Here is a 230,476-nt window from a genome sequence, read left to right on the forward strand (position 1 = left end):
GATGATGGTAATGTAATTTGTTAAATCTTTTTATACTCTAATTTTATTCTAATCTAATTTCTGGGTTTCCTGAAAATGCTACAGCTTGCTCGGGCGTAGCAAGCAACAGCCTGTCGAAGACAAGCTAATTAGTGGTGCTTGTAACTCAAAGCTGGTAATTTGTGGTTTTGATGCGAACTGACCTTACCGGGTCAGCCTTACCAGGACATACTCCTGTGACACGGCCCAGAAGCCAGGCATTTCGATGAAAGTTATCGTCCATGATTAGGATAATATCATTGATTTCATGTAACATTTTCATCAACCTGTTCGAGTAGTGGCGAGATGGTGCAGTGGTATAGTCCGCGGCCACAACACCAATGGGCACGGGCTCGGGTCCCACCGAGGTCGAATTCAGAATTCCTATACTAAGAGTTGGGGTTAAATAGCCTACGCATTGTAGAATGTATAATTGCAACAGCTAGCCGGATACTAAGAAAACGCTCGCGCCTACCCGTTTCTCTTGCTTATGTTGTCATTCACAGTGCAGTGCAATGTGCATCAGTGCAATGTGCAATGTGCATATTTATTAGGTAATTTACGTGTGTGTGCGGCGGGGGGCGGGATGGGGGTCACTGCCTCACCAGACATGAACCTCACCGCACGTCACTGCTACGATACCGCCATCAAGGTTCCGTGGCTTCAACAGTGAAAATTAGTATTGAAATTGTAATTCTCGTTGATAAATTAAGTTTCAATGGTGAGAAGCGTATAATTTCAGTACTCAAAAAAATCGTCTTTTACCACTCGACTCGAATCATTAGAATTAATACTCGCTTCAGTTTCGAGTACTCGAATCATTGTGCCCAGCCCTACTCGTAATATGAGTAGATCAGATAGTTAGCCTAGATTTAGGAATAAAGTTGATCAAAGAACATTATTTGTACTGTGCTGCGTTCTATAAGTTTAGGCCATCACTCGTGAAATCGCATTCCATTGATTTATATATAAATTGAAAGTCTGAAGGAGAAGTTTGCAGCCCTTCTTCGGTCGCGGCCTATTATAGGGTTTGAAATGTTCTGTGCCCCACCTCGTAGAAACTATAAGCTCTGCTCAAAACAGGGCAGTCCATCCCCAAACAATTCCTAGCTTGATTTCGGCGAATGGGATATGAGTAGAAGTGGAGAAAGGAGTTCTATTATGCAGGGCCGTAACAGCACTTCTGGGGGGCTTCGCCCCCCAGAGCCCCCTTGTCTGCCCGCTCTTTGGGGCTACTTGTCATCAACATTGGGTGTCCGTTTAGTGTGCCTCCCATTCTCGCCTAGACGCGCGAAGCGCGAAAAATTTCAAGAATTCATGATTCAATCGGTCAGTATCATCGAGGATTGCATACATATTGCTATAAATTTTTATCATCTATCTGCTGGCGTATTCAGATTTACCGGTAGAGCTGAGTGAGATGTATTTAAAAAGGTAGGACCCCTCAATAATGATTAAACATCTTCGGGCGTATACCCGTTGGCAGGAACGAAACAGCACTTCGTCAGGTCCCAAAAAAACTTGGGTCTTGGGCTCCAATAGGGTGATAAACTGCCCCCAGTAACCGACCGACCCCCCTCCCATTCATCTTGCTGATCGCTTTTGCCACGAAAGCAGCCGTACTGTTCAGTGAGCCAGCGCGAAGCGCTAAAATTTTCGATAATTAATGATAAAATCGGTCAATAAGATCGGGAATTGCATATATATTGCTATCAATTTCTTGTCCTCTCTGCTCCCTTTATCAGATTTACCGGTAGAGCTGAGTGAGGTGTCTTGGAAACTGTAGGGCCCGCAAATAATAATTAAACATCTTCGGCGGGCGGACCCGTTGGTATGACTTCGTTACATGATGTTATTTCGTGACCTCTTGTCTGCTATTTCAAAAAATATAGAATCGGGCAAACGTACTAAACTAAAAGACGCACACGGTTTAAAATTGGTTTTTCTTCACTGGCGTATAATTTTCCCCGCGGGATGGAATTCGTCTTCTGAGGTTCAGATTGCCAAGACAGGAACATTCGGCGCCAGTAATTTAGGCGCCTTGGCTATGGACAATTAAAGCAATACGTAATTTGTATATATAACGAAGTTTTCAGTCAGCGTAAGGGCAGTCCTTTTCGGCCAAGGTTTTTACGCTGCCGATCGTTCTGGCACACTTCTTGGAGTCGCATGTAATAGGCTATGTCCTAAATCGTTATATGTCTTGGTGTGTCGTGTCGCGGTATTGGCCAACGCCGATATGTCCATTTCTAAAAATCTTTCGTGTTCTTGTCTTGGGGGAAGAGTACCGAAAAATCATGATATTTGGCACCTTGAAATCGCGCATAGCGCGAAAAATTTTTTAAAAGTTTCATAAATTTTCAAAAAATACTCTATAATTTATGCTAATTCACGAAATAATTTTGGGCCCCCTTCGAGCTCGCCCCCTCCCCCCAATTGGGGGTTTTGGGGTGCGGCAGTTACGGTCCTGTCTGTGCATTACAGACGTTGCTAACTCGAACATTCAATTCATTGATACAAACTATTCTTGCGACTGAAACATTTGTGTACAATGTACAATTGTACGTGTACAATGACATGTACTTATACAGTGATTTCGAATTAATGATTTCAAGACTGGAAATTTTTAAATCGACTTGACATATTAATGCGCTGCGCTAAATTTGCGATCCGTGACGGGGGTGACGTGTATTTTCACCAGCAGTCCATAATTGATAAAATATTGCTATTTATGTTACTATAATATGACCACAGTACCGTATACCTATACATCAAACACAGTTTAGTCTGAATTTACTGGATACCCTCTTGAACGGCACATGACATATGACGATGTCGGAATACTTGATTACTGCAGCTGTAACTCTAGCAGTCTAGCTATTATATAATCGAAATTGTTCTAGTTGCTGTTAGTCGCGAGTTGTCATCATAATTGTAGCCAGTGGGAAAAGACGCCAGAGTCAACTGTTGTTAACCGATTTGTAAATATTACTTTGAAGTTGGCGTGAACGTTCATAGATAAATTACATCTAACCGTATCTCAGGGGTAGGCTCCGATAATTGGAGGCATACAAAGTGAGATGGTCTCAATCGAGTTAGAAAGCTAGGCCTGCTCGACGAGCCTAGATTGATGCAGCTAAAATATAACGTACTAACATTTGAACTAGGTGACGCCCAGACGTACATTTTGCAGGACTGCAATTCTGGTTGGACAAACTGCTGCAGTTGTCAGATGCAACTTCGCGAAATAAATAGAATAATTTTCCGTGGCAAAATGACTGGAGTCAATCAGGTAGGGCCTACCCATTTCGTGGTGTCGCCTAGCATTTCGTGCAACGATTGAACAAATCTAATTGATTCCCCGCCGAAGCAATTATTATACCACGCGTGGTAATGTGAAGGTCTCTGTCATCGTGAGCTCCGTTGTTTAGTTTAGTTGAATTTAACGCGCAGACCGCCCTACACGCGGATAGGTTTACCGCGAAGTTAGCGCTCTGTATATTTCAGTATATCGTCGACTCGCATTTAAGTCACGGTTACTGTTAATAAGCTCCCGTCTTATTCGCGTTTATTGGGGTCAGGGATCGTTGCGTAGGGATATCGTATTGAGCAAGTGTTCTCCGACGATACATTGAGGGCGGAGATAATATAGTTAGCTGATCCGGAAGAATGCTAATCATGTCATTAAAAACTGCTGATCGGAACGCATTTTAGGTGGAGATAATAAAGTTAGCTGATCCGAAAGAATGCTAATCATGTGATTAAATACTGCTAATCGCGACTCATAAAGCTGGAAAAGGTTACGCGCGATTCTTAGTGGAGACGTACCGAGTTTTCAATCAAGTGGCGTTATCTGTTGCAGCATAATGCGAAAATGCGTTATAGGCTGTCAGTTGTCAATTTGTTGAATGAAACAGCAGTCTGCTGATAACGATACTTCTACTGCAATAGCTAGAATTATCATCGTCGCGAAATGAAAGTCGTGTCAGATTCGTACGGTACAGCTAAGTAACGTATTATAGAATATCGCTCTACAATGGCGGGAGCATAATTCGATGATTGTTTAGTGAAGCCATTAGCTAGGAGACAGTCGGCATGGTCGTTATCGGAAATATTGGTGCGTAATAGGAATGGTACGCAGTGTAAGCAGTTTTTATAGATAACTATAGTTTGTTCCGGTTTGTTGAATCCTGAGATTCACACTAAATTCATGCGCTGCGATCAAACGGATTCTTTAATCCTGGGTTGATAAATCCTGACGATCGCGATAATCGACGTCATTGCCAATCCAACTTTATTATCTCCGCGCTGAGTTTTATTAGGCAGGTTATCTATAGCAAGACACAGCCGACAGAAGGGTCGTCGAGGACGTTCACGTTCATACATTTAGGCGGTCCGTTTTATAAATGCTGGAACTGTCGTCGCATGCGATGCGTGGTTCCGTTAGTGTGGATCATTTTCATGCTTAAACTAACTTCATACTGCCAATTCCAACGTTAGTATATTCGCATTTCTAGTATGTCTGCGGGATTTGTCATTCTGTTTAGATGAAATGCATATATGTTCTACGTCAGAGGTGTCGAACTCAACTTGGATCGTACCTTTGTTTTTCCCTGGAATGCTTTCTGATCAAGCCTATATACATTGGAGTGTACGATGATTGGCCGAGTCAATGCAGTTAGAAACCGCTCAAGTAGCTGCTCTGACGAGGATATAAGTTGACGTATTTCCATGCTCCCTTTGTTTTAGTCGTAATGCGGGGTCTGCCCCACGAATGCGTTCTGCGCTCAGTGGAATTTAGTTCATTATTATTAAATAGCAACTCGAGTTGTAACTTGCATACAACCAGGCCTACGATATTGTAGCCCCTGGTACAACGGTTTCGCATTGGCGTTTTCGCCTCTGTAAAAAACTGCCTGTTGGTCTGTTTTCCCAGAAATCTTTGATTTGGGTGTGCATTTTTTTGACTTCTCTGAATTTGATGTCAATGTCACCAACTTGTTCCCAGCTGTGATTAGAACGCAAACGCGGCACTGCCGTCAGATGGTTCTAATAATGTGGCCTAGAGACGTATTCGACATTTTGTGCATTGAGGAATTATTTACATTGAAAGTATTTTTCAATAAAGTCTGAACTTCTGTTTGAAACATGTTGGATAATATAAGCATTTATTTCATTTAGTCGCATGTTTGGCAGCCCTGCTGTGCGACATTGTCACTTCAAAGTATTGCATACTAAACCCAACCGATTTCATTCAAGATTTAGTATTTTTGATGAGCGGTCGGGAGATTCTTATTGGCATGCAGGTTGGCTCGAATCACCAATGCGATATTTGTGGAAAAGATGTCTCTCGAAAGGTTTACCTCAAGAGGCATTTATATACGCATTTGAGCCATGAGCGTCATGAGTGCGATATTTGTGGTAAAGAATTCTTGCACGAAACGTCCCTCAAACGTCATATGAATGTGCATATGGGCCTCAAGAACGAATGCGATATTTGCGGGAAAAATTTCACTGACAAGAGTCGCCTTGGACGCCATAGGCGTATCCATACTCACCTGGGCCAGTTTGCATGCAAAATTTGTGGGAAAACATTTACTGACAAGAGTAATCTCAAACGCCATATGGATATCCATACTCACATGAGCCAGTTTGCATGCAAAATTTGTGGGAAAACATCTACTGGCAAGAGTAATCTCAAGCGCCATATGGATATCCATACTCACCCGGACCAGTTTGCGTGCAAAATTTGTGGGAAAACATTTACTGGCAAGAGTAATCTCAAGCGCCATATGGATATCCATACTCTCCCGGACCAGTTTCATATCGGCGTTAAGGATAATCAATGTGATATTTGTGGAAAAGAGTTCACTCGCGAGGTCGCTCTTGAGACTCATTTGAAAATGCATTTAGGCATCAAGAATAGTCAATGCGATATTTGTGGGATAGAATTCAGTAACAAGGATAACCTAGATCGTCATATAAAAATTCATATCGGCATCAAGTATAATCAATGTGATATTTGTGGGATAGAATTCAGTAACAAGGGTATCCTAAATCTTCATATAAAATTCATATCGGCATCAAGGATAATCAATGTGATATTTGTGGGAAAGAATTCACTCGCACGGGCGTCCTTGAGAATCATATGAAAATGCATTTCGGTATCAAGAATAATCAATGTGATATTTGTGGGAAAGAATTCAGTAGCAATGGTGAACTCGAGACTCATTTGAAAATGCATTTCGGCATCAAGAATAATCTATGTAATATCTGTGGGAAAGAGTTTGCTCGCAAGTCTGACCACAGGCGCCATATGCATGCCCGTTTCGGCCTAAAATATATTGGGTGTGATATATGAGGGAAAGCATTTCGTTAAATAAATTGCCTAAAGAATCACGACGTCCTTTCCTATTCGAAAGTACTCCCTCGAACGTCACGTGGACATTGACTTTCGAAAAAACTTAGAATTACCGCAGACTAACGCGAAGACTGAAATTGATATTCATATTTGTGTTGAACACTGTTAGTACTGTTCATTAAAATTTGTGTTTAAAGACTATTTGTACAGTTAATGTCCAGTTTCCGTGTAAGAGATCTCGCCGAACTTTGGCGAGATTGTCGCGTGGATGGCGACTCGATTTGCAGTACATTTCGAGGAGATTAGGATGTCAATATTCATTTCTTGTGTTTAACATCTGATTCGCCATGTAAGTTACTTCGACTTCGTACTGTCGGGCGTATGTATGACTATATAACCTGGAAAATAACAAGATTCATTGAGCACTGAGCAGTTTATCGATCACGATATCGTGCCGGTTTGACGCGATGATTCGTTATCTATTTCAACGCAAAGTTTCGTTTCTGTGAGAAACGCGTCAATTAACGAAGATAATGTACGTACAATCTACTTCATCGTCCATACCTTTACCCCCACTGATTGCTCTTTCAAGCGACATGTAAACTGTTCATGCCAACATGCGTCTAATGCGGGTTAGGTTATTCATTAGTGTTGTAAATTGGGGTGTCGGTAAGGTGTTAGTTACGCTGGAAATGGCGATGGTTATGACGTCAAGGTGACAGTTTTGCGGCATAAGCAGGAGACGTCACTATCTGAGAGAATGGCCGTGTGTATCTATTTTATCGCGACATTGCGACAGATCGATGAAGTTTTGTCTTGGCGTAGGACAGAAAAATTGCCCATATGTCCAAGGATGCGATGATGTAGAATGCTGAAACAAGCCTCTCCGACACCTTCGACTAACTTGACCTGGTAGAACTTGGGTCTGTAGTTGTACAAGATGGTGTACAATTTTACATGTTTCTGGTGTCCTCAAAATCAGTATGACGTATTTCATGCTAACGTAGGAATACAAAGAATCAAGGTAACGGTCGATCTTGTGTACTGAACAGACGGACAGGCAGACAGACAGATTCAGTGTTGTGCTAAGTGCCGATAATAATATTTGCCTTTAGTCAGCAAAAACCAACCGTATATGTAAAATCCGCATTAGTTCTTATAGCTTATTGTTCATGACACAGACATCGCGTGAGAACATCGAGGACATACCATCGTCGCAACGTTAAGCCCACCTTGATGCCGTAGAAAAGCAGTACCGTAATTGCAGAAGCCTCGTAAAATCAATCTTCGATATTTCAACTCGACTCATTGTTGATCGAAATAAAGGCTTGTTAAATTCAATCTTTAAACACACTTAGTAAATGATCATATTGATTGTAATAATATCAAGGTGAATCTGTCGAGCCAGAAACAAAGAAATTCGCTTGTCGAAATGCCGACTCGTCAATAAATTCTGTGTCGTTGGAGGCTTGACCAGGGACCTAAAAATAGGGATTTAGGTTGATTTGGATTTCATATGAAGCTTCTCTCACCCACAAATGCACGAGTGCTTCAGTCAAATTTCTATAAAATCATGAGACTCGCCGCGACATTTTGATTTCTTGCAGTCTTCCCGGAATACAATTTCAGACTCGTGCTCCCTCTGCCAAAAAGTGTTGAGCATCCAATTGCAACAAAATCATAGGTGCACTGCTCATTCTTAAATATTCAACACATGCGCACCAAATTTATTCAGGCACCAGATATAATCGTATCTGTTGGCTGCAGACTACACCTGGTGGGTATACTCAATTCAAAACAAACATGTAAAACAAGGCCTCTGTTTAAAACAAGTATTTTTTTCAAGCCATAACGTCGCGAATATTCAATTGTGAAGTCGTATAGTGGATTGACATTGACAATTGAAAATCTAGGACCAAAATAGCTCCTTTGACGAAATATTTACGTCAGGGGTCACCAACCTTTTTTGCAACCAAGAGCTACTGATTGAAGCGACGGACTACCATTTACTCCCGCCGTTTACCCATACCAGACTGAATTTCGCCGCTTTGATATTCAGAGCTCTGGGCAGTAATCACATTGCGTTAAGACCCCGAAGAGAGTCTTTTATATTAAAACATCTCATTTCGACTATAGCTAGCCACTAAGATATTTCAAGAATCATGAATTACTTCGCACCATGTTTGTATAAATTATACAACAACAGTCAACTCAAATTTTAAAATAAATCACTTTAGACTGGACATCATGTTATCTCTTTCTATATTAGTCTGTGGGGAGTCTGGCATTTCAACTATAGTCCGCTATTCTCCGGTATGTAACTTGACACTGCAACTCTGAGTGAGTGTTCCAGATGTGCATTAGTGAGGCGTGTTCTGTGTTTGTTTTTGATGAAGCTCGTGTCCGTAAGGCTGATTCACAACGGTAAGTTGAATCAAACACGCGTGCAACCTTCATAGCTGCTGTGCATACACCACTGTACTTTTCCGTGTCAACAGCGCACCAAAAGTTTGCTGCAGCCTGGTGGGCTTTGAGGTGGGGGTCATTTTGCAGTGTTACAATTTCAATCTCAATCTCAAACTGTTCAGCATTCAAACATGACAGATTTCATTATACTGGACAGCAGCAACCATTACGAAAAGTTAGAAACATGGTACTAAACTGCGTGGAGTGTAAGAGAAGCAAGCCGTGCCAACAGATGCAATACGTATAATGGGCATACAGATATGAAAAATCTGCTAGTACTTCACGGCTATCTGCTACCGAAGAGTAATGTTGTTCACTACTTTGGCATTGTCCTGGACATTGTAAATGGAACCCCCACCATTTCAAGAAGACCCTGGATGGCATTCCGTCATATCACTTGTTCAGGCAGTCCGCCGTATCCTACGTCTTCGATATCTTGTGATTCTATTACATGTTGGTGTATTACTATAATTGTAATTGAGGATATTTGATATCGTCATTTTAAGTGTTTAATGTTTATATATATGTATTGTCATTTGTAAGTTACATGACAGGGTGCTGATCTTAACAAGAATAGACAAATCAATCAATCTATATATTCAAAAGCTCACTGGAAATAATCTGACGAATATTGGTAAATGCTGCTGTTCAATCTACTTTTGAAACAGGCTCGCGGGCTACTCATCTGGTTCTCGTGGGCTACCTGTGGCCCGTGGACCCCGCGTTGGTGACCCGTGAATCACGTTCTATCTGTTGAACCGACTATTTTGAGGATTCCAACCATCCCACATCGTATATGCCGGGTATATCGAGTGGTTATTGTCCGTAGGCTCATACAACGTATTTTTTGGGAAGTATTTACATAATTATGGCATGATTTTACATCTTGAAAAAACAATTTCTTTTAAAGAGCTTTTGTTCAAAACACTGCTTTAAAACATGTTTTAAACAAAGTGCTTTAAATAACCATTTGTCTTAAATGCAACCCTAATGAGAATGAACTTAATTTGATAAGATATGAACTGAACTTGATTCAATGTCCAAGTTAGTAGCACCCTTCTCAATCTGAGCCAGATTCGGACTCGTGTGCTCCTCGCGAAATAAATTTGTTTGTGGTAGAGCGATTTCAATATATTTCCACTACCGATACAATCGACAATACGGATGGGGGGTCAAGAAATAACAGCATGCCACAAAATGACTAATAACAATTGGTCGACCCGAAGATGCATTATCATTTATAACGTGGGCTGAGAAAGGATATTTGATAGTGATATGTGATTTGCTACTATTAATTACGGAATTCATTCGTGAATCTGAAAATTTTTCGACAATATGCAATCCCAGCGACTATTCATAACATTGCCACTCGCGATTTCGGTGCGTACAGTTGAATGAAAAGTAGAATAGTCCAGAGTTCACCGGGAATGGATATGGACAGATTAACATAAGTATTTTGCGTCTAGTTCAGTGGTTCTCAACCTTTTTCACCTCGCGGACCGGTAAAATTTCAAAAGATATTTGATGGACCAGTGAACCTTAAAAAATTGAAATCAATCCCAAATGTAATGTATCCAGTCGTTTTTCTGCAAGTATGGTTCTAGAGCAGGGTTGGCCAACCTTTTTGCTATTCACGGCCGCATTTCGAATACCTATACGACCTACGGCCGCAGTCCAGGACATAGTCGCAAGGAACTAACTGGACACCACACCCATGTTGAGCTATGCATGTTCAAGTCCATGTCCATTGTCCATTTCTGGTGAACTCCGGACTAATCTATCTTTTCATATCGTCTTACTATTAGTCATCGAAATCGCTACATAGTGGTAATGTTATGAATAACAAATGGCAGCGGTTATGGTCGCGCCATGCACGAAACTTTTTTCAGATTTACGAATGAATTTCGTCATTAATATTTATAGTTCCACATATTACTATGAAATATTAATCCTTTCTCAACCAAAGTGATCAGATTCGTCGGTAGAGTTGATGGAGGGGTAGTGTTTTCGAAAATTTAGAGCAAATGGATGCATCTTCGGGTGGACCAATTGTTAGTATGGTCACTTTGGGAAGTGTTGTTATTTCTTGACTTCCCATCAGGATTGTCGGTATAGTGGAGAGACAGTGGAATCTCCTAAATGTACCAGAAGAAGATTTCTTTCGTGAGGAGCGCACGATTCCAGAGTGTCATTTCTATATGGGGTGCATCATGTTCCTCCGCTGTTCCAATCTGTACTGTGGGGCTCAGATTGCACGGGCGCTACGACTACATTAAAATCGAAAAATGAAGTCGCATTGAATCGCGCATAGCGCGGAGAAAATTTCATGATTAAATAAAATATCTCAAAAGTTCGGGAGACAATTCGTAAATTCAATTTTCATGTCTACGGCCGCCGATACATGCTAATTTAATTACGTGTCCACGGCCGCGCAAATTTTCTTCTACGGTAACAGGTTGGCCACCCCTGTACTAGAGAGTGAAATTGTGAGGGTTTTGTTCCTAATTAAATGTATTTATGATGGTATTCATTTGATTTTACGGTAGTGTCTGCTGAGTGCTGAGTAGAGGTAAACTTGACTTGCCCAGATTAACATGGCTAATTTCGAGCCGACGACCGTGCATTAACCGACCGGGCAAAGTGGAATAATATTCTATCTTGCTCATTTCCCACTACTACCAGACGTAGCCTACTACCCGTACAAAAACGCCTGATTACAGCGATACCTATGGCCACCCACAAAATTAAGGAATCCAGAACGAATGATCGTACGAATTGCGCGGTTTAGCGAGTCAGCTCACGGGCCTAATGTTACCTCGCGAATATCTGTATCGGTTTAAAATTTCACGTTTTATTTATTTTACCAATGGACAAGCCTTCAACATCTTGCATCTTGAAATGAAGGTATAAAATCTAAATATACCTCGCGGACCGGCAGAAAAGTCGTCACGGACCGGCACCGGTCCGCGGACCGGCGGTTGAGAACCACTGGTCTAGTTAGTTCATTACGGCTATGCCCTGGAATGCGGCCTTAGGCTACATAAGCAATCGAAATACGGCCGTGATTAGCGAAAAGGTTGCTTACCTCTGTATTAGATGATGTGCTGCTACGTGATGCGTTTCGCATCCCTAATTCGTAAAACAAGTCAATGAGTGCTCGTGATGAAACGATGAACGGCCGGGCATGTCAAAAAATAAAAGGTGACCAAAACAGGCTTTGTAGGACCCTATATACATTTTAATGACTTGATAAATAACGTGTCTGTGGGTTAAAAAGAGTTTATCATGTGTACCATTGTTTTGAATTATGACGACGAATAAAAATTAGTAAATTTGTTTTGTGTTAACTAGGGCTGAGCGAAATCGAGTAGGCCTGCCTTAGTGATTCGATTCTGAATAGAGGAGGGGTGTCAAACATGCCACATATTTTGTAATCGGGAAAGGAGGACCCTTTTTCAAAAAATTTAAACTTAGAATACCGGAGGAATATCTTGAAAAAATGGTAAATTTTTCCCACTTCGTGGTCAAAAAAGGTCAACTTTCTCTCTCGGCTTTCAAAATACAGTTTTTCTTTCACATTATCAGTTGGTTGACTAAAAAAAGGTCGACTTTCCGGCTCAGCTCCCGAAATGCCCGCCCCAGCGTTACTTCAGGGCTGATCTACTATATCTCCTTAGATTTTGCCCTATATTTAACCAAAATTCTCGAAAAAGAGGGCAAAACATATAAAAAAAAAAAGGATACTTTCAAAAAAGTCAAAAAAGAGGATAAATCCTCTTGAAAGAGGACGTATGGTCAGCACCGTAACTGTCGCACCCCAAACCCCCCCAATTGGGGTGTGGGCGAGCTCGAAGGGGGCCCAAAATTATTTCGTGAATTAGCATAAATCGTAAGAGTATTTTTTGAAAATTTATGCAATTTTTTCAAAATTTTTCAAGTAGCCATTCAAGTAGCCATTTATCTTTATTATTGGATATTGGGCCAGCCCTTACCGCGCCACGACCCACCAAGACATACAATCAAGTTTTAGGCCATACAACATGCGACTGCAAAAAGTGTGCCAGAACGATCGGCAGCGAGAAAACCTTGGCCGAAATGCCCTTATGCTGACCGAAGACTTCGTTATATATACAAAATACATATAGGTTTAATTGTCCATAGACGCCTAAATGACTGGCGCCGAATGCTCCTGTCTTTGCAATCTGAACCTCACAAGACCAATACCATCCCGCTGGGAAAAATTTATGCCAGTGAAGAAATACCAATTTGAAATCGTGTGCGTCTCTTAGTTTAGAAGCCTACGTTTGGGCGATTCTATATTTTTTGATATAGCAGACTTGAAGTCACGAAATAACATCATGTAACGAAGTCATATCAACGCGTCCGCCCGCCCGAAGATGTTTAATTATTATTTACGGGCCCTCCCGTTTTCAAGACACTTCACTCATCTCTACCGGTAAATCTAATTACGTGAGTAGAGAGGACAATAAATTGATAGCATAATATACATGCAATCGCCGATCTGATTGACCGATTTTATCAGAAATTATCGAAAATATTCGCGCTTCGTGCTGGCTCACAATACAGTACAAATGATTTCGTGACAAACGCGAACAACGTGGTGGAGGGGTCGTTTCATCACCCTATGGGAGCCTAAGACCCACGTTTTTTGGGGCCTGACGAGGTGCTGTTTCGTTCCTGCCAACAGGTACACGCCCGAAGATGTTTAATTATTATTGAGTGGTCCTACCTTTTCAAACACACCTCACTCAGCTCTACCAGCAAATTTGATTACGTGAGCAGAGAGAAGACAAAAATTGATAACAATATATATGCAATTCCCGATCATACTGACCGATTCAGTCATGAATTCTTGAAATTTCCCGCGCTTAGCGCGCTTAGGCGACAAAAGCTGATTCGCTAAACAAACTCCCAACGAATATGATAAATAGCGGTAAACAGGGTATCGCCGGAGGGAGGTCTGGGGGGCGAAGCCCCCCAGAAGTTCGGTCTATAACCCTATGGGGGGCCCAAGACCAAAGTTTTTTGGGGGGGCTGACGAAGGGCTGTTACGGCCCTGCGTATGGTAACCCTACTATAATATGACCACAGTACCATCAACACACACTTAAGTGTGAATTTACTGGATACCCTCTTGAACGGAACATGACATATGACGCTATCTGAATACTTGATTACTGCAGCGGTAACTCCAGTCATTATATAATTGAAATTGTTCTAGTTGCTGTTAGTCGCGAGCAGGGCTGTGGAGTCGGAGTCGGAGTCGGTGGAGTCTGAGTCGGAGCTTGGCTAATTTTCGCTTGATGGAGTCGGAGTCGGAGTCGTGAAAACTGTAGAGGCCGGAGTCGGAGTCGTGAAAACTGTAGTGGCCGTAGTCGGAGTCGTTGAAAAAATACTGACTGGAGTCGGAGTCGGAGTTTGTTAAAATGACCCTGACTTCGACTCCGACTCCGACTCCAACTTCTTTATCCAGTAAACAATTTCTTTTCAAAGATACCTTTTAAATTACTAATAATACCTGTAATAGGATTTTTAAGTACTATCAATCACTGTTAGTAACGATACAGATCATGGGGGCCAGACCGTGCCCCGCAGGCCAAATGTGGCCAGCGAGGTTTTGTGTGGCCTGCGAGGTAATTCTCGAAATTAGATATAACATCAGGTAAAATTGCACGGCCAACCAAAATTTGATTAGCCTGACCGCGAAATTTGATGATGACTAAAACATCAGTTTCGACCCATTGGCGTAACCAGGGGCCAGCCACCTTCAGCGCAGATCTTCGTATATGACCATAAAGTAGAATATTCCATAGCAGATTTATTTGACTTGAAATTTTTCTTAAACCTTCGCATGATTTATTATCAGGTTTTTTGCATTTAGTATTGGAAACCCTAGAAATTACAAATACGCGCAATTTGCAGAATTGAGTCCAACTATATTCATTAGGAGAACGTGTCGTCCAACACGGGACTTCGCTTGTAGGTTCGAAGCGAGATCGTCGGCGATGAAACATTTGCGCAAAATGACAGAGCCATGCTCACCGAAACCGTCGATATTGCTATATCTAAAACGCTAAATAATCCTGTCCTAGCCAAATGAGCCCATGGCTATACAGAGGCGACCCCCAATATGTGCAAGTAATATATTTATCGATCGAATTCATTCAGTACCTTTGAAATAATTTCGTGGTTCGCGCGACCAGGGCATGACCGCATACTGTACAGTTGCACACTGAGTTTTCAATACATAATTGTTATCAATTTTAGAACATAGTCATATAAGTCTTGTTTTCAATGTTACCGAATTCGGTTCGTTCCTATCGGGCGACTAAAAACAGGTTATCAACATTCAAGTTTCCCGCGCACTGGTCCGTAAATCTCATGCGACCTTTTGGCCGAAAAGGTTGGCCACTCCTGAAATAGTTAGAATTGAACATTATTTGCAAAATACAATTCAGTTGTATAGAGGAAGATAGAAGCAATATGCATCTTCGCGATGCAGTCACAAATTGATGCAATTTTTGGAATTATACCATGATATTGGGACAGCGCAAATATATCGTCTGGTTGTAAAATTGATGTAAATATAACCAAACGCTCCTTCCCACTTGACAAAATTAAAAATATTTGTGGTGTAGCTTAGCTGCTTGGGTCGGACAAATGATTAAGAAAGACTGCAAGTCCTAGTCCTTGACTAAGTACATGACTGAGTACTTGACTAAGAGAATGTAGACTAGACATATGCTATTTGACTACTTCTTAAATTTCGTTAATGACCAATGTCAATTAGTATTGTGAGAGTGTGTGTGCTTTTACTCATTGCAGTCTGTAATGAGAAAATTAGTAAGATGCATCTCTGTATTAGTTGCTGACTGATGCACAAGAGCAACACTTCGATTGTTTTATCTACATTTTAATTATACAGGATGGGATATATGTCGTGTTCGAATGATTCATACATATTAGGTTATTAGAGAGTCCATGTTATGAAAACTGATAAAATATGAAAAAATGAAGGTAATTTAGAAAGGCAATCTTTCATCCATAGTGAATAATTAGTGCTGTGCCACAATGAAACAATTTTGCATGCCATCGTTTGTTTGTATTTGTTTAATGGTTATATGATAGCCATTTAACCGTAACTGTGGCATATAATTTTCGAAGTAAATTAGTAATACTGTTGGATTCGGGGTTGGAGTCGGAGTCGGAGTCGGCGTCGGTATTTTAAAGACTCGGGAGTCGGAGCCGAAGTCGGAGTCGGTACGTTTAAAGACTCAGGAGTTGGAGTCGGTCCATTGAAAATGTGTGGAGTCGTAGTCGGAATTGAAGTCGGTGCTAAAATTTACCGACTCCAAAGCCCCGGTCGTGAGTTGTCATCATAAGCGTAGGCAGTGGGAAAAGGCGAATCCGTAGTCCCTTCCCCTTCCCATTTTAGACTGTACGTATACTGCACATTGTGACGCCATACATGTCACTAAGTCTCATTAACAGAGTAAACTGAAAAGCTTGATGTTGGTCTCAATCGAGTTAGCAGGCTTGGCCTACTCGAGGAGCCTAGATTGATCCAGCCAAAATATAACGTACTATCGTTTGAACTAAGCGGCGACCTGACTATACGTTTTGCGGCACAGCAATTATGGTTGGGCAAACTGTTGCAGTTGTCAGATGCGACTTCGCGAAATAAATATAATTATTTTGCGTGGCAAAATGACTGGATTCAATCACGAAGGGCCTAACCATTCTGTGGTGTCTTCTAGCATTTCGTGCAACAATTGAACAACACTAATTGATTCCCCGCCGAGGCAATTATTATATCACGCGTTGTAATGCGATGGTCTCTCGCATCGTGAGCATCGCGATTTAGTTGAGGTTAACGCGCCTACTACATACGCAGATATGTTTACCGCGTTAACACGCCTACTACATATCCAGATATGTTTACCGCGAATGTAGCACTCTGTATAGTTCAGTATATCATCGACTCGCGTAAGTCAAGGTTACTGTTAATAAGCTCCCGTCTTATTCGAGTTACGTGGGGTCGGGAATCGGACCTCATGGACATCGTGTTGAGCAAGTGTTCTCAGACAAGACATTGAGTTCTGTTAGGGAGGTTATCTATAGTTAGATACAGCCGACAGAAGGGTAGTCTTTCCCTGGAATGCTTTCTTATTAAGCCTATATCCATCGTAAAACACGATGATTGGCCGTTTTTGCAGTTAGAAACCGCTAAGGTAGTTGCCCTAACGAGGATGTAAGTTGATATATTTCCATGCTCCCTTTGTTTTAGTCGTAATGCGGGGTCGACCCCGCGTATGTGTTCTGAGGAATGCTAGATGTTTAACTGTAAATGCGCTGGACTTTGGTTCATTATTATTAAATAACAATTCGAGTTATGACTTGCATACAACAGTTTCGCATTGGCATTTAGCGTTATAGGCTGTCAGTTGTCAATTTGTTGAATGAAACAGCAGCCTGCTGATAACGATACTTCCACCGCAATAGCTAGAATTATCATCGTCGCAAAATGAAAGTCGCGTCCAATCCGTACGGTACAGCTGAGTAACGTATTATAGAATATTGATATCGCTGTACAATGGCGGGTGCATAATTTGATGATTGTTTAGTGAAGCCATTACAGTCGGCATGGTCATTATCGGAAATATTGGTGCGTAATAGGAATGGTACGCAGTGTAAGCAGTTTTTATAGATACGGTAATTATAGTTTGTTGCGGTTGTTAAATCCTGAGATTAACACTAACTTTATGCGCTGCGATCAAACGGATTCCTTAATCCCGAGTTGATAAATCCTGACTAACGTGATAATCGACGTTATTGCTAATCCTGATCTGAGTTTTATTGGGTAGGTTATCTATAGCTAGACACAGCGGGCAGAAGGGTAGTCGAGGACGTTCACGTTCATACATTTAGGCGGTCCGTTTTATAAATGCCGGAACCGCCGTCGCATGCGATGCGTGGTTCCGTTAGTGTGGATCATTACTTCACTGCGTATTTTCATGCTTAAACTAACTTCATACTGCCAATAGCATATCCGCAGTTCTAGCATGTCTGCGGGATTTGTCATTCTGTTGAGATAAAATGCCTATATCTTCTACGCCAGAGGTGTCGAACTCGATCTTGGATCGTACCTTTGTTTTTTCCTGAAATGCTTTATTATCAAGCCTATGTATGCTTCGTGAGGAATACTAGATGTTTAACTTAAAATGCACTCAGTGGAATTTGGTTCATTATTATTAAATAGCAATTGGAGTTGTAACTTGCATACAACTCGGCCTACGACATCGTAGGCCCTAGTACAACGGTTTCGCATTGGCGTTTTCGCCTCTGTAAATAACTGCCTCTGGTCTGTTTTCCCAGAAAACTTTGATTTGAGTGTGCACTTTTTTGACTTCTCTGAATTTGATGTCAATGTCACCAACTTGTTCCCGGCGGTGATTAGAACGCAAGCGCGACACTGTCGTTGGTTGGTTATAATATTGTCGCCTAGAAACGTATTCGACATTTTCTGTATTGAGGGATTATTATTTTCGTGAAAGTATTTCTCAATGAAGTCTAACTTCTGTTTGAAATATGCTGAATAATATTAGCATTTATTTCGTTGACTTAGATGTTTGGCACCCCTGATACGCGCCATTGTCACTTACAAGCATTGCATACTAAACCCAACCGATTTCCTTCAAGATTTAGTATTTTTGATGAGCGATCGGGAGATTCTTATAGGCATGCAGGCTGGCTCAAATCACCAATGCGATATTTGTGGGAAAGACTTTTCTCGAAAGTTTTGCCTCAAGAGGCATTTGGATACGCATTTGAGCCTGGAGCGTCATGAATGCGATATTTGTGGTAAAGAATTCTTGCACGAAGTTTCCTTCAAACGTCATATGAATGTGCATATGGGCCTCGAGAACGATTGCGATATTTGCGGGAAAAATTTCACTTACAAGAGTCTCCTCGAACGCCATGGGTATATCCATACTCGCCCGAACCAGTTTGCATGCAAAATTTGTGGGAAAAAATTTGCTGACAAGAGTAATCTCAAACGCCATATCGATATCCATACTCACCAGAACCAGTTTGCATGCAAAATTTGTGGGAAAAAATTTACTGGCAAGAGTGATCTCAAACGCCATATGGATATCCATACTCGCCCGAACCAGTTTGCATGCAAAATCTGTTGGAAAAAATTTACTTACAAGAGCAATCTCAAACGCCATATCGATATCCATACTCACCAGAACCAGTTTGCATGCAAAATTTGTTGGAAAAAATTTGCTGACAAGAGTAATCTCAAACGCCATATCGATATCCATACTCACCAGAACCAGTTTGTATGCAAAATTTGTGGGAAAAAATTTACTGGCAAGAGTGATCTCAAACGCCATATGGATATCCATACTCGCCCGAACCAGTTTGCATGCAAAATCTGTTGGAAAAAATTTACTTACAAGAGCAATCTCAAACGCCATATCGATATCCATACTCACCAGAACCAGTTTGCATGCAAAATTTGTGGGAAAAAATTTTCTGACAAGAGTTATGTCAAAAGGCATATGGCTATCCATACTTATTCAAACCAGTTTGCAGCATGCAGAATTTGTGGGAAAGAATTCACTCGCAAGGGTGTCCTTGTAACTCACATGAAAATTCATCTCGGCATCAAGAATATTCAATGCGATATCTGTGGGAAAGAGCTGACTCACCAGGACCATCTCAAGACTCATTTGAAAATGCATTTCGGCATCAAGAATTATCAATGCGATATTTGTGGAAAAGAATTCACTCTAAAGGGTAACCTAAATCGTCATATAAAAAATCATATCGGCATCAAGGATAATCAATGTGATGTTTGTGGAAAAGAGGTCACTCGCCAGGTCGATCTCGAGACTCATTTGAAAATGCATTTCGGCATCAAGGATAATCAATGTGATATTTGTGGAAAAGAATTCACTTACAAGGGTGACCTAACTTGTCATATAAAAAGGCATTTCGGTATCAAGGATAATCAATGTGATATTTGTGGAAAAGAATTCACTTGCAAGGGTGACCTATCTTCTCATATGAAAATGCATTTCGGTTTCAAGGATAATCTATGTGATATCTGTGGGAAAAAGTTCGCTCGCAAATCTGACCATAAGCGCCACATCCATACCCATTAAGGTCTAAAATATGTTGAGTGTGATATATGACAGAAGGCATTTCGTCAAATAAATTACCTAAACAATCACGACGTCATTTCCTGTTCGAAAGTACTCCCTCGAACGTCACGTGGACATTGCCTGTCAAAAAAATTAGAATTACGGTTCCGCAGACTAACGCGAAGGCTGAAATTGATACTCATATTCGTGTGGAGCACTGTTCATTTAAATGTGTGTTTAAAGACTATTCGTACAGTTAATGTCTAGTTTCTGTGCAAGAGATCTCGCCGAACTTCGAGGGGATTATCGTATGGATGGCCACACGATGTGCAGTAGATTTCAATGAGATTGGGATGTCAATATTCATTTCTTGTATTTAACATCTGGTTCGCAATGTACTGTATGTTACTTAGACCCAAATTTTTGTCTTCGTACTGTCGGGCGTGATACTATATAACCTGGAAAATAACGAGATTCATTCAGCAATGTATCGATCACCATATCGAGCCGGTTTGGCGCGATGATTAGTTATTTATTTCAACGTAAAGTCATCCTTGTGAACCCATGTACTATAGCTATTGTATGGGCGACAAATCAGACAGTATCATCTTTCTTCCCAGTTTCGTTTGTGTGAGTAACGCGCCAATGAACGAAGATCATGTACATTATGGTCCACTTCGTCGTCCATACCTTTACCTCCACTGATTTTCCACCTTTCAAACGAGATGTAAGCTGTTCCGTGTTCAGAACTTCATACCAACAGGCGTCTGATTCGGGTTAGGTTAATCACTAGTGTTGTAAACTGGGGTGTTACGCTGGAAACAGCGGTGGCTATGAGGTCAAGGTGACACACCTTCGACTAATTTGGCTTGATAGAACGTAGGACGTAGGTCTATACTATTCCTTTACAATATGATGTACATTGTACATATTTCTAACATCGTCAAAATCAGTATGTTGTATTTCATGCCAACGTAGGAATACAATGAATCAAGGTAGCGTTCGAACTCGTGTACTGAACAGAAGGAGGGCAGACAGGGACAGATTTATTCAGTGTTGAGTGCCGACAAAATTATTTGCTTTTAGTCATAAACCAACCTTATATGTAAATCCGCATTAGTTCGTATAGCTTATTGTTCCCGACAAAGACATCGCAAGGATATACCATCGTCGCAACGTTAAGCGCACATTAATGCCGTAGAAAAGCAGTACCGTAATTGCAGAAGCCTCGTAAAATCAGTGTTCGACATTTCAACCCGACTCATTTTTGTTCGAAATATAGGATTGTTAAATTCGATCTTTAAGCACACGTAGTGAATGATCATAATGATTATAATAACAACAACAAGGTGAGTCCGTTGAGCCAGAAACAAAGCAATTCGATTGCCGACTCGTCGATAAATTCTGTGTCGTTGTAGGCTTGAGCAGGGACCAAAAAATAATGATTTAAATTGATTTGGATTTCATATGAAGCTTCTCTCACCCACAAATGCACGAGTACTACAGTGATCACTGATCAGTCACATTTCGATAAATCATGAGACTCACCGCGACATTTCGATTTCTTGCAGTCTTCCCGGAATACAATTCCAGGACTCGTGCTCCCTTTTGCAGAAAAATGTTAAGCATACAATTCCAACAAAATCATAGGTGCAGTGCTTATTCTTGAATATTCAACACATGCGCACCAAATTTAATCATGCACCAGATATAATCGTATCTATTGGCTGCGGACTACACCTGGTGGGCATACTCTACTCCAGGGGTCCTTGCATAACGGGCCGCATCTTAACAGCAAAAACGGCTGCGGGCCGCAGAACATTATTACCGTATATTCGTGGATTACTATTATATTTAGGCTAATATAGCCTATTTACCAGTCTTATATGTGCATTTAGTACATTCTACAGCATTTATGGACAGCGTTCGTAAGCTTTCAGTTGCTGTTTCTAGTGAGATTATGTGATCTTCCGACGGAACAAGAAAATCCCTTCATGAAGCGTGCATTGCATTCGTTGCCAAGTCGGTATGTGCAGTGTGCACGTTCAAACCCTTGCATCAGAGAACTGAACTCTCTGTTTCAATGCGTGAGCGAGCAAGTATAAAATTAAGGTAACTTTTTCGTTACAGAGGCCATTGTCACTTTGAGCTCTCAGTGATATGAGAAGACGTCTCATGATCGGGGTAATTTCTAAGCAAGCCAATCAACCCTTCTCCTTTCCTTCCATGGCTGATGCCCTGCACCAATAGTTACAGAAGTCAGCTTTGTCAAGTTGATGTTGTTTGCTAGTCCCCTCTCCCCACGTTTGCCCGGCCTGCATTATGTCTACAAATATATCCACTCTGATAGAATACTTCAATACATTTAGCGTTGCAATGTCCGTGGATTTTGTCCAATGCTATAGGTTAAAGTAGTCGACGCGGCAACGTGTTTCAAAACATGCGGCAAAAGATCAACTGACATTGCTGTTACTCTTCTTGTCACGGTTGAATCAGACAACTGCAGCTTCGAAATTTCTTAGGTGAAGTTGTCCTTGCAGCTAAATTCTGGAAACTGCGGAGATTCGCACAGTATAGTAACGTTTTGTTGAAAACACACCTTTTCAAGCAGATTTCATGGGTTTAGCGATATACCAAGCAATTTTGAACCATGCGCCTTTAACGTCGTCGGCAATCTCAACAATGCCTCAAAATATGGATTGCTAGGCCTGAGACCTATCTAGCAACGCTTTTTTCTAAGATCAGATGATAAGTATAACTACAGATGGAACTGTCCGAAGACCTATTCAAAACAATAAGAATCTATACTCGACCATATATCAAGAAACCAGAACACATTGAAGAATGAGAATAAATCAAATGAAACAGAGACGGTGCGATAAGAGAGCTTAAGTAGCTAAATTAATATGTAACAATACTGTGCCGGTAGTAATTGCGATCATATTGAAAGATCTCGCGGGCCGCAGAAAAAGCGTCTGCGGGCTGCGGGTTGAGAACCCCAGCTCTACTCACTCAGTGATGGACGCGTAGGAGTAGGGTGGAAAGCCTGCATGTACTTTGCACTCGCCATCTGCTTCAAAAACTGATGACTCGTACAGAAATCCGGTTATAACTGAAAAATCGAAGCTCATTGGGACGACACCGTACGCGAATCGACGACAAACTTATCACGAATCGCGATCTGATTTGAGATTTCGGTTGAAGGCTTAGTAAAGCCTTTTCAAACTGAAAATGATTTCAGTTTCAAAATATTGTTGTTGCCAAAATAAGCTATTCTCCTGTGCCCAACATCACTATGCCTCACTAGCTGTTAGCTGATGGAAAGAGCGTGCAATCGGTCTAGTCCAGTGGTTCCCAATCTTTTTGTCTTCATCCCCCACTTCAGATTTATTCCGACCCTTCATTCCCCACAAGGACCGTAACAGCACTTCGTCAGCCCCATCAAAAAAGTTGATTTTGGGCCCCCACAGGGTGATAAACCTAACTTCCTGATAACTAGGGCGATTTTTTTTGAAATGTCAAAAAAAGTCAAAATTAGGTCAAAATTGTAGCGTTAGGTCAAAAAATGTCAAAATTGTTTAAAAAGTTTAAACCTGCAACCTGCATTTCGTTTGTATCGTAGATTTTGCACTGTCGGTGAACTTATTATTTGACATTTTGCAGCTTGTAGCCTACTTTATAGGCCTACCGTTGTAGACGGCCCATTGTCTGCTCATTGTGAATCATAAACATTCAAATGAAACAAATAGGCTAACGTGGTGTTTGGTCAATGTACCTCAATATCCTAACTGAAGCAAGATTGCGTGGGCATTGCATGGTTCTTATATCAAGAAGCGCATGATGAAAAATTGTGATGTAGATAGCATTTTCAAAATGAAGCAACACGGTGTGTCACCAGCAGTGTATGCACAACTTCAGTGTTGTCAGCCAAAAATGCAACAACTGCTGCTGTTGAACGTTCTTTCTCCATTCTTGGCAAGCTACTTAGTAAGGACAGACACTTTCTACCCGAGAATGTAGGAAAGTATCTTTCGTTGTACTACAACAAATTTTAATTATTTCTACCATAATTCGTGATGTAACTACTGGAATTCTTCATAGGGCCAGATTTCGTAGAAACACTAGTTTTTTCATGTAAAAATTTGTCAGTTTTCAAGCCAAAAAAGTGTTTTCAGGCCAAAATACTTCGTAAGGACAGACTGTTCGAACCAGAAATGAAGATAAGTAATACAATTTTCACATTATGTGCGAAAACACCTAATTTGCATACGTGAGGTCAAAATTTGGTCAAAATTCAGATTTTTTTAGTCAAAAAAAAGTCAAAATCTTCCGTTTTTTAGGTCAAAAAAAAATCGCCCTACTGATAACCTAAACCTAAACACTTCAGCCCTGCTGAGCGGGCTGAGCCTGTACGCTTCTTTTCCGCTACTCATCAGCTACATTAGTGCGTCGCCTTATTTGGTCTAAACGCGTGAAGCGCGAAAAATTTATATTGTTCGTGTTTGAATAGGTAAATATGATCGGGAATTACATACATTTTGTTATCAATTTTTATCCCCTCACTGCTCACGCAATAAGATTTACCGGTAGAGCTGAGTGACTTGTGTTGGAAAAGGTAGGACCCCTAAATAAGAATTAAACATTTTCAGGCGGACTCGTTGGTATATTGACTTCAATATATTATGCTATTTCGTGACCTCCTACATCTGCTATGTCAAAAGATATGGAAATCTCCCAAACTAAAAGGCCCACACATTTTCAAATTGGTATTGCTTTACTGGCAAATAATTTTTCCATGCGGGATGGCATTTGCCCTGTGGGGTTCAGATCGCCATGACAGGAACATTCGGCGCCACCCATTTAGCCGCCTATGGACAATTAAACATATGTATGTTGTACATATATCGAAGTTTTCGGGCACCACAAGGCCATTACTTCTCGGCCAAGGTCTTCTCGCTGCCGATCGCTCTGGTACACTTCTCGGAGTTGCATGTTACATGGCCTTGGTGCGTCGTGGCGCAGTAATGGCCGACGCCGAAGTATCCATTTCTATAAAAGCTACGTATTTTCGTGGCAGAAGGGTACGCAATAATCAAGATATTCGGCAATATTAAATCGCGCCTCCAGCACGAAAAAGTTTTGAAAAAATGAAAAATGGCATAAATTTCCAGAAAAATACCCTATAAATTATGTTAATTCGGAAATTATTTTGGGCCCCTTCGAGCTCCCCCCCCCCCCCCAATTGGAGGGTTTGGGGTGCGGCAGTTACGGTCCTGTTCCCCACTTCCCAACACTTTATTCATCACAGAGCAGCTATTTGCTGGTTGACTATACACAAGACACCAAACCACACCAGTACGCAAGACAATCGCCTATAACTGCAACATAAGACGTATTGTGAACCGATACAAGCAACGGTCAAAATTTCGCGAAAGCGTTATTTCACGTCAAACTAGTCGTGCCGGATGCGTTTGTGACGCCATGATTCGCCAGTCAGAGTTAAAAATGAGGTTTTGTGAACAACACGAATATAATTCTCGATACATACATTCCAGAGCAGTTAACTGGTAACGGTAATTGCGCATGTGTCTCCGTGAATATGTAGACTGTCCCGTATATAGTTTTGAACAAATACGTCTATTCCCCACCAGAAACCATTGAATTCCCCACCGTTTGGGAACCACTGAACTGGAATTATCTATCGTTATCCAACGCCATTCTCGTGCTTACAATGTACATCACATGAAAGATAATTTGGTATTTTCGACCAGACCTATTTCTTTGCACTTTGTGAGATTGGTGTGGGTCTCCTGCCCTTACTCTTTGGCAATATGGTGCAGTGGGCAACTAATGTATAATATAGTGGCGAGATAGCGCAGTAGTATATATCGCGGCTGCAACACCAATGGGTTGCGGGTTCGAGTCCGACCGAGGTAGACTTCAGAATTCCTATACCAAGTGTTGGCGGTTTATCTAGGCTCGTCATCGCCACCTCGTCCGCGTCAGCGGTGTCTTACAAACAGTCTAGAAGTGGGCCGTGCTATAAGTCGCCAGTTACGGAATAACAATGAAGAATAAATGACCATAGTAGTCGACAGACATCACGAATACCATAAAAACAAAAAGTAACTATGCTACCCGTAATCTCGTCTGGTAAACGATTATTTATGACCAAACACTTAATTTATACCTAGCATTGTACAACTTTTGGAATATTTCAGTCTTGATGTTGCATTTTCAGATTTGCCGAAAGTAATTTGTACTGTGGGCGGCACTCACGCCGACCGCCCGAACATAATAGAAGCGTACGACATTGAATCGAGGGAGTGGTTCGATTTCGGTAGACGTGCGCGGCCAACAATGTTAGTTCGGTTTTCTTTCATATTTATTCGTGTCATGTTGCTTATTTTGTGACTTGAGTCCTAGTCCAAGTAATTGTGTTCATTGTTCAGTTTTGAGTTCAACCCGGTTTAATTATAGATAACTAACCTACGGACAGATACGCAACACCCGTCGTCACGCTTGCTTGCCCGGAGGAAATTACTGCTCAGCAATCTGAACGCAACATAATTGCTAATCCCATAGCTGACGACCCGCGCGCTTAAATTCTATAAAGTTGATCTTATTTGAAAGCTACTGCCGCACTGATTCCGAAAATATACATTAAATTCCAATCAGGGCAATGGAACTCCCTTGAAATACACCGCAAACTCTGAAAATCGTCATTGTTCTAAACAATCGCAGCGACGCAGCACGATGACCATAACAATGGCCCTTGCATGGTTGCGATTGTTCAGAACGATGTCGATTTTCAGACTTTGAGGCTTATTTCAAAGGGGTTCTATTGCCCTGATTGGATTTTAATGTATATTTTCGGAATCAGTGCGACAGTAGCTTTCAAATAAGATCAACTTTATTGAATTCAAGCTAGTGGGTCGTCAGCTATGGGATAAGCAATTATGTCGAGTTCAGATTGCTGAGCAGTGATTACCTCCGGGCAAGCAAGCGTGACGACGGGTGTTGCGTATCTATCCGTAGGTTAGTTTATCTATAGTTTAATCGACTTGTTTTCAATAGGGATGGTGTGAACCTCTGAAAGGCTCAGGTTCGTTTGAACGTGAACCTTTTTGAAAGGTTCTGTGTGAACGCGAACGTGAACCTCATGACGTCACATGACGTCATATTGTTAATTACAACCCTTCATTTCAGTGAAGTGACAGCCTGTATTAATGTACACGACACGTAGCGACGACTCGGGCCACATAGGGCCGCAATGCTGAAGTACATATTGACGATTTAAACGTTGCCAAATGTACCAACTGGTGAAATCAAATGATATAATAATCCCATAAAATCAATATCTTCAGTCGCTTTGCCAACAATTCCGATGGGACTTGTAAGGGAATGTAAGTAAGCTTACGCAGTGACGCAGCGGTGACGCAGCGGTGAGGTTCATGGCTGGTGAGGCACGGACCCCCCACACATACTCACACACACACACACACACACACACATACAAACACGCACTCACGTATAAAGTACCTGATAAAGAGACCCAAAATGTGAATAACAACAGTAGCGGGTATAGAGAGCACTTTCTTTGCACAGTGATAGCCGGTGCAATTTCACATTCTACAATACATGTAGGACTGGTCGCTATTGTGCTAAATGGGCAAGTTTAGACGGATAATAATTACTATCTCTTCGAGTACCGGTATAAATTATTCGAGGCACATGAAAATAGCATCCTCATTTACACATATTTTTTCATAAAAAAACACTAGATTTGCGAAATTTCGAAAGAAAATGCACTAGGACACTTGGCGAAGTCAAAATACGCTAGATCTGGCCCCATCCGATCTTGCACCTCACCCTATTTGATTGTTTGGGGTGCGTCTCTTATTAATAGGGCGATTTTTTTACCTAAAAAAGGGAAATTTTGACATGAAAAATTTTGACAATTTTCAGCCTTAAAACACTTAATTTTGACCTCGTGTATGTAGATTAGGTGTTTCCCCACATAATCTTAGAATTGTACAACTTATCTTCATATCTGGTTGGAACTGACTGTCCTTAAGAAGTAGTTTGGCCTGAAAAAATCTATTTGACTTGAAAACAGACAGATTTTTACATGAAAAAACTTTATTTTAACGAAATCTGGACCTATGAAGAAATACAGTAGTTTTAACATAACATAACATAACATAACATGGTTGGGTTATATTTTTATCTGAACAAGTCACACACAATGTACAATGCGATAAGATACAATGCGATTTCATGAACAGATAGGAGGATGTAGAACGACACGCATCAGTAGCGATCCTTTACTCTAACATCCACCTCGGCCTAGAGTGCCCGATGTTACAGTTCTTTTTCGATGTTGATCTCTTTGAAGCCGCGGCCCTTTCTACTAGTTCTTTTCCATTCATTGTGAGTGCTTTCTTTCCTCGGGTCTTTTTCTGCGGTATTGGGAAAGAGGAAGTGATTGGAGTTAGTCTTTTGTATGGAGTTGGATGGAGTTGGTCTTGGAGTATCTTTGTGTGGAGTTGTTACTGTGTTAAGTCTTGGATTGGATTGGAAGTATTGATGTGTTTATTGTGTCTGCCTTCGTTGAATATCCGTCGAATCTGCAATGTGTCTCTGGATCCAGTCGAACCTGAAGTAACTATAGCCGCATTCAGTTAGATAGCGAGGACTACGACCGAACGGCTATCGCGCATTATGGGAGAAATAATTGAAACTTGTTGTTGTTGTTTTTGTAGTACAAGGGTGGCCAACCTTTTTGCCAATCACGGGCGAATTTCGACTACTTGTGTAGTCTATACGGCCGCTTTCCAGTCCAGGGCCTAGTCGTAATGAACTAGATGGACGCCAAATATCCATATTTGAGTGTATGTCCATTTCTGGTGAACTCCGTACTAATCTATTTATTCATAGGCTCGCTATACTCACCAAAATTGCGAGTGATTACTGGTCATGTCATGGGACTGCTGATTGTCGCACCAAGCGCGGAAAATTTTTCTGATTTAATAATGAATTTCGTCATCAATTTAAGTAGTTTTACATATTACTATCTAACATTTATCCTTTCTCAGACCATGTTTATGATCAGATTCACCGGTAGAGTTGTGAGGGGCATTGGTTCTCAACCGGGGATCCGCGAAGCATTTTCAGGGAAACCTCTAAATTTGAAAAATGAATAATAACCTAATTTGTATTTTTTTCAATTAGCGAAAGCATGAGACAGTTTCGCTTCATAATTGCTAAAACCTCAGGACTCACTTCATTAGAATAGTTGTCAAATATACAATATCCTTCTGTGAAACCTCATTTGAAATGAAAAATTGCCAATGGCCTACAGAAATTCCTGGTGTTTTTCTAATCCCTCCCAATGAGGGGATTAAAACACGTCACGAAATCCATTTTCTCTTGTGATTACATAATCACTATTCCAGAATAACTTCAAGATGAGATGCTAGATGTAAATGACTAGGCTGGACGTTATATAAGTTCATTAAATATTCTGTTTTTCAATTTTGGTGTCATATATGTTGCGATCATACCCAAATGTGTCGCCGGAAGCGTAACGCGTTAATATTACATTCGCCAGCACCTATTTTTGTGGAAGTATTTTCGGCACTCGTTCAAATGAAATAGAAGGCGGGTATTTTCAAGACAATAAATACAGATGCAAAATTCGCTTCGAAATAATAGAACCCAATTTCTATATATAATATGATTATTTTCGCGAAAATTCATTTTGTGGCTGTTCTCACAAGCCTATACGTATACAGTTGATATTTGTGTAAGATAGATGACGGTTGCACGATAATTGGGCTAATTTTGGACAGATACTTGAGGGGGTTCGCGGAGGTCCGTGAAGGTCCAAAAGGGGTCCGCAAAGACAAAAAGGCTGAGAGCCACTGATGTAGGGGGGTTTTTTCGAAAATTTTGGGCAAGTTATATATGATGATGCATCTTCGGGTTGGCCAATTGATATTAGTCACTTTGTTGCATGCTGTTATTTCTTGACCTCCCATAAGGATTGTCAGTATAGTGAGGAGTACACGATTCCGAGTTGTTATTTCAATATGGGGAGTATTATTGTACTCTGCTGTTCCAATCTGTAATGTGGGGCTCTAATTGCATGGGGCACTACTATATTACAATCGAGAAAGGAAGTCACATTGAATCGCGCGCAGCGCGAAGACAATTTCAAGATTAATTAAACTCTCTCATGAAATCGGGAGTCAATTTGTAAATTCAAATTGCATGTCGACGGCCGCCAACACATACTGATTGTATTACGTGTTCACGGCCGCACAAATTCCCTTCTACGGCCGCAGGTTGCCCACCCCTGTTGTAGTACATCAACGAAAGCTACTTTCCTACATTCTCGAGTAGAAAGTGTCTGTCCTTACTCAGTTCAACAGCAGAAGTTGTTGACTGACAAAATTGAAGTTGTGCGTACACTGCTGGTGACGCAGCGTGTTGTTTCATTCTGACAATGTTGTCAGAATCACAATTTTTTTATCGTGCTCTTCTTGATATAAGAACCAATGCCCACGCAGTCTTGCTTCAGTTAGGACATTTCGGTACGTTCAACATAACACCATGTCAACCTATTTGTCTCATTTGGCTGTTTATGATTCACAATGAGCCGTAGAATGTCGAATGATAAGTTCACCGACAGTGCAAATATTTACGATACAAACGAAATGTAGGTGGCAAAAAAAATTTGACTTTGTATACCATCGATTACATTCATGAATTAATCACCCCATGTCTGGTTGAGAATAATCACTGCTGTATTTGCAGAAACTTGGATATTAAATTGGATATTGAAGAAACGCTACATAAATCAAGTTCACTTCGTATCTAATCAGAGTTGATTGTCATAAGCGTGAGAATGGCAAATGTATGTACTGTACAGCAAGTTTGACCCGTTTCGCACTGTACTGTTCTACTGTAGCATTTTCCGAAAATCCAGAACTGATTAGAGTTGAAATTGGAGCATAGAAAATTAGATTACCTGCATTTGATTCTAGTTATTAATAGACAACTGGAATTATGTAGTTTTCCACGTCTGCACTTTGCAAAACATCGCATCGTGTCAATTACATTCATTGTAGTACTGGAATCGACAGAGGTCGCTGGCCAAAAGGAATGGAGCTTTTTCAGCGACATGAAGCACGCCCGCAGTCTACCCTCAGTGGCGGCAGCCTGCGGGAAAATGTACGCGCTTGGCGGATTTCGAAAATGGAATATGGAGCGTCTGGTTCAATTCACAGTTCCGTATCCATAGAGGAACTAGGGCTGCAGCCATCAATGGCTTTTTGTACGTAATGACGGGTGTGTGTATAATGTACATTGTACAACTATGGATCTTCAACGTAGCGAGCGAGAGGCTCAGGCAAAGCGAGGCAGAACCGATCATAGGAACTAATTACTACATTGTAGCAGTCGACGGACTTCTCTACGCGATGAGCTCTACCTTAAAAACGACCAGCATTGTATTATGATTTCGCGTTACAGCCCTAAAGCTGATGCCTGGTCTGTGTGGTCGGAAAATGTAACTTCAAAGCGGCCTTCTGCCTCGAGTCTCGCTCCGATGGACCGCGTGTCGAAGCAGGTGTGCATGGAGAAGCAATCTTTACTTGTCTCTTTGACGTAACGCAGTAGTAATACACTGTCATTTGTAGGCTTGATACAAAGCAGGAAAGTTGCATTATTATTATTAATATTAAAATTGATATTGCGAAAGTGTGTGTTAACTAAGGCTGAGCGAATTCGAGTACCTTTGTGATTCGATTCTGAATAGAGAATTTGGCGTAGAGCAAGGGGTGTCAAAAACATACCGCCCGCGTGTCACATCCGGCAGATGTCTGTACACCAGGCTTAGCCCGTTTCGCACTATACAGTTCTCCTGAGTATTTTCAGGAGAACCAGAAGTTGGATTCGCTCTCATTAGACAACTCGAATTATCTAATCGCTCAATTCTGAGTATAGAAGCTGCTGCTATGTGTTCACGTGAACGCCAGTGAGAATTGTTCCAAGCAAAACGAGAATGGATGCTCGCACGCGCCAGCGATACACGTATGATATTTGTTAAATCACTTGTTATCACAAGCATAATCGTCCTGTTTTCCGTAAAGATACAAAACTTTATGTACTTTAATCCAGACACTAGATCTGTTTATTACCAATTTCGTCATTTCAAAACAACACAAGATTGCGATACAATGAAAAGATAGGAAGGTCTCGAAACGACTTGGTCTAGTCCAGTGGTTCTCAACCGGGGGTCCGCGGACCCCTAGGGGATCGCGAAACCTCTAAATTTGCAAAATAATATATTTTGTATTTTTTTTAATTAGGGAAATCACGGGCAGTTTCGCTTCATAACTGCTAAAACCTCGGGACTCACATCAACAGCACGGCGGTCTGAGCTGAAACATCGCACTATGCAAACTCATTTTTATTGCCAAATTCCCAATAGCGTACTGATTAGGGCTGGGCAAAATCGAGTACATAAGTAATTCGATTCTGACTCACGTATTTTGCTTCGAGTCGAGTATTCGAGTATACCTCATTATCACGTCACAACAGAATGTACTGTCAAAGTTCAAATATGTACATTGTACATTTTATGTCACCACATAGAATATAATGCCTTTTTTCCGCCGCCGCCGCCTTGCTATAAGTCGGCAGTTACGGATAGAAATGAAGAATATCGGTCTGGTGTAAATTACAGTAGTCGACAAACACCACGAATACCACAAAACAAAAATATAAACTGACCTTGCCGGGTCAGCTTTACCAGGTCATACTCCTGTGACAGGGCCCAGAAGACACGCATTTCGGGGAAGGTCATCGTCCATGACCAGGATAATATCATTGATTTTAGGTATCATTTTCCATCAACCTATTTGAGCCGTTTTTAGAGCCTTTACAAAGGGTTCAAGATCACAAGGAACAGCAAATACTGTTGTGATTGGACGGTTGTTCACAATTTACTCACACTCACTCATCGGGCTTGCTTACTAGGCAAGTCATCTGAGAACACTCGACTATTGCAAATTGCCCGTAAAGTCATTGCTTCTAGGCCTTACAGCTCAACTGGAGATGATCCCCAAGTGGCTCAAAGTCTAAAGGAGTTTGCAGCGTTCCTTCGGCCATGGCTTATTTTCGAGTTTGAAATGTTATGTGACCCACCTCGTAGAAAATAAGCTCTGCTCAAAACAGAGCAGTCCATCCCCAAACAATTCCTAGCGTGATTTCGGTGAATGGGATATGGGGGGAAATGGAGAAAGGGGTTTTCTTATTGAATCTGTGCATTACAGACGTTGCTAACCCGGGACATTCAATTCATTGATACAAACAATTCTTGCGACTCCTACATTTGTGAACAATGTACAATAACATGTACTTATACAGTGATTTCGAATTAATGATTTCAAGACTAGAAATTTTTAAATCGACTCGACATATTAATGCACTACGCTAAATTTGCGATCCGTGGCGGTGGTGACGTGTATTTTCACCGGCAGTCCATAATTGATGAAATATTGCTATTTTATGTTACTATAATATGACCACAGTGCCGTATACCTATACATCAAACACACTTTAGTCTGAATTTACTGGATACCCTATTGAACGGCACATGACATATGACGCTGTCGGAATACTTGATTACTGCAGCTGTAACTCTAGCTATTCTATAATCGAAATTGTTTTATAGTTGCTGTTAGTCGCGAGTTGTCATCATAAGTGTAGCCAGTGGGAAAAAACGCCAGAGTCAACTGTTGTTAACCGATTTGTAAACGTTACTTTGAAGTTGACGTGAACGTTTTTAGATAAGTTACATCTGACCGTATCTCAGGGGTAGGCTCCGATAATTGGAGGCATACAAAGTGAGGTAGTGGTCTCAATCGTGTTAGCAAGCTAGGCCTACTCGACGAGCCTCTAGTCTAGATTGATGCAGCCAAAATATAACGTACTATCATTTAAACTAGGCGACGCCCATACGTACATTTTGTAGGACAGCAATTCTGGTTGGACAAACTGCTGCAGTTGTCAGATACAACTTACCGAAATAAATATAATTATCTTCCGTGGCAAAATGCCTGGATTCAATCACGTATGGCCTACCCATTCAGTGGTGTCTCCTAGCACTTCGTGCAACAATGGAACAACTCTAATTGATTCCCCGCCGAAGCAATTATTATATCACGCGTTGTAATGTGAGGTCTCGCTCATCCTGAGCTCCGTGGTTTAGTTGAGTTTAACGCGCCTACCGCCGTACAAGTGGACAGGTTACCGCGAAGTTAGCGCTCTGTATATTTCAGTAGATCGTCGACTTGCATTAAAGTCACGGTTACTGTTAGTAAGCTCCCGTCTTATTCGCGCTCAACGGGGATCAGGGATCGTTGCGTAGGGATATCGTATTGGGCAAGTGTCCTCTGACAAGACATTGAGGGCGGAGATAATAAAGTTAGCTGATCCGGAAGAATGCTAATCATGTGATTAAAAACTGCTAATCTGGGCGCATTTTAGGTGGAGATAACGAAGTTAATAGCTGATCAGAAAGAATGCTAATCGTGTGATTAAATACTGCTAATCGCGACTCATAATGCTGGAAGAGGTTACGCGCGATTCTTAGTGGAGATGTACCGAGTTTTAAATCAAGTGGCGTTATCTGTTGCATCATAATGCGAAAACGCGTTATAGGCGGTCAGTTGTCAATTTGTTGAATGAAACAGCAGCCTGCTGATAACGATACTTCCACCGCAATAGCTAGAATTATCGTCGCCAAATGAAAGTCGTGTCAAATTCGTACGGTACAGCTAAGCAACGTATTATAGAATATTGTTATCGCTCTACAGTGACGGGTGCATAATTTGATGATTGCTTAGTGAAACCATTACCAAGGAGGCAGTCGGCATGGTCATTATCGGAAATATTGGTGCGTAATAGGAATGGTACGCAGTGTAAACAGATTCTATAGATAACTATAGTTTGTTCCGGTTTGTTAACTCCTGAGATTATCACTAACTTTAGGCGCTGCGATCAAACGGATTCCTTAATCCTGGGTTGATAAATCCTGACGAACGCGATAATCGACGTTATTGCTAATCCTGATCTGAGTTTTATTACGTAGGTTATCTATAGCTAGACACAGCGGGCAGAAGGGTCGTCGAGGACGTTCACGTTCATACATTTAGGCGGTCCGTTTTATAAATGCTGGAACCGTCGTCGCATGCGATGCGTGGTTTCATTAGTGTGGATCATTACTAGGGCTGGGCAAAATCGAGTACCTGAGTGATTCGATTCTGAATCACGTAATATGCTTCGAGTCGAGTCGAGTAATCGAGTATCACTCATTATGACGTCATAACAGAATGTAATACGCCAAAGTTCAAATATGTACCGTTTATGCCACCACAACGAATATAATGCCTGTTATCCTTCTCGTAAATGATACTTTGGTATTTTTCTACCATACCGATTTCATTCCACTCGGTGACAATGTTGTGGGATAATCATGAGTTCGAAAATGTGCTACGTCCAGTAACCTGACGTCCAGTAAACAGATTCTATAGATAACTATAGTTTGTTCCGGTTTGTTAACTCCTGAGATTATCACTAACTTTAAGCGCTGCGATCAAACGGATTCCTTAATCCTGGGTTGATAAATCCTGACGAACGCGATAATCGACGTTATTGCTAATCCTGATCTGAGTTTTATTAGGTAGGTTATCTATAGCTAGACACAGCGGGCAGAAGGGTCGTCGAGGACGTTCACGTTCATACATTTAGGCGGTCCGTTTTATAAATGCCGGAACCGTCGTCGCATGCGATGCGTGGTTCCATTAGTGTGGATCATTACTTAACTGCGCATTTTCATGCTTAAAATAACTTCATACTGCCAATAGCATATCCGCAGTTCTAGCATGTCTGCGGGAGGTGTCGAAGTCAACTTGGATCGTACCTTTGTTTTTTTCTGAAATGCTTTCTTATCAAGCCTATATACATTGTAGCATACGATGATTGGCCGAGTCAATACAGTTAGAAACCGCTAAAGTAGTTGCTCTAACGAGGATATAAGTTGAAATATTTCCATGCTCCCTTCGTCTTAGTCGGAATGCGGGGTCGGCCCCATGTATGCTTCATGAGGAGTACTAAATGTTTAATTTAAATGTGGAATTTGGTTCATTATTATTAAATAGCAATTCGAGTTGTAACTTGCATACAACCGGGTCTACGATATTGTGGGCCCTGGTACAACGGTTTAGCATTGGCGTTTTCGCCTCTGTAAAGAACTGCCTCTTGGTCTGTTTTCCCAGAAAACTTTGATTTGAGTGTGCATTTTTTGACTTTTATGAATTTGATGTCAATGTCACCAACTTGTTTCCAGGGGTGATTAGAACGCAATCGCGACACTGCCGTGAGATGGTTCTAATAACGTGGCCTAGAAACGTATTTGACATTTTGTGCATTGAGGAATTATTTACATTGAAAGTATTCCTTAATGAAGTCTAAACTTCTGTTTGAAACATGCTGGATAATATAAGCATTTATTTCATTTATTCGGATGTTTGGCAGCCCTGCTGTGCAACATTGTCACTTCAAAGCATTGCATACTAAACCCAACCGATTTCTTTCAAGATTTAGTATTTTTGATGAACGATCAGGAGAATCTTATTGGCATGCACGCTTGCACGAATCACCAATGCGATATTTGTGGAAAAGATTTCTCTCGAAAGGTTTACCTCAAGAGGCATTTGGATACGCATTTGGGCCACGAGCGTCATGAGTGCGACATTTGTGGGAAAGAATACTTGCACAAAATATCCCTCAAACGTCATATGAATGTGCATATGGGCCTCCAGAACGAATGCGATATTTGCGGGAAGAATTTCACTGACAAGAGGCTCCTCGCAGGCCATAGGCATATCCATACTCACCCGAACCAGTTTGCATGCAAAATTTGTGGGAAAAAATTCACTGGCAAGAGCAATCTTAAACGCCATCTGGATATCCATACTTTTCCGAACCAGTTTGCATGCGAAATTTGTGGGAAAAAATTCACTGGCAAGAGTAATCTTAAACGCCATCTGGATATCCATACTTATCCGAACCAGTTTGCATGCAGAATTTGTGGGAAAGAATTCACTCGCAAGGGCTTCCTTAACACACACATGAAAATTCATCTCGGCATCAAGAATATTCAATGTCATATCTGTGGAAAAGAGCTGACTCACCAGTACAATCTCAAGACTCATTTGAAAATGCATTTCGGCATCAAGGATTATCAATGCGATATTTGTGGAAAAGAATTCACTCTTAAGGGTAACCTAAATCGTCATATAAAAAATCATATTGGCATCAAGGATATTCAATGTGAAGTTTGTGGGAAAGAGGTCACTCGCCAGGTCGAGCTCGAGACTCATTTGAAAATGCATTTCGGCATCAAGGATAATCAATGTGATATTTGTGGAAAAGAATTCACTTACAAGGGTGACCTAACTTGTCATATAAAAAGGCATTTCGGTATCAAGGATAATCAATGTGATATTTGTGGAAAAGAATTCACTTGCAAGGGTGACCTATCTTCTCATATAAAAATGCATTTCGGTTTCAAGGATAATCTATGTGATATCTGTGGGAAAAAGTTCGCTCGCAAGTCTGACCATAAGCGCCACATCCATACCCATTAAGGTCTAAAATATGTTGAGTGTGATATATGACAGAAGGCATTTCGTCAAATAAATTACCTAAACAATCACGACGTCATTTCCTGTTCGAAAGTACTCCCTCGAACGTCACGTGGACATTGCCTGTCAAAAAAATTAGAATTACGGTTCCGCAGACTAACGCGAAGGCTGAAACTGATACTCATATTCGTGTGGAGCACTGTTCATTCAAATTTGTGTTTAAAGACTATTCGTACAGTTAATGTCTAGTTTCTGTGCAAGAGATCTCGCCGAACTTCGATTATCGTATGGATGGCCACACGATGTGCAGTAGATTTCAATGAGATTGGGATGTCAATATTCATTTCTTGTATTTAACATCTGATTCGCAATGTACTGTATATTACCTAGACCCAAATTTTTGTCTTCGTACTGTCGGGCGTGATACTATATAACCTGGAAAATAACGAGATTCATTCAGCAATGTATCGGTCACCATATCGAGCCGGTTTAGCGCGATGATTAGTTATCTATTTCAACGTAAAGTCATCCTTGTGAACACATGTACTATAGCTATTGTATGGGCGACAAATCAGACAGTATCATCTTTCTTCCCAGTTTCGTTTGTGTGAGTAAGGCGCCAATGAACGATGATAATGTACATATGGTCTACTTCGTCGTCCATACCTTTACCTCCACTGATTTTCCACCTTTCAAACGAGATGTAAGCTGTTCAGTGTTCAGAACTTCATACCAACAGGCGTCTGATTCGGGTTAGGTTAATCACTAGTGTTGTAAACTGGGGTGTTACGCTGGAAACAGCGGTGGCTATGAGGTCAAGGTGACACACCTTCGACTAATTTGGCTTGATAGAACGTAGATCTATACTATACCTTTACAATATGATGTACATATTTCTAACATCGTCAAAATCAGTATGTTGTATTTCATGCCAACGTAGGAATACAATAAATCAAGGTAGCGTTCGAACTCGTGTACTGAACAGAAGGAGGGCAGTCAGGGACAGATTTATTCAGTGTTGAGTGCCGACAAAATTATTTGCCTTTAGTCAGTAAAAACCAACCTTATTTGTAAATCCGCATTAGTTCGTATAGCTCATTGTTCCCGACAAAGACATCGCGAGGATATACCATCGTCGCAACGTTAAACGCACCTTAATGCCGTAGAAAAGCAGTACCGTAATTGCAGAAGCTTCGTAAAATCAGTGTTCGACATTTCAACCCGACTCATTTTTGTTCGAAATATAGGATTGTTGAATTCGATCTTTAAGCACACGTAGTGAATGATCATGATGATTATAATAACAACAACAAGGTGAGTCCGTTGAGCCAGAAACAAAGCAATTCGATTGCCGACTCGTCGATAAATTCTGTGTCGTTGTAGGCTTGAGCAGGGACCAAAAAATAATGATTCAAATTGATTTGGATTTCATATGAAGCTTCTCTCACCCACGAATGCACGAGTACTACAGTGATCACTGATCAGCAGGCCTGTTTATTTTTGGATATTTGATTTTATTTTTGGAGATTCTCCAAAAATAAGATTTGAAAACATCCAAAAATAAGCTTTTTTTGGATGATGTTTTTTCAAGTTTTTTAGTGAAATGCGCGAGTCAGAGCAGTGTAAATACTGTTGAAACAACCAGGAAACTCACAAACACACACAAAAACAGCATGTGTGTCCGGAAGAGTTCTCCGAAACGCTGAAAGTACTTCCACTCACTGGAAGGATCAGAGGCGACACGACTAGGGTTAAAGAGGCGGCAGGGTATGAAATCTTGCGAGTGTGGTGCGGGCGGGACCTTGTAACGCAGGCCGAATATCGCCACCTGTACAACAACAACTTCGTCCACACGATGATGGGCCTGAATGGCTACCTCCAACGGCAACAGGACTTGATCCAGGAAAAGAAAAGTATGTGCCCCAAGTTTGTAGACACATGTTGGTTGTCAATTAAGAAGATTACCACTTGATTGACTATAGACAGTTAGACACCGTACCAAACTCCTCGGGGTTATAAACGATAAAAGTCCGGCCTGTGCACGTCCGCTGCAGTAGCGGATCCTACTAATCGTCCTCGAGCGCATGGCCACAGAGGTGAGCACCACCGTCACAAAGATTCAGGGACTTGGCCATCTGATCGTGGAGCATCATGATGAGCTCCATCGCCTGGTCGAACGCCTTCGAGCTCGGTGCCCAGCTGAGGACTGGGACAATGACATCCGCGGCAAGGAAGGTCCTCTGGTCAGAGGGTGCTGGGCTATCAAGTTCACTGAGTCACGCAATTTCGTGGAGGATCAGAGTGTGCACTGTGCAGTCCTCGACCTTATCGAGAATATCGGCGAAAAAGAGAAGCAGTCCACGTTCAAGGCAGCCAGGAGCCTTATAGCAGGGCTCATCGACGGCATAGAGAAAATTGAAGTTGCCGACAATGAAAGGGCTGATTTCTCGAAAATCAATTGTGAGAAAGGTCTCTTCCTGGCGTCACCCACTGATATTTATTTGGAATGCATTCTCCAGGCCAAAGACTTTGTGACGAAAGTATTAAAAAGTTAGATCAAGATCACTGATGATGTCGATGTGTTGAAGAATATGAATACATGATAATAACATATATTCGTTGAAGTTTTTTATGTAGTATTAGGGCTAAAAACACCTTCATTTCTTATTTTTGGAGATTCTCCAAAAATAAAATTTGAAAACATCCAAAACTAAGCTATTTTTGTTATTTTTGGAGAAATCCAAAAATAAACAGGCCTGCTGATCAGTCACATTTCGATAAATCATGAGACTCACCGCGACATTTCGATTTCTTGCAGTCTTCGCGGAATACAATTCCAGGACTCGTGCTCCCTTTTACAAAAAATGTTGAGCATAGAATTCCAACAAAATCATAGGTGCAGTGCTTATTCTTGAATATTGAACGCATGAGTACCAAATTTATTCATGCACGAGATATAATTGGATCTGTTGGCTGCAGACTACACTTGGTGGGCATACCCTACTCACTCTGTGTCTGTGATGGACGCGTAGGAGTAGGGTGTAAAGCCTGCATGTACCTTGCAGGCACACGCCATCTGCTTCAAAAACTGATGACTAGGGCAAGTTTTTGTTGCACTTGTCGCGAGAAAGTTGCATTTATAATTCTTGTTTAATTATTAGGGTATGAGATACTCGAAAGGTTCCGTTGTATAACCTAACTCCTGCAGAGCTGTCAAATTTGTTCGCACGGTTTGGCGAAACCGCCAAAAATTACATTTTTTACCGGCACATAGCGAGAAAATTACGCAATGCGGTAATAATTCTCCCCAAAAAGCCAACCAGCATAGCTACAACACCCTCCTTCTAAAACAAGTCAAATACCTCACCCCAAATCCCGTAGGTCTACAAACTTGACCCACGGCGTTGCAGAGAAACTTACACTTTGCGACTTTACCAAAATCTATAGCCTGAATAAGGTGTGCTAGCGAAAATATAATTTTCGGCGGTCCCGCCTTGGCGTTCGTAAAATGGGAAACTACCTCAAATTTAAACGACAGCATCAATAAAGCGATCTATTTACATATTGTTCGAACACACCCGTTCTTGGCGGCAGGGCATGGTATGGTATGGAAGTATGGTATGGTATGGATCGATATTTTGGTATGGAATATGGAACAATGCAAGTATGGTATGGAATGGAAGATTTTAATCTATGGTATGGAACGACATTTCCATACTTCCATACTTTGGTGTTTTATACATTTTATCGTGATCTGTGCAAGCTTCATGAAGCGTACGTTGTTCGTTGTTCACGTAATACGATCGATTTTGTTATGTGTGAACGTGAACTATTGAACGCTGTGTAGGAACAAATACACGCTTGTGCAACAGTTTTAGGAGCACTTGGAATGACATGATTTTGTGATGTAATAATGACAACAGTAATGTTGATTCTAATGAGACTAGACACGACGTCTCCGAGCATAGTCTATCTATAGATAACGAACCTACCTTGTTATCTATAGTCTATCATGTGACGCAATAATTGGTAATGTAGGCTACTCCAACTACCTCATTCCTTGAGTGACGACAGCTTACAAGCAATCATGATGCAACGAACTAAATGCCAGTGTTGGGATGACTCGAGTCAGACTCGAGTCAACTTTTTCGCATGACTTGACTTGACTCGAGTCACTTTGCAAAAATGACTTGACTTGACTTGACTCGGCGCTTCAAAAATGTGGATTGACTCGTGACTCGGAGCAAAATTTACGAGTCAATTTCAAGTCATCAAGTAAACGGTGTCGACTAAATCAATGTATACTGTGCAATGTGTGCATGTTCATTTTATTCACGATACGCCATTGTAACTTGTGAGAGCAACCAGTCATTCACTGATTGTACGTTTCGCTGATCCTGCATTGTTACATCACACATACACTGACCGCATACGAAATGATCACAGCTTGCCTTGTCGTTATAGCAAATTAATTTAATAGCAACGTATCGCTGTTTATTGGACGGCTCTGTCCTTACATTGAACGGCGCTCACCTTTACCAACCATCTTGTATGATTAAATCTAACAAATGTATTTTATGTATTTATGTCATCAACGATGTGTATAGATGGCTGATGTATTGTACGATATCAATTTCTTTCATCTTCTCGAGGCCTCGTATTCGATCCTCTATTTTTGCTGATAATAACAGAATGTATAGCATGTCGCTCAGAGTTGTCAAACTCAACTGACGTCGCGGGTCGAATTCAAATATACAGATCACTCGCGGGCCGCACCAGTCAGATGATTCCTAAATATTACTAACCCTAAACTCAGTATATGCACTTTTTCGCATTCTCGGAACGGGTGTCAATGTCAGCGATTTTCTCCTGACGATAACTACAATCACAACTCCGCTGTCGGGTTGTTATAATGTGGCCTATGAACATATTCGAAATTTGCTCTCTTGAAGGAATATTTATTAGTGGTATTTGTTACTGCAAATTCGAGAAATGTGTTGGATAAAATCACACAATTTTCACCATATACTCAGAATTTCTTCGCGGGCCCAATGAAATCATTTGGCGGGTCGTACGTTTGACACCCCTGATGTATAGCTATACAGTTACTCACGTATTTTATTAGCAGTTCCACGTGTGCGTGAGCGATACAACGCATTTTTGCATGTATATTTAACTTTATATTCGTTATTGGATTCAAGATAAATGACCAATTGATCTCTTTAACATAGCCAGTAAAATATAATGAATTTGAATGATCACTCATAATCCGAAAATTCAATTTGACTCGAATTTTGACTTGACTCGTGTCTTAACTTGACTTGACTTGACTTGACTCGAGTCACCTCCAAAAAACGAGTGACTTGACTTGACTCGAGTCACCTTTGAAAATCGATTGACTTGACTTGACTCGAGTCAAAATGTGCAATGACTCGAGATGACTCGTGACTCGAAGGTAGTGACTTGATCCCAACACTGCTAAATGCTCAATGTGATTGATAATTAGGCCTACATTTCTTCCGAAACATTGTCCGCACATCTATACTATTTACATACCGAGATATCTTATTGGTCATATTTCAAACGATCTCGCATTAGGATTATAGATCAGGGAGTGGGGTAGATGTAAGTTTGGAATTCTCGCCACGCTAACCCCAACCAAATACTGTACTAACAATCACGCAGATCGCCTGCAGCTGGGATATTTTATGGGTGGGCCTATACTATAAATTATTTTGCGAGTATTTAGCCTACTTCAAACTTGCATGTGCTCATGCCAATGTACCGGAAATGAGATGATATCCTTATGGAACAGGGACTGGCAACTTCTCCAGTCGGCGGACCGGAAATAGGAGAATTAGGTAGTTGGCCGGAATACTGAATGGATAAATTATTTGCCCATGTATACAAGGAATAAATCGTATTTAATGAATGTATTTTATCGACAGCAATGTCACTTCAAAGCCATTTCTCGCCGATAATGACTATACATTATACAAGGTTGATTTGAGAATAGCATTGTCATACAGGCACCGCCGTGTCTGCTTCTTTCTGATCAAATAACTCACGGTGCAATCCTTAATTAAGATTTCAAAGCGTCTGATAAGCCCGGTACCCAAAATTTACCAAAAATCAATTCATTGGGGTTCAGCACATCGCAAATGCCGATAATGCAAGTCTTCTCGCTTCGACGAACTGTCGTTACCGGGTCAGCTTTACCAGGACATACTCCTGTCACACGGCCCAGGAGCCACGCATTTCGATGAAGGTTATCGTCCATGATTAGGATGATATCCTTGATTTCAGGTAACATTTTCCATCAACCTATTCGAGCCGTTTTTGGAGCCTTGACAAAGGGTTCAAGATCACAAGGAACATAGATACTGTTGTGATTGGACGTTTGTCCACCACCAACTCCCACTCACTTGTCATGGCTGCTAGGCAATCATCTGAGAACGCTGGACCATTGCAAATTCCCCGTAAAGTCGCTGTTTGTGAGCCTTACAACTCAACTAGAGATGCTCCTCTCGCGGCTTGATAGTCACTTGCTCATGCTCAGTTGATTTGCTGCTCGTAATATGAGTTGATCAGATATAGTTAGGCTTGATTTAGGAAAAAGTTGATCAAAGAACATTATTTGTACTGTGTTGCGTTCTATAAATCTATACCACCATTCGTGAGATTGCATTCCATTGATTTATATATAAATTGAAAGTCTGAAGGAGAAGTTTGCAGCGCTTCTTCGGTCGTTGCCTATTTTAGGGTTTGAAATGTTCTGTGGCCCACCTCGTAGAGACTATAAGCTCTGCTGAAAACAGGGCAGGGCAGTCGATCCCCAAACAATTTCTGGCGTGATTTCAGCGAATGGGATATGTGGAGAAGTGGAGAAAGGAGTTTTATTATGCAATATGCGCATTGGTCAATGCGCAATTGCGCAGCGCATATGTCTTGTACCTAGAGATAGAGACGTTGCTAACCCGGTACATTCAATTTACTGATATAAACAATTCATGCGACTCTTACATATGTGTAGTACAGTGATTTCGAATTAATGATTTCAAGGCTGGGAATTTTTAGATCGACTCTACTGATTAATGCGTAGCGCTAAATACGCGATCCGTTGCGGTAGTGCCGTGTTTACCACCGGGAGTTCATAATTGATCAAATCTTGCTATGGCTATTTTTATGTTACTATGATATGACCACAGTATCGTTTATAGCAGGGGTGGGCAATTATTTTCCTCCGCGGGCCAAATGAGAAAAATAAATTCGTTGTCGGGTCGAGTGAAAAAATTTAGCTATATTCTCCAGCGTATTTTAATTTTATTTTCAAATTACATTGTTAATAAAAGTTGCTCAGTGAATGTGTTGATATTAGGTAATGAGAAAGTGGCGGTTAATTAAAAAAATATCAATTACCTGTCATGATTCGAAACAAAGTTAAACATGATACATTTTAGCTCTCTTCAAACCCCTATCCACGTTCTTCTATTAAGACTCTAAAACAGTGGTTCTCACACTTTTTTAGGCACGCCTTCCCTATGATAGTGAATAATTTCGCGCCCACTTGTCTTGATATCACAAAATATTAAAAAAGTGCAACAACAATGCTAGCAATCCCAACGGATAGTTTGATGGCAAGGAAGATTATGGCTGTTGATGAGAGAATTGTGAAATATCAAAGTCGGAAAATACACAGAGCAACAGCTATAAGTTTGTGGTATATCGCGCCGAGTGCGAAAATCTTTTTTCAATAAACTTCGGCTTCGCGCCATCCTTCTGATGCTCTCACGTCGCCCAGTTCGAGAACCACTGCACTGAAATGTATATGCAATAGTTATATAGTACAAAGCTTATTTTCTTGGTCACTGCATTCCGAGCAGTGTGCAGTTTTAATAGCCTTTATGTTGAGCTAAGCTTGCAGTTTTTCTGAACTTCGCCCTTCCTTGACCTCGGCAAAAACTGAAAGAATCGGTTTACCCCTGACTCCAGTATGCGAAAATTTAGTGCTCCAAATTCTAAACCTAAACCTTCTTTGAATTTCAGTTATTTATTTATGGGTGATAGATAATATAGATATGATGAGTCTTATAGTAATCGCGAGTACTGATTGTATTGTTTTACGAATTTTAATTTGGGATTTGGAAACATATCACGACACAAATTGAAACACATACCGTATAATGCGCAATGTTGCAATGTCAACAAGGAAGCTTTGAACTAAACTATGTATGGAAATAGTGATTTCTTGTGATTTCAATTGCTACTCATACCTTGCCTGCCACATTGCCTTTATGTTGAACCCGGATTACACATGCCAGATAGGTATAGGCAGCGTAATCGTGGCAGATTAATGAGCAGACTTCAAAGTCAACTAATTTCCTGTTCATTTGATACAGCCTATGGTTTTAGTCATTCAAAAAGCAAGTTTTATGTTTTGAATTCCAAGCAACCTTTCGCGGGCCGCACAGAATAGCTTCGCGGGCCGCACTTTGCCCAGGTCTGGTTTATAGATTAGGCTTACCATATTTTGGAAATCTAAAAAGGGACACTTTTTCAGAAATATCAGACTTGCAAAACCGGAGAAGAATTCTCAAAAACCGGTGAATTTTTCCGACTTTGCGATCGGTTGACTAGAAAAAAAAAAAAAAAAAGGTCATCTTTTCCGCTCAGATCTCAAAATACCGTTTTACCCTCAACGTTGCCAGGTGGATGACTAAAAAAAAGGTCATCTTTTCGCTCAGAGCTAAAATAACCGTTTTTCACTCCGAAATACCCGCCGGAGCTTCACTTCTGTCTTAATTTGCGGTATATCACTCGCAATTTGCTCTGAATCTGACCTATCATTTCAAAAAAGAGGACAAAATCTCAAAAAAGAGGAAAAAAGGGCGTCCTCCGATGGTACGTATGGTAAGCCTATTATAGATACTGTATATATATATAATATACATACATTATACACACTTTAGTCTGAATTTACTGGACTTGGACACCCTCTTGAACGGAACATGACATTTGACCCTGCCGAAATAATTGATTACTGCAGCAGTAACTCTAGTTATTATATATTCGATTTTTTTCTAGTTACTGTTAGTCGAGTTGCCAGTAGGAAAAGACGCCTCCGTTGAGTTCGTTCCTTTCTCATTTTGGACCTGTACATTGTGACGCCATACATGTCAACTTCTCATTACCAAAGTCAACTAAAAAGCTTGATGAAGCCTACGCAAATTTCGACAACCGATTTGTAAACAGTGCCTTGAAGGCGACGTGAACTTTGTTAAAGAGATTGTGATCCTATTCTGCAGGGGTAGGCTACAATAAGTGGAGACATACAAAGTGAGGTAGTGGTCTAAATCGAGTTAGCAAGCTAGGCATACTCGACGAACCTATATTGATGCAGCCAAAATATAACGTACTATCGTTTGAACTAGGCGGCGACCTGACGTATATGTTTTGCACGACAGCAATTATGGTTGGCAAACTGTTGCAGTTGTCAGATGCGACTTAGCGAAATAAATAGAATTATTTTCCGTGGCAAAATGACTGGATTCAATCACGAAGGGCCTAACCATTCCGTGGTGTCTCCTAGTATTTCGTGCAACAATAGACACTTACGTGACCTTTGACACGAACCAATCAGGTTGCAGCAGGATGTAAACAAAGAACAAGCCCGGGCAAGCTTACTATGAGTTCTTATGGAAAAAGGTTGAAAAATGAAGGTTTTAAGCAAGATTACGTTGAATTGGGGATGACTGGCCCTAATGAATAGTAATAGCGTATAGCTAGTATGTAGTTGCAGCTTTTAATCTAGGATGAACATGAATGGTGGCAAGTACGCACCAGCGTGCTGTGTCCAAATACACGGGTTTTTGACAACTTTTCGGATTAAGCGACGATTGTTGTATACTATACTATAGGATTGTGGTAATGCATATTTTGACGATTTCATAGGCTCCAGGTCTCGAGCAAAATTTTCAAGCATATCTCATGTTCAGAAATATATATACTATGAAATATAGCTGCTTCCACACATCACAAGTTTTGTGTATTTATTATGAAACTTGAAAGCTATGGAGATTCTATCGAATTTATGGATTTGAGTGGAACAGCATCTTCTTCTAACACCGCGGAGAAAGCTTCGAAGTATTTCATGGAGCACTACGCACACGATTTAGGGATAAAGATTGAGGAGACAATCCACTCTTTTTGGAAGCAATATTCTAGTGAACAGCCAATGTTATCGCAACTTGCGGAAAAGTGAGATAACACACTCAATGGAAATACACGTTCTCGGAAAATCCATTATTGATTCGTCTTGCACTTGTAAGACAGGGTAAGTAAGGAAAAAGACATTTTTTCAGAGACTCCTGCAATCGATATTTTAACCATGATTTATTTTCATATTAGGTTCTGATATATGCTCTCATGCATATGCATTGATTAAGACAATCCAGCACCTGAAGCTAAAAGGACTACATTGTGATTTGCATCAGCATCAGTGAGCTCCATTGTGATTGACAAGCAATCTCTCCACCGTACTCGCAACCGATCAACTCCTGCCTCAAGGTAGATTTTGGTGTATCTGGTGTCTTCAGTTTTATAACATTCCACCAAACACAAATAATCCTACAACATTTTCTTCTGGAGAATTGTTCATTCAACAAATTGGGCATATAAATAAGCTTCAATGCACACCACTGGAATATCTAGACATGCACTGTTGGTACAGACTGACCTTGGCACCGCGCAAATACGATCCGTAGCATGCTATTAGGCATTGCGATATTCACAATAGAACTGAATTTGCACAATTGCCGAATATGTTGCGTCATTCATTTTTAATTTTCAATCTTGAATTAGAGTATGCAATTAGTCCGTATTTGGTTAGTTGTGATACACAATGCTGCATAGTATGACACCGAACAAAATTTTATACTCCTTGATTCTTCCGATCAGCTGTTCAATATGAATACGTTCTCTCGCCATCTTTCTTGTTGTGGAACAGTCTTGCTCAGGCATTTGACGTTGTGTAAATCATGTGCAGGAATATTTAAATCTAGATTCAATTTCTTGATTTCAGACTCAATGGTGAATCCCTTTTCTGCCATGATAGCATTGCCTGGCTCACCATAGCTGAACTCCATCATTTTCTTGCATTTCTTGTCGAATCCACATATTTAACTAATATTTCGATCTGAAATGCTCCCTGTGAACAGTTCCTGCATAAAAGTAAGTGTACCACAATCCATCAATCCTTTCAAAGTTGTATGTGATTTATTGACAGTCAATAATCATTCTAGATTTGAGAAATCATGAATGAATGCAAATGGTGCATTTTTACGAACCACATATCTACATGGCCAAATCGCGATTTAATGAAGCAGTTACATGTGGCTGAACCAATTGTTTAATAGTATGCTTACAGCAATACCATAAATTTGACGTCAGTAGGATAAGTCGGACAATTCAGAAAGAATTGAATGTAGTCTAGCATAAAATTTCAGCTTCTCCGCATCTTTTGACATTATGATGCTCCTCTGAGAACTGAACTTCACTGGCAATAATTGTCCGTCAATTTGTAATTTTCCTGGACGAGTTTCCTGTTTTGTGCTTCTATACTTCTTCCAGAAATTTGATTTTCTTGCGTTTTATCCATCGACTTCCTCTTTCTGCAGCTTCATAAAAGAAATCCATCAAGCCTGCACAAAATATATAATATGTTTATTTTACAGAGCAATACTGCTGTGCAGGCTGCTATCAAGGCGTACTCGTCCGACTCATGCAACGTATCACCGATACCAATTTCAACCATCCATCTCATTATTGAATATATATTGCTCTCAACAATTTCAATACATTACACACCATCAAGCAACAAGACTGGAGTGGAATAAAACTAGACACACACCAAGTCGATTGTGGCATCAAGTGTGACTGCATTTCAGATTGGACTCATTTTGAAACACAGAATTGTTTCATCTAGATTATGTCACGATTCAATTTTTGGTACAATAATAGATATGTCATTTTATTAATAAAATGAGAATTCAGATGACTACAAGGAAGTCCACATGCCTTTATCCAGATTTTACATTCTTCCATGCATGTTATTGGCTCTGGGAAAGGTAAAAGCGCACACTAGGAACGGTCTGGGTAGCCATCTCCATATTACACAGGCTATTAGCACAGTGTTTATCCGGCATTTATCCTGATTCAACACACGAGCTAGATTTCAGCTGGGAACGGATCATGTTGCCTAACATATATCATATTAATATGATCATTGAATATGCATACAGGTGTCCAGTGTAACAGTAATTTGCTAGATAATGATACAGACTTTTGACTGTACTATACACGAATGTCGATTCCATAAATAGAACGCATATAACGCCAAGCCCACATAATGGATACCACACATATCCTGACTCAAGATTCCTCTAATACATGTTATTCGGTACGACAATCCTATAGTATACGACTAAGGATAATACAGCAATAGTTGCTTCATCCGAAAAGTTGTCAGAAATTCATTCATTTGGACATACCATGCTGATGCGTGCTTGCCACCATTCATGCTTATTGTAGGTTATAACACTGCAAATACATACTAGCTCTACGTTATTACCATTCACCAAAGCCAGCTATTCCCAATTCAATGTAATTTTGCTAAAAACCTATATTTTTCAACCCTTTTCCATAAGAGCTCATAGTAAGCTTGCCCGGGCTTGTTCTTTGTTTACATCCTGCTGCAACCTGATTGGTTCGTGTCAAAGGTCACGTAAGTGTCTATTGAACAACTCTAATTGATTCCCCGCCGAGGCAATTATTATATCACGCGTTGTAATGCGATGGTCTCTCATCGTGAGCTCCGTGGTTTAGTAGAGGTTAACGCGCCTATGCAGTTATGTTCACCGCGAAGTTAGCTTTCTGTATATTTCAGCATATCGTCGACTCGAATAAGTTAAGGTTACTGTTAATAAGCTCCCGTCTTATTCGTGTTTACATGGGGTCGGGAATCGGACCTAATGGATATCGTGTTGAGCAAGTGTTCTCTGACAAGACATTGAGTTTTATTAGGGAGGGTATCTATAGTTAGATACGGTCGTCAAGGACGTTCATACATTCATGCGGTCCGTTTTATAAATGCCGGAACCGTCGTCGTATGCGGTGCGTGTGGACCATTACTTTTCTGCGTATTTTAATGCTTGAACTTACTTCATACTGCCAATTTTAACGCTAGCATATCCGCAGTTCTAGTATCTCTGCGGGATTTGTCATTATGTTAAGATGAAGTGTGTGTTTGTTGTACGTCAGGGGTGTCGAACTCAACTTGGATCGTACCTTCGTTTTTCCCTGGAATGATTTCTTATTAAGCCTATATACATCGTAGAATACGATGATTGGCCGTTTGGCAGTTAGAAACCACTAAGGTAGTTGCTCTAACGAGGATATAAGTTGACTTATTTCCATGCTCCCTTTGTTTTAGTCGTAATACGGGGTCGACCCCACGTATGTGTTCTGAGGAATGCTAGATGTTTAACTGTAAATGCGCTGGAATTTGGTTCATTATTATTAAATAACAATTCGAGTTATGACTTGCATACAACGGTTTCGCATTGGCGTTTTTGCCTCTGGTCTGTTTTCCCAGAATACTTGTTCTCAGCGGGGATTGGAACGCAAACGCGACACTGCCGTCAAATGGTTATAGTAATGTGGCCTAGAAACATATTCGACATTTTCTGTATTGAGTGATTATTTAGATAAAAGTATTTCTCAATGAAGTCTAAACTTCTGTTTGAAACGCGCTGGATAATACAAGCATGTATTTCATTTACTCATATGTTTGACACCGCTACTGTGCCACATTGTCACTTCGAAGCATTGCATACTGAACCCTACCAATTTCCTTATAGATTTAGTATTTTTGATGAGCTATCGGGAGATTCTTATTGTCATGCAGGCTGGAACGAATCGCCAATGCGATATTTGTGGCAAAGACTTCTCTCGAAAGGTTTACCTACAGAGGCACTTGGATACACATTTGAGCCTCAAACTTCATGAGTGCGATATTTGTGGTAAAGAATTCTTGCACGAAACGTCCTTCAAACGTCATATGAATGTGCATATGGGCCTCGAGATCGAATGCGATATTTGCGGGAAAAAATTGTCCGAAAATAGTCGCCTTGCACGCCATAGGGATATCCATACTCACCCGAACCAGTTTGCATGCAAAATTTGTGGGAAAAAAATTACTGATAAGAGTAATCTCACACGCCATATGGATATCCATACTCCAACGAACCAGTTTGCATGCAAAGTTTGTGGAAAAGAATTCACTCGCAAGAGCAATTTGAAAACTCACATGAAAATTCATCTCGGCATGAGGGATAATCAATGTGATATTTGTGGGAAAAAATTCACTCACAAGGGTGGCCTTAAGACTCATTTCAAAAGGCATTTTGGCATCAAGAATATTCAATGCGATATTTGTGGGAAAGAATTCAGTCGCAAGGGGGACCTAAATTGGCATATAAAAATTCATTACGGCATCAAGGATAATCAATGTGATATTTGTGGGAAAAAATTCACTCACAAGGGTGGCCTTAAGACTCATTTCAAAAGGCATTTTGGCATCAAGAATAATCAATGCGATATTTGTGGGAAAGAATTCAGTCGCAAGGGGGACCTTAATTGGCATATATAAATTCATATTGACATCAAGGGTATTCAATGTAATATTTGTGGAAAAGAATTCACTCTCAAGGACGTCCTCAAGACTCATAAGAAAATGCATTTCGGTATCAAGAATTATCAATGTGATATTTGTGGGAAAAAATTCAGTAGCAATGGTGAACTCGGGACTCGTTTGAAAATGCATTTCGGCATCAAGAATGATCCATGTTTCATAAAATGCCGAAGAATCACGTTAAAATACATATTGGCAAAATAAATCCTAAATGAAATTTTTGCGGAAAGGGATTCATTCAAAAGCACTCCCTCAAACGTCACGTGATAATTGCTTTTCGAAAAAATAGAATTACCATAGACTAACTCTAAGACTGAATTGATATTCATATTTGTGTTGAAGACTGTTTGTACTGTTCAATAAAATTAGTGTTTGTTTACTATTTGTACAATGTACAGTTGATGCCCAGTTTCCGTGCGAGAGATCGCGCCTAACTTTGAGGGATTCTCGTGTGAATGGCGACTCGATTTGCAGTAGATTTCGAGGAGATTATGATGCCAATATTCATTTATTGTATTTAACATCTGATTCGCAATTTATAGCACATCGACCCTAATTTTTGTCTTCGTACTGTCGGGCGTATTACTTATATAACCTGGGAAATAGCAGGATGCATTAAGCAATTTATCAATGCCGATATTGAGCTGATTTGGCGCGATGGTTAACCGTTAATTGTATATTTCAACGCAAAGTGACCCTTGTGAATGCACGTGCCATAAATCTATTGTACGGGCGACAAATCAGACAATATCATCTCTCTTCTCAGTTTAGTTTGTGTGAAGAACGCATCAATGAACGAATATACAGTACATACGGTCTACTTCATCGTCCATACCTTTACATGCACTGATTTCCCACCTTTCTAACGAGATGTGGAATGTTTATACCGACAGGCGTCTGATTCGGGTTAGGTTAATATTAATTAGTGTTTTAAATTGCTATGTTACGCTGGAAATGGCGTTGGCTAGGAGGTCAAGGTGGCAGTTTTGCGGCATAAGCAGGACACGTCACTATCTGACAGATTGATCTTGTGTATCAATGTTATCGCAGCATTGCGACAGATCGATGAAATTTGTCTTGGCGTGGGACTGAAATATTGTCTGAGGATGCGATGATGTAGAATGCCGAAACGCGCCTATCCGACACCTTCGACTAACTTGGCTTGATAGAACTTAGGTCTATGCTATACCTTTACAATATGATGCACAGTATATATTTCTGACATCGTAAGAAACAGTATGATGTATTTCATGTCGACGTAGAAATACAGTGAATCAAGGTAGCGGTCGAACTCATGTACTGTACAGATGAACAGGCAGACAGAAACAGATTTATTTAGTGTCAAGTGCTGATAAGATTACTTGTATTTAGTCAGCGAAAACCAACCTTGCATGTAAAATCCGCATATTTAGTATTCTCGACACATGACAATTTTCTCATGTTCCCATGTCGTTGTCACTCATAACATTAATGCAAACGTATCCCCAAACCAGGTTTGCAACGAAGTCGCAAGGTTCCGAGTCACAAGTCCATCCATCTTGTATAGTTTTGTCTCGACTCAAGTCAGGTCATTCTCAACTCATCACAGAGTGAAGTCCGAGTCCAAAACGGCGAACAGAGGGTCTAGTCCGAGTCATAATGTTATGACTCGAGTCCATGTCATTGTTGTTGACTGTTCATTTTCGAGTTAAAGTCTTGGTACATCCACTTTTACCACTCAGCTTGGTGATATCGAATGTTTCGCATTCATAAGATACTAGTTTTCATCACTTATAACAGTTTATGGTCGTCTTGTTAAGTACCACTACGAATAAACGAAATACCAAGAGTGTGGTAACTTAACTATTCGAAATTACAATGAAATGTTGGTCTTGGCCGTCCAATGACTTGTTCCGAGTCGTGCCCAATGACGCAAGTACAAGTCCAATCAATAGACAGATTAACTCAAGTCCAGTCGAGTCATTTTCCGTATTTTGAGAAAATAACTCGAGTCAAGTCCAGTCACCAAACATCGCGACTCAAGTTATTACAATCTTGCCCAAAACTACAAACAGATTCAATTTTCGTAAATATATTCTGTATACAGAATACAGAAAAATTTCACCCAGTGTTCCTATGCTAGTTTCTCCCATAAAAGTGATGGAAACCTATCCCAAAACTCATTCTACTTTATAAAATGTCATTGTTTGAAAATTAAGTTAATTTTTTTGGTCACTGTTCAAGTGTTGAAGCAGAAGTGGAAGTAATACGAAAGTATAGACACTCGAGCCAGGAGAGAGAGAGAGAGATTTATTTCGTCAACCGATGATGGCAAAATGAAAGTATTAATATGCAACAAGCAAACAGTGCTTCGGTATCGGTATTGACTGGTACCGGTGATATGATCATAAAGATATTCGAGTCAACCGGTACTGGAGTAAATGGTTATTCAAAGAAAATAACGTCACAAACTATAACAACTAAAGAAAACAATGTCATAAACTGACAACTGAAACAGGATAACAAACTATGTCGTACAAAATTCAATATTCATGAAGCAGCAATATTAAGAGAAGATATGGAAGATATCACAGTTACACAGAATCGATGTGCACAAGGAGCAAATAAATGGGTTGCAGATTTGTATATTCAGAGTGGACAGTGTTCAGGTGCGACTAGTATCTACTCAAAAGATAATCCAACATCCCTGCCTTGAATGAACGATAATTTGAGACTTTTAAATGTGCTGCAGGAGTGGTCGGAATACTGCGGAAAAGTCAAAAGTACTTCTTTTCCGACCATCTCGAATGTTGCATGAGATTGGCTTTATTTTGCAGCATCGAAAACGCAGGAGCCATTGCCAACGATGTCAAGGCCGCCCACGGCAATGTCTACTGCAGGGGTGGGCAAACTACGGCCCGCGAGAGTCAAAAGAGTTTTTTTTAAACATTGAGAAAATGCGTACTAAAAATCGAATTAATGCAGGGATTTGATTAAACGTTTTCTTGGTATATTTCACCATGATGATTCTAAGACAGTGGTTCTCAAACTGAGTGGCTCACCCCCTTTGGGGGCGTGACAGCATCTGAAGGGGGCGCGAAGTTGAGCTAAACTGATTTTTTTTCGCGCTCCACGTGATTTACATCCAGTTCATATTTGTTGCTCTGTATTTAGTCTGAATTTCATATTTCAAAATATCTCATTCACAGTCGTAACCTGCCATGCCATTAAACTATCCGTTAGGTCTGCTAGCATCGTGGTTACGTTATGTGATGTGACGATAGGGGGGAGCGAAATCTTTCATCATCATAAGGGGGGGGGGGTGTCCTAACAAATTGAGAACCATTGTTCTAAGGTAAACACTTCCTGTATTCTTTTTTACGTTTAATTTCTGGCGCGACAGCCCGATCTCAAGGCCCACGCAGTTTGAAAGGTTTCAACTGCTAAACATCACAGAAATCCTAAACGAGATTGACATAATTCGGATCGCGAGTGTGATTTTAGATTGGCCACTCCAGTTTTAAGTATTTCAGTGATGTGCTTATAAAAACGATTCGAGCGTGTTTTAGGTAGATTCGTTCTCTGTATACGTAGAATTGGGGTATTAATATATTATATCTAGATCTACACATAGTAAAAACTTGTCTGAAGCTAGCGCATGGTTATGATGCTGTCAGCATTGTGTGTCATGGAACTGAACCTAAACTGGAATTAGTAAATCTATGAACAGATCGCTGCTCACAGATTTAAATTTCAATCCTGTTCCAAGAATCGGGACAGCCGACTTTCACCTCTGTAGTTTTGACAAATTGGTTATTGAGGTCGACTAGCCTATGAAATCTCTCTGCTATGCTCGTGTACGAACTATATACGATATCATCGAAGCAATGTTTGGTCTGTTTTAAATAGGCATATATATTATCTCTATGTCCTCACTATATGTAATCAAAAACCAATATTGCGTTTTGGTTTATAATCCCAATTTTATATAGTGCGGCCAGCGGATGGTTTCATATGTTGAATGCGGCCCGCGAGCTCAAAAGTTTGCCCACCCCTGGTCTACTATGCCATCGCCGGGAAATTATGCACCGGCCAGACAGTTTGGGCAAAGGTTTGGGCTTCTACATTGATTCAAATTTTGTTCAATAATAGTGAACGAAGATAATCGTTGACAGTTCTTACCCTCAAACCAAGGCCTCCGTCCGCTATAAAATTGCAGCAGCGAACTTTCTCAAGGGCGGCGTCTATGAAAAGGCGTTCGGCGTCTGAATACGCACGAACGGTGGAATGAGGGTACGTTACCAGACTAGGACAACTAGATAAGCAAATTCTATTATAGTTTGCGAAATGTTTCTAGGCTCTATTTTAATTTTAACCTAATTTCCAGAAAATGCTACAGGAGAGCTTATAGTAGGGGAAGGGGTACACTTTTATTAAATCATAAAAGTTAGTTTATCGAAATTGAGAAACCTGAACCTGATTTTGAACTATTTACTGGAAATGCTCTTGTGTAGACTAAAAAAAGGTCATCACTTTGACACAACTCCCGAATTACCCACTTTTTACGATACTTTTGTGGTTTTGACTAAAGAAAATGGTCATCAATCTGACTCGACTCCCGAATGACACGCTCGAACTTCCGCAATACCGTACCTATTTTGCCTCATTCATGCCGATTTTCAGTTGACCCTATCCATTAGCCTAGCTATCAAAGCTATAAATGAGGAAGAATGACCAAACAAGAGTACATTTGATAGTCCTCGAAGGACATTTTCGATTTCTTGAAAAGGGAGGACGAATTCTCCTAAAGAAGGAAAGTCTCGAAGTGATTGAAAATTTAATTCTCGGCGTTACGTTGTTGTGAGTTGCAAACAACCGTGGACTTCCGTCTACAAAGCACATTTCACAATCAATGTAATTAGCAGCTTGCCTAGGCTGATTACTGTTGGCGGCAGCGGACATATACTTGTACTCACACTTGGCATTAGTAGCGTCGCTTAGAAGAGGGCTTTTGGTTGACTTAAGTATTAAACTTCAATAACTATATGCTCTCAGCGTATTGGATGTCTAAAGCGATTGGTGATGATCAAGTCAGTTACGGTGTATACATTTTGTTACTTGTAAGAAATTGGGGTGTAAATCCTAACTGGTACCTTGAATTTTGAAAAGTTACCTACACTTTCAGTTCTTACCGGCCTCTATAAGGATGGGAGTAATAATTTTAGTTATAGTTCGAGAATATGTGCCAAAATGTTGTTGTACTTTGCGAAGAACTGTGTACCTTTATTTGCAAAAACAATCAATGTATGTAGGCTAATTAGTCGCGCGCCAAGTCGAACAGACGGGCTGCATAGCAGACACTTGGTTCCCAGACTTGTAATCTAGCCGTTTGGCGTGAATCGTGATACCGGTGTTCTGCTGTGTGATGTTCTTGCTGCAGTCATTGCTAGCTCAGAGTCATCAATACTAACAGTGGCGTAGCCAAGTGTGGATTTTGGGAATCGAAACTCCTCCCATTTCAAACTTGTAATGTATATCATGTGGAAAGCCACTCCGAATCAGATGAATTAACAAGTTGCTTTGGAGTTGAATCTAGATATTCGGTACTTAGTTGCGTATTTTTAAAGGTGGTTAGTTCAAGTTCTAGTTTTAGTTGCAACTTTTGAAGAGTGAGTAGTTCTACTTTTGGTTCTAGTAGCTACTTTTGTAAAGTGAATAGTTCTAGTTATATAGTTATATTTGCGAAATTTGAAAAATTAGTAGTTGTTACAGGTCTGATGGTGCCTATACCCGTACTCGCACGGCGTACTTGGCTTAGGGATTTAGATTGACTTCAGGATTAAAATATCTCATCTCGATCTTTACGCATTGGATGCCTAAAGCGGTTAGCAATCGTAAAGATATTTTGTTCACATACATATTTTACTAGTTTTAAGAAATTGTCAGTAGCAAATCTTCACCGGCACTCTATATTTTAGATAACTTACCCAACACCTAACTTTTCAGTTCTATACGGCTGGTGGTAATAAGAGTTTTAGTTTTAGTTGAAGAAGAACTGTGCCATAATGTCGCAACCCACGGTAATCGATTTAGACTGGTTTCAGGATTAAGCTACTAATTTCAGTAACTGATCTCTTCACGCATGAGGTGCCTAAAAAGCAGTTGGTGATCAGCTGTTAGTTTGTGTACGTTTTGTTACTTTTCAGAAATCGGTACCGGTACTCAGGCTTCTAGAAGGCTGGTATTTAGAGTTTTTTAGAGTCTTTTAGTCGAAGAAGTGCCAAAATGCTGTTAAATCCAGAGAAGCAATCAGCGAGAGTCGAGACAGTGTCGGGAGTGCTATCTCGAACCTTTCGCGACGACACCCACCCAGCGGTTAGCGCTACCAGCCATGTACCGTATATAAAACATACCTGGTTGAACGATATTGTCATCCAGACGAAAGATGGCCTCATGGATGCGAGCAAAGACGCCTTGAAATCTACGTCCGGATATTTCAAAGATCTCTGCAAGTCACACCCTTCAATGAATCGGTTCATGTTTACCTTCGTCAAGCAAGAAAACTTGAAATCTATTGTGGATTACGCACATAGCGGATACGTTACCATCAGTACAGAAAACGTTTTTGAGCGTTACGAAGCGGGACGCTTCTTCCGTGTACCTTATATTGAAAAAGTTTGCATAGATTTCCTGACGACCTTGATCCATTCTAGTTGCAAAGACTCTTGTTGGGTGAGGCAAGGCGCGCAGCGACGGTCTATGTCGGAAATCTATTACCGTGCAAAGGTGTATCAAGATCTGCACTTCGAATCTTTGGTTCACGGTGAGTGATGATTCTTCAATCAATTTTGGGGATCTCTAATGAAATTGTGCACAAATATTCAGTAATTAAGTAGCTCAACTAGCTTTAGCATTCTTACTTGAAAGTAGATATGACTAGAGCTGGACACAATCAATCGAGTCGAGCAGCAATAGGTGATTTTTTCGAGTACTGAAATTATACACTTCATGCCAGTAATATATAATTAATTTACCAACGAAAGTTATAGCTTTGATACTACACCATGTAACAAAAATGTGGTTGAACGGATTTTTTGATATTTCCTATACCACATGCCTTGATGAAACGTATTTCCGGCATTTTTGCCTCAAGTGTCGTTTAAAATGTAATTTTGAGCTTTTTAAACTCCCCGCACCATGTTTTTCAAGCTCCTTTATTGTATTTCCTATCAACTGTGACGTCACATTGATCCAGCATTCAATTCATAATAGTTGGTTGTTAGTAACAATCGTCTTCTCAGTCTGAATTAGTCAGTATTGGCTAGAGAAAGGACTGTGATCTCAAATTTCTTTTCGTTTCGTTTTGTTAATGCACTGATTGTGGATTTGCAGGGGTTCTCAACCTTTTCTTGGCCGTGGCCCATTTTCCGGATTGAAAATGTTCTTTGGTCCACCTCTTTGAGTCATAGTTTTGTTCAATACGTGGTAATCGACAGCGCCGATATGCCTGTTTCCCTAAAATATCCGCATTCATATTTTACTGATCATATTTAAATCCACAACTCTCGGGACGTGAAATCGACGAAATTTTTAAAGTTGAATAAATATCCTCTAACAAACGACCGACGAAGAAATTTTGGGCTCCCTCGAGCTTCCCCAATTTGGAGTTTGGGAGCTGTAGTTACGACCCTAATAGATCGTAGGCTATAACTTTTCTGTACATTATATTCGCCCGCTGCCCCACTCGCATCCCGTATCCACTGTGTGATTGTGGTTTTAGTTCCACTATTGTGGGGAATAATATAATTATTCTGGGCCAGCTTCAAACAATTCTTTGGTGAATGGGGTACTATACAGAGAAGTGGAGAAAGATTTTTTAAATATTCCTGCTGTACAATGTACATTTTATGTCTTGCACCTACTGAAGTTGCGATGTCAGTACGTTTAATTCAATTATACAATCAATTCATGTCACCCTTACATTATGTACAATGATTTCATGGCCGGACATTTTAAACCGACTCCAAAGATAAATAAATCCTCAATCCATTACGATTCGTTGCAGCGGTGCCGTATACCTCCACCGGAAGTTGATGATGATTTGCAATTATGGCTATTTTTATGTGACGATATTACGACCTGCCGAAGTACCGTATATCTATACATCAAATACACTTCTGTCCGAGTTTATTGCACACCCTTTTCAATAGCGTGCGACATGTGACCCTGTCGGAATACTTGGTTACTTCAACATTACATTCCTGTTATTATATACCCGAAATTATTTTAGTTGCTGTTAGCCGTATAGGTTGTCATAGCCGGCGGGAAAAGCCGCCGTTTCCCCCTCCCTCTCCCGTTTTCGATCCGTGCATTGTGACTACATACGTGCCACTGCGTCTCATGAGAGTTGGATGAAAAGCTTTATGTGATCCACGTATAATTCGAATATATGAATATATTTTTAGCGAATAACATCACAAATATCACTAAACTTTCACTAATTCTACAATTTTCCAAATATCTCCGTGACCCACATGAAAATGCTCCTGTGGCCCACCCTTTATGAATCCCTGATCTAGTGAGTATAATCTCATCATTAATGTCAACTTCACAACTGTGATCTGTTTGCTGGTTGATTTTGCTGTATATGTGGTCTTTATATCAGTTTGAAACAAGTTAAGTACAAAATATAGATAGAAGTAAGGTTATTAACTTCACAACTTTACTTTGGCATGAACATTGGAGACAAAGATAAAAGCTGGGCATTTCATGTAATCTGCGAAACTTGCCGTTGAAATATGGATGGATATGGCTAAGGGAAGATCGGCATTCAATGTCATTTGCTGTAATGGAATCAGAAGGGAAATTCGAAACCGTATACTTGTAGATAACTGTTATTTCTGTATGGATGACAGTCCAAGATTCAGAATAACTAAAAAATGACTTCACATTGCATATCCTGCTATGCCATCTCCTCTTAAGCACCTGGTTCGTATTGCAGTAAGTTTTCATTGCCCAAACTATCAATCAAAAACGCTCCAGATGACTCGACAGAGCCTAATGATACAAAAGATGACTCCGACCACGACTTCAATATCTCCCATAGAGATATAACACCAGAACCACACATTCGGAACCAACACGAACTTGATGATTTAGTTGAGACTCACCAAATCAAATGAGGACATTCTGACTCCAAGGTTGAAACTAGGGAACTTGTTGCATTCATTGTGTCGATGTCCTTCGTCGAGAAAAGGGCATGAACGATTTTCACGGTTGTTTTCTGTGACGGGTTGTCCTTGATCATGCGGGAATGTTGGCAATCTTTTGTAAAACACTTGACTATAAAATGACTGCGAGAGAAGCAGGAGCATTCAAGGCATTTCGAGATGTAGTTTAGAAACAATATGATCGAGATATATGAAAATATAAAGTGGGGCATGTCCTTAAAAACGGATTACCTTCACTTTCACCTTGATTTCATTAGTTCAAATATTGGTGATGTAAGCGAGGAATATAGTGACGTGTTTCGGTAGGATATGTATGATTTGGAAAGAAGATATCAAGGGTGGTGGAGTTGCATCATGATGGGGGCTTATTTTCAGTCTATAATACCAGCAGATTTCTCAATTTATAGACCCAAATCATGCTAACAAAACCACTTCGGAAATGTTTTTTGCAAGTGTTTCCATCCTTTTATAATCTGTGGTAGCCAACATTTGTACATATTCCTTCTTTTTGTTAGTGTGTTTGTACGTCGAATATGGAATTATGTGTATTGTTACCGGGCAATTTTGAGTAAAACGAGAAATCAGAAAAAGTGACATTTCTCAAAGACTAGGGCCACTTCAGAAGAAATGTTTGTATTTAAGTGATTGCTTTGGAATAGCAAAACACGATACATAAAAATTTTTACTCAACCAAAATGTTGCAATAATTCTTCAACAAGACAAGATGTTATTTGTGGTCCATAGTAAGAGATGATTTCACATTTCACAGAAGCAAGTCACGCAAACAAACCCACTTCTGACGATTTTTAAAGTGTCTGCATCGCTACTTGATGCATGAGTATAAGCTATATTTGTTCATATTGTCCTTTTCATTAGCGTTTTCTTACGTCCAATAAAGAATTATTGTTATTACGGAGCAATTATGAGTGAAATCAAAAATGAAAGAAATTGACATTTCTTCAAAATTTGAGACACTTCAGGAGATATTATGATAATTAGTTTGTAATAGCTGCTTGGAGGTGCAGAACTTCCATATACAATTGAATAGTATATTCATATTTAAATGAACCCACACTTTAATTTGTGTGCCTTGGAGTCGACTTTCATCAAAATACACCAGCCAAGGCTGTGTCAACAAAAAGAGTTCGTTTATCATCTAAAAATACTACATTGAACGCTCTCGTATTCGACATTTCATGCTGGTGACGTCGTATTTTGTATTGCGATTGTTGATATACGATGTTCTTTTGAATTCTCTACTAGTTGCTGACGATTACCCCTGACGAGTGTCAGCCGAAAGTATTCGGGTTCATTTCAATATGAATATACTATTCAATTGTAGTTTGGAATACTAAAACTAAATTTTGTTACATGGTGCTATTTTCCTCTGTGGAAGCCTTGAAATCTCAATTGGTCGTTCGCAGCATACGAAATATACGTTGTGCGACGCTGCGCACGTTAGTGAAAATGGCATAGCCTACCAATGAGAACTACTTTGAAAACCTGCATAAATATTATATCTTAGTCTCCTGCATATCCGATTTGTAACAGACCCGACTTTTTTGTATACGACCAAACCACAACTGATCGAGCTCATTCGCAGTGACGACGTCAAGGTCTCGCGAGAAGAAGTCGTTTACGAGGCCGTCATACGCTGGACGCGCAAGGACCCAGGGACCAGGTCAATATTGTAGTTATTTCACATGTTCGCTACCGATACTGCCAGATTAGTATACTAAACGTTAGCTCCAAGTGATGTATCGATTTCTGTAACTAGGAAAACTGTTTCAGAAGAGCTTCTTGGCGGTACCGAACTTCAGTACACAAGTGTATTCTTATTGACATAAACCAGAATATTTTTTGCTGTCACATGTCGGGGTAAACGTCAGCAACTAGTAGAGAATTGGATAAAATCATTGTATTGATCGATTGTTGATATACAATGTTCTTTCCAATTATCTACCAGTTTCTGACGATTATCCGTGACGAGTGTCAGCCAAAAGTATTCTGGTTCATTTCAATATGAATATACTATTCAATTACATTCAATGTATTGCGCAAGTGATGGCCAGGGGTGCAGATTTTGCGTGGGCTAACGTGCAGTATCGAAAGTACAACGCATAAATATTTATTGGCTTCAATAAAAGGACTATATTGACACAATTTGACATAATTTTAGATGCGGAATCGACTATGGCTACCGAAATGTACTTTCTATCGGGCAAATTTGTCGTGAGAATCTGTTGGAATTTGTAAGCAAAACCTGTGAAGTAGTTTATGCCACCACACTGACCACTATCCGCTATCCAGACTATACAACCATAGTGTCCTATATGGTGTGGACACGAGCAAATCTCACGGCTCAGTGAAATTGGTCTACGTCACACTTTCCATTCGGTCAAGGGCAATTTAACGTGCATTTTTGGCCTGCTTTCCGAACGCTAAATTCGGTAAAACGGGTATCAATGGGAAGCTGCTGCTGTACTGATTACGAAATTATAAATTTTTTTCTGCACATAGTTCTAGAACAGTGGTTCCCTACCTTTTTCGAGTCATCGCCCCCTTTTCAAGCTCAACGCCGATCATCGCCCCCAGATTTTGTGAACCGAAAAATCGGTATACGATCTCTAATCATCGGCGGGTTGACTAAAAAAAAATGTCAACTTTTCGGCTCGATGTCGAATTTTACAGTTTTGCAGCTAAATTTCCGGGGGTTGAATAAAAAAAAAAGGTCATTTCTCCGACTTGACTCCTATATAGCCGTTTTAACGCGTCATCGCCCCCTTCGCTATTTTCGCCCCCTTTGTCAATTTTCGCCCCCCTATCGCCCCCTTCGTCATTTTCGCCCCCTTAGGCCGCCAAATCGCCCACGTTGGGAACCACTGTTCTAGAACCCCTCAAAACCAGTGTCGAATTTTGCATTGTGCTCGAGTTTGGAATTGTGACGCAACAATGCTGCCTTCCTCTTTCCTCTTGTTTTGTCAGACAGAATTGGTGCGTCACAATGTCAAGACTCGATCAAAATTCGAAGCAGAGTCTGGGGGGCTCCAGGACCATTAACAGAATAAAATTTATATTTTCCTAATCAGTGCAGCAGCAGCTTTCGATTGATACCCGTTTATCGAATTTAGCGCTCGTCAAGCCGATTACAAATGGCCGTAAAGTTGCCTTTGACCAAATGGAAAGTGTGACGTAGACCAATTTCTCTGAGCCGTGAGATTTGCTTGTGTCCACACCATAAAGGCCACTATGATACAACTATACAATTCTCCTCTAATTAGTATATAATTTAGCTAAATGTAGTAGGTAATCTTATTCTAATCGAATTTGTGAACTGTTTCCATGCTCTAATATTAACACCAGTCTGATTTCTGGTTCTCCTGAAAATGCTATAGGGGAACTGTACAGTTCGAGCCAAGTTTCAAATTTCAAGTTTTGCGCATTCAGAAATTCTAATGTGGCTTCGAAAACCTGTGTATCTTCTAGTTGCTCATCTCTGAGACTGAAATCGGAAGCAGTATTTCGATTCTGACCAACTCAATGTGAATATTTTAAGAAAGCGCCATCTCCCGGAACTAATACCCTTCGTGCGAGTGCCGTTGATCTCGTTCGACTACTTCATGCGCCACATACGGGATGAACAACTTGTGGACGACACGATATCGGCGCCTTGGAAGTTGTTATGCGAATGGGTTTATATATACCACATGTCGGACGTATCCATTCGCGCTGACAAGGTTGTTTTGAGGACGTCGTACGGTGAGAAATATTATTTTATATGGCACGATATAGGTATAGCTATAAGTTACGTTCTCGACCCAGGCGGACGCAATCAGTAAAATTTTTCTCGTAATCACGGTAAATACTTGTGGAACAGAAGGAGCTTTCTCGCATACTTGGACAACAAGATAATAATCTAGCTGTCTTATTAGACCAATTCAGTGGTTCCCAACCGGTGGGGAGTTCGATGGTTTCTGGTGGGGAATAGACGCATCTGTTGAACAAATTTACGGAGACACATGCGCGATAACCTATACCAGTTAACTGCTCTGGAATGTATGTTTGGAAGATTATATTGCGTGTTGTTCGCAAAACTCATTTTTTAACTCTGGACAACCAATGATGGCGTCACAAACGCATCCAGCACGGCCAGTATGAGGTGTAATATAGCTTTCGCTAAATTTATAGGGTTACCGGTATCCGTTCACATTATGTATTATGTTGCAGTTATAGGCGATTGTCTTGCGTACTGGTGTGGATGTGTGTCTTCCGTACTCAAACAAGCAGCGAACGTCAGAATTTCGTAATAAATCGTGAGCCGAGTCTAGTGAAGATTTTTTTAGACGACACAATACTATCGGTCGAAAATACTTCAAAATCACCAGTTTTCTTTGAGCTTTCACAATTCATAGAAAGTGTCCCCTTTTAGGATCTCAAAATATGGTAGCCCTATTTTAAAGGGTATATAGCAGTTTTGGGTAGTGGGGAATGAAGACAAAAAAGTTGGGAACCACTGGACTAATTAGAGCGAAATGCGTGTAATATAATTCTAATCTAATTTGTGAAATGTCACCACGCTGTAATTTTAATTCTAATCTAATTCATGGTTTTCCTGGAAATGCTACAGGACAGACTTGGACAATTAGAAAAATTCCAGCTCTTCCAAATTAGATTAAATTAGACTTGCAGCTACACATTTTTTTAATTCGAGTAGAATTAGATTTTAAACTACTCGGTATTTTCGAAATTAGATTAGAATTAGGATTATAGCTATACGCACTTTATTACCAAATTAGATAGAATTAGATTTACTAAATTCGCGAAAACTGGACATTAAATCAAGTTCAATTTGGCTCAAGCCAGAGTACATTCTCATAAACACGAGAATGGCAAATGTCTGAACAGCAAGTTAGGCTTGATTCGCACGATACGGTTCTCCCGTAGTATTTTCAGAAAATTAGAAATTAGATTAGAATTGAAGCAAATAAAATATTTTACAAAGTAGATTAGAATTAGATAACTTGCGTTTCACTCTAATGTGGCGAGATAGCGTATAGTGGTATAATCCACAGATACAACACCAATGGGTTCTGGGTTCGAGGCCTATCCAGGCTCTTCTTCGCGTAAGGCGCGCCTTAAAAAAGGCCAAAAGTGAAGAGTGCTACATGTCGGGAGCTACGGAATTGAATAATAAGAAATATCGGTCTGGTGTAAATGACCATTGTAGTCGGCAAACACCATGAATACCACAAACAAACAAGCAACTCAATTACTCAAATTATACAACTAGAATTTTCTATCACCGTCCAACGCCATTGTCGTGCTTACAATGTACATCTCATGAAAGATGATTTGGTATTTTCGACCATACCTATTTCATTGCATTTTTTGAGATTGGTGTGGGTCTCCTGCCCTTACTCCTTAGCATTGTGGTGCAGTAGGCTACTAATATATAATATAGTGGCGAGATAGCGCAGTGGTATAAATCGCGGCTGCAGCACCAATGGGTTGCGGGTTCGAATCCGACCGAGATCGACTTCAGAATTCGTATACCTAAGTGTTGGAGGTTTATCTAGGCTCGTCATCGCCACCTCATCCGCGTAAGCGGTGTCTTACAAAAAGTCTAGAAGTGGGCCGTGCTATAAGTCGGCAGTTACGGAATAAAAAGGAAGAATATCGGCGTGGTGTAAATGACCGTAGTAGCCGACAAACACAATGAATACCCTAGAAACAAAAAGTAACTATGCTACCCGTAATCTCGTCTGGTAAACGATTATTTATCACCCAACACTTAAGTTATACCTAGCATTGTACAACTTTTGGAATATTTCAATCTTCATGTTGCATTTTCAGATTTGCCGAAAGCAATTTGTACTGTAGGCGGCACTCACGCCGACCGCCTGAACATAGTAGAAGCGTACGACATTGAATCGAGGGAATGGTTCGATTTTGGTAGACGTGCGCGGCCAACAATGTTAGTTCGATTTTCTTTCACATTTATTCATGTCATGTTGCTTATGACTCGAGTCCGTGTCCAAGTCATGCGGTTCACTGTTCAGTTTTGAGTTCAATTCGGTTTAATCCACTTGTTTTCAACTCTGCTCGAGTGATATAGAATGGCTCGCATTTATAATATCGTAATTCTCCTCAGTCTAAACAGTTTCTGGCCCTATAGATTTTCCCAGTATCAGGACTGATACGCGAAATACCAATGATGTGGTAACTTTACTATTCTTCGATGTTGCAATGAAATGTCTGTCTTGGCCTAACTAGTCTCGAGTCATATGAATTGGTTCGACTCATGCACAATGACTTGAGTTGAGTCGAGTCCCCAACAAATCCTGACCCGAGTCATTACAACCCTGAAGCCAATAAATGAACTCGGTCAATAACATTGTTACTCGCATATATTTCGGATACCCTCTGCATACCGCTAGGCTCAGTCTGTAAGGACAGCAATATTCGGCCCAATGCCGAATGTTTTGGCCAACAAGCGTCTATCACTTTGTGCCAAGATTTCACCATCGACGATGTTTCTACGAGCGCAAACCTTGAAGTCCCATGCTAGACGACAAGTTCGAATATAGCTATAGACTCGATTCTGTAAATTGGGCGCAGGTTTAAATTTTTCATTTTCAGGAGGTGGTGCCTACGTTAAAAGCAAGAAATCGAGTAAAAATAAATCGCCCAGAAATATCCTGCGTTAATATATATGATAGGGTTACCATACGTCCTCCTTGGGGAGGATTCGTCCTCCTTTTTCGGGTGTCTGAAAATGTCCTCCGAGGACGTCTAAATGTCTGATTTTTTGAGAATTTTGGGTTAAAATACACGGAAAAATTTGACCACGATACCATAAAATAGCACTGAACTAACACCCAGGCGGGTATTTCGGGAGTTGAGCGAAAGTTGACCTTTTTATTTAGTCAACCACCTGATTAAGTGAAGGAAAAAACAGTATTTTGGGCGCTGAGCGAGAAAGTTAACTTTTTTTACCATTTTTTCAGGATTGTCCACCGGTATTCTAAGTTTGAAAATTAAAAAAAAGTGACCTCCTTTCCGGATTCCAGAATATGGTAACCCGAATATACGATAATATACAAAGCTCTGCGTCCGACCCTTACGCCCACGCATCAGAATTGGTATTTTAGTCATCAACAATCCCAAATTTTGCGGTTAGGCTAATCAAATTTTTGATTGTCCTTGCAAGTTCACAATAAATTACCTGGGCAACTTATTTCGAAATTTACATGTGCCTCGCGGGCCACGAGTAGGCCACACCTGCTCTAATCACTGCCTTAGACTCGGACTTGACTTGGCGGTGAATTGAAAATGACTCGACTTGACTCGAGTCAAAATTATGAAACTGAGATCGACTTGTGACTCTAAACCTCGTGACTTGGTTACAACCCCCTTGGCGCCGATAGGACATAAATGCACACTCGCACATAATGCACATAATAGTGATCGATTTTTACGCGTCGTGTTTTCGCCGTTACCTAATCCGGCTGGCTTCTATCGGACTACTAAATAGGTTCATCGACATTTGAGTGGCCCGCGCAATGGTTCGTAAATTTCGTGTGGCCCTTTGGCCGAAAAGGTTGGCCTCCTCCGCAGCACAACGTCTTCTCGCCTACTATAGGAGTAGAATTGCGACGCTCTGAATACCGATGTTTCATATTATTGTTTTGGTATAATAATATGGCCGATTCGTTCAGGCATCGTTCGGCAGTTGCGGTGTACAAAAAGTTACTGTGGGTGGTCGGGGGGTTCTATGTTGAGCGGAAAGACGGCGAACCGATCGCCACGAACAATGTCGACATCTTCAATCCGTACACGCACATATGGTACATCGGACCTCCTCTCAGACGGGCGAGGCACTCTTGCTGTCTGGCGGTGGTCGGGGAAAACTTGTATGCCATTGGTGGACGATGTGGCCCGACAGGTCAAGTATGAGAATATATTGTACATAAGTATTAGGGTTGTTCACTTCTCTTACTCGTTGGAATTGAGCCAAATTTGGCGTGCAACGGTTTTTTAGCCAACCTAACATTTTACCTAATAACCGCAAAAATTGTAAAAGTAATTATGCCTGGACATGAACCTAACTAGTATGACTGCACCTTGATGTGGTCCGTATCGAAGTAGTATTGCTACTTTTTCGAGCTCAAAGAAAATTTTCAAGTTCAATAAATCTCTCAAAAATACTCGCTATATCTTGATTTAAGAAATAATTTGTGGCCACCTTCGAGCTTGCACCCCACCCAAATTGATTGTTTAGGGTGTGTCTCTTATTGCAAGGGCGATTTTTTACCTACAAAAGGGAAGATGTGGACCTAAAAAATGTTGACATTGGTTACACATTAGGTGTTTCACCACATAATATTAGAATTGTACTACTTATCTTCATATCTAGTTGGAACTATCTGTCCTTATGAAGTAGTTCAGCCTGAAAAAACATATTTCACTTAAAAACTGACACATTTTTACATGAAAAAACTTTATTTGAACGAAATCTGAACCTATGAAGAATTCCAGTATAGTTATATCATGCATTATAGTCGAAATAATTGAAATTTGTTGCAGTACAACAACGAAAGATACTTTCCTACATTCTCGGGTAAAAGTGTCTGTCCTTACTAAGTAGCTTGCCAAGAACAGAGGAAGCACGTTCAACATCAGCAGTTGTTGGCTGACAACACTGAGGGTTGTGTGTACACTGCTGGTGACACATCGTGTTGCGTCACTCTGACAATGTTGTCTACATCACAATTTTTTATCATTAGTAGGGCAATTTTTTTTGACCTAAAAAACGGAAGATTTTGACCTAAAAAATCTAAATTTTGACTTTTTTTGACCTAAAAAAACTGAAATTTGACCAAATTTTGACCTCACGTATGCAAATTAGGTGTTTTCGCATAAAATGTTAAAATTATACTACTTATCTTCATTTCTGGTTGGAACTGCCTGTCCTTACAAAGTAGAAAAAAGTTTTTGGCTCAAAAACTGACAGATTTTTACATGAAAAACTAGTATTTTAACGAAATCTGGCCCTATGAAGAATTCCAGTAGTTACATTACGTATTCTGGTGGAAATAATTAAAATTTGTTGTAGTACAACGAAAGATCCTTTCCCACATTCTCGGGTAGAAAGTGTCTGTCCTTACTACGTAGCTTGCCAAGAACGGAGAAAGAACGTTCAACAGCAGCATTTGTTGGCTGACAACACTCAAGTTGTGTGCACACTGCTGGCGACAAACCGTGTTGCTTCATTCTGACAATGTTGTCTATATCACAATTTTTCAGCTTGCGCTTCTTGATATAAGAACCATGCAATGTCCAAGCAGTCTTGCTTCAGCTAGGATATTGCGGTACGATGACCATAAAACCATGTCACTATTTGTTTCATTTGACCATTTATGATTCACAATGAGCAGACGATGGTCCGTTTACAACGGTAGGCCTATAAAGTAGGCTACAAGCTGTAAAATATCAAATGATACGTTCACCGACAGCGCAAAATCTACGATACAAACGAAATGCAGAGGTCAAAAAATGTTTGACTTTGTAAACAATTTTGACAAATTTTGACCCAACGCTAAAATTTTGACCTAATTTTGACTTTTTTTGACATGTCAAAAAAAAATTGCCCTAATCATTAGCTTCTTGATATAAGAACTAATGCCCAAGCAGTTTTGCTTCAGTTAGGATATTGCGGTACGTTGAGCATATCACCATATAATCATATTTGTTTCATTTGACCGTTTATGATTCACAATGAGCAGGTGATGGGCCGTCTGCAACGGTGGGCCTATAAAGTAGGCTAAAAGCTGTAGAATGTGAAATGATAAGTTTACCGACAGTGAACGGTACAAACGAAATGCAGCGGCAAAAAATAATTTGACTTTGTATACAATTTTGACAACATTTTGACTTATTTTGACATGTCAAAAGAATCTCCCTACTTATTAGACTGAAAATGACGTCACATTTAAATTTAAAAAAGAATATTGGTATATTGTCTTGCAATATGTCTCAAAAATGAGCTCTAAGCAAAATAAATGGAATCGTGAGTAATCATCATTACTTTTCTATGTAATCATAACCGTAATCGCGTGGTTCAGAAGTAATCGTAATCGCAATCTATTAAATTCATGAATTAATCACCCCATGTCCGGATGAAAAATATAAATACTGTATTTGCAAAAACTTGGATATTGAATTAAATTCTCACACTACACACACACACACAACATAAATCAAGTTCACCTCGTGTCAACTCAGAGTTGATTCCCATCAGCGCGAGAATGGCAAATGTCTGTACTGTATACCAAGCTTGTCTCGCTTCGCATTATACAGTCCTACTGTGGCATTTTCCGAAAAACCAGAACCGACTAAAATTAAAATTGGAGCATAGAATATAAGATTACCTGCATTTCACTCTAATTGTTTTGGACAACTGGAATTATCTAGTTGTCCTAGTCTGCATCTTTGCAAAACATTGCATCGTATCAATTATACATTAATTGTAGTGCTGGAATCGACAGAGGTCGCTGGCCAAAATGAATGGAGCTTTTTCAGCGACATGAAGCACGCCCGCAGTCTACCCTCAGTGGCGGCAGCCTGCGGGAAAATGTACGCGCTTGGCGGACTGGATCACAGGGACCACCTAGTGCCCAGCGCAGAAGTGTTCGATTTCGAAAATGGAATATGGAGCGTCTGGTTCAATTCACAGTTCCGTATTCAAAGAGGAACTAGGGCTGCAGCCATCGATGGCTTTTTGTACGTAATGACGGGTGTGTGTACTGTACAACTATGGATCTTCAACGTAGCCAGCGAGAGGCTTGGACAAAGCGAGGCAAAACCGATCATAGGAACTAATTACTGCATTGTAGCAGTCGACGGATTTCTCTACGCGATGAGCTCCACCTTAAAAAACGACCAGCATTGTATTATGATTTCGCGTTACAACCCTAAAGCTGATGCCTGGTCTCCGTGGTCGGAAACTGTAACTTCAAAGCGGCCTTTTGCCTTGAGTCTCGCTGCGATGGACCGCGTGTCGAAGCCGGTGTGGAGAAGCAATCCTGACTTACCTCTTTGACGTTACGCTGTATTAATACGCTGTCGTTTGTAGTGTTGGATACAAAGCAGGAAAGTTGTATCATTATTATCAAATTTCATGTCGCGAAAGTGTGCGTTAGCTATTGGGATGTGCAAAATTGAGTATCTTGGTGATTCGATTCTGAATCGAGTCTTAGGTGTATCGCAGGGGTGTCAAACATACCGTACTTCTGAGCACGAGAATGACAAATGTCTGTATACCAAGCTTGGCTCGTTTCGCATTATGCAGTAGGGTTGTTCAAAAATAATTTTTATTTCGAATTTCACTCGCTTAGTGATGAAATTTTCAGGTAGCCTAAAAACGCTGCATCCCAAATTTCTGTCAATCGCGACCATTTAATTGAAATTTCGACCATTTTTTAGTATTTACGGTGGGAAATTTAAACACTTCGGTATGACCAAACATCTTGTTAAAGGCATGTATGAAGTAAGAATGAAAGCTTTTTTTCACGCGTTTACATCTTGATAAAGGCCTGTGATAGAGTTTGGATATATCATTGAGTTTGGATGATGAAATTGCTAATATATGAAAAATGAATATGACACTGATAAGCCGGAACCACGTTGAAAGAGCCCCGTGAAAACGATTGTGATATACATCGCATACAAATACTTTCAGCACTGAAATCCGGGACCATCAAGAGAAAACTTTGTTGCTGTTTATCAGCCACAACTAATATTTGAGCAAGACAGATGATGGTTGCACGATAATTGACTAAAATTTGAACTAAAACTTGACGGGGTCCGTGACTGTCTAAAACAGTGGTTCCCAACCTTTTTCGACCCATCGCCCCCTTTTCAAGGTCAACACCGATCATCGCCCCCCAAATTTTGTGCACCGATAATTTGGCATACAGGCTGTAATCACCGGCGGGTTGACTAAAAAAAAAAAAAAAAAAGGTCATCTTTCTCTGCTCAGAGCTGAAAATTAACGTTTTTTCTCTCCGAATTGCTAGGTGGGATAACTAAAAAAAAAAAAAAAAAAAAAAAAAAAAAAAAAAAAAAAAGGTCAGCCGTTTTCACGCGTCATCGCCCCCCTATCGCCCCCTTCGCTATTTTCGCCCCCCGTCGCCCCCTTTGTCCATTTTCGCCCCCCTATCGCCCCCTTCGTCATTTTCGCCCCCCTAGAGCGCCAAATCGCCCCCTGGGGGGCGATATCGCCCACGTTGGGAACCACTGGTCTAAAAGGTGTCCGCGAAGACAAAAGAATTGATAACCACTGGTCTAGTCTTTGAAATCAGACACCTACCTGGGCCTTGGTCATGTTAATGGGAGGTCTGTAAAAATTAGCCGGTAGGTTGAAATTCCTTAGCCGGTAGGTTGAAATTCCTCAATGTGGAATGGTGTTTGGACTCTCGGTGTAGTAACCCAATTCATTACTTCAATCATTGCAAAATCACCTTGCCCGGGCGTAGCAAACAACAGCCTACCGAATATTATAAGCTAATTAGTGGTGCTCGGATTTTTTGTTTTGATGCGAACAGACGTTGCCGAAGTGGCGAGGTGGCAGTGGTGTAATCCGCGGCTGCTACACCAATGGGTTGCAGGTTCGAGTCCGACCGAGGTCGACTTCAGAATTCGTATACCGAAGTGTTGGATGCTTATCTAGGCTCCTTCTCGCCACCTCACCGCGTAAGCGGTGTCTTACAAAAAGCCTACAAGTGGGCCGAGCTATAAGTCGCCAGTTACGGAATAGAAATGAAGAATATCGGCCTGGTGTAAATAACAGTAGTCGACAAATACCATGAATACCACAGTCAGCTTTACCAGGACATACTCCTGTGACACGGCCCAGAAGCCACGCATTTCGGGAAGGTCGTCGTCCATGATTAGGATAATATCATTGATTATAACATTTTCCATCAACCTATTTGAGCCGTTTTTGGAGCCTTGACAAAGGGTTCAAGATCACAAAGAACAGCAAATACTGTTGTGATTGGACGGTTGTTCACAATTAACTCACACTCACTCATCGGGCTTGCTTGCTAGGCAGTCATCTGAGAACACTCGACCATTGCAAATTGCCCGTAAAGTCTTTGCTTCTGAGCCTTACAGCTCAACTGGAGATGTTTCCCACGTGGCTCAAAGTCTGAAGGAGTTTGCAGCGCTCCTTCGGCCATGGCTTATTTCCGAGTTTGAAATGTTCTGTGGCCCACCTCGTAGAAAATAAGCTCTGCTCAAAACAGGGCAGTCCATACCAAAGAATTTCCTAGAGTGACTTCGGTGAACGGGATATGGGGGAAGTGGAGAAAGTAGTTTTCTTATTCAATCTGTGCATTACAGACGTTGCTAACTCGAACACATTCAATTCATTGATACAAACTATTCTTGCGACTAAAACATTTGTGTACAATCTACAATGACATGTACTTATACAGTGATTTCGAATTAATGATTTCAAGACTGGAAATTTTTAAATCGACTCGACATATTAATGCACTACGCTAAATTTGCGATCCGTGGCGGTGGTGACGTGTATTTTCACCGGCAGTCCATAATTGATGAAATATTGCTATTTTAAGTTACTATAATATGAACACAGTGCCGTATACCTATACATCAAACACACTTTAGTCTGAATTTACTGGATACCCTATTGAACGGCATATGACATATGACGCTGTCGGAATACTTGATTACTGCAGCTGTAACTCTAGCTATTCTATAATCGAAATTGTTCTATAGTTGCTGTTAGTCGCGAGTTGTCATCATAAGTGTAGCCAGTGGGAAAAAGACGCCAGAGTCAACTGTTGTTAACCGATTTGTAAACGTTACTTTGAAGTTGACGTGAACGTTTTTAGATAAGTTACATCTGACCGTATCTCAGGGGTAGGCTCCGATAATTGGAGGCATACAAAGTGACGTAGTGGTCTCAATCGTGTTAGCAAGCTAGGCCTACTCGACGAGCCTCTAGTCTAGATTGATGCATCATCATCATCATTGGTTTATTAGCAATTTTATCAGTTCAATACACCACAAAAAATGCGATACAATGAAAAGACAGGAAGGTGTCGAAGCGACAAAGAGCAGTCTATGGAATCTGACACCCACCTTGGCCTAGGCGATGTAAAGAGGAGGCATGCACACTGAATGAAAGTAAAGAAGACAGTATAGAAAAAGAAAGCGACAATAAATAGGGCGGCATGTCATGGGAAGCGAGATCGATAGGTCAGTCGTGGTCCGGTAATCTTGAGGATGGACTGTATTTATTTAGTAGTAATTGCTTGTATTTCGACTTGAATGTGGACATGCTCGTCGACTGTCGGATGGCCGGCGGGATACTGTTCCACACATCAGGTCCGGCATATTTGATGGAGCGATGATCTTTTCGGTCGATCATATGATATTTGGACGACGTGGACGCGCGTGTGTTGTACTTGTGCGCTTTTGATTCCGAGGTAAAGAAGTCATTGAAATATTCGGGGCAACGACCGCAGTGGAACTGATACATAAACTTGGCGATTTCTAGTTTCCGCATATCTTCTATGTTTAGGACGCCGAATCTCTTCAGCAGCGACTTGTTGGATGGGCAGCCAGGCCCCTTTGGGGCCCTAGCTATGATTCGGAGTACTTTATGTTGTAGTTTTGCAGTGGCTTGAGTGCAGTTTTACTGGCAGCCCCCCAACAGAGGATGCCATATTGTAACTTCGATTGGATTAAGGATTTAAAGAGTATCAGAAGAACCCATGCTGGCATGAAGCGCCTAAGGCTGTAGAACAGGCCGCACTTCGGTGATAATTTAGTTTCTAGGGACTGAATATGACTCTTCCAGGACATGTTCGAGTCCAGTAAAACCCCGAGATATTTGGCATTATCTGTGTTGGAAACGGGCTGACCAGCGATATTAACGGTTAGGTTATTTTTTGAATTTACTGTCAGCAATTGCGATTTCGAGGCGTTTATGCAGAGGTTGTTCTGGGCCGTCCACTCATGGACTTTGGGCATTTGGTCACCAGTCAGGGCATTCAGCTCTGCCGTCGAAGATGCTGAAGAGAGGAGGTGAGTATCATCAGCGAAAAGTGTGGTGTTCAATGAAGAGGTTTGAAAAATGTCGTTGACATATAAGGTGAAAAGGACCGGTCCAAGTACTGAGCCTTGGGGCACACCACAGGTCACCAGGTGAGGAGAGGACAAGGTGTCTGAGATCGCAACCATTTGTTGGCGTCCAGTGAGGTAACTTTTCATGAGCTCAAGTTGTGGGCCCCGAAGTCCGTAGCGCGCCAATTTCGAGATGAGAATTTTATGATCTACGCAGTCAAACGCTTTTTTTAGATCGAGAAAAATATAACGTACTATCATTTAAACTAGGCGACACCCATACGTACATTTTGTAGGACAGCAATTCTGGTTGGACAAACTGCTGCAGTTGTCAGATACAACTTACCGAAATAATTATAATTATCTTCCGTGGCAAAATGCCTGGATTCAATCACGTATGGCCTACCCATTCAGTGGTGTCTCCTAGCACTTCGTGCAACAATGGAACAACTCTAATTGATTCCCCGCCGAAGCAATTATTATACCACGCGTTGTAATGTGAGGTCTCGCTCATCATGAGCTCCGTGGTTTAGTTGAGTTTAACGCGCCTACCGCCGTACAAGTGGACAGGTTACCGCGAAGTTAGCGCTCTGTATATTTCAGTAGATCGTCGACTTGCATTAAAGTCACGGTTACTGTTAGTAAGCTCCCGTCTTATTCGCGCTCAACGGGGATCAGGGATCGTTGCGTTGGGATATCGTATTGGGCAAGTGTCCTCTGACAAGACATTGAGGGCGGAGATAATAAAGTTAGCTGATCCGGAAGAATGCTAATCATGTGATTAAAAACTGCAAATCTGGGCGCATTTTAGGTGGAGATAATGAAGTTAATAGCTGATCAGAAACAATGCTAATCGTGTGATTAAATACTGCTAATCGCGACTCATAATGCTGGAAGAGGTTACGCGCGATTCTTAGTGGAGATGTACCGAGTTTTATATCAAGTGGCGTTATCTGTTGAATCATAATGCGAAAACGCGTTATAGGCTGTCAGTTGTCAATTTGTTAATGAAACAGCAGCCTGCTGATAACGATACTTCCACCGCAATAGCTAGAATTATCGTCGCCAAATGAAAGTCGTGTCAAATTCGTACGGTACAGCTAAGCAACGTATTATAGAATATTGTTATCGCTCTGCAATGGCGGGTGCATAGTTTGATGATTGCTTAGTGAAACCATTACCAAGGAGGCAGTCGGCATGGTCATTATCGGAAATATTGGTGCGTAATAGGAATGGTACGCAGTGTAAACAGATTCTATAGATAACTATAGTTTTTTCCGGTTTGTTAACTCCTGAGATTATCACTAACTTTAAGCGCTGCGATCAAACGGATTCCTTAATCCTGGGTTGATAAATCCTGACGAACGCGATAATCGACGTTATTGCTAATCCTGATCTGAGTTTTATTAGGTAGGTTATCTATAGCTAGACACAGCGGGCAGAAGGGTCGTCGAGGACGTTCACGTTCATACATTTAGGCGGTCCGTTTTATAAATGCCGGAACCGTCGTCGCATGCGATGCGTGGTTCCATTAGTGTGGATCATTACTTAACTGCGCATTTTCATGCTTAAAATAACTTCATACTGCCAATAGCATATCCGCAGTTCTAGCATGTCTGCGGGATTTGTCATTCTGTTAAGATTAAATGCGTATAAGTTCTACGCCAGAGGTGTCGAAGTCAACTTGGATCGTACCTTTGTTTTTTCCTGAAATGCTTTCTTATCAAGCCTATATGCATTGTAGCATACGATGATTGGCCGAGTCAATACAGTTAGAAACCGCTAAAGTAGTTGCTCTAACGAGGATATAAGTTGAAATATTTCCATGCTCCCTTCGTCTTAGTCGGAATGCGGGGTCGGCCCCACGTATGCTTCGTGAGGAGTACTAAATGTTTAATTTAAATGTGGAATTTGGTTCATTATTATTAAATGGCAATTCGAGTTGTAACTTGCATACAACCGGGTCTACGATATTGTGGGCCCTGGTACAACGGTTTAGCATTGGCGTTTTCGCCTCTGTAAAGAACTGCCTCTTGGTCTGTTTTCCCAGAAAACTTTGATTTGAGTGTGCATTTTTTGACTTTTATGAATTTGATGTCAATGTCACCAACTTGTTTCCAGGGGTGATTAGAACGCAATCGCGACACTGCCGTGAGATGGTTCTAATAACGTGGCCTAGAAACGTATTTGACATTTTGTGCATTGAGGAATTATTTACATTGAAAGTATTCCCTAATGAAGTCTAAACTTCTGTTTGAAACATGCTGGATAATATAAGCATTTATTTCATTTATTCGGATGTTTGGCAGCCCTGCTGTGCAACATTGTCACTTCGAAGTATTGCATACTAAACCCAACCGATTTCTTTCAAGATTTAGTATTTTTGATGAACGATCAGGAGAATCTTATTGGCATGCACGCTTGCACGAATCACCAATGCGATATTTGTGGAAAAGATTTCTCTCGAAAGGTTTACTTCAAGAGGCATTTGGATACGCATTTGGGCCACGAGCGTCATGAGTGCGACATTTGTGGGAAAGAATACTTGCACAAAATATCCCTCAAACGTCATATGAATGTGCATATGGGCCTCCAGAACGAATGCGATATTTGCGGGAAGAATTTCACTGACAAGAGGCTCCTCGCAGGCCATAGGCATATCCATACTCACCCGAACCAGTTTGCATGCAAAATTTGTGGGAAAAAATTCACTGGCAAGAGCAATCTTAAACGCCATCTGGATATCCATACTTTTCCGAACCAGTTTGCATGCGAAATTTGTGGGAAAAAATTCACTGGCAAGAGTAATCTTAAACGCCATCTGGATATCCATACTTATCCGAACCAGTTTGCATGCAGAATTTGTGGGAAAGAATTCACTCGCAAGGGCTTCCTTAACACACACATGAAAATTCATCTCGGCATCAAGAATATTCAATGCGATATCTGTGGGAAAGAGTTCACTTACCAGCACGTTCTCAAGACTCATTTGAAAATGCATTTCTGCATCAAGAATAATCAATGCGACATTTGTGGAAAAGAATTCAGTAGCAAGGGTGACCTAAATTGTCATATAAAAATTCATATCGGCGTCAAGGATATTCAATGTGATATTTGTGGGAAAGAGTTCACTTACCAGCACGTTCTCAAGACTCATTTGAAAATGCATTTCTGCATCAAGAATAATCAATGCGATATTTGTGGAAAAGAATTCAGTAGCAAGGGTGAACTAAATTGTCATATAAAAATTCATATCGGCGTCAAGGATATTCAATGTGATATTTGTGGGAAAGAGTTCACTTACCAGCACGTTCTCAAGACTCATTTGAAAATGCATTTCTGCATCAAGAATAATCAATGCGATATTTGTGGAAAAGAATTCAGTAGCAAGGGTGAACTAAATTGTCATATAAAAATTCATATCGGCATCAAGGATATTCAATGTGATATTTGTGGGAAAAAATTCACTAGCAAGGGTGACCTAAATTGTCATGTAAAAATTCATATCGGCATCAAGGATAATCAATGTGATATTTGTGGGAAAGAATTCACTAGCAAGGGCGTCCTTGAAACGCATATGAAAATGCATTTCGGTATCAAGAATAATCAATGTGCTATTTGTGGAAAAGAATTCACTTACAAGGGTCACCTAAATTGTCATATAAAAATGCATTTGGGTATCAAGGATAGTCAATGTGATATCTGTGGGAAAGAGTTCGCTCGCAAATCTGACCACAAGCGCCATATCCACACCCATTAAGGTCTAAAATATGTTGGGTGTGATATACGAGGGAAAGCACTTCGTCAAATAAATTACCTAAACAATCACGACGTCCTTTTCTGTTCGAAAGTACTCCCTCGAACGTCACGTCGACATTGCCTTTCGGAGAAATTAGAATTACGGTACCGCAGACTAACGCGAAGGCTGAAATTGATATTCGTATTTGTGTTGAGCTCTGTTGGTACTGTTCATTAAAATTTGTACTTGAAGACTATCTGTACAGTTAATGTCTAGTTTCCGTGCAAGAGATCTCGCCGAACTTCGAGAGGATTCTCATGTGGATGGCCACTCGATTCGCTGTAGATTTCAAGGAGATTGAGATGTCAATATTCATTTGTTGTATTTAACATCTGATTCGCAATGTGCTGTATGTTACTTCGACCCAAATTTTTGTCTTCATACTGTCGGGCGTAATACTATATAACCTGGAAAATAACGAGATTCATTGAGCAATGTATCAATCACGATATCGAGCCGGTTTGGCGCGATGATTAGTTAGTTATCTATTTCAACGTAGAGTCATCATTGTGAACGCATGAACTATAGCTATTATACGGGCGACAAATCAGGCAGTATCATCTCTCTTCCCAGTTTCGTTGAGTAACGCGCCACTGAACGAAGATAATGTACGTACGGTCGACTTCATCGTCCGTACCTCCACCTCCACTGATTTCCCACCTTTCAAACGAGATGTAAGCTGTTCATTAGGGCTCTTCAAAAATGACTTTTTTTCTCAAATCGGCATTGTTCAAAGACAATTGCAACGGCGCAGCACAATGACCATAACAACGGTCCGTGCGTGGTTGCGATTGTTTAGAACAATGCCGATTTTCATATTTTGAAGGCTATTTCGGGGTGGTTCCATTGCCTTCATGAAAATTTAATGTATATTATCAGAATCAGCGCGACTGTAGCTTTCAATTAAGATCAACTTTATTTAATTTGAGCGCTCGGGTCGTCATCTATGGGATTAGCAATTACGCTCCCGTTTCATGCTATGAAGCGACAGCAAATCTGCCGTTGTCGCATCACTCGACCGTGACTCTCGTGTTGCCCATCTATCCGTAGGTTAGTTATCTATAGTCAAGTGCCGATAAAATTCATTGCCTTAAGTCAGCAAAAACCAACCGCATCAGTTCGTATATCTTATTGCTCCCGACAAAGACATAGCGTAGGGTTACCATAATTCTGCAATCCAAATTCCGGACACTCTTTAGCGCCCACTAGTGGATTTCGAAATGAGTTATGACGTCACACTAGCAAAGCTTTGCTCATGGACCAGAGGTGGTCACGATCCGGTTCAGGAGTATGTAGCTGTGTGTTGTGTAACCGGGACCGAAAGCACGTGTTTTCAGTCCCCTCCCACCCAAATAAACAATGATTTTGAGCCCACACTATAGGGTCATCGATCTAACTTCTAGGTGGGGGGGGTGCTTATTATTTGCTTATTATATGAATCTGGTTTCTGTATGCATCTGATCGTTAAATTATCTGAATGAATTCTGTCAATAATATTGGTTGCTCCATATATTACTATATTAATACTACTCTCCGCCCACATGATCAGAGTTAGCGGCAAAGCTAGTGGAGGATGATGAGTTCCAAAATACAGGGTGCGTAATTGCACATCGTTAAGACATGTTCATTGTTCATGTCCTACCGATAAGATTGTTTATAAGCCCTATGCCGGTGCGCACCACGGAGCTTTAAAAACACCCCTCATCCAGTGGTTTCTAACCTTTTATGGTCGCGACTTCATCTCCGATATGAAAATAATGTTCCGTGGCCCAGATCAAAATTTGACGAGCAGATTACTAAAAGAAGTCCCCACCATTGCCCCGACTTACTCACGGGCTATTTTGGAAGCTGATTACGTTCAACATATTCGCAAACCCCAAAATAAAGGGAAACGACTCCCCCTCGTTTGGAACCACTATCTTTGAATAAAGCATTTGAACGGCCTTAACGATCTCGAGGAATATACCGTTCTCCTATGATTGCGATTACAATTAGGCCTATTGCAGTTAATTAAGGTCAATTTTGTTTATATTTTATTGCAGTTTTTTGTGGGTGGTAGTTTCCATGCATCAGCATAAATATTTCCCAAAAATATTGTTTTTATGCGGATTTTCGAAATAATTATGAGCCTACGTCAAGTCTTCAAAATTCCGGACATTTGGCATATTCTAGAAATTCCTCCCGGACGCTAGTTTGAACAGTGAAATTCCGGACATGTCAGGGAAATTCCGGACGTATGGCAACCCTAACATAGCGTGACGTTGCACCGTTAAGCGCACCTTGATGCCGTAGAAAAGCAGCATCGTAATTGCAGAAGCCTCGTGAAATCAATGTTCGATATTTCAACTCGACTCATTTTTGTTCGAAATAAAGGCTTGTTAAATTCTATCTTTGAACACACGTAGTAAATTATCATGATGATTGTAATAATAACAGGGTGAATCTGTCGAGCCAGAATCAAAGCAATGCGCTTGCCGAAATGCCGACTCGTCAATAAATTCTGTGGCGTTGGAGGCTTGAGCAGGGACCTAAAATAAGGATTTAGGTTGATTCGGATTTCATATGAAGCTTTTCTCGCCCACAAATGCACGAGTGCTTCAGTCACATTTCGATAAAATCATGAGACTCACCGCGACATTTCGATTTATTGCAGTCTTCCTGAAACCCATACATGAGCAATTAGGCATACAATTGCAACGATATCATAGGTGCGGTGCTTATTCTTTAATATTCAACACATGCGTACCATGTTCCTTCATGCATCTGATATAATCATATCTGTCGGCTGCAGGCTACACCTGGTGGGAATATACTCTACTCATTCTGAGATGGACGCGTACGAGCATAGAGTGTGTAAAGCCTGCATGTGCCTTGCACTCGCCATCTGCTTCACAAACTGATGACTCGTACAGAAATCGAGTTATAGCTGAAAATTCGAAGCTCGCTGCAGTCGCTGGGACGAAATCGTACAAGAATCCACGACTAAGTCATCACGGCTCGCGATCTGATTTGAGATTTTGGATGAAGGCTTAATAAAGCATTTTGAAACGCTGAAAATGATTTCAGTTTCAAGATATTGTTGTTATCGCTAGATCTAGCGATTTTGCATTCCGCTTAGCGACAGAAATTATCAATCTAGCGACTAGCGATAAATCTAGCGACTTTTAAAAAACATTTAGCGATTTTCTAGCGATTTTTTTCGAAAATATTTGATATCAATCAGTTTTCAGCAGCAACATTACGCATGTTTACCATATCTTATGCGCGCTATAGTAAGTCAGCACGCATCGCCGACCTGCATTCAGGTAGCGTTCATATGGATATGATCGTCAATACTGACTTCCTGGTCAGTTGAACGAAATTGGCCGTAACTTTTCCAGGCATAGAAATCTAAAGTGTCGCGTTCGCCAAACTCGTCAAGATTCTGGCCAATTTACCCTCAACATCATGGATCATGCCCGTCCAATGTAGTGTGCTATACAAGGTCAGGTATTTGAACTCTTTACACCCACGCCAGACGAGTATAGGGTCCACCCCCCCCTACCCCCCACCCCCCAAAGACACCCCTCACATAAAAGACTGACATCGCTAGTTTCTAAGGGGCAGCCAGATTCAAGTTAACTGAGCAAACTATTTTGCGTGTAACTTTTCACACATACACCATAGACGTAACAGATAAAACTACGTACCAAACGCTATCGCGATCCAAGATAAATGAAAAAAAGATGTAACAATGTAACAACAGGATTCAACTATGCATTCTATAATTCAACATATTGACAACTGACAGCATATAACGCGTTTTCGCATTATGATGCAACAGACAACGCCACTTGATTGAAAACTCGGGACTAGGGCTGGGCAAAATCGAGTACCTGAGTGATTCGATTCTGAATCACGTTTTATGCTTCGAGTCGAGTATTCGAGTATCACTCATTATGACGTCACAACAGTATGAACTATGTCAAATTTCAAATATGTACCTTTTATGCCACCACAAAGAATATAATGGCTGGCATCCGTTACATTAAAGATACTTTGATATTTTTCTACCATACTGATTTCATTGCACTTCGTGACAATGTTGTGGGATGATCATGACTTCGCAAATATGTTATTTCCAGTAACGTTCGTAGCCTTGTACAATGTCTCGTATGCTGCGACACGGCCAATCAAGATTTCAAGGCTTCGTCGGTGGAAAATAGTTTGAAAACTATAATTCATGTTAGTAAATTAACTTTCAGTTGCGAGAAGCGTATATTTTCATTACTCGAAAAAATCGTCTTTTACTACTCGACTCCAATCATTAAAATTAATGCTCGATTCAGATTCGAGTACTCGAATCATTGTGCCCAGCCCTACTCGGGACACCTCGACTATCCATCGCGCGTAACCTTTCCCAACTTTATGCGTCGCGATTAGCAGTAATTAATCACACGATTAACATTCTGCCGGATCAGCTAACTTTATTACCCCCGCCTAAAATGCGTCTCGATTAGCAGTTTTTAATCACATGATTAGCATTATCCCGGATCAGCTAACTTTATTATCTCCGCCCTAAGACGAAGCACCTCAAGATGAGTCAGTCAACAGGGACCTTGGCGACACATAGCTATGACGAGAATACTGCGCAAGATAGTCTGTATAGTTTCCGTCTACGTATCTAACTGTTCACATGTTATATCGCCAACTTTGTTTTCCGCCTTTTCCCAGTCACGTTTTTTTTTTCTATACACACGACGGCGCCGCGTGTTGAAACACCGAGGTATAATTTAAGCTGAAGCAATAGTGATCGACTCTGTTTTAGTAGCCTATATACACATAGGTTGACAAGATAACTGTTGGATCCGCAATTTGGCAATAATTACTTTCATTGATTAGTTCCGTTGCACAGAGCATTGTCGCCTTTCCGGTACTTTCTCATTCCATTCTGTTCTCTATAGTGCTGTTGGTTTTGTTCTAGGCAACATTGGTTATCGTAACTTTAATAAAGCTTCAGTGAGTTAGCGGCAATAACCTTTTTTCTACAGTCTGCTATCTAAGTATAGTATATTACCTATGAGTATGGTTCTTGTTAACGGATTACGAGAATGCTTTTATGGTTCGAAAAGTGAGGTCGTCACACTCATCGACAACGCCGATCACCACCGTGCTGAAATTCCTCAAGATTTGTGATTTCGGAATCATACTTGAGCGTGAGTATGACTGAAATTAAGTCCTTTTCTATTAATCGTTGCCTAGTAGACATATATAGTTAATGGGAAACTGCTCGCTGCCTAAATGTGGTCGTTTTGCGGGTTAAGGAAGTCAGTACAGCTTCACTTACGATCTATTGACTGAATGCTCACATCCAGTTTTCAAACTTTTTACACTGACGATAATTCGCCAGTGAATCGTACAGGTTTAGTTGATTCGGTGCCTAAAACGCACTTTTTGACTTCGCTTTCTGCTATGAGTAGGCCTACATATTTTGCTATTCTGTTATTTCGTGGTTTTTGCCTACATGATATACCCAAAGTCTAATCTAATTTGTGACATGTTTCTATCCTTTAATCTTAATCCTGACTTAATTTCTGGTTTCCCAGAAAATGCCACATCAGAACTGTATAGTGCGAAACGAATCTTGCTGTTAGGGTTGCATTTATAACAGACGGTGTTTTGAAACACTTTGTTTAAAACGTATTTTAAACAGCGTTTTAAGAAAGGCCTTTTAAAAAAACAGAATTGTGTTTTTTTAAGTTGTAAATTATGCCATAATTGTGTAAATACTTTCCAAAAAACATGCTGTATGAGCCTACGGACAATTACCACCCGCTATAGCCGACGTATATCGATATGGGATGGTTGGTACCCTAAAAATAGTCGGTTCATCATTAATAGTACAGATATTTCGTCAACGGAGCTATATTTACCCTATATTTTCAATTGTCAATGTCTTTCCACTATGACGTCACAATTGAATATTCGTGACGTCATGGCTTCAAAAAATGTGCTAAATTAAGGGCCTTGTTTTGAACATGTTTGTTTTAAATTGATTTTTGTTTTATTTGCAACCCTACTTGCTGTACAGACATTCGCCATTCTTGTCCCTACGAGAATGAACTCAGTTTTGATATGATCGGAACTTGATTCGATTTCCAAGTTCTCGCGAATTGAGTGATAATTATGTAATCTAATTGTAATCTTATTTGGAACAGACCGCAACTATATTTCAATTCTGATCTAATTTGGGAAAAGACTGTGTGGTTATAATTCTAATTCTAGCCTAATTTTGAAAACAACTGCGTAGCTATTTTTGCTAATTCTAATCTCATTTTAAAAGAAATGTGCAGCTCTAATTGAATTTTAATCTAATTTGGAAAACACTGGGTAGTTTTAATTCTAATTCTGGTCTAATTATGGAAAATTCTGATATATAGTTCTAATTTTATCGTAATTCAGAAAAGCTGAAAATTATGTAGTCGTCCAAGTCTGCTTAAGTGCTTATAAGCCGGTGTGTACTCAATCATCTGCGCTTTTGAACCACCCCGCTGAAACGCACAGAGTTTCGAAAACAACCTTGCCGTCTATCAAGTCCTCGGAGCTATATTTCGCTAAATAACTTTTCTTCGACCCACCACGATCGATACACGTACAAATGCGATATAAAATGTTACAAAAACCCCTACGCTAAACATAGCCGACAGTCCATGCGTGACTCAATAAGGAACAGAAATAAATGCGCGCTTCTATAACGCGCTATGCTCTACGAAGATCTGCTTATTCTCGATTCAATGCAACGACACTATTTTCTGAATAGTCGCGTAATTTTCGTTAGTAATAGATTGGATTTCAGGAATTCCGCCTCCTCCGCCAGCACAAATGATAGTTTCTGAGAAATCTAGGTTTTTACCAGAAACACCATCGTCTCTAGAACTGGCGTTATATCTTCTAGCAGCTATTGCGCCGTTACCGCGAAAATCATCGTGCAGTTTCATCTTCTTGAGTGTCTGCGCGTTGAACATATGTATACGATTCACTCCGTCTTGAGAATGGCAAGGCACTTGGTAGGCAGTTGGCGCGCAACGCTTGTACGGGTTCTTGTAAGCTTCCCCGTAACTTCTACCGGTACTGTGCGGTGTGATTTGATACTCCTGATAGTTGTTGTATGCATATTGCTGCCTTGGTGGCACGTAGTAAGGCGATGTATTCTGAGATAACTGCGTAGATTGTGTTGTAGCAGACGCGTAGTTGAGATGCCCGTTACTATTGCTTGGTGTTCTGATGTTGCACCGTACGTGGTATGTTTCTCCGGTCGGGAAGGGGTAGATTTGTGCCCCGTTGGGTAGGTGTTCTGTAGGCCGGTTCTTGCCGTTTGCTTTGCGTTTTGTGGCGCTGAATTGTTCTAAAGCAGTGGTGCGAACACAGTGGTTCGTGTATCGTTTTGAGAGATTGGCGGCCACTAAATAAAAATGAGGTTGATAATATTTTGAACTACTTGATCATTCATATAATTCAAAATCAAAACAATGGTGCCCTACCGATATCTAGCACCGTCACCGATAACCGATATGGGTGCATTTCCAAAACTTGAGACCATGTGTTTGAACAGCTTCACAGCCATTGCTATTCTTGGACATAAAATGAACTAGAAAGAATGCATCTAGACCAGAGGTGTCAAACACGCGACCCGCGAGACTATTTTGTGCGGCCCGCGGCATTTTCGATTTCGAATATTCGACATTATTTAACTGCCGGGTTTTTTTTCTTATTAAATTTAGAACTGGAAATTCGCTCTAAAACTACTCCAGAAGCCTGAAACAACCCATCAAACGTAACTATGACATCACTTTCAAAAGTCACCACGCAGTGGAAGATCAACTAATACGTCACATTACTTGTTAATGATGGTAAAACAGGACCTGTTGATAATTCGTGACTGAAAATTGTGATTTCGACTTGGGCCCGGCCTTTTGTAGAATTACTTGAACTCGGACTCGATGTGTGATAAAATAAAATGGCTCTAGTTGAGTCGCGTCAAACGTTACAATCGGAGAAGAACTTGTTGTGACTCGGAACATCGTGACTTGGTACAACCACGGACGAAACAAACTATCAAACTGGTATGGGGAATGGTAATAGGTATATAAAAAAGGTCTTAGCTTGTGTTCCGTATCTTGTTCAGATATCTAAGCAGGTCGGTATGGCAACCATTGACATTGTGTTGTCCTGTTGATGTATAGTTAGCTACATCCTGTGTCATCTTGGGTATCTTTATCCTTTATATTGTCGCCAATTAAATGTGGCGAGTATAAAGGAGTCGTAGCATACGCTTCACAGCTGTAACACCACTTCGGCTACTTCGGCTTCTTCGGCGATTTGACATTTCTATTGCTATGGCACAGTAATCGTTATTTCAAGTTGTTATAGATCCGTTCCAATATTCGAAGGTAAATCTAACGCCGATTGAATTTGACTTTGGTACTGACATGATCAATAGCCTAGTTAGCGGGAGAATGCCCGAAACCCGAATTAGGATGTACTGCTCCAATGGTCTGATTTCAGATCAATCATTCTAAAATTCCGAAATATTCTACCTATAATTGAGACACGTCAGATGTCCGCTAGCTGCAAATTTTAAAGCGACAGCTTTTACGATATCCTGATGCATTTGTTCTCTCGCATGGTGTCTACAACTGAATATACAACTACTATGCCAAGTACAGCAATAACTTTATCGAAATATTTTGAAATTTGATTTTTTTCGTGCCAGGCGTGCATTCACAATAGTGAATCAAATTTACACGATGCGCGTGGAATGTCAGGCCGCAAGGTCCCGCCAAACAAGGCCTACTTGGAAATACATTGAATCTCCCTATTATTGGTGCTGCGGCCCGCGGCGCAATCAAAAAGTAGGAAATTGGCCCGCGAGCGTATTTGAGTTTGAGACCGCTGATCTAGACATAGCGGGACTTGCAATACAGTGTCGCGCGAACAATGGAAGGAATAGGCTGGTTCGTGGTTCGTGGCCTACTAGAAGGCCTGGGCAAAATCGAGTACCTGAGTGATTCGATTCTGAATCACTCATTATGCTTCGACTATAGTCGAGTATACAAGTATCACTCATTATGACGTCATAACAGAATGGAAGATGTCAAACTTCAAATATGTACCTTTCATGCCACCCGAAAGAATATAATGCCTGGTATCCATCACATTAAAGATATTTTTTCGACCATACCGATTTGATTGCACTTTGTGACATTGTTGTGGGATGATCATGACTTCGGAAAAACGTTATTTCCAGTAACGTTAGCAGCTTTGTACTATGTTTCGTATTCTGCGATACAGCCAATTACGGTTTCAAGGCTTGCACAGTGGAAAATTAGTACCGAAACTGTAATTCTCGTTGATAAATTAACTTTTAGTGGCGAGGAGGATATAATTTCAGTACTCGAAAAAATCGGCTTTTACTACTCGACTCGAATCATTAAAATTATTTCTCGATTCAGATTCGAGTACTCGAATCATTATGGCCAGTCCTACCTACTAGTAGGCCATAGACCATGGCTGGTTTTGGAAATATCGCAGATGCCGAATGTAAAACGGCGGGTAATCCTCGAACATTGTTTTTGAATAACCCTAAATATCAGTAGGGGCAACATACGGTCCGCAGGCCGGGTGCTGCGGGCCGAGACGGGATTTCGAGTGGCCCGCAGACAGTTTCCTGTCTTTCATATGATAATGTGACCCGCGGGTCTACGTACACTTGCGAGCAAACATCTTCCACCATGATCATTAACAATCTAACTGACGTTCACGTGCATTAGGTTTTTAGGTCTGACATGCAGCCAAAGTTTGAAGAACTTATTGACAACTTTGATGGACCACAGATGTCTCATTGACTTCAACAAGTACATTACGTTAATAATCTAATAATTACTGTTTTTGGTCTCTATACTTCAAACTTAAAGGTTGCATTATAGGTGAATGAATATGCGATTTATGTATCTATTCTGTAATCCGACCCGCCAAGTAGGCTACTTAATTTTCCCATATCCGGCCAGCCGACTGGAGAAGTTGCCCGCCGCTGCTATAAATTGTTATCTATACCTACCCGATATGTCTGCCATCATCTGCTGCAAGGCTTTCTCTCCCATGGGCGGCTTGCCGTACCACATGGCGGAGGACTGCGTGAATTTCCGTATGGGCCGCTGAAAGAGTCTCATCTGCTGCGGGTGCAGTTTGTCGATGTACTGCTGGAAGCTTCTCACCGGGCAGAGATCGCCGCCTGTCTCGTACATGCGGATCTGAAAATCGGAGGGTGGTGAAAGTGATAGTCGGTGTAGGAAATCAACTAGGACTAGCTGTAATGACTTGAATTTCGACTCTGTTGCAAGTATCAGTTTTCAAGACTGACAAAACTGCTTGCAAGTGGAGGTTTACACTGTGCCTTTTGAGTCGACTCTTACCAAAACACCCTAACCTAGTATGCGCCAACAGAAGCAGTTCGTGCAGAAATAGTATATTGAGTTTAAGCGATCACTTCGAAATTCCATGCCCTTGGCGTCATATTTGGTGATACGATTGTTGATATACAATGTTCTTTCCAAATCTCTGATGATTGCTGACGATTACCCCTAACTCACTCGAAAGTATTCGTTTTATTTTAAATATGGATGTATTATTCAATCGGATATTGAAGTTCTGTACCTCCATGAAGCTCTTCTAATTTATATCGCATGAATGAACATATGAGGTGAATATTTATATCCTTACCTCTTCATGTTCACGAACATTCGCATCAGTAGCCTTGGCCACGTACGTTCGAAAACTCTGGTCGCGGTACACGCGGAACGAATGCCTAGTCAGTTTCTCCTGCGGTTCCGATCTTTTGTGACAGAAATGTAGCGTGATCTCGAACCAAACCTGCGAAAAAACCATCAAGGAGCGCCATGATCGCCAAGGAATGCTTTCGCCAACCTTTCGTAGCAGAGCGAGCGGGTTCGTGTTGGCTAGTATGCCGACGTCGTACATTTTTCTCAAGTCGACCATGGAGATAGGTCCTTTGTGGGATATGGTTCGGCCGATGTCGTTGAGGATTTTGATTTGCTTTTCGAGGGTTTCGTTTGATGATCTGTTACCGGGAGAAAGAAAAGCAGAACGCAAGATAGTTTGAATCGGTGGTCAGCGAACAGTTGCTTATATAGCAGAGTTGTAAACTAGAAAATTCATCTTGTTCACATTAGATTAGAATTGAATTATAGCTACACATTTTTAGATTAGAATTAGAACTATAGCCACTTATACCAGCCTTAGTATACAACAGTCTTGGGATCAAGTCACTATCTCCGTGTCGCAAGTCCATTCTAGTCTTAACTCCGAGAGTCGAGTCACAAAGTCGTGTCAAATTTTCGAAGTTCGAGGCATGATTCGTTCCGTTACATTTTGCAGAATAATTGAAGTACAGGTCGGTTTACTAATAATTACGACAGCTTCTTGGAGGTACAGAACTTCAATATACAATTGAATAGTATATTCATATTGAAATGAACCCGAATGTTTTCGGCTGACACTCGTCAGGGGTAATCGTCAGCAATCTGAAACTTCGACAGGAAATACGATATAGCAAATGACGTGACACCATATTGGTGATATGATTGTTGATATACAATGTTGTTTCCAATTCTCTACTAGTTGCTGACGATTACCCCTGACGAGTGTCATTTGAGTGCCCCCGAGTTGATACATTGGCGACGTTTAAAGCGTCAATATGTACCTCAGCATTGTGACATAATGTGGCCCGAGTCGTCGCTAGGTATTGTGTACACTGTACATTAATATAGACTATCCCTTCTCTGAAATGTAGGGTTGGAAAATTTTGCTTCGAGTCAAAAGTTATTTATTCAAAGTGACTCTAGTTAAGTCCCTCTAAAAAGTTGACGGAGAGTCGTACCCAACACTGGTATACAATCATAATACATTTAGCACTCGCCTGAATCTGTCGTCCGTAACGATGTCAAACTCGACGCAGTACGGTTTTCCTTTGAGATGTTTGTTGATCATTGCGCGAAGATTGTACAAACTATTCTTGCCATAATAGTCGCCGTTCGCTTTTCGCCCTTCTGCCCAGAATCGACTCAACAGCTCATTGAGCTCGTTAGGAGACATGCCTTCGAAATCCTCGGTTGTTGACATTTCGGAACACCAGGCTGAATAAGATCATCTTTTTAATTCCGGTTACTGTGTTTCTCACGGCAGTAAGTTTTGGGCTGGTCAAAAGCGAGTATCTGTATAGTATTTCGATTCCGACTTGACTTAAGTATACGACTTCGACTTAAGTCGCGTATTACTGAGTGTGACTACATCATAATAGTATGGATGATGCGGAAAGTTGAAATGTGGGACCGCAAAGAACATATGCCAGTCCTCCACGACGCAATAGCTATTTTTTACTGCCGTGCATGTTGTCAATGCTGTATTGTGATCATCGGATTACTTGACTCGACACAGTATATAATAATAGCCGTTGGAAACCGAACTGTGTTATGTCCACTTTTCGTTTTTTGATTCGTTTTCATCACTGTTTTGGACAATGGACATAGATCTTTCGTTTTATCCGAGTTCCAAAGTTCCTAAGTAGCATGAATTTCTTGTGAAGTGGACATATGAACTTGAATTTTCAAGGTAAATTGAAAACAAAACTGGTTCGTGTCCAAATTCTATGGTCAAAGTCAAAATTTCCAAGATGGCCATAACACAATTTGGTTTTCCAGCGACCATATGACTTATTTAATTCACGTATATCCGGACCGATGATTGGAAATAGGCTCAGAACCTGTCTTTTATCTGTTTGACTATACATGTTTAGAGTGAGAAAAAAAAGAGTATATTATGAATCCGGGGCCTTCAATAACAGTTAAGCTTGACTTGAACTGAAACTCAACAAGGAACTTGGACACAGACTAGGTTCTTAACACTGACTTCAACTCGAACTTGACTCGGTGGTGAATTCAAAAGGACTCGACTTGACTCGAGTCCAAACGACAAGTGTAAGATTGGCTTGTGAATCGGTTTCACGGTGTGCCGCGTGGCATGAATATATCGTCATTGGTACTCATTCGAGTTTCCAGAATATATCCGGAATCCTCAACGACGTGTTGATATCTTTGAGCTGATATTTGAAACTTATTCATTCTAGCGATCACAAGGAGGTTGACGAGCAAAGCACGTCTTGTTTCTGCAGGACAATTTTGCGTCTGCTCACAACCACAATCGAATTTCTTCTAAGACAATCTACGTAGATACGTTGGCATTCTCATTCAAGTAAGCAGGTTAAATCATGACATGCCTACACACACACCCATTGTACCGTACGAACTAGTTTGAGGTTGTACTCATTTGCTGCTTTGTAATTGACGATGATTTTATTATATCGTCGCTGTGAAATCAACATAGCTGTAGCTTATGTCCATTTTACACATTTAGAGAGAATCATCTTTATGTAAAAAGTTTTCATCTTCTTTCGGCCGCATCTTGGTCATGCTTAACTCCGAAACAATGCGATAAACATAAACATGGCCCAGACATGACCGAAGAAACATGAAAAATTGTACATAAACTACATTTTCTATGAATTTGAAAAATGGATCTCAAAATTTGACAAATGAACATAGGCTTCTTTGATTCCACCGGGACGAAATATGCTCGTTTCAGTACTACGCCATTTTTGCTTATGAAAATATCGCACTTTATCGGTATTTCATTGTTATAGAAGAGATACTTGTAAATCAAATTCAAGAACTGTGCAGAAATCATGCCTTTTCGAGCTCTATGGCATATTTAGACCTGAGACCCAATCGCATAAGCAACAACGTTTATATAAACGTTCGAGCGCGACTTGATTTTTAATACAGCCTCAAGTATAATACGGACGTAATCGATGCGATCGGAGATTATTGACCATATCCCCTAGAAATCCAGTAAAGTAAATCACCGCGATTTTCAATCAAGTATCTTACCGCAGGCTAACACAAGTGACAGTGGTCATTAGGAAGGCATCTAAACGCATCCAACCAGACTGAACCATTAAGAATTAGAAGGCGAGTAATCAGAAACGGACAATATTGCGCTACCTAAGGAAGATAAGATTGATTGCTGGCTTTTTCACGTTGCACACCGCACCTTAATTATACGATCTTACGAAAATCTGGAATTTTCGACTAGGGCTAATCTCTAGGAATATGACCAGGGCTGGGCAGAATCGAGTAAATGAGTGTTTCGATTTTGAATTGATTATTAGGCCTCCAGACGAGTATACGAGTATCACCCATTATCACAATAAATCAGTAGGAACGATGTTGGAAGTTAAAATATTATGTACATTTTATGCTACCACAAATAATATAATGATCATTTGGTATTTTTCGACCATGCACCTTTTTCGTTGCACTGCGTGACAATTTAGTGTGTCGATTACGAGTTTACAGATATATCATTTCCAGTAACGTGCGAAGAGTTTAGTGCGGAGCGGATCGACAAATTCTCTGGTCTTACTCCGATCTTGTTTTTAAAGCTCTGGTCCGATTCCGGTCCTGTACTCCTAGGCCGGATTCTAGAAATGACCGTGATCCGGTCCGAAAAACCCCGATGATAAGTATCTACTCACAGAATGGTACTGAATATTGATTGAAACAAGGCAAACAGAAAATTAAAAACTCAATGATCAAGCCTAACCCTGATCTGAAGTAATTATGCCAACTTCGACTAAGCATGTGCTAAGCATGCTTCCTATTCTCAGTAAAAAGTACTGATCCGGCTCCGGCAAAAATGAGAAAATCTGGCCGGATATCCAATCCGGCTCCGGTCCATGCCCCGCTCTAGTAGCTTTTCACTATACATATTTCGCATGCTGCGACACTCGCAATCTAGGTCTACAGCGTTTCAAGGTGGAAAATAGTGTCGAAACTGTACAAATCTAGGTGGCAAGAAACGTGATTTCAGTAGAAAAAATCGCGTCGACTCGAATGACTAGATTTAATACTCGAATCAGTGTGTCCAGCCTTAAACACGACTCAAGTAAACTCGTAGACACTTATCAGTACCTTTCAATACTTTTACGCCCCATTTTTCGTTGTAAGCCGTCTTTTTGCTTGATGTCTTGGACCCGCCGAGTTGCATATGTTCCCCGTCCTGAATTTCCTCTATTTTACACTGACCCGAGTCTGATGACCCGGAAGCAAATCCACCAATGACGCAGACTTGGCCTTTTATCGATTCCGGAGACACAGAAGATTCCTCGCGTCCGGAATGGTTCATAGGCGAACCCACGAATTCTGCGATTGAACCTTCAATGCCACTGTCGTTGCTTAAACTTAGTCCTCTGGTTTTGGTAGCGTTTGGATATCTAATGAGTTCATTGTGGTATCTGGAATTCATTAGTGTAGCATCGCTTTCTAGTAATTCAGTAAAGGATTGGGCTCTCTGATTCTTCCCTTTTGTTGAGTTTGGAAATAACGGGTCGCCGTACTCTGAAACTGAACCCTCCTCTGTGCCGTCGATTAGAGATTGCAGTAAGCATTGCTGGTCGCAAGCGACATTACTGGCGTGCGAACATATCGCTGATTTATCGTTAGAAATCAGCTCCATGCTGTCCCTCCATAACTTCTCGTCTCCATCCTTCTCCTCGCCCCACACTAGTTCGTCCAACGGGAAATCTGAGTCCAGGACGCGGCGGGCGGAATCGACAGCGGCCGCGTTTATGGACTCGGTGTAAGGACTGTGTCGCATGTCGTACTGGGACGAGCCGTGCGGAAATTTGCCTTGCACGTCGTTCTCCTTGATGCCTGTAATGTGAATTAGCTGTAAGATTGGATGTACTTCAAACACTACTCTTTTTGAATGGTCAGAAATTGACAAATTGCACAATGTGAAATATACAATAGCATGATGTATTGATTGAGTTAAACAAGAAAATATTCGGGCTTACTTCGGTGTGAATATATCGATCATTCGTATACTGAAGTCTCTGCTACGTAAAATATCTAAGCGCTCTTTTGCCTTCATATCTCAGTATATATTGGACAACATATGAATTCACACTTTCGGTAGCTGCTGAGCGTATACCAACCACATATACACCGAGAGCTGTATTCGTAAAATATCCAAATGCATTAGTTGGATGGTTGGGTGGATGGATGTAGAACTACTAAGTATGTAACCGTACCGATGTATAGCAAAATGGTGTCGCAAACATTACTTGATTTGAATCTTGAAAAGTCGCTTATTAAAAAGCATTTCCCGTGAAATGGGTCTCGACCAATGCAGGATTAGTGTAGGAGTATATATGACCTTACACTGTACAGTATATTCTGTGAGTAGTCGTGCTTCATGACAGTATAGCTAACGACCCAATCACGGGTCGTCTATTTTCGCTTGCGTTATAGATGTGTGGGTAGCCGCATAGGCGAGTTAGAAGGAGACGTGGACAGTGCACAGAAACAAGGTCGCCGTGTCCAAATCGCCAACTTGGATGGGTAAAGACGATTTTCATCCCCTACAACGTCTACGCCGGTGGGATTAGTTTGTAAATATTGCGTCTAACCAGCTCGGATGCGAAGCAAAACTCAAATCCTAATCGAGCTTTGCTTGGACTGAACCGATTTCAATTCATTTCATCCCTTGGAAATTATTATATATATAATACCGATACTAATACTGATTATTATATCTATATAATACTGATCATTTTGCAATTTCAGACACGTGCTTTCTCAAAAATGAACCGAGCGACAAAGCCTGGAACCAAGTCGGGTATGTCGGCAACTTCATTTTCCCTATAGCCCTAAACTGATTACTATTGAACAAGACTTCATGAGTTGAGCATCAGCAAGTTGCAATTATTCGTCTAGCTTTCAAATTGCTATACCTTTCGATCTCGCCTCCCGTGACATGCCACCCAATTTGTTACTTTTCATTCAGTGTGCATGCCTCCTCTTTACATCGCCTAGGCCAAGGTGGGTGTCTGATTCCAAACATTACCCTTTTAGTCCACGCATAAACATTCAAAAAGCAGATTTAATGTTAGGAATTCCCAGCAAACTTTCGCGGGCAGCACAGAATGGCGTGGCGGGCCGCACTTTTCCCTAGGTCTGCCCTAAGCCGTTTCGACACCTTCCTATCTTTTCATTGTATCACGTTTTTGTGGTGTATTGAACTGATAAAAACTGCTAATTGCAACCACACCGAGTCCATCAGCTTACCTGTATAATTTCCTCTCTCGGCGGTCCCGATGTTGGCTTCGTAATAGGATATATCGCTCAGTTCTTCAGACAACAGCCTATCCCCGATAAACTCTAAGCTTCTCGCAGGAGAAGCGTCGCAAAAGGTTTTATCCGATACCGAGTCGAGACGAGTCAAGGCTTTGCAATCGTTAACCCGATCATTGGCGTTTCCTTGCCTTACAAACGGTTGGACCTGCCATTTACAATCTTCCAAATCTGAAGTCTTATTGAACCCATTTTCACATCCGATATCCTGTACGCTAGGTTCGCAAATAGCATCGTCTGATGCAGATTGTTCCAAACCGTTCGCGGCGCTAGGCATAGGAACGTCCTCTTCATTTTCTGAGGGCACAGACATAATCAGTAGCTTGTCTTGTTCTATGCATTAGTTTGTCATTGTCTTGATTGAGTCCCTAGCGATCGCTTGTAATAACGCGATATAGTGACAGTTTAACAAATCATATTCGATTGGAAAAGGCTGGAAAATAGACACATTGAATGAGTAATCTAGTGAGACAAAGAAATAGTGTCGTGCTTACACCTCGGGCTCTCATTCTAAATAAACCTAAATCATACCGACAATGCATCTCCTGGCTAAGATGTCGACTGATGAGCAGGTTGCAGGAGAAAGTCTGTTATGCGGTTTATTCCGATTCTAAGGACTATTGTTGTGCCTCGAGAGAGAGAGGGGGAGTAGAAGGTATCCCAAGGTGATGCTTATAACCAATTGGCGAAGTGGTGGGTGTTTACTTTGAAGGGGAAGCATCCCCTATGATATCGGTTGTTTCTTTATTGTGTTGCGATGGTCATTTAGCGAAGCGGTCTTGTAACGGTGCCCCGGGGCAACGCGGGGAAGTCACTCTGTCTGCAGGTGAAATGTTATTTCAAAATACAAGGGAGAACGTGACTGTGCATGTAAGCTATAGTTTCAAAACATCTGATGCCCCATAGGATGTAATCAGTCCACATATAAACGCTTCCGATTGACCTAGAATCTTGTGTAACATGTGTATCGTCTTATACTGTCCCGTCGTGGCGACATTCAAGGAGCCCTGAATAGTTTGAGGCAGCGGATATCGTGCTCTTCGAAATATTTCCTGCAATGGCCCCTCTCTGTCCCGTTTCAAATGTGTAAGTGCTCGACATTGACAATTATAATACATTACTGTGTTAGTGACTGATTATCAGGATTTTCCCAAGTTATTACACAAGGAATGGGTCTCAAGTGCGACCGCTTTTAGTGATAATAATGCTCTCAACGCCTGCGAATAATGTAGGGTAAGCTAGCATTTAACGCAATGTAGTAATTCATCCACTAATGCGTTGTTCTTAAATCAGAGGTCTCGAATTGAAAGTGGTAGCGGGTCAATATTCTAGCTTGGTAATCACCACAGGCCGCACCTTTACAATAGTAGCATTCACTCTCTCCTGTCTAGGATACAGCATCCGGTGATATGGAATTGTCTGATAGAAAGCAAAACGTTTATTGGGGCATACTTGGGCAAATGTGCATACTTTATGAAAACTAGGGGATGTTGATAGCACCACGATCGCCCCCGTCGAGAATTGTAATGTTTTGATTGTGTAGGCTGACATGCGGGCTGCGGGATTTGATTTAATGACTCAACTACCGTTTGGACATACCACAACTATAACTAGAATGCTTTCCTATTTCATAAAGACTACAACGATTTACACAGACTCTCAGCAATGGACTCGTTCATTCTAATATAGTATACCATGGGCAACTGATCGTGTCAATGCCTGAGTCAAATCTTAAAGTGGAGTCTTTAGTAGAAAGGATGAATATATTCATAAACAATACGATAAATATTGTAATGTAAAGAGTAACTCGAGTAACTACCAATGATCACTTATACAAGTTTATTCATAGTTCATGTTGATGTATTCTGCGTAGGTGCATACACTGTATGTATTGGCTGTGTTGTAAGATGTTCAGTTAAAAGATGATACTCGCGAAGCCCGGTTAAAAAGAGATTGCATACAACGGTTGTTAATCTGAGCGTGCGGTACAGACTTAGATGAAATATCAAACTCAAGACTTCATAAAATATTATTATCAATATATCATAATTTGTATAAGAAATTAGCACATGCTGTGGAAGTGTGTTCCAAAATCTTGTCTACGATTTCACAAAACAATATCGCTCGCCGTGTTTCATGCCCTTGTCATAAATCCGTTTGTATGATTATTATTCCCCGCCAGAATTACAAAATTCGGATACAATTTTACGTTAACTACCGGAAGAGAAAAACCACGCATTGTCGCTGCGTAATCGGAAGTAGCTTATGTCCATATTGCGCATTTTGAGAAAATAAACTTAACGTGAAGTGGCCACCGTATCTTGACTGTGATTAACTTCGAAACAACGTGATTAACATGGTCAAAATGTGGCCGTAAACAAATGAAGATTACAAAAGTTTGAATGGGTATAAGAATATGAGAACGGGGCATATTCTACTATAATTACACCGCGGCGACATGTTCTCATGTCGCGTTTATTGACAATTTGGACATTGGCGACATTTTCCCTGAAATATTGGCTTAACCGCGAATTTTGACTGTAATTATCAGGACTGCCCCGAGGTGGAAATCCACTTACCCGCTGCGCGGTTCCTTATTTACGTTGAGCCGCGATAATAAATACCTTTACGAGGAACGGCGATGCGCCCGCTTCAGGGAATATACGGATGGCGTAAGTGCGCATAGAGAATATCCTGGAATAGAGGCTGCCTTGGAAATGGACTTGAAGGTTTCCTGGAATATCGTTTTAGTAGTGCAGTTTTGAGAAATGGGAATGTGCGGGACATAAACTTGGGCTATTAGAACGACAGTATATTACACAGAGTGATAAGTTACTGTCACTTGCACATCAAGGACGCACCATATGTTGTTGTATGCTGTTGAGTCCTGTGAATAGACATCCTATATAATCCAAGTACAAAATTTACGAAATAACACCAAAGATATTTTGCATCGCAAGTTTTTCAATATGTCACTTGAATTGACTTAATTCGAGTTGCTTATCATGATACTTGGAATACACTCTAGCGAAAAGAGTGAATTCACGCCATAAGGTGGCATACAAGACAACAGAACATCATTTGGATTAACATGCTGCGTTTGATTTATACCATGGGTATCAAACATGCGGCCCGCGAAGCAATTATGTGCCGATAGGAAAAATTGTTGTATCATCCAGCGTATTCATAACAAATATTCCTTCACAGAAGCGGAGACGCCAATGCGAATCCGTCCCGTCGCACTTCTGTATCAGTTTTGACTCGAAAGGCCGCCGGCCTCGGCATGACCCGAATCGCGATTTAATACCGATGAACCAAATTCCTCAGCGTGTGTAGTTACATCGTATTCCTCGTAACGCCAGATTACTACTTGAAGCAAAGGTAGCATAGAAATATGCATTATACCAACTTGTATCATAGCTAGAGCCACTGTTTAAGCAAATTATACCTGTATTGAACCGGCCAATAATCGTACTTTTGCCATTTCGATTGCTTGTGAATGAAGGTGTTATTACAATAGAACCCCAATGGTCGTAATACAATGTAATATAATATATTATCACGTACACAGGCTTGATACTAAAGTATTCAAGTGAAAAACGCGGGCGAGGATTTTGAGGCAGCATTTTGAAATAATTTGCCTGCTGGTGCGGCCCGCGAGCGATCTAAGGTTTGAATGCGACTCGCAACGCAAGTCGAGTTTCACTATAGATAACTAACCTACGTAGGTTAGTTATCTATAGTTTGACACCCCTGGCCACGGGTCTGTATGAACATCCGTATCTGCAAGGTGGTGCAGAGGTGTGAACACTGAACAACACACATTCTTTTCGCTAAGAGGACATATAGCTCACTTGGCTTGTGGGGAGTGGGGACTAATCTAAATTGGTGTACTAGACAAATGTATATAATTGAATAGTATTGGTATATTCAATTGTATATTGGAGTTCTCTACTCCAAGAAGCCCTTCAAGTGTATATCGGATAAAGCAAGAATGCCGGATGTCAAAATTCGCGTTTACGGCTGCTATACGCGACAACACCGTATCATTATTGTGTCGCAACAAACGCAATAGGCACCTGACAGTCTTCCCTCTTCAAGTCAATTGTCGAGGATTACTCTTAACGAAATTTGAAGATATGCAGTAATTATTAGTGCGGGCTTTGGAGCTAATTGATTAGCCGTGTGACATACTGGTATTCTCCCATGCTCAGCTCGGGCAGATCTGCCTCTGATGCATGATAAGACCCTTTGGGAGGTAGGCTACATAACTAGAAGTTCAGTGTGCAATATTAAATGGTATATTGATTAGGCTTACCATATTTTGAAAATGCAAAAAGAGGACACTTTTTTAGAAATTTGCAAGATACAAAACCGAAGTAGAATTCTCAAAAACCGGTGAATTTTTCCCACTTTGCGGTCGGTTGACTAAAAAAAAAAAAAAAAAGGTCATCACTTCGGCTCAGAGCTCAAAAACACGTTTTTCACTCCACATTGCTTGGTGGATGTCTAAAAAAAAAAAGGTCTTCATTTCGCTCAGAGCTGAAATCACCGCTTTTCCTCCGAAATACCCGCCGGAGCTTCACTTCTGCGCTAATTTGCGGCATATCACTCGCAATTTCCTCTATATCTGACCTAAATTTTCAAAAAAGAGGACAAAATCTCAAAAAAGAGGACAAAAGGGCGTCCTCCGAGGACACTTTCAAAAAAGTCAAAAAAGAGGACAAATCCTCTTAAAAGAGGACGTATGGTAAGCCTAATATTGATAATGAAATGAACCTGAATGTTTCCGGCTGACGCACGAGTAATCGTCACCATACTGGTATAGAGACTTGCAAAGAACATTGCATATTTGGTGATACCATTGCTCATCTTGCAATGATATCTGAAAGTACCAACTAACGTGCGATATCATGCATTGCGAAATGTGCTCCGAAAATGTAGACGTACTTATTGCCAACCATCTCTTTAGAGCCGGAGCAAGGAGCCGTGCATTTTCACAGGAGCCGGAGCCGGAGCTCTATATAAAATTCAGCCGGAGCCGGAGCCCATTATTTGAGGAGTAGCTCCGGCTCCGACGCATTTCATAAGATGCTATTATATATGCAACAACCATATCTGCTGATTTCACATAATTTAACAGCAGGCCTGAATTTTAATGCTGTGCACAGCAATGGCATGGAGTAAAGTGCGTTCTAGTGCAACTATGATGTTATCGACCATTGAGAAGTATTCATTATGACGCCACAAGCTGGCACGGCGGCACCTATGTCTTCGTTGCTGCATCCGATGTTACTGACGGCTGACAGACTCTAGATTACTATAGATAACCAACCTATGGAAAGATTAGTAATCTATATTGGCCAGGGATAGCCGACCTTTTCGGCTAAAGGGGAACATGCAATTGACGAACGAGTGCGCGGTCCACTAGCCGCGCCAAGTGGGTAAAATTTTCAAAGTTTATAAATGAACTAAGTCAATAATATTAATACTTGAGTAGATTGCGGGTCTACTGTATACCGCCCGCTGGGCTTAGTTTGCAAGGACACGACTATTCGACGTCTGTACACAACGATATCGAAGGTTTCCGGTAATATGTGACAATCATTTTGTGCCTGCATTTCATCGTCGACGGTCTTTCTGCGAGCGCAAACGCGAAAATACTTTCTCCCGTAATTGCGAATACAGTTAGACTCAATCGGGTACATTAAGCATTTTTTCATTTTCAGGAGGGGGTAGGCTACCAAGCAAGAAATCGTGTGACAATTAAATACGCCAAGCGTGAAGAAAAATTTCACTACTATTTTAGTTTATTGTAATGTACGACTATTTACTAAAAATGTGACTGGACCCTGGATCTGCCAATGGTCGGAACTGATATTTTAGTCATCAACATCCCAGTGACGCAGCCAGACTTTTAATTTTTGATCGGCCCTGCAAGTTCACAATCAAAGTCATTCATTTTCGATAATACAACAGGATTTCGATAATAAAATAGGAAATAACCTCGCTGGCCTCTCGAAACCCTCTCGCGGGCCATATTCGGCCTGCGGGCCGCAGATTGGTCACCTCTGATATAGACAGACCCATTCGATAACTTTCAGAGCCGGAGCTGGAGCAGTGGTAATAATGCGGCTCCGGGGCTGGAGCCGGAGCTGGAGCAGTTAAAATTTACGGCTGCTCCAAAGCCCTGGAAATTACGGCTAGCATACATTTGTGACTTACAATTATTTTCAGCGTGGCCCAAGTTAATTCAAAGGAGTTTATCACGCCAGTGTTAATTAATCAGTTAGCCGCTTCATTTCACTCCTCGGCCTAGCTTTTAGCCTTCGATTGAGTTATAAATGATCTTGTCGCCCTGCCTGTAGGTAAAATAATCTTGTCGCCCTGCCTGTAGGTAGAGTTCCCGTATTCTGTGATACGAAAGAGGACACTTCATACATATCACAAAAGATGAAGTCACCTTCATTAATACGGGAAAATTTTGAAATTTTACTGCTAGTTTTGATGGGTTGGGATTCAAGTCCCGAAAGACCGGTCCCGGCGTATAGCCGATGTCCTCGGAGGACATTTTGGATTTCATGAAAAATGAGGACAAATCCTCGTAGTGGAGGACATATGGTTCTTTACATTGAAGTTGCTGAAGCAACAACACCATGGATGCAAAAAGTTATGTTGGCATTGCTGTGTCGAACTTTAGTTCAACTATCGACAAGAAATCCAATTCGATCGTTTGCCGAACTCTGGAACAGTGATGCGCGCGACGTTAATCGTAAACACATTTTTTCGCAGCTGCCGCTAATTATCTCCGTACGAAAACGCATGCGAACAATATTCCCTATAATGAACCCCTCTGATACGCGCGGTCATAAACACATTTCTTGTAGGCTTTGATGTTTGACGCGACAATGTGTCGTAAATCTCAAGTTAAGTGTTCTGATTGAGCGTACAGGGTTTGTGTTAGATTTATTTTCGGACGGTTTCATCTGAATCCTCGTATAATGGGCTCTATTGATTGAGGAGTTAATGATGATGCCAGAAAGTATTCGTGCAATCGAATATCGTTGTTTTAAATACTCGAAAGTCCAAATAGTGTACAAACTGTATTAAACGGCATCGGGTAGACTATTTCATGAGCAATATTTAGTGGTGCGATTGTTCATATGCAATGTTCTTTTCAATTCTCTATTAGTTGCTTGACTTGGACAGCTAGATCATTTTAGCGAAATGTCGGTAATCGAATTCAAATCTAAATTAATGCTAATCTAATTCGTGAAATGATTCTATGCTCTGATTGTAATTATATTCTAGTTTTGGGTTTTCTTAAAAATGTTACAAGAGAACTGTGTAGTACGAAACTAGCCAAGTTTGGTGTACCAACATTTGCCATTCTTCTTCTTAAGAGGGGCTCTGATTTGGTATGAACTGAAATTCATTCAATGTCCAAGTTTTCGAGAATTCAGTAATACTAATTGTAACCTTATGAAAAGAACAACTGCTGTTATAATTCCGGCTCTAATCTAACTTGAAAAAAAACTGTAGTTATAATTATAATTGGCTAATTTACAAAAAAATGTGTAGCTATAGTTCTGATCATGATATAATTTGGAAACGCTGAAACTTATCTATCTGTACAATCTGTACATCTTACTGCATCCGTAATAGTCGCTTACACACCGTCCGACCTATATTACGGTATACCAACATGAGTTTCTTTGTAACTAAGAGCCCTTGAGGTGACATCCAACTCCAAGTTTACGCGACACAGTTCAGACAGCAATAAATTCGTGGAATACATCTGTGGAATAATTGTGCGGTTTGTGTTGAGATATCGGATACGCGTGGAATTCGCCGTTTTTTCAAGATCTCTTCTCAAATAGGCACGGAGCAGATATAAACTTGTTGCTTATATCTAACGCAGTACTTTTCAATAGCCTGTTGTATGCAAGTTTCTTTCTGAACCACATCGATCTGTTATAATAGACTATGACCTGTGCCACAACCTTCTGTAATATACATGGTGACTGACATAGACAAATTCATTGTTTAGTCCGGAAAAAACACGAAAAAACGAGGTGAAGAATGGCTCAGAAATATAACAATCATCGCAATATGTACAGTAACACACAATTTCTTATGAATGCAAAACCATTTTCCATGGATTTACGATGGCAGATCTTGTATGAGTTTGAAAGAGACATTTATGCAGGAAATTGTGCAACTACAAAAAGGAAAAACGTAAACTGTGCGGTAACGCAAATTATTTGTGTCATGTCTGTAGTTTGGAGTCGCTGGTAATGAGGAAAAAAATCACAAAATTGATCGAAAGCCACCTTTCATATTTATACTTGTAGATCTGTACATCGAGAATATTGTAGCTGAACATCATGCGATAAAATAGTCATCGATGAAATGATATATGTCCTCCCCTAACGATATTTTGGATTTAGGAAGAGATTTGCGTTTACTTGACTGAATATAAACAGGCGGGGTCGGGGTCTGCAACGATCAGCTAGTCGTCGGTCCTTGGATGTGCGGGAACGCCTGGTTTTACGTTGAACCGAATTGTAGACTCGCCTTCGGCATTCGCGCTTGTAGCTGTTAAAATTATACGCAGAGGTTTGTTGAAAGTAATTGATTTTGCAAATTGCAAGAACGTTGAATGGATAATTATGAATTCACGATTGGGTTGACTAGCGCGATTGGCCTCAAATAGTCACAGAAATCACACCGTTAACTCAATAATTGCAAAAGCATATAACTTTCTCGCTGCAGAAGTGTTGCTTCTTGGAGGTACAGAACTTCACGATAAGCTCAGAGAAGATCTAGCCCGTGACTCATCCCCTGAAGCTAGATTCAGAACTGGCAAAGGTCATAAATTCTACCATTGGCAAACATTTTTTGGATAAGGGCCGTTCACGCCTTCATTTGTATGCCTTGGAGGATACTTTTATCGAAATACGCCAACCTAGTTTGTGTCATCAGGAGGAGTTCGTGTACTGTACATTGATCTTAAAGCGATCCCTTCGCCCCGATTACTCGAAATTGCATGTGGGTGAAGTCATATTTGGTGATAAGCTTGTTTTTATTTTATTTTCAATTCTCTATTAGCTGCTGACGATTACACCTGGCGGGTGTCAGCCGAAAATATTCGGATTTATTTCAACAAGAATATTTTATTCAATTGTATGTTGAAGTTCTGTATCTCCAAAAATCTCTTCATATAGATCAGACAAAACTATTTCTTACCGACGCCGACTATTGTCCCCAGCAGGATCGCTAAAAGTAAAACAGTAAGAACGGCTCCGAGTATGACGGCTACGCATTTTTTCCGAGTCGTTAATTCCGAGTCGTTGTCTTTGCCGAAATATTTCCATACGAACTTCGGCAAGACGCAGTAGGTTGAGCCAAGCCCTTCAAGTAGTTCGCGTTTTCGCTTTTCACTGAATGGCGAACACAAATGATTATAAATTTTGTGAATTTACTATGGTTTACAACGTGATGATATCACCCGGTTGAGTTTTCTCGAAAATGGAACAAGAACAACACTATTTTCGTTAAATGTCATTTCTTCGTAAAACTTTGAATACTCCGTGGCGAATGAAAAAATTGCTTATTTAGTCATTTACTTTGTATTTACAAATTGTCGTGTTTTGGTAGGCTCAGGCATATTTGGCGTGTTATTACCAAATTACTGCTATTTATTGTTCACTTCAAGCAAGTTTTAATGTGGTTATAGGGAGATTAGTCTCACACATTGTTGGGGCATTGTTTGAGTTGAATATATGGAAAAGAATAGATTTATGCAGCACATCTTCGTTTAGCTCTTGTAATTTTTTCTCTAGCTTTTACTGATGCTTGTGGCGAATATACGCTGTTGAATAATAGGAATAAAAATGAAAAATAAATGTTTAAATTCGCTGGCATCTTGAAAACTAGAGCCAATTTGTAAAAACTAATAGCACTTTTAAGCTCGTCGCCTTTGTAACTCTGTAAATTTATGATTCATGTTAGACAAGATAAAAGTTAATTGCTCAAGAAAACAACAGGGAAACATACGGTTGTGGCGTAAGAGAATTCTCTCGTATATCTCGAGAAGTTTGGCGACATCCATAATTATAACCCCCAGTAGCAAATCACTAGGTCGCTGTTGGCTCATCTTTCGAGTAAATATCCATGCAATCTTTATTTGATTATCCTGCGAGCTTGAAGAATTGCTTGTGTTATTCTCACGCGAATCATTCAATGGGAAGCGGAAAATGAAACACCATCTGCATTTTAGCGCGCAATTACTGTACGACTGCAGATTGCATGCATCATCGGTGACTTTCCTATATCGGCAATATACAGGGGCCGTAACTGCCGCACCTCAACCCCATCAATTGGGGGAGGGGGAGCTCGAAGGGGGACCAAAATTCGTAAATAGACCTAAATTATAGAGTATTATAGGATGTTTATATCGCGAGTTGTCAATGGTCATGTTCTGAACAGTCACTGGGATTCGTCATGGCCGCACAAAGCGCGAAAATTTTTTCAGATTCACGAATGAGTTTCGTCATTAGTATTTGTAGTGACACGTATTACTATATCATATTATCCTTTCTCATCCCATAAGATCAGATTCACCGGTAGAGTTAATGGAGGAATCGTTTTCGAAAATTTAGGGCGTGTTATAATTCATGATGCATTTTCGGGAGGGCCAATTGTTATTATAGTAACTTTCTTGCATGCTGTTATTTGTTGACCTCCAATCAGGATTGTCGGTACATTGAAAATATATTGGAATCGCCAAAACGTACCAGAAACAAATTCGCGAGGAGCACACGATTCCAAGTTGGTATTTCTATATGGCTCGCATCATTTTCCTCTGCTGCAGACATGTACTGTGGGGCACAAATTGCAAAGCGCGCTATACCATATTAAAATGGAAAAATGGAGCCGCATAGTTCGCGCCGAGCGCGAAGCAGATTTTAAGATTAATTAAAATCTCTCAAAGATTCGGGGGGCAATTTGCAAATTCAGATTGCATGTCGACGCCCACACAAATTTCCTTCGAAGGCCCCAGTTGGCAATGCTCTTGAATATTCGATGTACCTCCACGATCCACCTCCGCGTGTAACATCGGGTGACTTCTACTGGATGAAGTGTGCGTATTGAGATTGCCGTGTCGATCTTTGTAACGCCCATATCGGATACAATCTTACCGTGCTTTGTCCCAGCTACTGCTGCTGTTACAACCTGAAGAATTTTCTTCGCTGCTACCTTCTGAAATCTATATCAGATAATAATTGTTAGATGGAATAAGCGTTGATGGAGCTATAGCTTTATCCAACACGATACCCAATACGTATCATTTTGCCGCAATTTCGTCCGGGCAATCGGCTATACTTACGTCGGTTTGACTCCATTCCGAATCGCTTCGCTTTGTCGCCGCATAAACTCTAATTTTTAGACTACTGCGCCCCGAATCGATGCAGGATTCTTCACTGGGCCACGTCTTTTTCATTATTGTAATTAACACTATATTTTACTTTACCCTGCGAAAATTTACCGCATCAAGACACAAATGTTCCGATCGTCCTGCGCGTCCTAGTTGAATAATTAGACTTATTGGAGCAAAGTGTCAGTAATCGAATTCTAATCTAATTTTTGAAATGTTTCCATGCTCCAATTTTAATTCTTATCTAATTTCTGGCTTACCTTGAAAGGCTATAGGAGACTCTATAGTACGCTACGCAATTAGCCAAGCTTGGTGTACATATACATTTGCCATTCTCATGAGTACGAGACTGACCTCTAATTTGATATGAAATGAAATCAACTTGATATTGTTGCATTTCTTTTTATAGCTCGTATTTTAATTTAACCTTCTAGTTTTCGCGATTTCGGTAATTCTGATTTTAAACTAAGTTGAAAAGACTGTGTAGCTATAATTCTAATCTAATTTGAAAAACTAAAAATATTCTAATTATCAAACTCTGCTTCCGCTTTATTCAATACCTCCATCCATGTATATTCGCGTATGAGCCGTATAGGTCATGGCGTGTACTGTTTGTGTGGCACTACCATTGTTTATACTCGTTCAAGTATAGCAACATGGAAGTCTTAATACAGCTGAAGTAGGTCCCAAGTAGGCTACCAGTAACTGAAATACTAACTATTTCTAGCACGTGGACATTCAGTCTTGATTGACACTCGAATACTCTTACCCGCGATCTAACAAAAGATCAGAAAATACAAGAGATGTCGGTGAATACGCGAATACGTGCATAATTTAAGTTTCTAGTTCGTTATTGGAAAAATGAAATCTCGACGCGATAACAGGTAGTTTTCTTATTCTGGTAACCAGAGCCATCAAGACATATTGAATGATGGGAATCATGTCCAACAAAAAACATTGGAAGCTATCGGATGTATATGAAAAAAAAACATTGGAAGCTATCGGATGTATATGTCCTATTATTAGTCACATTCGATTGTAGAAGGATTCATAATCCGGAGACGAGTAGTTTTCATCTGATGAATCTGCATCGTTGTCATCTTTAGTTGCTGTAATTAGATCATAGTTATTTCAAAATGCTGAATGCTGCTCAGTGATACGGCTTCATCATTTCTCGCTACTTCCACGGTTTTAGACCACACTCGAGCCGCTGCAAAAACTACAACATCAGGTCCTCCGTATCGCGGCCGTGGGCCCAGGTCGTGAGTTCAACAGATCCCTGCTCAAAAGATTCGGTGTCCTAAACATAAAAGATAGGCGGAAACTAGATATTGCCAAGATGATGTGCTGGTTTCATTGCGGTCACTGTCGCGAAGATAAGTACAACCCACACGTTTCCTCGTCTTCCAACTATCATATGGTCGACAGAAAAAATCATCGCCCTATCAAATATGCCGGACTGGAATTGTGGAACAGTATGTTGCCGGCTATCCGACAGTTGTCGAGTATGTCCAGTCCACGTTCGAGTCGAAACACACGCAATGTCTACTGAATAAATATTCTGGTACACAGCATCCTGCAATTTCTTTGGTTGAATGCAGTGTTGGATAATTTATATGAAATGTATGCGATATAATATAAGTGCCCTTGCATGTACTCTTCTTGATAGACTACTGACTGAACCTTCAACTCATATCCACACTTCCAGACTCCTTGAAAATGAAGAGCTGGAATATTTTCGTGTTTCATCAAGAGCATGAGCACTGCCAAGGCATATAGGCATAGTAAATCCGATGAAATAATGATGAAACAGAGGTACATGGTAAGTAGCGAAGTATTTCTACTTTATCATAGTACTTGGTTTAAGCTGTTCCTGCTAGCACTTACTCAAATTACTGTTCTACTGAAACATATTTTAGGCGAAATCTTCATGAAAACCATGCGAAATAGGCTGTAGCCCCTATGTTACACGATACCTAGATATATTTCGACGATCGTAGCCATCTCATTCCCATCCCCATCCCGTCTCATTATTAATTTTGCGTTGGCAGCGACGATACATCTTGCAATTTCAAAGGCAGCCCACCTCAGATTAAGTTTATTTTTACTAAGCAATTCGAAACTGCTATTTTTAAGCTACCTAACTCATCCTGCTATTTTTCACGGCAAGAAAATTTGAGATGTATTACTTGAGCAGTAACCCTGACTAATTTGACCAAATAACGTATCTGAAATAACCTTGAAAATGTCCGAGATGTTCAGAAAATGCACCGGAAGAGCGGTCATGCTGGTCAAGCGCTCGCCTCTGCGGCCGTATCGCAACTCCGTCGTCAAAGCATCTCGATGGTGCGGGCGAAGAAGAATATCATGTCTCTCTCTCTGCAGGACTTACGGGCGTGTATGAAAATGCTTGGGATCGCTGTAGGGAGGTATGTACTGTTCTAGTGGTGCTCACAGCTCAGTCCTCTTTGGTAGTCGAATCGGCTCAATATGCCCGCGGCCTTCATCGCGATCGAGGCACACGTGGTATGTGCGCGGTATCCGGACCTCCACTCGCATATCCCGGCCTCGATGGGCGCCGCGGGTTTCTTTCCCAGATGTCCTATGTTTGCAATATTTGTACGTAAGCTGTCACCAACTGGAAGACGACCTCCGTAGCTCAGTGGTCAGTGGGTTACACCGATGCTCTCGCGAATGAGAGATCGTGGGTTCGAGTCCCGCGGGCGTCTCCTAGAAATTAGTATCCTAGTTGTCCAGATTCTCCGCGAAAAAGCTGATCATGGCTTCGAATTAGCTGAAAATATACCTCAGGCCAATTGCATGTATGAAAGAATACCCTCCCTGTATGTATGTATGTACCGGATAGATGCCGCGGGCTGAGTAATCAAATACTGTTGAGATCTGTTGATCTGGCCAGACCGTACAAAAGTAGACCTTGTAAGGGGCATACAAGCTGGAAGCATGTAAAATTAAAGCCCCTAGAGCAAAGGCGTTTTCCATGCATCAATCAGAACGACTTTATACGTAGGATTGAATGCAGCAGACTAGTTACAGCGCGGACCGTGGAACCGGGTTCTATGGAACGACTCGCGGGACGCGAACCCACGGTCTGCCATTCGCGAGAGCACCCGTGTAACCCACTGAGCTACGGGGGTCGTCTTTCAAATGCTCGCAGCTTACGTACAAATATTGCAAACAGAAACCCGCGGCCGGGATATGCGAGTGTACGTCTCGATCGCGATGAAGACCGCGGTCATATTGCGCCGACTCGAGTGAAATTTTTACCCAGACCCAGGTTGGAGGTCGACGTTTAAATGCGAACAGATTACTTACGAATACTGTAGTTGAAGGGTATCAACAACAGAAACCCGCGGCCCCCCATCGCGTCTACACCGGAATATCAGGAGAGCGCATTTCGTAAACGCGTCGCGATTGCGATAGAGACCGCAGGTATATTATACCGATAACATTTCAAAAGTCAACGCGTTGAGTTTCATATATAGAGTTCTCGTCGTTGCGTCACTTGTCCGGTCTTAATTTTATTGACACTTTGCTTCTGCCAGTCTTTCAGCCCTGTGTAATAAGAGACAAGTTACGAGAGGTTTTGAATCCTTGCTACTGATCTTTAGATTAAGAAGAACTGCGAAAATGAAAGGTTTCTCAAGAACTTGATATCTTCCATATCTGTCTTGCTTATTCATTTATTCGTGGTTGCACTTGTAAATAAATGCATAATTGTACCACCAGTTATTCTCAAAGAGAGAGTTAGTGAGCGTTCGTGAGCTGAAAGAAAGACGGCGCCAGCTGCAGACTTGGCGTCGAGAGAAAGGAACGCCGAGAGGAACCGGGGGCGTTATACACTACAACAATCTATTTTGAAATGTTCGGAAAGTCCTTAAAGTAATAAATAGCTCTAGTTGCGCACTAAAATATATGAAGTTGTCGTTACCACGTACGTGGCACATTCAAACAGAATGAATCAACGACAGGTATTGTACGCCAGCGAGGTCGGTTGAGTGGCCAATGTACTACAATAAACCACGATGGTTTTGGAAGGGGGGTTTATCTTTATCTCTGTGGTGGCAGTCCTCACATTTTGTCGCTGTGGAGTCAAAGTAGCTTATATCAATTTCACACATTTCGAGAATTAATTTTATGTTTAGTTTTCGTTCGGATATAGTCAACTTTGAAAGAATACGAAAAGCATAACTATGGCCGAGATACGGCCGAAAAGGGGGGGGGGAGGAATTTACAAAAACCTAATTTTCTATTAATTTGAAAAATGGATTTAAACTTTGAAAAATTGACTTTATCTACTTTCGATTCCCACGCTACTTATGACGTAAATAGAGACCTGCCTGTCATAAATTGCGGTGTATCGTATTTGCGTTCTTAAAGAAACGCGCTTGTTTCATACATATGCTCCATGGCGAAGCTATAAATCTGTAAATACGAGCCATGCAACTCCCATAATTTGGATTTCCAGATTGTAATAACTTCGCTTTTACTAGTACGAAATACGCCGAATTTGGTATGCTGTGTTCTGGGAAGCGAAACAATTTAGCATTTAGGTTTGGATATTAGTGGGGAACAGTCGTTGTGAACAGTTGTACATAGGACCAAAAGCGACTGGTATCCAAGATTTCTATATATCCTTGCCACAAAGGCACTCGTTATATACTCGATGTCGCTAAATTAGTGACTTCCAACCTTTTCCTAGTCGCGGTCCACTAGTCCGTTGTCAAGTATACCGGACCATACGACCTGACCTATCCATTTCGCCTTCCATGACATGCCACCCCGTTTTTGTCGCTCCTTTTTTTCTATACTATCTTCTTTTACTTATCATTCAGTGTGCATGCCTCCTATTTACATCGCCTAGCCCTAGACCAAGGTGGGTGTCTGATTCCTAAGACTACTCCAATTCGTTTCAACACCTTCCTATCTTTTCATTGTATCGCGTTTTTTGTGCTGTATTGAACTGATAAGAATTGATGATAAACCGAATTGATCTGAACTGCAAAAATCCCCAAGTTTGCGTACCTCGATTTTTAACGTCTACAACACTAACCAACAATATCGCAAATTAACATAACGCTAAATATGGCAATAACCGGTGCGGCCGTATAAAGACTATACACAACTTTCTAAAGCAGACCTGTACAAACTACCAATCGCGCGAACTTTTGAAACGTGAGTAATTCTAGTTCTAGTCCTTGTTGCGACTTTCGAAAAGTGATTTGTTTTAGTTCTAGTTGCGAATCCAATAGTTTGTACAAGTCTGCTTCAAAAGATTTTGGTATTGAGCGATCAGAGGTAGTCAAGAAAGGTACTCAAGTAGAAGTAGAAGCAGCGACACAAAAATCTACTCAAGTACCAGTAGAAGTAGTCGTTTTAAAATCAGCCTCAAACTACTTGAAGTAGAAGTAGAATTGACTGAATACTCAAGTAAGCAAGTAGTTGTGAAAACGATCGTACTTCGTTCGCATAAACTATCAAAAGCTGCAAATTGAGCTGTACGAAAGGTTCAGAGCTTGATTCATATTGATGCATACCAGGAGGTATAAAATTTCGACAGCATAAGCATTGGTCCACATCATGGGATTAAAATGATAACATTGATATGGGAATGCGATACTAATCCTCTGTTTACTTGAACACCCCGATTTAGCAAATGTCATGGTATGGCACCCTCCCCCATATTATAAGACCCGTAGTTTGGTCGAAGAGCAACACGGAGAAGTGGTGTCGGATATGGTGTTAACACTTTGTGCGATTAGTAAACGTTAATAAAAAATATAGCTGATCGTAAAAATGCCATATAGGGTAGCTTTAATTTCGGAAAATAGTTGGAGCCCTGGTTAGTATTTAGCATTACCAATACATTGCAGGCTTGTTCATCCATATGTCATCAGGCCAGAGGTGGAGACCTACAGGGGTACGGTCTCATGCAGCCGGTAAACAATAAATAAGCGGCCCTCTACACATAATTAAATTAGCGTGTGTTGACGGCCGTCAATATCCAATTTGAATTAACGAATTGGTTCCTATATCATTGAGAGATTATTATTATTGTTGTTGTTGTTTTTGTTGTTGTTTATTAATAGACAAATTTCACTTATCACTTGTTGGTCTTTTGCACCACGGTCAATAATGGCATAAGAAGAACTGAAAAGCATGTCAATGATGGCGTACGTAATGGATAGAAGACATAATATCGTGAAATAGCATTTCAGCTCCACGAAACAATATCAAAGCTAATAAAAAGGAAATTTCACAGCTATGGGAAAATAAACAATTACGGCTATTCACAAATGGCGGTTGCAGGATAACACAGAGATTTTCATTAAACTTGAAAATCTTATTCACGCTTGGTGCGATTCAGGGTGACTTTTCGTTTTTAATATAATAGTGTAATCTGCGCCAGGCCGTACATAAGCGAAACGCGGAGGAAAATCATGCACCCCATAAAGAAATACCAAGTCGGAATCGTGTGCGTCTCACGAATGAAGGTGTTTCTGCTACGTTTGGGCGATTCCAATACATAGATTTAGACTATGCCTACAATCCTGATGGGACGCCAAAATGATAAACGTGCAACAAAGTGATTAATAAAACCGGAATATGCATCATCATTAATTTTGTTCCCAAAGTTTTCGAAGACACCCCCTGCATCAGCTCTATCGGGTAATCTGACCACGCGGGCTAAGAATGGATAACTATTTGATAGCAATATATGAAACAACCAATAGTATCGACCAAATTATTTTTCCAGGTAGAGAAGGAGTCCAGAGAACATTTCCTAGCATTTATACTCGGCGATTTTGGTGCATAGATATAGTAAGCCTCCGGCACAGGTAAAAACTTTTTTACGCAAAGTATATCTCAAGAAATCAGTGATGTAACAGAACCCCACCAGGGCTATCCACGGTGTCAAGTTTCCAGTAGCCAATTTATCGTCAGTATACGACGTCGAGATGCGCTATGACGATTCTCCGCCGGAATGCGGTTGTATGCTATATTTCTAATCGAAATACGGCCGTGAATAGCGAAAACGTTGAACACCCATGTATTAGGGTTTCCACGCAACCAGCGTGTCACAGGGTCAGGGGTGTATGAGTTTCCAGTAAACGTAAAAAAAGTGTACCACGGCGAAAAAAAGGTTGAGGAGCACTGAATTAGAGGATTAAACTACTGCTTCACAAACTGAAAATAGCGAAAAGTAAGTAAGTAAACCACAAAATATTACGAAGTAGAAGTATAGGAAATTAGATCTACTTGAGTACTTACTCAAGTAGCGAAAAACTACTTGAGTACTTCGTAACTGACCGGTGACCACCTTTGTGAGCGACCGACATATGTTGTCAGAATATCAAGATTAGTGTAGTATCATAGTCCAACCCAAGAAGTGAAAAAATGAATGTCCCAAATGTGCTCTATATTCATTATGTTTATTCGGCGAACAATTTGGGGTCTCCATTTAAGCCCCGTTTATTTATGTATTCCCTACTCACCTCACATGTTGCTTTTCCGCATATTTTTTCATTTCACACTTAGGCTAAGCAGAGCAGAGTGCTGGCAGATTCCACGTCTACTCGCTTTGACCCCATTTTTTCATTACATCGCTATCTCGTGGTACTCTATCTATAGATTTAATTCAACAAGGAATCAATTCCACCTATTGCCTTGGTTACGCTTAACAAATCGTACAAGCAGATCGCCTAATTACCACGAATGCTCCATAACAAGGAGCTGGTCACCGTGAATCTGCTCATCGGGCACGAGATTAATCATTGCAAAGGTATATCCCAGCTCTCATTAGATGAATAAATTAGATAGATTCCAAATGTGTAGAGACGGCTTGACTAATAAAGCTTGCGAAATGTAATTGCACTCTGGGAATGCCTGTCAATCAACGTTATCCTACTGTCTTTACGAGAAGGTCAAGCGAATTATTTTCGCTGATTCACAAAATGTGATTTATTATTTCCACTGGTCACAGTGACCATTGTAGAAATCTGTAATTTATTCAGTAAAGGGGATAGATAAGATTGAGTAATATTTCATAGGTCAGTCTTCCGTGCTTGTCAATTCGATTATGAATGATTATTTCCCTTATTATCAGCACTGCGATCAACGATATCAATTTTTGCTACAGCCTCGGTGTGTGCATTTGCATTCTATCAGGTTGACACATAGACCTACGGTGGAAAATACGCCAGATGCGCATTGTAAACGAACGCAATACGCACGAATAGAAATGGTTGATGCAATCATTGCAAAGGCTGAAGGATTCATAGTCCTGGCAATTTACTATACCTCGGGTTGGGTTTAAATAGGACGTTTTTAGCCCTCTGTTTAAAAATGTATCAAACGAAGCCAATTTTACATGAACAAAAATTATTTTTTCATTACTACATTTTTCAAGATATCCATTAATATAAATACAGTTGACACTGCTTATTCCGGACACGGACAACCGCTCCATTCAGCCAACATGCTCAGGAACGGAACACGTAATAATTCCGGTTAATTCGGACACAGGCTCGTAATATATATCGTTAGGTTTTGGCTGACTTGGACTAGACAATTCTAGTAAGGTTGAAGAGCACTGGAGTAGAGGATTAAACTACTTCTACTTGACAAACTGAAAATAGCGAAAACGCGAATCACAAAATATTACGAAGTAGAAGTACAAGTAGCGGAAAATTAGATCTAATTCTAGTTTTCTAATTTCACTAAATTAGAGCGAAATGCCAGTAATATAATTGTAATCTAATTAGTGGAATGTTTCTATGCTCTAATTCCAATTCTAATCTAATTTGTTAAATGTTTCTACGGTCTGTTTTTAATTCTAATCTAATTTATTGTTCCCTGAAAATATCTCATTGCCACATTTTGCAGCAAGATAATAAGAATATCCCTCTCGCGCAGAGAAATCCAGCGCCATCGCAGTTGTTGTGGTGACGAATAATACCCATGATGGAATAGTAGCTTGTAGCCGGGCCCACGCTTGTATTCTGCAAACAACCCTCTAGTTTCGATCACAAACAGAACAGCAGCGACGGCCAAATTAGATTAAAATTAGAATTATAGATAGCTACACAGATAACTCGTTAGTTTTGACAAGTTATGCCAAGTACAACATCAATTTTATTCAAATATTTACAATGTATTTTTTCGTGCCAGGCGTGAATATTACAATAGTAAGTCACATTTTCACCATGTGTGTGTAATGCCAGTCTGAAAGGTCCCGTTAAATAAGACCTACCCAGAAATACATTGATAACCCTGTGCTGATGCTGCGGCCCGCGGTGTCATCTAAAACTGGGAAATTGGCCCGCTAGCACGTTTGAGTTTGATATCCCTGCACAATAGACTACAGTTCTCATTTATTATATTCAAGAAAACCACAAATTCTAGATTAGAATTAGAGCAAAGAAACGTTTCACTCAGTGTTGTAATGACTCGAGTCACGATTTTCTGATGACTCGACTTGATTCGAGTCATTTTCTCTAAATACGGAAATGCCTCGACTCGACTCTGCGCATGACTCGAGAACAAGACGGACAAGACCGACATTTCATTGTAATTTCGAAGAATAGTAAAGTAATCACACTATTGGGATTTCGTCTATTGGTACTGGTACTTGAAAATGCGACCAGAAACTGCTAAAAGTGAGGAAAATTAGTGTTTTATAAATGCGAACCATTCAATATAATCGAACATAGCTATAAAACGTGGGTTTAACAAGACTTTAACTGGAAAATGAGTAGTTAACACAATGACTTGGACTCGAACTCGAGTCATAATACTGTGACTGGACTGGACCCTCTGCTCGCTGACTTGGACTCGGACTTGACTCGGTGTTTAACTATAAAAGTGATATTTACTTGTGCCTAGGAGCCTTGTGACTCGGTTACAACCCTGGTTTCACTAGTTAGAGTAGACTGAGAATACCGGTATTTTGCAATAATTAATCTAATTAGATGATCGGAATAATCTACTTGTCAAAGTCTGGCTAATATAGGATGCATCAGACTGTCGGTAACCGAATTTCACGAATGACAATCTACAACCTTGTTAATATGATTGATGCCAATTCTTCGTATATAAGAGATAACCATGACAAGTGCGCGCGTCATAACGTTGCGCGCAGAATCCCGCACATGCCAGGTGATAGGACAAGATTTTATCGCTTTCCTATGGGCTGTAGTCACGGTGCAGCAAACCGCAAAAAGGATTGACTCCTATAAGTCGCGGTGGCTAGCTGCAGAAACCTGAGCGAATCGTGTGTTCCGCATATTCGTCAATGCTGGGCGGTGAGTGAATGTATTATACCCTGAGGCACGGAGTCCTGGAATCAATTAAAGATTCAAGAAGCCCTTGAGAAATCGCATCATTCCATACTGATGGATTTCGATGCGATATTATGTTTCGGCTATCACAGGCCTGTTGCGCACAGACTTGACAACTTGATAATTCTTAGACTTAGACCGGTGCTGGTTCTCAAACTGGGGGCGTGCAAGCATCGGAAGGGGACGAGAAGCCACCTGAGAGAATTGACGTTTCTTGAACTCAGAATGAGTTTGATATGTGCTGTAACTTCCTAGTTTAAACAACGGCAATAATCCGCCATCTATAGACCAACATTTTGACTGACATTGGACCTTGCACCGATCAGAATATGCCTCCTAATGATGGGAATAGCTTGTGAATACGTGTAGGCGTGGGTGACTAGGTGTTAGCTGATGCCTTTGTGGTGTGTCTTACTGTATGTAAGCATAATGTGCCAAGCACCCAGTAAGACACAGCGTTATGACGGAATTAAATATTTCTTTACAACGCCACGCTATAGGCCATGGGCAACATACCTTTCGGATATTAGAGATGAGGATCTAAATCGAAGTGACTTAGAACGGGCTCGCGGCATTGGTTTGTGTTCTAGCTCATGACAAGGTACGCTTGAGCCAAGCCCAAGTCAGGAAATGGAAGGTATTAAACACCAAAATCGCTAACATATGCTAAGCTCCACTATTGCACATGATTATATATGACAAATTTATTCAATGCAACATTTTTTTCGCTCCGCGCGAATTACCTCCAGCTGATAATTATTGCTCTGTGTATATAGCTCGAATTTCATATTTGAGAGGTCTCGCAACAGTCATAGCCTCAAATGTCATCAGACTATGCGCTGGGATTGCAAACATTCGTGTTGCTTTTTTTAGTAATTTTCTAATATAGCGATAAGGGGCGCGAATTTTTCGACTGTTATCCAGCGAGACGTGCCTAAAAAAAGTTTGGGAACAAGCGAAATGATTGTAATTGTGATCAAATTTGTGAAGTGTTTCCATACTCTAATTTTAATTCTAATCTAATTTTTGGTTTTCATGAAAATGCTATAGGAGAACTATACTAGTATTGCGCGAAACGAGTCAAGTTTGGTGTGCGGACCGGACACTTGCCACTATCGTGCTTATGGGAACGTGCTTTGATTTGATATGAACTAACTTTTTTAACTAACTAATTTTTGTTGTATTTCTTTATAATTCGGAATTGAATTCAATTGTAAGTTTGTGCGAATTCACAGTAATTCTAATTTTTATTGAATTTGAAGTAGAACTTTGTGTAGTTTTAATTCGAATTGTAATCGAATTTGGAAACGTTGAGAATTTTCTAATTGTCCGAATCTGGTTGCTGATGTGTCATGCACATAGACGGAGCCAAGACACCGCTCAAATTATTTTACCTCTAACGGGCGATACCGATATGTCTTTTAAAGTGTGATATCGACCCGATTTTATCGGCGAACCGGTAATAATCTATCCCAGTGGTTCTCCAACTGGGGGGCATGAAAGCATCTTAAGGGGGGAGCGGGGAGCTGTGGTCAACTGAAATATTTTTCGCGCGATTTATCTCCAATTCATAGTTATTACTGCGTATATAGTTCTAATTTCATATTTGAGAATTCTCTCATCAACAGTCATAACTGTGGGATACCTTCTGATATTGTAGATGTAAAGAGATTACACGATCGTTTTCAGAGAGAGCTTTATTATACGTCCTCACAGCACCCAGCTTAGACAAGAAGCAAGCATGCATTGTCATGTGTCCACCAAGTGTCCATTCTACCCAGTCAACTGCCACAATAAACAATTATAAGAAATACACCTCTAACGGGTGGGTAGACTGCCACAGTAACCTTCCGTGCCATCGAATTATCCGTTTTGGTTGCCAGCATTCTGGTTGCATGTTGTGATATGACGATAAGGGGGCGTGACATTTTCCACTATCGTTTGGGGGACGTGTCTAGAAAGGTTTGAGAACCACTGATCTGTCAGGCTCTAATGTCTCGCAACTGTGAGGGAAGATTTCGTGATATTCATTTTGCAGACTTATGATATTATACGAATACAGTTATAATGTATAATACATGCTTGACAGTTTCCTCAATCCTCATAACGTCAATGTGTCACATACGAAAGCGTTTATAAAATCAACGAAACGTCATTAACGATGACCTTCTTCCTCGTGAGCATCTCGCTAAGCGCCAGCTGAAATTATCGAGTAACACAGCGTGCCATTTGATTCCAGTGCGTCCATCATATATCATTATGCTTATGAATATTTTATCAACTGAAGGACTATGGGATCTGATCACCCGTAATAACAACCCGCCGACAATGGAGATTTCAGTGCGCTGGTTCGCTTTATTAATGTGTAACTTAATTGAGCCCATCAATTTTGGAGTTGATATTACGCAATACTACGTCAGAGTGATTATATTATACAGTATTACGTGGTGGATTCAGAGCGTAGGCTACTCATAACTAGGGCTGGCACGATGATTCGAGTCCTCTATTGGAATCGAGCATTATATTCAATCATTCGAGTCGTATAGTGAGCAGACATATAGACAATAACTCTAGTTGTCTAATCTGACTAAATTATAGCGAAATATCCGCAATTCAATTCGAACGTTATTTGCGAAATGTTCCCTTGCCCGAATACGAATTCTAATCGAATTCTAATTTTAATCTAATTTCTTGTATGCCAGAAAATGCTACTGGGGAACTGTATAGTGCGAAATGAACCGAGCTTGCATTTTCCATTCTCGTGTTTTTGAGAACGAACTCTGACTCGATACGAACCGAACTTGAATAGTATATTCAAATTGAAATGAACCCGAATATTTTCGGTTGACACTCGTCAGGGTAATTGTACATTGAAGTTCTGTACCTCCAAGAAGCTCTTTGAACCGAACTTGATTCAATTTCCGAATTTTTCACGAATTCAGTAATTCTAATTCTAATCTAATTTAGAAAAACATGTGTAGCTATAATTCTAATCTAATTTGGAAAGGCTGAAGATTTTCTAGTTCTCAAGTCTCCGAAAAATCGCTTGACGAAATTGGCCATTGTTACGTTATTGTCTGGCAGCGGTGCCATTGTTAAAACGATGTCGATTTTCAGACTTTCCGGGCTGTTTCGGGGTGATTCTATTGCCCTGAAAAGATTTCAATTTGTATTTTCGAAATCAGTGCGACACTAGCTTTCGATAAAGACCAAATATATTAAAGTAGAACGATCGGGTACCCAGCTATAGCACTACCAATTATGCTTCTTTTAGATAGCCCAGCAACAAGAGATACTGCTTGTCCAAGCGTGAACACCAGGAGTTGCGTATCTATCCGTAGGTTAGTAATCTATGATCATTACCATGGTTATAATCCGATTGAAATATTGTGCACGACAGTTCACTTCAGTATTGGGGTGAAGGCCATGCCCTTGACACGTCGACTGACTGAAAATGGCAAACGAAAATCCTATTATCGGGCCGTATGGTGTTATAAAATCAACACATATACACGCTAGTTCAGAGGTCTGCAATTTACAACTTGTTGCGGGAAAATGGAGTCAAGAGAAGGATGTTAATAACGCGTGTCGTCAATGATCGTAGTGACTGATTGTTTTTTTCGAGGGGTTGTGTCAAATAATGGATAATTACCATATAGAACTGCTCGCTCTCTGTAATATGAAAACGAATCGATAAAACCTTCGCGATATTTTTAACCAAATTCAAACATACGAGGGAATCAATTGATGAAATGTATCTACGAATCAAACCAAGTCCGCGACTCCTCTATCAGTGATTCCGAAACCACGGCTCTTACCGTGGCTATCATTGACCTCTGAATATCCCACAAAAATATAATATACAGTCATTTGTTTCTATGAATAGTTCTCGTCAATTTCTCTGCTAAAATAACGGACATTAGTTATGACTATATAGCGACAAAAACATGGGATGAATAGTGAATACCCGTCGCATAGGGATATCACTTGAGTTTTACTGGCGATAGACCTACATAGATTGTGTCTGTGAATAGCACATGCCCATACAATTTTACTAACATAAAAATATCAGCTAATACAGTCACGGACAAATCGCAACAGTCCAATATCACTCAGCGTATATTCCCCCTAAACTTGCGCTATCACATACCGGCATGTATACTACGTTGTGATAATGGTATGCATTTGCAATTTTCAATGAATACCGTAGCACTCGCTAATTTGCATCTATCAATGGTAAAATAACCGATATAGAATTTAGAGATGTCTATGTGCATGCTTTTCGATTAGTCGGATGGTGAAAGTATGTAATCAAATGATTATTATTATACCGTGGGGGCGAATATATTAGAACGACCTATTTAATTTACACGGCCAAATAATGCACGTGACGCGAAAGTTGACTATGAAAAGGCCAACCCAACGGAAAGTAGACCCGGAAACCGGTTTTCCGAACACCTACTCGGAAAATGACGTTATTTAGTCAATTCACCAGCGATCAGAGTTAGGTGAATAAATTTCTCATATCTATGTCCTCTATTTCTGATCCGTAAATATTGGGGGGATTTGTGTCGGGCTTGATAAGGGGGCGATGAGTCGAAAAAGGTTGGGAACCACTGATCCAGTACAACCCGCTTCCTTTAGTGCAAATGACATTTATGTGTAGTCGTGATCAACCCGCAATATTATCACAAAGTGCAATGAAATAGGTATGGTAGAAGCATTTTGTTACAGGCTATGGGCATAATCGCAGTAGTAGCAAAAACATCCGTAATTTGTTCCGGGAACAGTTAGATCGATATCAATTAATCATGTGCACGAGTTGCTCCGACGCGCTACTAATCAAGGTTGGAAATCAATTTGTCTGACCGCCAACACGCGGGTCATGAAGCACAACACATTGGCGTTTATTTTTCTCTGTATTAAATAATTAAAAGTCCAATCTCAAGCTGGAGCTCCTATTGTATAGCAAGGGCAATCGAGAAAGAAAGATTGTTGATATGTTGAAATTCGACAAATAGTACAATTACGTCACGTTAGAATGAACCGCATCAACTAATTCCTCGCAGGCAAGAAACCTGCAATGCAGACTTGGGGTTTCAGCGTTTCTAGATTAGATTAGAATTATGGCTATATACACAGCATTTCTCCGAATTAGACTATAATTACAATTATAGCTACACACGTTTTCCCAAACTGGATTAAAATTATAATTACTGAATTCGTGAAAACTGGGAAATTGAATCGAGATCAGCTCGTATCTAATCAGAATTCATTCTGATAAGAATGAGAATGGAAAGTGTCTGTACAGCAAGCTTGCCTCAGTTAGCACCATACAGTTCTCCATTAGCATTTCGGAAACAACAGAAATTATATTAGAATTAAAACTAGAGAATAGAAATATTTCACAAATTAGATTAGAATAAGACTACCAACATTTCGCTCTAATTAGTCTAATTATCCATCTAGAATTATCTAGTAGACAAGTCTTGTGCTAAGATACATTTGTAAATTTTGATTCTGCACCCGTTGCGATATAATAATTGACTTTGTCAAATTGGTTTTCATTTGAGCCTCTGTTTATATGCTAATAATTGTGGCGTTAAATCTCAGTGGCACACGGAAAGGTTTGAAGTTATTATAGAGCAATGAATGTAGTCGAACTGATATTCAAGTTTAATAGCGCCAGTAAACTATTCAAATGCTGAATAATGTACAAATGCATATTACGATATATATATAATTGTAATTCGTGGTGATCATTTTGAGAGATGTTGCATCATTGTTAGGTGCACAGGGAAAGTTTTGGATCTGAATAAATTATAGAGCTATAAATGTAGTCGAGCTATATTTGACTTTCTACCTGTATATAGTCACCTATTTAAACTTTGATTCATGTACGCACAAAAGTAAATTATGATACATGCAAACTAAACTCCCGTAAGTCCCGGTAGGGATTTTGAGAGATACTGTATCGTTTATATAAACCTGCCATGCCATACATATCGTGCGAGGTAACCTTTCCTCATGAATAAAACAGATACACGAGATACAGTTCTGAAAATTCACTGACTCAGTACATTATACATAATTGCATAACGCAATCCATTATATTGCACCACGAAATAGTCGTTAATTTGATATACTACACGGCAGTATGGGTCGATCGAATCAAGTTAATTCATCGAAAAGGAATAACTTCTTTCCTATAAATCTGATACAAAGCATTACCTTGACCCACTTTAAATTACACTGACGCTATGTGATTGAAAATTGTGTATTATGCATATAGATTAGCGTGTAGGGTTGATATTTTGAGGTACGGGATTGTTTTGCGTAATTGCAATATGACAGAAGGGTTGGTTTGACGAAAAAGTGCGCCTTTCAGATGTCGCACTGCGTTATACAGCGGTCGGATAGGTAGATAAGATGTGGACACTATGGAGCGGTTTCAGACTGACAAATATATCGCCTGTTGCTGATTTAGATTCAATACGTGAGCTAATGTATCCTACTCGAACTGGAACAATTATGCATTGACCAAGGTGTTATTCGAGTGTGAATATATCAATTTATTTAGCACGATGAAATGAAACTTAACTATGTTGGCCTGAACGCATGTAGCCTTATTGTAAAATTATGTGTAGTCTTGAATGAGATAAAAGATTATATTGTTGTCATTTAGGTCTCCCACAGGGAAAGCGGTTAAAATGAGAAATTGACGTTATATGATTGAAAATAGTGCAGCTGCATATACAGTATGCAAACTCCGTCCTTTTTTTCGGCAGAGAGAGCCTCGAATGGCACAAATGAGATTTTCGTGCAATCGTTGTGATCGGTGCATCGCACAGATAAAGCTGACAGAAAAATATTTATGCGTATAAAGGAGGCAAGAACGTTTGAGAATGCGTGGTTGGTGTTTGATACCGCCTATCGGCAGATATCACCCTCACAGGAAAGTCTAAATATGCTCACTGCTCAGGCACGGATTTTCCGAAAACTGGACCGAAATTGTGAAGTTTTCGCTACCAGTCTAGAAGTATATGCAGTAATATATTCCACTCATATAATAATGTTTATAAGAACCACAAGTACACAGCAAAGGCGTATTGTCAACACAATTTCACGCATTGTGCCAAAACAGCGTGTGGATTATATCGAGGAAGCTAACTCACGCAGCCAAACTAAGCGAGGTAAAGGCGTTGAGAATTTCTTGATTTATCGGAAATGCAAACAAAATGCTGAAAACTTTCCGGTCTACAGTTGCTGTAATATGCAAACTAGTAAAAACTCACAATCAAGTTGGTTGACGGTAGGGTTACCATATTTTGAAATAGGCAAAGGAGGGCACTTTTCACAGGCTCCATAAGTTACTAAAGCGGAATAGAAAACCCTATTTATACAGCCAATTTCATTCAGTTGACTAAAAAAGGTCATTTTTTTTTCGATTTGACTCCCGAAATACCCGCTTCACCTTATATTATGAATGTTGACTGAAAAAAGTGTCATTTTTCAGATTTGACTCCCGCGTAACCCGTCCTCTATCTTTTAGGTCAAAATTTTATCGTCTTTCGTGGTCTTAGGTTAAAATGGAGGACATTTGGACGAAGGAAGGACATTTCTTCAAAAAGGAGGACAAATCCTCCTGAATGAGGACGTATGGTAACCCTAGTTGACGGTCAACAAACTACTAGTTTTTTAAGTAGTTCTTGTCTTAGTTGCAGGTTTTTAAAAGCGATTAGTTCTAGTTTCGCATCTTAAAACTGGTAAACACAAGTCGTCGTTAGGCGCGATTCACGGTAATCATGACCCTGTTGTGTGATGTTCTTGCAGCCATTGATTGCGCACTACTAAGCTTAGAGTCATCACTGTAACTAACTGTGGCGTGAGCGTAGCCATGGGTGGGTTTTGGTGTCGGAACACCTTCCATTTCAAACTCGAGACCTAGTCTTTTTGAAATGCCGATTCCATATCTAATATTTCCTGGTCCAATTGCAATTCAGTAATTCGTATTATCAGTGATCACTGATCAGCTATTAGTTAGATGTATTTTAGTTAGTTACTTGCGGAGTTTTAAGGTCAGTTGTTCTAGTTCTAGTTGCCAGTTTCGAAAAGTGAACAGTTCGAGTTCCAGTTCTGGTAAAAACTACTGTATTTTCAAAATGCACGAGTCTGCTGATACAAGCTTTATTTGACTACAACATAATGGTAATTAAACGTAATCACGTAACGGCGTGCAAGGACTGCGAATCTCACCGCGTGGCCGACGCAGCCCTGATTATTATGCAGAGATTATATCAACAAAAGATGTCCGCGTCACAATGTTCCTTCATTAAACGGCAGCTATATATTGATTAAACTTCGTCTCGACATCGATTTCAAAACCGACTCGGACTATTCCGGTATCGGTGCTGCTCTATACGGGCCAACCATTCAGTGCCGTAGCCCGTAGTGGAAATACAGGCTCGTACAAAACAGAATACATATTTCATCAGGCAAAGATACGGTGTATAGTGTATTGTTATGATTGCGGGTTAAATCCACGAATACCTTCATTTTGGTCAGACTAAGCCAAAATGCGAGAAGATGAAAATGTTTTGCAAGTTCATCATAAATTCGTGCACAAGAATAACTAGTCTCTATACTCCTGTAGTGCAGCGGTGATCAAGTTATAAGCGAAAATAATACTGATCGACTGTAAGCGGGTCGTGCATCAAGTTACCGCGTTGGGAATGCAATATTAATTAGGTGATTACATAACGCGGTGGCCTAGTTTGGGCGTTATGTAAGTCTGGAGTGCATCATTCCGATGCAACAAAGGATATTGCTTGTGATGGCCAAAGTACAGTCGACACCGCTCAATTCGGACACTAGATAACCCGGACAACATCTTCGTTCAGAAAAATACGAAGTAAAAGTATCCGTTTAATTCGGACATTTCTCCGCCTAATTCGGACACAGGGGTCGCGATTCATATCGCTAGTTTATAAACACACTAAGCAGTATTACGTTCGTTACAACACAAGTTCAGTGATTATGGTGAAACAAAGTCGACCAATCCACTAACAATCCACGATTAGCTCATCAGGACGTGCCAGTCGCTTCTACTTCGGGACAATTGCGCCCGTATTGTAGAACAGAATGGTACAGAAATTTTTTCTCCCCAACTAAAAGCTTTTTGGCTTGTAATTTCCTACTCTTCTGTGGAGTACTTTTATCAGGTGAAAATAGTCCTTCGGCCGTTGAACAATTGCTGTAATTTTTTACCCCACATGCACGTTTTTCACAGTAATATAGTAAATAGTATACAGTCATTATTGGATCATTTGGTATGGAAATGCAGTACTGTACAATACAACTAACTGGAAGTTGCGTTTTATACGATCAATGCCAATTACTGCAGTATAGCGCAGGTGTTTCATTAAATGCGCAACACATCATTTTCCCTGCGCTGTACTGTATGTACGCTGGAGTGTTTGAAAATAGAGTTGTCACGATGCACGCATGTAGAAGTTAGTTACCGGGTGTCTCGATTCGATCACTTGAAACCGATTCAAGAATCCATTGTATTGAATCGAGTCGAGCTGTGGCAGTCGGTTTATCAAGTAACGAAACTATGCGCCCGTTGTGACTGCACTATTTTGTAAACGAGAAAGTGTCGATACTTTTTTGCCGCCGTGGGAGCCTTGAAGCTTCGGTGGTCGTAACTAAAGCAAAGCATGCTGTAAATCGCTTTGAAATTGTCACGGCTAAGAATTAGAAAACATCTTTCGATATCTAATTGGGATTATTTTCCTTATAACCTCAAATTGATGACATACTTTTTTTAGTCGACGCAGTACTATTGCTTGAAAAGTTTTTAAATTCATCAGTCTGCTCTTCCGGTAACATAGCTTTCGGAATTTTTGAAAAGTGTCCCTTTTTCGCATCTTAAAATATGGTAACCCTACATTACCGGTACGGCGTCTCACTAGGTGGGTATCGACTATATTCGACTCGACTTCAGGCTTACTATGTGACCTGGAATCGAATCAACCATGGTACTGTATTTTGCCCTATAGTCGAGATACCTGAACAAAATCCCGTGGTTCAAACCTGCGCTCTATATTTCTATATTTCGTTGAGCCAGTGTTCAGGGTTCACCGAAGGTCAAGACATACACCGGACTAATACAGAACAAGTTATACTGATTTGCAGAAAATTTTAATTTTCTCTTTTCGTTATGTGTAAAAATCATGTTTTAACGGTTTTACTCTTTTAACATAGTTGTTGTTGTTCATTTTGTTCACCAGCATTCCATATTAGATGTGTAACGGATAGTAGATTGCAGTTTTTGTGCCGAGGCGACCTTTTAGAGTTCTCCAAAGGCTTGCGGACTGACGTAAGGGTTCGCCAGGTTGGTAAATGTTTACGAAAACACTGGTCTAAGCCAAAGCAAGTCACAATTACGTTTTCAGAGATGAATTCTGACATAATCACCTTGCAACCAGCTTTGGAAACCAACTACACGACTGCCAATCCAACGTCACTACCTGGAAATGACTCCGCTGGGATTACAGGAGCTTTTCAATTGACAATATTTGAAACCCGGGTTGTGCCCTCGATTTACATTGTAATCTGTGTAGTCGGTCTGCTGGGAAATGGCCTCGTGATCGGCGCCCTCTCGTCGCTCATGAAGGGAAGCTCGTCAAAGTCCGTCAACGATATATTGGTGATCAATCTGGCGGTGGCTGACTTCATTTTCGTGGGGTGTCTGCCGTTTTGGGCGATTCAGGAATATCTACGGAAAAGGTGGGGATGCGCACAATGACTCTTTATTCGAATAGCGAGGCACTGTTATTTTCGATTAATGAGCATAAGATTTTAGAAAATCGCTACCAAAGGATCCATTGAAGAGCAATGAACCGCAAAGATAGTATCAAATCAATTACGCGTTTGCTTCTGGAACTCAATCCATCACCCATCTCGCATTCCTAGAATCAGCCGCGATTCCCAGAATTTGGAATATTTAATCTTTGACTTCCGGCTTGGTGCGATCGGTTCAAGGGATAGGATCATATTTAGAGAAATTCCGATTAGTTGAATCGTTTGAAATGTCGAAATGTCCGTGCAAATTATCTGTTAGCATTCTGTCGACAATCCACAATCTACATACACTCAATCGGCTAAAGTGGACAAAGTAATGATCTAAAAAGTACTCAATTACGTAGTTTTAAAGAACTAGATTTCGTCAACGGACTCCACGGAATGCGACCTTGGCGTGCGGAGTCACGTGCAAGGTTGCAACCAAGTCACGAGGTTCCTAGTCAAGTCAATCTCACTTTTATAGTATACTGACTCGAGTCAAGTCGAGTCATTTACAATTGATCACCGAGTCAAGTCCGAGCCCAAGTCAGTTAGTAGAGGGTCGAGTCCGAGTCCAAGTTATTATGTTCACTGTTCAGTTTTCAGTTCTATCCCCAGTCTTAACAGTTTCTGGTCCTATTTTCGAAGTATCAGGACTGATGGACGAAATACCAAAAATGTGGTGACTTTACTATCCTTCGAAGTTACAATGAAATGTCTGTCTTGGCCGTCCTTAGTCTCGAGTCGTATGATTTGGATCGCATTATGCACAATGACTCGAGTTCAAGTTTATTCATAAAGTTTCATCATTTCAAAACATCACAAGACTGCGATACAATGAAAGATTGGAAGATGCCGAAACGACTTGGAGTGGTCTTTGTAATCAGACACCCACCTAGGCCTCGGCGATGTAAAAGGAGGCATGCACACTGAATGAAAGTAAAAGAGGATAATATAAAATGACAAGCGACAAAATCATGTGGCAAGTGACGGAAGGCGAGATCAATATGTCCGATCGTGGTCCGAGTCGTGGTCTGGAGTTCAAGTCGAGTTAATACAAAAATTGACTCGAGTCGAGTCCTTTTGCGCATTTGAAGAAAAATGACTCGAGTCAAGTTGACTCACCAAAAAATCGCGACTCGAGTCATTACAACCCTGGTCATATGGTTGTCTGCGGTGCTTGGGAAAAGTCAGACGTTAGTGTGGAGAACGGTGAATCATTCTTTGATTTTAGAATTCTATAGAAGCTAATCGATTTTCAAAATGCGCAAGGCAACGAGTGACAGTTAATCTGAGATGGCCAGTTTCGAAATTGCAGGTATCTTCGAGACAAACGCAAAATGATCCATGACACCACGAATAGGTGCAATTTTCAGAAATATATTCAGCTACCGCTATATACAGGGTTATTTCGCCTGGTTGTCATGGAAATTTCACTCAAAAGATCTTCATTTCCCTGCTGTAACCGGTCAATATTTTTTTAATCATATGTGTAGTTTAATCAAGTATTCGAAGTGTTTTTTTCTTTTTTTCGATGACGAAGAACTTTCTCTCTCACGCACACAAGAGTGACGCAAACATAACCAAAAACTGCTTTTTACTTTCCAAAATATGTCATATCTGGTGATGCGATCGTTGATATACAATGCTCTTTCCAATTATCTACTAGTTGCCGACGAAAATATTCAATATGTACATACTATTCAATTGTATATTGAATTTCTGCACCTTCAAGAAGCTGTTTAAAATCGGAAAAGCCCACCCTTGACTCATCCTCTCAAGCATGCTGAGCAGTCAAAGGCCATAAATTCTGGCAATGGCAAACATCTGTTGGACTATCTCGCTCTTATTCGAAATTTCATGCTGGTGACGTCATATTTCATGATACGATTCTTGATATACAATTGAATAGTATATTCATATTGAAATAAACCCGAATATCTTCGGCTGACACTCGTCTTTAATCGTCAGCAAGTCGAGTTATTTCAATATGAATATACTATTCAATTGTATATTGAAGTTCTGTACCTCCAAGAAGCTCTTCAAAGATTCTAGATATACAATGTTATTTCCAATTCTCTACTAGTTACCGACGATTACCCCAGACGAGTGTCAGCCGAAATATTCGGGATCATTTCAGCGTGAATATACTATTCGATTGTATGTTTAAGTTCTGTACCACCAAGAAGCTCTTGAAAATCGGAAGTAATAAAAGTTTGTGTTTTTTTTCAAAAAGCTGTTAAGCAGGAGCGGAAATAGCCTAAAAGCATAACCATTTGAGTGAGCAATAAAAGTATAAAATAGTTCAAGTGGTTCGTTAATGACCACCTCTGTTTTGAGGATATGAAATTTTCGTTTTTCGTGACATATTACTGCCGTAATATCACTTGCTATATGCAGTTGAATAGTATATTCATAAATCATATTGAAATAACCCCGAATATTATCGGCTGTCACTCGTCAGCAACTAGTAGAGAATTGGAAACAACATCGTATATCAACAATCGTATCACAAAATATGGCGTCACGCCATTAGCTATATCGTATTATAGCCTATCGATATTTCAGGTGGCTATTTGGGATCGTGGGTTGTAAACTGTTAAGTTTCAACACCCTGCTGAACTTATACGCCAGCGTATTCTTCGTTATGGCGATGGGCATGGATCGATTCTTTGCGGTGGTGTTCGCTACCAAATCAATCAGCCATCGGACTCCACGGAAAGCGACCTTTGCGTGCGGAGTCATATGGTTGTCTGCAGTACTTGTGGCGAGCCAGGCATTAGTATGGAGAACGGTAAATGGGTCTTTGATTTCAGACTTGTAGAAGTCACTTGATTTTCAAAACGCGCAACTATAACTATACAACTGTGGACTGCTCACTTTTCAAAATGGGCAACTAGAACTAGAACCCTTTTAAGCGTAGGCCAAACGTACGATATTCACTAGCGACGCCACTCGCGACAATCTCACTTTTTCACTAAGACCAGTGTTACGTCATCATGGGGTGGGAAAAGGTTAACTGAGTACAGTACGTCTTTCTTCGAGCGAGAAACTGCACCGGCACGGTACTTATTCCAAAACTTCAACATTAGATTGGGCATTATTCGAAAAGGTATTGTGCCGTACAAGATATGTTTGCCGACCTGATGATATGGTAGAAGTTGGAAAATTAGCAACGAACTAACTAAAACACAGGGTCGTAATGACTCGAGTCTTGGACTTGTCGTGTTACTGTTGTAAATGAACTTGGCGGATTTTCCCAAAACACGGAAAATGACTCGATTGGACTTCGGTCACTATTTTTGCTCGCTGGACTTGTACTCGAGCTCGAGTCATCGCGCATTTAAGCGACCAGTCTCGCACAGCACAGTTATAGTTGTCTAGAATGTGAAGGCTGAGATGCCGGTAATCTAATTCTAATCAAAACTGCGAAATGTTTCTTTGCTCTTATATCAATCTACTTTCTGGTTTCCTGAAAGTGATCCAGAAGAACTGTATAGTGCGAAACAAGCCAATCTTGGTGTTCAGACATTTGCTATTCTCATGCTTATAAGAATGAACTCCCATTCGGTATGAAGTGAACTGCACTCAATGTCCAAATCTTCGTAAATTCAGTAGTTTTAATTCTAATAAGATTTAAAAAATTACTCTAGGTATGATTGTAATTTTAATTTGGAAAAAACGTGATTATCATTCTAATTCTAATTCAATACAGAAAAACTGAAAATATACTAGTTATCCAGGTTTAGTTTGATCTATTTACGTAAGTCATAGCATACGACATTTTTAACACTGACAGAGTAACGGCCGTTAGTCCGTACCGCATACTGCACTTAAAGTAACAGCTTATTGGACGGATTATTTATTTCATTGTTAATGCCACCCCATACCATTATGTCAATATTTCTTGGCGTTAATGTGAAGATAATGGTCGTATTGCAACAGTTCTTTTGATTCCGCCGACCATAATAAGTCACGACACATAAAATCTACTAGGCAATACCCCTGAGAGTAACAAACCGAATGCTGTTGAGATAAATAAAGGGAAACGCATAAATATGCGCACCAGCCATCAGCTTTTATATAACTAACGTAACCAATTGCGAATCCTTGCGATCGATGTATTGAACAACTGTATAGTGAACGGTAGGGTTGTTCAACCTTTCTGGTATTCACGGCCGCATTTCGATTACATACATATATAGAGTACGGCCGCATTCCATCGGACAGTCGCAATGGATCACCCGGACGTCAAATATCTCTGTTAAATTCTATGCTAATTCTATGTTAAATTGACAACTGGGGGACTTCACATCGGGGTCATCTCTTGTGGTATTCAGTGCTATCACTGTTCAGTGTTCATTCAGTTATTGGGATTCTCTGTCTGGTCGGTGCGCGAAATTCTTTCAACTTCATGAATTAATTTTGTCGATAATATTGGTAGTTGTACATGTTATTGGGTTACCATACGTCCTCCAAGGACGCCTACATGTCCTCCTTGTTAGCGATTCATCCAACTTTGCAGCTTTTACAGCTAAGATGATGGATAGATTCGAGTGAAAATGGGCATAAATGACGCTAAATAGTAAATTCGTGGTTCGATCGAAAGTGACGACCTTTTTTTTAGTCAACCCACCAAATTTTTCAGCAAAAATAGCGAAATCGGCTGATTTAAGTTTTGATCGACTAACTTTTCTGATCTGGTAAAAGTGCCCTCCTTTCCCGATTCCGAAATATGGTGACCCTAACATATTACTGTCCTATCAGGATTGTCGGTGGAGTCAAAATATATATTGTGATCGCCCAAACTCACCGGAAAAACCTTCCCTCCTGAGCCGCATACGACTTCTTTATAAGGAGCAACATTTTCGTCTGTGGTTTGCAATAACACGGTGAATCGCAGATTGCACGGACAATGCTATATTAAAACCCAAAAATCAAGTCACCTTGAATCGTGTGAAGAAAATTTTGTTGAACTAAAATCGCTCAAAAATTTGGAAGCCAATTCGTAAATTCAATTTCCATGTTGACGCCCGCCAACGCGCGTTAATATATGTAGAGCTTCTTGGAGGTACAGAACTTCAATATACAATTGAATAGTATATTCATATTGAAATGAACCCGAATATTTTCGGCTGACACTCGTCAGGGGTAATCGTCAGCAACTAGTATGACGTCACCAGCATGAAAGAGAGAGCGTTCAATGTACTATTTTTCAGTGTTGGGATCAAGTCACTACCTTCGAGTCACGAGTCATCTCGAGTCATTGCACATTTTGACTCGAGTCAAGTCAAGTCAATCGATTTTCGAAAGTGACTCGAGTCAAGTCAAGTCACTCGTTTTTTGGAGGTGACTCGAGTCAAGTCGAGTCAAGTCAAGTCAAGTCACGAGTCAAGTAACGATTCAAGTCAAATTGAATTTTCGAAGTATATGATGATGCAAAAGCCATCACATTTTGCTACCTGGGTGAAGACGTATTAATTGGCCACTTAGTTTTAATCAAATAACGAATATAAAGTTAAAGATACATGCAAAAAGGCGTTGTATCGCTCACGCACACGTAAAACTGTTAATAAAATACGTGAGTAACTGCGTATAGCTACATGCTACATGTCTGTTATTATCAGCCTGAATAGAGGGTCGAATACGAAGCCTCGAGAAGTCGAAACAAATTGATATGGTAATACTACACCCCTCTACACATCCGCGAGAATGTAAACGCACAATCTATGTTCGTTCGATTTATATCATACAAGATGGGTGGTAAAGGTGAACGGGGAGAACTGCGTAATGTAAGCACTGAGCCGTCTAAGAAACAGAGATTATTAGATTAATCTATTACTATTACGACAACATAAGCTGTGATCGTTTCGTTTGCGGTCAATTTAGTTGTGATGTAACAATGGGGGATCAGTGAAACGTACAATCAGTGAATGACTGGTTGCACTCCACGCAAGTGCCGTCCGAACGTACATATGATATAGTGATTCTATCGACACCGTTTACTTGATGACTTGAAATTGACTCGTACATTTTGCTCCGAGTCACGAGTCAATTGACATTTCTGAAGCGCCGAGTCAAGTCAAGTCAAGTCAGTTTTGCAAAGTGACTCGAGTCAAGTCAAGTCAAGTCATCCCAACACTGCTATTTTTAGGTGGTACACGAACTCCTTTTGTTGACAGAATACACCCAGAATACACCAACCAAAACTCTGTTACATTCTATATTGTGATCAACCCACAGCATGATCACCAAATGTCAATGGAATAGTCATGGTCGAAAAAATAACAAAGTATCTTTAATGTGATGTAGAACAGGTATTATATTGTTTTTCGTCGCATACGAGGTACATATCTTAATTTCGGATCTGCATACAATAAATAAGCGGACGCTAAAACGTATCATTTATTATATTATCCAGGATAGAGGGTTACGTAAAGACGCGCTAATCTCGTAAATTTACGTGTGTTTTATTCAGAAATAGCACGCAACCCGCGACAGTGCTACAGAAGTAACACGGGCCGAACTCCCAGGGGTATACAACTATAAACAATGAGGTGGCATACGGTCGTAAGATATCCCGAATTTAGGCTCAATAAATGCGTATTGCGTCACCTCACGGCGGCATACCGCGCTACTTAATTTCGAGATTGCGTCGCATGCTTACTTGGCCCGCGAGAAGATAGTGAGTGGCCTGCGAGTAATTTTCGAAATTAGTTCTATTATCAGAACATGAATTGCCCAGATCGTGAAATCGCAGGGACAACCAAAAATTTGATGAGCCTGACCGCGACATTTGGGGTGTTGATGACTGAAATATCGGACCCGACGCATTGGCAGAGTCAGGGGCAGATTTGGGCAACTAGAAAGTTTTCAGCTTTTCACAAATTAGATCAGAATTAGAATTATAGATACACATTTTTTCCAAATTTGACTGGAATTAGAATTGTAATTACACATTCTTTTTTGAAATTAAATTAGAATCAGAATTATTGCCACACATTTTTTTTAAATTAGACTAGAATTAGAATTACTGAATTCGGGAAAACTTGGACATTGAATGCAGTTCTGTTCATATCAAACCAGAGCTCATTTTCATAAACATCAGAATAGCAATGTCTGCACATCAAGCTTCACTCGATTCGCACTATACAGTTCTTCTGTAGCATGATCTAGTAGAAATATCTATAGCTGTCCAAGTCTACTTGGTGTACAGACATTTGCTATTCTCGTATTTTTTTCTAATGCCGAATTCTGTAATTCTCATTCTAACTTAACTGGGAAAAAATGTGCAGGTATAAAATGCTAATGTAGAAGCTGAATATTTCGCATTTGATCAACTCTGGGTCCATGGTCCGGGTTCAGTACATAATGCCGTTTCTTTTACAGACGGGCGCTGCAGGCGGTCTTGTGCAATGCGTTTGGGACATGTCCGACGAATACATTCACGCGTACTACGTCATACGAGTGACCCTCGGATTCATCGTACCGTTCGCGTTCATGGCTTCGTGCTACGTGATGATTATCATGAAGCTCAAGAAGAGAATGACATCGTCAAATCTGAACAGATCGCGAGTCACCAACCAACAGAAGAAGGTAGGGAAATTCTCCGAGGAGGCAATAGGTTTTGGACGCATTTTATACTTTTATAGCACTGATATGTATACGCCATCTCATTCTCTAAATCAGTGGCTCTCAACCTTTTCGAACTTGCGGACCGGTAAAATTTCTAAAACAAATGTCGCGGACCAGTGAGCCTTCAAATTTCAAAATTAACCCTAGCGTGAATGTAATTACGACATTATGTATGCAACTCAAAGATATGTTGGGAACTTCGTTTATGTGCCTTTTTCATAGTGTCTATTATTGCGAGATTCCGTTGAAGTTTACGGAAGGCGAAGCTTGCGACGTCATATTCGAGGCCACTAACTTAATCAACAGCTTGAAAGAAATGCCATGCTGTCTGCTATAGAACTGTATTGGATAGTGTCGCCTATAATTGCACAGTCGGAATTTAACGAAGCTTGTTTAAAAGTCTCGGTCGCTTTCACATAACTTGTCCGGAAAAAGTCGTAGGCTACATTTAAACAGTTTCCAACAGCACTTGCCCCATCGTGACATACGTCCAAAGTAGACTACGAACTCTCTATAGCAGTGGCTCGCTAAGTGTTTTAGACACGCCCTCCTAGATGATAGTGAAAAAGTTCTCTCGCCCCTCATCGTAATAAGAAAAAATATTTAAAAGAACAGTCAGACGCATAGTTTGATGTCATGGAAGGTTATGACTGTTGCGAGACTTCGCAAAAAAACTGTTCACGGGGCAATAATTTTAATAATTTGACAAAAATAATCATGTGCAATGTTAGCAAGTAGCATTATACATATGTCAGCGATTTTGATGTCGAACACCATCTTTTACCTGATTTGAGATTGACTCAAAGGTCCATGATCTGATCACAAACCAATAGCGCGGGCCGCACGCCATTCGAACTTGTCACATTTTCAAGGGACAGACAATTTACAATTTTTTTCTACGGGTCGCAGATGTTAGGCAAGAGAATATTACAATTGAGTAATTTTGGGCTGCCATAAAATGCGCTTCTTGAGAGTGGCCTTCTTTAAAATGTGTCAGGTTTTAAACATGTTTGTTTTAAATTGATTTTTGTTTTAAATGCAACCCTAGTTTGGATGGTACAACGCAACTGGTACATTTAAAATCGCGATATAATTGTGTTTATTGGCGTTGTTGGAAATTTGGAAGTTTCAGCGCAAATTAAACTCATTCCGAGTTCAAGAAAAATCATTTCTCTTGGGCGGCTTCGCGGCCCCCCTTCAGATGCTTTTCACCACTGCTCTATTGCGACATAATGCAGAAAATACGTTCGTAACTCATGTATCAATTTACAATTTGATGTTTTATTTCTCTAATGGATAAGCGTCCATCTACTTGCATTTTAGAATTGAGATGTAAAATTCTAATATAATTCGCGGACAGGTACGAAACTTGCCACGGACCGGCGGTTTAGAACCCCCGTTCTAAATCACAGACCGGTTCTCACATCTCACGTGAGACTTAGACAGATGGACAACTATATATTCCAGTTGTCAAAATACCCTAATTCGAGAGCAATGGCGGTAATCTAATTTGTGAAATATTTAAATGCTCTCATCTCAATTCTAATTTATGGTGTTCCTGAAAATGCTACAGAAGAACTGTATGGTGCGAAATGGGTCAAGCTTGGTGCGCATAGTCGTTTGCCATTCTCATCCTTAGCTCTGATTTGATATGAGCTGAACCGAAAATTTGTTGCATCTCTTTCTAATTCAACTTCAAAGTTACAATCATTGATTTTTCTAATCCTGATTCAAGTGATTATTATCACCTTAGATTCGTTATTTCGATATGGTGAAAGTTACTTCTAAATTATTGAAACAGCATGTTACAGCACAGGAATTGGTATTCTGCTATCCACTCTCGAATAGCAGAATAAATATAATAAATTTGCAAGCTCCAGTATCATGAATCATCGCATAGTCTACTGTAGTTATGCAGAGAATAACTGCATTACACATTTGAAACGAAACCAAAAAAACAATTAGTTTTACAGAATGTAGGCCTACGTTAAAATGAGAAGCATACTCGCTATAGCCGCCATTTTATGCCCTAAACCAGTGGTTCTCAACCTTTTTTGACACGCGCCCCCCTTGGAGATGGTCAAAAAAATCGCGCCCCCCTGACCCCCCTTGCATTTATCGTCATGTCAAAAAGAGCACATCATCTAATACAGAAGTGGGCAACGTTTTTGATAATCATGGCCGCATTTCGATTGCTTATGTAGCGTAAGGCCGCATTCCGGGGCATAGCCGCAATGAACGATCTGGACGCAAAATTCCTATGGTAAACTGTCCATATCCATTCCCGGTGAACTCCGGACTATTCTACTTTCCACAATGGCCTATTGTACGCACCGAAATCGCGACTAACAATGTTATGAATAGTTGCCGGGAGGTGCATATTGTCGCGCGGAGCGCGAAAATTTTTCAGGGCCGCGAACGAATTACTATTTCTTGCCAATTCCCATTTAGCTCAGATTAAGAAGGGCGCTACTGCATTAAAATCGAAAAATGAAGTCTTGTTGAATTGCGCGGAGGGCGAAGAAAATTTCAAGATTAATTAAAATCTCTCGAAAATGCGGGAGTGAATTCGTAATTGCAATTTGCATGTCTACGGCCGCCAACACATACTAATTGAATTAGGCGTCGACGGCCGCTCAAATTCCCTTCTGGCCGCAGGTTGCCCACCCCTGATCTAATAGTATACATAAGGTATTGCTTACGCCAATTTTGAATTTGCATTCCAGTTGTTGCGTCTTTTACATTGCTGACAAATTTCTCCAAACTTGTTTGAAAATAACAAAAAAACATTGAACAAGACATCCATTAATTAATTTCAAGGTAGGTCACCCTGAGACTAATCCTGATGCTGGTAGTGAGTACAGAGAGCAAGGCGTCGTTCGGTCCTGCCAGGCTAAATTTGATCAGTTTTGGAAAATAATTAAATTGTGTTGATTTATAGCCTAATTGAGGGCGAAACCGGGCAACCTATGTTGCATCTAAGTCTGTCTTAGGCAGTGCAGTTCGCAAGCTACTAACATGAGCTACCCAGCGCGACAAGCTTTAGGCTACTGTCAAGGCTATGAAGCAATGAATGACTTACACGTGGGAATTGCTCTCTATATCTCCAAAGAATTTCAAAAATTTGCTCAAATGAAGTTGAAATCAGACTATACTCCGTTGAGCGCGGCTGCTAGAGTTTGTATTTTGCAAGCTTTCTTGAATATGGAATAAATTTCATATTCATTAATAGTCTTCTCATAATGGATGTGAAACACATGTTCAGACACGTACAATTTATACTGACTTTGTCAATTTCTCGCGCCCCCCCTATACTGACTTCGTCAATTTCTCGCCCCCCCCCCCTGAGAGCCTCCCGCGCCCCCCAAGGGGGCGCGCCCCCTAGGTTGAGAACCCCTGCCCTAAACTGTTATGACTCTGCAATCCCGGTTAATAACCACTGGTAAAGGCCGACATTATTATTACAATGACATTGGGGCAATTTATTTAAGTCTCCACTGATACTTGGAAATATCTGCACAAGTTCCGGAACAATTAAATCATTACGGTATTCCGTCGTAAGAAAGAAACAGATGCTGAAGAGATATTGCTTCTTTGATTCCAGATTACATCTGCGATCTTGGCGGTAATGAGCTTGTTCGTGGTGTGCTGGCTTCCTAATCATATCGTCACCGTGATCTCGGCAATCACATTCAAAAACGAAGAGCTGAGGAGATACTTTAACATACAGGTGAGGTAGTCCTTACCGTGTTACCACTTACCAGTAGGCAGGCTATATAATAACATTGCAATCCATTGCTACATCCGAGATGGTTTTCTTACTACAAAACAGATTATGATTGGGCCGAGTTATTCCCGAGTGTTACATCAGTTTCCAATGTGGGCATAATTATATCAACACGCAATAATGCCACTCTTGTTACGCTAGTTTCACCCAATTTTTGTCATCTTATAGCTAATCGAAAATTATAGTAGAGTCTGTAGTAGTCTGTTCCAAATTGTAGCATATGTATTTCCGATTATTTTGCGTTAACACACCCTGCTATTCCGAAATTGGCCACCGCTGATTAACCTGCTAAAAGCATTGTTCCATCTCTTCTGTGCAGTACTTTTGCCCCAGAAACGATACTCAAAGGCCAATCGTTCTACTCTAGACCGTAAATAGAATCAGTCAGACAATCAAGTTTGACCACTTGACCAGCCTTCATCGTTGTGTTTCAAAAGTTTCTGTATTTCTCAGACAGCAAACCTTGTGTCCGTCTGTCTGGCTTACGCGAACTCCGCTCTCAATCCCATTCTTTACGCGTTCATGAAAGAAGAGATTCGACAGGAAGGGAAGAAAATGGTTAGCCGATCGATGTTGAAATCACAATCGCACAAGTCTAGCTTCCGCTGCCAAGATAATTGTATTTTCATGGCCCTTGTCTAGCGCACAGTTGTCTAATCAGGCCGATTTGAGCGAAATGTCGGTAACTGTTTCTGTGCTCAAATTTGAATGCGAATCGATTTTCTGGTTTTCATGAGAAGGCTGCATGAGAACGATATACTATATAGTGCGAAACGAACCCAGTCAATTCAATTTCCGTGTTTTTGCGAATTCGGTGATTCTAATCTAATTTGTAAAAGCTGACAATTCTCCAGCTATCCAACACTGCCATCAACTACCCTTTCAGATTTGCGGCACTCTCTCGTTCTTCCGAAACCGCCCGATCACAGCCAGGAGAGGATTCACGAGAGTGCGCAGTTCGGTATCGAGAATGCGAGGGGCGAGGCGTTCCTTCTGGCGGTCAACAGCGACCACTGCGGTGACGACAGTTGGTACGAAACGCACTCAGGCCGTACCGAAAGACGGTTATCCTTTCCCGACAGAAAGTACGGCAAATCTAGGTTTACGCAAGGACTTGGAAATGATAGGGCTAGGCCTATATAGGCCAAATCGAGTAACTTACTGAATCGGTTAGGCTTCCAGTCACTTCGAATATTCTGTCAGACGTCACAGCAGTATGAATGTGGAAAACTCAAATATGTACCGTTTATGCGATAACAAGAATACAATGCCGGTTCTTCATCACATACCTATCATTGCACTTTGCGAAAATGCTCGTGTCTTCACAGGTCATTTCCACTATGGTGCGTAGCATCTGTGTGTTGCGAAAGGCTGATCAAGGTTTCAAAGCATCGAAACTATAATTCTCGTTGATAAATTAACTCTTAGTCCAGACCAGCCTCAGTCATAAGATAGGTTGATGCGTACATATATAGTAAATAGCTAATACTGTAGGCTACTTGAGTGTCATATAGGCCTACCTCACTATTGTCCGCTGTGCAATGTGCAAACTTTTTTCGTTTCGCATTCCGTCAAGTTCTAGTTTTGGTCTGTCGTGCGTTTATCTGTTGGATTATGTGGGCTGCGGCTCCTCAGTCCTCGTACTGTGATTCTTTTAGTATCCCAAATTTCACTGTCAGGCAAATCAGGTTTGATCGACGTTGCCAGTGCGTAATAAACTAGTTTCCAGTTCAATGACATATTCAATTCATACTGTAATGAGCCCGTCATGCCCGGCGGTAGGTTGTTGATATGCAATGTTCTTCTCAATTCTCTGCTACTTGCTGACGATTACCCATCATCATTGGTTTATTAGCAATTTTATCAGTTCAATACACCACAAAAATGCGATACAATGAAAATACCCCTGATGATTCAATATGAAAATATTACTCAATTGTATATGCGTGCGTTCCACATGTCTCATAGAAATCTCTCTCTCCTTCATAGCCTACATGCCCATAAATGCGTAGCATACTGGTAGTAAGATTAGGGTAGGGTTGCCATACGTCCGGAATTTCCCGGACATGTCCGGAATTTCACTGAAAAATCTGCGTCCGGGAGGAATTTCTAAAATATGCCTAAATGTCCGGAATTTTGAAGTTTGAAGTAGGCTCAAAAGTTTTTCGTAAATCAACATAAACAATATTTTTTCCAAGCAGATTTATGATGTTCGAAATTCTTCTTCGCGCTGCGCGCGAGGTAATGCAACGTATATTGATATTAGTAGGGGCACCAGGCACCACATTCGCCAAAAAATGCAATCAAAATAAATATAAATTACCATCATTTACTGAAATAAGTCTAATGGTAATCGCAATTATGAGCAAACGGTATAATACTAGAGTTGGTCAAGGCCGATTGGATGCTAAGTCACAGATAGTGGTTCCAAATCTTGGGGTCGTTTATCTTTATCTGGGGATCGCGATGATGTTGGACGTAATCACCGTCCTAGGCCGGGAGTAAGTTTGGGCAAGTTGAATTTTTTTAGTAATCAGCTTATCAAGTTTTTAGCTGGGCCACGGAACATTTTAAAGTTTGAAATGAGGTCGCCACTATTGAAGGTTGGAAATCACCGGATGTGCAACCTGCTGGTGCATTTTATAGTAGCCTAATAGAAGAATCAATATTATTGAAGAATTCATTCATAAAATTTCACAGCCAAATGCATATAGTAATTGCGCAAGAAGTTACATCGATTACCCTATGGTGGGTTAGATATCAGTGCTTTTTTTTTTGGGCGGAAGGGGCGGAAAAAATGTTGTTTCGGACCTGATTAAAATGAAAACACACAATGAGATAGCCGCACCGACCTAACAGTATAGCAGGGCTGTCAAACACAATCCCGACAGGCCAAACACGGCCCGCCAGACGATTTCATCCGGCCAGGGGAGAAATCTATTGCACACCATAGCAAGTAGCAATCACCAGAGCTCACATTACAGAGGGCCCAATTCATGACCTGTTTTTCACTCCATTCCTGTATACAGTCGTTTGACAATGCTTTGCTAGTGTGACGTCATATTGTCACTCAATATGTACCTCATTTTAAAATCCGCTAGTGGGCGCTAAACAGTGTCCGGAATTTGCTTCACAAAAATATGGTAACCCTAGATTAGGGTTATTCCCATACGTCCTCTTTTAAGAGGATTTGTCCTCTTTTTTGACTTTATTGAAAGTGTCCTCTTGGACGCCGAAATTTAGTTAAATATATGGCAAAATGGACTTACATACATTAAATCAGCACTGAAGGACACTTGGGTCGGAAAGTTGACCTCTTTTTTTGTAGTCAACCACCTGATAATATGAGAGAAAAACTGTATTTTTGGAGCTGGGACGGAAAGTTGACCTTTTAACCGAGCAATAAGTGGGAAAATTTTACCATTTTATTCTGGATTTTCCTCTGGTTTTGGAATTCTGAACATTTTGAAAAAGGGTTCTCTTTTCAGATTTCCAAAATATGGTAACCCTTATTAAAATGCATTCGTGTCGATGCATGAGGCTTGTGTCGCAAGATGATAAGTTTAGGAACCACTGTTCTATAATCCAAAAATTAACCCAAACCTTAAACAAAACCCTGAAATTAACCATTATATATATGTATCCGAACTCCCACCGTAATCTAATGCTAAATTCAACCCTAACCCGAAATACAACCCACATGCCCGACTGTCACACGCTCATATGTCCAAGAACCTGCCACAGTATCCTACTCCGCGGGACTATCACCTCAAGCTGCAACAACAAGAAGCAACCAATTCTTCCTCACAGCAGTTTCTTTCGATTACAGACGGCCCCTGTCGAGACAGCAATCCGCCAAGCTACAACGCCAGCACCGCAAGCGACGACAAAAAGCCAGACACCGACGACCGCGTCAAGCTCGTGGTCCAGTTGGAGAACGAAGAAAGCCCACTCTAAGATCGGAACCAACGCGCTGCGTACCGCACGAATCTAGGACATTCCTAAACTTTCATCTCATTCCATTCGTTCACAATATTTCTTTCAAGTAACACGAGAAAATACACCGAATCAGACTTGCGCGCGCCTCGAGAGTTACGCAGATTGGACCGAATAGACATCAGCAGACTTGAGTGACTAGAATATTTTCAGCTTATCCAAAATAGAATTAGAACTACAATTGCAGTTTTTTCCCGAATTTGATTAAATCAGAATTATAGCTACAGTTTCTTCCAAATTAGAATTAAAAGTTTAGTTAGTTCACATTAGCACGAGAATAGCAAATGCATGTGCGGTAAGATCAGCTGATTACGCACTATACAATTCTGTAGAATTTCAGTAAAGCCATAAATTCGAATAGAAACATTTCACAAATTAGATCAGAAATCGTATTAGAGCAAAGAAACCTTTCACAAATTACATTAGAATTAGATTACCCGCATTTCGCTCAAATTAGACTAGAATTATCTAATTCGCCCAAGTCTGCACAAGCACAACAGACCAGAGCCCGAGCACCCTGATTTCTCGACCTCAACAAGCACCTTCGCCGATAAACCCAATATACTCAAAAGATACGGCATCTACTAGCTCAAGGCGCATTCCAAAACTTGACAGCATTTATTTGAACAGCTTTACAGCCATACCTATGCCTGGAGACGCGAAAAAACTAGACAGGATACACCTGTAGTATACTATAAGTAGAGCGATTTTTTATGACATGTCAAAATAAGTCAAAATTTTGTCAAAATTGTAGCGTTAGGTCAAAAAAATTGTCAAAATTGTTTACATGGTCAAAAAAATCTGCAACCTCCATTTCCTTTGTATCGTTTGCACTGTCGCTAAAATTATCATTTGACACTTTACATCTTGCAGCCTACTTTATAGGTCTACCGTTGTAGACGGCCCATTTTATGCTCATTGACTAACTGACATTAACTGAAGCAAGACTGCGTCCGTAGGCATTGATTCTTATATCAAGAAGCGCACAATGAAAAATCGTGATGTAGACGACATTGTCGGAATGAAGAAACACGGTTTGTCACCAGCAGCGTACGTACAACTTCAGTGTTGTCAGCCAACAACTACTGCTGTTGAACGTTCTTTCTCCATTCTTAGCAAGCTACTTAGTGAGGACAGAAACTTTCCACCCAAGAACGTGGGAAAGTATCTTTCGTTGTACTACAACAAATTTTAATTATTTCAACCATAACGCGTGGTGCATCTACTGGAATTCTTCACAAGCCCAGATTTCGTCAGAGTAAAGTTTTTTCATTTAAAGAATTTGCCAGTTTTCAAGTCAAAACAGTTACGTACACGAGGGCAAAATGTTGTCAAAAGTAAGTTGTCCAAAGTCACAAGATGTCAAATTGTTCATTTTTACGCCCAAATCTTCCGTATTTTAGATTAAAAAAATCGCCCGAGTAATAAGCTACAGGATCTCTGACTCTACCATACCGTGTTGTGATTTCATGAAAATTGCTGACATTTTTCACCTCTAATAGCCTATACCGATCGACATTATTGGGAGTTTTGATATTTTCTTCCCATCACGAGAGGTCAGGAAGCCAAATTAGCCGTATCGTACCATCCAAAATTTATAGACAGCACATCGATACCAATCGTAAGGATGTACCGCTCCGATTCACGACATAAAGTCTCGCGTTACAAGTGTCACAGCAGCGCGGCAAATACTTCGACCCAAATCCGAAAACAGTGCAGTCGGTGCTCGGTGGAGTAGAGGACTCCGCTTCCGAAAGTGTCAAAACGTGCATCACAACTAGTCCGATGCTCACTCTGATTAACTCGCGGAAGGCAGTCGCCACGGTTCCTCGTCATCGGATGAATCGGCGTCGTCAGACTGGATTCTCTAAACGAAATCAAAGATACCCAGTTATGGCAAAAGTTGCAGAAAGTTAATAGTACTGAAACCAAATACTTAACATCAAAAGCAAACTACCAGATTTCTACAAAGCGTAACAATAACACCTAGCGCAATAATTTTGAACGAAATATTGGCTGACTTTAATTTTGCACTTGATACGGGCTAATTTTGACGTGCTGATTCCAAAAATGCCGCTGGTTTTCTTCTATCACGTCAAGTTTTTGCTCCACGACATATGCCCAAAATATGCAAAGGCGAATTTAGCCATATTACTTTTCCATGCCATATAGAAATCCACAATTTTATCAAATGAGTTATATAGCCAAGGGGTCAATCTAAATAATTTCCCTGAAAACCTTGGCGTAGTCAACGATGGGCAAGGAGAAAGTATCTACAAGCATCTGAAGATGATGGTGGTAAGATACCAGAGTAGATCGGAGCTTACATATGTTAGCTGACTATTGCTCGAGTATCAAACGAGACAACCCACAGAACTATGAGCTATTAGCGTAAATTTGGACCCTGAAACTCGCACTTAATTTGTCCGGCATAAGCAACATCAGTTTAAACCAACCACATCAAGCAGTGCAAATGTTTAATTGGAGTCTATTGATTTACTTTCGACTGCTTGTGGTTTTTGAAACGTTTTATACAATAAACACAAAATTTTAACAGTACTTTTATGTGGGTTATGAGACAATGTGGTGGGTGCCTAACCCAAAAACTTGACGTGCGAAAGAAAAACAGACGTGATTTTTTAATTCAGCGTCCAAAAGTCGGTCGAAATCAATTGTCAGAACAAAGTCAACAAAAATTGTGTTCACCAGCGTAACTAGAACTACTCAATATTTAAAACTCGCAACTAGAACTAGAACTACTCACTTTTTTAAAACCGCAACTACAATTAAAACTAGAACTAACAGCATTTGAAATAAATACACCGCAGAATACAGTGCCGCCTTTAGACTTAGCTCGCCGACGTATTTCCTGCTTCTCGTTCTCAGAAAAATAACTGCCCCCTCTTGCGTAGGGGCTCCCGAGTCACTAAATGTTAAGAACCCTACTGGACTGGATTTCGTTCGCTTAGGCAACACATAAATTTGTATTTAATCGTAAATATCAGACATAAAATCGACATTTATAAAGCGCGGGGTTTCGAGCTTGAAACGGGAGAGATTTCGATTCTGCCGCACAAACATCAGAACAGCGGTATCTCGATTCATGCATAACAACTACTAATAATTTCTTCAAATATGAAACTAGAACTGGAACTACTGAATTTTCAAAATCCGCAACTAGAACCAGAACTAGAACTGCTCGGTTTTCAATATCCGTAACTAGAACTAGAACTACTGAATTTTCAAAATCCGCAACTAGAACCAGAACTAGAACTACTCGCTTTTTAATATCCGTAACTAGAACTAGAACTACTGAATTTTCAGAATTCGCAAATAGAACCAGAACTAGAACTACTCGCTTTTTAATATCCGTAACTAGAACTAGAACTACTGAATTTTCAGAATTCGCAAATAGAACCGGAACTAGAAGAAGGAAACACTCTAACGCTCTCTTCGCTCCGATTATTCGAAATTACATGCCGGTGACGTCATATTTTCTGATAAGATTGTTAATATGCAATGTTCTTCCCAATTCTCTACTAGCTGCTGACGAATGTCAGCCAAAAATATTCGGGATCATTTCAATATGAGAATACCATTCAAAGGTATCATTTTCGAAAACAGTTACCATGAGACAGAATCCATCTCGATCAGCTGTTATAACAATTTTAATCATAAACGTGACGGAAATCATAAGACTATTTATCTATTTTACAAATTCCAACGTCTAAAAAGTAACACGTGGAAGTAAATTCAAGTTGGGACTAGGTCAACAAAACTAGTCAAGTAATAATAAAAATCTTTTACCATCCTCAGGAAATCGATTAGTTTGGTCGCGTCCTCCCCTCTTGTGAGGTCCAGGAAGTCCTGGGGCATTCTGTGGCTCAAAGTTTCGCTCGGCTGCATGGTCGCGTCTTTTCCAGTGTATCGAAACGCGCCGACAATCTCTCCGTCTGTTAAGTGTCTTCATTAGAGCACAGGGTTGTAATGACTCGACTCGAGTCACACTCAAGTCAACAATTTTCTGATGACTCGACTTGACTCGAGTCAATGTGTGTATTGACTTGACTTGGACTCGAGTCATTACGCATGACTCGAACCAAGTCATACGACTCGAGACTCAGACGGCCACACGCGACGTTTCATTGTAATTTCGAAGAGTAATAGAGCAAAACCACCCTATTGGGATTATGTCTATTGGTACTGGTACTTGAAAGTGCGACCAGAAACTGCTAAAAGTGAGAAAAATTAGTATATTATAAATGCAAACCAATCGATATCACCAAATAGAGTTATAAAAAGTGGGTTTACCAAGACTTTATCTGGAAACTGTGCAGTCAACACAATGACTTGGACTCGGACCCGAGGCATAATACCATGACTCGGACTCGAACCACTGCTTGATGACTTGGACTCGGACTTGACGCGGTGGCGAATTAAAAATGACTCGACTTGACTCGAGTCAAAACTAAACGAGTGAGATTGACTTGTGACTCGGAGCCTTGTGACTTCGTTACAACCCTGTTGGAGCACGACCTATATCTAACTTTTTTGTCGATACCAGGGTTGCAACGACTTGAGTCCGATTCGAGCCACGATTCTTCGGTGACTCGACTTGACTCGAGTCATTTTTTCGAATGAGCAAAATCGAGGAACCGAGTGATTCGATTCTGAATCACGTGTCACCAGTCGAGTATCACTCATTATGATGTCATAACATAATGCAGTATGTCAAAGTTCAAATTTGTACCTTTTATGCCGCCGCAAAGAATATATTGCCTGTTATCCATCATATTAAAGATACTTGTTTTTTTTTACTATACCGATTTCATTGCTCTTTGTGACAATGCTGTGGGATGATTATGTAGGGTTACCATGTTTCGGGATCCGAAAAAGGGAACCCTTTTAAAAATTTTGACAGCCGCAATACAAAAAAAAAAACCTGACGTTCGCTGCGCCGAGGTCGTATTTTCGATGGCATTTTAATACTTTTTCCAGAAAAAAAGGACAAATTCCCCAAAAAAAGGACATTGAGGCATACACCGAGAACACTTTCAATTTATCAAAAAAAAGACTAGAAATCCTCTTAAAAGAGGACGTATTCTGATGACCCTAGATTCTGAAATGCGTTATTTCCAGTAACGTTCGTAACTTTGCACTACGTGTTTTGTATGCTGCGATCAGGGTTGTAACCAAGTCACAAGGCTCCGAGTCACAAGTCAATCTGACCTTTATAGTATTCATACCTACTACATTACATAATATATTTCCAAGAAAGTTAAGCTAGAATGACAAACACGATTGATTAAACGCAATTACCGTTTGTTAATATTGGACAATCCTGCTCGTTTAACGAAGACGCATCGAATTCCATCAGTTCTTCCCACGCAAATAACAACGGATCCGTCATCGAACCCCAAGGGTTGAAATCGATAATCCAAAAATCACCCTGCGAATCGGAAAGATATATTATCAGCAAGGATCTAGGCCACAACACGGAAATAAATAAATACTTAAAAACGAATATACCAATAAAGGCTCTTGGAGGTACAAAACTTCAATATACAATTGAGTAATACAATACTCACATCACGTTTCTTATAAACATCCACCACATCTGTTACAAAGCAAGATTGTGAACAGCTCCATAAACATCGGCAAAAAATTCAACTTACAGTTGGAATTATCAAATTTGTTCTCGATGTTCTCTTTAAAAAACAAATAGATTTCGGTCGGCAACGAATCCTTTTGATTTTCAACGTAGTCGTAATACTGGGTGTGATTCCTCTGACTGATAGCGATAAGTTTACGATTTCGAACAAAGCACCGAAACTCCATCCCAACCACGAGGTTTGCCCATTTGCGGAGGACAAGCTGTTCAGAAGAACGTACTGGTGTGAGGACGGGAAATACGGCACCTTCTGCACCAATGAGAAATCAAGTTGAACACGAGGAAATATACTAATTGGGATATATCACTATGAATCGGGCGCATCCAATGAAAATTTATCTCTCGGTATATATTTGATACCAAATGATTCAGTTTTGAATATAGAATATGATCAAGGATGAGAGGATGCTCCAAGGAAAAAGGTACACTACATTAACTTGAATTTTACAAACCTAAATAGCATACAATATAACTCAAATACCCATATAATTGCTTAAAAATCAATCTGTATTCAAAAACAAGATATATAATTCAAATCCAGGATTAAAAAATAATCCAGGTTTACGCATTCTGTAGTAAAGAGTGAGCACCGCTAAGTAAAGGCGCCCAAGGATTGGCAAAGTGAAGAAATCAAAATTCCATAGAAATAATAGAAAAGTTCGTTCCAACACAGGGACGTAGAAAAATATATCGACTCATTTACCTGTGTTGGGTATGCGGGATCCACTGTCAGATCATTTTCACATAATTTAAAAGGGGACGTCAAGTCGTACGTAACGAAGTCTGAACTTTTTAAAAGGAGAATGATGTCACCTAAAAAGCAAAGACACCTTCACCAACTATCGTAATTAGTCACCAGTATAGCAATGATTACCTGGCGTCGTGCATCGCAGGTTGTTATTCGGAGTGATCCACACGGCATCCCTCGGTGCGCTCCAGTTCAACTTAGGAAACGCCTTATGATTTAGACTTTGCAACGTTTGCTTTATAGCTCCGATTACGTCAGGAAAATCGACAGCACAGTCCTAGAAAGCAAGCAGCTTCAGGTTAGCACAGAGATACAATTGCTTTACCTACCATACATCAGTATAGATCGTCCCTAACATGCCAAGTTAAAGTACCGCTCTAAAAAAATAGGTGTAGGTTGCCTCAGTTTACCACATACTCTGGTGGATTTGTTTTAAAATGCGTTACTAGTACTTCTATGCCCATTACTGTGTAAAATGTCTACAAAACTACTTTGGCCGTCACTGAATGTAGCTCAGAAATGCCAAAGAGATCCATCACCGACGTGAAACAAGTTTTCTGCAATAGCAAGACTAAGATTATTATGAAATACTGTATGTGAAAATATTCGAATTACAAATATTGGCTTGAAAAAATACAACATACATTAGAAGAGTCAGAGGGATTTAAAAGGGGTGTTATGAGATGATAACTCATCAAACATGGAAAAAAACTACGACAGACACTCATTATTGAATTTTGAAATCTCAATCCCCTCAAAACTATGTGCTTTTTGAACACATTAGATTTTGTAAAGTAGAAATTAGTATTGAGATTGGATTGCATCTCTTAAGAATGAAATGGTCTGTAACACTGGAAGCAAAAGTTTTTCCAAAAGTTCACCTGTTTGCATTGCCAGATGTCATTTTGCGCTAGCCGCTATGATGCATTTCTGAATTTCGAAAGCTTGCTGTAGAAAATGGCTACCTTTACTTGTAACTTAGCATAAATTCAAGATATTTGAGATACTTCTACTTGAGTAGCAAGAATGACTACTCTGTCTAGGTGGTAGGCACTACATCATAACAGATTATCAATTTAAGTTGCTTCAAGATACTAATAAATAACAACCTCATTGACGTCTTCACTATCGGACCATTCATCTTCGCTGTCTTTTTGAGCTTGGATATCGAGCGTTGCTCCTTTCGGCAGAATAATAGTCCCATTGTCTTGTAAATACTTTACAAATTCGTCAGACAAATTAATGATATAACTGGAAAAAAAATAGATTGATTTGATAGATATGGTCACAAAATGTTTGTTATTATCAATTCTGATTTCTCATTAAAAGTTTATCTGTACAGTTACAAGTGAGAAGTTTTGGAATAGTCAGCAATCATACACGTGCACTCAACCTGTCAGAGGAATTTAGCAATTATACTTAGCACATAAACATTCAACTGAATAATATGTCCATAATGAAATGCACCCGAATATTTTCAGCTGACACTCGTCAGGGGTAATTTTCAGCAAGTAGTATGGATTTCAAAAGAATTTCGTATATCAGTAGTCTGAAGAGCTTCTTGGAGGTACAGAACTTCAATATACAATTAAATAGTATATTCATATTGAAATGAACCCGAATATTTTCGGCTGACACTCGTCAGGGGTAATCCAATTCTCTACTAGTTGCTGACGATTACCCCTGACGAGTGTCAGCCGAAAATATTCGGGTTCATTTCAATATGAATATACTATTTAATTGTATATCAGTAGTCGTATCACAAAATATGCCCCCAGCATAAGTATTCGAATAATCGAGGCAAGCAAATGGTTTAGGTTTAATATACAATTTTTACATTATACACAAACTCCTGTTGCCACAACATGGGTTGGTGGATTTTCAAGGCACACAAATGAAAGAATGAACGGCCTTTCTCAATGACACGAGATCTCTAGAATTATCCATCAAATATTGTTACGTACAAGTAATTGCAAACTGCTATACCATAAAAAATGAAATAAATTACGACAATATCATTAAATCTTACGCATAGAGTAGTACGGTAGCTTGCTCACATGTTCAACATCAATCATGTCAGGCTAGAATATAGTCTCATAAACTATAGAATCACAATTTCGACACACTGAAAGGATTGAATAATATATTCATATTGAAATAAACCCGAATATATTGGACTGGTCTAGATAACTTAAATTTTGATGCCGTTGACGTCACATTTGCTGATACGATTGTTGATATACAATGTTATCTCCAATTATCTAATAGTTGCTGACGATTACACCTGACGAGAGTCAGCTGAGAATATTCGAGTTTATTTCAATGTGAATTTATCATTTAATTGTATACAGAATTTCTGTACCTACAAGATTCCCTTCAAATACTGAACAAATAATAAAACATGGAACTGAGATCAAGAGTTGCTGTTAGGCCCGCAAACTCCGTCTGAAAATTCAGACCCATCTTTAGAAGGCCACCACGATGGAACATGACACCGCAATTCAAATTCTCCATTTTTACTAAAAAGAGTATCGTTCAAATAAGCCAAACGGACCAAAGCCAGTCCCATATTCAAATCGCGGTACACGGAACGTAATTTCCCAGCATTTTTCCCTTTCCCAGTTACCAACTTATCGTCGGGTTCAAGTTTACCGTCCCCTTTTAACGTGACTGGTAGTAATCTTTTCCTTATCACTCCGGTAAACTTGGTACGTGCAGTCAGTTCTTGACCAATGTAGCATCCTTTATGGAAACTGACGCCGTTCATATAGTCCAAATTGCATTCCAACGGCAGGCAACCTCCTGGCGGAAGATCTAATGTTCCTTCTGGAATTCCATTCAAAATTCTTTTAGAATGATATTCGTGCGATTCATTTGTGGAAATATCATCGGGCAAACTTTCAGAAAGTATCCGATGTCCCAATGCGGGAGATCTTGGGTCAAGGCTTTGTCCGCATACACCAGATAGAGTTGATAACACACTTTCGTTAGGATCTGAAGTTAAAGCTTGTGCAACTTTTATATCGCTCGGTGAAATTGATAGTTTCTTTCGTAGTTTATAAAGCTTGAACATTTTCATTAGTGATTCGCGTGATGTAGCATCACACTCCACTAAAATGTGTTGCGTGTCTTTGCTTTGCGATTCTTGATGGTACAGCATTACATCATGCACGACCCGTCCATGCTGGTTCAATACCATTGCGTACATACACTTCATTTCGGGCAGTAAAGTGACGTCGTTGGTTACAATTCCTTGCAAAAAGTTTTCTGCATCCCTACCCTCCAGCGAAATAAGTTTACGGTGTCCCAATTCAATAAGTCTTGAATGTTTACTCTCACTTGATACTTGAGAATAGTTGCAAAAAATAGGCCTTGGTTTGTAGACGTTCTTTTGAAAACACAACGTCGCCGCATACGAAAGCTTCGATCCAAGCTTATTCATGGTTGAATTTCACAATCTTACATTAGATTAATAGATTACAAGGAATGTTAAGCCTATATGTTTAAAATAAACGATAATGATTCAGTGAAATATGGTAAAGTGCATACCTTTTCATTGTGAGATGTGAGAACTTTGGGTACCATTCAGAAAACATGCAATTCACGACCTCCCGCTTAGACGGATCCATAATTTGGTACAATTTACACTTCCAAACTAAGAACAGTATGTATAATTTAGCTGTATTCGGATAAAACTACTGAAACAGAGGGATAAATATGATTATGATTACACTGTCAACGAATCAAAAATGATAACTTACATCCAACGTAACGAAGTGCAACTCAAAACATTCTGTTTTTGTAGCCATTACAGATTTGAGGAAGCTAGAAATTGCCAATTTTACGTATCAGTTTTATTACGGTAACTGCCCCACGAAATCCCACTACTCTTTCACCTAGTAATCTAAATCAAGGACATACAGGACACACGCGCCGAACTATCCCACATGTTCAGAACAAATGACATGAAAACAAACCGCTCTATCAAGTACGCCGAACCTCGACTGCGGAACAGACAGCTTTCTGACGATCGTCGGACATATATCGTAATTCGTATTCATTCATTCGTCATTCTCGAATTCATCGCTTGTCCATTCTATGATATCTTTCATTACTTTTCATTCCAGCGGTCGCTGTACCGTACGTACGTCGTACGTGTATGCCTCATTATTTATCGTGTTCTATTATAGATAACTAAGGTAAACCTTAGTTATCTATAGTTCTATCCAAGGTGGGTGCAGAGAGAGAGAGAGAGAGAGAGAGAATCTTTATTCGTATACATTACATATCAACATAACACTACAAAAATGTAACAGTGAAATGCGACATGCAAGGTAGACGGGAGGCTCGATATGACATAGTCTTCAGAGCCGAGCCACCCGGGACAGGAGCAATTTTCACAGTCGTTAACTAATGAAAAAATATAAAATTAAATTAAATTAAAATAAACCAACGAACGATAGGAAAAATAAGACACAGTATCACGGACCAATTTGAAATACAACACAAATACAATTTAGCGGTAGTTAGAGATAAGAGAATGAAAACATTGTTTTTTAAAAGCACAAGAGTCTAAATTGCGGAGATTAGGTGGCAGCTTATTCCAAGCATCACACCAATAAAACTGATTGAATTTTGTACTAGACTGGTAGAGTGGTGTTGCACAGACAGAGACAAGTTAGAAGAAAATCTGATATGATGTTGGTGGGTATCTGAAGGTATCTTGAACAGATTATCAAAATATAGTGGCAGTTCATCCTGATGATAGCTATGCATGAATTTCATTACCTCAAATTTGAAAACGTCTTACACTTTCAATATTCCAACGCTACGATACATGCTATTACAATTCTCATATCTAGATTTCCGACGGAGAATTCGTATGGCTCGGTTTTGCAAGACTTGCAATTTCTGCAGATGTTTTTTCGCAGCAGGGTCCCCAAACTAGGATCCCATAAATAAGATAGCAGTGAATTAAGGCATAGTAGACTGATCTGAGAGTTTGATGAGGAATTAAATTTTTAAGGCGATAGAGAGCCCCGACACCACGCGAGATTTTAGTTTTTATATTGTTGATATGATCAGACCATCCGAGTTTATCATCAATGATAATGCCAAGATATCTAACAGTTTTATGTGTATCAAGATGTGCGTTATTTACTATAATTCCACTGCGATTGACTTGTGTATGAAACACGAGGGTTTTGGTTTTGGAGGCATTAAGCTGAAGTTGGTTAGATGCCATCCATTTTGACACTGTCGATAGCTTAGTGTTAATGTTGTCAAATGCATCAATACATGCATAAATTTTTACCAGGTATAACTAGGCTGCATAGCAATTTACAACGTTGTAAATTGCTATGGTGGGTGTCTGATTGAGGAGGGTTGGTGCGATGACATGCAAAATAAGGTCAAAAACATGCAAAATAAGGTCAGTCGCGACATGCAAAATAAGGTCAGTCACATGCAAAATAAGGTCAGTCGCGACATGCAAAATAAGGTCAGTCCGCGCATAAATCCAAATCTATATTTCAATTCCAAATCCAACTCTTTTTCTTATGAAAACTAAATTCAAAATATCTTTCCTGTATAGTAGCCTACGTTCAGCAGTGAAATTCCTTATCTATATCCTAAGTCTTAGGATGTTTCAATCAAAAGATAACCATGATTATCTTGATTACGAAGTCAGTCGCATGTAAAATATTATTATCAGTCGGCGCGTAAATCCAAATTCATATTTCAATTTGAAGTCCAAGTCTTTCTCTTATGAAAAATAAAGTTAAAATATCTTTCCTATATAGTAATTTCATGATTGAGATTCCTCATCTATATCCTAAAGGCGAAGATGTTTAAATAAAACATGATCATACGATTATTACGATTACGGGGTGATTAGTCGCATCTAGAATATTAACAGTCCGTGTATAAATCCAAATACTTACTTCAAATCCGACTTTTTCCTTGTGCCACTGACCTTACAGTCTGCAATCTGCATGTGGCGACTGACCGTATTTCGCATGCGACTGACCTTATTTTGCATGCGACTGACCTTATTTTGCATGTGACTGACCTTATTTTGCATGTCGCGACTGACCTTATTTTGCATGTGACTGACCTTATTTTGCATGTGACTGACCTTATTTTGCATGTCGCGACTGACATTATTTTGCATGTGACTGATCTTATTTTGCATGTGACTGACCTTACTTTGCATGTCGCGACTGACCTTATTTTGCATGTGACTGACCTTATTTTGCATGTGACTGACCTTATTTTGCATGTCGCGACTGACCTTATTTTGCATGTGACTGACCTTATTTTGCATGTCGCGACTGACCTTATTTTGCATGTGACTGACCTTATTTTGCATGTCGCGACTGACCTTATTTTGCATGTGACTGACCTTATTTTGCATGTGACTGACCTTATTTTGCATGTCGCGACTGACCTTATTTTGCATGTGACTGACCTTATTTTGCATGTCGCGACTGACCTTATTTTGCATGTGACTGACCTTATTTTGCATGTCGCGACTGACCTTATTTTGCATGTGACTGACCTTATTTTGCATGTCGCGACTGACCTTATTTTGCATGTGACTGACCTTATTTTGCATGTCGCGACTGACCTTATTTTGCATGTGACTGACCTTATTTTGCATGTCGCGACTGACCTTATTTTGCATGCGACTGACCTTATTTTGCATGTGACTGACCTTATTTTGCATGTCGCGACTGACCTTATTTTGCATGTGACTGACCTTATTTTGCATGTCGCGACTGACCTTATTTTGCATGTGACTGACCTTATTTTGCATGTCGCGACTGACCTTATTTTGCATGCGACTGACCTTATTTTGCATGTGACTGACCTTATTTTGCATGTCGCGACTGACCTTATTTTGCATGTGACTGACCTTATTTTGCATGTGACTGACCTTATTTTGCATGTCGCGACTGACCTTATTTTGCATGCGACTGACCTTATTTTGCATGTCGCGACTGACCTTATTTTGCATGCGACTGACCTTATTTTGCATGTGACTGACCTTATTTTACATGTCGCGACTGACCTTATTTTGCATGTGACTGACCTTATTTTGCATGTCGCGACTGACCTTATTTTGCATGTGACTGACCTTATTTTGCATGTCGCGACTGACCTTATTTTGCATGTGACTGACCTTATTTTGCATGTCGCGACTGACCTTATTTTGCATGTGACTGACCTTATTTTGCATGTCGCGACTGACCTTATTTTGCATGTGACTGACCTTATTTTGCATGTGACTGACCTTATTTTGCATGCGACTGACCTTATTCTGCGTGTAGCGACTTATTGCGACCTTATTTTACATATCACGAAGACCTATAAATTCAGGGACTGGTATATTATTATCATTATTACAACTCACAACACAACAGTGATGCTTATAGCCTGATTAGGGCTTTGTGCTCCTCGACATCACATTTTATCACACCGCAGTTTAATGCATTTCTTCATGAGCTGATGGGCAGTCTCTGTATCTTCAAGGCTTTCATCGGTTCGTTATTTTCGACTCATAGCTTATAGCTCGATCCACTGTCATATCTGGGCCTTTTAAGTCACCGCAATTGCAGTGAGGTCGGTGATGAGGAGCCCATGTAACCTCCGACACATATAAGTTAGTCCGAACCGGGATTCGAACCACTCCCCTTGGTGCTTAACCAACTACGCCACTCGCTAGCAAACTAGTAAAGTTATTTAGATAACATGTTGCGGCGAGTCGTCAAGCTGTTTGAAATACATTTCTGCGTGGGAAAATAAACCGAGCTCTCTGCACATTCCGCATATTTTCATCATTTTAAAACTGCGATACAATGAGAAGATAGGAATAGGTGTCGAAACGACTTGGAGTGGGCTAGTCTTTAAAATCAGGCACCCCCCTTAACCTAGCCGAAGTAGGGAAGAGGTATGCACACTAAATGAAAAGTAAAAGTAGATAATATAGAAAAAAAATGGGGTGGCATGATGGCGGCTGGCGAGATCGATATGTTAGTTCATGGTCCGGTAATCCTGAAGGCTGACTATAATAGTAGGCCTATTCATCTAGAAGAAATTGCTTGTATTTCGACTTGAATGCGGACATGCTCGGCGATTGTCGGATAGTCGGGAGATGCTGTTTCACCACTACAGGTCCGGCAACTTGATAGCGCTACGCGTTTTCTTGTATTCCGTCCTGATCATATGGTAGTTTTTCTTCGTTCAAGCATATGTCGGTTTCCAGGTTTTGACGGGCAACGAGTGCACATTTATAAGTGCTATTTAAAACTACTCACCTGAGTAGTTTTCATAGTCACCTAATTTTACTTAAGGATGTTTTTGGCTGCTTCGAAAAGAACTTCTACTCGTAAAAAACGCCTGTTTTTTGTTAGACCCAGTCTCGAGTCATTTGACTTGGTCCGAGTCATGCAAAATAAGTCGAGTACAAGTCGAGTCAATGAGTGGAGTCATTTTTAATTTTAAAGAAAATGACTCGAGTCACCAAAAAATCGCGACCCTGCATAAGACCGACTTCAATTATGCTTCTTGAACGCGGCAACCCGCTCGGCACTAACTACTAAATGACGGGTTTACCCCTTACTCCAGTAAGCAAATATTTAGTTTTACAAACCTTCTTCGAACTTTGGGTTTCCTATTTATGACAGGCCAGCTCGTCCTTTATGGGTGATAATGACACATAGTATTGACGCCACTGATTGACATCATTTATGAATATTAAGCACAGACCGTGTAATTCGGTTTCGGGATATGAGAATGGTGATAAGGAAGGTTTGGTGACTTCTGGTGACAATAATTGTCAGGCTTAATTTGCTACATTGACATTATTTTTATTCTGGATTACGCAGATCAATTGTGACTAAAAAACTTTGCAGTTACGACGCTTTTAAAGCTCGTAAGTACACGGAGGTGTCAGAAAAATGAATTGATAATAGGAACGATTGTGTTGAAGGTTTGTCGAAACACGTTACGGTCCAATTTTGTCTTTTCCTTTATAACAGCCGACGATCTATATAATGCAGACTTTTTCAGAGTTCAATTGTACATTTTGTATGATCAATATCCAAAAAGTCCTCTGGAATGTGTCCTATAAGTTGCTTAGGGATATCTAAATATCCCTGGATTTGTTAATTTAATTTAAAGAAGATGTCAGTGTTGGGATCACTCGAGTCATGAATTGACCCGAGTCAGACTCGAGTCAACTTGTACGTATGACTTGACTTGACTTCACTCGACTTGACTCCAGTCACCTCCAAAAAACGAGTGACTTGACTTGACTCGAGTCATCTTCGAAAATCGATTGACTTGACTTGACTCGAGTCAAAATGTGCCATGACTCGAAATGACTCGGGACTCGAAGGTAGTGACTTGATCCCAACACTGGAAGATATACGCATATGCTACTCGTTCAACGCAATTCACGCATAAAGATAGGCTAATTGCAAAGTTCAATTCGTACAACGTGTCGTTCCGAGAAATATCCGACTTTAATTAAATATATAATAATATAGTAGGGCTATGGCTAAATTATTATAGAAGTACTTGAAGTCAATGCCATTTCGGGAATCTAGTCTGGCCATTATTGTTTATTATTGCCAATACGTTAGACCACAGCGATAACGTAATTATTAGGGCCATTCAGTTAACAGAAATATGCCTCGACTAGAACAATATTTCAAAATTTATACTCAAAATGGAAAAAAATCAAAGAGGCTCATGCCGATCTAAATACCCTTGATTTCGGAAAAGAACTGCTTGAGCTCAGAAACTACACGAAGAAGCGATTCGACAAAAACGATGGGAAACAAATTATGGAGCTACAACGACAAGACATTTCGCCAGCGCTGTATGCAAAACTGCAGAAATGTCAACCCTCATCAGTGTCTGTGAAATCATTTTACGTCCAAATCGTAACTTCAAAGACTCTAACATTCCACACTAGGATGAAACTACTACAACAGTGGGTTAAAATAAAAATGGATGTGTATTACTGTTATGTTGCGTATGTTTTACTCCGTAATTCCGTGAGTAAAAATACGCAATTTTCACATAAAGTCATATAAAGTCATATTTTCCAAAAATTAAAGTCATATTATTGATTTTTTAAGGTCATATAAAAATGGCCCTAGTAAAAATGAATGACTGTTTGATTTTTCAAGTAGAATATGATCTCTTCTGACATTAATCGTATCTCCGTGTCATTGCCAAGGCCCCAAAAAGGTCCTGAGCAACTTGCGAATCGCTCACTCGACCTTTAAACTCGTTTGCAATGAGAGAAACGAGTTTTAAGTATAGTTATTTATAGTATGTATTAGTTTATACTGAGATCGTCATCGTGTATTTTTCATTTTTATATCCTTTGATATAAATTTCTAGCCTAATAAATTTATTTTTATCCGCTCAAGACACACAATGCAGTATGCAATACATATGACACACCCGATATAATGAACGGATAGAAGATTGCTGAAACGAAATGCCCTGGCCCAATGCCTGATATAAAACTGTTCGCTATATATCTTTTGACGCTTCTCCTTGCTCTCTTTATTCACTTTATAATTTGTATAACTTTGTATTCGTCATTCACCACGTCTTTTTTCAAAAGGACGCTGTTTATGAATACTGACGTAACATCATGTCTGCGATGAGGAGCCCGGACATCAATTTACATTATACAGTGACCGTCCGGCCGAAGATGACAGCGGTCTCAAACCACCTCTTCAACTTACAATCCATGCATAAGAAGCAAACAATTCAGATTTTCTGGCGCCGGCAGTAAAGACATGATGACCTGACGATATACATCCTGAATCCAGCATTTTTTTAGTAATGGCTGGAAGAGCTCACCGCTGTAACTTTGCTCCTGGTCTTCCCCTATATTTGGATATGAAATTTAAATCATAATGTAGGCATGCAATTTGCAGAGAAGCAAAATAGGATTTTGATTTTAAAATGACCAAAGGAAACAAATCGAACGTATCAATTTTCACGAGGACATATACCTGAATTTTCATTCGAATTTTGTAATTTCAATGTTGAAAGTATAGGGTAGGTAGCAAAATATATATTTTGATTTCAAGTAGAAAAAAGTTGGATTTGAAATTATGCTTTATGCGCGGACTGTATGCAGAATAAGGTCAGTCAAATGCAAAATAAGGTCCGTCCATGCAATATAAGGTCAGTGGCGACATGCAAAATAAGGTCAGTCACGTGCAAAATAAGGTCAGTCACATGCAAAATAAGGTCAGTCGCATGCAAAATAAGGTCAGTCGCGACATGCAAAATAAGGTCAGTCACATGCAAAATAAGGTCAGTCACATGCAAAATAAGGTCAGTCGCGACATGCAAAATAAGGTCAGTCACATGCAAAATAAGGTCAGTCACATGCAAAATAAGGTCAGTCACATGCAAAATAAGGTCAGTCGCGACATGCAAAATAAGGTCAGTCGCATGCAAAATAAGGTCAGTCGCATGCGAAATACGGTCAGTCGCCACATGCAGATTGCAGACTGTAAGGTCAGTGGCACAAGGAAAAAGTCGGATTTGAAGTAAGTATTTGGATTTATACACGGACTGTTAATATTCTAGATGCGACTAATCACCCCGTAATCGTAATAATCGTATGATCATGTTTTATTTAAACATCTTCGCCTTTAGGATATAGATGAGGAATCTCAATCATGAAATTACTATATAGGAAAGATATTTTAACTTTATTTTTCATAAGAGAAAGACTTGGACTTCAAATTGAAATATGAATTTGGATTTACGCGCCGACTGATAATAATATTTTACATGCGACTGACTTCGTAATCAAGATAATCATGGTTATCTTTTGATTGAAACATCCTAAGACTTAGGATATAGATAAGGAATTTCACTGTTGAACGTAGGCTACTATACAGGAAAGATATTTTGAATTTAGTTTTCATAAGAAAAAGAGTTGGATTTGGAATTGAAATATAGATTTGGATTTATGCGCGGACTGACCTTATTTTGCATGTCGCGACTGACCTTATTTTGCATGTGACTGACCTTATTTTGCATGTCGCGACTGACCTTATTTTGCATGTTTTTGACCTTATTTTGCATGTCATCGCACCAACCCTGTAGGTCTGATTTGAAAGACTACTCCTAGTCGTTACGATACCTTCCCATAATGTCATTCTATCGTAATCTTATAGTGTTTGAAATTTAAAATTTCTAAACAAACGAAGGAAACAGTCTAGTCACGCTAGTACAGCGTCAGTTCAGTACACCAGTACAGCGAGCCATGACGCCACAGCTGGTACATCTGCGCAGCAATCCGTGTCGACATAATCAAAAATTGGGAAAATCCCTGGTTGTCATGCGACAGGGTACGCTACCTTGCCGCATTGTATATATATATAGCCCTACCTCGCGTAACTCGCGTGTCAAGCAAGCGGAGGGCTCGCGCAGGTCGTATAATGGAGTGCCCGGAAGCCTTTAGCATAGGCACAAGTATCGAATTTGTCATAGAGAAATAAATACGAAAGAATGCTGTGTCAGACTCAAGAAACCAAATTATTATATCTTCTGTCTTCATAAACGCTGAACAGAAACTGCTATGGAAGATCCCAGATACTACGTTGCAGTGAGGCCAGTTCCCGCGTGGGATATGGCAAAAGACGCGAAGCTGAGAGCCAGAAGTCTGAATCAGTATAATCTCGGTTCCCCAACTCGTTACGAAATGTTCAAGTATAACTACACGAGAAGACTTCGTCAAATGTCCTCGCAAGGCTTCATGTCGTCTCCGAGTAAACCGTATCGACCCGTCGGGACTCTGGTTCTCAATCCTAAGGATCTAATTAGGAAGACTTTGGGCCAGCATAAAGGTGGGTGCTTCATTGAAAAACTATTCCAAGTAGCTTCAGCCAGGGTTGTAATGACTTGGACTGCGACTCGAGTCAAAACACTGTGACTCAGCCTCGGCCCTCTACTAGCTGACTTGGACTCGTACTTGACTCGGCAATGAATTGAAAATGACTCGACTTAACTTGAGTCAAAACTATAAAAGTGAGATTGACTTTTGACTCGGAACCTTGTGACTTGGTTACAACCCTGGTTGTACAATAGACTCGTGGGTTCTGCAGTGTGTCTACCGACTGTTGACTACCGACAACTACTTTGACCACATCTTCTTATAGCTACTGAGTGAACTTGTGTCTTTGGATATTATAGAACTTACTGAGTCTGAAAACGTGATCCCGATACATGCTGCCATTTAGTGGAGCTGAAAGTACGGTGATCTCCACTGAGGCACCTTGCTTATCTTTCATTTTCATTAAGATGAAACCATCTCCGAACAGACTCAACAGAAACCTGTTGAAAAGGACATTTCACCAAGTACCACAGCACCAAGGAAACCACGGAATTCTAAACGGCCCGCCACGGCTCCAGTAACAAGAGCAAGAGAACCTACTAGTAACCAGAGGTAATGACCAATTACATCACAGATAACCACAACTATATTATAGCTCATTAAGTCTTTTCACTGGCAGCAGCATCATTTCAAGAATCCACGTTTTTTATTTTATTTTTACAGATACATAAGTGCCAGGTCAGCTTGCAGGGTTGTAACCAAGTCACAAGGTTCTAAGTCACAAGTCAATCTCACTTTTATAGTTTTGACTCGAGTCATTTTCAATTCACCACCAAGTCAAGTCCGAGTCCAATTCAGCTAGTAGAGAGTCCAGTATGAGTCATAGTGTATTGACTCAAGTCTGGGAGCAATGGGTCGAGTCCGAGTCATAGTGTTCACTGTTCAAGTGTTCATTATTGAGTTCAAGTCAGGTTCAACTCAATTTTCTAAAACCCTTGTGTGGCTTGCATTCATAATATACTCATTTTCCTGAGAAGTCGAGTCAATTCACAAAATGACTCTAGTTGAGTCGAATCATAACTCAAGTCATTACAACCCTGCCACATTATTTACTATTATGATTCATAAAATTCCAAATTATATGCCCAAGTATCGTTGCTTTTACGCTAAATCTATGTTACTATCAATTTCAGAGCTTGTAGTCAACTTCAAAATATCCCAGCCAGCTTAACCGCCGTCGAAAGCACTAAACACTCAGTGAAGATGGGACATTCTTTGTTTGAAGTCCTTGTGGCAAAGCCGACACCTGTTGCAATACAGTCTACAGGTATTCCACGAGTTGTATTGTCTCTAATCTAATCAATGTAATCTTCTTTGATCAAATCATTAATCATCCATCTGTTCTGCGGACAGGTACAACGGACAGCCCGGTGATGAGGAAACAAAGCATAGAGGAAGAGCATTTGTAAGCTTTTGACTTGATCTCATGGCTGCGAAGCGAAATTATGTTGAAATTTTAGACATCATGATGGAAATGGTTGTGCATTCATTATATAATAAACTTAACCATTGTGTGTCTTGTAACATCAAAAATATACATTTCTCATATTTTACTGCTATAAAAAGTCAATCTGTAAATATAAGTCCTTAAATGAGTCCGGTCAGTAAAGAAATACTTCTACCTCAAGTAAATTTTTTCCTGCTTGCACTACTTTCTCAATTGGTTATGTTCTAGACTTCTTCTCCTTTCTAGTTTTTGGTTTTCCATACAAAACTAGGCCGAAAATACTTACTTTTTCATTTACTAGTAGAAGTTAGCAGATTTACTTCTACCACTTATGTTTCACTTCTTTTGTTTGATAATATCATAGTGTCCTATATGGTGTCGACACAGGCAAATCTCACGCCTCAGTGAAATTGTATCACGTCACAATTTCCATTTGGCTACAGGCAATTTGACGGTCATTTTTGACCGGCTTGCCGAGCATTAAATTTGGTAAAAAGGGTATCAATCGAAAGTTGACTCTGCAGTCTGCACTGATTACGAAAATATAAATTTTATTCCGCTCGTGGCCCTGGAACTCCCACAATCATCCTCGAATTTTTCATTGTTATGGAGATTGGCATTGGGACGCAACAATGCTGTCTGTCTCTTTTTCTCTTGAGCTACTCTCTCGTTTCGCCAGACAGCATTGTTGCGTCCCAATGCCAATCTCCATAACGATGAAAAATTCGAGGATGCTTGTGGGAGTTCCAGGGCCACGAGCGGAATAAAATTTATATTTTCGTAATCAGTGCAGAGTCAGCTTTCGATTGATACCCGTTTTACCAAATTTAATGGTCGGCAAGCCGGTCAAAAATGACCGTCAAATTGCCTGTAGCCAAATGGAAATTGTGACGTGATACAATTTCACTGGGGTGTGAGATTTGCCTGTGTCGACACCATATAGGACACTATGATAATATAGTACCAATGACAAACAGTTCAATTTTTAGTGCGACTTGGAGGTATGTTTGTCAACTATGGTATGGGGATAATTGTTCCATTTAGTAAACTTATCCTGTAAAGCATTTACATTGGAATCTTAATTTTGAATGTAGGCTACATGGCATGTAGTTCTATCTGTACTTTTACTGGAGATTCTGGGCGTTTCTATCAGGAGTAATCTTTTGATGAGAATTTCAGACATACCGTACAGAACATCAATATACAATTCAGTAGTATATTCATATTGAAATCAACTAGTAGAGAATTGGAAAGGACATTGTACATTATTAACCGTTTGTATTATTTTCACAGACAACCAGGTCCCAAGTCATTACCGGTGCCAAAATGGCTTGTAAATTTTGAAACAAGACCGGTGGTTGCAGTGGCAGAGAAGACTCAACTTCATTCCGACAGCTACAGCACCATCGACTCCATATCGCAGGTTTTCCAAGTAACGTAATTAACATGATGCCATCGGCTGACATTAAACCTTGTCTAGAAATCTGAAATATCCAAAGAAGGGAAAACCTATTTCTTATGGAGACAGATGTGTGCGTTACATTGGCTGATTGAAGCTTGCAGAATACGACAAGGCCTGAGAGACGTATCTCCGAGGTATGATCTAACATACACTTATCTGTGAAATTATTTCATAAAATGTGAATAGATATGATGAGAAAATGATGATTAAAATACGACTCAAATTATAACGATACTAGAAGTGAATTGTTGCATTTTATTGCTCTCAAAAAATGCTACTGCTGTGGACATCATTCAGAAATAACTTTTCTCTTAAAATTTTACTGGCTATTAAATGTCATTGTTGTCGAAAAAAACGATACACAGCAAATTTGGCTCGATTCCAACCAGTAAAAGCAAAGATATTGGCATTCAAAATTTTGGATTGGAAATAATACTATTTACGATGGGTAGTTCTATAATAATTAATAACTAAAGAACTTCCCACCGTAAATACTATTTTTTGTTTTCCAAAATTTGAAAAAAAATTTTTTGATAAATTAAAAATTTTCCAGCCATAATAGCTTTGTTTCTGCACATTGGAATTGAGCCAAATTTGCTGTGTATCATTTGCTGCATACACAAATAATGTTTGATTTGATTTCATCCATAAAAATGCAGTATTTACAACCAATGCTCAAGCTATGACGTTTTTTGGACACTTGTAATTCTTTGCATCTCTAGTTCTGTAACAATTACTTTTTCTCGTTCTCAATTTCTGCCCACGTTTCAGTGAAGTGCTCGTTCCGTTAGCAAAGTGTTGGGATGAAGTGAATCCTGGCGGAAAAACGATGCCAAGAGTATTGCTAAGTCACTTGAGCCTGGAGCGATATGCATCCACCTCTTCACTCCAAGTACCATCCAGGTAGAGTCTCATCGTTTATATATATCAAGTCGCTAAATCTTGAAAAACTCATCTTTTATTCCATTCAACCAACCTTGATGTATTGGTAGGTATATACATCAAAATGACTTTCAGAGTAACTAAGTGCAATTTTGTATTTTTTTATTTCAATATTAATATACTATTCAATTGTCTATTGAAGTTTTGTGCCTCCAAGAAGCTCGTCAATGATAATTTCATTTCAACAATTAAACTCACAAAACCTTCCAATATCGTATTAATAATATCTATCGTATATCCGTTATCGGTATATTATAACATGAGACGCCATACAATGTTACTCGAGCTAGAATAATTTATCATGGATGTAGCTAAGATCAAACAAAATATTACATTAAATCTAAATATCGCAGAATATGAGGAGCAAGGAATTGATTGCTGAGAAGCTTTAATTGGCAAAATAAATCCGTCTTACAAAGTTATGTACACATTTACGCATCTATCAGTCTAAGTTATGTGAGTCGCTATGGTAATCTCCACCCTTATTAGGGTTTAATACTGGCAATATTTACTTAATCTGATATGTGGTAATGAAAATATGACGGCTTTATTGTTGAAGCAGAAGTCTGCATATTTAAACAAAGCCACTCGATCATGTCTGCTTTAGACAAGTATCCTTAATGCCAAAGATAACAGAATGATACTTTATGCTGTGGTATTACACAGACGTATCATTTTGAAAGTTATCTATTTGATTACTGTCAGAATTCCATCTTTCTGTTTACCTAATACAAATGTGAGTGGTATTTGTGTCCAACGGATGTAATAGTTACAGATTACCGACGATATTAATTTTCATCTCTTCCCTGACATGTTTTAAATGTGAATGCAAGTGTTGCACTTGTAAGAACATGGCGTGCGTTTAAAATGATTTTCCTACAATCATTACCAACTTGAGGGGTGTTATTTTCAAACTCGCACTTTGATATCAAGGGTTTCTGAAGACAAATTACTACATTACAATAGTGGCAGAGTGTAGTTTTTAAATAGATTTTCATTATTATTTCAGTGAAATTATGCCAATCTCAAGATATCAGTTTGTGCTTCTCACATTTCACATACCCGAGAAATATCACCAATACCATCTTGAAGCTTTATTTAGGTTGTTAATAATTTCATCCTTTCAAAAGCACTACCAGATTACGATACAATGATAAGATAAGAAGATGCAGGGTTGTAAATATTCGAGTTGCAATTTTTCGTTGACTCGATTTGACTTACGTCATTTTATTAAAAATGGAATATGACTCGACTTGAGTTGCTTTGTGTATTGACTCCACTTGCACTCGAGTCATTGTACATGACTCGATCAAATTTTATGACTCGAGAGATTCTATGTGACTCGATTGAAGTCTCGTGGACCGATACGTGAAAAATATGCCCAAATATCATACCATCGACCGAAAAGATCATCGCTCTCTCAAATAGGCCGGACCTGATGTGTGGAACAGTATCCCGCCGGCCATCCGACAGTCGACGAGCATGTCCAGTGTCCACCTTCAAGTCGAAATACAAGCAATTTCTGCTAAATAAATACTAGTCCGTCCTCAAGATTACCAGACTACGACCTGACCTATCGATCTCGCTTCCCATGACATGCCGCCCTATTTCTTGTCGCTTCCTTTTTCTATAGTATCTTCTTTACTTTCATTCAGTGTGCATGCCCCCTCTTTACATCGCCTAGGCCAAGGTGGGTGTCTGATTCCATCATCATCACCATCATTGGTTTATTAGCAATTTTATCAGTTCAATACACCACAAAAAATGCGATACAATGAAAAGAAAGGAAGATGTCGAAGCGACTAGGAGTTGTCTATATGGAATCGGACACCCACCTTGGCCTAGGCGATGTAAAGAGGAGGCATGCACACTGAATGAAAGTAAAGAAGATACTATAGAAAAAGGAAGCGACAAGAAATAGGGCGGCATGTCATGGGAAGCGAGATCGATAGGTCAGTCGTGGTCCGGTAATCTTGAGGATGGACTAGTATTTATTTAGTAGTAATTGCTTGTATTTCGACTTGAATGTGGACATGCTCGTCGACTGCCGGATGGCCGGCGGGATGCTGTTCCACACATCAGGTCCGGCATATTTGATAGAGCGATGATCTTTTCGGTCGATCATATGATATTTGGACGACGTGGACGCGCGTGTGTTGTACTTGTGCGCTTTTGATTCAGAGGTAAAGAAGTCATTGAAATATTCGGGGCAACGACCGCAGTGAAACTGATACATAAACTTGGCGATTTCTAGTTTCCGCATATCTTCTATGCAGGGATATATAGATATATATCCCTGCTTCTATGTTTAGGACGCCGAGACTACCTGAAGTCGTTTCGACACCTTCATATCTTTTCGTTGTATCACAAGTTTGCGGTGTATTGAACTGATAAAAATTGCTAATAAACCAAACCAAACAGTGTTTTATCTGTTTGAATAAACATGTTGAGAGTAAGAAAATTGAGTATATCACCCAAGAGTATGAAAAAGTCAATTGAACTCGATAATGAGCAATGAACGCTATGACTTGGACTCGACCCTATGCTCACTGACTTGGCCTCTGACTTCACTCGGCAGTGGATTGAAAATGACTTGACTAACTTGAATCAAAACTATAAAAGTACGATGGACTTGTGACCTGGTTACAACCCTGGGAAGGCATCGAAATGATTCAGAGTAGTCTTTGAAGATAACATAGAATTGTTTTGATCTGCCTTAAGAAATTCTATCCCTACCTACACCAACCATCTCTGGCAATTTAGTACATTTGTGTTGGATTTGAAAAATCTTAACGCTACTGACAATGTCTGCGATCTGACTAGGTCTCTGTCGAGATCAACATCTGCATCGAGCGTCCACGCGGCCTCGAATTCGGCGAAAGGATCTTACTATGCAACCAATAAGATCCGCGAAAGGTTTGGCTCGAAGGAGGCCCAGCAATATCGGGAGATGCCGAGCATTCATGAGACTTCAAGGAGCGCGACGCCCACTCCTACGATTATTTTACCGGATCGAGACACTATCGGTACTAACGAGCTTTTGATGTATTTGCTTTGTTTCCATAATGCTTCTTCCAGATTTTATCAGATTGTATGGCTCGCTAGATGTTTTCAAGAGTGAAATGAAAACTGTTTTATTTTGATGTGCATTCCAACTGCAGTAGTGTTCATTAGTTACAGGGCTGTAACCAAGCCACTAGGCTCCGAGTCACAAGTCAATCTCACTTGTATAGTTTTGACTCGAGTCAAGTCGAGTCATTTTCAATTCACCACCGATTCAAGTCCGAGTCCAAGTCTTCGAGCAGAGGGTCGAGTCCGAGCCATGGTACTATGACTCGAGTCTGAGTCCAAGTCTTTGAGCAGAGGGTCGAGTCCGAGCCATGGTACTATGACTCGAGTCCGAGTCCAAGTCATTGTGTTGACTGCTCAGTTTCCAGTTAAAATGTTGTTTAACCCTCTTTTTATAACTTTGTTTGGTGATATCCAATGGTTCGCATTTATAATATACTAATTTTACTCACTTTTAGCAGTTTCTGGTCTCATTTTCAAGTGCCAGTACCAATACGCGAAATGCCAATAGGGTGGTTGTTTTACTGTTCTTCGAAATTACAATGAAATGTCGGCCTTGGCCGTCAGAGTCGCGCGTCATATGACTTGGTTCGAGATACACAGATTGACTCGAGTCGAGTCATTGCCATATTTTGAGAAAATGACTCGAGTCAAGTCGAGAATATCATGACTCGAATCATTACAACCCTGATTTATTCCATATGACTATTACTTCTCTTACATATCTTCATACATTTATATTCTATTATCTTTCTGTAGGGATGATATGTTGCGCTCTATAAATCATTATATTATTATAACTTCACAAACTTATGATGTCATGATATTATAGCATGACTTGACTTGAATTATTTTTAAATTACATGACTTGAGTCAAAATTTCCAGTGACTCAAAGGTAGTGATGACTTGATCCCAACACTGGTCTGTATTACGCCTGTCTGGTGAATGCATTGTCACATTTCTTTGGTCATTTCGTGTCACAGACGACCGAACAATTGACGATGATCCAATCGAAGACAACGAGACTTCCAACTATCATAACAATTTGGTCAAGCTCTTGGATACCGTCAAGGAAAGCGTAGACAAAGAAATGCAATTCAGAAAACAGGTAGCCGATGATAAAGCGGAAAAGAAACGTCGGCTGCGATCTCCTGTATACAAATGTGAGTCTTTACAGCAGAAATATTATGTTACTATGAATTTAGACATAGAAGGTACGGCTATGACGATTACCGCAGACGAGTGCCTATCCGAAAATATTTTTGTTTATATCAATATCAATTGTATCGATATTTACGATCTGTACCTCCAAGTCTCTTTGAAAGATTAGTCCTTATTAGTAGAAATGCCCAGTAGGGGTGTTCAGAAATGACTTTTTTTCTCAAATCGTACTGGCTACTTGATAAAATTGTTAGGTTACCTAATTTAAGCCTACACACCAAATTTGGTTCAATTCCAACCAGTAGCCGAATTGCTACAGGGGAAGAAAGTTTCTATTTATTATCTAAAAATGAATAAAAAAAATATTGAAGATTTTCTGTTCACCCCCTGAAGGTGTTAAGTTGTCTATAGAAACGATGTTCACCAAATTTGGTTCAATTTCAACCAGTGGAACCAGTGATTGCCGACGAAAAATTGGGATTATCAATAAAATTTATGGTGGCCAATTCTTCAATTATTTATTATAGGTGTGCCCACCGTAAATACTATTTTATTCTAATCTAAATTTCTCGACAGCAATAACTCCATTTCCACTGGTTGGGATTGAGCCAAATTTGGTGGACGTCGTTTCTATAGACAACCGAACAATTTTATGGGGTGATTAGAAAATTTGGAAAATTTTGGTAATTTATTTTTATATAATAAATAGAAACTGTCTTCTGGTGTAGCAATGTGGCTACTGGCTGGAATTGAACCAAATTTGGTGTGTAGGCTTAAATTACGTAACCTAACAAGATTATCAAGTAGCCAGTACAATTTGAGAAAATAAGTCATTTTTGAACACCCCTAATGCCCAGTTTTTCCAGTGAAAGTATCGATGGAATTCCATACCATGTAGCTACATTCAAAATAAAGATTCCAATTTAACAACAGTACAGGCTCCGTTAACTAAATGAATCAATTATCACCAATACCACCGTTAACAACATATGATATATCATATCACACAGATTGAGACTGTTAGGTAACAATACCCTTACTACTCCAAAACAAACATGGAACTAGAATTTTTTGAAATTCTATACCTGTTTACTTGACAGACTCTTCTGCATTGTGCGTTTATGGCTGTGTGACAATAAAGAACTAATATCTTTTGTGGTCGTTGTTGATTCAACAGATTGGAAACATCGCATTTGTAGGAATATCAATTGTATCAATGGGCGGATTGAGGATAACTTGCTAACTCGTTTCTGATTCTAAAGGATCTCGTATTACCAATTTGCTTGTGGATACATTAACCTGAGGACAGTTTTGGAATGGCACAATAGGTTGAATTGAGACATTCATTCATACACATTAGTTGGGTTGATGAAATCATTTAGTACTGATCGTAAGTGCTATATGATGAGTAAATGGTCATGCACAATCTGCGTGGACTTATAGTCATGGAGTGGTTATGGAATTGATATTTATCATCATCATCATTGGTTTATTAACAATTTTATCAGTTCCATACACCACAAAAATGCGATACAATGAAGAATTTCCAAGTTTTTACGAATATTATAATTCTTATCCCATTCGGAAGAGATGAAAACATTCTAGTTATTCCAGATATTCCAATGACTTAATAATTAATGGTTAGAAACCCCAGCTATGTCTGCACGGGGGCCGCAGACTGACATTGGTCAGAAACCACTGACTCATGAATACTCCCCTTTTAAAGGACTGCAAGAATTGAATAACATTTTTTATTTCAGGGGCACTGTCGCCTTATCCAAAGACACCAAAAGGCGTGCTGACTGTAACGATACCCGCGATGGACACTAAACCACCAGACTTGCCTCGCCAACCCAGCCCGGTGGCTAGAAAGACTGTCATCAGACCGCACACCGCTGGACCGAGAATGAAGAACGCTGGGTAAGTACCAGACACGAGTATGTAAAGGTGGTGGGGGGTTTGTAACCAAATCACAAGGTTCCGAGTCACAAGTCAATCTCACTTTTATAGTTTTGACTCGAGTCAAGTCGAGTCATTTTCAATTCACCACCGATTCAAGTCCGAGTCCAAGTCAGTGAGTAGAGTGCCAAGTCCGAGTTCAAGTCATTGCGTTGACTGTTGAGTCACAAGTTAAAGTCTTGTTAAACCCACGTATTACAACCCTGCTTGGTGATATCGAATGCTTCACATTCATAATATACTAATTTTCTTCACTTGTAACAGTTTCGACAATGAAATGTTGGTCTTGGCCATCCGAGTCTCGAGTCATATGACTTGATCCGAGTCATGCGCAATGACTCGAGTCAATACATTAATTGTGTCGAGTCGATTCATTTTCTGTGTTTTGAGAAAATGACTCGAGTCAAGTCGAGTCACCAAATAATCGCAACTCGAGTCATTACAACCCTGAAAAGTCGAGTCAATACAGAAATTAACTCGAGTTGAGTTATTTTCTATTTTTGATAAAATGACTCGAGTCAAGTCGAGTCCACGAAAAATTGCGACTCGAGTCATTAGAACCTTGATTCTAGGCCTAGTTTTCCCTAAAAAAGTGAAAACTGCAGTTGAAGTGAGAGTGGTTTAAAATCATAACTACCGGAGTTGTTGTTACTCCAAAAATTTAGTACTTCGATTATAGTACTTTCCAACAAAACTTCCTTCTTCACAGGAGAAGAGATTCCTTCCGATCAGCCAGTCCAGTTCCGCCCAACAACGCAACAAAACCTGAAAGAAACGTCCAGAAACGTCCAAAGAGCTCCCCTCCTAAACTGCGACTGAACGAAGCCACGTTCAGCAGCGACCAACGAGAGAAAACCATGACCAAGCTAAGAGAACAATTTCAAGAAGTGGCAGACATGAAAGCTTTACGTTTGCATCAGAGTCTTTCTGAACTTCATCGGAGTAGGACGGATAGAATAGAGAAAAAGTTTGAAGCGTTCGACGTGTGTCAGTTAAGCATCGACAGAGATTTGAGAACGATGAGGTCGGCGATACAAAACGAAGGGGCGCTGCCTAGAGCTGATGGGAGGTATTCCGTCGCGTCCGCAGCCGCGGAATCAGAATGGTAAGTAATTTAAAACGCCATACTAGTTGCTCACGATGACCCCTGGCGAGTGTCAGCCGAAAATATCCGGGTTCATTTCAATATGAATATAATATTCAATTGTATATTGAAGTTATGTACCTCCAAGGTCTTATCTCATTCGGTACTGAAATTATACGCTCCTTGCTAACAACGGTTAATTTATCAACAAAAATTATAGTTTCAATGGTATTTTCCACTATGGAAGCCTTGAAATCTCAAAAGTCACCATATTCTAATGACTTGACTTGGCTCGAGTCAATCTGTGTATTGACTCGACTTGGACGCGATCTATTGCGCATGACTCGAACCAAGTCATGAGACTCGAGACTCAGACGGGAAAGACCGACATTTCATTGTAGTTTCGAAAAATAGTAAAGAAACCACTTTATAGGACTGGTACTTTAAAATGCGACCAGAACTTGCTAAATATGCGAAAATTAGTATACTATAAACGCGAACCATTCGATATCACCAAACAGAGTTATAAAATTGGGTTTAACAAGACCTTAACTGGAAACTGAGCAGTAAACACAATGACTTGGACTCGGACTTGAGTCATAACACCGTGACTCGGACTCGAACCTCTGCTCGATGACTTGGACTCGGACTTGACTCGATAGTGAATTGAAAATGACTCGACTTGACTCGAGTCAAAACTATAAAATTGAGATTGACTTGTGACTTGGTTACAGTCCTGCGAAGCACGTAATACAAGGCTACGCACGTTAGTTGAAATTACATATCCGTGAAGTCATGAAAACCTATAGCATTGTCACAGAGTGCATTGATATAGGCGTGATCAAAAAATACTGAATTATACCAAATAGATACCAAAAAATACCAAATTATGTTCAATATGATGTTAAACTGACGTTATGTTCTTTGTAGTCGCGTAAAAGATACGTCTTGTAGCAGAATCGTCTGAAAAAATCGAATTTTGTGATATAAACCGCTGACAAAAAATTTGAATCCCACCAGTGCTTGCAACTGTTCCGTAAATATCCGTTTTTTCATGTGCAGGTTTACAAAGATACTGAAAATGACATCCCTCCAAGAAGCTACAGATAAGCCTTGCAAAACAGTGTTCGAACATCTTGAAAAATCAGCCGCCAAATTCATGGGCTGGCAAGAAGACTGCAAAGGATGCAAGAGAAGAAAGCCCGTCAACATCATGGACCATCAGATAACGCTGGAATCGTTTGCGGCGGTGCTGCGGCAGCTGCGTAATTTTGAAATGTTCGCGCCCGACGTGAGCGCGGCCATCGAATTCATGAAAAACGAAATCGTAAAAGTACCGAATGAGCAATTTGAAGATATTGTGAAAAAGATTACGAGCCAGTCGTGATGATATGCAAACGTTAAACTACTGTACAACTACTGGATTTTCAAAATCTACAAGTATAACTAGAACTTCTCACTACTGCTAGAACTGGAACTACTCAAAAAAGCAGTTTTTATTTGACCGTCAACCAGCAAGATTGGTAGTTCGTACAAGTCTGGTTATACCTTATAAACAGTATATCAACAGATACACTCCATCCATAACATTCCGTCCACGCTTTTCTGACGGTACAGATCATCGACCCTTTTTAGTTTAGTGAACCCTTGAAGTTGCTGACTATCATCGGTGACAAGTGTCAGCCGAAAATATTCCGGTTTATTTCAATATGAATATATTATTCAACCGTATATCGAAGTTCTGTACCTCCGAGAAGCTCTTTGAACCCTCAAAGTTCAATTCAAAAGTGTTGCTGACCTTGAGTGGCTTTAATTTTCAATATATCATAATATGAATATCCACAGTTCCACACAGCAAAATAATATTTAGGATAGGGACTAAATCTGGCAGAATTGTGCAAAATCCAGAGATTAGGGATTCATGGAAATCTTCTGATCAATAGAATTGGCCATAAATATTGGGTACTTGGCTTATTGGCCTCGAAACTTAAATACTATTCCGCGGACCCCCATTTAAGAACCAGTTTAGTAAAAAACAAGTTTATGATGCCCTTTCGTACTCATGTACCCCATGCACATTTTGTGCACACAGGTTCAAAAGCACTGTTGTAGATAATAAAGCCAGATTCCATATTGTAACCCTGTCCCTTAAACCTGATCACGCAGTTGAAATTGGATAACTTCCGGCTATCGCTTTCTATTCAGCAGGTTACATTAGAAGCATTTTGCAAAATATCTATCATTCAGTTGTGGCCAAACATTGTGTATATGATCGTAACAACTATTGTTTCAACTTTGAAATATTTTGTAAATAAACCAAGTATTTTTGTACCCAACTATACAAAGAAACCTTCTCTATTAATTCATATTATTTTTTATGAAATGTGTATTTTTGTAGCTCAACTTATTTACCTTCAAGCTGGATTTTACCTAAATCATGTATATGAATTAGCATGTTTCAATAGTACCATGCAACAGCTACTTTCTCTCCTTAGAACTTGCATTACGTACATTAGTACCTAGTATTGATTGATGCTTTTTGTTTTACCAATACCCATAAATTATAGTTTTGTATAATGATTTTTATTAGAATAGATTCGTTAATTTGTTACAATGAGATGTGATATTCACTAGCTTATTGCATTATTGATTTGTGGTTCGTTTGCCTACTATGCTTTTATTTTAGTTCTATCAATGATAGTTTCAATTTTGAAGCTGAAAATGAATTACCTGAACTGCGTCGAAAAGACTTGATGCAATTGTTTCATATTTTGCCAAAATCTCAATTTCCTGATTGCTCGTCGATTCAATATATGGATATAGAGAACCGAATTCAATGTATCTTGACCGAATACAGATATTGAAATATAAAAATGCGAGTTTACACTATATTCCTACAGAGACATATTCTTTTAGATGGAAATTAACTTCTGGTGCTATATCCAGGGTTGTAACCAAGTCACAAGTCCATCTAACAATCATAGTTTTGACTAGAGTCAAGTTGAGTCATTTTCAAGTCACAACCGAGTCGAGTCCAAGTCAGGGTCAAGCTTGAGTCATAGTGTTGAGACTCGAATCCAAATCATCGAGTCCAGGTCAAGTTCAACCGACTTTTTTAAAAGTGCCTGGCTGGTATCGAATGCCTCACACCCATCATAGTAATTTTCCTCATTCGTAAAGAGTTTCTAGCCATATTTTTCAAGTTCCAGTACTGGCAAATGTAATACCAATTAGGTGATAACTAGGGCAAGTTTTTGCAACTTTTTTTACAGCTTCCGACAGCTTCCTAAATACTCGTAAGATATGTAGAAAGATGTTTCAAGCTGTTTGAAGAAATCTTATAGTGCAACTTTTTGCAACTTTTGTCCATTTTTTTCATGCAACTTTTTGCAAAATTTTGCAACTTTCTCGATTTTTCATGAAAGTATTTTCGATTTTGGTGAAATACACGGCCAAATTCGACTGAAACACCGTAAATCAGCACCGAAGTAACGCTTTTACGGGTATTTCGGGAGCTGAACCGGAAAATTGACATTTCTTTTTTTTTAGTCAACCGAGCAAAATGTGGTCAAAATGCAACTTTTTTCAAAAATCAATGCAACTTTCCACAGATTTAACTGCAACAAAAACTTGCCCTAGTGATAACTTTAAGATTCTTTGAAGTTACAATGAAATGCCTGTCTTGAGTCATTTGACTTGGTCAAGTCAAGTCGAGTCATTACAACCCTGGCAGAAACCAGAAAATAAGAACTCATCCCTGATATTGCATATCCACACATTCCTGTATTTTATGCGAATAACGAAAACCAGCGTACACAGCTAACCAGTGAATACTTGAAAAGACAGATATTGAAATGAGACTAATATATAGCAATACAAATTAAAACTACACATCGGTATGACAGGAATAAAATCTCGCCAAGACACGTTCCATGTAAAGTGCAAAAGGTAGATTAGAATCAGAAATAGGAACATTTACAGTGTAAAAAAGTAGGATTTCAAATAAAATTCCCGAATTTGTTTGTCACAAAAATCACTGCCAATGTACATCTGAAAATATAACGTATTGAATCGAACGAGTGCAAAAAAAATCTTTACAATGAGTTATTTTAAAGTTTGAACAGATGCGAATTGCTAATCAGTACCAGAAGCATCGAATAATTGTAACGTAATAAACGCATTGGTATTTTGTTCTGATATGTAGACAGTGGCCACGCACGAATTCAATTCAAACACAGAGTCAATATGAATATATATGTAGCTTAATTCCGACAGCTCTAATATTGCATGTAATGAAATCGGTAAATACCGTTCTTGTAAACGAAACCAATTCCCTTTACTCACAGCTATATTCGCAGTTCACGTTTTAGCGTAGCCCTGGCTACCACAACGTATGGCAATCTTCAATTTCTGGTCCAGACACTCGTAGGATGGATAATCCGGTATCTTCAACATGTTTATGCTGAAAAATAATGGGACTATTAGCATCGAAATTCTGAACCACAGTGGACATTAGGGCTCTTCTAAAAAGGCTTTTTTTCTCAAATCGTACTGGCTACTTGATAAAATTGTTAGGTTACCTAATTTAAGCCTACACACCAAATTTGGTTCCATTCCAACCAGTAGCCGCATTGCTACAGGAGAAGAAAGTTTCTATTTATTATATAAAAAGAAATAACAAATAATTTGAAACTTTTCTGTTCACCCCACGATGGTGATAGGTTGTCTATAGAAACGATGTTCACCAAATTTGGTTCAATTCCAACCAGTGGAAGCGGAGTTGTTGCCGTCAAAAAATTTGGATTACAAATAAAATAGTATTTACGGTGGGCACCACTATAATAAATAATTAAAGAATTGGTGATTGGTCAATGGTTTCTATAGACAACGTACCGCGATATCCCAACTGAAGCAAGACTGTGTGGGCATTGCATGGTTCTTATATCAAGAAGCGCATGATTCAAAATTGTGATGTAGACAACATTGTCTGAATGAAGCAACAAGGTTTGTCACCAGCAGTGTACGCACAACTTCGGTGTTGTCAGCCAACAACTGCTGCTGTTGAACGTTCTTTTTCCATTCTTGGCGAGCTACTTAGTAAGGACAGACACTTTCTACCCGAGAATGTAGGACAGTATCTTTCGCTGTACTACAATTTTTTTTAATTATTTCTACCATAATGCGTACTACTGCTAAAATGAAGTTATTTTTCAGGCCAAACTACTTCGTAGGGACAGACAGTTCCAACCAGAAACGGGAAAATACCTAATTTGCATACGTTAGGTCAAATTTGGTCAAAATTGAGATTTTTAAGGTCAAAAAATGTCAAAAATTTGATACTTTTTGGTCAAAATCTTTTGTTTTTAGGTAAAAAAAATCGCCCTAATTATGACTTTAAGCCATTCTATATCACTCGAGCAGAGTTGAAAAAAGTCGTTTGAACCGGATTGAACTGAAAACTGAACAGTGAACCTAATGCCTTGGACTCGGACTCAAGACTCAAGTTAAATGCATTTCAAAATGCATGGTATCAGCATCGGTTTATTAACAATTCCATCATTTTAAAACCCCACCAGACTGCGGCACAATGAAAAGATAGGGAGGTGTCAAAACAACTTGCAGTAGTCTTTGAAATCAGACACCCACCAGGCCCTAGGCAATGTAAGTAACAAGCACGTGCCCTAGAAGGTACAAGGGAAAAAGCACACCGTCAACATACCAGGTGCTAGCAGTCGGTAATTCATCGTCATCACGGTAAGGAAGATAGGTTATCACAAAATTCGCTTTGCCCCCGACGGTGTGTAACTGAGAGAATCCGCGATGCGGAACGCGCGAACATCCCGTCGAAAATTGCAGCAACATAATCTTGCCGCCATTGCTCATGCCTTGCACACATTGCCAGAACCACTTGATCACCTGCAAAGCAAGACAGAGTTAGTTAACTAGATATTTCTAGTTCCATACCTAGACTGATTAAAGAAAAATGTCCGTAAACTAATTCTAATCTAATTTGTTATGGTTTTCCTGAAAATCCTAGAGCTATATAGTGCGAAGCGAGACAGAATTTTTGTTGTCCTTGTATTTTTTTCGAATTTCCTAGTTTTCAGTAATTTGGTAATTCTCATTCTAATCTAACTTGGAATGAAACGTGTAGCTATAATTCTAATTCTAATCAAGCTTGAAAAAGGCATGAATTGTTAGTTGTCAGCTCAAATCAGCAATGGAGTCAACGCTCATAAAAATCTGCCAACATACCGTAATTTTCCACGTATAATGCGCAAAATTTTACCGATTTTTTGCCCTAAAATAGGGTAAATGGGTACAGCAAGCCTTGAAAAAAAATCCCTCGATCAAAAACTTGAAATCACACCTTTCTTCATGTTTGTTTAAATCGCGCATCCCCTCTAGCCATTGCGCCCGGTAATTCGTATTATAGAGTGTAACGCGCTGCCAAATAGAGAAGCGTGTTGCCAATTAACGAAAAGCGTGTTTCTAATTAACGAGAGTCGTCTGCAAAGCACGCGATCTCTTGCTGAGTTGGTTTGCCGTTTGTACGCGAGTGAAATTAGGTCGCTGATTGCTACAAGCGTGCGCGGCAAACCTTGTTGATTCATCGCGTCAACGACTGGCCTTAACAATCGCATACACATTACACAAGAGGCCATGTGCGCAAGATATAATCCCTTGCGTAATCAGTCGCATCTCCAACAGGACTGGTGCGCACGACATAACCGTTGGCCTGAGCAATCGCGTCTGTAATTGTAATAGGCCACGTGCGCAAGATGTCGTGTGTCGCTAGCCTGAACTATCGCGTCGCCGACCTCAAAGGCTTTGGTTACTATCTAATCTCGTTTAGAGACAATGCCAGTAATTGTATTATGATTAGCGATCACTATGTCACGATTGTTCGACAGTGCCATTGCAAAACAGAACAACATCGAATACTAAACCGCACCTATTCATGTACTCATGTACTGCGAATGCACGGTGCGTACTATACATGGGTACAGGCTTTTTCCCAGAATATACACGCCATTTTAAGGGTGCGTATTATACATGGGGGCGCACTGTATTCGGAAAATTACGGTAACTTGCGCCAACAGAATGAGTTTCTGCTTCTGTGCATCTACATTTACTCTCTATCATTCGAATTACATGCATGTGACGTCATATACGGTTGTTGTTCCTTTCCATTCTCTACAAGTTGCTGACGATTACCAGGGTTGTAACCGAGTCACGAGGTTCCGAGTCACAAGTCAATTTCCCTTCTACAGTTTTGACTCGAGTCAAGTCGAGTCGTTTTCAATTCACCACCGAGTCAAGTCAGCGAGCAGAGGGTTGAGTCCGAGTCATGTTATTATGACTCCAGTCCGAGTCCAAATCATTGTGTTGAATGCTCAGTTTCCAGTTAAATTCTTGCGAAATCTACTTTTTATAACTCTGTTTGGTGGTATCGAATGATTCGCATTGATTTTCCTCATTTTCAACAGTTTCTGGCCGCAATTTCAAGTACCAGTACCGATAGACGAAATCCCAATAGCGTGGTGACTTTACTATTCTTCGAAATTACAATGAAATGGCGGTCTTGGCTGTCTGAGTCTCGAGTCATGCGCAATGACTCGAGTCCAAGTCGAGTCAATACGCAGATTGACTCGAGTCAAGACGAGTCATTTTCTCAAAAAATCATGACTTGATCAAAAAACCATGACTTGAGTCATTACAACCCAGACGATTACCCCTGACGAGTGTCCGCCGAAATAATTTGCGTTTATTTCAATACGAATATACTATTCAATCGTATATGGGAGGGAATTACCTCGCTGTCCTCTGTGTAACCTCCCGAATACTTGGTGTGCGATCTCCAGTCATCGGAGTCGATCTCTGACAAGCCAGACAGGAGCAATTCCAGTTCCTCCTCGGTAAAGATTTGAATGAGAGACTCTGCAAAAAATTCATCAGAAATAAGCATAGATATTTTATCAGTTTCTGGCTGCGCGCTTACGCGGTATAAAAGCGTTGAAGCCTTGTCGAAAGGCGTCGATCTGCGGTTGAATGGCGCGGGTCATTCTGAGTTCCGTCACAAGCTGGACGTATTCAGCTTTATTCTCCTGAGAATAAGACTTTGCGTCAGGATAAAAGCACTGGGTTGTAATTACTCGAGTCATGACTCAACTCGAGTCACAATTTTTTTGGTGACTCGACTTGACTCGAGTCATTTTTTCGAGTGCGTAAAATGACTCGACTCGAAAAATTTTTTGTATTGACTCGAACTGTAATCGAGTCATTGTGCATGACTCGAACCAAGTCATATGACTCGAGACTGGGACGGCCCAGACAAACATATCATTGTAACTTCCGAGAATAGTGAAGTCACCGCATGATTGGTATTTCGTTGCAGTCCTGATACTTGGAAAATAGGGCCAGAAACGGTTAGGACTGAGGAAAATTACGATAATATGAATGTAAGCCATTCTATATCACTCTGGCAGAGTTGAAAAAAAAGTGGGTTAAACTCAAAACTGAACAGCGAACCCAATGACTTAAGACTCGGACTTGTCTCGGTTGTGAATTGAAAATGACTCGGTTTGACTCGAGTCAAACTATAAAAGTGAGATTGACTCGTGACTCGGAACCTTGCGACTTGCTTACGACCCTGTAAAAGCATCACCAACTAATACGACTCAATTAGCGTCTTCCAGAACATGCAAAAACTGTTTGGAGCAGTAAATAAATGGTTTTAAAAGGTAGTCACTAAACTTATATGTACCGATGGCCAAAATCAAAAGATTTAAATTATAAGTAGGGCGATTATTTTTTTACCTAAAAACGAAAAAAAAAAATTTGACAAAATGTCGTGCTCAAGTATTTGACAATATTTTGACCTAACGCGACAATTTTGATAAAATTTTGATGAAATATTCGCCCTAATCACTAGAAGCAGGTGATAATACTACAGGGAGATGTGCAAAAGTACAATGTGCATTTAAATTTTTGGCTGAGATCAACCTTGGAAAATTGGATAATTTTATTTAGACTAATGAGAACAAAATGAGTAATGACAGTAATCTAATTCTAATCTGATTTGAGAAACGTTTCTATTATTTTAATTCTAATCTAATTCCCTGTTTTCCTGAAATTGCTACAGGTGAACTGTATAGTGTGAAACGAGCCAAGCTTTGCGTAGAAACATTTGTCATTCTTGTGCTTATGACAACAAACTGAACTTGATTAGCATTGAATTTCTTTCCACTTCAAAATTTAATTCAATTTCCAAAATTTTCCGAATCCATTATTTCAAATTTAATCAGGAAAAAAATGTGTGGCAATAATCCTAATTTATTCCCATTTATAATAACTGTGATACTAGGGTCGTCACCATTTGTCATTGCTACAATTTACTCACGAGATGTGATAACAAAGTATCTATTGCATTTAGATACCGGTATGCGTTAAGATAGTATCTTGGATTAAAAAAAAGTTGAACAAGTAATTGCAATAATGCACTCTGGTAAACAGATAAAGAAATTAATCATGGACCATCCTAAACAAAAATTGTAAACATCATTATCACCTCATTAACCAGTATATCCGAGCCTCCGGGCTTCAATTCAATTTCTTGCATCGACCCAAACACGTCGGTTTCCACAGTGAAAGTCAGATCCAAGCCTGTGTTTAAAAGTAGCGTATGACAATGCGACATCAGCAGCTAACTATTAGAGCCGTGACCAACCTACAGCATTTTTATATAGTGTTATGCAAAAGGTATGATCGAAAAAATATGAAACAATCTTCAATGTGATGTAGAACTAAGAAATTACATTATATTCGTTTTAGTCGGTATTAAATGTACAATTGGGTTGTTCTGAAATAACTTTTGGAAGAACGGTACATAACAATTTTTGCTCACTCCCAACCGATAGAAAGTAATTGCAGTTGGCAAAGTTTGGATTCGCAAAAATAGCCTGACGGCTGGTAATCCCAGAATTATTAATGAAAAACTTTGCCTCTACGGGTTGGAATTGCGTCAAATTTGTACTGCATCGTTTTTGTAGACAACTCAACAATTTCATGATGTTGCAGAAAAACTTGAAAAAATTGTTCATAATAAATTCAAAATTTTTAAACTCCCGTGCGTTCACATTTACCGTTTGGAATCGAGTCAATCGGGTGTGCAGCATTTTTTAGGCGACCTCACAATTTAATCGGTAAATTCCCGGAATCTTTTTTAACAATCCTAGTGTACATATTTGAACTTTCTACACCATTCATACAGTTACGACTTCATAACGGATTAGGATAAGGCACTCAATTTTGCGGGGCCATTATCGCAGCCATTGACTTCATCATTTGCCCATGCCTACAAACACTGTACCTAATTCAGAGATGTCGTTGTCCAATATCCACTGCAGATTCTTGGCATACTCCGGGTCGATGGAAGCCACGTCTGTGTAATCGACGGGTATCCCCAGTATGTGTTTGTAGAACGATCGAGTGAAGTAAACGTTCACCAATTGCTTGTGATAAAGCGCCAGCCCTAGGATGCGTCCCGCAAAACTAAAGACAGCAGATAGAATATTGGCAGTGTCTTCAAAAGGAGTGTTGAGATGACGAGAGTCACAGCGTTCTGAATGACTTGAAATGCAAATTAGCAGAAAGATGGAGAAACAATGCTTTAAGCTGTCTAAAATACCAATGCTTAACAATTTCTGCTCACTTAAAACCGGTAGAAGCGAAGTTATTGCAGTTGAAAATTTTGGATTTGTACAAATAGCTTGTAAGGTGGGTAATCCCAGAATTATTAATGAAAAACTCAAATAACTTTGCTTCTACTGATTGAAATTGCGTCAAATTTGTTTCACGTCAATTTGGTAGACTAGTCGACTATTTCATGGGGTTGACAGTGTAATTTGAAAAAAAAATTTATCATTTTTTTTATAATAAATTCAAAATTTTCAAAATCCAGCACGTTCACCACATCTACCAGTTGGAATCGAGCCAAATTTGGTGTGAAATAGACCTGAATCAGAAATTACTTGACTTGGCTTGAGTCGCTGTTCTGTTCACATCAAATCATAACTCAATCTCGCGAATATGAGAATCAGAGAATGGCAAATGTTTTGGCATCAAGCATGCAGTATACTCATGAAAACCCAAAATTAGACCAAAATTCAAATTAGAGCATGAGCATTAGAATACTGGTATTTCACAGTAACTAAAATGATCTAGTAGTCCAAGTCGGGCTGGAAGCCCAAGGCTCTCAGGATAAACTACACAGCACAAGACCAATTGAATAAACACGAAACACATTGAATAAACACATTGAACACAACACATTGAACACAACACATTGAATAAACACAACACATCGAATAAACACATACTCACCAGAAATAATTGAGATGGTCGGGATTGATGGCGGAATTACTGTTCGGTTGAAAAGTACAACCGTCATCGGATTGAGTAAAGAGCGCGTACTCCGGGTTGCAGATTTCGTTTGAGAGCACGTCGAACCATTCACGCAGTACTCCGGCACCCTGTGCAATCAGGTTATGTGGAAATTCAAACTAACACTTGACCACAATTATAATTTAATTGATTAATTCAACTTGCTTCACATGTACTTAATATTTTGTGAAGTAGTGACACAATATTTCTTCTTGTACTATAATTAAACGTCCCTTTTCACCAAGAGTGATAAAATTAATGCAACGAGAATGACCTTTTTTTAGTCAACACAACAGTATTTCCTGTAAAGATTCTCAAATGACCCGCTTTTTTTTGACGGACATTAAAAATTTTGTAATTTCTAAAAAGTGTCCTCTTTTACAGGTCTCAGAATATGGTGACCTTACCCGAGCTAATCTCACAATCAGTCTTGTGAACACTACTGAATTTTCAAAATGGACGACTAGAACTAAAACTCGACTTGACTCGAGTCAAATCTATGAAAGTGAGATTGACTTGCGACTTGGAGCTTTGTGACTTGGTTACAACCCTGCTAGAACTACTCGCTTTTCAAAATGACCAACCAGAACTAGAACCGCTCAATTTGCAAAAATGCGCAACTAAAACTAGAACCAGTCATCCAACAAGTTTGTACAAGTCTGCTCACCATGCCCTCTTCGTCTTTGAACAGAACGCTGATGTAAAATTTCAGAGAGTCGGGAGACTCTTTCTCCATCGCGTCGCAGCTGTCTTCAAACACGTGATCACGTCGTACCTGAAATTGTGGGATTCATTTTTAATCGGACAAAGACACAACAATACGCCCCCCGTACCATAATGGGATTAGATAATCTCGTATTCATGCGAATTCTCTGTTCCGCTTCCTTCACTCTTTTCGAATGCAGATTCTCGTAGAACCAGTCGTGCCTCTCATTGAACGATCTTCCCTTGATCACGTTTAAGAAATGGGCCATGATGTCGGCGCAGTTCAGCAGAAAGCTGAAATGCTGTCAAAAGATAGCGGCAACGTATATTTTCAAGTCCGTCACGCAACAATTGGAACCACCTCGGCAAAATATTTGTAATAATTACAAACACAGTACTATATTGAGTAATAAATTCGTGTTGAAAGAAACCAAAATAATTTCGGCTGACCCTCGTCGGGGTCATTGTCAACAACTAGTGGAGAATTATTATTTCACGAATTATTATCTACTTAAATGCCGTCAAACCAGGTCAAGTTTTTATAATATTCATTACCTCCGCATAAAAGTTGCTATACATTGAATAATATACTCATATTAAAATGTACACAGATATTTTCGGCCGTCAGGGGTAATCGCCGGCAACAAGTGGCCAATACAAAAAAAAACTCTGTACGTCCGAGAGTCTCTCCGAAAGTTGATATAATTATATTCACCTTGAAAATAATTTGGCTGTCTTTCTCAATCAGATAATTGATGACATACCGCCGGTGTTGGATGAATTCTTTGAAGCGAGCTGGTGTTGATCTGGAGAAACCACCGGATTTGAGAAAAAGCACATGTCACATACATCCGAGATTATTAACGCCTTAGTTGGATGATGTATCCATATTGAATAAACTCGAATATTTTCGGCTGAGAGTCAATCGTCAACAACTTGTATGGAATTGAAAAAAATTTTCGGCCTATATCAACAGCCATATTCACCTGTCAACGAGTCAAAACTATAAAAGTGAGATTGTCTCTTGACCTTGTGACTTGGTTACTACCCTGCTAGCAATAATCATAATCCGACTAATGAAATGGTGTTGGCTTACGTTTTGGTTTCATTGAGACATTGCATGCAGAGATAAAATCCTTCGATTATCGCGCAGATACGGTCGTGTGTGACGGCCAACACATTTCTGGAATCGGATGCTACATTTTCTACTGCATTTTGATCGCTCTCTTAAAAAGAAAAAAGCGAAACGTCACTTGCTCTGCTTGCTCAAAAGACTAGAATCAGTGTGACTAAAATTTCGCCCAATACCTCCTGAATTATTTTCTTTAATCTCATCTTCCAGAAACACCATCCACTCCTCCAGCGATTTCCACAGTATCTCCAGCGGTTGGAATACTGAGCAAGAAACGAGAAAGATATATCGCATCTGGCGTACGGCAAAACAACACACTACTCTTCCAGTCTTCTCACCTGCGGCATCACCGCCTTCATACAAAACAGTTAAAATCTCCACGGCAGATTTGAAATTGGCGACCTGTGCCAAGTCAAAGGTTACATTCATGGAGTCATTGATGACTCGCACTAAGATATGACAAAGTCTGTGAGCGCCACTCGCAGAAATCTGCACATTACGCATAAAGCACTGACGTCAACTTGATATAAGGTGTTCTTTATTTTCAACAAGGAAACTAATGAACATGAGGATCATAACAAGTAACAATCATAATGAAACAGGTTAACTTGAGGGTGATTCTGTGTTACTTGAATGGAAGAAATTCATACCATATTACTATTTTTTCAAATCCAATAACTTCGCTTCTATTTCATGGGATAGCCAGTAATATTTGATTTCTTTTCAATTTTTTTTATAGTACAGGTATATCTAAAACTTGTTACTCTTATAGCAACATTTCTGATACCTAGGCATACTGGCAAACTCTTATACTAACCATGATGGGAACACTAGTGTGGAAAACCCCGCTTCAGAATATAGAAATGTCCAGTCCGTATACATTATAGGGCGAAAATTTAAATACAGATTCAATGTGGGGCCTTACGCATCACAGACTAAAGACTGGCAAAGTCAGATCATCGCCATACATAGTTCAACATACGTACCTGGATATCGTAGTCACTTGAAACACTCAACAGTTGAAAACCGCTATTTGCAGAGAATTCGGCGAGAGAGTTCAAAATTGTCAATTTGTTGGTGACATAGAGATGACGGAAACAGCTCATGACCTAAACAGAGAATTTGGACTATCGATTATTGACTCAAGTATTTGCCTTATGATATGTTTTTGGTCAACGAATTCACAAATATGACGCCCATTAGAGAAAGCGTGTAGTGACGCACCTCAACTCAGTTGAGTTACTCCAGTATATTTCCGTTGGCAATGCTACTCACGTGGTGCAGTTGTGCTATTTCTACAGTTTCTGAACCCACACATCTTAATACTACTACATAACGTAGCCATCATATAATCACCATATACCGTAGTAAGCAATTGCACCGACTTACAGTGCTATCTCTGATGGGACCAATATTGGTCGGGCAGGTATCTTCCTAAATTGCATATTAAGACTGTATAATAGTTATTCCGAAACTCATACAAGCCTCTCGCTTATCAAAAGAAGCAATTAAACTTGCTTTGGCCTCATTTCCACATCACTACTTCATTCTCGAGTATTATCGCATTAGAAATTCCTGAAAATATTATTGGAAACTTACCGCGTCATAATGTTGCCGCAATAACTTTGTACTGGCGGGCACCAACGTGTTGTAGAGTCTCGGAAAATGATTAAGAAGCGACTGTAATACAGCCCCGTATCCTCCCTAAGAGAATAAATATTCTCAAATAAGTAGCAAATAATTCATACGGCTAAATTCAGCCTTCGAGATTTTCAACCATTGGAAACAGGTGCCAGTGGTATAAAGATTACAATATAAAATTTCCAATTCAACAAAACCTCTAAAAACAGCGGTTTTTAACCTTTACTAACCTGACAAAACCCTTGCGCTAAATTCGGCTCACCCCAAATTTGGGTCTAGTGTAGTTGCGAGTTTTGAAAAGTGAGTAGTTCAAGTTCTAGTTAAACTTGCGGGTTTTTAAAGGTCATTAGTTCGAGTTCGAGTTCTAATTGTGAGTTTTAAAAAGTAAGTAATTCTCTAGTTGCAAGTTTTGGATGTGACTAGTTCCAGTTTTAATGCTAGTTTTAGTTTCGAATTTTAAAAAGTGAGTAGTTGTAGTTGCAAGTTTTTAATGTAACTAACTAGTCCTAGTTCTGGTAATAATTGTGAGTTTTAAAAAGTGAATAGTTCTAGTTCTAGTTGCGGGTTTTTAGAGGTCGTTAGTTCTGGTTCTAGTTCTAATTGTGAGTTTTAAAAAGTAAGTAGTTCTCTAGTTGCAAGTTTTTAATGTGACTGGTTCTAGTTCTAGTTTTGGTTCCGAATTTTAAAAAGTGAATAGATCTAGCTGCAAGAATTGAATATGAATAGTTCTAGGTCTGAGTTTTAAAAAGTGAGCAGTTCGAGTTCTAGTTGCGCACTACAAAAATCCAGTAGTTTGCACAAGTCTGCACACATACACGTGAATGGCATGAAGAAAACTATACATTGCAATCTCGCAAAGAGTACGCCATACAGCCAATCTGACTTACCGATAAGCAAAGAGTCATAGGCGTACCACCTTCTTTGTTAGGAAGGTGATGAGCTCCATATTCCAACAGCGGTGGAATTATGTCTCTTTGACCATGTCTACAGGCAAAGTGAAGGGCGGTATACCCGGCGTGGGTCACCTTGTTAACGTCAGCGCCACGCTCCAGAAGAACTTGAACAGTCTGATAAAAGAGAGGAGGAATTGAAGATATGAACAGATCACTGCAGAGACTGCAGATGCAGTATCAAATAGGTTGGATAATCTTCAGCCTGTGGCATTTATCGCACGATCTTCATCCAGGAAAAGAGCCAAGTCTGGATAGATGACTCGAGTCTACCATTGAATATGCTATTCATATTGAAATAAACCAGATGTACAGATATCTGCCAATCTCGTGCTTATGAGAATAAGGTGTTTCTGATATGAACGGAACGAAAGTTTTTTACGAATTCAGACACCGCTGCATCCGCTTACCTTTTTATGACCATTTTTGGACGCGACATGTAGAGGCGTCTGGCCTTGGTAATCTTCCAACTCCAGGTCCGTGACATGAGACAAAAGATCTATCAGGATTTCAGCACGGCCATTCACCTTCAGAAAATAATAGGCTGCTTCACGGCTCATATACGAATGGTCCCAAAATGAGGCTTTCGATTCACACAAAATACCAACAGAAAACAAGCAACGATTTTGACAAAATCGTTTTGTAAAAAAGAAATTGTGTTTACATTACACTTATTGATATTGAACAGAATAAATATACCGCAATTTGAAGATTTCAAGTGAAAATCATGGCAAGCATACTGTCCACACGAGGGAGAGAAAAACCTATATAACAGACTTGAACTACAGTACTAGATAATTCAAATTGCCAAATTAGACTAATTATAGTGAAATGTCGGTAATCTGATTCTAATCTAATTCGTGAAATGTTTCTATGTTCTGATTTCAATTATAAGGGGGGAGACTACCCCTCGAATTGAAAAATCAGTGAACCGCCTATAACTTAAAAAGAGCACTCTATTTGATATAAGGTGTTTTGGTGGACATTCTAATTTTGATAAAAATTTGGTGCTATATGGTCGACGTTTTTTTGATTTTCATCAAATTTTGTGATTTATCAGACTAATTTCTCGGAAAAATTTCTCAATCTAATTTCAGGGTTTCCTGAAAATGCTACAGGAGAACTGTATAGTGCGAAACGAGCCAAGCTTGACATTCTCATGCTATAGAATATGCTATAAGAATGAACTCTAATTTGCTATGAACTGAACTTGAATTTTGTTGTACGTTTTTTTACTTCAAAATATTATTCAATTTTCTAGTTTTTGCAAAATCGGTTTATTCTAATTTGAATCTAATTTGGAAAAGAACTGTTTAGTTATAATTCTAATTCCAGCTTTATTTGGAAAAAGTGGGTATTTTGTAGTTTTCCAACTCTACACCATTTGTTTATTGTACACATTGTACATTCACATAAGCACCATCATAGAATGATTTCCATATAGTCAAGTTACTTTATCGATGCCATGAAACTTACAGCTAACCAATGCATGGTCGACAATCCCTCATTATTTCTGATTGTTGGATCTGCTTTGTATTCCAGCAATTTCTGCACACACCTTCGTTTTCTGAAAAAAAGGTATTCGATCGACTCAATAATGGATGAATTCCGATGGATATGAATCAAAAACAGCAAGATAAGGCGGCACAATGTTAAACTTAGCAATTTTTTCTAGCAGTCGGTTGCTGTATAAGTGTATAGTGTATATACTATATCTATAAATAGCTTGATATGTATGTCTCGGGCCTATTCTCATTCATTATAACGAATCTTTCATAATCATCTGACTAAATCTTTCAAGCCGATTTTAAGCAGCTTACCGCTGCAGTATAATATCCGATACCGATTAAATTTGATTAAATTCTAGTACCTCACAATTTCATTTAATGTATTGACCAGCATTGATACTTATTACACAAAACTGCGCATAATGATTTGAGTACCGTACTTGAATCTTGATCGCGAGTATTAATTAATTTGAGTACAGTAGTGAAAGAAAACGCGTTATTGGCTGTCACTTGTCAAGTTGTTGAATGGCAGCCTGCTGATAAAGATACTGCGACTGTAATAGGTAGAATTGTCATCATCGCGAAATAAAACTCGTGTATAATCAGCAATGTACGGCGAAGAAACGCATTATAGAATATTGATATCGCTCTGCAATGGTGGGTGCATAATTCGTCGATTGTTTAGTGAAGCCATTACCGGAGACAATCGACATGGCAGGAATGGTGAGCAGTTTTTATAGATAACTAGTTATGAGTTATCCGTAATAATTTGTTCCGATTTGTTAAATCATAAGATTAGAACTAATTTTATGCGCTGTGATCAGCCGGTTTCCTTAATCATGGGTTGTTAAATCATGATGAACGCGATAATCGAATTTATTGATCATCCAACTTTATGATCTCCGCCCTTATCAATAAAATACCTAGTCTCCATTCGATTTTCCACTGTGAAAGCCTAGAAACCTCATATAGTCGTATCGTTAGTGGAAATGACATATATGCGAAGACGTGATCAAACCACAGCATTATCACAAAGCGCAATGAAATGGGTCTAATAATACAAAATTATCTTTAAAATGACGTATAACCGGCATTTTGTGGTCACATAAAGGGTAAATATTTGAACTTTCTATATCTTACATACCGTTGTAGCATGATAATGAGTGACCAAGTGACCAAGTCACAAGGTTCCGAGTCGCAAGTCACTCTCACTTTTACAGTTTTGCCTCGAGTCAAGTCGAGTCATTTTCAATTCACCACCGAGTCAAGTTCGAGTCCAAGTCAGCTAGTAGAGGGTCGAGTCAGAGTCATAGTCATAGTGTTTTGACTCGAGTCCGAGTTCAAGTCAATATGTTCACCGTTCATGATCAGTTTTCAGCTCAACCCAGTTCAACCCACTTTTTCAACTCTGTTCAAGTGATATAGAATGGCTCGCATTCATAATAACGTGATTTTTCTTAGTTATGACAGTTTTTGACCCTATTTTCAAGTATCACGTGTGATAAACGAAATACCAATAATGTGGCAACTTTACTATTCTTCGAAGTTACAATGAAATGTCTGCCTGGCCGTCCTAGTCATATGACTTAGTTCGAGTCATGCACGATGATATGAGTCAAGTCGTCAAGTCATTACAACCCTGAACACTTGACTTGAAGTCTCAGCATCACTCAGGTACTAGATTATTCCCAGCCGTACTCATTACAAATTCATTTCCCTCATTAGCTGCAGTAATGCCTCTATGCAGTGAGTAGATAAGTTATAAAGGACAAATATCATATGTACACCAACCCATTTCTTGCAGCCAAATGAAGAGCGGTACATCCCGATATATCTTGATAATTTGGATCTGATCCGTGTTTGAGCAAGACGGACAGACACTCTGCAGACCCCACACTGAATACATAGATGGAGGTTACGGTGTGAGGTGAACAGTAGCAAAATACTTGGTGTCTTCAAGTACCGTTAATCACATATGTTTGGCTTACTTGCTAACGAAATATTCGGGTTTACTTCAATATGAATTTATTAATCAATTGTATATTGAAGTTCTGTACCTCAAAGCGTCACTCTAAAAAGAATTACTTTCTGCACTTTGAATTTTGAAAAGTAAAAATAGTTTTGGGACAAATTGGCAACACTTTTATTATGGTTGTTCAGAATTGACAGACTTTTAAAAATTCAGGGTTCTCAGTCGCGCAATCAAAATAATATCTATAGGAAGGTTTTGTATCACCCTAAACAAGTGGTTCTCAAACTGGGGGGGAGCGCCCTACAATTGAATAGTCATATATTCATATTGAAATAAACCCGAATATTTTCCGCTGACACTCATCATTGGTAATTTTAACCTTAACTAGTAGAGAACTGGCAAGAACATTGTATGTCAACAATCGTAACACAAAATATGACGTCACCAGCATGAAATGTTTGCCTTGGAGTCAAATTTTATCAAAATACACCAGCCAAGGATGTGTCAACAAAAAAAAGTTCAAAAACCATCTAAAAAATAGTAGGCTACATTGAATGCTGATAAAAATAAAAATGAATACAATATCACATACTTTGCAGCGATCTGCAATAAAATCCTCTCGACTCTCCCAAACGCATAGTTGACATCAAAATTTGAATTCCCCAAAAGGTCTGCTACGGATCTGAAGGCAAGATCAGTTTATAAAAACTACAAAAAATATATATCCAAATTTATATATCTTCTCACCGGTGTTGATTTCCGAATACAAATGACATCAGGTACCGCGCGGCAGCTTCATTTCCTGTTTTGTAAGAATGAGTGTGGTAGTATATTTCAAGATTTCACGTAGGCCTGATGCAGGACTGGCTGCATCTATTTTGTCAATGCTTGTTACTACACAAGTATAATAGCTAAATATTTCGTGGTAGGGTCGAGAAATTTGCCGACATTGATACTAACCAATTATATAGTTGTCGACATTAACAGAATAGATACACCACACGCATGCACCCATGTACTATGAAGCACCTACCTTCTGGCAGCTGTATGGTGCGTGCGCTCCTCAAAGACCTAGCGAGCTTGTATAAATGATCCATGTAAACCGAATATAAGTTACCACTTATCACAGTACGTAGACCAGTGCAGAAAATAGGACGTACAACGGACAGATTAATTTTAAATGTGGGCGAATTCCACCCACGACTTCCTCTATCCTGGTTCCTGATTGACGTGTGTTGAGGTTTAGTTATTGTTTTGTTACACATGACTAGTCAAGCCTTTACGTATTAATGAATTACCATATTTATGCAATAAGATTTACAGATATTATTCAGGTTGGAAGTGCAAAATTATTATAGTTCATAGTATAGTTTGTGACATGTTTTTATATAGCTTAGTTCATCCGATACTCGGAGACTTCAACTTGGTGAAGAAGAGAATGTCGTACGAGTCACGGTTGATGGCTTCTTTTTTAAGAAAAACATAATCTGGTGGAGAAGTCACGTAGACAGTTTGGTATCTATTCTTTCTATTGTAGATTCTTGACAGTTCTTGGGAGTGAATATCCTTTTAATAGATTCAAAATTCAGCAATTGCAATATCAATGCAAATCTAAAAGAAAGGAAGTGATTTTGGCGAAGTCAATCAATAACACTCACAACTTGGCCTGCAGTCAGACAATAGATAGATTGTGTATAGGCCGAAAGCGGCGCCTATGTCTTTTGTTTCAAATGTAACGGCGGCCAAAGAAACAATAGAGTTGGGAAACCACGCGACATCTGCCATTGTGTAGGCGTAACAGTTTTTGCGACGTAGCGGTTCTGTATTAGTTGCATTAGTGCATTTCATAAATTTTATCTAGTTCTGTTGGGCTGTATTTTCATCAGGCTTCAGAACCACATCAGGATTGCCGTTTATTGATAAGGTGGGAAAACAGAAAATCGATTGGTATAATTTATCAATCAAACACCCACCTTCAATCAAAACCTCATGCCATGAGCTGTGAACTCTGTATATAATTGGCACGTTGAGACTGCTGAGACATGCAGAAAATTGCATGGGGATTCTGTCTTTTTGGATTTATTTCTGAGCCATAACCAGAAAGAGATCAGTAAGGAATTGAACTGAATAAGCAATAAGGCCGCGTATTCGATATATTTGAAACACCAAAAACGGCAATCGCAGATGTCAGTTAACCTTAATGCAAAAATTTTGGTGGTGCAGATGTGATATCACTTATCACAGGTTTCTTTCAACTTATTCATGAATTTTTGTTGTCCTTTCTGACACTAGATTAGCCGGGAAGTGATGGCATATACAAAGATATCCTTATTATCGAACTTTATGTAGGCCTATGTTTATGTTGCATAATGTCAATAGAAATTTTGTAATATCGTTTCTTATAGTACCATTTCTTATAATGCATATATTTCAGCCTTGAAATTACAGTAATAACACTCCTTAATCCTTAGAAAGCATTCGGATGAATCATGTCAAGGCAAGGTCTGTATGACCACAACGGAATCCTATTCAAATGGACAAATTACTGGACAGGCTGGCAATCTCGCTGGTTCGTTTTGAGAGACGGGATCCTAGCTTACTACAACTCCTACGAAGAAATCAGCCAAGGCTGCAAATCCTCGGTCAATGTATCCGCTGTTGACATGCAAGTTGTGTCTGCCGATAGTGTGCGTTTTAATCTGTTATTACAAGACGGACAGTTGTGGTACCTAAAAGCAAATACTTCTGCAGATAGACAAAAATGGTTGATTGCTCTTGGCACTGCGAAAGCACGGAAATCCACTGATTCTTCGAGGGATGAAATCTTCAGAAAAATGTCTGAATTACGCTTGTACCATGATGCCTTGTCTGCCCATGTTAAAGATTTAAAAGCTGCATCTTCTCAAGAAGAAAGTATTGACGCTGCAAAGATAGAAGAGATATCAAACATGCTCTCAATTACATGCGACACATTCCTATCGACTTTGAATAACTGTATGAAGATAGCAGATGGCAGCTTTCTACCAATGCACACGCGTCGCAGAATGATTTCAGAAGAAACGCCTGTAGTGCTACCGCAGAGCGATTTGCGTTACACCAGATCACAATCAGCCGATAGCTCAATATTGCGTCCTAAGAGATCTGCCGTCAGCCCTCCTCCTTTAAGAGAAATACAACCTAGTGATTCAGCGCCAATGAAATCCGCTGAAATCAGGAATAATATCAAATCTTTGAGCCTTAATAAGCTTAAAATATCGACCACTTCAATACCTTCTTCAACCACACAGAAACAAATTGATAGAGGCGCAATACCTTCCGAAAGTGAGACTTTCGAATCTTATGGTGACAACGTTCATAACGATAATGATACCAAAGAATCTGAAGTTTGCGATGATACAAGCGAATCACCGAACCTTGATACCGACGGCACAGTTCAAACAGAACCGGACTACCTTACTTTCTTCACATCTATGCTACACAGTTTTACAGATATCGAGATGGATAAGGACGGTGAAATACCTAGCATTTCGTTTTTAGACGCTTGCGAAGATTTACTACCGTTTTTTGACAAGATTGGATCAACTGCTTTTGCCCCAGTGAAGATGGACTTGCAAGGAAACATTAAGAAGGTGCGCACGAAAGTTTTAACCAACCCTGCCCAGTTCAACACCATTCAAAACGTAGTGAGGCACGAGATGGATACCAAGACGACGAAAATCAGAAACTCGGCCACCGATGCAATACTATGGTTGAAAAGAGCTTTGCGTTTGATCGAAGTGTTCCTTACGAAGCTCATCGACGGAAACCATTACGACAGCACAACTGCTTTGAATCTAGCGTACGCAGAAACGTTACGGCGATATCACAGTTGGGTCGTGCGCGGTATATTTGCTGTCGCCGCGAGAGCCACACCGAATTCTGCGGATTTCTTCAAAGTATTAGGCTCTCGGCCTGACACTTCTAATCACTCTCTACCTTCGAGGATCCTAGCTAGGGATATTGACAATTATGTGACGGCTATCGACGTGGTTTTGACCGTGCTGGATAGTTTTTACAGCCAGCACCGATTGGATGATGATAATTTAGTTTGAATGACGATCGGTATATGTACAACGGTACTCGATATATAGCCTACAAGATACTAACTCTTGTATTGATGGATACACTAACTCTGTATTTCTATTGGCATTTCTACCTATTGCGGTTTTACCATTATTACCACCTACAGTCATTTTAAAGTCTCAAGCCTTGCAAAAGACAGAGGCCCGGGTAAGGCCATTCTTAATATACATATAGTACTATGCAGTTATTGTTGGTGTCTTATTGTGCGTCCGGAATAAATTATTTTATCATTTTCACTGTAGTTAAAGTTAGCCCAATCACACGTTTACACTAATACGTAGCATTTATTTTCTTAATTATCATTAGTGCGCTTTTGGCGATCGGTCAATAAAGGTCATTGTCATGGTGGTTTGTGATGTTATACGGTTTGTTGGATTGTGACTATATCGAACGTGGGCAGCATTAGACATTCCGCAAATGTATATCACGAGTCCGCTCAGCTAGAAGACTTTCAGCTCCTCCATATGAGTTTACAATTACTGAATATCCAATTAAAAAGAAATATAACAAATAAGTTCATATCAAATCGTAGTTGTTATGTGAGCCTGTGCAGTTCTGTAGCATTTTTCGAAAAACTCTTAGTGCATGGAAACATTTCAAGTCTGCACTCAATGCATTAACGTTGCAGTGCTCGTACCTAAGGTACAAGGTGCTCCAATACTGACAACCACTCACTAAAAAGGTTCTGGTTTTATTCTCCAACACCGAACAATATGATTAGTCAACAACAACTCCTTATTGGCACTGCACAGAAATGATAGCAGCTTTGCTTGCGGTGACAACACTCTGTATCTTGGACGTCTTCATTTCTTTCCAGATTTCTTGATTCCACCTTGAGCTGGAACAAAATGGACAATTCTATAATGAACATCATTTGGCCCTACTGCCATAGGAGTTGATCAATATCCATGTTCAGATTTCATAAATCAAGTAAATAGAACAGACTTCTAATTAGCAATCATTACAAATCCATGCACGACGATCAAAATCCATGTTCAGATTCAGAGAAACATACTGTTGTTTTCAAGTTCTAACATCAACAATCATTCAAAACCAAATGTGTGTAGCAGGTTAAATTCACACTAGGTAGCAGTCTCATTTTGGCTGCACTTTACACTGTAACACTGTGTACACAGAAAATCTACTTACAATAAATCACAAGAAAAATTTCAAGTACCGTACATGAAATGTCACGTCATGTAGATTTACGAAATAATTTTGGGCCTTCTTTCATCAAGCTACAGGCCCTGGTACAGTGAAATTGTGCATCACCCGTTAAGATCCTATTAACTGCTGAAGGATGCTATGAAAAGCAGTGAACCCTTTACAATTGGCTAGCAACAGAACAGACATAGGCCACCACAGGTACAAGAATTGAATGACAATTGAATTGTTGCGACGATGATGCACAATCGAAAAACATAAGAGCTTCATTGAGGTACTGAACTTTAATATACAATTAAATACCATATCTATATCGAAATAAACCCGAATGTTTCAACACTCGTCAGGAGTCACCGTCTAGTATAATTTCAATATGCAGATCTATATATATAACTTACATAGGGGTCCCTTTCCTGCGGCTTTTGCTTTCAACTCCTGAAGCTTCTTTGCCTCTTCCTTTTGCTTCTGTTTAAAAGCGACGTCATCATCGTCCAACTCCCGTTGATCTTTCTTCGGTTGCTTCAAAGGCTTCTTCTTTCCTCCTGATGATCGAAAATTATGTTACTCCGCAAAATTCGGACCACAGGGGAAACGGAGACAACTCACCTTGTCTTCCAGACATTTTTGCGATTCTCAAGGTAGATCTATGTGGTTATGTAAGGACTGGTCAGGAAAATAAATCAAACTGTTATACCATAGTCTGACAACTAGAACATTCCCAGCTTTCTCAAATTAGATTAAAACTAGAATTATAATAGTTTTTTTCCAAATTAGACTAGAATTATTACCACAATTACAGCTAAACCGTTGAGAATGGCAAATGCTCTGCACAGCGAGCTTGGCCCGTTTCGCATTTCCAGGAAAACCAAAAATGCGAGCAAAGAAACATTTCACAAATTGGATTGCCCGCATTGCGATCAGTTCACACATTGTCCAAACAATGAAAGCGACGCCTAGAATAGTAACAATTCAAATCTGTCATTTATTTTTAGACACCGCATTCGAATACTTGTGAAGAAAGGAATTATTTTAAATAATTCAAATCCCCTACGCTGTCTGAAACAACTCCACTAGAGACATATAAGTTGATATGGCTGAATAATCTTCCGAATAACTTCTATATCCAGACACTTTCATAGACAACGCCATATTACAAAAACTCTACATTGATTTCCAAGAATCAATCATCTTCGCGTATCTTTAAATGCTAGAACTCCAACGCAACGGCGCGAAAGCGCTCAAACGTAAGTTTATCCATAACATTTTAGCAGTAAGGTTCTGTACAAGGAATAGATCAAGAAATTTTTGTGAAATCGAAAATATAATTTGAACGAACACACAATGTGAAAGCTTTGGTAAGATCTAGGCGGCAGCCACGCAAAACTCGAAAACAATTTCAGCACATTGACAGACACCCAATAGCGACAGTTCCTATTGGAATTAGACAATTAAATTACCACACAGGAGACAAATAGAAAATGTTCCTAGCAAATAACAAAAACAGGTCACAACCAGAGTGTTGCCTCCAGAAGCTGACCATTGCTTTTCAAATTCAGCCAGCAAAGTTTGGCAAAGCATATTCCAGAGTTTCACAAATTGGACCCCAACACAGATTGGCACATTAAACAGAGTGTTGAAAAACATGATCTCCTAATACAGCAACTTCTTTTACATTATTGGAGTGTGCATTTGCCAATATAATGACCAGTGATGCCCAGGATTGGTTGGGAGCTCCAACCATAAACTCCGTGCCAAGATTAAAATATCATGTCAACTCCAGAAGAAATATATTAAAAAAACATAACCTACAAAGGATGATCACAATAGCGACATAACACGTCACACATGTACACGATATATAAAACGAAATTGCATAAATTAATACATTTCCAAATGCTTCATCCGAAATAAGATGACGCAGTGTGAACAAAGCTATGTACCGGCTGCTTCCAATTAAAAACAGGATTGTTGTACAATGAAGAAAAGCATTATAAAAATCAACAATTGAGTTATATTTGCAGTGCAGAATTCTATACTCGAACAACACAGACAACTCTCTTTGTAACGCAATGCAATAGGCCTAGGGCATGGGCCATATTAACCCCTTCACAAAGAAATTTTCACATCATAAACTTGCATCTACAACATAAATAGAATTGTACACATATGTTCAATAGACATTCTAGTTCAGCAAGGCAACGGCAGTCATATCATCATATTCCATAAACTAATCACTCTTAACTCTAAGGAAATGATAGATTGCACGGGAAACAGTTGAAATCCTACTTCATAAAGTTCGACTACAATTTTGGTCCTGGTATGAGTCTATGAGATAAAGACTTAAAATTTCAATACACAGATTTTTTTATAATTCTTGCTAATCTTATTCAGAATCCAGGCAACTTCTAAATACAATCAACTGGTCAAAAGTGTCGCTTAAAGAAGGAATATATTATGTGCTAGTGCTAAATACATAAAGCAAACTGGATTTACTCTGGTTTAACGGGAATGCTCTAAGCAAATCTTACATCAAACTATTGACAAAGGATTATTCTGAAACTTAGCAAAAAAAGGATGGCAGTTTTAAAAAAGTGTCGTAAAGCTTGTTTAATAATGAAATGCGAAATCACACAAACAGGCAGAGAACGTGTACATTAAACATAACTACCGGGTATATTTTTTAAATATTATTCGAAAAATAGCAAATAATATATAACAATCTAACAGGTATTTGAAAAGAGCGACCAATAATTTCCAGTTGCCATATTGCCTACAATTGAAGTTTGAAGAAGTGACCATTATTTGAACAGGTCTCAAGAATAAGCAATACTTCAGTCAGATTCAGACAGATTTTAATAAACGACACAAGTAAAATGATTTTGGACAGGTAAATATTCATCAATGTTCACCAAACGGGGTTCATGGATAGTCTCCGGATTAATTGGTAAATTGTATTGTGAAGAGTACCAGTTTTACTGAAAAATATTCGACGGCATGATTAGCTTCAAGATAGGCTACCTATTTCGTCGGTGGCCCGTGTCAAGCAAGTGCACAAAATAATCATTAGCTCATCTTCACGCCTAAAACATCGATTCGTTCATACAGGGAAAGATATGATATCCACCAAGGGTCTTCAGCATAACAACACAATTCCGATGTAGAATTCCAATGGCACTAGTTGAAGTAATACTGAAACACAACACAAACACTAAATATTTTCTGTATACTGCTATTGGCACAGCATCCATTACTGAGTGGTAGTAAGGCTATGTTTTTTGACGAGAAATATTTATCACTAAGGGTGGGCTTATTTAAAGCCTGCTCAATGTAGACTCGAGTTCGCGAGGTTCGTACAACTGGGCTCAATGGTGACTCTAAATTTGATAATGTAGCCCTGTGAATTCCTATATCTCAAACACCAAAACATAGATATGAAACCCCTGGTGATTTGATAACATACATAATAGGTTTACCTACATAATGTTCTGCAAACAGTATATTTATTTAGATCACAGTGGAATTCACCATATCGATGACGCTCATCTTACTATAGACAACTCCAAAATATTGAACAGCATTCAAGGGCGAGCGGAGACTCAGGGTCACTACTGAGGCTGGGCATCGAGTCTCGGGTACCACTCATTATGAATTATGAGGAAAAGTTCAAATACGTACGCTTTATGCAACCACAAAGAATATATATTGGAATTGATACTCGATTCAGATTTGAGTAACTCGAAAATCATTGCGCGCAGCCCTAGTAAACTACTATCCCACACAGTAGTGCAAGTACAAAATATAGTCACACTATCAACTAGTGCAACTAATCCAAGTCTGTTATAACTTGTGTGATTTGTTCCGACTTCAAAGCGACATCCCAGTAGAATCATTGCCATACGTTAAAAGTAGAGCGGCATCAACAGGTTCCATACACGACGGGCAAGTGAATGATCGCATCAACCAATCGTCAATGCAGTCTAAATGGTAATAATGCATACACGGCAAATAGCGTATATGTTCTTCATTCTCAAAATCGTTCATGCATATGCAGCATTCTTTCGTTTTTTTATCGTCGACCTTAGAAGCGTCCCAAGTGCTTCTCGGTAAATGTTGGATTAGTCCAATTCTTTGCGCGATTTTAACTTGTTCTTCCTCGGATAGTTCGTCAGCCGGTCTACTCGTGTTCGGCGTTAAATGATACACGGGCATGTTCGTTTGCTCGGGGGCGCTTCTAGACATTCGTCTGTTGTGTTCTGTTGATGTTGAGGGACTCCCGGACAAAGGCACTAGCCTGAATCTCGGCCGAGGTACGAGTTTAGGGCGGGACGTCCGGGTGTGTTCTGAAGAATGTGGGGTTTGAGATGAAGTGACGCTTGATGAAGAGGAGGGCGTGTCGTCATCTGTTTCGTTGCTGGTCAAATTTCCCATGCTTAACGAGATTATATCAATACAGTAGTATAATTCAAAGTCAAATTAAATCCTTCAAAGTATCAATGCACGAGAAATTGAAAAACGAAAACTTTCAAGAATATAGTTGTTTAGGAAATAACATAGGCTCACTGAAATTAATAGTTGTGCATCAAATACCATCGCGGCGGAACCAAACTAGGCCTATCTTAATGCCCATTTTTTTTAAATCCGAGATCTCTGTTTCAAATTGATAGAAAATTAAGGTTTTGTAAAATTTTCGCATTTTTCTGTCATATTTAGACGGTGTTCAATTTGTGACATTGTTTCAAAGTTCATCCATCGCCAATATATGGCCAAAAGAAAATAAAGTTTATTTTTTTAAATGTGTAAAACGGACATATTTGATTCCACAGCGACTATAAAATGTTGTAATTATCTGAATTCTTAACTGCATTGTGCTTCTAGCATGATGTTCAACATCAACCTCGGTATTGATAAATTTTAAGTTCAATTTATCAATTTAAAATATTGAAAAATGACACAATTTCTATCCAACTTCTTTAGCAAACAAAACAACAGTAAAACCCTCGTTTGCGAGCCTATCGTGACTGCAAGACAACTCGTAGGTAATGCACCCCGAGAGACCGACATTTTGACTAATATTACAGAAAAAATGCTGCAGTCTTACACGTGCTGACGTGCAGTCATCCTATTTACGATGGCCGAAGAGAGTCGCGCCAGTTTCCACACAGGCATTGCGTTGTTCCTTGCGAAAACTTTGTCTAAAATGGATGTCCCGCTGTGCTACATACCACTGACACTGGGATGACAGAACTCAACGACACAACCGACATGTTTACGCCGGAATAAAATGACAAAGGAAGGCAACAGATCAGCGTCCCAACTCCAGATATAAAACGAAATGGGAAAACAAGAAGTTCAAAGGTGAAGCTTCTCCAGCCGAACGTGATTCTCGTGATGGTCGTGATTTTGGCACATGGCAGGCCATATTACGAGTTGTGACAATATTAATAATAATAATAAATATATATTGGCGCGAAGAGAGTCGCGCCAGTTTCCACACAGGCATTGCGTTGTTCCTTGCGAAAACTTTGTCTAAAATGGATGTCCCGCTGTGCTACATACCACTGACACTGGGATGACAGAACTCAACGACACAACCGACATGTTTACGCCGGAATAAAATGACAAAGGAAGGCAACAGATCAGCGTCCCAACTCCAGATATAAAACGAAATGGGAAAACAAGAAGTTCAAAGGTGAAGCTTCTCCAGCCGAACGTGATTCTCGTGATGGTCGTGATTTTGGCACATGGCAGGCCATATTACGAGTTGTGACAATATTAATAATAATAATAAATATATATTGGCGCGTCTATATATCTAATATAGATGCTATACTACAATAATTCAAGCACGCTCGATGATGATGATGATAACGAAGAAGCAGTTTCTACTGGAAGAAAAATCGCGTATATTGAGATTGCCGGTCAATTTTTGACGTAACAATCTCTCATGTAACACGTATCTTCTTCATTGCTTGACCATACGTACGTACGTACGTTGTAAATTGCTATGATATGATGCTGGTGAGGGGTGTACAACTTTCCTGATAAGCGGGCCAGGTAGAACGCGATGGGCCAGTGTTGAAAGGCTCATCTCATTAAGAAAACATTATTGTCATTAAATAAATTTGGCCAAATGCATTCAGTTAGTCCTTTTTGTTCCTCCATTTGTACGCGAGTACGATTTACCAAGTCATTTCAACTCCTTCCTTTTCATTATATTGCAATTGTTGTGGTATCGTTGAATCGATAAGAACAGCAACAAAATGATACTTATGATATAGTGGAAGCCCTGATTCTGATTTCATATATCATGGTGATCGTAAGCATCACCGTTTAACATGATAGATTCGGCTGTTCTACGTCTTAGCAGCCCTATTCCGACACGCACTCTACTCGGGGCTGTTAATGCTACATGCTTGCGGAATTATATACAGAGTTTTAACACATTTCGCCGCTGAGCAGGTTGTCTTCAATCAGCGCAAGGAAACTAATGAACCTATGTTCATGACGCTTATTCGGTTTCACTGTGATTCTTATGCTCATCAGCAACAAGTAGATTTCGGTTTCACAAGTAGATTGCAGCACACGCGCGTCCTCCACGAACTACCATGTGATCAGGACGGAATACAAGAAAACGCATCTCTCTATCAAGTGTGGAGGAGCATCTCGCCGGCTATCCGACAGTTGTCGAGCATGTCCAGATTGTCCACATTCAACTTTTAATACAATTTCTACTGAAAGATGACCGGACCGTGATCTGACAAATCAACCTCGCCTATCAACACATGTCTCATTCATTTTCATCACTTCGTTTCATGTTATCCCTTACATATGTCTATCCAGTGTACATGCCTCTTGTTTGCATCGCTTAGGCTCAAGTGAATGTAAGTCTTGCGCTGTTTTTAAATGAGTCAATTATTAATAAACTGATACCAATCCAATGCTCCCAGCCAAACGTGACCATTTGCACACACCTACACTGAAAATAAATGCAGTCAGCACCTTCCCTACGCTCACAAACATCTCGATCATGACAGATATATATTCTTGTAGAAATGATTGGAGTGAAAAGGACAATCAAATAATAGCGACCATATTTATACACTGCGTAACAATGCGTATTGACTAAATCATCTATTGCGCAGAAGACTGATTACTGATGACCGCTCTTAGTTGTTTGACGACGGTATCGAGAAGCTTCTTCTTCTCCCTTCCTTGTCGATTAAAAGTTGAAAATATATTCCACGGCTTGCTATCTTCTTTGATTCTGAAGCAAACATCCATGAGCTGGTAAGTGTATTAAACCTCGTTTTGAATCACTTAAATACCCATCAGTAGGGCTGAGTGCAATGATTCGAATACTCGGATCTGAATTAAATAGTAGTTCTAGTGATTTCAGTCGAGGTAGATGATGTTTTCGAGTACTGAAATTATATGCTACTTGTCAGTTGTCAGAGTCAACTTTTGTAATAACTCGACTTGTACTGGAGTCATTGTGCATGACTCGAACCAAGTCATATGACACGAGACTAGGACGGCCAAGACAGACATTTCATTGTGACTTCAAAGAATAGTAAGTCATTGGTATTTCGTCTATCAGTCCTAGAAAATAGCGCCAGCAACTGTTAAGAGTGAGGAAAATTACGATATTATGAATGCGAGCCATTCTATATCACTCGAGCAGAGTTGAAAAAGTGGGTTGAACAGGATTGAACTCAAAACTGAACAGTGAAAACACAATGACTTGGACTCGGACTCGAGTCACAACGCTATGACTCGGACTTGGCCCACTACTCACTGATTTGGACTCAGACTTGACTCGAGTCAAAACTATAAAAGAGAGATTGACTTGTGACTCGGAACCTTGGGACTTGGTTACAAACCTGTGTAGAAATGGCATTGTATTCTTTGTGTTGCATATTTAAACTTCCCACATGCAAAGCCCTAACCCAGATATCTTATTCAAGAGCACTTACTTTTCCAAGAGCGACAATGCTCTCGTGGCGGGCACCCGGAGGTATTTCCCGTTCCCCGAGCCATACTCGGCGAGGTATGTCGACCAATCCCACGATAAAAATAACTCGAGAAGTTGCCTTATATCGAGAAAACTCATTTGCAAAGCACCTTCCTGGAATCCGGGCACGGGATCGGAATCCGCAAACTCTATACAAAGATACGATTGAATAATATATTCATATTGAAATGAACCCGAACATTTTCGGCTGACACTCGTCAGGGGTAATCGTCAGCAACTAGTACAGAATTGGAAACAACATCGTATAATGACAATCGTATCACAAAATATGACGGCACCGGCATGAAATTTCGAATAATCGAGGAACAGATGGCTCAAGCTCAACGTAATATTTTTAGATTGTACACAAACTCCCTCCATTGGCACAAACTAGGGTGGCAAATATTGTCCAAAGAAATGCAGTGGGTCAATCATCAGGGATCAGGATTACAACAAAATTAAGTCGCAGCTTATTTTAATCAGTATTTGGTACTAAATTTTGCTCCAATCAATCTTTATAGGAGCGCCGCAATCTAAATATGACGCGGTCTCAGATTGAAGTTGACATTGTGCAAGATTTTGCAGCCATTTTCCACAGTACCATTACATTTTAGACCATCTATCTATCTCTGTGGTATCTAACTCACGCATCATCGCCTAATCGGGACTACAGGGAGGATTTTAGGCACAGAACAAAGTGTCAATATGATGTTGGCACCAGACCCGGACAACTACAACTACCCAGTTGTCCGCTTCAATTAAATTAGAGTGACATTGGTTCTAGCGGACAACAGCAAGTAAAACAGCTCACGTTCACACTGCATCACGTCCAAGTTGTACTGATGAAGAGCTCCCATCGTAATCTGTTTTATGTCAGGATCGAGAAGCATTTCCATCAGCGAATGACCTTGGAATAGAATATAGAATGATCAGACATAAGATTTAGTGCGGAGTCTAATGATACGATCACATCTAGAGGAGAAACAGCAGAGGTGGCCGGTAACCAAGTTATACTTTTTAGTAGTACACATGTAGCTTGTCTCTTTTTACTCAAGTCGCTATGTTTTCAGACTATTTACATTTCTACTAAACAGTTTGAGCCAAAACTACATTTGTAGGTAGTGAAAAAGGTTTTGGATTGCTTTGCTTTTCATATTTTTTCGGCCTACCACCAGCGCTCTAACAGAGATAGATATGCTTATCTTACCGATATGTTTACACGCGGACATGCAAGCAGTCTGCGCCACTTTTTCCTGCGAAAAGATCATCCGATTAGCAGTCGATTTCGTCGGAAATACGCTCCCAAAACCGTACTTACTGGTAGATGAGAGAATACTTTGAAATTATGTCGAAGATAGGCGATTAAATCACGTAAGTAACTGCTGGCTGTTCCTTTCGGTTCGACCAATGTCCAGTTATAGTCAGCGAGTTCAAAGAACTCGTCAATCTTGCTGTCGACTTTGGCATAGATCTGGAATTAAACGCAAGTTACCATTTTATAACACACAGTTATTAAAACACTACAACATTATAACTAGGGCAAGTTTTGTTGCGCTAAAATCGTGGGTAAGTTGAACTTAATTAGAAAAAAAGTCGCAGTAAAAAGTTGCATTGATAATTTTTTAGTCTTATTAGGGTACAACAGGGGTTCTCAACTTCCCTTGTACAACGGGCCGCATTTTTACAAATAAAGACGCTGCGGGCCGCAGAATATGATTATCATGTATTTGTGGGCTACTATATAGCCTATTTAACAGTCGTAAACTGGCATTTTGTACATTTTCATGCATTCTAAAGCATTAATGGACAGCGTTCGTAAGTTTACATTGCCTGTTTTTTGGTGAGAATATGTATCTTCCAGCGGCGCAAGTAAATCCCCATATGGAGCCTGCATTGCATTCGTTTCTAAGTAGGTATATGCACCCCAAACCCTTCCAACAGAGAACTGAACTCCCTGTTTCAATGCGTGAGTGAGCATTGAGCAAGTATGAAATAACGGTCACTCCTTCGTTACAGAGGCCATTAACATGAATTTCAGCTCTCAGTGAAATGAGAAGAAGTCTGTTGTTCGGGGTAATTTCTGAGCAAACCATTCAACCCTTCTCCATTCCTTCCATGGCTGATGGAGCCCTGCACCAATAAGATGATGATGAGTCAGCTTTGTAAATTTGTTGTTTTTCGGATTTCCTCTGCAAATATGTCTACTTTGATAAAATGCACCCAGATAATTAGCTATGCCATGTCTGTGGAGTCGGTGGATTCGTCCAATGCTAGGCTAAAGTAGTCTACGCGGCAACATGGTTCAGAAAATGCGATGAAAGATCGACTGGCATTGCTGTTACTCTTCTTGTCAAGGTTGAATCAGACAACTGTAGCTTCGAAATTTGTCAGGTCATTGTGGCCTCGCTGCTAAGTTCTGGAAACAGCGAATATTCGCACAGTATGTTGAAATCTTATTGAAATCACACCCTCTCTAGCAGATTTCTTGGGTTTAGCGATATTCTAAGCAATTTTGAAGGATGCGTCTGTAACGTCGCTGCCAATTTTAACAATGCCCGACATATGGATTGCTGGGCTTGCCACCAAGCTAGCTTTGTTTTTTTCTAAGATCAGGCGATATGTGAAACTCCAGAAGGCACATGCGTAAGCTAGTATCATTTCAAGCTTCGACCCTTCGGTATAACAACTGTTCTTTGACAAATATGACACATCGATTTTCCATGTATATCTGGGAAAGCAAATTCATTGCTCGACGCAGAGTTACAAACCCAGCTTTCGACGTTCTCGTTTCTAGTACTTGTTTCTGCTCAAACCATACACGGTGTGTGAAACACTTTTTAAACGTGTTCTACGAAGCGGGATTCTCTTGAAGCAGAGTGCAGCCGAATACCGATTCAAAACAAAAACAATCCAAACTTCAGCATAAGCCTATATCAAGAAACCATAACACATCAAAGAATGAGTAATCAAACGAAACAGACAGTGCGATAAGAAAGCTAAGTAGCTAAATTAATATGTAACAATTCTGTGCCAGTATAGTCATTGCTTCCGTAATGAAAGATGTCGCGGGCCGCAAAATAAACGTCTGCGGGCCGCGGGTCGAGAACCCCTGGGGTACAAGATACTCTGAAGGTACCGTTGTATAACCCAACAGTTTCAACATTTGCAGGGCATTTGCTTGTTTCATTTCTTTCTTCGCTATTCAATCGATAAAGCATGCACTTTTATGTTCTGTAAGTTTGAAACCTACATGACAGCATTTAGCCGTCACCTCCTACAGATCTGTCAAATTTGGTACTTTCCCATTTCACGGACGGCCTGGCGAGACCGCAGAAAATTACATTTTTCTAGCCCGTACCCAGCCAAGCGGTAACCCATAGAACAAGACAAATACAACACCCAAACCCTCTAGCTCTGCAACCTTGACCCAGACTTGACCCAAGCTTGCAAGCCATTGCGTGATGGATAACATTTGATTTGCAGCTAATCCATCGCATAGCTTTTTGTCGATCAAATCAAAGACTATAATACTATAAATAGTTTGATAGCACGTTTTTTAAATCACTCCTTTGCATTTTGCGCAATGCATGCTAAGAGTTGCAGTAAAAAGTTGCCTGAAAACATAGAAAAAATTGCAAGAAGTTGGAATATATAATTCCTACAAACACCATACTACATAAACCCTGAGTATTTAGGACGGTCCCAGAAGATGTAAAAAAATGTAGCAAAAACTTGCTCTAATTAAAACATTACAACAAACAGCATCATATCATAACTACACCTTCACCAAACCCCAGTATATTCCGCCGATATTTAAAATATATGGCGCATTTCCAAAACTACAGAGCATTGATTCGAGCGGCTTTTAGCAAAAGTGCTTTGGCTACTTCTGAATTTACCTTTGTTGCATTACATACCTTGCCCTCGGTCTCGCTCCTGGCATCCTTGAAAGTTGACAGTCCGATCAATTTCGTGAGAGATGTGTCCGTACGTATGCCGGTAATGGAACAGATATACTTTTCCACGTGCTTGCACAGTTCCTCCAGATAGGAGATGTTAATCGTGATTTGAACGAGCTGAAATGATCGCGGGGTTGTTACGGAAAAAAGGCCCTACGCACAACGGGCGGAAGCGCACTTACCTCAGTCAAGCCGAGGCTGGGTTTCTGTACGAGGTTTTTTAGTTCAGTACTGAGTGTTCGATTCAACAATAGATTCATCAGTTTTCTCACACCGTCATCAATTTCTGTTGAGCTGAACACAAAACGTACACCGTGTGACTCAACCATCCACGAGACATGCATATCTAATATTACTACGCTACATCTATAACAGGGGGATCTAAAAAATGGAGAATGGTGCAGACAACCAGTTGTCTGTTACGATACCAAAAGTCCTTAAATGGGCACTGCACTCTAAAAATGACGCGATCTCAAATTGAAGGGCAAAACGAAAACAAATTTTTGGCCGCAGCCGTTTTCTTCAGAACGCCACCGTAATGGAGCTGCAATTTATTGAAATTTCCACAAGAACTTCACGCTCCAGCAGTCACGCAGAGATCGAACTTTATATAATTGTCAGCCGATGTTATGAAGGAAATATGTCGTACAAGCCAAGGTGGTTTGGATACCGCGTTCAATGGAAGATGTCCAGTCAGGAGATTTATGTCAAAATCGGGCCTAGTGTATTCTATTTCTTTAGAACAGAAATATATCATGTCCTATTTTTATGCACAAAACACAAAACTTGTATCTCATGAACAAGCCATATTGCCGTGGCGTATATTATACAATACATAGTGGACTCGCACATGAACAAAATAACCACACGAGATCACATGAATAAAAATTTTCATTGCAGGAAATTCATCAAATATTACATATATTATGAGCGGTCGCGACTCAAATTTATACCCTTCCAAACCCATTAACAACTCATAAAATCTATATTGTATTCACAAGGCTACGAACACAACTAGTAATACTGACCTCAGATGAAGATCTCTGCAGTATTGCAGGCAGGAATGCGTGAAGGCTTTGATTTCGTTAAATACACACGGGACAAACTTGGAAAACGGGAGTTGAACAGGATATGTGTAAGTTGTGATCCCCATCTCTGAAAAAGAATGCAATTCAGATATTTTCATCTGCACCCTCGTATATTCAGATTTGTACAAGCCACCAACCTAGTTAGTAAACTAATTCCGGCTTTTTGAGCAGTCCTAGCTTTAGTTCTAGTCGCAGATTTTAAAAAGTGAGTAGTGCTAGCAGGGTTGTAATCAAGTCGTAAGGTTTGGAGTCACAAGTCAATTCGACTTTTATAGTTTTGACTCGAGTCAAGTCGAGTCATCTTCAATTCACCGCCGAGTCAAGTCATAGTGTTTACTCTACATTAGAGGTCGACCGATATCGATTTTACAGGCCGATACCGATACCGATACATCGGCTCACTCACAAGGCCGATACCGATATCAAAGGCCGATATTAATATGGAAGGAGCATAAAACAATTTCACCAAAAATATTATGTATTTATTAGGCAAGATGGCACTTGTACATGCCACAGAAACCTGAACAACAAACGAGAAAACTGAAATTGAAAAGAATTATTGCTCAATTGTGCGCGTTTGACGAAATTTGGGATAACCCAAAGAGCAAAATATGATACAGAATTGCAGATCACTCCAGAAAAGGTAGAGTGTAATGCAGGAAGCATAGTTTCTCTGCATGCTCACTAGGGCTTTTCAAAAATAACCTCTTTTCCTGAATATTGCTGGCTACGTGATTAAATCGTTAGGTTGCCTTAGAAAACGACTCACACCAAATTTGAAATCATTCGACCAATATTCGTGGATTTCGTACAGTTTGAAAATTCTAAATTTGCTTACAGATGCAAAAAAAATTTTTTTCAAATTTTTCTTCCAACCCCATGAAATTGTTGCGCTGTCTTCAAAAACGATGCAAAACAAATTTGACTCAATTCCAATCCGTAGAAGCGGAGTTATTCAAGTTTTTCGATGATAATTCTGGGATGATCCACCGATCAAGGATAATCTCAGAATTATCAAAGAAAAACTGAAATAACTCCACTTCTACGGATTGGAATTGAGTCAAATTTGTTTTACATCGTTTTTGAAGACAGCGCAACAATTTCATGGGGTTAGAAGAAAAAATTGAAAAAAATTTTTTTTGCATCTTTGGGCAAATTCAAAATTTTCAAACTGTACGAAATCCACGAATATTGGTCGAATGATTTCAAATTTGGTGTGAGTCGTTTTCTAAGGCAACCTAACGATTTAATCACGTAGCCGGCAAGATTCAGGAAAAAAGGTTATTTTTGAACAGCCCTAGTGCTCACCCAGCTAAACTTGTCCTGCAAGGGTATATCTGTCGTATATCGCCCTCTGCGTCGTCGATTTGAGATTGAGAGCACGGAGCATTGAATTTCCGAAATTTTTGAATTTTTTTAAATATAAAATATCGGCCGCAATATCAGGAAAGCTCTAAATATCGGCCTCGATAATCGGCCATGTCGATAATCGGTCGACCTAACCGAGTTCAAGTTAGGTTCAACTGAAACTATCTGGTGATGTCGAAGGTCTCAGATTCATAATATACTCATTTTTCTCAGACTAATATATTTATTTAAACAGATAAAAGGGGCGATTTTGAATTATCCTGCTATACGAGGCTCAAATAAGTCGTACAAAATTTCCCATTTTTGAGAAAATGACTCGAGTCAAGAGAAATTGTGATTCGAGTCATCACAACCCTGGTTGAGAACCAATGTTTTAGATATGTCGAAACGCGATTACCTTCTAGTGGAATGGCTTTTTTAATGGTGACGGCCTCCGTCTCGCTGTTTATCTGCATCGGTGTGTAATTATCCTCGTCGAATATTTTAAACAGCAGCTGACCCCACTTTTTCAACAAGGTTTCGCCAAACTGTTCCCGCAATTCCATCAGGAAGTCAAACAAAGACTCCACAGAAAATCCGTAAGCCTGGCGTAAGCGTATAGTATTAAGGATTGAGATTACACAGTAGGTCGCCTTATCGCTTACCCGTAACGTGTCGGCGAATACGACAATCAAATTCTTCACGGAAAGTAAGGTGTCCGCGTTGAAACAGAATTCCTGCCAAAATTTCAATTACCACAATATTATTATATCTTCATTATTATTAATTATGTCCCTCAGCTTTTCCAATTTAAATTACAACATGAAAAATAGCTACACGGTTTTCCCGAATTCGATTAGAATTTGGATTAAAATTATAGAGCATTAAAACATTTCACAAAATAGATTCGAAATAGAGCTAAGAAACATTTTACAAGTTAAATTTGATTACTGGCATTTTGCTTTAATTAATATAATTAGAAAACTAGAATTATCTAGTTGTCCAAGTTTGTAATTATCAGCTGTATGAAAATATATATGTACAAATCAAGAAATATCATTAAAATCCTCATATCTAGATATTATCATTATATTTTTATATATTCAACAAAATATAATCTGAAAAATTCAAGGTTGTAATGATTCGAGTCACGACTCGACTCGAGTCACGATTTTTTGATGACTCGACTTGACTCGAGTCAGTATGTGCATTGGTCCGACTTGGACTCGAGTCATTGCGCATGACTCGAACCAAGTCATATGACTCGAGACTCACAAGTTCAAGACCGACATTTCATTGTAATTTCGAAGAATTGTAAAGTCACCACACTATTGGGAATTCGTCTATCGGTACTGGTACTTGAGGTGAGGAAAATTAGTATATTATAAATGTGAACCATTCGATATCGCCAAACAGAGTTCTAAAAAGTGAGTTTAAAAAGACGTAAACTGGAAACTGAGCAGTCAACACAATGACTTGGACTCAGACTCGAGTCATAATACCATGACTCGGACTCGACCGTCTGCTCACTGACTTGGACTTGACTCGGTGGTGGGTTGAAAATGACTCGACTTGACTCGAGTCAAAACTATAAAAGTGAGATTGACTCGTGACTCGGAGCCATGTGACTCGGCTACAACCCTGCAAAAATTCTACGCAAGTATGAGCTGTCCGAATGAGACGCAAATAAATTGATAGAAATTTCGTTAAAATCCTTACCAAATCTCTTCTTAACGCGGTAATTGTTTTGGTCATCGCTGTGTTCCACAGGTTGTTGATATAAGTTTGGTCTATCAGCTCGTCAGCCGTGTGGAGGATATAATCTTCGATGATGAAGAATCTAAAGACAAGAGTACAAGGGTTTTGTGGACTCGACTTGACTCGAGTCATTTTTTCAAATGCGTAAAATTACTCGACTCGAGTCAATTTGCGTATTGACTCGAGGCTAACACCAAATTATTTTTAATGCGATATAGAACTGGCAATATATCCTTTGTGGCCGCATAAAAGGTACATATTATAACTTTCCATTTCATCCATATTGTTACGGCATCAACAACACGAAACCTTAAACACAATTCAGAATCGAACCATTTCACATGGCCTACTCGATTTTATCCAGCCCTACTAAAAATACAGAGCTTGATTTATCGGATGAAAATAAGCTTACCCTGCGATGTGGTGTAAAAAATTCATGTAATTCTCCAAATCCTCACCCATATGGGTGGGCGGCTCGCACGCTATAATGGCCTGATGGCGTCTCTGCTCGCAGTAGTACGCCTTGAACTCCTTGTGCCATTTCAATATTCCGAAGATGTGGATGCATTTGTATACGGGAGAGAAATCTATCAGTTCCGACAGCGAAACGTCCTACAAAAATGAGTGTCAAGATAATAAATAGCTCGCTGGACTTTTATGTAAACTGCTCGATTGCACAAAGACGCTCAATCGTGGTGGAAACGTCATGCATTATCCGTAAGAGTTTGTCTGATATCAACACCGATAGAATTAGACAACATATTGATAATGAAATGAGCCCGAATATTTTCGGCTGACACTCGTCAGGGGTAATCATCGCCAACTAGTAGAGAATATGTTTTTGCCGATAAACTAATATATTCTACCAACGCGAATCAGAATGTGACATATTTAAACCATAACTTGTGATTACTTTCAATAATTTTAAAAATACATTCCATATCAAGTATATTTATTTATAATAAAACTGCAGGTGAATTAATAAATACTATTTATAACCCGAAAGACGTCTCAGGCTATATTCTATTCAACGATAGATCAGTCCTACAGTATCAAAAACAGTAACGGACTCTATACAAAGATGTGTTCAGTGAGGGTGGCCGACACCATTATTTCTACGGGAGGCTCCAAGCAGGGTTGTAATGACTCGAGTCATGACTCGACTCGAGTCATTTTTTCAAAATACGGAAATGACTCGACTCGAGTCAATCTGTGTATTGACTCGACCTCGACTCGAGTCATTGCGCATGACTCGAGACTCAGACGGCCAAGACCGACATTTCATTGTATATTCCAAGAATTGTGAATCAACCACCCTTCTGGGATTTCGTCTGATTGGTACTGATACTTGAAAATGCGACCAGAAACTGCTAAAAGTGAGGAAAATTAGTATATTATGAAGTCGAAACATTCGATATCACCAAATATAGTTATATAAAGTGAGTTTAATAAGACGCTAACTGGAAACTGAGCAGTTAACATAATCACTTGGACTCGGACTCGAGTCATAATACCATGACCCGGACTTGACCCTCTGCTCGATGACTTGACTCGGTGGTGAATTGAAAATGACTCGACTTGACTCGAGTAAAAACAATAAAAGTGAATTTGACTTGTGACTCGGAGCATCGTGACTCGGTTACAACCCTGGCTCCAATTGTTCCAACCGTAAATAAATCATATTCCAATTATAAAGCATAAAGGTTTCACGAGACAAATATCATGGCATGCTAAAATCACTGATTGCTTATAATTATTGAAGCATGCACATAAAAATAACTAATCACACATGCACATGCAAAAAAACTATACCAATAGCACCAAAAGCACAGATGTACAACTTTACACAACACCTCAGATCAAGATGGACAATTCATCGTTGATTTACCGTGCATTACCTGGGCTAACAACCTTAGTCGAAAAGGCAATAATCGACAGGATAATTGCTGCACTAAGCCGATTCCAATAGCTGGACTTGGGCAGGTATACAATCTAGGGCTGTTCAAAAAAAACTTTATTTCCTGAATCTTGCTGGTTACGTGATTAAATCGTTAGGTTGCCTTAAAAAACGACGCACACCAAATTACAATTCATCCCAACCAATAATCGCGGATTTCGTACAGTTTGAAAATTTTGAATTTACCCAAAGATGCAAAAAAAATTTGTCAAATTTTTCTGTTAACCCCATGAAATTGTTGTGCTGTCTTCAAAGATGATGCAAAACAAATTTGACTCAATTCCAACCCGTAGAAGCGGAGTTATTTGAGTTTTTCTTCGATAATTCGGGGATTATCCTTGATCGGTGGATAATCCAAGAAATATTTTGCATCTTTGGGTAAATTGAAAATTTTCAAACTGTACGAAATCCGCGATTATTGGTTGGAATGAATTAAAATTTGGTGTGCGTCATTTTTTAAGGCAACCTAACGATTTAATCACGTAACCATCAAGATTCAGGAAAAAAACTATTTTTGAACAGCCCTAAATACATACATCTCGGAACAATTATTGTCGTGTATAGCAAAAAATTAACTTCACATCCATCAAACATGACTAATTATATCTGCGGCAAGACAAAAATAATTACAAAGTCAACAGTTTCACCAATTTACAGAACCCCAAGTATTCAATCGAATAATATATTCCTGAACATTATCGGCTGACACTCGTCGGGGGTAATATTCAACAAATAGTAGTTTATTTCAATATTAATATATTATTCAATTGTATATCGAAGTTCTGTAAATCCGAGAGTCGCCCTAGTATATCACAATTGGTAGCAAAAATTATCCAGTTCACAACCAATTTTCATCAACACGAATACTTGTTGTATGAGCTTGAAAAGGTTTTCCTTGTCGGCGGCATTCCCAGATCGCCACCGACCGGAATTCGAGTTTTTTTCGCCGTCGTTCAATAATTTCTCGGGAGACTTCTGCGCTTTTTTCCTTTTCCGACGAGGCGGGATAACTGGCACCGCTGTTTGACGATACTTTTACTCAACGCCAAGATACTGCTACTATACGAATAGGACTTGTGCAACTACGAATTATGATGGATGATGTATTAGCGATAACAATATTGAGATGAATCAAGTTAATCTAATTCGATCTAATTTCGATGCTATCAATTTAATTCTAATCGAATTTCTGGTTTCCCTGAAAATGCTACAGAACTGTACAGCGCAAAACAAGTCAAGTTTGGTGTACAGACATTTGCCATTCTCGTAAACTTGATATGAATTTCTGTTGTATGTCTTTCTAGTTCGGAAAAAAGCCTTATAACGCATGGGATATTTAGTTTACAATGTTATAAAAACCTTGCACACGATTTTCATGGCCATTTCCGCATATATTCAAATACAGCGTCAATTTGGTGGGAGCATATTTTGACACCCCTCGAACAACCCTTATATAAAATATGGAGGCAGATGGAGTTTCCAGTGACATTTGGAAATGGCTGAGGCTTTTTTCTTGGTTAAATAGATTTTGATAATAAAAAACCTATCTCAATCCATTTAAATTCTCATTAGATTTCACGCTTTCCCATCACCATCACTGTATTTGCCTTTACCAATATGCATCTACATGGAGTAGGGCTGTTCAAAAATATCTTATTTCATCAAATTTTACGGCTGACGCTGCACACTAAACTCGGCTCAATTCCAAGCTATTAGAGTTGAAAAAAAATTAAATTTAAAAAAAAAAAAATTTTCTCTTCAAATTTTATTGTCAACCCCATGGAATTGTTCAGTTATCTAAAAATATGGTGCATTGCAAATTTGGTTCAGTTCCAACCAGTAGAAGCAAAGTTATTGGAGCAGCCTACAAAATTTTGGATTAGAATAAACGGTAACCTATTTACAGTGGGAAGCTCTTCAATAATCAATTATAGAACTACTCAGATATCTAGGAATCGTGCCAAATTTTGTGTGCATTGTTTGTTGGCCAACCTAACAAAGTTATCGAATAGCCAGTAAAATTTGAAGAAAAAATATATTTTTGAACACCCTAATACAGAATTCAATATATCTCTGCTTTACCATGGTCTTGATTAGCACAATTTAGTTTTATCATTATCAAGTACCATTGGTGTCCGTCAATACTTTCGAGTCTTTCGCATTTCCGAAAGCGTTCGGCACGCACGGCAATTTCTCTTTTAAAGGCTCGGGTTTCTAAAGCAACAGAAACGACTAAAAGCAATCGCCATGCACACAGGAAGAAGACTATTTATCCTCTACAATGCATACACACGATAAGAAAAAAACATACAGTTTCAACTATTAACCGCAAGCAGCAATTCAAAGTGCGTTACAAAAAACTGCTACAGAATGAGATATGGTACAGTGTAGTTGTGTAGATTATTGACGAAACAAAGCATCTACTCTACGTCAAGGCTGGGCAAAGTTGACTTGTAGACGTATTGGATAACAAGCAAGGATACTAGTTTTCACAAAAAATTACCCATATGTAGCACCTAACCTATCCAAGTTTGTTGACTCTTACGCTAGCACAGCGAAAATAAAGTGACAACAGGTTATAACAACTCTGCCCCATTTTGTGATGAAATGTATGAAGAAATAACCTGAATAAGATATTAAATACAGTGGTCCGTGGTCATTTTTCTACCATGGATTCCCTAACCTTACGATTTATTTAGTTAGATAAGTAGTATGTATTTTCAATGATATTTCTTTCCAACAATTTCACAATCTCGTTATAAATGATCATTCCTTACTGCACAAAAGTTGAGTGAACCGCAAAGTATTCATTGGCTCAAATTTAAAAATTTATTCGATTTGATGATTTTGTAACTTTTGCCTGCAACTACCAAGGAAATGCATAACATCATCAAACTCGAACGTAACAATTCAACTTTCGCTTTACTTGCCTGCAAAAAATGTCTGAAAATACGGTACGACTATTATAAAGGGCAATGTAGTTTTATAGTTGTAGTTCTAGGTTAAGAGCCCCTACTCTGAAAATATAATCAATAGGGCTGTTGAAAAAAAAAATTTCATTCAGATTTCACTGGCTACGTGATAAAATTGTTAGGTTGGTTAAAAAATACGCTGCACACCAACTTTGGCTCAATTCCAACCAGTAGAAGCAAGATTCTTGCGGTAGAAAATTTTGAATTTATCATTAAAAAATTAAATTTCAAAATGTGTCTGTCGACCCCATAAAATTGTTGGGGTGTCAGTAGAGATGATGCATACCAAATTTGGTTCAATTCCAACCACTAGAAGCGAAGTTATTGCAGTAGAAAAATTTCTAATTCCATGATTATATAATAAATAATTACAGAGTTAGTCACCGTAAATACTATTTTATTCAAATTTAAATTTTTCTACTGCAAGAATCTTGCTTCTACTGGTTGGAATTGAGCCAAAGTTGATGTGCAGCGTATTTTTTAACCAACCTAACAATTTTATCCAGTTGCCAGTGAAATCGGAAGGATAATTTATTTTTAGAACAGCCCTAATAATCAATCAATAACGATCAAAGTTTAAAGGACTTGAATATCTTTGCCCAGCCAAGCACTGAATAGTGAATATTTCTACAAAAATGGCAAACAAAGGTAAAATAAACCACACCGCATAGCGCATGCATTCTACAACTACTGTCTAAGATATACCCAGCGCAAGATTAGTACCAAAATGTGCCTTCCATACCTCGACATCGAAGGGATCTTCACTTGTCTTCCCCTGAGCGACAATGCCATTTGATAAACCGGAATCATTCGCCGGGCTGTCGACTTCCATAAAGCTCAGCGAACCGTCTGTACTATGGGAGAGACGTTCTTGCCACTTATGTGAGGAATCAAGTTGATTACGAGCGGTTGACGATGTGACTGCGTACTTCATATCTGCTGCCTGCGACATTGTTGGAAAACAAAAAAATATTCATCTTCTCTAAAATAGATTAGAATCAGAAGTTCGGGAAATTAATTTAATTCCAATTTAGAAAGAAAATGCAAGTTCAGTTCATATCAAATAATCAGTATTAATAATCAGTAAGCAATTGAGTAGTATATTCATATTGAAATGAGCCCGAATATTTTCGGCTGAGACTCGTCAGCAACTAGTAAAGAATTGGAAAGAACATCGCATATCAACAATCGTATCACAAAATGACGTCGCCGGCATGAAATTTCGAATAATTGAGGTGAATATCATTCAAGCTCAATGCACTAATTTTAGATGGTGGGCCTACATGCACTTCTGGTGATGAGTCAAGGGTGAGCTTTTCTCCAAGCGTGATGCACCACATGTTCTAATAAATCAGGAGACATGCTGTTTTATGCGGTGGCCGCTCGTGACAATATCGGGACGTGGGGCAAGGGCCGCGAGCGACTTTCCATTAACATGCCGTCACAATGGCGTTTTCCAACGTAAAAAAGTTACTTTATGAATTTCCCGACAACAGTGATTTTAACGTAGGTGCCGCGCAGAGGTGGTCAGTAACGAAGTACTTCTACTTTTTCGAAGTACTCAAGTAGTTATCCTCTACTTCTGGTACTTACTCAAGTAGATCTGATTTTTGCTACTTCTACTTCTACTCCATAATATTTTGTGATCTACTTACTTACTTTTCGCTATTTTCAGTTTGTCAAGTAGAAGTAGTTCAATCTTCCAATCAGAAAGAGAGCCTGAGGAATTTCGGGGCTGTTTTCACGGAATATCAACATTTAATTTCCATAAAAGTTGAGTAAAGCCCCGAATTTTCGTCGCGCTTCGCGCGCAGTGGATACGGTGTTACCAGTATAATTTCAGGAAAGTTTCGATGAATATAATTTAGGTAGCGGGTTGCCGTGATTCCGTTCACACAGGGATATCCAGAACTAGATATCCCTGAGTTCACACCACATTGTCGCCCTTCGCCCATATGAAATAATTCATCGCAGTATATATGGCTCATCATAACGTTTGAAACTGATGTTTCACAATCTAGCATTTACTTGCCATATCGTAATGTAGCATGTCCATGACGCGTCCTAACCCGGAAAAGTGGACTCTTACATTTTTTGTTAGTTTTAGAGTTGTTTCAGCATACCACCTTTGAAACTTTCTGGACTTAAGGCATGAAAAACGAGTTCCACTTTTTGAACTAGTATTTATGTTTCATTTTCAATTCCTAGTATCATATACTATGAGTTACTATACTATACTATACTATACCATACTATACTATGAGTTAATTAATATCAGTTCTTTTGTCTTGATAACATACATGTTGAAGTATAAAGGCGAGTGTAGTAATGCCTTTAATTTCCAGAAATAAAGCTACACAATATGGCATTTTTACGGTCCACCATATTTTGTATTCACGTTTACTAATCGCGCAAAGTGTTTACACCGTATCATATACAACTTCTCCGTATTGCTCTTAGACTAAACCACAGACCTTATAATATGGGGGATGGCGCCATACCATGCTCTTTTCTTAAGCGTGCTGTTCGAGAAAACAGGATAAGTATCGCATTTCCATATCAATCCTATCATTTTCATCCCATGATGTGGACGAATGCTTATGCTATCGAGAATTAGATACCTGTTGGTATGCATCAATATGAATCAAGCTCGTCACCTTTCGCATATAGCTCAATATGCACCTTTATACAATCCATGTGAACAAATTAGGATAGTTTTCACAACTACTTACTTACTTGAGTACTTTTAAAGTCAGTCAATTCTACTTCTACTTCAAGTAGTTTTAGGTTGCTTATGGAAGAAGTACTTCTACTCGTACTTGAGTAGATTTCTTCGTGGCTACTTCTACTTCTACTTGAGTAACTTTCTTGACTACTTTGACCACCTCTGGTGCCGCGAGAGGCTTGCCGGTGAGCCGTGACTTGAAGTGTGGTAACAAATGTTTTATTCATTTTTTTTCACTCAAAGGAATATTTTACAAGAATCGTCCCTATGCCACGAATCAAACATCAGGCCATCCTTAGTAGCATGCGTTATGATTTTGTGGTAGAGAATACGCAAATCGATCAGTCCTAGTTTTTCCAAGCCCGTCCCTAAGTGTTTCGTACGCGATCCCGGTATGTTACGACCAGGTGATAGGCAACCAAAGCGGTGGCACCCGGCGTACGATTGGATCAATGGACAATTCCTAGGCCCTAGTCGATTTACCTCTAATTTTCGCTCTAAATTCAACTAACTGCGGAGCTAGAACTCGAGAGATTGCGTAAGCCAACTGGAAAGGTCACCGAGTTCGGACACATATGCAATTGTTATCTCGTAGATTGAATCAAAACCTCATTTTGAGTGGTCTTTGAAGAACCAAGGATAGCAGCCTCAGAAATTCGGTCCCGGAACAACAATATTGGGCTTTTAGTTGAAACTGGAGACTGTGACACAACATATACGGCTTACTGTCTGTAACTCTACCGCGAAATTGCCGTTGGAATAAATACGTGAAGGAAATCCGTAAACACTGTTACATGACCCATTCCGGCATAGTACACTGTCAAAATCAATACAGACTGACGAACACCGGACTTTGAGTAAAATAGATTGAGGAATAGGCTGATCGAGTGATCAGCTGTTAGCCGACGTCGAAAACGAAATAGCTATCATCGCATTTGACAGGGGATTGTAAGCAAATGGTTTGAAAGTCACAATTTCACAGTGAAATGAACATTGGAGAACTTAAAATTAAGTGAATATTTGAATGCAATCCAAGAATCTTAGTAAGCTGTTTTATGCGATCATCGAGATATACCATTGGAAATATCATCACCGATCTCGTTATGGAACGTAGACTAAACTAGCGCAGACCGACACGGGCTTTTGCATGAAATCCGCAATGATGCAGATAAGTATCAGATCATCGCACATCTCTACCATACTGGACCTCGAGAACGAAATAACTGCCTCAATCATTGAGTGAGAGACTTGGCACCGCGTTCGATACTTAAATCAAGACATACCGTGCAAAAGCTCATGACAGATCTAGGTATGAAGCATCGTTAGAATCAATAGAGACCAATAGCAGCTTTTGCGTAAATCTGTTAGTAATAAATGACGAGTCAGCTCTCACTCGACTTAGGAAACGAAATTAACACCTACACAGTTCAGTGACAAACTTAAAACTTGTTCCAGCGGTCGATACTAACATCAAGACTTACCGCGCTAAATGTCATCACCGTTCTCGGTATGGAACAAGAACATCGTCAAAATCAATGGAGACCAATACCCGCTTTCGAGTAAAATCTGTTTGCTGTACATGATGGATCAGCATTCAGCACACACTGAACTTCGGAAACGAAATTACTACCCTAATCTTTAGGTAGCAAGCCCGAAACTTGGAGCAGTGTTAAATACCACCTTCACGACATAACATACCAAGTTTCAAGTATGATCATGGTGCGAAACACCATCAAAATCTATCCATACCAGCAATGGTCGTCTCAACGCATATGGCGGTAAAAGTGAAAGCTTGTTATGAGCGCTACCTGGGCAAGCCCCGGCTAGGCATCCACAAAGCGAAAACACAGAAGAGAATTCGATTTTCGCAGAGACTTCGCTATGTATGGGCATTTTCAAGCGAAAGTACAAGAATAATGCAGGTTTCGCTGTGATTTCGGTATATATTGATTGCTGTGCGTCTATAAATGGTAAATAATTGTTATTGAACAGAATTTTAGGTGGTGCAATGCCCAAGTTGCGCCATAGGACGAGCCGCCACTGGTGTTATGCAGTTCTGCAAATACGCCAACAGGAGTTCGAGTAACATTTGAAAATATTACATTGAGCATAAGCGCTGTTTCGATCCGATTATTCAACATTTCATGCCGGTGACGTCATATTTTGTGATACGATTGTTGATATACAATGTTCTTTTGAAACTATTCAGTACCCCAAAGAAATCATCTCAAAATTGCCCGATTACCTGTTTAATAGCTAGCTTGCCGACAGTGGACGATTTGGCGCGGACGACTTCCAGAAAACCCTTGAGCTGCGTCCTCGATCTGTCTTTGATTTCGGCCCGTATTTTCGGGATGTTGTCTTTCATTATCTCACAAAATCTGTAGCTGTGCACCGCCGGAAAATAGTCGTTTTCCAGCTTTTCCAGCGTTTTCAAGGCGGAATAATGTCTGAAAATGATGAGGAATTGGACATTGAAAAGAATGAAAATTTCGATAGTGTAAATGTGCCTATTCTAGTCAAATAAAGTAATGTAAACAGATAACACAGTGTATTGACAATTAAAGTATGTAAACTGAACTAGAGCTAACAGCAGAGGTGGTCAGTGGGGTTGTTCAAAAATAACTTTGTTCCCAGATTCCAATGATTCACAGATCAAATTATTAGGTTGCCTAAAAAAAAGGCTGTACACTGAATTCTGCTCGACTCCTACTGGTAGTTGCGCATGCACACTAGGGCTCTTCAAAAATGACTTTTTTCCTCAAATCGTACTGGCTACTTGATAAAATTGTTAGGTTACCTAATTTAAGCCTACACACAAAATTTGTATCAATTCCAGCCAGTGGAAGCGGAGTTATTGCCGTCGAAAAATTTGGATTTGAATAAAATAGTATTTACGGTGAGCACAACTATAATAAATAAACAAAGAATCGGTCACCGTACATACTATTTTTTTCAAATCCAAATTTTTCGAGCAATAACTCCGCTTCCACTGGTTGGAATTGAACCGAATTTTGGTGAACATTGTTTCTATAGACAGCCCAACACTTTCATGGGGTGAACAGAAAATATTCAAATTATTTATCATTTATTTTTATATAATAAATAGAAACTTTCTTCTCCTGCAGCAAAGCGGTCACTGGCTGGAATTGAACCAAATTTTGTGTGTAGGCTTAAATTAGGTAGCCTAACAATTTTATCAAGTAGCCAGTACGATTTGAGAAAAAAAGTCATTTTTGAAGAGCCCTAATGCACACTAGTTTGAAAATTTTGAATTTACGAAAGCGTAAATTAAAAAAAAAATTCAAATTTTACTGTCAACCCCACGTAATTGTTGAGTTGCCAAAAAACAACGACGCTTAACAAATTTTGCTCACTTCCAACCCGGTAGAAGCGAAGTTGAATTGAAAATACTTTGGTGACTCGACTTGTACTCGAGTCATTGCGCATGACTCCGACAGCCAAGGCCGATATTTCATTATAATTTCGAATGGTAATGTTACGACACTGTTTTGGTATTTTGTCAATTGGCACTGGTAGGCCTGCTTGAAAATGCGAACAGAAACTATCAAAAGTGAGGAAAATTAGTATATTATCAATGCGAGCCATTCGATATCACCAGGCAGAGTTGTAAAAAGTGTTTTAAACAAGATTTCGGCTTTAAACTGAACACTCTACACAATGACTCGTACTTGACTGGTGAATTTAACACAACTAGACTTGCAATAAAATTATATGTATAAATCTCTGCGAAATCCAAAAGCACCCACCTGCCAGCTTTGAGCTGGTCCTGCATTTTACCGTAGGTTTGCAACACAGGCAGGCACTCCGTCATTTCATCGATCACAGATGCAATGTTCTTCTGCTGCAGGCGACATTGGATCAGATCCTCGGACTTGCCTGCAATCGTTCTGCCGGAATCTTGCTGATCGATATTGACAGCTACCACTTGATTCTGACATTTCAGAATTCATGAACTTTACTTTAATCAAGAGCGGTGACCACAGATAATAATTACATGTTGTTGATATACAGTGTTCTTTCCAATTCTCTACTAGTTACTGACGATTACCTTGATGAATGTGTCAGCCGAAAATATTCGGGTTCATTATCAATATAAATATACTATTATATTTTACTTTCATTATATCAACACATCACAAGATTGCAACCTATCTACTAAACATGGAGTCAGGAAGATTAGAGGAAAGAGTATCCATCGCACTTCCTGCATTCGGATACAACAGTAATTGCTAATATCAAGTTGAAAAAGGATGCAGAAAAGTGCTGACATATAATTTCAGATAAAAATAACTGTGTCTGTGTGCTTACTGAATATAAGGCACTGATGTTGATAAAAGAAATGTGATATCAGTTTGTTATGACAGAGTTAATTGCAAGTCATGAGGTGTAGGCCTATTGCAAAAACAAAAGTATTATAATATAGAGCTATAGACTCAATGACACACACCAGGTCCATAACATATCAAACAGAAACTGAATGCAGTTATGATTTTATTGACACACCTTGAGAACTTTTGCATCTCCTCGGACTTGAATCAGTTCAGTGATTGACTCAATAAATCCATTATAATGAAAGTTACAAAGACGCTCAATATCGCGATCATGTTCCTTGATTCTTTGATCAAGTCTGGCTAGGAAACTTTCGTGGAAATTTCCCTCGTATATCGCCCTAAAATAAACATAGCACGCATGTATGTTAAATAGAAGCTTCGATTACAAAATGTACTATGAAAATGAAGATGATACCTGAGAGATGCCCCAATGAAAGCCGTGTCGGTAGTCTCGATTTCCTTCAATATCCTTTCGTGTTCCCGTTCGTTTTTCGATTTAGTCGATAATTCCCAATCTTGACCTGAAGTCCCATCGTTTGTTTCCATCGCTTCTCACTAGGTTACCTCACAAAACTCATGGCAGAATTTTATTCAGTGTTACATCACTTCCCAAATTCTGACCAAGCTCCGCCTCAAACCTTAACATTGTTTTTACAAATACGCCGAAATCCGGAGGTATATGATATCCGGCTTCGGCATACCGATGCAAGCGGACGAAATCGATATGAGAGAGTATTCGGAGAGATTCACTTCAGTACAGTTCAGTTTATTAGGAATTTTCCATCAATTCAAAACACCACAAGACTGCGATAGAATCAAAAGATAGGAAGGTGTCGAAACGACTTGGAGGCGTCTTTGAAATCAGCGCCCAACCCTGGCCTATAGGCGATGTTAAGAGTAGGCACGAACTCTAAATGAAAAGTAAAAGAAGATTATACGAAAAGACAAGCGACAAAATGAGGTAACAATAAATGTCAGATTACATTTTCATCTGACACATGTGCAAGGCGATATACAAGACACATTGGCATGTGACGGAAGGCGAGGTCGATATGTCAGCTCGTGGTCCGGTAAAGTTGAGGGCTGACCAGTATTGATCCCGTAGAAATTGCTTGTACTTCGACTTTAATGTGGACACTGGACTGGGGTTGCCATA

General features: G+C 39.8%; 14 protein-coding genes, 3 long non-coding RNA genes and 1 pseudogene across 21 annotated transcripts; 9 read left to right on the top strand and 9 right to left on the bottom strand.

Moving 5' to 3' along the window:
- The first annotated feature begins 18,543 nt into the window (after positions 1–18,543).
- LOC145453287 (uncharacterized) lies at positions 18,544–21,022 on the top strand. Its single transcript, XM_080331265.1, has one exon. It carries the CDS (start codon positions 18,580–18,582, stop codon positions 20,038–20,040), a length of 1,461 nt encoding a protein of 486 aa, XP_080187391.1. The 5' UTR covers positions 18,544–18,579; the 3' UTR covers positions 20,041–21,022.
- A 15,194-nt stretch (positions 21,023–36,216) lies between these two features.
- LOC145453337 (uncharacterized) lies at positions 36,217–38,704 on the top strand. The gene has a single exon (XM_080331308.1). It carries the CDS (start codon positions 36,705–36,707, stop codon positions 37,740–37,742), a length of 1,038 nt encoding a protein of 345 aa, XP_080187434.1. The 5' UTR covers positions 36,217–36,704; the 3' UTR covers positions 37,743–38,704.
- An 8,639-nt stretch (positions 38,705–47,343) lies between these two features.
- LOC145454538 (uncharacterized) lies at positions 47,344–49,794 on the top strand. 3 transcript variants are annotated; one of them, XR_013920161.1, is made up of 3 exons: positions 47,344–48,072; positions 48,147–48,305; positions 49,472–49,794. It is a non-coding gene; the product is annotated as an uncharacterized LOC145454538 (long non-coding RNA). The 3 variants fall into 3 exon arrangements; XR_013920162.1 differs by lacking the exon at positions 49,472–49,794 and adding an exon at positions 48,820–49,138; XR_013920160.1 differs by lacking the exon at positions 49,472–49,794 and having other exon boundaries at positions 48,147–49,138.
- LOC145454537 (uncharacterized) lies at positions 48,995–50,534 on the bottom strand. The gene is made up of 2 exons (XR_013920159.1): positions 50,288–50,534; positions 48,995–49,438 (listed from the first exon to the last, which is right to left on the bottom strand). It is a non-coding gene; the product is annotated as an uncharacterized LOC145454537 (long non-coding RNA).
- An 8,138-nt stretch (positions 50,535–58,672) lies between these two features.
- Positions 58,673–72,872, top strand: LOC145453540 (kelch-like protein 28). Its single transcript, XM_080331506.1, has 6 exons — positions 58,673–59,290; positions 63,249–63,378; positions 65,254–65,456; positions 67,551–67,671; positions 69,416–69,642; positions 72,230–72,872. Exons 1-6 carry the CDS (start codon positions 58,753–58,755, stop codon positions 72,796–72,798), a joined length of 1,788 nt encoding a protein of 595 aa, XP_080187632.1. The 5' UTR covers positions 58,673–58,752; the 3' UTR covers positions 72,799–72,872.
- Positions 72,873–79,221: 6,349 nt separating this feature from the next.
- On the top strand, positions 79,222–81,336 carry LOC145453607 (uncharacterized). Its single transcript, XM_080331575.1, has one exon. It carries the CDS (start codon positions 79,243–79,245, stop codon positions 80,614–80,616), a length of 1,374 nt encoding a protein of 457 aa, XP_080187701.1. The 5' UTR covers positions 79,222–79,242; the 3' UTR covers positions 80,617–81,336.
- A 5,886-nt stretch (positions 81,337–87,222) lies between these two features.
- On the bottom strand, positions 87,223–98,558 carry LOC145454763 (uncharacterized). The gene is made up of 7 exons (XM_080332747.1): positions 97,896–98,558; positions 95,739–96,479; positions 92,630–92,846; positions 91,618–91,771; positions 91,414–91,563; positions 90,752–90,944; positions 87,223–88,096 (listed from the first exon to the last, which is right to left on the bottom strand). The coding sequence occupies exons 1-7, from the start codon at positions 98,272–98,274 to the stop codon at positions 87,426–87,428; spliced, it is 2,505 nt and encodes an 834-aa protein (XP_080188873.1). The 5' UTR covers positions 98,275–98,558; the 3' UTR covers positions 87,223–87,425.
- A 7,428-nt stretch (positions 98,559–105,986) lies between these two features.
- LOC145454768 (uncharacterized) lies at positions 105,987–110,114 on the bottom strand. The gene is made up of 4 exons (XM_080332753.1): positions 109,354–110,114; positions 109,166–109,233; positions 107,211–107,404; positions 105,987–106,559 (listed from the first exon to the last, which is right to left on the bottom strand). The coding sequence occupies exons 1-4, from the start codon at positions 109,465–109,467 to the stop codon at positions 106,474–106,476; spliced, it is 462 nt and encodes a 153-aa protein (XP_080188879.1). The 5' UTR covers positions 109,468–110,114; the 3' UTR covers positions 105,987–106,473.
- Positions 110,115–110,312: 198 nt separating this feature from the next.
- On the top strand, positions 110,313–112,852 carry LOC145454769 (uncharacterized). The gene is made up of 3 exons (XR_013920224.1): positions 110,313–111,223; positions 111,664–111,830; positions 112,746–112,852. It is a non-coding gene; the product is annotated as an uncharacterized LOC145454769 (long non-coding RNA).
- On the bottom strand, positions 112,838–156,367 carry LOC145454766 (translation initiation factor eIF2 assembly protein-like). Of its 2 annotated transcripts, XM_080332751.1 has the most exons (10): positions 155,991–156,367; positions 153,551–153,692; positions 152,568–152,718; positions 152,397–152,506; positions 151,698–151,896; positions 151,611–151,639; positions 151,342–151,471; positions 149,830–149,975; positions 147,816–147,889; positions 112,838–112,974 (listed from the first exon to the last, which is right to left on the bottom strand). In XM_080332751.1, exons 1-9 carry the CDS (start codon positions 156,068–156,070, stop codon positions 147,821–147,823), a joined length of 1,056 nt encoding a protein of 351 aa, XP_080188877.1. In that variant the 5' UTR covers positions 156,071–156,367; the 3' UTR covers positions 112,838–112,974; positions 147,816–147,820. The 2 variants fall into 2 exon arrangements, with proteins under 2 accessions (XP_080188877.1, XP_080188876.1); XM_080332750.1 differs by lacking the exon at positions 112,838–112,974 and having other exon boundaries at positions 146,622–147,889; positions 155,991–156,365.
- LOC145454764 (somatostatin receptor type 5-like) lies at positions 130,050–146,102 on the top strand. 2 transcript variants are annotated; one of them, XM_080332748.1, is made up of 8 exons: positions 130,050–130,155; positions 130,217–130,550; positions 133,173–133,398; positions 137,994–138,200; positions 141,844–141,969; positions 142,480–142,584; positions 142,913–143,111; positions 145,856–146,102. In XM_080332748.1, the coding sequence occupies exons 2-8, from the start codon at positions 130,219–130,221 to the stop codon at positions 145,981–145,983; spliced, it is 1,323 nt and encodes a 440-aa protein (XP_080188874.1). In that variant the 5' UTR covers positions 130,050–130,155; positions 130,217–130,218; the 3' UTR covers positions 145,984–146,102. The 2 variants fall into 2 exon arrangements, with proteins under 2 accessions (XP_080188874.1, XP_080188875.1); XM_080332749.1 differs by having other exon boundaries at positions 142,913–143,057.
- LOC145454767 (iron-sulfur cluster assembly factor IBA57, mitochondrial-like) lies at positions 153,693–155,977 on the bottom strand. The gene is made up of 2 exons (XM_080332752.1): positions 154,205–155,977; positions 153,693–153,998 (listed from the first exon to the last, which is right to left on the bottom strand). The coding sequence occupies exon 1, from the start codon at positions 155,881–155,883 to the stop codon at positions 154,855–154,857; it is 1,029 nt and encodes a 342-aa protein (XP_080188878.1). The 5' UTR covers positions 155,884–155,977; the 3' UTR covers positions 153,693–153,998; positions 154,205–154,854.
- An 8,515-nt stretch (positions 156,368–164,882) lies between the features above and the next one.
- Positions 164,883–179,361, top strand: LOC145454657 (uncharacterized). The gene is made up of 12 exons (XM_080332646.1): positions 164,883–165,337; positions 165,792–165,936; positions 166,518–166,651; positions 166,738–166,789; positions 168,125–168,254; positions 168,312–168,427; positions 169,065–169,196; positions 172,059–172,261; positions 173,289–173,468; positions 175,227–175,386; positions 176,135–176,530; positions 177,572–179,361. Exons 1-12 carry the CDS (start codon positions 165,070–165,072, stop codon positions 177,894–177,896), a joined length of 2,241 nt encoding a protein of 746 aa, XP_080188772.1. The 5' UTR covers positions 164,883–165,069; the 3' UTR covers positions 177,897–179,361.
- Positions 179,362–180,267: 906 nt separating this feature from the next.
- Positions 180,268–197,142, bottom strand: LOC145454656 (E3 ubiquitin-protein ligase HACE1-like). Its single transcript, XM_080332645.1, has 22 exons — positions 196,896–197,142; positions 196,610–196,664; positions 196,455–196,544; positions 195,682–195,786; positions 193,859–193,949; positions 192,793–192,909; positions 192,320–192,499; positions 191,391–191,495; positions 190,778–190,900; positions 190,130–190,193; positions 189,968–190,054; positions 189,756–189,885; positions 189,375–189,465; positions 188,788–188,961; positions 188,622–188,729; positions 187,895–188,043; positions 186,882–187,063; positions 186,081–186,175; positions 184,512–184,617; positions 184,326–184,450; positions 182,229–182,425; positions 180,268–180,971 (listed from the first exon to the last, which is right to left on the bottom strand). The coding sequence occupies exons 1-22, from the start codon at positions 197,125–197,127 to the stop codon at positions 180,869–180,871; spliced, it is 2,709 nt and encodes a 902-aa protein (XP_080188771.1). The 5' UTR covers positions 197,128–197,142; the 3' UTR covers positions 180,268–180,868.
- Positions 197,143–198,166: 1,024 nt separating this feature from the next.
- Positions 198,167–200,332, top strand: LOC145454658 (pleckstrin homology domain-containing family A member 8-like). The gene has a single exon (XM_080332647.1). It carries the CDS (start codon positions 198,352–198,354, stop codon positions 199,951–199,953), a length of 1,602 nt encoding a protein of 533 aa, XP_080188773.1. The 5' UTR covers positions 198,167–198,351; the 3' UTR covers positions 199,954–200,332.
- A 323-nt stretch (positions 200,333–200,655) lies between these two features.
- On the bottom strand, positions 200,656–201,913 carry LOC145454661 (translation machinery-associated protein 7-like). The gene is made up of 3 exons (XM_080332649.1): positions 201,755–201,913; positions 201,547–201,690; positions 200,656–200,822 (listed from the first exon to the last, which is right to left on the bottom strand). Exons 1-3 carry the CDS (start codon positions 201,768–201,770, stop codon positions 200,788–200,790), a joined length of 195 nt encoding a protein of 64 aa, XP_080188775.1. The 5' UTR covers positions 201,771–201,913; the 3' UTR covers positions 200,656–200,787.
- A 511-nt stretch (positions 201,914–202,424) lies between these two features.
- Positions 202,425–205,775, bottom strand: LOC145454659 (RING finger protein 11 pseudogene; annotated as a pseudogene).
- A 2,394-nt stretch (positions 205,776–208,169) lies between these two features.
- Positions 208,170–229,981, bottom strand: LOC145453847 (exocyst complex component 6B-like). Its single transcript, XM_080331826.1, has 19 exons — positions 229,736–229,981; positions 229,493–229,658; positions 228,736–228,920; positions 227,211–227,415; positions 222,983–223,183; positions 221,395–221,482; positions 220,136–220,287; positions 217,724–217,923; positions 217,273–217,393; positions 216,219–216,290; positions 215,972–216,158; positions 214,147–214,273; positions 213,301–213,412; positions 213,077–213,235; positions 210,478–210,630; positions 210,367–210,412; positions 209,971–210,066; positions 209,122–209,308; positions 208,170–208,412 (listed from the first exon to the last, which is right to left on the bottom strand). The coding sequence occupies exons 1-19, from the start codon at positions 229,864–229,866 to the stop codon at positions 208,280–208,282; spliced, it is 2,721 nt and encodes a 906-aa protein (XP_080187952.1). The 5' UTR covers positions 229,867–229,981; the 3' UTR covers positions 208,170–208,279.
- Positions 229,982–230,476: the final 495 nt, after the last annotated feature.

This window comes from Botryllus schlosseri, chromosome 13, assembly GCF_051294905.1.
Source record: "Botryllus schlosseri isolate E-star chromosome 13, Bs_hap1, whole genome shotgun sequence".
NCBI lineage: Eukaryota > Metazoa > Chordata > Ascidiacea > Stolidobranchia > Styelidae > Botryllus > Botryllus schlosseri.

Excerpts from the sequence above, each read along its gene's own strand:
- LOC145453287 (XM_080331265.1), top strand. The coding sequence starts at position 18,580 with ATGAGCGATCGGGAGATTCTTATAGGCATGCAGGCTGGCTCAAATCAC.
- LOC145453337 (XM_080331308.1), top strand. The coding sequence starts at position 36,705 with ATGAACGATCAGGAGAATCTTATTGGCATGCACGCTTGCACGAATCAC.
- LOC145453540 (XM_080331506.1), top strand. The coding sequence starts at position 58,753 with ATGCTGTTAAATCCAGAGAAGCAATCAGCGAGAGTCGAGACAGTGTCG. Across the intron at positions 65,457-67,550 it reads TGTTTTGAGGACGTCGTACG|ATTTGCCGAAAGCAATTTGT; the intron begins GTGAGAAATATT and ends TTGCATTTTCAG. Across the intron at positions 69,643-72,229 it reads TGGACGATGTGGCCCGACAG|TGCTGGAATCGACAGAGGTC; the intron begins GTCAAGTATGAG and ends CATTAATTGTAG.
- LOC145453607 (XM_080331575.1), top strand. The coding sequence starts at position 79,243 with ATGAACGATCAGGAGAATCTTATTGGCATGCACGCTTGCACGAATCAC.
- LOC145454763 (XM_080332747.1), bottom strand. The coding sequence starts at position 98,274 with ATGTCTGTGCCCTCAGAAAATGAAGAGGACGTTCCTATGCCTAGCGCC. Across the intron at positions 96,480-97,895 it reads CGAGAGAGGAAATTATACAG|GCATCAAGGAGAACGACGTG; the intron begins GTAAGCTGATGG and ends TTCACATTACAG. Across the intron at positions 88,097-90,751 it reads GATGATGGCAGACATATCGG|TGGCCGCCAATCTCTCAAAA; the intron begins GTAGGTATAGAT and ends ATTTTTATTTAG.
- LOC145454768 (XM_080332753.1), bottom strand. The coding sequence starts at position 109,467 with ATGAAAAAGACGTGGCCCAGTGAAGAATCCTGCATCGATTCGGGGCGC. Across the intron at positions 107,405-109,165 it reads AGTAGCTGGGACAAAGCACG|TGAAAAGCGAAAACGCGAAC; the intron begins GTAAGATTGTAT and ends TTCGCCATTCAG. Across the intron at positions 106,560-107,210 it reads GGGGACAATAGTCGGCGTCG|CTACAAGCGCGAATGCCGAA; the intron begins GTAAGAAATAGT and ends TAATTTTAACAG.
- LOC145454764 (XM_080332748.1), top strand. The coding sequence starts at position 130,219 with ATGAATTCTGACATAATCACCTTGCAACCAGCTTTGGAAACCAACTAC. Across the intron at positions 142,585-142,912 it reads GACAGGAAGGGAAGAAAATG|ATTTGCGGCACTCTCTCGTT; the intron begins GTTAGCCGATCG and ends CTACCCTTTCAG. Across the intron at positions 143,112-145,855 it reads TTATCCTTTCCCGACAGAAA|ACGGCCCCTGTCGAGACAGC; the intron begins GTACGGCAAATC and ends TTTCGATTACAG.
- LOC145454767 (XM_080332752.1), bottom strand. The coding sequence starts at position 155,883 with ATGAATAAGCTTGGATCGAAGCTTTCGTATGCGGCGACGTTGTGTTTT.
- LOC145454766 (XM_080332751.1), bottom strand. The coding sequence starts at position 156,070 with ATGGATCCGTCTAAGCGGGAGGTCGTGAATTGCATGTTTTCTGAATGG. Across the intron at positions 151,897-152,396 it reads ATCCCGCATACCCAACACAG|CTTGTCCTCCGCAAATGGGC; the intron begins GTAAATGAGTCG and ends TCTTCTGAACAG. Across the intron at positions 149,976-151,341 it reads TTGTCCAATATTAACAAACG|ACGGAGAGATTGTCGGCGCG; the intron begins GTAATTGCGTTT and ends GACACTTAACAG.
- LOC145454657 (XM_080332646.1), top strand. The coding sequence starts at position 165,070 with ATGGAAGATCCCAGATACTACGTTGCAGTGAGGCCAGTTCCCGCGTGG. Across the intron at positions 168,428-169,064 it reads CTGAGAGACGTATCTCCGAG|TGAAGTGCTCGTTCCGTTAG; the intron begins GTATGATCTAAC and ends CCCACGTTTCAG. Across the intron at positions 175,387-176,134 it reads CCGAGAATGAAGAACGCTGG|GAGAAGAGATTCCTTCCGAT; the intron begins GTAAGTACCAGA and ends CCTTCTTCACAG.
- LOC145454656 (XM_080332645.1), bottom strand. The coding sequence starts at position 197,127 with ATGTGTAACAAAACAATAACTAAACCTCAACACACGTCAATCAGGAAC. Across the intron at positions 189,466-189,755 it reads TGTCTCAATGAAACCAAAAC|ATCAACACCAGCTCGCTTCA; the intron begins GTAAGCCAACAC and ends TGGTTTCTCCAG. Across the intron at positions 180,972-182,228 it reads TTACCGACTGCTAGCACCTG|CATAAACATGTTGAAGATAC; the intron begins GTATGTTGACGG and ends ATTATTTTTCAG.
- LOC145454658 (XM_080332647.1), top strand. The coding sequence starts at position 198,352 with ATGTCAAGGCAAGGTCTGTATGACCACAACGGAATCCTATTCAAATGG.
- LOC145454661 (XM_080332649.1), bottom strand. Across the intron at positions 200,823-201,546 it reads CGCAGGAAAGGGACCCCTAT|CTCAAGGTGGAATCAAGAAA; the intron begins GTAAGTTATATA and ends ATTTTGTTCCAG.
- LOC145453847 (XM_080331826.1), bottom strand. The coding sequence starts at position 229,866 with ATGGAAACAAACGATGGGACTTCAGGTCAAGATTGGGAATTATCGACT. Across the intron at positions 217,394-217,723 it reads TTTTTACACCACATCGCAGG|ATTCTTCATCATCGAAGATT; the intron begins GTAAGCTTATTT and ends TCTTGTCTTTAG. Across the intron at positions 210,631-213,076 it reads GGAGCGAGACCGAGGGCAAG|ATCTATGCCAAAGTCGACAG; the intron begins GTATGTAATGCA and ends GTTTAATTCCAG.